We start from the raw sequence: 243,932 nt of genomic DNA on the forward strand, positions 1-243,932 counted from the left end.
AAACAATACAAGTACTTTTCTATAATATTTGGATTAAAAAAAATATCCTACAATTTACTACTGGCACTGGAATCTTTTAGTTATTTAAATCCAAATAGTTTGTCTAATTTTTCATAGAAATTGACCTCGAAATAGACCCAAAAAATAAATTGTTAGACAAAATGAAATATTCTCATTAGCGCTGACTTAACAAGGAAGCGAAGTAACAGAAGACTGTACAAATACAAATATATAGCAAAAAAAATGTTTCTGTGCCTGCATGTATGATGTGTGTAGCTGATTTCGATTGCAAGATAAGAACAATTACTAGTAAATAGAGTGTAAACCGTATATGAAATTTGGACACTCGATATAATCTGGTTTGCCGTTTTGCACTAGTTGTCTTACATCATAATTTTCAATATTCAATTCAAGTTGGGTATTTTGTTTTTGTATGGATTTTATAAATAAGTAGGATTTATTATTTTGGACATATCATAAATCTTTGTTATGGTTAGGTGATGATAAAAAGCAATTTTCTTAATATTTGAATTCTTTTCCAACAATATTCTTTTAAAAAATATTGAATTTAAAAGTTAATATGTTAGGTGAATGGCTTTCCATGACTGTTTTAATATATAATTTTTTTATCAATATTCCTTAATTTCAATAATATTTCAAATGTCTGATCCAAGTGAGAGAAAACAATACTTTCGTTTTAGGATCACATTGGACTTATGAACATGTTACTGAGAAACACGACAGAATTAGACAACAATACCAAAATACAAAGCATGTTAGAAGCAGTTGAAGATTTGTCTGTGCTAGAAGGTGTTCCGTCACCAAGAATTATGGACACGCATTGTCTATTTAAATATTTACCAAAGCAACACAAAGAAAAAAGGTCAAAATTGTGCACATGATTCGAAATCCTAAAGATGTATGTGTTTCATCTTATTATCACTCTTTAAAAGATGTGATGGTCAACTTTGATGGAACATGGGAGGAATTTTTTGAACTGTTTATGTCCGGAAAACGTGAGTATTTTATTCTACTAAATGTATTTGTGGTCAACATAACTTTTCATCAACACAATGTTCATGATGAGTTGCCTTGTAACGTCATTGTTCTCGAGTAGTCACCGATTGGACTACTGGATACCCATTACTTTACTCCGGGTCCGATAACAAAAAACAATCTTTAAGTTAGTTTGAAATATATGTTTGTTTGACTTGGTCTTGACAGGCTGAATATTCTTTTCTTATTCTTTTTCTTTTCTTTTTCTCTTTTTGTGTTCAATGAAGTGATCAACATTAATCTTTTAGTTCTGAAAGGCTACTTTAGTTAGAATCCAGTATATATTATAATTCTTAAAACTAAATAATTCACTGCAAACATATCAATAGTTTTTTATTTATTTCCCTATACTTTAAAGATATATCAAGGTCGATATATTTTGATGTATTTAAAAACAAAATGTATATTGTATACTCCATAGTGCCTTATGGATCATGGTATAACTATGCGTTAGAAATGGAACGAGCAGCAAGCGACTTTCCAGAGACGATGTTTACCTGTTATTATGAAGATATGAAAAAGGTAGTCAACTATCTTCATAAAAATATAGTGAACTATAAAAAGGCAGGACAGAGATAACAACTGAAAAAAACACAGTAATTTCTTTTTCATCTTAGCACCACCTCCACAAATCAAATGGTAGCTCCTAAAAGAGGTTAGGATAGTCAAAATAGAGCATTATCATTACCCTCTTAAATATTTTTTCACGAACTTTCATCAACTCCAAATGAAGAAAATATGAATGCTTGGATTTAGGCTTTAGTGTTGCAGCTTTCCTCAAAATACATCTATTCAACTTTAGACTAATGAGAGGATGTGACCGGAACATTTCAGTTTTCGTTATATTTTGAACATTATTGAATGAAAAAAATGAAACAACATTTCTTTTGATAATTAAAAGAAAAACAACGGATATGGGGTATTCATCCATGACACAAAATCAGTAAATGCACAACCAAAAAAATATGCCAAGAAGGAACAGCGCTTTTATTGCTTCATCTCAGTCAAAGTAAGACCTCAAAACTGAGCAAAAAAAACTCTCAACTCACCTCACTTATGTTACTCCAAAATATTACCATATAAATATTATTTTTTTTAAACAACAGTTAACTTTTACAACACATTTAGGAGTAACTGACATAGTTAATTCATGGTTTAATTTTTTTAAGGAAAATTCTAACCTATAGATCAATAGGGCCTAATTTTTGGCCAATTTTATTTTGGTCTTGACTAAGCACTACAAAATTCAGTATTTATTTCAATAAATTTTAAAGTCTGTCTTACTTCTAAAGAAATTGTGTAAATATGCATGGTCAATCAGATCATATTATTTTACTTGATGCTGCTTATTTTCTTATTTCAAGTTTTCCTATTAAGCTATTTATGTATTTGTAGCTATAGCTCTCTGTCGTGTTGTTAATATGTTTTCGTTGCTTTTAATAGTATAATTAATGCTTTTTTGATAAAGTATTCATTTATTCATTAATTAGTTTAACATACGCATAAAAATACCTTTAGTACATCCAACTTGATTATACATTATTTTCTATATCATTACTGGTCTACTCTAGGATCCTGTTAGAGAAATAAAGAAACTTGCAGATTTTCTTGGTACACCATGTTCAGACGACACATTAGAAAAGATTGCCAAAGAAACATCATTTGGAAATATGCAGAAAAATAAATTTGATATCACAGTGATTGTAGATGGCAAAGGGTTCATATATCGGAAAGGTAAGTATATAATTTGTTCGATTTACCAATTTACGTGTTTGTGCATGTAAGATCGCCTGGACAGTTATGTTGTTCACGGTTGGTCATCTTGAACATGTAATGGAATTATTCCATTCTGTTTTTATGCCCCACCTACGATAGTAGAGGGGCATTATGTTTTCTGGTCTGTGCGTCCGTTCGTCCGTTCGTTCGTCCGTCCGTCCGTCTGTCCCGCTTCAGGTTAAAGTTTTTGGTCAAGGTAGTTTTTGATGAAGCTGAAGTCCAATCAACTTGAAACGTAGTACATATGTTCCTTATGATATGATCTTTCTAATTTTAAAGACAAATTAAACTTTTGACCCCTATTTCACGGTCCACTGAACATAGAAAATGAAAGTGCGAGTTTCAGGTTAAAGTTTTTGGTCAAGGTAGTTTTTGATGAAGTTGAAGTCCAATCAACTTGAAACTTAGTACAAATGTTCCCTATGATATGATCTTTTTGATTTTAATGCCTAATTATATTTTTTACCCATTTTCACGGTCCATTGAACATGGAAAATGATAGTGCGAGTGGGGCATCCGTGTACTTTGGACACATTCTTGTTCTTTATTATTCAAGAGATTTCTGGTCTGCCATTTACATCTTTTATCTTTGATTTTGACGCTAGACCGGTTGCAAAATGGCAAATATTTCTACTTGAGTTAGTTTGTGACTAAACTGGTAAGCGTGACTTAGATATTGGCTTTCTAAATGAGGTTAGAAAGTGAAATACAGCAACTTCAAAGTGAACAAAGGGAGATGTGACATATACGTCAATGAGGCCGAACGCCAACAATATAAATACAGCAAAAAGATCTAGAAATCGGCATTCAATCTTCAATAGTAGACAGGACTGCTGGGTATCTTTACAATATGTAAAGCTTTAAGTCGGCATAAGTTTACTTGAAAACAATTATCACCAATAAACCAAAGAAAAACTATAAAAGATCCGCCATCAACAAAACATTCTTTCAACTAGCTTCTTTCTGTCTCTAAAAAAGTTTTTTTTTTTAACTGTTTATATACTAAATTGCAAGTACTTAAATCGAAAAAGGTGTAACTCCTGTATTTGTTTAAGCTAAATTCAGAAAGTTGATAACGCAAAATGGAGAAATTACTAAATGTTATATAATTATGTAAATTCCTTATATTCAAAATGCACACGCTTTTGTCAGTTTTCTACCCAAACACAGGTGGGGAGTATTCGTACCTCTTGCTTATAATAATGTTAAACTTATTTTCAGGTGAAATAGGAGATTGGAAAAACCATTTTACGGTCGCACAGAATGAGAAATTTGATGCTCAGTACAAAGAAGAAATGAAAGACAGTAAATACAAGATAACATTTGAATGAAATAATGTGTATAAACTTTGCAAATGAAATTGGAAGGCTAGCCAGTTCCAAACTGTATACAGAGCGGCCGAAATTGTACTATGGAGATGTTATGGCAAGATGAATAAATAAAGCGTATCATCTAGTTTTACAGTATTCTTTGTTAATATCAAAATGTACATGTTTGTGCAGAAACTTTAATAAAGAAAGGAAATTTATGTCCATGTGAATGTGTATTACACATTGTAGAACACGACCCAAACTGGGGGTGATCTCAGGTGCTCCGAAAGGGTAAGCAGATCCTACTTCACAATCACATGTAGCACATAAGTGAGACAAATTAAGGTATACTGTCAATTTGAATGATATTTCTTTCTTGTTGATGATTGCTTTGTACGGCGAAAGCGAGAAAAGCAATCAAGTTGAGATGACCAATGATAAACTGTTTATCGCTATTTTACCTATGACGACGTTGTCAATTTCATGTCAATTTCATTAGCAACGCCATGTGCGTCTTTAGTTTCTAGCGATAATTTTCCATCTCAAGCGAGTAGCTTGATATGAAAATTATCACAAAAAAACATCAAAGGAAAAATGTTCAAAATAGCGATAATTTGAATTTATTTTATAGATATTAGAACTAAGCTGATAGGGTGTTTAATTGAAGCACACATTGTAATTTCACCACTTATTTCATTCTACATACTTTTAATCTACTGTAAAGTTTCTTATTTCCGCGGATGCTTTTTTCGTTGTTCTTTCTGGCCGATTCGAAATGGGATTTAGATCTTGTTATATCGTGAAGGCGCCTGTCTATAGTCCAGACGACTTTTAATGAACCTTCGTTTACCCCCCCCCCCCTTTTTTTTCATCTTGAGGAGGGCCCCAGATAGTAACCCTTTGCTTGCGAAGATGATTTCGATTGTGTACATCTTTTTATTTCGAAACAGAATAGCCAATGGTTAATTTATAAAACCCCTTAGCAGATCAAAATATAGGTTTTATAACATGGCAATGCATAATTCATGAATACAGCAGATAATTCGGATGGATTGCATAACAATTTCCAAAAAACTTACCGAAAGAAAGAAATGAGGTAATATACAAATTTAACAAATGTTTAAGAGAAGAATTAGTTCTCTCCGGAATAAGAAAGCCATGTATATATACCTGTAAATGCACAAGTTCACACACTTGCTATACGAAAATATCTGTATCAACCTTTACTCAGTTCGAGAGACAAAATCTGTTGATATGATATAATCAAAAAGATATTGGGTATGCTTTCGTAATATAAAATACATATAGGAAGAAATCAAATGCAATGCTATTCTCTAACCCGTCAGCGTTGCCTAAGGCCCTTCAACAAGGAACTAAAACATATACACCGATATCATCGGTTTTAACGGAATTCCTTGTTAAATGTCAATCACGCTACATCTGTGTGCGCTGTGGTCAACATTATGAACATGGTCAATAGACAAAGATATATAATAAGATAAATTTAACAATAACTTTACCCCGAGTCTATACAAGAAAACGACATTTCAGAAGATGAACTACTTAGACCCATCGGCTATCAGACAATACAAGACGCAATATACCAATAGGGGAGACAATAAAACCCATAATTTTGTTTCAGACACACAACACTATACAACCGAACGAAAAGAAAAACAAACAAACAGTTTAGAAAAAATACACATAAAACTAGTCATTGAGCAACATGGCTAAAACTACGTAGAGAACTAAGGTGCTACGTAGTAACAATCAGTTCCTTCTCCTCTAATGCGCCACTCGACCTATTGCTTATGTGTAGTATTTATGTCATTAACGAGGAAAGTATGACGAGATTTTTGGCTTTCCTTTACTTTAAAGGTCCCTATACTTTAGAGTTAGGGTTCAGTCATGGTTATAGTTAGGTTAGGGGATGTTCTATGTAAGGATGAGGTTTTAGGGTTAGAACTCATGTTGGGTTTAGGTATGGATTAGGGTGAGGTTTGGGGAAAGGCTTATTCGGTATAGCTTAATATAGGTTGGGACCCCTAAAGTAAAAGAATGCCATATTAATATGGCTACCGCAAGCGGAATATCTCCATGATGGAAGTAGGTTAATACATAAGAATGAATAAACGAGAGTTCAAAGATACGAGAGGGATATTCAAACTCCTAAAACGACAACAGACTGACGACGCCATGGCTAAATAAAGGGCTGCGCTTTAGCGCATGATACGCCCGTTGTTTGCGTATAAAAATGGCAAAAAAGACTACAATGACAATGAGGAGCAGCAAGAAGATAACAGGGAAAGTGATGATGGTGAAAGTGACTCTACTGAAAGTTATGATCTAAATGAGGAAAGTAGGTGATGAAAGTAAGGATTTCATTGACGACGGGCGTATAAAAATGGCAAAAAAGACTACAATGACAATGAGGAGCAGCAAGAAGATAACAGGGAAAGTGACTCTACTGAAAGTTATGATCTAAATGAGAAAGTAGGTGATGAAAGTAAGGATTTCATTGATGATGAAGATAAAGATTTCATTGATAATGAGGAGGCCTCTTCTGAGAATGAAAATGAGGATTTTTCTGATGATGAGGACAGTGATTACAGTGAAGAAGACACTGATGATTAAACCTAGTTCAGCTTTTCAATATTTAGCATAAAAAAACAAATATCATTAACATTGGCATATAACATAGAAGTCTTCAATGCAATATAAGAAAAGTGATATATGATTATGGGTTTTAGTAATTCTATAGCTGATTTCCAAATTTTATAGTAGTTTGAAAGAAGGTAATTTTCTTGGGGTATATTGCTCATAGTTAGATTCTGTTCACAGTACAGAATCCATACTAAATTATACAAAGATGTATGCAAAAGTTGTTCAAATGGTGCTTGATATGGTGGATAATGATTATTACCTTTTTATTGTTTAAAATATTCACAAGATGATCATATTGATAACTGTTTAGGAGACTTGATTTCCTTATTTTTTTCATAAAATGACACCCTTTAACATTTAAGGAATATTTAGTCACATGTTAGGATTTTCATGTTGTCACTTGTTCAACAAATTTTATGTTTTCATCAGATTTTATTAAGTATTATTTGTTACATCAATAGATATAAACAATTCACCAAAGTTTCATGGACATTGGTGAAAGCCTTTTTGAGTTATTGTCCGAAGTGTTAAAAACCCCCCTTTTTTTTTACGAATAAAGCCCTTTAAATCCAAAACTTAAAATCTGAAATCTATAAAAATTGAAAGGGAGCTTACATCAATAGATATAAACAATTCACCAAAGTTTCATGGATATTGGTGAAAGCCTTTTTGAGTTATTGTCCGAAGTGTTAAAAATCCCCTTTTTTTTATGAATAAAGCCCCATTAATCCAAAACTTAAAATCTTAAATTTATAAAAATTGAAAGGGAGCTTACATCAATAGATATAAACAATTCACCAAAGTTTCATGGACATTGGTGAAAGCCTTTTTGAGTTATTGTCCGAAGTGTTGAAAATCCCCCCTTTTTTATGAATAAAGCCCCATAAATCCAAAACTTAAAATCTAAAATTAAAAAAAAAACGAAAGGGAGCTTACGTCAATAGATATAAACAATTCACTTAAGTTTCATGGTAATTGGTGAAAGTGTTTTTGAGTTATTGTCCGAAGTGTGGACGACGGACGGACAGACAGACGGACGGACGGATGGACAACGGTATACCATAATACGTCCCGTCTAAAAGACGGGCGTATAAAAAGAAAAGACCAACAGACAAATATTGGTACACATAATACAACATAGAAAACTAAAAGCCTGAGGAAAAAGAATCCCACAAAAACTTGCGGTGATATCAGATGCTCCGGAAGGGTAATTAGAACATCTTTTCGGTGCTTAATCTGGTCACGGTTTCGAAAATTTGAAGTTCATACAATTTGGTTGTTACGTACTTAAATCAGGTCTGTTCTTAATCAATCTATGAGATTGGAACATCGGTAAACTACTGTTGCTTTAGTTTGTGATACTCACACATTATCTCTCAGTAAAGCTTGACTTTATAGTACTGAAGTTGTCTTTCTGTTTAGTACTTATTAAGTTGTTGGTTGTTGTTTTTTTGTGTTATTTTGACTTTTTAATTGCTTCGGTTTTATAAGTGTTCCAGATTGTTGAGTCAGAAACGCGCTCAGAACGTTAATGTTGTGTCTGCAACTCCAGACATTCATTCAGTTTAATAGATTTGATTTGTAAAGTAAAATTAATGTAAGATTAAATTATGCAATTTCACATTATATACCATTTTGCTTTTTCTAAATAGAACAATTATAGTGATTATAAAAGTGTAATTGCTCTCAAAAGAAAGCTATAGTAAACTGTTGCTCTTCACAATTAAGAAAAACTTTTCAATTTCCATGTATTTTTATTTTAAAAACAAAACAGATAAATTATACATAAATTACAAACTCCATGCACTTGTTAAATATTGCACAAAAGCAAAACAAAATGAGCGGTGAACCTATGAAATTCTTAAATAACTAAATGAATGCTACAAACAATCAAATATGCTAGGAAATTTCAACTTCATTTTTAACCAATTTCCTTGAATTAACGTGTTTCCATGCAAAGTCCATTTTACTAACAACTTCAACTGTCTTCTTTGAGTATTTCATTTGCCTTAAGAACACACGGCACCCTTGATTCGCAGATACATTCCTTATGCGTCGCATAATTCTACTTTTCTGATATTTCGACTGAAATAAAACATCTTCCCAATTAGTCGTCTGCATTAACTTCGATCTCCGTTGGTCGAACACACAACTGTATACAACATGCAGTTTTCTACCCGGTTTGGTTTGAACTGCAAGTTCATAAACACCTTTGTCATTTGAAAGCTTTTTAAAAGCTATCTTTTTCTTCCAGTACCTGTTTGCATTGTATAATCGACGAGTCTTGAATTCATTTGTATGAAGGTCTTCAGGGGAGTAAACAAGACGCCATCTGGTGGACGATTTACATGAACACCTCTTATCGAATTGTGTTGTACTCAAGCTTTCCCTAAATTCCTACAAAATAGAAACAGTTCTTTTTATTAACTTTTTTTCTATATCAAGCTTTTATTTACATTTTACATACGATATTTCTTACTTTAAAAAAATCCAATTATTTTATAAATTTTATATTTATATAGGCAAAAACTAAACATATCACCCTTCTATGATGTATAAAATTTAATTGTATATTCTCTTGTATAAAATTATTATTTTAATACTTGTTATTGCGTCAAAAGAAAGTTCAACATATCCTGTAAAATAATACATTCAAATATATATTTAAGAAATTTATTTAAAAAGATGCTGCAAATATATACACACCTTTAATGGCCGTTTTAACTTTGCTTTCTTCCTTTGAGTATTATTGTTATAATCAACTGCTTTTGTGTCCGTTGGAATAACAGATGCCTTGCGTTTTCTACAAATTGGTATCACTGTTGCAATTTTAGCGGAAGTTGGTGGACCATGAACTATAACTGTCGTTCCGCTTGTTGTACTTTTATTGGAGTCACCTCTCCGTAAAGTTCCGAATAAACCTTCTACATCTTTCGGAACGTTCTCAGATGCACCAAAGCGTGACCGAACTTCGTTTTCATAGTTCTGAAATTTAAAAAAAAAATAAGTATAGGCATAATGGAACTGTGTATTTTTTTCTTTTATTAACGGTTTTATGTGAGTTTTTTTGTGATATATTTTTTTGTATTGTAACTCTTCTTTTAATATATATATGTATATATATATTTTATTTTTTGTGAGTTTAATCATTTCTTAGTATATATTGTCGTACGTTTCAATAAACATATCGCTATTACTAACTCCTTTTTTTTTAATTTTCCTGTGTTTTAGTATAATCATCTTCGCTAGCCAATGGTTACAATTCGCTCCCCTCTTCTTGAAGAGGAGGGGAGCGGATCGTATCCCTTGGCTAGCGAAGATGGAGTATTATATGCATGCCGTCGGATTTCTAACTAACAAACCTACCATTAAGAAGTCTTCGCCTCGCTCAGCGTAACAAATAGCCATCATTAGATCACAAATGTTTGAAAATTCTGTTAATTTAAGATAATGTCCGTTAGTTTCTGTTGCTAAACTTCTGTAGAACTCGTCAACTCCTTCAAAGTTAAACACCTGAACCCCATACACTTTTATACCCTGAAAATTAAATACAGAATTAAGGGAAAAAAGTAGAATATTATACATAATAATAACTCAACTATAGACTTTTGTTTCACTATTTTCTTTTCAACATAATTAAATTATGTCATGATGTTTTTTATATTTGAAATTTCCACATATAAACATAAATTTAGAATTTTAAAGTGTTTTCTTCTTTAAAATTTGCTGTCTTAACTATTGCTAATGTATATTAATTACCGATAATTTCATAAGTTTTAATTCTTCTCTCCAATCAATATTGTCGACATTCTGTTCATAGCTTGGTTCATGTGGATTAGCATCACCTATCATCACAAGAATTCTTTGTGAACCTGGAGTCCATGAACTTTTTTGTCGAACCATGCGCAGAACGAGCTCGTAACATTCATCCTCATCGCCTCCACCGGTACCTTCAATATTCTGTACAAACTGACAGAGTTCACCAACATTTTGACACAGGTCAATTTCTTTTGTTAAATAAAAGACATCCTTGTCGCAATAGTCGCCATGTGCAATAACCCCTATTCTGATTCCGGGAATGTCAGATTGCAAGCGTTGTATCATATCTTGCAGTCGGCTTTGAACTTCATCTAATATCGATGACATTGAACCCGTGGTATCAAAGGAAAATATTATTTCTAACAGTCCCCCTGGTGGAACATGTAAACTAGCTGTGCTTGCCATTTTTGTTATGTTACAAACTTCAGTCTAACTCAAATGGTTGATAGAAAAATAAAAGCTTTATTTATATACCTAGTATCATGTGATGGGAGTTGTGAAATAATCAATAGTATATTAGTTCAAACTTGTCTTGTAAGTAAAGACAAGGGAAAATCCCGAGATGTTTCGCGTGCAGTTAAATATTTACATGAACAGTTTTCAAATTCTCCCAAACTATAAATACTGCGTAAACGTGGCATTTAGAACTTTCGTTGTAAAAATATGTTTTGAAAGTACTTTTGAAATTAAAATATATGAATTTAATGAGGTAAAATTGATCTATATAGCATGCAAAACAAAGAATAATTTTTTTATGTGGAATAGGGAGAAATTAGAATATTTGACGATGAAAAAATAAGAAAGGGAACATGATACTTGAAAATAAACAAATCAAAATGAGTTGAGAATTCTAATAGAATAAAATATAGTTTTTGTTTTAAACCTTTATTTCATACATTTGATATGATCTCCGTTAAAACAGAACACACAGCATTATTAATACTCATAAGTTCTCCCTACTATAACTTAAAATGACATGGACGTATTATATGTATGTAAACAAATAAACTCTGAAGAGTTTTCAGTTGAATTTTTCATTAAACAAAATTAAATGCAAATTTAAAACATGGTACTAGATAGCGAAAAAAACGGACAGTATGTAAAAATGCTATCTCTCTTCTATATTCCAACCTTAATTCTCCTAACTTATCGTCATGATGTCTATTAAATTCCCCCAACATCTCCCAGCTCAATTCTTAGTTCTTACCAAACCGATCATCATGCACACTGCAGAAATAACCAATGTATATCAAATTCGAGACCCTAGACCGGGTGATCTTTTGCAATTATTTGTCATCTTTCGTCTGTCGTCCGTCGTCCGTTTACTTTCCGCATTTTTATCTTTTTCTAAAACTACCTCATCATTTTTAACAAACTTTACAAAATTAATGTATGGAAATAATAATAAAACGAGATATGAGGTATACTTTAAGCAGCACTATTCGAAAATCAAAAGACATCAAAGATGAACATAGGCCTTCAACCATATACAGTGCTGTGAATAATTTCAACCGTGGCTATCTACCATCAACTACACATTATTCAGACCAAATTACAAAAAATAAAATATTTGGATACATAACGAAAGACAACCATTGAATATGTTCCTGACTTTGGACAATCATATGATTTGAAGGTTAGACTATAGGTTTTTTTTATGAATCGACCCTTAAACTTTTGATATCGATAAGTGCTATAACAAAATGTACATAAAAGAAATACACTAAAAAGCAATCAATTTTGTTAATAAAAATTAATAGAGAACAAAAACATAAGTAAAAGAAAAGCATCAATAAGTAATACCGTATCAAAGAATGTTTGCAGTTGCTGAAATTTTAAGTTTTAATAAAATCAAAGATATATAAACTATTTGAAACACTTTAACCACATTAAAACAGTTAAAGTTCGCCTGTTGCTGATGCATATTACATAAATTAGAAAATGGGTTTTGTCATAGATAAAAAAAAAAAAAAAAAAAAGAAGCATAATATATGTTAAGTAAGTCATGTATAGTGTCTGTCAAAACTTGAAAAAATTTACACTGCCAAATAATATCGACGAGTTCGACCTTTATGTAAAGGGTTGTCTGGTCAACTCAACGAAAAAGCAACTCTTGAAAAAAATCTATTTTAGTAAGTTAAAGTATACATGTTATATGGAAATCTATCGGCTTTTCATGCTTGAAACAGTCAACATAGCACAAAAGATATTGAATGAAATACACGAAAAGTATTCATAAATACTCAAATCAACTCTATATATATGATCAAGATTATGAAGAATGTTATGATTTACTGATAGCAGGCACATAGATGACAGTATGACCAAGAATAGAATAGAATAGAATAGAATAGAAAATGTTATTTTATGTCGGGTTACATGAAAATATTTAGAACATAGAACTTTTTGATCCAAATACGTGTAAAGAGGGATAACTGGTGATATCCAAACATTCAAAAAGTAACACGTTTCAATTCTTGTCAATGAAATGTTAAATTTGGTAACCATACCATACATACTGGTTTAAAGGTATCTCTTCACCAAAATTATGAATACTCTTTTTATTCAAATAAATTTCGACGTATATGTATTTTCCCAAACATTGCGATAAGAGAGCAAAGTACATGGTTTACGTCACTCACTATAATTAATCTTTTTCAATAAGATTTATACCATTTAAATATTGGGTGTAGCAAAAATGTACATGTCTGACTAAACATTAGATATGCTTAATGGGTTTGAATATAAACATATTGATCCCGTAGTTAATATAAACATCCAGGTAAAAGTAAAAAATGGCGGAGAGACAGTACCATCTGAAATTTGACAACAAAAATGCTCAGGCTGTGGACGAATATTTGGAATACAAAAGGCAAGTCAACTATATTGTTTATTATACTATCGATATAGGAACTGCAGAGTACAATAATGTACAATCATGTATGAACAGAGAAAATTGTATGCATTCAACCGGTATTTAAACTTTCAATTCGAATGTCGGCGCAATACATTAAATTGACTTACACCGGTAATTATAATGTCTTGTTACAACGATACAGATCTTTACTAGATTCCTAAATGATATGGCTTTTGCTCATAATTAAAGGCCGTACGTTGACCTGTAGTTGCTTAAATCCATGTTCTTTTGTCTCCGGTGGATGATTATCTCATGGCCAATCATATCACGTCTTTTCATATTTAAACTCATTAACATTTAAAGTATGAAAAAAGTAAAAAAGTAAAATCACAAAAATACTGAACTCCGAGGAAAATTCAAAACGGAAAGTCACTAATCAAATGGCAAAATAAAATGATAAAACACATCAAATGAATGGACAACAACTGTCATATTCCTGACTTGGTATGGTGGATTGATCCTGGTTTTATAACGCTAAACCTCTCACTTGTATGACAGTCGCATCAAATTCCGTTATATTTTCAACGATGTGTGTAACAGAATGCATTTATAGAATGCAGTACGGAAGCGTATTAGCGCAACACAGTTTTTTATATTTCTTCCTGTGTTTGCGTTAACGCAAACCTTTGCGAAATGCAGTCGTTTATAATTAGTCAATAAATCACTGTATGGTTCAGTTCCATTTTAATTTTAGGTATAAACGATAATTTGAAACAATTATTCTCTAAAATATTAAGAATATTTTTGCAGAAGTCAATATTTCTTAATACCACAATTAAGTTACATTCTTTTAACGTAATCCGCACTCGGATTAAAAAGACACAGTGTGAACGGGGTATAGTATATGTCATTCAATGTCAGGTGAAAATCTTTTAATTTTCTAATTCAAATTGAATAAATTATAAATGACGTGTGATAAGTTCAACACAATTATTTGTAAAGTATTGTCGTGACGCCCACACTTATTGTCCGTACATATCATAACATGTATAGAGGGGATTGCCTTTTTGTGATATCACATCCAGTTCCTTTTGTAAAAATTAGATTGGATGGTATGTTTAGGTATCTCTATCATCTTAAAGGTCTGGGCCAATATATGAGTTTATGATCATCAAAATTAAAATTGCCTTCCGTTGAACGAAATTTGCAATGTAGATAATAAATGATCAAATACAAAAAAAATCATAAAAAAGCAATTAGCAACTTCATAACAGAGTTGTTGCTATAGAAGTACAGACGTGTATATGGTACATAGTCGGGTATTCTTATGCTCATTTTACTGTTAATTGTACACCTGTGCCGACTCTAAATAAAGTTTGCGTACATTACTTACGTACTTACAATATTCGTATGTTGGCAATATCAATGTCAAGATGCAATGAATTCTCTGTTACAGAATCGTTGGTGATGATGACGGAGGAGAACTCATGACACCAGATCAGTTTGAGGAATACAAAAAGAAAGTACTGCCAATGGTATGATAACTATACTAATACAAGATTTTGTTTCGAATTTATTATTATATACAGAGACAAAGGTTGACTATCAATAGTTTAAATGCCAATTCAACATTACCTGCATATCGATACCAGTATTTTATGGATTCCTGTGTAAAACAAATGTCTTGTTTGTTAATAAAATGTTCCATAGACAATGCCAGTTGAGAACTGGTGTAATACAGAAGGTATATTGAAACCAGGTTGATGTCAATCCGCTAATTTGAACTCTTATAAGGTGTTTGGGGTGTAGAAACACCAGGATTCCAGAAACTATTTTGAAAAGTTAGATTCTATGAGACTGGTGTGATCCATCTTCGGTAGCCAAGGATTACGATCCAGTCTTCTTCTCTCCACCACCCTTAGAGAGGAGAGGACTGGATCGTTACCTTTGGCTAACGAACATGGATGGACCACAGGCACTTGTCTCAGCAAAAAAATCCTATATACCTAAATATAACACATTAAGGTATATAGGGGGAAACAATCTGAGACAAGTGTCTGTGTTATATTAAGGTATATAGGATTTTTTTCCCTGTGGGATGGACTAAGGAATTAATACAAACTAATTATTTCTTAATTTACTTGGCTAGGCTGCACCTTATATAGCAAAGCTTCGTAAATAAAGTATGCATTTCTGGTATATTTTCTTCTAGAGAATGAAAAACAGACTGTTCGTTAGTTACTCTGCACCCACTGGTATGGACTGTAAAATGATCGGACCTGAAACGCCATGTTTCTGTACACATAGGTAATGTAACAGCACATTTTGTATAACACGGTCAAATTGATTTTAAAAAATAGAAAATAAAGAGATTAGGTATGAATGCCAATGAAACAACTAAATAAAAATGACTATACTGAGACATTATGTCGTAGATTAAAGATGATTTAAATTCAAGTGTGTCACGACAACTCTAAATTGAAGTATCTCAAAAGTACAAAACTCAACTATATTTCGGTAAATAAATATTTGCAAAGACAAATGAATTTAGTACGCATATTGAAAAGCGTATATGACTTTGTTAACGCTTTCTCTGTTTCGGTCGCACCTGAGTATTAAAGTTCATACATACAGGGTGTTTGTATGTGTGTTTGTATGATTGCTGTATGTTATTTTATTTAATTAGTAGATTTACCTAGTCGATATGTTGTTTTTTTGTCAAAATATATGTTGTCAGGTCATTAAAGATTGCATATTTTGGCTTTAATATTGATTCACTTATAGGGTCTTTGCATCGGAACTAAACACATTTATTTAAAAAAAAAACAGTTGTTGGCATGACATGGGTTATGTTCTTCTCATATATTGTCGAGCCTGCAACTTTTGGTGCAGAAAGCTCGACATAGGGATAGTGATCCGGCGGCGGCGGCGGCTACGGCGGCGGCGTTAGCTAACTTCTTAAAAGCTTTATATTTTAGAAGGTGGAAGACCTGGATGCTTCATACTTTGTATATAGATGCCTCATGTTACGAAGTTTCCGTCAGTCACATGTCCAATGTCCTTGACCTCATTTTCATGGTTCAGTGACCACTTGAAAAAAAAGTTCAAATTTTTTGTAATGTTGAATTCTCTCTTATTATAAGTAATAGGATAACTATATTTGATATGTGCGTACCTTGCAAGGTCCTCATGTCTGTCAGACAGTTTTCACTTGACCTCAACCTCATTTCGTGGATCAGTGAACAAGGTTAAGTTTTGGTGGTCAAGTCCATATCTCAGATACTATAAGCAATAGGGCTAGTATATTCGGTGTATGGAAGGACTGTAAGGTGTACATGTCCAACTGGCAGGTGTCATCTGACCTTGACCTCATTTTCATGGTTCAGTGGTTATAGTTAAGTTTTTGTGTTTTGGTCTGTTTTTCTTATACTGTATGCAATAGGTCTACTATATTTGTTGTATGGAATGATTGTAAGGTGTACATGTCTAGCGGGCAGATGTCATGTGACCTTGACCTCATTTTCATGGTTCAGTGGTCAAAGTAAAGTTTTTGAGTTTTGGTCTTTTTATCTAATACTATATGCCATAGGTCAACTATATTTGGTGTATGGAAATATTTTATGATCTTTATGTCAGTCGCGCAGGTTTTATTTGACCGTGACCTCATTTTCACTGTTCATTGCACAGTGTTAAGTTTTTGTGTTTTGGTCTATTTTTCTTAAACTATAAGTAATAGGTCAACTATATATGTTGTATAGAAGCATTGTTAGCTGTACATGTCTGCCTGGCATGGTTCATCTGACCATGACCTCATTTTCAAGGTTCATTGGTCTTTGTTTAGTTATCTTGGTTAATGTTAAGTTTATGGTACAGTTGTTATAAAGCTTAGCTTTTTACTTAGGACTATCAACATAATATCAATGATTAGTATAGAAGGCGAGACATTTCAGCGTGTGCACTCTTGTTTTATGATAGTATGATACTAAAACCCTAACGGGAGGGATTGTGCCTGATATTCATATGATGAAGACATAATCTTTCAATCAGTTTAATTGAGGTCTGGAGCTGGCATGTCAGTTAACTGATAGTAGTCTGTTGTTATTTATGTATTATTGTCATTTTATTTATTTTCTTTTGTTACATACTCGGACTTCTCTTGAACTGAATTTCAATGTGCGTACTGTTATGCGTTTAACCGTTTACTTTTCTACATTGGCTAGAGGTATAGGGGGAGGGTTGAGATCTCATAAACATGTCTAACCCCGCTTCAATTTTGCGCCTGTCCCAAGTCAGGAGCCTATGGCCTTTGTTATTCTTGTATGATTTTTAATTTTAGTTTCTTGTGTATAATTCGGAGTTTAGTATGACGTCCATTATCGCTGTACTAGTATACACATTGATGGCCTTCGGCTGTTGTCTGCTCTATGGTCGGGTTGTTGTCGCTTTGACACATTCCCCATTTCCTTTCTCAATTTTAATTCTTATAGTGCATATCTATCCATTTTTTAATAATTTTATTTTGTTCATATTTGTTCTTGAAATTCAATATTTCAAATCTAATCTGCAAATTTAAATTCCTTTTCAGATACAAACAGCATAAAACTGATTTTGAAGTAATACCTACAGATAGACCTATAAAACTTCCATGCAGGCAAAGAGGATGCAAATGTGCAACTTACCATTTCGCTCCACTAAATGGTAGTCAGCCTATCAGATGTACGTGTAAACACACGTCCGAAGAGCATTCAGAAGAACAGCCTTACCGGTGCAAAAAACGTAAGATCAAACACAGAGCATTCGATCGATGTACATTGGCTAGAGGTATAGGGGGGGAGGGTCCTCACAAAACATGTTTAACACCGCTGCATTTCTGCGCCTTTCCAACGTAGGGAACCTCTGGCCTTTGTTAGTCCTGTATTTACAAAAAATCATTTATATGTTTTGGAGTTTAATGCGAATTCCATTTTCTCTGAACTGCAGTACCAATTTTTTTAAGGGGTCAGCTAAAACCCGCCTCTTGGTCAGGGGTTTCTCGCTGTGTTGAAGACCCATTGGTAAGTTTGTGCTGTTTTCTCTCATTTAGTCGGGTTGTTGTCTCTTTAACAAATTTTTCGTTTTCATTTTCAATTCTATAAACAGCAATGAAAACGTTTACTCCAAATGTGTTTGAAAACATTTTTGAAATCGTCATTAATCTGTTTCATCATTTTTCTTATTTATTTATGCTCATTTACATTGTATATTAATGCAGGAGGATGTATAAAATGTACTGGGTTTACAAGTTCCTTCACTTGTGGATGTGGAGGTTCATACAAACAACATAAAATGATTGTAGAAACTGCGGAAGAACGCGAGGCCAGGGGTCATCCAATAGGACAAGCCACGCCGTATGCTGCCATGGGTGGAATAACTGGATTTTCGTCCCTTGCAGACGGATATATGAGGCTAGATCCTAGTGGTAGAGGTATATGTTCACCGTATATATATGTTAGTCAAGATTCACTTTTATAAAAAAAAAAAAAAAAAAAAAAGCAATAGAATTCTTTGGAACAAAATGCATATTTTCAAGTTCGTAGATTAAAGACCAAGCTGATGTAATTGGTCAAAGTAAATATCTAATACGAATTAACAGCATCTTTCACTCTTCAAATAGCTTATTATACACAATTGTTTTGAGGAAAAGGCCAAGCTTACTGAAAGTACTTCTAAAGATTTTCATAGGATCGAGGTGATACGAGATCAAGAATCTTAAGTCAAAACAGTGTCAAAGAACATTTTTAAAAAATGTTTACATATGTTACATACATTTTAATGAAAGTTATTTTTTGAGAATATGTTCATTCTTTGGCTACTTAAGCAACATTACTATTTCTTTCTAATATCATATAATATGTTTTCTCTGTAGGTGCTCCAAACAAAGGTTTCCTTGAGCAGTCGATTACATCAGCTGACAACCCATTCTTGCGATCAAATGTTCAAGCTATTAAATCTCATCAAATGCAGAAGAACATGCTAAAAGGAGGTATGTAACTATATACATTCTATGTATTTAAGGAGGTATGTAGATGCATTTTGTGTATTTGAATTTTTATATATTTCATAAAATACATTGGAAAACACAGCATACATAGTTTCTTCAAGCTGTTGTGTGTCTACCGTATGCATCTTTCATTCTGACATATAAATAAGAGGAAACAGTAGTTTATCGATTTTCAAAATATATAAAAACAAAAAAAGAGAGAGAAAAAAAAACGGGAGGAAATGCACTGACAGAGAAAGCGTCTTCTGATATGTATATTTCATCAGCCATACAAATCCAGATTCAGTCAGTGAAAATGTCAGAATAGGCAATAAACACAATAGATAATTTATAGACACGAGGCTAAAAAAGACTAACTGACAAAAATTAGCCGATAAGGGTAAAGGTTGAGCAACATGAACTTTCATAAACCTGGAGTGAAGTTACCACGCTTCATACAAAATGTAGTTCGGTCAACGCTTTTACACCCCAATGAATTTACAAAAAGAGTAAATGAAGTATAAATAGAAATAAAGTATTTCTGACCGGACGTTTGCTGTAGAACCAAGTATTGAAAAGTTCTGTATTGTTTTTTTCAGTAATGGTAAAGACTATAACTGTTTAATCGATTTTCCAAAACCCTATAAATATACTAGTCTGGTATTGGACTGGTCTCAAAATAAAAATTTCAGATTTCAAAATTTGACTAATTCTAGAAAGCAATTTACAAAGTAAAACTAGAGTGTAAATATTATTTCTGTTTTAAACTGTTTTTTTATTTACAAGAACGGGAACAAAATAAACAGCTGCATGTTAATGGTAAACTATACTCTTGTGTGTGCTTTTGAAAGTGACGTTAATTGTTAGAAATGGTTGTCTGTAGTTCATAGTTTTAACCTTAGAATAAAAATTGACAAGTTGGTGTGTCTGTACACTTTTTTTAGGTGGAGAAGGGATACTAGTATAAGGACATTCCTTGGATTAAACCAAAGCTTGCACCAGTATCCTAAACATCATAATCAAACATAAAAATTGACAAGTTGGTGTGTATGTACACTTTTTTTAGGTGGAGAAGGGATACTAGTATAAGGATATTCCTTGGCATAAACCAAAGCTTGCACCAGTATCCTAAACATCATAATCAAACCCAAACCGGCAAAGCTTGCACTAAAGTGTTACAAATGCACATGGCCATGTCCTATGTGAGCTTACCCTTGGTGACTTTTGCATCTGGATACTAGTTGGTATAGTTGCACATTTGCGAAAGACAGTGCTAAAGAGACAATACAGACCAGATGAATATAAATAATTCATTCACTTACACATGCACAAAATCTTAGCACTCTTGTTTACAGATGAATTGATACATAGTTTCCATCTAGCTGTTTTAACAATTTGTTAATTTGCACTAACTACGTATACGAGTCGGAATATGAATATTTTTATTGTGGGAAAAGGAGCTGTGTTTGGTAAATGGTAAACTAACACAACAATCATGATGTCTGTGAAATTTAACAGATTTGAGCTATATTAATAATTTTTGAAAATTTGTATGTTTTTGTTGTACTTATTTTGTCTACATGCTTCTCAATTAAATTATTGTATCTTATTTTGTTAACTTCATACTATGTATATGCTGTTTGAATGTCGCTATGTATATCATCGGTTGGAACGAATACAAATCGTTTCGGTCAACCATTTTTTTCTTCAAAACTAGTCTTGAAAGTGAACGCAAAACTTGTGTTTTGTCCATTTTTAGAGCCTCAATAAAGTTTCTATAATTATGCTGTCCAAACGACATAAACAGATTTATTCCAAAAATAAAATATTCTTGCAACCCAATTTTTTTTTTTCATTTGCACACTCCAAAACGTTGTTTAATTTTGGCTTTCCAAACTGAATTAAGGTATTGTCCGTACATGCTAATGGTGATTTAGCTTTTTACGTATTCCAGAACCACGTTTGGTACAAACGGTATCATCGGTATCTTACTTTTTTATTTTTGTAAGCAAGTTGTTTTGTCGACCATTTGTCACATTCGTATTTGTAATTAAGAAAACCACTTAAACATTAAATTAACGAAACAATTAACTTTATTACTAACGAAATGATATATAGATAAACAGGCATTACTACATGATTAACTTTTACACATTGCATGTTACTTGGATGGTGAGTTGTCTCATTGGCACTCATACCACATCTTCTTACTAGTGTATCTATTACATTATTTACATATAGATTTATCAATGGCCACTAGCTTCGAAATTGTTGAGTTTTGTATATAAACTAAATCTTGCAACATACAATGAATTTATAATACGTTCACCTTTTATCTCAAAATAAGTGCAACCCTAATTCAACCGTCCTAATTCATGATTAATTGTATGCTTATTAAATTATCAGGAATTGACGACCCGGACGATGAGATATTTAGTGACCTCACTGAGAGGGTTTCTCAAATGAAGAGACCAGGAGAAGCTGACATGGATTATTATGAGAGGAGGTATCAAGAAAAGGTAAGTGATGTTAGATTGAACTATTTTATTTCAGGGGTCACCACACCAGGTGAAGTTAGCGACAAAGTCGCTCTGGCTGGTCGCTCTGGAACTCCCCACTTCGCTCTAGAGAAGCTCCGGGGAGAAGTTTATTTCACCCTCGATTTTCAGTAAAATTCCCCAATGTCGCATTTCATTTTATTATTTTTACTCTAGTGATAGTTTTAGTTTTACAAACATGAAATATAATGATGAAAGGCATGACATCACCAAAGCAGGATAGAATAATATACTCAGTGGTGTCACGTGTTCCTGAAATAATCATGAGACTTATTCCATAACTTGACGAATCAAAACCGAAAAAGAATATTAATTTTATGCAATGACAAAACGAAAAAAAGAATAAAAAACGTATTCTCGGGAAGAATAGGACAGAAATTAGAACCACCTTTGAGCTATTATCAGTGAAAACGTCTAAGACAAACCGATTTATATAAAAAAAAATGGCTGTTGGCGACATAGACAAAAAAGTAGTACATTGTATACTTTTTAGTTTAATTAGATCTCTGATATCGTTATGCTCATTTGATTAACGAGTACGGGATTCATGATAGATCTGAATTTTACTCAGATTTTTTTATTTTATGTAATTTCAGAAAGCTGGCGGGAGAGCAAATGTTACAGATAGTTATGGACAGCTTGGTGCAGGGACCAGAAAAGCTATTGATGATAAACCACGCTCAGCCAGAACTCCTCAACCAAGAACTCCTCAACCAAGAAAATAGAATGCTTTAATTTTTATTTTGTTGCTCAGTTATATCTTAAATCATGACTTTTGCTTTTAGAATTTTCTCGACCTAATACATTTATGGCGTTGTATGGCTCTAACAAGTCCTCAAGTTTTAAATTTTAAGTCGTATTCCCCTTCAGTATTTTATATTTGCAGCATAATGTAGTATTATTTGATATGAAGCCTCGATTGTACTTGCCAAAGGACCTACTGATTTTGAGCTGTTCCTATCATCTTTGTCAAAAGCCCCGCCTGCTAACTGAATATGGAACCCTACTAACCTAAAATGGAAAATATACGGTCTCCACGCGGTTGCTTTTAACCAATCATATTCCTAGAAATGTATAGGAGGTAAGATAAACTATCATATGCTGATAAACATTGGAGAGACTATTTCCAACGTTACCAGCAATTTAGTTTTGTTAAATTATTATTCACTAGCATTAGTGTATTCTACAGGAAAATAATGTAATGCTTAGTTTTCATAAGTATTGTGTCTGTTTTTTTGTACACTTATGATTGTTATGATGACGTATATTTCCGTCCATTTTCATTGCTCACTTGTTAACTATACCAAACTATATAGATATTTATAAGACTGTGATACATATATACTACATAGCAAATGAACCTCATTGTCTTAAGACGTCTCGAGACAGTCTTGAGACATACACCTTATGTCTTGAGACATAGAGCATACGTCTTAAGACATGAAATCATTGAAGATGTGTCTTGAGACATAGAATATATGTCTTAAGACATGTATCTTGAAGACATTTTTGAAACTTCAAAAATTGTATCCTCTCATCCAAGACGTCTTGAAAAAAAATGTTGGTGTCTTGAAGACATTGAAACAAAAAAATACCAGTGGCCCATAAAATATATTCTAAACACATAAAAAACTTGGAATTATTTTTAATTATGGAATTTGCTTGTTTTGTTGTTGAAATTTTTTATAAATTCCATGTTTATTCTGTATTGAAATGTTCTGTGCTGCGCACAACACTTTCTATTACAAAGAAAATAGTTTATTTTCAATAGAATGTACTGTGCCGCGCACAACACTATCTAACCAAAAAACATTTTATGGAAAGTGTTATTCACCGCTCAAAAGATTGTAATACCAAATAAACCTGGAATTTGTTAAAAATTTTAAACACAAGAAATTATGCAAATTCCATAATTAAAAATAATTCCAAGTTCAAATAATAGCCTGTTAAACGTTTTTATATGCAAAATGGTTTTTGTAAGAAGACATCTAACTGACGGAAGATAATTTAAGGTAATTTCCGTGAATAATGGCAAAAACTTTTTTTTATGACATTGTAATTTTTTTAAAATAAAATTAATGATTTTTCACTTCTTCTGAGATCAACAATGCTTCCAGATTAATGTTTTTTTTAAGGTAAAACTAGAATTCAAAGTTCCTCTGATGTTCTGGGTCAAAACATGTCATGGAGGATTGAATTTTGTATACTTTGCTGAAGAGATAATTGGATGTTGCTCCACAAATAATCCATTCAAAGTTAACATCTCTAGAAAACATTGGTCCTAGATCATGATCATATCCTATTGAACCTCCAATAGTGACTTTGAGAATAGAAGTATGGTTACTCTTGGTCTTCTTCGTACCAGCAGTAAAACCATCGCCAAAGTGAGCCATCTGTTTGACTGTGCAGGATGTACAAGCAGGCAGACAGAATGGGATTTTTAATTCGATTACTTGTGTAGAGACAGTGACACCCTCTGCATGTTAAGAACCATTGCAACATAAGGAATTTCGTAGGTGGCCTTTTGCAAGGCAAAATGTCTCTCCCTTTTCACTAAACCCTCATTTTTAAATGGCACAATTGGTAAAGGTAAACCATTAAAAGTCAAAGTACAGCCTTCAACAGAGCCTAACCTCACACCAAACAGTCAGCAGGCAATAAAGGGCCTCAAAAATTTCCAGTCTAACCTCTTTCAGACAGGAAAACCAATGGTCTAAGATACATGTATATAAAAATTGAGAAACAATTATTAAACACATAATAAGCCCACTGAACATCAGGTTCTTGACATAGGGAAGGTGCAAACAAATGCACTGGGTTTAAACGTTTTATCTGGCACCAACCTTCACCCCAACCTGATACAGTGGTTCATGCATTTAAACTAGTATTGATCTTTATCGATATGAACACTTCCATGACTTTAGTTGTAATATCTGTTTTCAAAGCCATATACCTTCCAAAATAAATGTTTCTCTCCCCTCACAAATATTCACAGATGACAAAATTTCAGTTATGTTTTAGTCAACTTTAATTTTCAAATAAATAGAATTGTATAAGCAACAAAAATGAATTGAATTAATGTCAAATATTTGATTCCAAACTATGTATCTTCTTTCTTGCATGCTGAAGTTGTTTTCTTATCTGTAAATATAGATTGAAATAAAATATTAATTTACATGGCATTTATGAGTTTGTTTATTGATAATTTCAGCTTTAAAAACTAGAGGCTCTAAAGAGCCTGTGTCGCTCACCTTGGTCTATGTGAATATTAAACAAAGGAAGCAGATGGATTCATGACAAAGTTGTGTTTTGGTGATAGTGATGTGTTTGTAAATCTTACTTTACTAAACAGTCTTGCTGCTTACAATTATTTCTATCTATAATGAACTTGGCCCAGTAGTTTCAGTGGAAATGTTAATAAAAATTTACAAATTTTATAAAAATTTTATAAAAATTGACTATAAAGGACAATAACTCCTTAGGGGGTCAATTGACCATTTCGGTCATGTTGACTTATTTGTAAATCTTACTTTGCTGAACATGATTGCTGTGTACAGTTTATCTTTATCTATAATAATATTCAAGATAACAACCAAAAACAGCAAAATTTCCTTAAAATTACCGATTCAGGGGCAGCAACCCAACAAAGGGTTGTCAGATTCATCTGAAAATTACAGGGCAGATAGATCTTGATCTGATAAACAATTATACCCCATGTCAGATTTGCTCTTAATGCTTTGGTTTTTGAGTTATAAGTCAAAAACTGCATTTTACCCCTATGTTCTATTTTTAGCTGTGGGGGCCATCTTGATTTGATGGCCAGGTCACCGGACACATTTTTAAAACTAGATACCCCAAAGATGATTGTTGCCAAGTTTGGATTAATTTGGACCAGTAGTTTCAGAGGAGAAGACTTTTGTAAAAGATAACTAAGATTTACGAAAAATGGTTATAAATTGACTATAAAGGGCAATAACTCGTAAAGGGGTCAACTGACCATTTCGGTCATGTTGACTTATTTGTAAATCTTACTTCGCTGAACATTATTGCTGGTTACAGTTTATCTCTATCTATAAAAATATTCAAGATAATAACCAAAAACAGCAAAATTTCCTTAAAATTACAAATTCAGGGGCAGCAACCCAACAAAGGGTTGTCTGATTCGTCTGAAAATTTCAGGGCAGATAGATCTTGACCTGATAAACAATTATACCCTCAGTCAGATTTGCTCTAAATGCTTTGGTTTTTGAGTTATAAGCCAAAAACTACATTTTCCCCCTATGTTCTATTTTTAGCCGTGGCGGCCATCTTGGTTGGTTGACCGGGTCATGCCACACATTTTTAAACTAGATACCCCAATAATGATTGTGGCCAAGTTTGGTTTAATTTGGCCCAGTAGTTTCAGAGAAGATTTTTGTAAAAGCTAACGACGATGGACGACGACGACGATGGACAACGACGAAGGACAACGACGACGGACGCCAAGTGATGGGAAAAGCTCACTTGGCCCTTCGGGCCAGGTGAGCTAAAAATTCACAACAGTATCTACTCATAGGTGTATTATCTGTTCTTGATATGAATTCCAACATATAGTATTACACTGTAGTATCTTTGCATAACTGAACTAAAGCAAAATTGAAAATCAATAAAAGAACAGAATTGCACATATCTTATCTATTAAATACAAGGGCAATAACTCAATAAAATGAGTTCAAATGTCCCCCATGTTGCACATATCTTATCTATTAAATACAAGGGCAATAACTCAATAAAATGAGTTCAAATGTCCCCCATGTTGCACATATCTTATCTATTAAATACAAGGGCAATAACTCAATAAAATGAGTTCAAATGTCCCCCATGTTGCACATATCTTATCTATTAAACACAAAGGCAATAATTCAATGAATGGTGAATGTGTTCATGTGACACAAATATCATATAAAGTTATAAAGGGACATAACTGAAGAACATGTAAATGTGATGCTCCCCAAATTTGTACTTGATCAGAGTTTTGTGGTAAAAAGTATGGTGTATAAGTTTCATACCATTTTGCGAAGGCAAACTCAAGGTAGTGAACTAAAAGGAAAAACTCAGCAATTTTTTCCATTTTTTTTAAAGGGAAAGATAAAAGATATATTACAAGAAGATGTGGTATGAGTGCAAATGAGACAACTCTCACTCCAAGTCACAATTTGAAAAAGAAAAAAACATTATTGGTCAAAGTATGGGTTTCAACATAGAGCCTTAGCTCCCACAGAACAGTAGGCTATAAAGGGCCCCCAAAATGACTAGTGTAAAACCATTCAAAAGGGTAAAACAACAGTCTAATTTATGTAAAAAAAAAATCAGAAAACATTTTTATTAAAAGTGACACCACCCAAATTCAACCTTGCTCTTTTTTTTGCGGTAATAAGAATTGTGTATAAGTTTCATTACTTTTGGTTGAGGCTAACTTAAGTTAGAAAACAGAAAACTGAAAATTCAGCAGTTTTCCATTTGTAAAGGGGCATAACTCTAAAACGATTAAAATGACGCCACCAAAATTCAATCTTGACACACGTTTTGTGCTATTAAGCATTTTGTATATGTTTTTATAACATTTGGTCAAGTTATTCAAAACTAAAGTTAGAGATTGGAAACCAATTTTGATCATTGAATATTGTTTTTCCTGGTATTAATATTGATTTTGTTATCAGAAAATTAAAAGCAAACTAAATATTACTGTTATATACATATACAGATTCAAAGATCTATAATTTGTCTAAACCTGTATCTTGGCATTATACAGTCATGTTTTCCTCTGACTGTTTAAATGACTTCTTTACACTAAATCCATTGGATGTTGGATGTGTACTGATTGATAATTTAGTCCAAGATCGAGATTTTTTTATTAGATGATAGTGGCTTTAAACTAGCTGCCAGTAGCTTTGAGTACTCTCAGATCTGCACTTAGCTGTCTTTTTGTTGTTGGGATAAATAAACAAGTACCCAGCCATGTCTACTCTGTGTTGTATTTCTATTTGTATCATTTGATGAGTTAAGCCTTTTTCAACTGATTTTTATAGTTTATTCTTATGTTGTACTTTCACACCACTGTCCCAAGTTAGAGGGAGGGTTTGGATCTCGCTTACATGTTGAACCCCACCCCCACACATTCTGTACAAATGTGCCTGTCAGGAGCCTGTTATTCAGTTGTTAATGTTTGTTGATGTGTTACATATTATTTTTTTTCGTTAATTTTTTGTACTTAGATTAGGTGGTTTGTTTTCTTGTTTGAAATGTTTTACATTTGTCATTTCACGGCCTTTTATAGCTGACTGTATGGTATGGGCTTTGCTCATTGTTGAAGGTTGTACGATTAACTATAGTCATGATCATGTCAGATGATAGTTGTTAATTTCTTTGTCATTTGGTCTCTTGTGGAGAGTTGTCTCATTGGCAATCATACCACATCTTCTTTTTTTATATTTGGGACATTCAAGGAAACAATTCATTTAAAAATATTTGTTCTGCAATGATTTTCAAACTTGTCTAAAATATTGATGACATAAAACTTAACATAAATTTCATAACAAGAGTGCACACACTGAAATGTCTCTACTTCTTTACTAATCATTGATATTATGTTGATGGTCCTAAATATAACTGTCACAATGACATAAACTTAACATTTACCAATTGAGGTCAAGGTCAAATAAAACCTGTGTGACTAACATATAGTTCATACAATATTTCCATACACCAAATAATTATTAGATATAGGAGTATGTGGCGTGAGTGCCAATGAGACAACTCTCCATCCAAATAACAATTTATAAAGGAAACCATTATAGGTCAATGTACAGCCATCAACACGGAGCCTTGGCTCACACCGAACAAAAAGCTATAAAAAAGTTGACCATATAGTTTTTAAAAAGACCAAAACTTAAAAATTTACCTTTGACCACTGAACCATAAAAATGAGGTCAAGGTCAGATGACACCTACCAGCTAGACATGTACACCTTATCATCATTCCATACACCAATTATAGTAGACCTATTGCATACAGTATAAGAAAAACAGACCAAAACACAAAAACTTAACTATTACAGCTGAACCATAAAAATTAGGTCAAGGTCACATGACACCTGCCAGTTGGACATGTACACCTTACAGTCCTTCCATACACTGTCACTGAATATACAAGAAAATGAGGTCAAAGACATTGGACATGTGACTGATGGAAACTTCATAACATGAGGCATCTATATACAAAGTATGATGCATCCAAGTCTTCAACCCTCTAAAATATGAAGCTTTTGAGAGTTAGCTGCCGCTGCCAACACCAGGGCACTGTATCACTATCACTATGTCCAGCTTTCTGCGACAAAAGTTGCAGGCTCGACAAAAATCTGGTAAGAATTGTACACATTAGTGCACTTGTAACATGTGTAAGGCAGTTTTCCATATAATGATTGTTTCCAAGGGGCATGTATATCCATTTAGATATATATGTTAATTGTTAAGTCTTTATACCTTAAACACACAGGCTTGTTCCTCAGGCATGCCAGGAAACACTTTCTAGTAAATAAGATACAGTACTACCTGTGACTTTATCTTATTAATGGTGGCCATAAAAAATATGTTCACCATGGTGGCCCTATATGTTCATCATCATACCCCTGTTGCTTTTTTAATACACAAGGTATTACTCAAAAACTAGTCAAGGATAAAGGGATATCTTGAATGCATTGAAGTGTTAAAATTATATAACTTACAGGTCAGGTGTCTCAGGTAAAATATACATGTATGTGTTTGTCAAATTTAATAACTGTGATTATGACAAGAAATTCAAAAATTAATTGAAATAATAAAACTAGTTGAACAAACAGCTTAATTAAAACATAATTGTCCCCTGACTATTAGTTTTGATATTATACCTTTTAAATAGTTTTTGATCCATTCAAGTTATTTTTTGGTAGTGAAAAATAAATGAATATCATTTTCAAATATACTGCAAACATTTACAATGCCTGCCTTTTTCTATCGACAAGGTGTTTCTCAAAAATTAATTTTCTAAAATCAAAATGGTTTATTATTGTAGATAGACTGATCTGCATTCAATATTATTTAACAAATGATAAAGATTGTCTTTAGGACTCATACACTAAATAAAATTTAGGCAATTCATTATTTCTTTATTGAATAAAATATTAATAAGTATTAGAAATATTCATTACAACAAATTTGATAATATTTTTATTGTCATTTGATATTTTAAACATGATCCATGTTTTAGAGGTTAAGCATTTCTTTTACTTTTTGTTCTTGGGTTAGAGACATTATAATGAGAAGGTAAATAATTTTCAAATGGATTATTTCAAAGTTGTTTTGTTAATTTTACAATCAAGGAATAGGTGTTCTTCGTTGACCTTGTAACAAGAGGCACAGTTTACACATTCTATCCTTTCTAGGAATTTTATATTGTCCACTATTTTTTATTTCTAAATTATGACCAAAAATTCTATACCTATTGACACAATCAAGTTTACAGTTTTTATCAAAAGTTTTTCTTTTTTTTTTTCTTTTTCTTTAAATTCATTTTTTTATTAAGGACTTTAAAAGTCTTAATTCATTCAAGTCCCTGCAATTATTAACTTTATCTAAAAGGCCTAGGTTTATTGAAATATACTTTGTAAATGTATACCAAGATTATGTATCATGCCAGTCCAGCACTATTGACAATATAATACACTGAAAAAAATGATTTAATTAATAGACCATTAAAGTGTCACCATATTTAGAAGTGCAATATTTTTCTGGAGACAAATTTTGAAAAAAATTTCATTATGATTAGCATTTTTAATGAACATTTATCAAAATTTGATGATAACTAGGTGGACATTTGGAAAATACGTCTTTTCAGTGATTGTTTGTGCACAACTCTTGTTCTGAGATTTGAAGAAAATTAAGATAAACAAAATTAGTTTTTTCCTAAACCATATAATGGTACCTGTAGTTTTCCGGAATAATATTAGATGTTATCAAAATTTATTGTAAAAGGATTGATATTGATCATCTTATTTTGTTAAGAAACAAAATTGTTTAATTACTTTCATTTTTTTTAATTTAAAATATCACTTGCATGATTATTAGTTATTATTAATAGTAATAACTCATTTAATAATGTTAACAAATAATTTAATACAATGTAAATCATGTACATCTATATAAACCTTTTTACTTAAAAAAACAATTATTAAAAGTCTGTTTATTTCAAATGCTAGTCAATAACTCTATCTTTAACTTTTTGCCATTTCTACTCAAGATTCTTACTGAGAAGAAATTAAAAGAATAAGAAACAAAACATACAAAAATAAAAAAATTAAACCTTAAAAAATTACAAAATTAAATGAAAATAAAGACAAAAAATAATAATAAATTAACAGACTAAAACAATATTTTATTCTACATTTTCCAAAAAAGGTGAAATGTCAATTTTAAAAGAAACCAAGTTACCTGTACAGGTAAATTTTAATGAAACATACCAGCTGAAAACTTCAACCCTGATTGATTTTAACAGGTAACATAATTAGATAAAAAATCTACCTATGATTTATGACCCACAATAAATGGCCAACATCTCAAGATTGAATACCCCAATAAATGTTCACCATTGGATGTTGACCATGCAAGAGGGTGGACATTACTAAGAGGAAGTCACAGGCTGTACTGTATGTCCAATTGCCATTGATTCATTCTCTGGATTTTATATGCAAAATGTTCCCCTGAAAAAAAAATATATGATTTCTCATTCATGTGATCATGCATACTAATATGTTGCATTACTTATTTATTAATGCTTATTATAAATACATATACATGTACTTTGACAAAGAGGATACTATTCTGCAGAAAAGTTTCATTTCTTTCACAATAAATATATATTTTGTGTACATGTACAAAAACTATTTTATTAATCTCAGGGATACCAACTTCCAGTGCATACATGACATGTACTACATGTTTTTGCCAGCTGGAACTCATTCACTTTACTGAATTAGTTAGTTCAGAAGAAATTTTGCAATTGCTATACATATATATATATTGTAGTTTGTTGTACATGTCATATAGTAGTAATGCATAAATAAGTACATTTTAATTGGTACTGAATTGTATTTCCAATATAGTAAATCCAGCTAAAATGCACAAATATTATAAAGCATTCTATATAGAAAAACATACAATGTACGTCAGAAAAAATGTCCCAACATTGTTTGGTAATCATGGTATTTTCACCCAAACTAATAATGTTATGGATATCAAATTTTTTTGGACCATAACTCTGGACATAATCATCAGACCAAAATACCATTCAAACTTGATCTATAACTTGTGTCATGATACAACTTTATAACTAACATTAAATCAATATCTTCAAGAAGGAAGAAAAAAGTGTGGAAAACTGATTTGCCTGACTGAGAATTGACAGACAGACAGACAGACGGAGTGCAAACTTAATTCCACATCAACTTCATTGGTAGGGGACTAATTAGAAGCAAATTACAAAATCAAGATTCTTTATTAACAGCAAATTTATTATACAGTTATTAACATAAAGAGTAAGCAATTTTTCTTCTTAACATTTATTTAAGGTACAAAAATGTAGCAGGATAAGCAGTAAACCTTCACCCCCAATCCCAACTTTGGGCATGTTGGGAACACTGATAATTTTTATTTATAAATACTTACATATCTGTTTCTAGCTGCAGCACATGTCTAAATTCTTATTTCTTGTGTACTTCATTTTACTCCTTTAGCCTTTCCAGTCCTGGTGCAATTTGCCAAATGTTTCATTTCTTGTGAATCCTAGTAGAAATGAAATATTAAAATAATAGTTGTGTGTTCCCTTCTATAATTCCTTTAATTATTCCTATTAATAAGTAAAATCAATTATCATTTATAATGAATTTATCTGTCGCAAATATTTTCCAATCATGTTCATTGATTACAAATGTAGGTTGATTTTTGTTCAGCAAGGAAACTGGTATCAGGTCTGTTCGCATCCTTCACGTTCACACCTCACATGTTCGCCCCCGAAGTCTGTTCGCACCCTACACGTTCACGCCCAATTTTTATTCTCATTTCAGCTATATGTTTATACCAAATAATCATATTTTCTTAAATAAAATGTGAGGAATTATAATAAAGATTTTTTTAAATTAATTTGATGTCATAATTATTAAATGTTAGTTATAAATGTAAATCTCACTTTTATTTAAAAACAATAAAAAAAACAAATGTTTATCATGTTTAAAGCAATAAATTTAAAATACCATGACACAATTTTTTTTATCAGAATCTCACTTTATTTGGAAACTATGAAAAAAGGTATGTTTATAGCAATACATTTACCACGTTTACCAAAACTCAATAACAAATAAAAACACAAAACCAAAAAAAAAAGGGGCGACAACATGTAGGGTGCGAATGCGAAAGAGGGCGAACATGAGTGGGCACAAAGGTGATTGGGCATGAACAGACCCGGATTCTAGGAAACTTAATTGTATTTTTGAATTTTAAACAACTATTTTTAAGAAAAATTCTTTATTAAAGTATATATTACATACTTCCAATAACATATCAGCATCAAATGATATCATGTTTAACCACAAGATGTCAACTTGCATGTATTTAAAACTTACATGTATTTAAAGTATATATATTCAAGATGCAGATCCAGGATTTTCCAAAAAGAGGGTCCTGAGGCCCACGAAACTAGGCAATGTTTGGACATGTTAGAGTAGAACATGTAAAATATTCTATGCATTAACAGTAACCTAATATGTTGCAGCACTGTAAAAAAAGGGGGGGCTAAAATTGCTGGGTTTAAGTTTTTAATTTTCTAAAAATAAAAATACACATTTAATTTTATTTATATATATGTTGTGTACAAGTTGTAATGTTGTACAAATTACAATTTGTACAGAATTTTTGTACAAATTATCAGTGTTTTATGACCTGCTGAACAAAAATGGATGATGCAAGCACAGTCTTTTGCTCCGCATATTTCTGTCAATTTTTCACAACTTCATGATACACTCTAATACTGAGCATTGATACATGTACAAAAACATTATAAGACCTCACAAAGATTTTGTATAGATATGAATATGGTATAAGGAAAAAAATAAAATTAGAATTTAAACCATTCAGGTATCCTCATTTCCAGTTTGAAGGCAAGGAGAATAGCACTAAATGTTAGGTTGACGTATATTTTTTTGAATTTAAAACATTACACTGGTACATTGTATAAGTTAAACCTGTATCACCTGTTGCAAGAAGGTAGGTGTCAAAAATCTTATAACTTGTACAAAAACCCTGTACAAATTATAATTTGTACAAACTTACATCTTGTACACAACATACATGTATATATATCTATTCCATGCATGTATGGCATGTAATACATGTAATATACCTTAAGAGTTTTCCAGATTAATAGGTGACCTTTAGAAGTTAATGTCTGTGTCATTTTGGACTCTTGCGGACAGTTGTCTCATTGCAATCAATCAATCTTCTTTTTTATAGCTTGTACAATGTATTACTGATAGTAAATTTTGAGATGAAAACATCAATTTTTTTTAAAGGGTCTTACAGGATCGAGGAACCTATAAATCATGGTTAATAGCACAAATAAATCAATTTGAAGCCTGCAGAAGCAACCAAACTTGAACACAGGTCCTCAAACACCTTAACGCTATTTGTCCGCCATTACTGGATATCACACAGATTCCCATAATATTTTGACGTCATAAAACATAATATCTGACGCCACAATGGAAAAGTGATTGTTGTATGCGTCAAAAGTTCAAGCCGCCAGGTCAGCCGGGATAAGCGATAAGGTGTATTGTTGAAGGCCTGACAGTCAGAGGCGGATTTAGGGGGGGCCCGGGGCCCCCTTTTTTTGGAGAAAATTTGGTTGCTTATATAGGGAATCACTTAAGCGTGACTAGAGCAGGCCCCCTCTTAGGTCAGTCAGTGGGCCCCCACTTATGAAATTTCCTGGATCCGCCACTGACAGTGACCTATACTTTCTTATTTAGCGCCATTTGGTCTCATACCATGCCCTGAGACTACTATATAGTCTCAGTCATGCCATATCACTTTTTATATCTTTCTGAAACACAAAATGCATTTAACTTTTTAATATCTAAATAAGGGATGCAAGGCCATAAAACCTTTCAAACTGCACAGATAAGTCTGTACACAGAAGAGTTTTTGAGGTGTAAAACAGTGTGAATACAGCCACTTTTGTCCGTTGGTGATGAACCTTACGTAACCCATTTAACATTGTTTAATGAGTTGTCAGAACTATTTGCAATCGCATTTTCCACTCTTTATGGGGCGAGTTGGTGTGCAAGAGAGGGGCGATGTGTTAGAAGGTTGGACGAGTAGTAATCTCGGACTAGACGAGTTGGTGAAAAAGTGGGGCGACTTCCAATGGGGCGAACTGTTATACATGGATTCTATCTGCATGACATTATTGAAAGGTGGTAATAAAATATCTCTGTCTGTAAAGAAATTACCTTTTCTTCGTTCTTCTCCACGATGCTATCATATATATCCTTATCTAACTCTGGAAAATGGTCAAGATGCGTTTTCACTGCCACTGGTAACATTTTCCTTCACAAGTGTTGCTGTAACTTTCACTTCCGGTATGACGTAGTTTGACAAAAAATCGTGCAGACGAAAATAAGGTGAGGCCAAACAAACAAAAAATATTAATCTGATAAGTATGCAAAGGTGTGATTTCCTTTGGGAACATAGTTATTTTTATTAAGTGGCATTTTTTATTTAGCAGTTTTTTTTCTAGTTTGCACAAATATCAGAAATTAAAGACAGATTGAGAATGTAGAAACTCAAACATGGTCATTGAGTGTCAGAATATTTATTTCCAACTGAAGGTGGCCAGACCAGGACCAGCGTATTTATTTTCTGCTACTCTAAAAAGTGACATAAAATCTGCAACCCTCTCCCCCCAAATGGTCGTACCCTTGTAAAATCCCAGCTTGTATAGTACAGATCCACGGACGGATTGAGGTTGGGGCAGGGGCCCCCTTTTCAGAAAACAAATTGGTTAGAGAATCACTGAAGCAAGACTGGAGCAGGCCCCTTTTGGGCAGTCAGTGCCCCCCCCCTTTATGAACATTTCTGGATCTGCCACTGATATCAAACTTTGGTAGGATAAAGTTTTAAAAATAGGGGATTACCTGAGTGGAAAAAAGGGGCGTGATGTTAATTTTGTTGAGGTAATAATGTTTTATTCTGGTTGCTATTGCTGCCAATGCTGGTCTTAATTGAATAGTTTGATAAATGATTTGATTTAGTTTTTATTTCTGCAATTGTTTAAACAATCATTGTAATCATTGCATTTAAATTTAGGAAGGGGGTTCGCAGTGATGGATCCAGAAATTTTCACAAGTGGGGGCCCACTGGCTGCCTTAGAGGGGGCCCGATTTAGTCGGGCTTCAGTGACAGTGATTCCCTATATAAGCAACCAAATTTTTTTCTCAAAAGGGGGGGCCTGGGGCCCCCTAAATCCGCCTCTGGTTCGCGGGTCTTAAGAAAAAGAAAATAAAAAAATGGGGTCACCGTTCATTTGCGCTCACAATCTGCCTTCGAAAGAAGCATGGTGTTTTTTTTTCTGTTGAAATAATACATTGTAATAGGAGAAATAAAGGTAATATCAAAATAAAAAAAGAAATTTATTACAGATATCGCTCACATTTTACAATAATTTAGTTTAAGTAGCTCAGCATATATATATATGGAAATTATATTAAAAAATATAGGTCGCCGATGAGTTAAAAAAGATATTTCAATTTTAGAGCCAAACAATGACATTTTTCCATCAAAGGGAGATAATTTGGATTTTTTTCAATGATGGTTACATTTTAAAAGTCATTTGGGGCCAACACGAATGAATTGTTTTAAATGATTTTTGTACCATATGATAAAGTAACAACTACAAAAGGTAATAAATAAAATTTGTAATGAAAAACAAATGTTTAATTTTTTTCTGAAATTTTTATACCCTTGAGCCTCCTTAATTTAATTATTCAGTTCTGAAAGCTTTGGACTGTTGGATGCTGTGATTAGCAATTCATTTTTATGCCCCACCTACGATAGTTGAGGGGCATTATGTTTTCTGGTCTTAGGGTCCGTTCGTCGTTCTGCCTGTTTGTTCGTTCGTCTTTCCCACTTCAGGTTAAAGTTTTTGGTCAAGGTAGTTTTTGATGAAATTGAAGTCCAATTAACTTGAAACTTAATATACATGTTCCCTATGATCATGATGATATGATCTTTCTAATTTAAATGCCAAATTAGAGTTTTGACCCCAATATTACTGTCCACTTAACATAGAAAATGATAGTGCGATTGCGGCATCCGTGTAATATGAACACATTCTCTTTGTATTCTATTCTACTATTCTATTAATCATGATAGTAATAAGTGTGAATATTATATGCATATATGGCAAGTAGACAGAGACAACTATTTTATAATCTTTTCTATTTTGTGGCCAGAATACTTATTATTTTCATTTGTGATAAGACAAGATTATTTCTTTCAAACTTAACATTTGCTAATTGCTTATAATGGGGGACAGAATATTTATTTCCAGAATCTGCCATCAGACATTGTCAGAATCAAATGGTCATACAAGCTCCAGTGGCAGATCCAGGGGGGTTGGGGTTACGGGGTTGGAACCCCGCTTTTTTTTTGGACGATCAATGTATTTGAATGGGGACATGTGGTTGGAACCCCCCTTTTTTAAATGGCTGAATCCGCCACTGAGCCTCAGCTCATATTTCTACAATTCTTTGTAACACCAATATAAAATAAGGAGATATGATTCCTATTAAATGAGACAGCTTATAATTCACCAAAGTTTAAATGAGTGGATGTACATGTAAGAATTGAATAACAATCAAAACCAAGAAGTAAGGCCACACTTAAAAATATTTTGGTTTGCCCAAACCCTACCCTAAGGTTGAGACAGTGGCTAGGTAGGTAGGCATTTTCTTTTTTTCTTTTCAAAAAAAGAAATTTACCTATCAGATGTTTATTAGTCTTCATGCCTATTTGATTAAAAAAAACTTCTTCAAATCAGGACAATAAAAGAATTTGAGTAGGCAGCTTTTTTCTGGGTAGGTAGCGTTTAGGCAAACAAACCTATTATTTATTATGGCCTAAACAACATGAACAAAGACTCACAAAACCAAAAGACATTTACATCAGCAGTTATAAATATTAATTAAACAACACGAAGTCCTCTAAAAACTGGGAGTGAAATCAGGTGGTCTGGAAGGGTAAGAATTTCCTTCACTGTATACGGCACCCATCGTGTTATTTCTTTGTTCAGTTCGGTAATGATGGAAGGTTATTATGACTGAGGAAGTATATCAGATATATACATGTATCATATGATTTCTGACACACTTTTGTCATAATGGCCAATCAGCTTATGATGGTGATATGTAAGCAATTATTTATTGGCAATCAAATTTTGTAGCCTTCTACAATGAGAAAAAAACCCATAGTAACTGTATAGTTAGCTTCAAAGGAACCCAACATGAAAAATATGACGCCATTCTATTTAGAAAAACTACTGGCCAAATTTATGCTTCATTGGTTAGTGTTTAAGTCTACAAGCTTAAAAGTTAGTTTTTCAGACACTACATGTACTGGTACCAGTAATAAACCTTAAGGTCAGCTAAATTTGATGTATGGAATGGTTGTAAAATACATGTACATGTAAGTTTGACAGTGTTAATCTGACTATGACCACATTTTCATGGTTCCATCCTTGGCCAATGTTTAGTTTTCCTGATTAAGTCAGTTCCTCAGATACAATTCAGTAATAAGGTCATATTTACACCAGTCCAAATCAATTAATACTAGTCTGGGGTATTGGACTAGTGGCTAACGGTTCAGAATATCAATGTTAACTTTTTCTGCTTTATTAAAGTCAGTTTTTCAGAATCTATTCAGTGAGAAGGTCATGTATAATTGATGTCTGAATGAATGTAAGGTGCACATGTCTGTCTGGTATGGTTCATTTGACCTTGGCTGAATTTTCATGGTTCATTAAAAGTTTTCCTTGTTTGGTCTTTTCTTGTACATGTTTACTATTAACAGTATGCCAACTATATTTTTTGCATGTAATAATTGTAAGGTGAACATGTGTGTCTGATTTCGTTTATCTGACCTTGACTGCATTTTAATGAATCATTGTTAATTATGTAATGTTAAGTTTATATTAAATTTGAAGTAAACTTTACCTCTGGGACTATCAATACAAATTATTGTGTGCACTCTAGTTAGTTTTAATAGATTTCAATTATTATTCAATTAAAATTTAGATATTTTATAAATAAATAATTTGTATAAGGTTTTTATCTGAAGTTTCAGTTTTTTACTTTTGAAACTGCAGTTGAACATGAGACTTATTTGAATGAATCAAATTTGCTTAATTTAGAATATAAATCCAAAATTATAAGGGCCCATTAGAAAGGCAGGTTGCCCTATAGTGATCAGTCGTCTATCTCTGTCTGTCTGTATAACTGTGTCTGTCTGTCTGTCTGTCTGTCTCTGTCTGTCTGTCTGTCTCTGTCTGTCTGTCTGTGTGTCTGTCTGTCTTTGTGTCTCTGTCTGTCTGTCTGTCTATCTCTCTGTCTGTGTGTGTCTGTCTGTCTGTCTCGGTCTGTCGGTGCCTGTGTCTGTCTCTGTCTGTTTGTCTGTCTGTCTGTCTGTCTATCTCTCTGTCTGTGTGTGTCTGTCTGTCTCGGTCTGTCGGTGTCTGTCTGTCTGTGTCTGTCTGTCTGTCTGTGTCTGTCGGTCGAATAATAATTGTTTGAAAATCCATTTTAAAAGGATCACATAATTGGTTTTTTTCAAAGATTGAGAGTTATAAATGAAGGTATAGTACAATGCAATACTACTACTAGTCAAGGATTAGCTTCTTAAGAAGTCTGTGTCTGTCTGTGTCTGTCTGTTTCTGTCTGTTTCTGTCTGTTTCTGTCTGTGTCTGTCTGTGTCTGTCTGTCTGTCTATTTGTCTCTGTCTGTGTGTGTCTGTCTGTCTGTGTCTGTCTGTCTGTGTCTGTCTGTGTCTGTCTGTCTGTCTGTCTGTCTGTCTGTCTGTCTGTCTGTCTGTCTGTCTGTCTGTCTGTCTGTCTGTCTGTCTGTCTGTCTGTCTGTTCTACATCTAGAGAACTGATATGATTTTAAAGTATACATATGTCATGTATGTTAGAATTAGAATAACTATAAACTTTCACTGAAAATTATGACCCATAGATTTGAAGTTTTGTACCCAGAGCTCACACACAAATACACTGATCCATCCATGGTTTAAAGTAATAAAAGGGTTAAATTAAAATATTACTTTCCCAATTTATTCCATTTGATATTTCTATAAATGAATAACGATATGTTAACTCGAGGACTTCTGACCTCATGGTAAAGGCAAATTTTATTTATTCATACTAGTCATTTGTGTCAGATATTCATGATAATTTTTATAAAAAATTACTAAATAAAACTAATTACTTGTTACTTTACAACCAATTGTTACTCATTCATCATATTTATTATCAAATTTTCCAGGCATTTGAAACTGCAATGATCTATGGACCAAATATTCAAGAAGAACTGAATACATGTGTGAATAGATGTATTGGTTAGAGAAAAGAGAACTGATTAGGTCAGTATGACATTAAAAATGAATTAATTATTATTAAATCAGTTTACAAAAACATATTTTTTATGAAAGCAGGCAGCAAAAGAGTTTGAAAATCCATTTTAAAAGGATCACATAATTGGTTTTTTTTTAAAGATTGAGAGTTATAAATGAAGGTATATAGTACAATGCAATACTACTACTAGTCAAGGATTAGCTTCTTAAAAAGTTGATCAGAGTAAGTAAAGAATGGATGATGATTTTACATGTATCACAAAATTAATCATTATACTTCACGTTAAAATGCCATATTTTGATTGGCTTATACTTTTACTCTATCACATAGCTGAGTGGGTGACAATTTTTTTCAATGTTACCCTCTTGTCCAGACCAATCAAAATCGACAATTTAAAAGACAATGAATTGAATTTACATCAAGTTATTGAATACAATGCTTAAGTTTTACATTTTGGCTTAGATTTTATTATTTAACTGTCAAAATGCCGCGGTTGACAATGTTTTCTCGGGGTACCAATCTGCTCTATCACCCTCTGAAAATTTTTTGGTCGTATATTGGTATGACTTTGGCGTCGTTGTCATTGTCGTCGTTGTCAGAAGACATTGGGTTCTCGCACTATACCTTTAGTATAAGTAAATAGAAATCTATTAAATTTTAACATAATATAAAAAAGAAGATATGGTATGATTGCCAATGAGACATCTATCCACAAAAGACCAAAATAACATAGACATTAACAACTATAGGTCACCGTACAGCCTTCAAAACCATAAAAGGAAGGTTGGGATTGATTTTGGGAATTTTGGTCCCAACAGTTTAGGAATTAGGGGCCAAAAAGAGCCCAAATAAGCATTTTTATACGTCCGTCAAAATTTTTACGGGACGTATTATGGTATACAAATGTCCGGTATCCGTCCATCTGTCTATCCATCTGTCTGTCTGTCCAGCGTAAACATGTGGCACCGTAACTTGAAAGCAACTTATCCAAATTTCATGAAACTTAATACATGTATAGTTGTTTCTTATGATGGTCAAATGATCTGTATACTTTTGGTGAAAATAAGATTTAAACTTTTTGACTTACGGCACTTCGTAACTAAAATAGGGGTGTGTTTTTTTCACATGTCGCACTGTATCTCAAAAACGATTCTTGATTATGGCTTAAAACTTTACACATGTCTTTGTTATATTCATCTAAAGATCTGTATACTTTTTGGTGATGATTCAAAATTTTATTTTTGAGTTATTGAGTATTTTGTAAAACAGGGGAGTGTTTTTTTACATGTCGCGCTGTATCTCAAAAATAATTTATGATTATTGCTTAAAACTTTACACACTTCTTTGTTATATTAATCTAAAGATCTGTAGTGTATACTTTTTGGTTTTGATTCAAAATTTTATTTTAGTTTTTTGTTTAAAAAAACAGGGTGGGGAGTTTCACATGTCCCGCCGTGTCTCAAAAATGATATAAGGTTATTGCTTAAAACTTCCTCAGAAACTATTTATGCAGGTTATATTGCATAAAACTTCCACACAAGACGTCGGGCGTATCAGACGAGTTGTATATATATATATTTTATATACATTATGTACACAGCCATGTATCACCATCATTGATGGCAATCCGATGGATACATCTGTTGTAGGGTTGTCACTGACTCAGACGTACTTATATATATATATATATATATATATATATATATATATATATATATATATATATATATACAACTCGTCTAAACATCAACCCAACAATGTTAGATCTGTAAATTTGCTTCTCTCAAATTTTTGGTTCTTCCCTCGAACCCATGCTACTGTGATATCGTGACACCAAATCACGTGCACTGCAGCCGTCCCGCTAGACCACACGACCACCTGGGCTCTACAAAAATAGAGCTTTCGCTGGCCATGTGTTACCTTTCCTCGTCAGTTTTAATCTAGCGGCGTACTACAGTACATGATATATATAAGGCATGAAGATGTTATTGTTACAGATCAGCTAAATTATCTATAGTAAAGGATCCTACAAATTAATGTAAGATACAGTCACAGATATATATATATACACAAGACATCAATTAAGAAAAAATTATGAGGCTTGAATTTATTCTGATTTTACTATATGTTGGCTCTTTATGCTAAATATTTTTTCCATGAGCGATAGTGAAGTCTAATTTGTAAAATAATGAAAAACAGCTGAACCATACTGCTTCAAAACATATGAAGTTCGAAGCTTGAAGAAGTGCTTGTGATTAAGAGAAACCTCATAGAAAAGCAACTAGAAACAACTGATACAAAGGTAAACAAACATTTTCAACAATTTTCGTACGTCATTTAACAATGAGCAAAGCCCATACCACAAAGTCAGCTATAAAAGGCCTTGAACATGTTGAAAGAAAGCGTATAACTATAAATTCAAACTTGAAAACTAACTGCTATTATCAAGATTATCCAGGCTACAGAAACAGAGTGAAACAACAGTACTAGATTTTATAAATCCTTTCAGTTTCAATCAATAATACGTAAATTTTACTCTCATTTGTATTACAAAAAAGATCCCACCTTATAAAGATTTTGAATATTGGAGTAATTATACTGCTCTCAATTAATGACTCATCAGCAATTGTCATTATTTGTGAGAAAATATACCACAAACAAAAATACATGTTGATCAGAGAAAATTGAAACTAGCAGAGCAAAGAAGACGTTTGTGACAGATTTAGAAACCACTAAAAAAATGGGAATGGAAAATTTGGATTGTGTCAAAGACACAACAACGGGTCTTTAGGGTCTGCTTTGAATTGTCCAACTTAGGTTACTATAGTCTGTCGACTGACAACCAAACCCCCTAGTTTGACCTTTTGAACCTTCTTGAGTTAACGCATCCTTAACCCTGGGTCTGAGCAGATTTAGTGGAGTTTCAAGATGGCGTCAAATAATAACAACAAACAAAATTGATACAAAATAACTGGTTTTTGACTCAACAGTAAATGCTGGCTACTGATGGGATATTACATTCACAAACAAGTCAAAGCCCTTTAAAGGAAACCAAGCCACGCCTGCTTAATGTGCCTAGAAGCCAATTCACTATTAATTTACCATTTTTTGTACTTTTATAAATTTATAAAATAAGTGGGGACATCATATGTGTCCCATGGATACAATTTTTACATTCCTCATTCATTCATGGAGCCAATGTTTCCTATTTTATTATATTATACATATATACCTACACACATCCCAATATAAATGAACAAGAATGTGTCCATAGTACACAGGTGAACCACATGCACTATCTTCTTCTATGCTCAGTGGACCATGAAGTTGTGGTCAAAACTCTGTTTTAGCAATTTGAAAGATCATGACATAAGGAACATGGGTATCAAGTTTCAAGTCAATTGGACTTTAACTTCATCAAAAACTATCTTGACCAAAAATGGAAACCTGAACATCTGAAATATCATTTTCTATGCATTAAAATTAGAAGGATCATCATCATACATGTCAAAGGGAACATGTGTACTTAGTTTCAAGTTGATTGGACTTCAACTTTATCAAAAACTACCTTGACCAAAAACTTTCACCTGAAGTGAGACAGACAGACAGACAAACAAACAGATGCACAGAACAAAAAATATAATGTCTTAAGCTTGGTTTGCTGCTGGGATTTTTGTAATGGGTCAATAATAACTTGTAATGACAAATTGTAACATGTGTCCACTTTGATTACTTGTAGATTTTTTAAAGCAAAGAAATTTCCATAATTTAGTATGTATGTTCAACTGAGTTTTTGGAAAGAAGAGAGCTATTCTGACAAGTAAGTATTTATATTTACATACAATATGAATAAAACCCTGAAAAAAACCTGTGATTTTTTCAGATATATTATGTTTATTTTTTTGACAGATCCTAATGTATGATCTGACCCCAAAGATATTTTGGATATTTTTTCACCATAAATATATATACATGATATATGTAACTTCCTACTATACAATTTTATTTTAACATGATTTCATCTGGGAATCCTGCATCTGGGAAGGATCTACTTTTTATAAGTGACTTTGATTACTGTTGGATTTTACTAAAAACTTTTCTTATATTAGTAGACCTTATAAGTATTCAATTCTAGCTGAAAAACTATGCTAGTACTTACAAAATAGGCTTCAAATCATAATTATTCAGTTAACTAATAGAAAGAAATAATGGTCGGAGGAAAACATTTCATCCAACAGAATCAATTAAAACATTTATATAAGCATGTACATGGGTAAAATACAAGCTTCAATAGATAGCTGCTTATACAATGTGTCAAGTTCTTAATCCGAATAATCGACTAACGGAAATATTCAGATATTGCAAACAACTACAGAAGGGGTTCTGAACTTGGGTCATGGAAATAGTTTACCAAAAATAATTACAACAATTCGTAGTTATTGCCTTGCCAATGATCTGATGAAAAATTAGTATTTCAATTAAGAATTAAGGAGGCTCAAGGGTACAAACAATTCAGCAAAAATATAAATATTATCTCCCTTTGGTGAAAAAATTCCTTTTTTTTTCATTAAAATTTAAATATCTTTTTTAACTCATCGGTGACCTATTTTAAAATTTTTTTTCATACAAGCTGTACTTAAAATAAACTATTGTAATAGTTAAGTGATTTCTGTAATTAGGTTCTTTTTTTATTTTGATTAAATACCTTTTTTTCTCCTACTGTTTTAAATAGTTCAACAGAAAAAAAGAACCTTAACAAAAATGCATGCTTTTTTCGAATGCAGATTGTGAGCTTAATGAACGGTAACTCCATATTTTTATTTTATTTTTCTACAAAGTATTGGATGAAGTTAATTTATACCAAAAGATAGCAATATCCTATATTTCAGAAAAAAAGTGATTTATACCCGCCAGCTCCCTTTAGTTAATATCATTTTCTGTTTATCTTGAGGATAAAAGAATGATAACCAAAGTTTATAAATCAAATAATTTTTCATTATTTTTTTTTTCAGAGTACTAGTGCCAAGATCTAGACATTGATTTGGGAACATAAGACGACTTCTATTAAAAGTGCATAAAATCTGCCATAGATTTGGAATCCTGCCCTATAAAGAAGTCATTTTGGACATCAATTTATGGAACAGACATGGATCTTTATATGGCATTTATGAGAGCTCAATTTGAATTGTTTAAAAGGTCAGTTAAGTCTCTAAATTGGTATTTTTCATATATTCTTTTATATATGTTTCTTGTGGCTTGCTTGCTCATTTGGTTTCTTTTCTAGACTTATAATAATCCACTCCTCTCCGGGAAGTGATCAGGTTTTGATTTAAATTGAATGTTAAAACTGATCATTGACTGGGCAGGTTTGGTGGAAAATCAACAATGTGTTATTAATATTGGACTTGTATCATTTTGTAAGAATGGTACATTTGAATTGCTCTGTGTTTTTTTCATTTCTAGATGGGTTTAAACTTTTATTGTTAAAATATTCATTGGCTGTGTCTGTGTTATTTTGAAGATAGAATTGAAATTTCAGAAATATTCATGATGATATTTTCCGGCAGATATCAGTAGTCTGAACACAACAAATTGTTTATTGCAGTTAATTGTTGCTCTTGTTCATCATTCATTATTAAAATTCAGCATTTAACAAAATTTTTATAAATATTCCTTCCACAATCAATTGCATATAAAACATGTTTATTCACCAGTATTCATAATTCATCATTCTACCAAGTTTATACAGAATAAACTTGTACTGATTCAAATATTTTTGTATGATGCATACTCCCCTAAAGTGACACAATCTTCTTTACTGTGTAGTGCATTTTGGACTGTGTTTTCATTGATTTTTGAGTCACAGTGTTGTTGTTCCTTATTCAAGTTATGAGTTTTGTCATTTCCACCTTTCCCATCTTTTTTTTAAACTCTTTCTTCATATTACTTGAAAATTAAATTTACATCTAAGCTGAAGATGTCAAATTCTAACTTATTGAAAACCCACAACTAACCTTAACTAACCATACAGATTTTGCTTTATTGATTTAAAAAAAATGGAGAAAGGGAGGGGGGGGGGGGGTTGTGTTATTTATTTGGTTTATATGGGGGTTTATTTTGAATTTCATTGCCTTTAAGATTTCATTACGGCAAACATCTTCCTTAATTCATACACAGAATAAAGGATGTGGTGTGTTTTCAAATACACCAAACACTATTCTAAACCAGTGTCTCAAGACATGGATGTGACAAAAATGTGTCTTGAGGCATATCTCAAGACACAGTTTCATATGTCTCAAGATGTCTTAAAGACATGTCTTCAAGACACGGTGTCTATAAGACGCGTCTTTATCTCCGTCTTGAGACGCGTCTTGGAAATTTGTCTCAAGACATCTTCAGATGTCTCAAGACCATGAGGTTCATTTGCTATGTAGCTGCTTTAAGGATTTTATTATAAAATATTTTCAATAGATTTACATTAAAATAGATAATATGAATGTTATTGACTTGTTTTTAATCAAGTATACACATTTTAGTTTCAGCTATTTGTAACGAATTTAGGTATAAAACATTCTGCAAAGTACAAAAATATTTGATCATTAATCAAGTTTTATTGAAATAATTTTATTAAAGATGTTTTTGGTTCATAGATGTGGTATGGGTGCCAATGAGACAACTCTCCACCTAAGACATAACTAAACCATTAAAGGTGAAAGTACGGTCTTCAACACGGAGACTTGACTCACACCAAACAGCTATAAAGGGCTTCAAAAATGACTAGTGTTAAACCATTCAAACGGGTAAACAAACGGTTCAATCTATATAAAAACGAGAAACGAGAAACATTTATGAATCACATCAACAAACGACAACCACTGAACACCAGGATCCTGACTAATGACAGATGAGAACAAATGCAGCGGGTTTAAACGTTTTAATAGGTACCAACCTTCACCCTTACCTGGAACAATAGTTTGTAACATCACAACATAGAAAGACTCACAATAAAATATAAATTGAAATGGCTTAACTCAATCAAAGACATATGAAAACACACTGAACGAATAAATTTGATCTATGACACCATGCATGTAAATTATTAAAATACAAAATCAATCAAATAATGGGTGAGTCTTCTCTTCAATGGCGTTTAATGCATGCTGAAGATTTTGATACAATCTTAAATTAAATTAGCACTATAAAGGCAAAGTCCATACATTTTTTCTATATTTAACCCAAAATTTAAACTTGATAAAATTAATTAATTGCCAAATTGAGGTGCAAGATGACGTTATATACATTTCGAGAACATTTCATTTAATTCAAATTCGTATCAAGTTTTTTTTTAGGATAGACTAGCAGATACAAAGTTTATGTCATTCCAAAACAATCATTCGGATAATTATGAAGAAAAATACGAGGTGCAAAGTAAAACAATGTGATTAAAAAGCGAAATAATAAAAATACCGAACTCCAAGGAAAAAATTCAAATCGGTAAGTCCCTTGTCAAATGATAAAATCAAAAGCACGAAGAAACACATCAAATCGAAATGGAAAACAACTATCATATTCCGTAAGCCGAATTAGTCTGTGAAAGTCACGAAATTCTGCCATTCAATCAGGAACATTTGCGGATACAAAAAGTATAGGACAAAAGGCGAAGGTTTAATATAAAAAAATCTTTACAGCATTGTGTTCAATTAATTCAAATCCTAATATTCCTTTGGCTGGAAGAAAAATCAATTCCGTCATATGCTTTCGTTTCATAAGAACACACATGCTGTATGAAAGCACGCCATCACGCGATGGTTGAATGTTTAGAAGTATTTGTCACGGTCACAGATGACTACGAATATGTTCTTGTGTCCGCGTATTAACAATCCCGCCCTCTTTTCCTCGAGTGTGACATCACAGAATTTGAACTTAGATATAGGAAGATGTGGTATGAGTGCCATAGAGACAACTCCCAATCTCAGTCACATTGCATGCGCGTAGCTACGTTAACGTCAAAACGCCCAGACGTACACTTGAATTTTGATAAAAAATATATTATAATCTAAATAGAATAAAAAGAACTGGAAAAGTACATCAGCCATGCAATTCTTTCTGCAATGGCTTGTAGTTTCGACTGAAAGTAACGACTATCCCTATTTCAGCCAAATGTTATCAAATTATATTTTTGTTCATTTTCTGTTAAAGTCTGAAATATGTAAATTCTAATCACTTTACTTTTCTTTAAAGCAATATATTATCTCCTGAAATTCGATATGTGGTGTGCCTTATTTTTTTGAGCCTGTGACAAACGTGTCGCAAAAGCGAGACATATAGCGATTCTAAACGTCGGCCACGTCAATCATAATTTAAGGTTCAGTAAAGGGTAAACATATATATCAATAACTTTGTCAGCCCTTCGTGAAATTTTATGGAAGTTGGACCGAAACTGTTTATGATCAAATGAGTATCCAGAGGATTATGATGAAAAGATGTCTATTTACTATCCCGTATTGACCGATAATATGAATTTCTTAGCAAAATTTTGAAAGTTTTTTCTTTCTTTCATTTTTCAGTATTATATTCACTATATTCACAGACAGACTTGTATTCCGCAATTAACAGACCGTCCGGAATTTAAGTACACATGATAAATTTATAAACCTTCATATGTTGTCATGAAACTTGACCAGTTCAAGAAAATATAGGCCTTATTAAGCTTTGGCGGAAAGCAATCCCAGGCGTGAACCAGGGTTTCGCAGAACACTTTACGAATTCTAATAGTGCGCCGTAACATTTCTGAAAATTAAGTATACATTTCCATGTTCATTAAATAACAAGTTTGTACATAAAAAGATGTTTTTTTCGATTAATTGTTTTACGCCATGGTAACTTTAATTTCGAACTTCTATCAGCAGGTGCTATGAAATGAACCCGCTTGGAACCCTCAGAATCTCTCGCCGAGGTTCGGGTGTACACGTAAAAATGACCTAGCTACGTCACTGCAATGTATAAAAGTAAACCATTATATATCCAGATACAGTCTTTAACAACACAACGGAAGCCACACGTGAAGCAGGGAATACTTTATCTTCTAAGCATCTGAGTATGATTGGTTTCGTTTTGCACAGACTCTCAGAGGCGGATTTAGGGTGGCAGGGGGCCGCCCCCCCCCTTTTTGGGAAAAAAATTTGGTTGCTGATATAGGGAATCACTGAAGCGTGACTGGAACGGGCCCCCTCTTAGGCAGTCAGTGGGCCCCCACTTATGAAAATTTCTAGATCCGCCACTGACTCTTGTATTCTATGAAGTGTTTTGCGAACTTGTTCGTCCTATCGTCGAATATTCATTTTGTGCCATGGTGTTGTCAGTCATTTTTTTCAACGTATGTATTTAAATGCCCGCTTGATATCTTTTTTGTATCGACATAATTATGCCCAAATTCCATAAAACGTTTTTTAATTTAGACTGTAATACAAATGACATTTGTTACATTTCTGTTGTTCGTTATTTTTTATTCATACTTTGGTGAATTTAAAATCTTTTCCGTTCTAAAATATGTTTTAATTTTTACGTACTACTAGTATTAATTATTATTTTTAATACGTAAAAATGGTAACAGAAATTACCAAAATAAACATATTTGACAGTACAACACTCATGAGGAACAACCAACATCCACTTTCGCCGTTGAATAAATATACAACACAACCAATCCTCTTTGCCTATCTAACTTGTACACAGGCCAATCCCTGAGACTCTTAAATATATATATATCGTTAAAGTAAAAACACAATACAAAAACCTGCAGTCTGCCGCGACCAGATTAATATTCTTTTAGTCACGAATACTTTATGCAGAAAAGTGAAATCGTGTAATTCTTTAACGAACAAACAACTTCTTGTGGAGGGGATAAACTGCCCGTTGAAAATGTGTTGTAATTGATAATTTTCAGTACAAAAAGAAACCAACACAACAGTATAACACCCGAACATCGCTTATCCGCATGTTCAGGGACTACTTGCATCTGCATTCCTATCAATTTATATGTATTTTCTCTTACTATGTTTTTATTACAGAGGCACTATTTTTCTTCTTATTTAGATTACTATTCAAAACATTTTCATTGGGAAAGTTTTCTAGGTGTGAACTCTATTGTGAAGTGATTGTTACAATAACTTTTTCACTCCATACGCAAACCGTGCATGTGGTCAAAGGAGTAGGTCCAGTAAGACCCCTTTTTGGCCCCAAAATATTGCAGTTTTACAAAATTGTTAAAATGTAAACTTTTAGTTATTTATTGGACAGTAGAATGCTTCTGCTACATAAATTTGGGCTGATTTTGACAATACAATGCACATATATCGGGTACTAGCACCATGAAGTCATGCTAAATTGCTGAAATCGTCACAATTCTAGCATTTTAGTTAAATTTTAGACGGTTTTCATGTAAAACGAAAGTGGCCACATTCGTGTTCATCCTTAATATTGAAATGTAAGTTGTATTTTTATTATAATACATAACATATATAAAGGTTGAGGGTGAACACGGATGCGGCCACTTTCATTTTTGACAAAAACCATCTGAAAAATGACATTTTTCGGCATATTTGGTAGATTTTTCATATTTCAGCTTGCATTGGTGCGTTTTTTATGACTAAATCAGTTAAAATCTTTCACATAAACTAATTGATTCAAATAAAATAGACACTTAAGTGTTTAAAAAGTAGTCAAAATCTTTCGTCAGATGAACATGAAATTTGAGGCCAAAATCAGTCCTTACCGGACTTACTCCTTTAAAGTTCGATCGACGTTTTGTCAGCCGAGATACTTTTAGGAATAGTGTAACAGAAAATACTGATCAACTCGTAGTCAGGATGTTCTGGCAGAATGCCATATATGTTCTGTATATTTTACCTTATAAACGTGCATGTTAGAATTTTGACTGAGTTCAAAACAGGGCTGTCTTCGAATTCACCCTATGAGATAGTGATATTGTTCTGAATCTGAATGTAATATTTCCCGCTGCACGGAAAATTAAGAACTGTCATTGTTAACAAGCTTTATTTCAGTTGAAATTATTTCCTTTTATTAAGATATATTTTCCATTCCCAAAGTATTCAATGGCATAAGTACGATGATTCGGAGACTATAAATCCCCAAAATATACACATTTATTGAATTCTATTAAACATATAAAGTATAAAGGCATAATTGTTTTGTGAAAAATTTATACAGTCGATTTTTCGAAATGTATTTTGATAAATCATAATCAGAACCAAATCACCAATTACTTCAACATTAAAAACATTGTCCTACTTTCCTCGAAAGTGACCTCTCGAAATAGAAGTTAATTTATCATCGGGTTTCTACTTATATGAACAACACGACGGGTGCAACATGTGGAGCAGGATCTGAATAAAATCAGACGGAACTACGGCAGCCCCTGCAAGCTACGTGTCTGAATATCACTGTGAACTTGGCTTTTGGTCGTTTTCCCTTTAATGGCATTGTCAGTTCGTTTTCGACTTACAAGTTTGACTCATGGTCCCTTTTGCTATCTTCTCCTCTCTGAGTATCATTCTCTTTTAATATATGTTATCTTTAAAAATATTGATAACATTTAAATTAATCATATTAAGTCATGAGGATTTTCGTTATAAAAAAAAAAACACTGATTCACAACCCTGTTTAAATTATCACGGCGTACTTTCATTTTGAACCGAATCTGAAACACGGGCACTTGTCCCTAAAAAAACTTGAAAAAAATACTTATATACTTAATATAATATATACCGTGGTATATTTAGGAATTGTAAGCTTCTTTTTGTAAATTAATTGGGGGTGTAAAAGCGTTAATCGAAGTACCGTTTGTCACTCGAAAACGCGGAAACGCTTCATTCTAAAAATGTGCGCACGGTCAACGCTTATCATATATGATTTGGTTTTTTTTTTAGAGACGTGCTGGTTATTCCGTCGATTCTTACAGATACATATTGCAATATATATGTGAATCTGTTTTGTTCTTTAAAAATGTTACCTCGAGCATGTCATATATATCTTGTCTACATCAGGAGGATTTGTTTTTGATCGGTTATTTATTTTTGTAAACTAAGAGGACCGATTATTTATTTTCTGCACGTTGAAGCAAGATTTTTCATTTTCATTAAAACAAAGTGAAGCGTATTATACAAGCGGATTCCAGTTTAATACTTAAAAAGTTTAGGAGTTGTCTCCCATGACGGAGTTTTCTGGCGGCTAAGTCTCGTTTTGGCCTTGCCATCAATGTAAACAAATGTTGCAGAAAAGTGAATGGGCCGGTGTTACACATTCTTTTGTTGTTGTCATTTGCGATGTAAAGGGAATGCGCATTCCAATCATGTCTGACAGTCATTTAATTGAGAAATTTAAGGCGATATCTTACGATTTGAAAGGAAATTATAATTTCAAACAGGCCCACACATGTGAAAAAGTCAAAACATAAATTGACTTCGGAAATAATTACGATCCGTTCATCAGAAATGACATAAACATTTGATGTGCTTTTTTTTCATTATAATTTTCAATATTTCCGTTTGGATGTTTCCTGAATTTTAGCAACATGTTTTATTATTTAACCTTTATTTACATCTGTGTTTATATGGTGCAGCGGAATTTAATTGTTAACTGTCAATCAACAACAGGTGAGTTAAATATCCACGTGGATAATCAATTAATTACAGGTAATCTGTTTTTAATATAAAAAAGTTAATTATATTTAAATTCTTTATCTAATTACAACATCAAGAACATTGTATACATACAGCCAGAACTGAATTTTTTTTTGTTTTAAATATTCAGATTTGATTTTTTTTAGTTCTTTTTACAGTATTGAGGTTCTGTCTGTGTATTAAGAATGAAGATTTCGATCTCATATAGTTTGTAACAGTTTTGAAATTACTGGGTTTTTTTTCCTTCTTTTTGTAATGGAGAGTTGTCTATATCTTTCCTCTGTATATAAATACGAGGACGTATAGTTTAACTTTATGTTTTAAAAATTACAATGTTACAGAATTTTTAAAAATAAAAAAGGTGTGTTTTTTTTAATTCAACTTTTAAGGTATTGGTATCATCCAATTTCCAATACATATCATAAAGAATGTACATGTATGTATGTTAGCATATCTGAATATTTGATCAAGCATGGCAACATATGTTGTCTTAAAAACATTCACAGGTTATATGCAAACCTCATTGATTTATCACACATTTGTCATGAATTTCTGAAGTTCAGGTATCAATTCTGTCGGAAGCTCAAAGCCATCAATTAATTATTGATAATAGGAACTTAATTAGACATGCCAATAAAGAAATGATAGCTAGACTGTGTATTGTTTTCTGGTTATGACGCCTTAGTTATTCTTTTAATTATTAATCAAGTCTGTAATTTTGACATTTTTAACAGTATACTGGATTCTTTAGTACATGTTTTTGTAGGGTACCAATTTTTGTGGATTTTGTGGTTAAAGGTAAACTACAAATTTTAATTTTCAGCGAAATACTAATTTTGTTTAGGCTTAATTCAGTTGTTTATATCAATTGCTCTTTGGAACATTTGCCATTTCCATTCTCAATTTTATATTGTATGCTGATGTTGGCAAAAGAGGAAACTACCGGTACTAAATTAATATCCATGCAAAGCAATAAGTTCTTTTGGCACAAGTTTTTGACCCCCCTTAATATAATGACCATGCTTATTACTTCATCTCATGTTTAGTTTAAATGTGTTTTTAGGTTGCTGAATCATTGACACATATAAACAGGTAACCCACATGTACATCTTTTACTCATGTCTAAAAAGAACTACATGAACTAGTACACAATGTATCATGCCTTTGGCCTTTTAAATTAGACCTGGTTTCAAACATTACCCAGTTTCTATTTGAAATTCTTGTAAGGGGGGAAGTTTGGTACATTTTAACCATTAATACATTGTATCTATGATAAAGATCCTTTAATGTGGTAATTAGCTAGAAACAAGGGATGGATTAAAGTTTCAACTTGAGCTGGCTCATTTTATAGTTTGTAAATACTATTATGCATAGAGACAATATTTATATAGTGATTCAATATCACCAAAATACTAAAATGCATTTTAATGCAATGTTTGTCTTGTTTGTTGTAAACAACCAAAAAATCTTCATTTTTGCCTCACCTGGAGTGAATCATTTTGTCTTTGGAATTTCCTGTATGTAATCTTCTCTGATTAAAACAAAAGAATGTTGTACTCTCACTGATATATATATATATACGGCCCCATATATACATGATATGACAGTGGATAAAGAAGGTAGTTGTTTATGCCCTGCTTAGGAACATTATGTTTTTCGGTCTGTTTGTCTGTTCGTTTGTTTGTATGTACATCCGTTCGTCAATCTGTCCTGTTTCAGGTTAAAGTCTTTGGTTAAAGTTTTTGGTCAAGGTAGTTTTTGATGAAGTAGAAGTTCAATCAACTTGAAACTTATTACACATGTTCTCCATGATATGATCTTTCTGATTTCAATGTCAAATTAAAGTTTTGACCCCAATTTCACAGTTTAGTGAACATAGAAAATGATAGTGCATGTGGGGCATCAGTGTACATGTACTATGGACACATTCTTGTTTTATTTTATTTTTAATTTATTTATTTCCATCTCTTTTATTTAGTTGAAATGAATCAATGTTTCCTCTTTTGGAATATCTTTTTATCTTCAGAATATAAAAAAGTATAAAAGATTTTTGATTCTACTCATAGTCAATGTAGTGTACATTGTAGCTTGTTCAATCATTCAGGTTTTCTCAAGAATGATACTTTTTTTTTGTGTTAATACAAAATACAAAATGTACTTATTTTAATGGTTGGAGATTTTTTTTAAATTTTGAGGATACATTGTATCCCCCATTGTATACATCTTGATTTTGAACACTTTCATTTACTCTATATAAAGTCAAGAAAGTTGAGAATTTAAGCAACTTATTTGTTGTCAAGAACTGCTTATCAGAAAATCATTCAAAATTATAAATATTTTAATTTAACAATGTCATGATTTAATAACAGCCATAATTTATGATAACAAAATACAAAAAGTCAATAAGTTTGTGTACCATATGTTACCATATAATCCCGACATTTTTAAGGACAGTTGTGTAGGTAGAAAATTCATTGATTATGATTGACTCATTATAAACATCTGGTTTCTTTATAAAGTAGTTATATAACAGAAAAGACCCAACCCTTTATTGAAAAGACTTGAAGAAAAATCCCCAAGAAATTTAATAACTTAAGAGGATAGCTAATATATAAAAAAGAAGATGTGGTATGATTGCCAAGGAGACAACTCTCCACAAGAGACCAAAATGACACAGAAATTAACAATTATAGGTCACCATACTGCCTTCAACAATGAGCAAAGCCATACCACATAGTCAGCTATTAAAAGACCCAAAAGGACAATGTAAAACAATTTAAACAAGAATTTAATGGTGTACTGGTTACGTATACATGTATAATGGTTTTGAAATCTTCTCATTACATTTGTACATTATATCTATAGGTAACAAGTTTTCTCATTTTTGCAACCAGTATCATATGTGCTATTACCTAGATTACTTTACCAGTATCATTTGTGCTATTACCTAGATTACTATTGCTTATGATAGATGTCAGATTGCTGCTACATGTTTATTTTATTAAAGCAGAAAACGCCAATTTAAATTATCAACTAAATAAAATCATGTTGAAGATGGAACAGAATGGTAATGACCTCAGACTTACTTATTTAGGATGAAAATTATGTCTAAAGGGACAAAGTCAATGCTTTTCCAATTGTTTTTTTCAATAACATGAATAAGAAGCTGACATTTAAAGAAGACATAAAAATATCCCTTTTTCTAGAGAACAAAAACAACATACTGTGTTACAAATCAGGCATGAAATGGTAAAACACAATATTATATCATTTTTTATACATCATGTTTGTACATATATATCATGTATATATCCTTTAATCTTGGTTTTTAAATAGGCATATTTATTTTTTTAATAGACCTACAATCATGACAATAACATGAATAAATGAAAAAGGGCTATTCAGACAAACTCTTTCCCATAGCTATACTGAGACAGTTTTTCATTGTTAGATATTTGACCTATTAAATACAGACATTTATGTGGAGTAGAAATAAGAAAATGGCATCAATTATGAAATATCATAGCTGTGTTATGTTAAAATTGAGAATGGAAATGGGGAATGTGTCAAAGAGACAACAACCCGACCAAATAAAAAACAACAGCAGAGGGTCACCAACAGGTCTTCAATGTAGCGAGAAATTCCCGCACCCGGAGGCGTCCTTCAGCTGGCCCCTAAACAAATATATACTAGTCCAGTGATAATGAACGCCATACTAATTTCCAAATTGTACACAAGAAACTAAAATTAAAATAATACAAGACTAACAAAGGCCAGAGGCTCCTGACTTGGGACAGGCGCAAAAATGCGGCGGGGTTAAACATGTTTGTGAGATCTCAACCCTCCCCCTATACCTCTAACCAATGTAGTAAAGTAAACGCATAACAATACGCACATTAAAATTCAGTTCAAGAGAAATCCGAGTCTGATGTCAGAAGATGTAACCAAAGAAAATAAACAAAATGACAATAATACATAAATAACAACAGACTACTAGCAGTTAACTGACATGCCAGCTCCAGACTTCAATTAAACTGACTGAAAGATTATGATTTCATCATATGAACATCAGGCACAATCCGTCCCGTTAGGGGTTTAGTATCATACCATCATAACATATATAGAAGAACATAACCCGTGTCATGCCAACAACTGTTTTTAGAATAAATGTGTTTAGTTCCGATGCAAAGACCTTATCAGTGACTCAATATTAACGCCAAAATATGCAATCTTTAATGACTTGACAACAGTATCGTAATTATATCCCTTCTTAATAAGTCTATTCAAAGGTTTTGTAAGCTTCTGAGGTGAATACTGACACCTTTGTGCTTTATAAAGAATATTACCATAAAAAATTGGATGTGAAATACCTGAACGTATTAGAAGTCTGCATGTTGAGCTATATTTACGAATGATGTCTTTATACCGATGATAAAATTTAGTAAATGTTTTGACTAGTTTGTGATATCGAAAACCCTGGTGTAATAATTTTTCAGTAATACATAAATTTCTCTCGTTAAAATCTAAAACATTGTTACATACACGAGCGAATCGTACTAGTTGAGATATATAAACACCATAAGATGGTGACAAGGGAACGTCACCATCTAAAAACGGATAATTAACGATAGGAAATGAAAAATCATCCCTTTTATCATAAATTTTAGTATTCAGCTTTCCATTAGTGATATAGATATCAAGATCGAGAAAAGGGCAGTGGTCATTGTTAGTATTAGCTTTATATAAAGTAAGTTCAACAGGATAAATTTCATTAATATACATACTGAAGTCGTCATTATTGAGAGCCAAAATGTCATCCAAATATCTAAAAGTATTATTAAATTTGTTTATCAGATGTTGTTTCGATGGGTCTTTGCTTATTTTTGTCATAAATTGTAACTCATAACAATACAAAAACAGGTCCGCAATAAGTGGTGCACAGTTAGTCCCCATTGGAATTCCGATAATCTGACGATATACGGAATTTCCAAAGCGAACAAAAATGTTATCTAGTAAAAATTCAAGGGCATATATAGTATCAAAGCATGTCCAATTAACATAGTTTTTTTGTTTATTGCTACTAAAAAATGACCTAAAAGAGTTTGAACATATATATTCACATTCTGATTTTTTGAATGCCCATTTAATTAGGTGTGTGAATTTTTTCTTAATGAGAATGTGAGGCAATGTGGTATACAGGGTAGAAAAATCAAAACTTTGAACAGATTCAAAATCACCAATATAAGCATGCAATTTATCAAGTACTTCCAACGAGTTCTTGACACTCCAAAAGTAATTTATTCCACTATTTTCGAAGGCCTTATTTGAACAATTTATTATCAGGTTTTTAATTGTACCAAGTGTGCTGGTAAGAAGAATAGACAATTTAGTAGTTGAACAATGGCTTGAAGACGAAATAAATCTATATTTGTAAGGGGTTTTGTGTAGCTTCGGAAGCCAATACATAGTTGGGACTTTCATTGTATTTGGCTCTGCTTGTAAAGCGGTGGCTAAAAGTTTATGTTTGTTACAGATTTCGTTTTCTGAAAATGGAGTCAGTTGGAATGTTGGTGAATTGGTGATTTCCTTTTTCAGAACCTCAATGTAAAATTTACATCAAACAATAATAATATTATTAGCAGCTTTATCTGCTGGGACAAAAACAAATTCCTTGGCTAGTTCTTTTAGTTTATGTTTGATACGAGAAATAGGTTTATTGTGGTTATTGTTTATAGTAAAATGTTCTTTAAAATGTTGAATACGTATATCAACTATCTTCATTACTGAATTAAAAAAAGAATCCAAAGATTTTTTGTCAGCTTTTTCCCGTTTTATCCATTTCATACAGTAAGTATGGAGTGAGTCGTGGATGATATTACGACACTCATTCCAATTAATAATTGACGGGGGACGATATTTAGGTCCTTTATTGAGGAATGATTTTAACTCTCGGTCTTGAACGATGTTAAGATCTCCTGTTATAACATGGGAAATGGGTGCATAAATATATTCGGAATTACTGCAATTACATGAAGTAGGTGTATTTTCACTGATATTAACATCTTTACACAATTGACTATAATTAAACACAAATTTCCAGGTAGATTTCTTGTAAATATAACAAATGAGAGGTAGCTCAGTATTGTCAAAATATCCAGGAATTTGTTCTTTAACAGAATGGTCGTTAAATATACCGGCAATATTTACAAAATCAAAGCCTTTATTGACATACTTAATTTTAATAGAATGTTTTTTATGATCTTCAGGGCGATCAATTTTGGGAAATAATTTAGAATAACAATATGCCATAATAATTTGAACAATTTATGTTGTCCATTTGAAATACCTTGATAATTTAGATCTTTTAAAAAATATACAAACTTAAAAAAATAAACTTATACATGTATTAATAAATATTATCCTTCCCAAAAAATCTAATAGAATTGATTGTAAATATACTTAATGATCAACTTTAGTTGTATGATTGTTGTCAGAAGAAGACTTGTGCATTCTGTCAGTAGATTTCCTCAGATTGCTTATGATATCTTTACACTAAATCTGCTAGAGGTGTACTGATTGATATTTTTGGAAATAAATGACTGGGTTAAACATGTAAACATGTTTGTGAGTTTTCAACCTAAAATAGATTGACACTAAATACCTATATTTTTTTTTAACAAAATGACAAGACAGAATTATTTTCAGTATATATTCTATGCCATCTCATTTTTAATGAAAGCTAGTTAGTATAGTTTAAGGCCCAATTTAAACTTAAAAACAATTTAGAAAAAAACATAATATGTTGGGTTGCAGGGAACATGGAAATACTGGGCGTCTGTCTGTGTGTTCATTTGTGTGTCAGTCCATCTGGTCTTGTTAGCACTCTCACAGGTACAATTCTTGCCAGATTTTTATAAAACTTATACTATAGGTTTATACTAGTAAGTTCTATAATGGTGGACTTTTTAAAAAGTGTTATTGCCCCTTGTAAAATATAGAATATATGTGCAATGCAGGTGACTAAGTTCTTTTATTGATATTGATGGAGTTTGAACATATAGAATTTTACAATTTGAAATGCCATTCATCTCTTGAAATCACTTTCTGAAAACATAAACAAATTAAAATTCTTTTGCTGATTTGTTTGAAAATCTCTTTGACCACAAAGCAATTTAATATTAAAATAAAATATTAATTTATCCATATTTGTGTGTTTTTGTCCACCTTATCAGAAATGATCTGTATATATAAGGATTATATAGATATAACTTCAACATAAAATTGATAAACTGCATTTTTAAGTCTAGTCATTTTTATAAATATAAATGTTCAGTATTAACATTTGTCTGTGTTATATAGTTTTATTATTTGTTTAGCGATGTAAACTTTGATAAGCAGAGAGTCATAAGCCCAATATTAGTATTAACCTGTTTTTATGGCCCCGCAATGAAGTTGTCGTTGCCATATAGTTTTACCCTTGTCCGTCATTCCGAAATTCTGAAATTCCGTAATTCCGTCATTCTTTTACCCTTGTCTGTAATTCCGAAATTCCCTAATCCTGAAATTCAGTAATTCCGTCATTCCGCAGCAAACCATTATTATTTCTAAACGCCTTCAAATATTGGGCTGATCTTTGGTATGTGAGTTAACCATGATGAGTTACAGATCAAGTTTAAGTTTTGTTCCACTCCACTAATTTTTGGTTTCTGTCTCATTATAGCATACCTCACATATCCATCTATTTCAGCCTATTTGCATGTATTCATATGAAACGTTTGAAGTTTATCAAAGTATTCTGAGTGTCTCCTCACAGCCCTTTAGATTATTACTTTAAGAAAAAATTGAAGTGCTATATGTACTGACACTTCCATAATCCTTTGTGTAAATCATTACATATCATAAATAAACAGGCTTCAAGTATATTGTACTTTAGGACTATCAATACTTCGGCTTCCTCGACTGAAATCAATTTTCCTTTTAACAGTTTGATTTTTTTCCAAAATATTTTCAATCTGACCCAAAAGTTAGATTTATGGGCAATATGTATTATGGCACCATATGGTAAAAAGAGGCATACATTTATCAATTGGTTATAAATTCAGAATTAAATCCGATGAATAATGAATCTTTTTCTTAGTCAAATATGAAGGTATAGAAAATAAGCTATATTCAAATGGCATTGTCCATTATTTAATTTGGAATTTCATGGACTTATGTTTTGTTGTGAGATACTGTGTATTTCATTGATATGAGAAAGGTTTAAAACATAATTTATCATACCTTGACCTACACTCTATATCAACATATGACCGATTTTGTTTTAAAATCTCAACAAAGGCTATCATGATCATCATATAATGCACTAATTGATGACTTTGAACTTTGTGTTCCATAAGTCCTGATCTAAGCAACCATATGTTAAAGAAGAATGATAATTTATCAGTGCTTTTTTCCTGACCGATAATGATGTAGTTTCATACAAACATTGGGTGAACTTGACCTGCATTTCAAAAGTAAAAGAAGATACTAACGTGACAGAATTATCATTGGAGACATCTTTGATAATATTTAACTTTTTACATGTTTTATTTAAAAATTATTCCAGTTTTATTATACATTGTATATGCACTTCATGATTTATAAGATACACAATTGTAGATAAAATTGAGAATCAATGGAAATGGGGATGGTGTCAAAGAGACAACAACCTGACGAAAGAGCAAAAAACAGCCGAAGGTCACCAATGGGTCTTCAACATATCAATAAAATCCTGCACCAGGACAATGCTGGAGGTGTGCTTCAGCTGGCCCCTAAATAAAAATGTGTACTATTTCAGTGATAATGGACGTCAGTGACTAACATGACTAAACTCCAAAATAAATAAATGAACTAAAATTAAAAATCATACAAGACTAACAAAGGCTCCTGACCTGGGACAGGCACAAAAATGTGGCTGGGATAAGTATGTTTTGTGATATCTCAACCCTCCCCTATAACTTTAACCAATGTAGAAAAACAAACTCATATATAGCAATAGGCACAGTAAAACTCTGTTTAAAAGAACTCCAATGTCAAAATGATGCATATAAAATAGACAAGTGGGTTAGGTATCTTTTGCATATACTTCACTTCTTTATTACATATTTATAAAAACTTTAGTGCTGCATACACTTCAATAGTTATAATAATGGGTATAATTTTACTGTGCTTATCCAGTGACCTTTGGGGTATCACAATAGCAATGGCTCAAACAGTTTACCAAATTGCAGTTAGATTTCTTCTCCAACTAACTGATCAACTGGTAAAATATTTTAGCAGATTGCTCAAATGAAATGTTGATAGTATGAAGTGAGTGCTGTGAAATCAAAAGTAATACTTACCATCCAGATCCAGTTAGTTGTTATCTTTGTCATTTGTTTCAAACACATTGAAAACGGAGCTATAAATTATAGACTTACAAAACAATGTTTTCAACTATTTATTTATAAAATCTATTTATGATAGAAGTTTCCATGTCAAAATTATACCTTCTTATTCAGTGACTCATACTATAGTAAGTCATTTTTGTGTTTGAAACAAATGACAAAGATCTGCTAAAACATTTTACCAGTTGATCAGTTAGTTGGAGAAGAAATCTAACTGCAATTTGGTAAACTGTTTTGGACATTGCTATTGTGATACCCCAAAGGTCACTGGATAAGCACTGTAAGTGAATGATAATAAAATATATTGTACCTTTCAGATACAGTCGTACATATTGGTAACATTATAGTTCAGATATTTACACTATAGTTAATATAGATTTAGATGTTTTTTTTACATATAGTTCTAACTTGTCGATTTAGATGTTTTTATTATAGATTTAAATTATAGGTGCTTTTTTATTGCAGTTGTTAGATATTAATATATTGTATATTTAATATTATAGTTATTTTTGATAATTGATATATTTTTATTAACATTTGAATTGCTTTGTTTTGACAGTTGATCCAAGTGTGTCCCTGCAACCGAGTAGTGTGTTTGGTTTGACGTTCACTAACACTCAGTCACCTGCACAGTTTAATAGCTTGCTTACTAAATCAGTAGATAGTAAAATAACAGAGTCTATGCATGAGACCAATCAGTTGACAATCTCAAGCAGTACTTCAACACAACAGAAAATCTCAACTAGTTTAAGTAGTCTGTCCCAATCAGTTGATGTGATCAAGAATTCAGATTTTGTGGAACAGTTGAGCAGTTATATCAATGAAAATGATATTGTGCCATCTAAAACAATTTTAAGTGATGTATCTGAAAAATCAAAATTAGTGGATCAGTCATTAGCCTTAGCTTCTAGTATTCAAATTATGTATGCAAGTTCATCAAATGATGTTTATAGTAGTTCTTCAAGGTCTTTTGGAACTACTGACTTAACATCTTCATCAAAAGATGTGCCACAAATAACAGCCAGCCATTTGTCAATGGGAAATGATCGGTCACTTTCATCTACATCATCTTCATCTATCGTCATGGTTACAGCCGCTAATAGTTTGAATACCGCTAATATCATCCAAACATCTTCAACATTCATGACATCAGAATCAAAAACCATTGCAGTGTCTACTAACAGTTTGACTGCTGTTAAGGAAACTACACAAAATGTAGCTATATCAAATTTTGCTCAAACAGGTGAACTGACCTTGATGTCTTCCACTTTTTCAGGGGAGATAAATATGGCGCAAATTAAAGCTAGTGACTTTACAGCAACAATTGATAATAGTATTTTACCAACAACAGTATTGGAATCAAAATCAGCTGTCTCAATTGAAATCTCATCAACTAGACAAAAATTTAAATCTGAACACATACTTGAAAGCAGTATTGAAATACTTTCTAGTGATGCGACACATTCTCTTCAGACTTCAAATAATTTGCCTTTAGAACAAATGTCTGGCTTGTCAACAATGCAAATGACTGATACTTCTGCTCAATCATCACAGTTGGACATGACTAACATACCAACAAAAGATTTTAACAGTGGTGTGATTCCAAGCACTATAGATAACATACCAAAGACATCCAATCTCAATACTGTTGTTCCTACTAGCAGTTCTCAACCTTCTATGCAAACCATTTCCCTGAGTGATTTATCCGTGACTGCACCTTTAACTGTTAGCAATTTAATGGAAAGTTTATTAAGCACTAGTTCAGTTCAACGCATAGAATTAACACAAAGTGTGGTGAATGAAACTAACATTTTATCATCAATATTAGAAAGGGAAATAACTCCTTCAGAAACTTTTACTGTGTTAATGACCCCTTCTGGTGGAAGTTTTAGTAGAAAAATAGAACATACTGCTTCTCTGGATATGATGTCCTTTACATCTTCACTTGTGATAACAACACCACAATTAAATGTTAGTGATTTTGAAACAAAGTCATTACTAAGTTCTGACCTCAGAATTTTCACATCAACAATGGCAAACAGCCAATCTAGCTCACTTGAGCCAACAAGCAAAAATGTAGAACAGTCATCTATTTCGACGTCTCTTATTTCAACAACACCACAAACAAACATTAGTGCTTTCAATACACAATCTTTACTACCATCAGAATTAGGATCATCTACATTCATGATATTAGGACTTGTCAACCAATCAAGTACACCTGAAATGATGCAAAGCAGTCCTACAAAAAATATGTCAAGTTTAAGTATTTTTGACCTTGGAAGCACTTTTAGTTCAGATTCAATCTTTCTAACACTGAATGTATCGAATATCCAATCAAGTATGCCTGTTTTTCAAACATCAGACTTGATAAATGCTTCAGACAGCTCAACATTCCAAATTTTGCCAACACCAGTAATGACTATAAGTTCAGATAGTTCTTTCATGTTAAATATATCTAATGTTCAAACTTCTAATACTGTTGATCTGAGCAGTGAATTTTTAATGTTTAATGCAACTCCTACTGTGATTTCAAGTACTCAAACTCAAAATTTTTCTGATAATTTAGTTCCTGATTCAGTGTCAACAATATTTGGATCATCTCAAAGTTTGAATCAATCAGAAAATAATATAAATGCAACTTCTGTGTCACAAAGCATGTATTTCCCAATGACATTGACAAGTGAAGCTAATTTCTCATCAGGATCTTTTTTAATCTCTTCAAGTTCATTTCCAGCCACTTTGCCAATGATGAATTTTTCAAGTAGTTTAGAATTAACAAATTTCACATCTGATTTTTTTCAAAATTCTTCTGATATGATACTTACAGCTGCAACCAATCTTCCAACCATCTCATTAGAAAAGTCAAACTCTTCACATACGACTATGCCAATACAATCAACCTTAAGTTCAAATCTAACTACACAACCAATAAAAACAACAGAGTTTTTAAGTGACCTTATAATGAATGTCACAGCGACCTATATTACTTCAGATACATCAGACATTTTAAAATCACTAAACCTATCATATAGTGAAATGAGGTCAGAACTTACAACAGTATATATGTCCAGAAATGATTCTGGAGAACTAACTAGTGTAACAGTTTTACCAAATACAACCTCAGATTCAGTAATGATGACTTCTATTTCTGATTTAAATTCCACGATAGCTTCAACATTGCCAGTCATTATTCAGACTACAGTAGCCATCAGTTCACAATTATCAACATCAATGGTACCCAGCAATGAGTCAATTTCTGGAGATTTAAACAGGACTATCATGTATATGAATTCAACATCTGATTTAGCGTCATCTGTAGAGTCAACATTACCAGTCATCATTCAGCCAACAATGACAATTAGTTCTTCAATTGTCATGGAAACTTTTAATTCCAGTATTATAACAATGCCGTCAACTTCATTGGAAACATTGAATATGTCCATAGCCATGACTTCAACTAATGTTTTATCCCAGGAATCTTCATCAATTGATATGAAAACAGACAATATGTCTGCCTTGATAACACCAACAGTACCTATGTCATCAAATGATTTGATATCAGCTGCTTCAGAAACATCATCTAATTTTACTATTGTTACAGTGCAACCAACAATGCCTGTAAGTTCTACGGATGTAATTTCATCTTCATTTCTGGACACAAATAATTTGACTTCATCTTTCATAGAATCATCAACTGAAACAGCAACAGGCATTTTTACATTAAATTTCACTAGTGATTTTCATTTACCTTCTGTTACTATGAATGTTTCCCAAACTATGACGCTCTCTTCAGAATTCATTCAGAAAAGTTCGGAAAATCAGACTGGCATTATGTCATCAACAACAGTAGAATCAAGTTTAACAACAAGATTTATGACAGCCTCTGAGATAGTTAATCAAACAGGCATTATTTTATCAACAACGGTAGAACCTAGTTTAACAACAACTTCTTTGGCTGTCTCTGAGATGGTAAATCAGACTGGTATAATGTCATCTTCAACAGTACAACCAGGTTTAACAACATATTTCATGTCATCTGAGGTAAACCAGACAGGCTTTATGTCAACAACAACAGTACAACCAAGTTTAGCAACAACTTTTATGACAGCCTCTGAGATAGTAAATCAGACAGGCATTATGTCATCAACAACAGTAGGACCAAGTTTAGCAACAACTTTTATGCCATCCTCAGAGGTAGTAAACCTAACAGGTGTTATATCATTAACGACAGTAGAACCAAGTTTAACACCTGTTTTGTCTTCATCATCAGAAATGGTTCTTAATTCAAGCCAATATTTAACACAATCGTCTGGTTTTACAACAATAGGAGTATCTACAACAGACATAAGTAAATCAGTATATTTATCAACTGTAGCAATATCATCAACTATTACAATGGGACCAGTAAGTAGCAGTGAACCAGTAGTTACTCTTTCAACATCTCTCTCAAGTAGTATTATTCCAACAAAGGTGCCATCTTCTACTGAATCATTAACAGTAAGCACCTCTCCTTCGACGATGATCACATCTGGTGTGTTAACTAGCACTGGTGTGTTGTCACAAACACATGTATTAACTTCAACAATTCTTTCTTCGTCACATGTTCAAATGTCTAGTTCTGTTTCTATGACAACAGTTGCATCGACTACTGAGACATCAACAACCACACCGACTACAACTACTCAACCGACTACAACCACAACACCGACTACTACAACTCCACCACCTACGACAACTCCGGATGTCAAGGCCACATACTGGGTTAAGACAGGTTAGTGCTTACAATATTACTCAAATTGAAAACTACAAAATGCAGATATAAGGGAAATTTCTTTATGTAAGAGACTGCAGCTATAATCACGATGTTTTCTAAAACTAAGTTATAATTATAAAAAAGATAAATTTCTTTGTTCCCAGAAATAGGACATTAATGGGCAGTTATAAAAAAAAGTTGCATATTTTTATATAAAAGATCCAGTTGAAAGGGATTATTTGGTCTTGGTTTATTTAGAAGAACACTCACTGTGCATATTTTGTACACGTTTTAGTATTTTTTGATAGAATTGTCTAAACAGCAGGAATATTTTTCCAAAAAACTTAATTGTGTCTGAGCTTTGAGATTATGTAAAAAAAAATTATTATTTAAGTTTAAACTTTGTGAGTGTTCTCAGGTGGTGAAAATACAAAGAAACAGTTGAAAAACAATCTTTTTAAAGAGCAGAAACTTACTACCATTTACTTCTCATAACAAACAATTTTTACTACAAGACCCAGATGACAGTACAAGTTTAATAATATTTAATAATTTAAAAGTTTATTTGCTCAGTTTATTTGTTTAGCTAAGTTAAATTCTTTATAACAGTACAGTTTTAAATTAAACTGAAGGAAAAGGTAACACAATATAAAATCATTTCTTTCAATAATCAAATGAACTACATATTTTGCCCATTCAAGGGATTTTAGATTTGAAATATTGAAGATGGAGTACTCTTATTTGCAAAAATTATGGACAAAACTTTACTTTAAACAAGTGAATTCAAAATCTCTTTTGCCTATATTTTTTCAAAAGTGAATGTCCTGATGTCCACTTATTTCTTGGTTTATCTATCTAAAATACACAGTTTTACATAGTTTAATCCATTTCAGAACAGATATATTCCTGTCGGTATTGTAAATAGACAAATGACCATATGACAACTGGTAACACATTTTTTTACCAAAACTGAGCATGCCTGATTTAGAAAAAAATCCTATTACATGTAATTTAATAAATTGTCAAACTAACTAATTTTATTTAGTCATAGTTATTGCTATTTTGCATGAATTATTCCTATACTATAGTTTAATAGTTACTGCCGTTTATTGCATTTGCTTATTTTATGATTTAGAACAAAAGATAGGATTATTTACAGTATGATAGATATACATGTATTACATGCCTAAATGATTATTCTGCATCAGCATGCTACATGTATATTCAGTATTGTGTGTGCATGAAAATCCATGCTGTAAAGACTATGTAGTTCTTTTGACTTTTAATTTTAAATACAATGTTATTCTCTTTATTTCATACATTTTGTGTTAAAAATGTAAGAAAATTGTTAAACTGTGAATACAATGAGATGTTGAATATACATCAATCAGACAGCAACCCAATGACACAACAGCAAAAGTCATTTTAGCATTTCAAGATGGCATTGACATTTTACTCATGTGAATTACTCACAAATCACCCTTAACACAATCAAAAGAGATATTTTCAATTGGTATACCTCAATATTGAAATAAGGATATGTGAGATGATTGCAAATGACACAAGTATTTACCAGAGTTAAAATGGAGTGGTTGTAAGCAACTACAGGCCACAATATGGCCTTCAACAATGAGAAAAACCCATTCGTAGAGTCTGCTATAAAAGGCCCAAACATAAAAAATGTGAAACAATTAATCAAATGAGAAGACTGACAAAACAAGATATGAAACAAATATGTCACATATGAACTATTTGGTACAACTCAATGTTTAATACTTTCTATAAATTTGTTCATTGATAATCCTATACTGAAATATGCTGTATAATTATTTAGAAGATATAAGGACTAATCCACAACTGTAAGATATTGTATTATGTGCCAAATGTAGAAGTGTTGAAAAAAATATTTTTGTTCATAAAATTTTGTGACATAAATGATTTCAGGGATCTTAGTTCCAGTGACAGAGGATGTAAACACAGTGACATTTCAGACCAAAGTAGAGTCAGGACTTGCTAATGCCTACGATCTGGCTTTCCGGAAACAAGGCCAGGCCAGAAGGAGGAAAAGATTTGTACAAATTGGAAAAGCTGGAATCAATGTAAGACTTTTTTTCATGCCTCATATAGGGGCATTATGTTTTTCGGTCTGTGCGTCCGTTTGTTCTTTAACTCCTTTGTTTGTTGGTTCGTCCGTCTGTTCTTTTTTTCATCTGTCTGTCCCCACTTCAGGTTAAAGCTTTTGGCAAAGATAGCTTTTTGATTAAGTTGAAGTCCAATCAACTTAAAACTTTGTACACATGTTCCCTATGATATGATCTTTAATTGTAATACCAAATTGAAAGTTTTGACCTCAATGTCTTGGTCCACTGAAAAAATGATAGTGCGGGTGAACCATCCATGTACTTTGGACACATTCTAATGTTTGTGATACTGCCCCAGCTTTAGACAATTCTTTAGAAGCTATGTTCTGGTATGTAATGTATCGGTTTTGAGATTGATTTTTCTGCCCTGATTTATACCTTTCAATTTTTATGCTAAAAATTTTCTTGTACATAAAAATATGGAAAGTTACCTTGATAAGTATTTTGTGACATATTTATAAATTTTGTATTTCTCTCTACCGGTATATGCAACATATACTCTGAAATCTGATTTTTTGTTTTCAAACATTGATCACAACTTATAGGTTAAACATGAAAACACATAAATAGTCAATAAATACTGGGCTAATTCCCTTCTATGTAATATCATATATGAATAAAAATAACAAAGTAATTCCGTCATATTAGAAATTCAAGTTTGACGTGTTTATTTACATCATGGTTAAGAAATCAATGTCTTACTAATGCTAACAGATGTTACACAATATCATATTATTCACTTGTTAGCACTTTTTTCACTTCTGAAATTGATTTATTGTTTTTATTCAGAAATTTACCTTTGTTTTAACTTTTAACCTTATAAGAATATTTATCACTATTTTCATAAATTTTACAATGATATATCTGCTGGATAACTTTCAACTCATCAGATCAGTTTTTCTCGGTCGCTTGAGTCAAAATTCAATGCAGTCATAAGCTTACGTCCCTGACATTGCCTAGGAAAATAGGGATAAACAGATGTTCTATAGTTTTTCAAACTCAAAGAGGTTTCTCAGCAACATTTCATATCAGAGCTATTACCTTTCAATGAGATTATAGTCTAGAACAAAAATTTCTTTCCTCTCAGACCAAAAGATAATCCTTAAATCAAATATAGCATCTGCTGTGAAAATAAAGATCTGTAACAGACTGAATTTTTTTATTAAGACACATTTATTCCATCTGACATTGATTTGCATATAACTTTTTCTCCATTCTTTATTAAAAAAAAGATGGGGAAATGCAGACTTTACATACAATGTAGCATTAGAGAAAGTCTAAATTGGTAGATTAAAAGCATTATACAGATGTAATATGTAATAACCACCAAAATTTAAGCATAACCCCACTCTCTCCCACCTACCTGGTAGAAGCTCCCCAAATTTCATGATTTGTCAAGAAACATGTATTCATTACAAACCTCTTAAGTTTTGTAGACTGCTGTTTGTCTTTTGTTGTCATTTTGCAATGGCATTGTCACTTTATTTTTAATTTTTGAGTTTGACTATCCCTTTGATATCTTCTGCTCTGCTTTAAAAAATCAGATGGAAGTAAAACAATAAAAAATCACTCCGTGGTTAAGGAGGTATTGAAGAAACTTAATTTGGATGCTCAAAGTAACAACTTGATACATTGATATGCATCCCATCTTCACTTAAGAACCTGTACTGCATTACAAAACAACCCAAGCCTCACAAAGCAAGAGATGTATTAACCCATTTTATAATCATGATAATGATAAAAATCTTGGCAATAGTTATAGATCTATATTCTTTTTTAGCTCACTGGGGCCCAAAGGCCCCCATGTAAGCTTATGACATCACTTGGCATCTGTTGGTGTCCGTCGTCTGTAAATAAAAGTTTGCTTTTTTTTCACATCCTTTTTTTTTGCTAATTGAACATAGAATTTTAGTAGATGCTATCAAAAGTATTATTGCTATTTGTGTGATGCATGTGTCCCTTTTTACTGGATTTTATGTATGATGACTCCACAGTCTGAAGTGTATTGTGTAAAAGGAAAAAATATGTTACAGCTAATACTGATCAAGCAACTATCGTATTTCAGTGTAGATTATTATCAAGAATCCTCTTTTAAATTGTTTTAAAATATCATACAAATATAATAATATATAGTTTAAAAGCATACATATTTCTTGTCATTTTAAATTATAGTTTAAATTCTTTGGACAGATATGTACAAGCTCCATGCATCATTACATTTAAATCCGGTATCTCTGATCACACAAATAATAAATAAAGTTTACGGAATATGTTTATGCTCAATCATAAACTACAAATCTATATCATTCATTCATAAATATTTGATTTAATAAACAAGAACTATAAAGCCTGGTTACCTAAATTACCTGGTTATCATCATGAACAAGTAACTATGCATCTGAAAAAGTAATCAGACCCTAATCATGCTAATTGCACTCACAGATCTATACAAAAGATTATCTTATCTAGTACAAATCACATTTCATTCATTGTGATTTTGGTACCATTGTTATCATCTTTATTTATATAGTGAAAGTTTAAAAAGACCGACTATTTATTTACAAATTTGAATTTTTTAAAATTTGTTGGGAATTTAAATATTCAATTCAAAATAAAAGATGAAATTTGAGCACAATTTATAGTTATAAGAGCAGAAGTTTAGTCCTATTAAGTTATAATCACACCCATATGAAAAAAATAAAGAGATAGGAAGTTTTGACGCATTCAAAATACATTAATAAAGAATAATTATACTGGCTTAAAAAAAATCTTTTCCCCTTTGTCAATGTTTTTAATAACTTATGTGAAGAAAAAGGTTTGAAAAAAGATTTAAAGCTCTATGAACGATGGCTATTAAAAAAGAAATGTTTTGATTGATACCATTATATTGTGCTGCATTTTTTATTAGCCCCCGCGGGTGCTTGATTTTTTTCATTTGTCATTTAATGATTCGTTATAAGTATATCTTGGTACCTTTGCTTTGATTTTTTTCCTTTGGAAATACACATAACCTTAACTACTGAGTTGGTTCTTTAGGCATTGTATAAACAAACAAATATAGAGATGTGATAGGACTGCCAGTAAGACACCTATCCACCAGAGACTAATGAGATAGATGTAAGCACCTATAAATCAACACACAGTCTTCAACAATGAGCAAAACCCATACAGAATAATAAGCTTTAGAAAGCCAACAAACCATTTTACAAGAAAACAAATGGCCTGATCTCTGTAAGGACCAAATAATGGCAAACATAATACCCTCCAACAACCACTGAATATCAGGATCCTGACTTGGAACAGACACATACAGAATGTGTTGCTATAAGAATCTGTTCATATTGCATACAACAAAATTTTTTTCATTAGTTTTATGAGAGTTACGAGAGTTATTTTGAGAGCATCAAGAACACAGGGTGTTAGGTAAAGAGCATACATTCTGACATGAAGACAAAGTTATGGAGGTGCATGGTTGCTTGAGTACATTTATGGCCAAAACTTTCATCACTTGTTTACCCTTCTTTACCAGGTGATATAGATACTGGTATATACAGCAAATAGAACTGAAAATGTTACATTAGGGAACTATGCAGTTGATGAAAAAAGAATTAGAAGAATTAGCTGGAATATAATTTTAAATGTTTTAATTGGTTATCTCCCCTTTATTTTACCAGGTTACAGACATAACTAGAGCAGCTGGTAAAGAAGATGTTACAGTAGGGTATACAGTAGATAAAGATGGTACAACATTGCCAGCGACAGAAGCTGTGGCAGCCACTTCTAGTATCAGTGATCAGATGATGGCCATTAAACTAGGATATGAAGTTTCATCAAAGGCAGAAAGTAATAACCTGTGATATGTGTTGCCATAATGATGTATTTTGATAATCCTTACCGATTTCATTATATGCATTTGGGTTTTAATACCCCACCTAGTCCTTCCGTCTGTTCCGCTTCAGGTTAAAGTTTTTGGTCGAGGTAGTTTTTGATGAAGCTGAAGTCCAATCAATGTGAAACTAAATACACATGTTCCCTATGATATGATCTTTCTTATTTTAATGCCAAATTAGAGTTGTGACCCCAATTTCAAGGTCAACTGTTCAGAGAAAATGATAGTGTGAGTGGGGCATCCATGTACTATGGACACATTCTTGTTATATTAATGAAATGATTTTGGCAAAAAGCTATAAACCAAAAATACAAAATGTACTTTACTTATAACTGTTAATTCGGAAATTATTGCAAGGTTTTTATTAATGCGATTAATAAGACTACTTTTAAAAACTCATATTTTGATATCAAATACAAATATCTGTATGTGTCTTTTCCTAAAATCACAAAAATTAAATTCACTTTTTTGATAAATCTTTAAAATCACAGTATTACATGCAGGCAATAATTTGTGAATTCTGAAACAGTTACTTACCTGCATCTGTTAACTTCTAGTCCGCAGCGAATATACAGTATACTTGTAATCTGATATTTATACAAAACTCAACCATTTCTCAAATGTCACTTGTTCAATAATTGTTTGGTATACTTAAATAATGAGAATATTTATATACATGTACTTGCAATGAGATCACACTAACAGATAACACAAAATCAAGGAATTAATTAAAACAATATTGATGTGGTTTTTCTGCTATAGGACACAGGTGTCAGAATTTGAATATTTTATAATTTTAACACTATTTTTACTTTTAAGCTTACATCTCCCAGGAACCAGCTACTGATGATACACCATCAAATCTATGGATAGTGGGAGCTGTTGTGGGTGCCATAGCTTTTGTTGTTATAGTTATTTGGATTGTTGTGTGTATCATATACTGGAAGTATAAACGAGCTCCAACCAAAGGCAGACCTCTAGATTCAGAAAATGATCCACCTCTACTTAGGATGAGATCACCTACTGGAGCAGAGGAGGTGAGTCAAAGTTACTGTATTATTAGTAACCAGACTATTTCCTATTTTACCCCTTTCTTTGTCATTCCATTGCAGTCTGTACAAAATTTTTTCCAACTACTAGTCCAAAGACCAAGATTCCAAAATTTTTCTTATGTGTCTAAACAGAGTTTTGCAAAAACTTACTAGTCTGAATAAAACTATAAAATATGCTGCATCAGACTAGTGGCTAATGTTGCAGACTGCAATTGGACTCCAATGAAGTATACAACAAAGTTTTCTCCAGGTTAATCTGATTCTTGTAAGGAATCTGTAACTCTTTTAACAAAAAAATTACGATTTAAATTAATTGTTAGTTATTCTGAAATTGTGTGACTATCAATTTCTTTTACTCTTAAGATTAATAATTTTTTATAAAAGAGCCCTAGTTTTTTCACGTTCAGATTTCCTGCTGAAGGTCAGTAGTTCTCTCTATTGGTACTCTGACTTCCCTCCATGAATAAAAGCTGTAACCATGATTAGCCAAAGAGAGCTGAAACAACTGGCATTTAACACCAACAAATACTGTAAACCAACTTATTTCCGCGAGCGATTTATTTTCGCGACTTTCGCGAGTAGAAAAATATCGCGAAGTTAAATCGTCACGAATATGTAAAACTTAGATCTTTCCGTATTTAACAACATCAAGTTAATAAGAAAACCGCGAAATTAAATTGCCGTGAAATGGACTGGAAAGGGCTAAACATGAAATAAAGTATCTGCGAAAATAAGTTGGTTTACAGTAATCAATTAATTGATCTTCTTTCAGGATGATTTTTTCAGTTTCATATTTTTCATTTCTGCTTTGGTCACGACAAGGACGTATGTTAGTTATACGTCCTTGGTCACGATGACTAAAATTGCTAAAATTGCTAAAACATTTGTTGTCTCATTGGTAATCATACCACATCTTTTTTTGTTGATAAGAATATAAACTTTTGGACATATTGTTTGTTACTGTCATCTAATATTTTACAGATTTTTGTGCAAAAAAAATATATTCTTAAAAAGGTAGGCATTTATTCAACTTATGTCTTTTAAGGATGAAGCACAGTATGATCATGTGACTGGAACAGCAGCCAATGGGAGAGCAGCTTATAAAGTGACCTCACCAAAGAAAGAGAAGTATGAGGTCAACCAGGAGGAAGATTTGTATGCTGTGGTCAAGAAACCTAGTAAAAAAAAGTATGATTTTATAATGTTTGTCAATTCTGTTTGCTTATTTTTTTCTCAAAAGTGAGACATAGCAATTCTACTTCTGTCAGCGATGTCTTCAAATATTTACTCTATGGTTTTAATATCTTTCTAAAACTATCCTAGATTTCTACCAAACGTGAACAGAATCTTGTTTATGATCATAAGATAATATCCAGAAGTAAATTTTGTATTAAAAAAAAAATCTGTTTACTTATAAATGGAATTCTGCCAGTTTACATAACATTCACTCTGTGGTTAAAGTTTAAAACATTTTAATAACTTTCTTAAACTTTCCTGGATTTATACCAAACTTGGACAGAAGCTTGTTTATAATCAAAAGCTAATATCTATAAGAAAATTTTGTAAAATTTATTTCCTGTTTATCCGTATACATGTGTTTCTTATAAATTATCTTAGTTTTTCTTCCATACAGTCTTTAGTTTATTTTTTAAAACATTTATTAGATTCATAAACCATCCTGGATTTTTACCAAACTTGCACATTTTGTACTATCAAAAGATATTTTAAATATCTAGAGGAAAATTTTTAACAATTTTTTCCCCATTTTGTTGAGTCTGCTACTAATAGCAAAAAAAGGCGAGACGCTGGGTTCTGTGGAACTCTTATAAATTTTTCTTTTGATACAATACATTGTAATCTACACTCAGTCTTGTGTAATCCAAAACTAAAATGTTTCATTTTTATGTACACCAGGTATAAAGAAATTTTATATGAGTGACCAATATGAATGGAAGGTATACTTAGTTTGACATCTACAAACATAGCTTACTTTGTCTTTCATAATAGTTTTTCACAAAAAAACTTTTAAGAAGTAAAATTAATTTTCTTATGAGTCATTTTTACCAAATCAGAGTAGCCATAACCAGTCAATGTACTTTTTTTTTCTTTTTCAGACCTGATGCAGAATCAATGAATATAGTCACAGAATATAATGATGCTACAAAAGAAAAAAACAAGAAAAAGAAGAAAAGAGGTAGTCAGGCTGGTAAGTTATCTTTTATATTAAAGGGAAATTCCGCGATTTTTTACTTATCATCTAATTATGTTCATCTTAACATAAAAAACACATTTGCAAAGTTTTAAATTTATATTCCTTCTAATAACGGAGAAAATCAAGTATTTGTAACCTTTTTGGTTGAATTCTCGAGTGGGTCGTGACGTATTAGCCCGATTTATTGAATTCTGGGAAAAAATAAAATCTGTTTAACTCTTATAGCTTATCGACAATATACGTAATTAAAAGCGCACAGCTGACGAATGGTCGAAGTTATAAACCACAATATAAGAATGAACGAAAGTGAATATGCATATATATACCGTTTTGTATTGATTGAATTAAACTCCTATAAAATTATCTCTAGTAAATGTTTTTGAATAAATTTAATTAATTATTGTTGAGATTTTTTTCATAAAATATTTATTGAACATTTTTACTGATATTGAACTGAAAATATTTCAGTTCTATTTACCGTTATTGTTTTGATAATCATTTCAATGCAACTAATGTGTGAGCAGAGTGTGTATATTATTTTGTAAAGGTCACTGTATATTTCTCGGCTTGAGGTCAATTCGTTTACCTTGTAGCTATTTAGCCGCAGGTGTGAGTTCAAGCGTACACAGGTATAAATGTTGTTATTTGGAAAGGATAAATAGAAAGGATTAGAGTATATGCTGTCATGATGTTAATACACTAAGATTAAATACACGATGAGAATAAAGATACAATAATTAAATTGTGTAAATTAATTGAAAATAAAATTCAGATTCGTAATTCCGAAAGTGTATAAAAATAAAAGGAAACAATTTTTGATTACTTTCTTAGCGGCAATTGGCGTAAAGATTCAAATATGAAGCAAAAAATAGTAGTTTTAATCTTTAATAAAAACTAAATGCAATATTACCCAATTTGATATAACATTGTACATCTGTTTGATATCATTGACTTTACCGGAATTTCTTAACTTGTATTCAAATCTGGCTGTGTTTAAATGCTAATAAAACTATTGCAATTTTAAAGTTTTTAATTGACAAAAAAATACAACATACAACATGCATAATTTTTTTTTAGTTTCTTTTTAACATTTTATTCTTACATAATTAAATTCACTGATTTGACAATCATTTACACGAACTTTTTGTGAAAAGAATACTAATTATCTAAGCTAAGGCATTATATCTTTTGAGGATTTTTTTTAAAATTCTATGATAATAGTTGTGCAATGTTGAACATGATAGCCGTCATTAATCCAAATAAGTAATACAGTAGTTGTAATAAAAGTTATACTTTAATAGTCATGCATTACAGATATTGACGAATTTATAATAGTTCGTTCATACATCGTTGTTCATGAAACAATCATTAGTATACATGTAAGTTTCCTGACGTATAAGAGCCATTGAGGATGAGCTCCAGAGAAATCAGACTAGTTGCGTTTCGTTCGTTTGTTTGTTGGGAAAGGAGAGGAAATGCAACCGCTTGTACAGATAAGCGACAGAATTACCATACAATCATTTATAGTCAACACAATCAGAAAGAGTTCCCATCGTTAGACGGGGAATATGAAGGCTTCCAAGAATGAACAAGTGACATGTCTAACTCTGAACAGTTAGAGAACAGACTATCGACATCGAACGCTTGTTCTTGATATTTGAAACTGTATGCATATATATACGTATACGTTTATGATATAGTGATGAGTTCTGACAAAAACTAAATTCCTTCATGGTTATATCTTGCCATACGTTTATATTTGTTTGTAAGGTGATTACTCAAAATCGTTATTTGAAAATCCTGTTTGTGAGATGTAGATTCATTTCAATACAGAAATTTCGTCTATATATTTCACTAGTGTATAACACGGAGAAGCTCTGAAGGTTCATTACTCCCATTTTGTTTGGGTGTGAACCATCGATGTTTACAGCAATATCAAGGAATAAGGTGATGATGGTAGAAAGAACTATGGACGTCATGTGGCAAATATTACATGCATATCGGACAATGAGTTGTCAATCTGTATGAAAAGTTTTCCAATACAACCATATTATTGAGAAGGAATGTTTACATGCTATACTCTCGTACTAGTATTACAGGGTTCTTGTGGCGTTCACCTTAGACACACATCGTTTTAACGATGTTTAAAAAAAGACAGAACCAATTTAATGTCATATTTCCCTATTTTTTAAATATAACTAAAATTCTTTTATCTGACAAGAATATCCCTATTTAGCGAACAAGTAATTTATTCTTTTTCGGTTATTGAATACCAAGAAAGAAAATAAATCCAGAAATTAATTTGAAACTTTGATACTCAAAGTTTCCCAGCAAAATATTCACATCCCCTGGGGATAATTAGTGTTCGTCCAGTGGCATATATAACAATTGTGATGACGAATTCCTTCCTTTGTTTGAGAACAATCTTATTGAAATATAAATCTGTGATTTTCCTAGGTCCACAGCTTCAATGAACCAAAGCAAAAGTTATACATCGACCTGTATTTAAATCAAATTGGTTCTCTTCTTCTTTTGGTATACAACTGTAGTCTATCGACATTCGATGATTACACTGTTGGCATACGTTGGCTAGTCTATTTACAACACTTTTACCCCTATTTATTCAAAATATATGTTTTTTTCTTATGTTCAATGTATACACGTATATATTTTAAATTGCGCTATAGTTCCGTAACTTTATATCCAGTCGTATAAACGAATCGTCGGCAAGTGCGTACATTTTTTTAAATCAATATTTCTGGTCTGTTCCAATCTGTCCTTCACTATTGACAATGCCTATATATTACATTTTCCCAAATTCACCCTTGGAAAAAATATTTAAATAGATTTTAATTTCATCAAATCTTATTTTTTGGGTTTTATTTATATATTATGAATTATATTCTTTACACCAGAAATGTTATTTATAAACAAGCGTATGAGTTTAGTAATGACAAGTAAGACAGAGTTGTATATTATACATCTGATAGTTCAAAATGGAAAGTTATAAGTTATCAGCCGTGTACACTGATCAATACCCATTGATACCTGCAGAAGTGAAACGATGCATGAACTTGCAAGCCCGACAGGAAATCGCTTGAATACCTGGACGTGTCACCTCACACCCCTCACAATACCTTTGGAAGTAATACCTTTAGCCATGCTGGTGATCAGATAAGGGAAGATCAAAATATATTTGAAAAAAGTTTATTAAAGAATTATGAACAAATTAGATTTTCGAAAACAATTTTCACGGAACACTTATTTATGATTTCAACTTTGACTTTTCACCTAATTCCAATATCAACAGTTTAAAAACAACAGACCATGGTAATTTAAAAAAAGTAAGAATATTTTCCGTATCAAGTTAGTTAGTCGTATTAAACAACCGTACGATTGACAAGATATCGACACGCAATTACGACTACATCGGTTACTGTAGTTTTGTTTCTTTGTGGTTTATAGACATATCGTTTTTATTCATCGGGAAAGAAGACAAGATGGCGGATCTCGGAGAATTGATACTCTAAATTTAAAATCGATGGTGATCGCTTATCTAGCGGAATAAAACTTTAATATCTATGAATTTGAACATTTTTATACAGAATGAACATAATATCAATTTTTGATTTTTTTGCGAAGTTTCCCTTTAACTTTCTTGTTGGTAAAAGTGTACTGAGGATTCATTATTATATGTAGGATACCAATTTTCATGGATTTCATGGGTATTGATGAACCACAAAATTAAGTGTTCATTGAATAATACATGTTCTGTTAGCTTGTATGCCGACTTGGGCAAAACCACGAAATTAAAAATCCATGAACATGTAAATTTTCCTTAATCCACGAAAATTGGTACCCACAAAAAAGTATCCAGAGAAACAAGAAAGTTTTTTTTTATTATTTTTCTTCCTTGTTTAATGCCACACTCATTTCACTGATTTTCACCAATAACCACCAATGAAACAGGTTGCATATGCTCCAGTCACCAATCTTCTAAGTTTGATTACAGGTTAAGTTTTAGGTATAAAAGTGAGGCAACTCTCCATCAGAGACCAAATAATCTAGAAATTAACAACTATTGATCACTGTACAGCGTTTAACAAAGAGCAAAACTAAAATATGATTGTATTCATTCAAGTTAATGGTAAAGTTCTATAATGGTGCAAACTTCTACAAGAAAAAATACATCTTTCTAGTTCAAAAGTTGAAGAATGATCCTAAGAAATTGACCAAAGACTACTCTAAGGTATTCATGGAGAAAAATGTAGGCACTACTGTGTACTTTCTGTATGGATATGTTGAATGAACTAAAACAAAAATTGTCACAGAACAGAATGACTTTATATTACGTCAGCAGCTTGACAGTAATGAGTTCTAATGTTTAAAAACACATTTCAGAGTTTGTCAGACACCTTCTTGCTGTTTCCCAATAGATACTTTGAAATATGGATGTGCATGCTTGGGATAATAACGTGTGCATTACTGTTTTAAAGTCAACTATACTCCTAGGAAATGTATTCAATTTTGATAGGATGTTATCCATTTAAAGAATTTGTTCTGATTTATTGTATGTGTTATACCTCATTTTAGTTGCTGGATTAGAAGAACCAGATGAAAATTCACCTAAGCTAATAAGGACAAAACACCTACAGAAATATGAACCTCAGGTAACAAAACATTTACTTAGTATGATTCACAAGGGTATGGAAAAGGTAACAAGACATTTGCCTTTAAAAAAGAAACAAGCCGAAAGTAATTGTTTATAAATGATTGTTTTTGTCATAGGTGATATAAAATTCAGCAAACCTGACTGATGACAATTATATGAAATATCACTGTAAATCAACTCAGCATATATTGAACAGGATCTGCTTACCATTCCAGAGCACCTGGGATCAATCTAGATTTTGTTGGGGTTTGTGTCTTTGTATTTGGTTTTCTTTGTTGGATTTTCTATACTGTTTGTTGTCTTTGATTGTTTTTATTATTTTGCCATGGCATTTTCAGTATGTGTTTGACTAATAAGTTTGTATTTTTATGCCCCACCTACGATAGTAGAGGGGCATTATGTTTTCTGGTCTGTGCGTCCGTTCGTCCGTCCGTTCGTCCGTCTGTCCGTTCGTTCGTCCGTCCGTCTGTCCCGCTTCAGGTTAAAGTTTTTGGTCGAGGTAGTTTTTGATGAAGTTGAAGTCCAATCGACTTCAAACTTGGTACACATGTTCCCTATGATATGATCTTTCTAATTTTAATGCCAAATTAGAGATTTTACCCCAATTTCACGGTCCACTGAACATAGAAAATGATAGTGCGAGTGGGGCATTCGTGTACTGAGGACACATTCTTGTTCTTGTCATCTTTTGCCTCTCCTTCACAAGTATGGCAGTGTAACTTAACTAAAAAAATGATTTTTTTAAAGGAGTAGGTTCAGTAAGACCCCTTTTTGGCCCCAAAATATAGCAGTTTTACAAAATTGTTAAAATGTAAACTTTAAGTTATTTATTGGACAGTAGAATGCTTCTGCTACATAGATATATGCTGTTTTTGACAATACAATGCACATATATCGGGTACTAGCACCATTAAGTCATGCTAAATTACTGAAATCTTCACAATTCTAGCATTTTAGTTAAATTTTAGACGGTTTCCGTGTAAAACGAAAGTGGCCGCATTCGTGTTCATCCTTAATATTGAACTGTAAGTTGTATTTGCTAATAATATATAACATATATAAAGGTTGAGGATGAACACAGATGCGGCCACTTTCATTTTTGACAAAAACCATCTGAAAAGTTACATTTTTCGGCATATTCGGTAGATTTTTCATATTTGAGCTTTAATCGGGTCGCTTTTAATGACTAAATCAGTCAAAATCTTTCGCATAAACTAATTGATTCAAATAAAATAGACACTTAAGTGTTTAAAAAGTGGTCGAAATCTTTCGTCAGATGAACCTGAAATTTGAGGCCAAAATCGGTCCTTACCGGACCTACTCCTTTAAATCTACAGAGATTTCTGATTTTAATATCTTTTTCAAAACTTATTGGTGATTAGTTATAATAAGTCAATCTGAAGCAAAGTCATATTAAGCTGTTTTAAATGTTTTTGTAAAAGAGTCTGACAAAATTGAGTGCCATTAGATGTGAAGTTTTATGACAGACAATAAAGACAGGAACTCTTCAACAAAAATAAGGAACTTAAATGACTTTATTGTATAAATATTGAATTTTTCAGATTGATGATGATTTAAAGGAAAGTAAGGAGGCTGAAAGAAAGAAAAATAAGCAAAGACTGAGAGAAAAAAGGAAAAAGAGAGAAAAAGGTATGTTATTTGATTTGTAAATGAAGTAAAATTCAAGGACAGTAACATTCCAAATCAATGTTAAAATCATTTGCAGAATTTTGCAATATTAATTAGACAAGGCATTTCAAAAAATGGTATCCAACTTCTAGAGTTTTCAAATCCTTGCCACTTATTAAATATAAGGGCTATTCCAGGAATTTGTTTTAGGGAGGATTGGACACCTCAAATGTTTTTGTTGGTAAATAGATTGTAAGGAAATACAGTTCTATTACAAAAGATGGGTGGTGGAGGATGTAAAAAGTGTTGTGCAACTCCACACTTTTTTTCCTGGAATAGCCTTAAGTTATGCATGTGGTTTAAAATAATTCTCTATGAAGTTAGAAATTTTGTTGGGTAAATTAATTAGAAGACATCACATTAACTTAAATATGTAATTTTTTCTTATTGCTTACATTCTTTACATAAAATCAGATATTTATTATACCCCCACTTTAAAACTGTGGGGGTATACTGTTTACCTCTGTCCCTCCGTCTGTCCTATTTTATAGCTCAACCTTTCACTTGTTTTTATTTTGTGGTAAAATCTTTTACCTGAAAAATTTTGATATATTTTTAAGATATATTTTTCTCTTTTATGGTTGTCATTATTTTAATATAGATCAAGAGGCAATGAAGGAATATTTGTCAGGACAAGAAGAAATAGATGCTGTGTTAGGTCATAGTACAGATGAAGTACCTGATGTATTTATACATAAACCCAAAAAGTAAGAATTTAATTATGGATACATTTTGTAAATATCTTTACATAAATGCATTCACTTTGAGCTTATATAAAATAAAAGTCTACATCCAAATAGATATAAGAAGATGTGGTATGAGTGCCTATGGGACAACTGTATTTAACCATTATAGGTATAAGTACAGTTTTCATGTATTGTGCACTAAAATAATCAAAACAAAGATATAACCCTGATCTGATTAGGCCCGAGAACACATTAATTTTGTAGTGCATTTCCTTTAGACAATAAATTCAAATTAAAAAATCACTCCTGCTCTATCTCAAAAAGATTTTTACAGTGTAGTGTTAAGTAATGATTTGGTCCAGTTCAAAAAGGTCAAATCTTATTATGTCTGAAGCTGTCAAACTGAGTTTTAGACCCCCTTAAAAAACTAGTGGGACAAATAATATCAAAATTATAGAAACTCCCACCAGCTCTAACCGAAAATATTGACAATTCTGTGTTAAGGGGGTCTAAAACTCAGTTTGACAGCTTCAGACATAATAAGATTTGACCTTTTTGAACTGGACCAAATCATTACTTAACATAAAGATTCAGCACCCAAATTTTTTCAACATGTAATTTCATCCCCATACTTTATTCATGCATTAAAAATATCAAGAAATAAATTATGGATACATTTTGTAAATATCTTTACATAAATGCATTCACTTTGAGCTTATATAAAATACAAGTCTACATCCAAATAGATATAAGACAGCTTCAGACATAATAAAATTTGACCTTTTTGAACTGGACCAAATCATTACTTAACATAAAGATTCAGCACCCAAATTTTTTCAACATGTAATTTCATCCCCATACTTTATTCATGCATTAAATATCAAGAAATAAATTGGGAAAGTGTATCAAATTAAAAATCCAAGTTATACACTGTTCACACTAGGGACTATATTCGTAGACAACAAAAACCAAAGGACAATAACTGTGTACTTGGACCTGAAGGAGTGGTATACTTTTTTTCCCTTTCTCTCATTTTGTGTGTCTGTCACAAGAATGTTTCACATTTTTATCAGGAACTGCAAGTCAGAGCTTCCAGAAATTTTGCATCAAGCTTTATCAAGTTTACTGAATACTCTTATCAAAGGTATTATAAGTGAGCAGTATTTCCCTTGTTTAATACACAAAAAGATGTGTTCATTCAATGTTCTTACACCTTAGAAAAGAAACATTCACTTCTATTATTGCATTTAAATGAAAAACCAAGATACTCTCTAGCTGGATTAATCTTTCAGTTTTTGTTTTAAATTTTGTATTATTGTCATGGAAAGAGCAAGTGGAGTCATGGATGATGCATTTATTGTGGCTTCATTATTATTTGTTGGATACTAGTTTTTGTGGGTACAAATGAACTACAAATTTAAATGTACAACGAAGTACAAATTTTCCAAAGGCTTAGAATAGAAACTTAATGATTATATTTTTTATCAGTTCACCATTCGAAAACAGACCAAGATATATGCATTGAGCATACAGTAATGTTAATATATAGTCATATCACTGATGAATACGCGTTGATAATATATAGTTTACAGTATTTTATGATCTGTTTTTATATTTTTACTGGCATTATATTTTATTCATTATTTTAGAATGGTATTTTGGAAGTTTTTGCCAAAAAAAAATAACATCATTGATATAATCCTAATGGTTTACCTGTAACAGTCATACTTTTTTTTAAGGGTGATTGATTTCACACAATTTAAGCTTTGCTCGTGTAATTGATGTTTTACCTGCTGTACCTGTACTTTTAAAACGAAATTTGAAATTTATTTTTCACTGACGTTTAGAGACACACCATTGATAAGTAAAACACATAAACGTTAGAAAAAATTGCATGGGGCGTCAACAAGTCCTCCCCGAAAAATGACCGTTAGAAAGCTCTTGAAATGGTTGATGCTGGAATGAGTGTTGACAACGTCGTGGCTCGATTTAATGTGCATAAGTCAACAGTTTAGAGACTAACAAACAGATATCGACAAATTGCAACTGCACAGGATAGGCCAAGATCTGGTATACCAAAATCGACAAATTGCAACTGCGCAAGATAGGCCAAGATCTGGTATACCAAAAAAACTAATGTCAAGGGTGGAGTGCTATCTTCCCTTAACGTCAACACGTAACAAGTTTATTCCCGCTACACAAGGAGTGCATAGACTAAGGGCAGGTACTGTAGTGTTTGCCAATCCGTTATTGATGCACGATGAGAATTGACGAGAAATCGATTTTGAATAACACTATACTCATTCCGCATTTTGACCCTACTGCGCTCCATACAAAGAACATCAAAGAAATTCATAGTGAATGTGAGTGATAAACATGCATGTTGCTTCTTACATGTCATAATTCCATTTTGTTATTATTAAATTATATGTTGTTATGATTTCGTAATAAATAAAATTTTATATTTTTGTTGCAAAACTTTTTTGGCTCAGTATATATTTACAAGTACATTATTTCCTTTTAGGAAAAAAGGTACAAAAGACAAAGAAGGAAAACAAGTAAGTTCTATTTCATTTCAAGTTTTGACAGATTAGAAGTTTGGTCAAGCTTTATATTTCTACAATCTTGAAATCATATTTATTAATATATAGATGAAAAGAACTTATGCTGAACTGAGAAGTTCTTTATTCTCTGAAAAATAAAAGTCAAATCTGGAAAACATGTGAATTACCAACAAAATGAAACTTCATTTTAAATGAAAAGTTTCAGAAAATAATTCAATAATGGATCAAATTGAAATACATTTTATGAGAAAATACTCCCATTCATGTAGAAATTTGAACTGATCTGCTAAAAAAGAATTGTTTTAAGTGTACTGAAGTGATAAATAATGGACAGTAAAAGTATTTGAAATGAGAAATTTTTGGAAATATACTGTTTTACCCATAATCTTTCTTTCTTCTGTAGAATGATGGATTTGTAGAAGATGAGTCATTACGAGAGGCACGACATAGGATGCACCGGTTGTTAGACGATGCATTTGCACTCATCTCACCTGCAGAATCCATGAATGATGGTGAAGGGTAGGTTGAAGCCAAAAGCTTTCTTTATAGAATCTAATTTGTTACAATAGGTTTAACATTAATAACCTAACCATTAACTTGTGTTGACAAGAAAATACTTTTATGAATAACAATGTAAAAAACATTGCCTAACCACCAGGGATCAAACTTACCAAAGATGCCAATTTTGCTAGTCATGGATGAAAAGGCAGTCTGGCTTAATTACTTTAACCTGTAAAAAATCATATCTCCAAACTCTTCTTTGATTCTTGTAAAGAAATAACATACTAACTTCAAATAAAACCTCCTCTTTTCTCATGGTAGCTGGCTCACCTCAGTGATTATTCTAACTTAAATTTCAAAATCATATGCTCTTCTATAGAATTTATCTACAGCATTGGAATGGATATGTTTTTTGTACTTCTCATCTGAAAGAAACTTTTATAAACATTAAAATAATACATAAAGGCTGATCCAGATTTTAACCAATGAGGGGAGGGGGATAGGGTTGGGATGGGACTTACTTAAATTCATAAGTTGTTGGTTATAGCATATATTCTTAAGAACTTTGTAAGAATTTTAAGTAAAATTAGAATTTTATATTATTGGTGGTGAGGTTCTTAAAAAAGTGCCTTCTATTCTCCATGTGTAAAAATCTGGAACATCCATTACCAATTTTCCAATTTCAGAATTAAAATTTACATGAATGACTGAATATTGTTTTTTAACCACTTTAACTAGAAAGTAACTTGTAGTTGAAGTGTATTGTAATTACCTGATTATATTTTCACAGAACAAAAAAAGTAGCAAAATCAGCTACCCCAATTAGAAAATTTACACACAGGTATTTTAATGTGTCACTAAAATTGTAAAAAATATGTGTGTCTTTGCAACAATCACAGTATGTTTTTATGGCAGATTTTTACCATTAATATTGTTCACAATTCACTTTTCATTCACAAATCCAATCAGATTTAAATTTTGTCTTTCACTTTGACCTTTTAATTTGCATATTGCTAGACTGTTTGTAAATGAACAGAGTGAAGGGTTCAGTTTGTATCAGATTTCTTACAAACTTTATGTCCATCTTCAGATGTCATAAAACTATGTTTATAATATTAAAATTTGAACAGATCTCGGAGAAGAAAAAGACATAGGTGATGATCTTATATTGTCTTAACTTATGTAGACTTTCTAGATGATGATCATGAAGAAAACTTAAACTTCTATTTTTAATTTTGGACACTTAATTATATGTTGATATTGTGCTACTTATAGCTCCTTCTAGAAGTTATTTATCAATTTATCATTCTAATAAGTAGATCTGAAAGTTTTTACTCGATTTGCATGGGTAGTTTGATTTTCTCCATGATCATCAATGTATTATCTCCCCTTACTAACATGTACAGTATGTCTTAAATATGATTGCTTTGTTGTATAAGTTTTACAAGTTATATTCTTTTTATACATATTTTTCTTGATATGATGTTATTGATTATTGTACAAATGTTGCAAGTTGATAGTATAATCATGCCTGTGGCAAAAGTCCTACAAGCTGAGACATAAGTGTTGCTTATCTTATGTTAGAAATCTAGTTGTTAAAAGGCTTATGATTATGTAATGTAAGCATCATGTTAGCATTTCTTAGGGAAATATTTATAAAGTGTCATGGTTTTTTTTATAAAGAATTTTATAAGGTGTGCAATAAGTTGATTCAGTAAAACTTCTTGATATTGATCAATCATCTGTTTATACTATAAAACAGTATTCATATGAGAACATCTCAGATTCTAACTGCAAACTTAAGATCACACTATTCCTTCATGCATCAATAAGATGAGACCTATCTCCTTTTGTGTCCCAAGTTATATGCCGTACCCCTATATTTTGTAATTACTTTTATGTGCCTTAAGTATGCTTTTAAAACAACTAACTTGGTTGGATATATTTCTACCAAATAGATTTATGAAATAAATTTAAAGTGTATTATGCATGACTTTGCATGTAGATTTACACCCATACCCTTTTATCATTCTTTCATCATGTCTTAAATTGTTTTAAACAACTAGTCTGTGCTTTTCATAAGGAATTAGCTGAAATACTAGGAATTACAAGAAAATTTGAAATTTGATCCTCAATACATTTTCACCTAAATATTACTATATCACAGTATGACACATTACATTGCTCAAATTAGCTAAGATAATATTAATAATAGATCTTATATTACATCCTACTTGATTATTAGAATCATAATCACAAGATTTTTTCCCAGCTGTTAGTTTGCTGCATGGAGAATAAATAGAGCATGTTAGAACTTTCAGCTCTTTGTTTCAGCCCTTTTAAGCTTTTCTCTTCATTGGTCGTCACATGTCTATCATCGTCTTTTAACTTTTACAAAAAGCTTTTACTTTAAATTACCAGGCTAATATCAGCCAAATGTATCCACACTTAATATCAGCCTATAAATATTAGATTTAAAAAAATTGTTTCACACAAACCTGCCAAAAAACCAAGATGGCCACCATTGCTGAAAATAAAACATATGGATAAAATCAAAATATTAGCTTCTATCTTGAAATCAGATAGAGACACATGAAGAAAAAGAAAATCTACTAGCAAGGAGTAGAAATTTTCAGAGTGTCAAATCTACCTAATTTGTCCTGCAAAAATTGTTGTATGTTGCAGAAATTGCCACATGACTCTTAATGGAGTAATTGCCATTAAATGATATTTATTTTTTTCCCCTATTTTTTGTGTTTTTTCCTTTTGATTTGAAAGCCATATAAGATAGAGAGAAATTGGAAATAGTAAGAAAGTGTTTATGTATAGAATGGAATGATGCATGAAGTATTGTCGAAAGTATTATTAAAGATTAGAGTTATCTTCCTTTGTGTATAGAATGGAATGATAAATGAAGTATTGTCGAAAGTATTATCAAAGATTAGAGTTATCTTCCTTTGTTAATTTTTGTAGGTTTTGAATTCAGATGCTGATATATTTAATGCAATGTTCAATTTTTAATTCCAACTGCAAAATGAATGCAATCTTTAACGTTTAGTGCTCACAAGCACTTCATTTGACCTAATATCTTGAAAACTATAGAAAATAGACAGAAAATCACTCAATATAAATAATCTTGTTGCATTTCATCTTTTTTTTACACAAAAATACCAGACAAGCAAATAAAGGCTCTTTTGAGCCTCTGGCTATACAAATTGTGTTTTTATTAGCACATATCATACTAAAATATAATGTTACTGTACAGTTTAAAACTTAAATTCCATTGTTAAAGTTTGCAACATAACAAACTAAGATGTAGTATTTTCAGATATACAATGTATATAAAAAAATACCCCGTTAGTTTTTTGGTACTTGAACATTTTCCATCTCTTATATTTGCTTGATGGGATAATCACTGGCTAAGATTTTAATTTATCCACTTTCAGGATTGTATAAATAATTTTGTACTAAAATATTTTAACTTGTTTTTTTAAATTTTACAGAAATAAAGTCTCCCCTGAAAATAAGACACAGACTAAACAAGGGTAAGTTTGGGTTTAAAGTACCAGTAAATGCATGATCAGTTCTAGATAATAAAAACAGGGGGGTCCTGGGAGGTTAGAAAACTGAAGAAAACCTACAGAAAACTCATAATTAGTTCTAGATAAACTGGAGTACTGGGAAGGTTATGAAAATGAAGAAAACAAGGTCCAATCAGATGTATATTCATGCTTTAGTTTTGAGCCAGTTCAGTTTATTTTCATTTTCTAATTATTCAGCAATAGTCATGGGTTGTCTTTCATTCTTATCCCACAGCCTTTCCAAAAGGCTAGATTATATGCCACTGCTGTTGACTGAAAGTCTTGAATGTAATTTGCTCTTTATAGTCATTAGGAAACTGTGCAGTGAATGATTCAGTGAGCTGTAAACCAAATGAGCTTAAGAGAAGAAAATAGACCAAAATAGACATTGTCCTAAAAAGAACAAACATATACAGTTGGAAAGTTAGAAAAATTAAAACAGATTTTTTTTTTATTCCTAATTATAAAATATACAATTTAGTTATCTATAATTCAATTGTTTTGCAATAACTAAAAATTATATTGCCTATATGATAGTCAAATACAATGTATATAGAATTGATAGATATTCAAATTGGATATGCATGAGTAAAATGGTTATAATATTAACGATGTTTTTAAACTTTTCCAGAGAGGATTTTTTATCAGATAACTCCTCAGTCTTTGAGTACATGTAAGAAAAACATTACATCCCAATTACTTTTGTTACTGAAACATGGAAATATATTAACCAATAAAAAAAACCTTACTATTTTTGCATACTTGAAGCAGAATCTGACAAATATGTTCACAGTCTTGAACCTTGCACACCATCCTTTATGATTTAAAACTGAATTTGCCATTTAACGAAAAACACGTTAAAACTTGAATTGGATGTAAAATTATCACTGTTGCCATATAATTCAGTGGTTTATTTCCACATTTTGATTCTGCTACAATTCTGCAAAAAAGTAATCGGTTGATAAAAATTTCCATTTTTTTTTTTACAGTTTTCACATTATGACTAAGTTTTTTAACGAAAAATATCACGACTGTTAAATAGTAAATTAATGTCACTGATTAAGTTTTTCGATTTTAGAAGAAAGCTGATTCTGAGGGACACATGCTGCCTTGAGAATTCTTAATCTTATGTTGTAATTTTAGTTCAATTTCAAATGTAGTTTTATTAAGTTTTGTCATATTTTCTATGCACAAAATATGTTTAAATGTCAGATGTATGTTTTACATCTTGTAGGATAATTTATTGTGAAAGAAAACTGACATTAGAATTGAAAAGAGAATGGTTTTCGTCCACCTGCTGTCATTCCTGTTTCGATAGAAAATCTTAAAATATTTCAATTGATGCTTTAAATGTGAAAATGGCATTTTAAAAAGTAATTGATTAATTATTGTTTTAATATGTCAAGGAGTGAAGCATTTAAAAAATGTTTCTGACTATGGAGCCTCATGTTCTTTAATTTTTATGCACCATTGATGGGCATTATGTTTTCTGGTCTGTGCGTCCATCTGTTTGTCCTGCTTCAGGTTTAAGTTTTTAGTCAAGGTAGTTTTTGATGAAGCTGAAGTCCAATCAACTAGAAACCTAGTACACATGTTCCCTATGATATGATCTATCTAATTTTAATGTCAAATTAAAGATTTTCTCCCATTTTCACGGTCAACTGAACATAGAAAATGATAGTGCAGATGGGGCATCTGTGTACTGGGGACACATGCTTGTTTATATCATATCTAATGAAACGAATTACTAGTAGACAATTTATTTACAATAAAATGAATTGTGTGAGATTTTTAGTTTAGCTACAGAACCAGTAGAATATTTGCATTACAATATTTCATTATAATTGTTATTTTTCAGATTTAGAGCAGATGATTTAAAAGCTCAATCAGGTAATTTGTAGTTTCAGTTTGACAGCTTGAAAACCACATGTTACTTTTAATGTTTTGAAGGCCAATATAGCTACAAACTTATGGTATAAACTTTTACTGAAATTAGCAAATTAAATGTAGAAATGGCTTTCATTTGTGAGACTTATCTGTCAAAATAAAAAAAAAGTCTATGTTTTTGTTGTACGTTTTAAAATGTCTTGTTTTACATAACAAGCAAATGCTTTAATTGATTAAAATTTCAATTCTTCATAGGAGCTTTCTTTCATATTTCATTCTAAAACTTTATATTTTAGTTTCCTATTGATTCACATATGAGTACTTTTCCATTATTAACCAATGAGCAGTTACTCTATATGTATCTTAATTCATATTTATTCATCAATGACTTTTGATATATTGGTAGATACTCAAATTTACTTACAAACACATTAGAGAACCCTTGTTGCAATTTGAGGGGTACACAATTAACCCTGTTATAAGGCTCAACTTCTCAATGTTTTCCAGTGGCATCCTAAATATTCCTCTTGGCTTTCTCAACCCTATCACAGGACCTAACTGTTGTAATAATTGTTATTTTTTTCTCATCCTAAACATGAATGAAATGTATATCACTGGACATAAATCAAACAATATTCAATCATAAATTTTCCAAACAAAATATTTAAATGCAATTGGACATGAAATTAAAATACAACTTTTTTGTTTTCTAATAACACTGTTATTTTTTGTAGAGAAAAAGCATGAGCCAATGTTTGTACATACAAATCATACACCACAGCCAGAAACACTGCAGACGTGGAGTCCTTACAGAGCTGCTGACCAAGTAGCACTTATATCTATGCCTAATTCTATGGTAAGCTATACAAAAATGTTATCAAGAAGAACTTTTATCCAATTAGGAAATAACTGTATTCTATTTTAAGCTCTGACAGCATCAATTGATGATTTGATGGTCACAAATTAAGTTTACTGTCGACACATTAGTGGAGCCAGTAAACAGGTATTCGTACCATCAAATCACCAATTGATGCCATCAGAGCTTAAAATACAATACTGTTATCTCCATTCTAATGAAACTGACAGAAAACATCGTCAAATCATATATTTAAAATCTTTCATATATTGTCTATGCTTGTCTTAATTGATGACTTGAAAATTGGTGATGTTATCCAATCAAAATGAACGTTACAAACAATGTTGCATTAGAAATTCTTTTGTTAATCCATCACAGAAGTGTTAATTAAGGAGCATTTTGACCAATGCTAAGTTCTGTGGTAAGATCATACAGAGTTGCAGATTGAGTTGTACTTAAATCATCGTCCATAATTTGTTACGGTCTTACCAAATTTCTTATCAGGAAGACATTTTACCCATGCCAAGTTTTATAGTTAGTCCAGAAAATGCTGCTTTTTTAATAGCAATTATAAATATCTTTGATTTCTCAGTTGGCAAATGCTCTTGACTTCAATCTTAGAGGGGGATTATGTGGGGGCCCAGGGGGCCTCCCCCCTTTTTCTGGGAAAAATTGTGTTGCTTATATCGGGAATCACTGAAGCATGACTGAATTGGGCCCCCTCTTAGGCAGTCAGTGGGCCCCCACTTCTGGATCCGCCACTGAATCTTAGTTGACAAGGAATGTGAGTTTTACTTGATGCAGGTCATGGTCCTGGTACTCCAGCTTCCTTCACCAATAAAACCTAACTGACACAAAAATGTCTGATCAGACACCAACAGTCAATCAATTAGTAATGTTTAATTATATAATAATTTATGATAACTTTCTGTGGTTACTCCATGCCTAGATTCTGTTGTTAATCCAAGTAAAGTTTCTGTTATCTATAAAAGGCACTGACATTAGAAAACGTTCAACACTTCAAATGAGAAAACAAACGTCATGATTTATGTAACTAACAAACAACAAACCATTCCAGTACATCAACAAACGACTACCACTGAATAACAGGCTCCTGACTTGGGACAGGAACAAACAGAATGTAGTAGGTGAATCATGTTTGCTAGCACCCATCCCTCCTCTATCCTGGGACAGTTGTGTATTAGCACAACATAATAACAAACTATGAAAATCAAATGAAAGAGATTGATTCAATAATTTAATGGAAGCTAGTTTCAAGCCAATAACAATTAATAAAAAAAATCATGTATCCAAGAAAAGATATTGATTAGTACACATCTAATTGTTTTAGTGTAAAGACCCCATAAACAGTCTTGTAAAACTTGACCTTGTGGAATGGTGAAAAATTAGTATTAATATAGAACTATAAGCATTAATAATTGTAAAGTAAAACATCCTTGGTTAGGTTTTGATTTAATAGTTTAATATAAATATGATTATGTATTATTACAGCAAACATCATTAGGGAGAGATTTCAACAAGAAGAGTCCAGGTAAAAGACCAGTGGCAAATGTTAATTACAATGGTCCAACATTGACCACAGAACCTCCAAAACCTATTCTTTTGAGGACTATGGATTTAGATAAGAGTGGAGGACCGCACGAACATAGAAAATCTGGAAATTATGAACCAAATAGATCCACAATGCTGAATGACATTGGAGCAACTAAAAGCTCAAATTTATCTGGTCTTAAATCTAGTCATATTGGTTCAAAAGGACCTTCTCAGCAAAGTGTAGAAATGAAAAATCTAAATGGCAACGTGTCTCATTCTAAACCTCATAGACCTCACTCCAAAACATCAAAAGATATGGATGAGACAGATATAGTGACAACAAACCTTTCTCAAAGGGAAGCGACTCCTGATCAAACAATTCAATCTATCCGTGATGAGCTACGCAGTATTGTTAATTCAAATAAAACACCTTCAAAGACAAGGCATTCCATGGCAGATATATCATAGTCAATTTCGAAGTAATTTAATTTGTCATTTATAGAGTGTTTGCTGAATACTGGGTTTAATTTCTGCAGTTTGGAATTATTTTACTATTCAATTGAGTGTCTAAAATGTATTCGCTCAATGGACAGCACAGGGAATTGATGATTTTCAAAGTTGAATTTTATGTTAATGCCATAGAAAAGACAATTTTAACATTATCAGTTGCAAATTATATTCATACATTTGAAAAACAGAATTGAAGTGATATGGTTGTCTCATTGACAGTCTTGCCACATTTTCTTATTTTTATAATTTAACTGCATAGCAGTTGCAAAATTATTCGATGTGGTGATTTTCCTTGATCTAGATGAATATGGAATTTCTTTTAAACCCTTGAAGGGTCAGTAGAAACTAATTCAACTTTTTAATAACAGTTTCAGTTTCAGCAAACTCATATCAATATGTTAATGTCTAATCAATTGATTTCATATATGCAGTAATTATGTTAACATTGCATTGAAGTTATTTGGTAGCATTATTCAAATTACAAAAAAAAATATATACAAAAATTATGAAATTCCATTATCATTTAGCCAATTATAGTATAAGTCAAATATGAAATTTGCATGTACCCCACATATTTAAATTAATGTTAAATCTCATGGTCACTTTATTATGTAGATTAAAGGTTTCAGATAAAAACAGAAAACAAAAAAAAAGAGTCATTTAATTTAACTAAAAACAGATTAGAAAAATGCAATATTTGATTGATATTTTAAAAAAGTTCTACATTTTTTAATTAGCCTTACAAATTTATATTGCAATATAATATTTTTACTCATAATTTCATTAACCATAAATTCTAATTGATTTTTTTTACACACATATCGATATAAGCTTATCATGTTAATTGTATATTTTGTATCATAAATACATATCAAAATTCTATTAAGTAGACACATTGTACAATTGTAAATAATTGAATGAAATAATTTATTTGTAAATATTGTTAATTATGCAAAAACAGATGTTACCTTCTACAGACAATTTGTGGTTTATTTAAAAAGAAACTTTTTTATGAATAATATACACAATTTGATATGCAATTTTGCTGCAATTTCACAACTTTTATTTATTTTGTCCATGACTCCATACCATACAAATTAGAATCTTTACTACATCTACTTTATAAAATCTAAAAATATGAATCAAATTGGCTGTTACTGTCAAAAGTCCCTAACATATTGAGATCTTAAAAACAGTGTGCTTCTTTAAAAGATGGGTAGTAACTAATAATATACAAGCTTTGAAATTTAGTAAAATCTCAGTTGGTGAGTTATTTAGCACAATTATTAATTTTTCTGATTTGAAGTCCTGATCATAAGATTTCTTCTTATGTGTTAATGATTATCTCCCTTAAAAGTGTATTGACTCCCTTTTACTTATATCAAGATGTTCTCTGCATAAATAATTTAATTTGTAATTCAGTATTGTTTTGTATGAAATTAGAACACCATATGATACAAAATTATAAAGTATGCCTTAATCATTCTATTTGGTAATTCTGTAGTTGGTTTCATCAAATTTGTTAAAACTGTGATACATTAGTTGGTGAAAAGGGATTTGATATTAGTGCTATTTTATACACCAGTATTTTTATATTGTCACATTTGTCCCCCATGACATTGATATTATATATCGAAACATTCCATATTTATTATTAAACTTGACTGTATGTATCCTTATTTAGTTTTACTATGTAATTACCATCATGTTATTTAATTATATTGAGTTACCTCCCATTAGCATTTTTTCAATACTGTCTATGTTTTTATCATCAGCCAAGATGAAAATTCATTATTTTTCTTTCATGGTTATTTTTTTTTTCATGTTTGTCTGGATAAATGAGGAGTTCACTTATTTCTTTGAAAATTGGGTTTGACAAAAAAAAAAACTTTAGTTTTCTCTATTATTTGCCAGCCTATCTAGTTGAGTTATATTTTATTTGACAATGTTATAAGCAATAAAACATTACCTCTATTATTGTTATAGATCTGAGCTTTAATGAATTAGTATAGTTGTTGTTCTTTTTATAAATTCGGTAGATATTTGCACGATTGATTTCAATTGTTACCATGTTTCAAAATTATTGAACTTGCAAAATATAATTATGTTAGACCTTTTTTATGAGGAAATCATAAAGTTACAAGTGTTAACCGTTATATAAATTACCATTACATAAAATGAATAAAAGGATTTAGTAATGAAGGCATTATTAATATTGTTTTAAAACTGTTTTCAAAATCCATTATTATTGGGTTTAACATATTATTTTAAATATTATTATATATTATTAAATACAGTTTTGGGGTGTTTTATCATTAATTTCTTAGGTCTGAAATACCGGTAGTAATATTCAAAGGTTTATTGCAGTATGCTGGTCAAACCTGCATTTACTTTTTGTGTACAATGTCAGAAATTTTTAATAGTCATCTCTTGTGATTCCATTATGTCTCCTAGAGGAGAAATTTGTTGGTTGTTAAAATTGTTATACTGGATAGTAGATCTGTTATATTTCTATGTATTCGTTTATATCTCTTTATATAGTCAAATTTGTCTGTAGGTTTATCTGATATTATTTTGTTCTTATATTGTCAATAAACTATTTTTGTGACCATTTTATCACAATAAAATATTTGTAAATCATTCTTTGTTTTTTTAAAGCATTGACATACTTTTTGTCTTGGTCTGCCTGATCCTATCTTTTTGGTTTTTTTATAATAATTTGCAAATTGATATTACTGCTCTTCAAAGTTTCTCTTGATGTAATCTAATTGTATCGGGAGGACATTTGAGCGAAAAAAAAAGGACGTTTGAGCACCAAAGTAAAACCCATTTTAGCGAAAATTTAAATTGTTCCCATTTAGCAAAATATTTTTAACCTTTTAGTAAATAAATAATATATAATAAATTAAGAAATGTTTAATAGACACAAGGCAGCACAATATAAAACAATATAAAACATGTCCATTAAAATACAGCACTAATAGACTCAAGACAGCACAACAGAAAAACAATATAAAACTTTTCAATTAAAATACAGCACTAAAAGTCTAAAAGGTTAAATCAAATGTTAAAAGTCTGTTCTAGCTTGGAATTTATAACCTAGAAAACATACGTAATGGGCTCTAGATATACCCCCTGTACAATACTGTATATAGAATTTCATTAGGAACTGTCTATCCTATATCGGAATCCATCATAAATTAAACTTTTTTTTCCTTTGTTCGTTTCAACAACTTGTATTTCCATGATGAAGATATAAACAACTTGAACATTAAACCAATATAAATTACTGTTCATGGTAAATATAGTAAGGTGAGCATTATTTAACCAGGTAAATTTTTGCTAAAATGGGCTATCAAAAATACAGGTGAGCGGATTAATCCGGCACTTAAATGGGCTCTAATGTTGGCCCTCAATTGTCCCCTAGTAGTTTTAATGTTTTCACTCAAATGTCCTGCACCCAATTGTATATACCTATACCATTCAAGTGATTATGTTAGAAAGTAAGTTGTAGAATTGGTCAACAACATTTCATCTCCAAAAATCAACATGTGGGTATTGTCACCTGACTATTTTTTGTTTGTTTTCTATACTGCTATTGGTTGTTTTGTTTTGCCATTGCTTTGTCAAGTTTGTTTTCAGCTTATGTTTAAATATCCCTTTAGTGTCTTTCAGCCGCTCTTTTAGAACAAGGTGAAGGGGTCAAAATAAAATTAAAGAGGGGAAATTTTTAGTGGATATTTGTTGAAATCATTCCAATTGCTTAATTCACTGATGAGGTAGATCATATTGTGATTTACATCTTAAAATAAGAAAAAAGGGTATGTTGAAAAAAACAACTTTACAACATGATTTTGGTCTTCCAAATTGTGAACTTTCCAATTCTATGCAGCACCTGCATATTGATTTTTTTTTATCACAGATTTCCAAAGCTTGCATTTCCTGGATAGAGGGTTAACGATTACAAGGAAGCTACTGAACCCAGTATATACCTTTGATTTTCTGTTTGAAGGTCAGATAATAAAAATAGACAGAAAATACTTGCAGAACAGAGAAGATATTTCCCAGTTAAAACTCATGAATCTGACTTGGAACTTAACTTATATGGTCACATACAATAAGTGGAAGACCTCTATGTCAAAGTCAGGGTTGTACATACTACAATTATAATTAAATAAGTGTAGTAAAGTGGTCTCTACTCTCCAGATGATAATTCAAATTCTTACATTGGAATGCAATGCAACATGCATGTTCGGTTATTTACAATATATAAAGAATCCCTTTTGATTTTGATATATAGGTCATGGTAACTATATATAGAATAACATTAGTGTAGAAAATATTTAGTAGTGGATTGCTAGTTCATCTTCAGTGCTTACTACTTTGTCAATCCTAAGGTTACAAGTAAAATCCGGCTTATGAAAGTTGCATTCATCTCGAATCTCAATTAACTTAGACAATTTACCTGTCATAAGGTGTGGCAGTGGCGGATCCAGAACTTTTCATAAGGGGGGCCTGCTCCAGTCATTCCCTATATAATCAACCAAGAAAGGGAGGGCCCCCTCCCCCTGGATCCGCCTATGTATGGTTTTTGTTGAGCCGACAACTTCTGTTCTAAATCTCGACATAGGGACAGTGATCTCGCAGTTGTAGCGGCATAAGCTAACCTCTTACAAGCTTAATATTTCGGATGGTAGAAGACCTGGATCCTTCATACTTTGTATATAGACCCTTATGTTATAAAGTTACCATCTGTCATATATGTCCATTGTCCTTGACCTCATTTTCATGGTTCAGTGACTACTTGACAAAAAAGTTAAGATTTTGTAGTATTCTTAATTCCTGTCTTATTATGAGTAATAGGATAAATACATTTGGTATGTGCTTACCTTGCAAGGTCATCATGCCCTTCAGACAGTTTTCACTTGACCTCAACCTTATTTCATGGATCAGTGAACAAGGTTAATATAGTGTTTAGAGTCCATATCTCAGATACGATAAGCAATATGTCTACTATATTTGGTGTGTGAACAATTGTAAGGTGTAGTTTTCCAACTGGCAGGTGTCATCTGACCTTGACCTCATTTTCATGGTTCAGCAGTTAGTTTTGTGTTTTGATACTGTATGTAATGCCTATCAACGCATCAAAGATTAATTAAATAGTTGACACATAATAGGTTTCTGACACAGAATGAATGTGGTCTAAAGAAACTAAAAAAAAATTTTGCCTTTCAGCAATTCACTATGCTGTTGAATATTAATCCTCTCAAAAAAATGTTTGAAGAAATTTTCTTTTTATTTATGAAATCTGAAATGAGAAAAATAGAATTTTTTGCTATTGTGCTATACTGTGCAAGTGAAAATTTCTTGCTATTGCACAATACTGTGCAATTGAAGATTTCTTGCTATTGTGCTATACTGTGCAAGTGAAAATTTCTTGCTATTGCACAATACTGTGCAATTGAAGATTTCTTGCTATTGCTGAATACTGTGCAATTGAAATTCAATACTTAATATAATAATTTTGGATCCTGAATTGGACCAACTTAAAAACTGGGCCCATAATCAAAAAATCTAAGTACATGTTTAGATTCAGCATATCAAAAAAGCCCAAGAATTCAATTTTTGTTAAAATCAAACTTATTTTAATTTTGGACCCTTTGGACTTAATGTAGACCATTTTGAAAAAGGGACAAAAAATTAAGAATCTACATACACAGTTAGATTTGGCATATAAAAGAACCCAAAATCAAACCCAACCTTCCTTTTATGGTCATAAACCTTGTGTTTAAATTTCATAGATTTCTATTTACTTATACTAAAGTTATGGTTTGAAAACCAAGAATAATGCTTATTTGACCCCTAATTCCTAAACTGTTGGGACCTCAACTCCCAAAATCAATCCCAACCTTCCTTTTGTATTGATAAACCTTGTGTTTAAATTTCAATGATTTCTATTTCCTTATACTAAAGTTATTGTGCAAAAACCAAGAATAATGCTTATTTGGGCCCCCAATTCCTGAACAGTTGGAACCAAAACACCCAAAATCAATCCCAACCTTCCTTTTGTGGTCATAAACTTTGTGTCAAAATATCATTGATTTCTATTTACTTAAACTTAAGTTATAGTGCGAAAACCATGAAAATGCTTATTTGGGCCCTTTTTGGCCCCTAATTCCTAAAATGTTGGGACCAAAACTCCCAAAATCAATCCCAACCTTCCTTTTGTGGTCATAAGCCTCGTGTTAAAATTTCATAGATTTCTATTCACTTTTACTAAAGTTAGAGTGCGAAAACTAAAAGTATTTGGACGACGACGACACCAACGTGATACCAATATACGACCAAATTTTTTTTTCGGTCATATAAAAAAGGTGACATTTCAGCATGTGCACTCTTGTCTTCAGTTACTGTGGCTTCTTCTAGTAATAAACGTTTGCTGCAATAATATAGCCAAGTTCTGAAAGTGGCATTAATTATCAACAATCAATCAATCATCTATCCAATTATTTCACAGTAAATTTCAGCAGCCAAATTCACTTCAGTATATTCCACATGTAAATAAGTACAATTTCATTCCTTATATTCTTTCAAAACAAAATAGAAGTCTGAAAACTCTTTCAGTGACGACAACTTTGTCAAACCACTCCACCTTTGACATTGTTGGCTTTGGCAAGTTATTTTCTTTTGTTAAAGACCCTCATTGTACTAGTCCTGTATATATAATAGACCAGGTGAACCCTGCCAGACTTGAACACCATGTAATAATTCCTAACATCAAATATAGCACTTACTTCTTATATATACTGTATACAAGAAACCATGAACATGAGGTGATAGTCAGAAGAGATATGTACACTTACAGTCACTCATTATCTAGCATATATCGTGGCTCTATTGCTTCAAGTACAAAACTGGACCTGAGAAATGGACAACACAAAAACCTTGATAGAAAATGGCCTCCTGGTCAGATGAAATCTGCCAGTTAAATATGTACACTTTACCCTTATTCCAGTATTAGTAGGTCTATTGCTTTTAGTATCTGAGATACATATTGAACAGACTTCATCTTGATAAAGTAACCAGGAAATAAAGTTGATGTGAGGTTTTCTGATGCACACGTAGACAGGCCTCGACAATAACGCTTGTCCGATTGTCCGGTACCAGAGGGAAAAAAGGTCGGACAAGTAAAAGCTGTATCAAGCTTGTCCGTCGGGACAAGTACAATTATTCTGCAGAAAATAAATTTAATCCAACTTTGATGAACAAAGTAATTTATTATAAACAAAAAACCAGGTGCTCCGCAGGGCGCAGCTTTATACGACCGCAGAGGTCGAACCCTGAACAGTTGGGGCAAGTATGGACAAAACATTCAAGCGTGATACAGCTCTGAATTTGGATTGTGATCAAATTTTTGACATTACATGGTTTTTTTTTACACAAAACAAATGTCAAGATTTTACAAATCAATTAAAGATTTCTTCTTCAAACTTTTTAAATCTAAAATTAAATAGTTGACACAGCATAGGTTTCTGACACAGAATGAATGTGGTCTAATGAACTTAAAAGTTTTTTTTTGCCTTTGAGCAATTCACTATGCTGTTGAATATTAATCCTCTCAAAAAAATGTTTGAAGAAATTTTCTTTTTATTTATGAAATCTGAAATGAGAAAAATTTAAACCCCCCCCCTCCCCTTTTTTCACATCCCTGTTTCCCTTTTTCCAAAACTGATATCAATTCAAATTTCTAATGGAGTTTGCAAAAATAACTACTCTTTTAAATACATCATAAAATATTAAAAATGTAAAATAAAGTGCTTGTTATCACTGAATGGTAAAGATTAGTTGGTAGTAAAAGTGAATATACATTGTTTATTGTATAAAACAATAAAAAAAAACTTCATCAGCAACATTTTTTATTGGCAAATTTCCAATGAAGTTATTTACATAAAGTTATTGGCAAATAAAAATAGAAAATGACATGATAGTCATGTCTGGCAAATGTCCAACATACATTATCTAAAAACATTTTAGATAAGATAAGGAAAAAAAGCTTCATCAGCAACATTTTATACTGGCAAATTTCCAATGAAGTTATTTACATAAAGTTATTGGCAAATAAAAATAGAAAATGACATCATAGTCATGTCTGGCAAATTTCCAACATATATTATCAACTACTATTCTATACAAAGAAAGATAACTCCAATTGAAAATTAATTAGATATTTCTTGCTATTGTGCAATACTGTGCAATTGAAAATTTCTTGCTATTGCACAATACTTGATATGGAATCCTGATTTGGATCAACTTGAAAACTGGGCCCATAATCAAAAATCAAAGTACATATTTAGATAAAGCATATCAAATAAGCCCAAGAATTTAATTTTTGTTAAAATCAAACTTAGTTTAATTTTGGACCCTTTGGACCTTAATGTAGACCAATTTGAAAACTGGACCAAAAATTAAGAATCTACATACACAGTTAGATTTGGAATATCAAAGAACCCATTTATTCAATTTTTGATGAAATCAAACAAAGTTTAATTTTGGACCCCCATTTGGACCAACTTGAAAACTAGGCCAATAATTAAAAATCTAAGTACATTTTTAAATTCAGCATATCAAAGAACCCCAAGGATTCAATTTTTGTTAAAATCAAACTAAGTTCAATTTTGGACCCTTTGGACCTTAATGTAGACCAATTTGAAAACGGGACCAAAAATTAAGAATCTACATACATAGTTAGAATCGGCATATCAAAGAACCCCAATTATTTAATTTTAGATGAAATCACACAAAGTTCAATTTTGGACCCTTTGGGCCCCTTATTCCTAAACTGTTAGGACCAAAACTCCCAAAATCAAACCCAACCTTGCTATTGTGGTCATAAACCTTGTGTTAAAATTTCATTGATTTCTATTCACTTATACTAAAGTTATTGTGCGAAAACCAAAAATAATGCTTATTTGGGCCACTTTTTGGCCCCTAATTCATAAACTATTGTGACCTCAACTCCAAAAATCAATCCCAACCTTCCTTTTGTGGTCATAAACCTTGTGTTAAAATTTCATTGATTTCTATTTACTTGTACTAAAGTTATTGTGCGAAAACCAAGAATAATGCTTATTTGGGCCCTTTTTTGGCCCTTTATTCCTAAACTGTTGGAACCAAAACTCCAAAAATCAATCCCAACCTTTCTTTTGTGGTCATAAACCTTGTGTCAAAATTTCATAGATTTCTATACACTTAAACTTAAGTTATAGTGCGAAAACCAAGAAAATACTTTTTTGGGCCCTTTTTGGCCCCTAATTCCTAAAATGTTGGGACCAAAACTCCCAAAATCAATACCAACCTTCCTTTTGTGGTCATAAACCTTGTGTTAAAATTTCATAGATTTCCATTCACTTTTACTAAAGTTAGAGTGCGAAAACTAAAAGTATTCGGACGCCGGACGACGACGCCGACGCCAACGTGATAGCAATATACGACGAAAAATTTTTCAAATTTTGCGGTCGTATAACAAGAAAACAAATATTAATTTGACATGTTTCTGTATACTGTTTATTCAAATGCAAAACCTTTTCTTTCAACATGTTACTTGCAATCGATAATTTTGCCTTTTTGTGCTTCTTCGTTACATTTGTTGTTTTTATAGTGATATTAAGATGATAACACAATATTGACTGATGTATCCCCATTTTTGACATTTTTACTCTTTGAGTATGTTTGTTTTGTTCATGCATCGTTGACAATGTAATGGAATTTGATGCGCCAGTCATACAAGTGAGCGGTTCAGCTAGCTATAAAACCAGGTTCAATCCACCTTTTTCTACATTAGAAAATGCCTGTACCAAGTCAGGAATATGACAGTTGTTATCCATTCGTTTGATGTGTTTGGACTTTTGATTTTGGACTTTCCTTTTTGAATTTTATCGGAGTTCAGTATTTTTGTGTTTTTACTTTTTTTTTAACTGGTTTTCTGTCAGGTACTTTTTAACAGGTAAAAGGTATACTATTCTCGGAAACCAGTCTTACTGATCCAATCAATGATGTGCTTTGTAGATAAGGTAACTTTACAGGACAGTTGGTCACCTGAAAGATTCAGCTCCAAGTTTAATAGACAGTTTGGCACCGTAGGAGACATATTAAGTAGACATGATTGATAGACAGCTTGACAAGGCAGGAGACATTTCGGGAACAAGACAAATCAGTACCTCATTTTGCTACCTTATTCTGTTCCTTATAATAAAAATATTGTTTTTTATTTACCATTAAATTCACAAAATCATATTTGATCATAAGTAGAAAAAAAAATACTTGCAATATGGTGACCTATAGTTGTTAATTTCTGTGTCATTTTGTCTCTTGCAGAGAGTTGTCTCATTGGCAATCAGACCTTTTAATGGCTTATCTTCTTTTTATTGATTGCATTTGAATAATCTTTTTTCAACTTAAAAAAACAAAACAGAATACAAATCCAATGACTGCACAGGCCTATCAGATGGTGCCTCATGTTTAGAGTCTGGTGACACTAGCATTGATGAAAACTAGAACCTAATTCCTGTGACATGACTAGTTTCGCAGTTGTACTTGACTCATATTTTTGAAAAGTTTTTCAAAAGAAATACTGTACATCTAATTCTGTTATATTGTTTAAATTCGTTTTGCTCCTTTAAACAACTAAAAATGTAAAAAGGTTATTTTTAATAAAAAAAAATTTGGACAAGTAACAATTTCATTCGGACAAGTAAATTTTGGTATGTACTTGTCCTACAGGACAAGTTGAAAAAAAAGTTATTGTAGAGGCCTGGTAGACCTTGCAAGGATCCCATATACCAAATATAGCTATTAGTATACTACTTTTTATTAAGCAACTGTTTCACACGACGAAAAAATATAACAAAATTTTCAAGATGTCACTGAACCTTCAACCATGATAATGAGGTCAATGACAATAGACATAACAAACAGGAACTTTGTAATACAAGGCATCTGCATACATGTCATGTTGATATGAAGCATCCAGATCTACTACCTTCTGAAATATAATTCTTATTACAAAGAGATAAAATCATAGCTATTCCAAATTTTTACAACCATGTAATGTGTTACCCGAACCAGAAAAGCATTATTCATGTTTTTCATTGTTGTTAACTTTTGATAGGCTTATGATTACACCAACAAAATTGTTGTACTGGATAGATTTATTTTTGGACTAAAATCATGATTTCTTTCCTAATCATAAAAGTTTTATAGTTCAGTAACTTTAAATCCAAACAATATCCATCCATTTTACATCTTCAGCTTGGTTCTCCTCCAATGTCTACGTTTAGCATTGTATCTGAAATACAAATAACATTATGAGATGACATACTATCAATTTAAATTTTCTTTCTACTACATGCAAGAAAAGAAAATATTTTCCTAACCCTAAAGACTGATGTAAGTATGCATGTTTAAAATTTATTTATTTTTTATAAAGAAAAACAAGAATTTTTTTTTTACGTCTTTCATGTTTTTGTGCAATTTATAAGTGTCTTTTGACATTATTTGAATCCACACCAGATAAAAAATAAATGGGGAATGTGTCCCTGGGACATCATACAACATCAAAAAGGGTAATAACTGAAGAACAGTAAAAATGACACGACCCAAATTTCTACTATACAAGTATTGTGTTAATAAATATTGTGTAAAAGTTTCAATTGTTGGCCCAAACTTAATGTAAGAGAACAGAAACAAAGAATTCAGCATTCGTTTTAGCATGTAAAGGGGCAAAACTCTAGAACAGTTAAAAGTGACACCATCATAATTCAAATTCAACAATTTCTTTTCATTTTTAAAGGTACATAACTATAGAACGGTTATAGTGACACCACCAAAATTCAAACTGAATCTGTGTTTTGTGGTAATAAGCATAGTGTATAAGTTTCATAATATTTGGTTGAGGCAGACTAGTTGGAGAATGGAAATCAATATTGGTACAAACAGAGGGACAAGGGTAGAACTTAAATGCCATCTCTGCTTCGCATGTACATAATGGAATTACAATAGTCATCAGAAATAATAGCAAATAGTGCTATATTTGTAATTTTTTACCAAATTTTTGCATTTACCTTGTCCGTCTGTCTGTTCTGTTCAAACAAAACAATTTTTATTACGACAACAACCAAACAGGATCACTATATTTGAATACTAGCTTAACAGTGATGTGTGTGATGTGCAAGCTCTTATTAAATATATCAGACTACTACTGGTATTCCAATACTTAGAATTACAAGTAGTACTATGCTTAATAGCACAACAATGAATGCTTTCATAATTCCCATTCTTTCAATTATGTATTGATAGAAATTGAGTTGATAGGATATGCAGTGTGAAAATAGTTACCTAATTGTGTTGCCAGTTTTCATTCTAACCCATTGTGGCACTGGCCTGTTTTGTTTCTGTTTTTTGGCCAATTTCATTTTGGTCCTGAAGGATTTGTGTGCACCCTGTAAATATAAAGGCACATTACATTTGTACATATATATTCCCACAATTCTGGTTCTTCACAAGGAATTTACTAGTGAAGCCATTGCAACACGAATGTACAACTTCAACCATTCACTAAACATTGGAAGTGACATGATGCCTCAAAAGGCATGAATGATGTCCACTAAAATCAAAGATACTGAAAGTTTTAGACAGAAATGCACCCAACTTGAAAGTGGCCATGGTCTTTTGAATGATTGTAGTGAATACAAGTACCTAAATTGAATGATATGGACAATAGAATCTATCACAACAACAATGTGTGGTTAAAATGTGACTGGGTCAACTGTTTTGTGAAATTTATTATTCAGGTGTACATGTAGAAGATGTGGTATGGTTGTCAGTATGTTTACTTTAACCACCTCTTGCAGATTTGCAAAAAAATATTTAATCTAACAATCAAGATGTTTTTATTTTGATAGTTGCAACACATACTTCTAAACGCATTAGCACAAGTATTGTGATGGGACTGCTTCCCTTGGAACATGTGGTAGATACTACATGTAAGTCAGACGTTAGCAGTTGAGCTAAAGAAGTGCTTCTTTAACTCAGTTGGTTAACTACTCCGAGATTACTCTGACGTCCAACGGCTGTTTGCCAGACAAGCTGGGGCCGTGGGTTGTCAGAGCTAGTCCCATATCAAAAAGTGGATATTTGTCAGTGGAAAATAGATGCGCTGCTTCGTTGCTTCTGGTGCCAATTAAAGGCCTTGGAATTATATAAATCGGGCATAAAATATGAAAATTGGTTAAAATATGAGACCCGAATTTCCGGATAATGTAAATCGAACGTTCCAAAAATTCTGGTCCGTTGAAATTTTACTGATTTTCATATTTTATATTCACCGGAAGTCACATTTCTTTGGTAATTGTGGCAAATCAATTTGCCAAATGCAGAAAGTATCAATCAACTATTAGCGGAGTACATAGAGGAAACAAACCGTTTTAGTGGATAATTTAATACAAATTTCTTTTAATTTTTAATATTTTTTAATTTTTCATGCCAATTAACCATTTTTTTCTTTTTTTTTTCACTTGATACATTTAAATAATATTTTTAAAGCGCCACCTACAATATCTTAGTATAATGGAGAAACTACATTAGTGATATTAATTTTACAAGAGAGGATAATTCACAAGAGAGATTACTCTGTCATCACGACAAAGATTGAAGATTGAAGATCTCTTTAACACAATATATATTTGCCTGCTTGAAATGGAATCATACGGCGTTATCACGTCGTAGGAAGGCGTCCCAGAAAAAATTAAAATAGCCTTGCCAGACGTCATAATTATTTGGACTATACGCCAATACACCTTATCGCTAATCCCGGGTGACCCGGTCACTTGAACTTTTGACGCATACAATGACTTTTCCATTGTGGCGTCAGATATTTTGCTTTATGGCATCAAAGTTTAACGGGAACGTGTGTGATTTCCAGTGAATTTGTTGGACAAATAGCGATAAGGTGTATAGTCACTTAATTTCTAAATTAAGAATACTGTCAAATTATTCAGAATTAAAATTAGAACTTTAGGTAATTGAGGTAACATAACACAAGAACAGCTCAACTTAACTAATGAATAAATAACAAAATAAGAACAGAGACCCATCATTCCCGAAAATGGGAAAAATGGTGTATAAAATAAACTTGTTTACATTCCGAGCATAGAACTTGGGAAAGATACAACGCTATACAAAGTTTTGCCCAAAGAGAATTTCCGACAGTTAAAGGTTATCAAGGTATTTCAGAAAATATCGTCTTTAGTTTACATCACAATACTTGCACCTGGAGCGACAAGGGAAGACATGATTTTATATGCACTAAAAAAACGTTTTTACTGGTTCTAAACAGAATCATCGACAGAACATCGATTTCAATCTTAATTATTCAATGCCAATTTTAATGCATTTAAGACATTTTGGTTTGATTAAATGTTCAATTTGTGGCTAAAATCGTAAATAAAATTCAGTACCATGATGATTGTGGGGACACAAGAATTGAAAGGAAGTTACAGAGTTGCGTCCCTTAGAGTCGGGTGCGAACTTAGATATTTTCGACCCTAATTCACGTTCGTCCCAATCTCATTTTTTAACTTATTCTAGTAATTTATATATATATGAATATAAGAAGATGTGATATGAGGGGCATTAATACAACTCCCAACGAAGTCACAATTTGTAAACGTACAAACCATTAAAGGTCAAAGTACGGTCTTCAACGGAGCCTAACATTGGCTCACACCGAAAATCATATATTTAGGCTTCAATGTAAAAAAAAAATTTATTGTGTAGCTTTTTTGTTTGACATATCACCATGTGCAGCGGTAACATCACTAATTAAAACCGGCACAATATCAAAACTCTATATAAATCGCTATTTTACCCCGCTGAGCTAGCAAAAAAGCGACAAGGGGGCTATTTTGCCACTGCCTATTAAATATATTGTTTCGAGAAATTCAACTTTGTATAACTATATATAAAGTCCCAGGTTTATATTCCTTAATTAGTTTGTAATATGTACGTAATTTGTTTTGGCAGGGCCGTAAATTACATTGAGGCATGCAGGCAGTTGCCTCCTATTTCGGGCTGACACAAAAAAAAAAAAAACACCAAAAAGAAAAAAAAAATGTTAAAATCATGCATTTATTTATTTTAATAACATTGGTTGTTACATATACCGTCTATTAAGGAGATTGGGCCAAAATGGACAATGGAGCAAGCAGGCATTGAAAACACGCAGTTCTATCCAAATATAAAACAAATCCTATAATAAAAATAAGAATATTTATTATTCCAATCAAGGGTCCTTGATGGGCAGCATAACATGTACACATAAAACAATACATCATGATTTGTAACAGAAAAACATTTTTATATATTAAAATGAAACATTAAAAAGTTCAGACAGATGTTATTATCTTCATTCTTTAAAAATCACATACATTTAATTCCAGGCAGGATCAGAACTATAATTCATTATAATTATAATTGTTATTACATACATTAATTAACATTTCGTCTAACATCTAGACATGTAATTATATATATATATAGCTCCCTACATATCTAAGTACAGACACATTTTCATTATTAAATAACCAAACAAATTTTGACTCATTTGAAATATATATAAAATTAGGACAGATACAGTTTATCTCCTTGAAAAATATCTCCCTATCATTTTTGTATGCTGGACAACTAGTAATAAAATGTTGTTCATCTTCAACCAGATTTAGAGAACATTTCTTACAAAGCCTTTGGTCTCTTTCTATATATAAAGTTTTGTACCTGTCTCTATTTTGAGATCATGTGCACTGATTCAGATTTTACATATGGCACTTCTCAATTGAAAATTGTTTAAAGAAAGATACATTTCTTTCGAAAAACAAGTTTTAAGTTTGAAATAAGTATCTATAATTATCTGCTCTTTGTATCTGTTCCTTTTGTGTTCCAAAATTTTACAAAACTATTACAAAGTTTCTGCTTAAAGCTAGGTTCACACTGCCGATCAGATCAACTGGATGATCCCGATTTTCCAAATTTCCACGACCAAGCGTGACCAAATTCTTGATCGGGCCCGTTTACGACTTCTACCCGATTGCTATCCGACTGTAAACGACCTTAACCCGACCATTCACGACTCCAATGCGACTCAAATTCGACCACTAATTGAATACATATTCGATAATTCCGACCAATTCACGATCTCTAAACGATCTTTACTCAACTATACTCGATCTCAGCCTGATCTCGGCCAGACCAGATCGACTTGATCGTCATGATAGGGGTCGTAGGGATAGTCGGGCAAAGGTCGGGTATGTAGAATTTCAGTATAAAAAACATCTGATTTTTTTTATATCACCCGCTGCAGCGGAGGAGGTATTTTTTTAGGTCTTTCTTTGCTGTACAGTATTGCTGTTTACAGTTAATCTCTATCTATAATAATACTAAAAGATAAAAACCAAAAGCTGCAAAATTTTCTTAAAACTACAAATGCAGTGGCAGCAACCCAACAATGGGTTGTCTCAATGGTCTTAAAATTTCAGGTCAGATAGATCTTGACCTAATGAACAATGTTAATTTACTTATCATTGTCAGATTTGTTCTTAATGCTTTGGTTTCAGAGATATGAGCTAAAAACTGCATTGTACCCAATGTACTACCTTTAGCCATGTCGGCCATCTTGGTTCGCGGGCAGGGTCATCAGATACAACACCTTAATGATGATTGTGGACAATTTTGGTTAATTTGGTCTCAGTAGTTTCAGAGGAGAAGATTTGTGTAGAAGATTACAAAAATTGTAAAAAAAAAAATGACTATAAAGGGCAATAACTCCGTAAGGGGTCAACTGACCATTTTCATCATGCTAACATATTTGTAGATCTTCTTTTGCTAAAGATTATTGCTGTTAACAGTTTATCTCTATCTATAATAATATTCAAGATAGTAACCAAAAACGCCAAAATTTCCTTAAAATTACCAATTCAGGGGTAGCAACCTAAGAACGGGTTGTCCGATTCATCTGAAAATTTGAGGGCATATAGATGTTGACCTGATTAACAATTTTACCCATGTCAGATTTGCTCTAAATGCTTTGGTTTCAGAGATATTAGCCAAAATCTTCATTTTACCCCCTATGCTCTATTTTTAGCCATGGCGTCCATCTTTGTTAGTTGGACGGTAGGTAGACGACAACGGACGACGGACGACATACGCCAAGTGATGAGAAAGGCTCACTTGGAGTTGACAGCAAAGGGTGCCGAAAATCTAGATGATGCAGTGGCTGACAAGGCGTATAAATAGTAATCACAAAAATACTGAACTCCGAGGAAAATTCAAAACGGAAAGCCCCTAATCAAATGGCAAAATCAAAAGTATAAGAGACTTGCAGGAGCTGAACAAAGAGGACCCCAATGGTTATAAAAACTTCCTGAAAGTAAAGTAGGGTGCTGATTTGTTATGGGAGTGTTACTGATCTTTTCTTCAATATGAGATTTGTCACTGGATTAGTAGTGATGTTAGACAGCAAGAAACATAAATATGTCCATCCTTGTTTTCTTACAAATTAAGCCTACTGTTTGTGTCATATATGTGCATATGTGTATACTCAGTATTTTCCATAGACCTGATACCCAGTAGTTGAATGGTTCAGGATATTTCTTCTTGATGTATCAATGGCAACAACCTGCTTTTTTTTTTTTTTTTAACTTTTTTTACTATTGCAAAAAGGGGGTAAATTAGATGTCACATATTTTCAAAAATTTGACCAGCAAGAAAATTTCAATACCCTTGATAATACCTTTTTCTGAAACTATCTCATTTTTTTAAAAATAAAATTGTATCAAAAAGCGTATGAAAAAAGTGTTTGTTAATTTCTGTGTCATTTGGTGTCCTGTGGAGAGTTGTCTCATTGGCAATTATAGTACTCAGTTTATTCTTCTTCTTTTTTATACTACAAACAATTCTGGATATACGAAAAATAGGGACAGTCAAACAAAAATAGCTCATTAAATAGCTAAAATATAATATTGATGTTCTTAAAAACTAACCTTGAAGGCTAAATTAGTCATCAGCTGTCTAATAATGAATTTTAATGCACAGTTACAATCACATTTGAAAATTCTCTGGGGCCAAAATGCAGAATCTACTTCCCTTCCGAAACACCTGAGATCATCCCAAGTTTCATTTGGTTTCGTGTTCCCAAGTTTTTATTTTTTTTTATGCTGTGTTATCATCGTTCACTTCTGTTTGTCTTCTCGTCGGCTTTCGTTTTTCGCTATGGCTGTGATAGTTTGACCTTTGAGTTTGATTGTTCCTTTGGTATCTGTGTTCTCTCTTTTAAAATTTTACCCCTCCTTGCAAAAGTACAAACGCGTACTGTAGATGGATAAATTTGAGTACAGTTAAAAATAAATAGTGACAATATATTTCTGCAGAAGTTATAAGAGTTAATCAGAGCTGCTCACATTTTTAAAGAATCGTGTAGCAGTCATGTATACTCGTGCATGGCCGAGTAGAGATCGAACAGTGGTCGCAAAGAGATCGGGTATTGGTCGAGTTGGTCTAGGATGAAAAAAATGTAGACGTCGCAGTGATCATGAAGCGATCGGGCATTGGTCGAGGTAATCTTGACCACATATCATACAGGTTGTTGTTGATCGGGAAATGATCAGATATAAGTCGAGCAAAGTACTGATCGATAAAACTATTTGTATTCCGACCAAACTAGATTTCTACACGATCCTTTCTCGATCAATTCAACCGCTACTCGACGAATTCTCGATCTCTTTTCGAGTGACTGGCTTCTCGATCCTTACTCGAATGTTTTTGACATGTCAAAAACTCTCGGGTAGAAAGTCAGATCGATGACGACCAAGGTAGGCCACCCCGAACATTCTTTTCGATTGAGACAAACCAGTCACCCGATCGCTTAATTTGTCTTGATCAAGATTGATCGAGTTGGTCTGATCGGCAGTCTGAACCTAGCTTAACTGACTTGATAAAAAAATTTGAGCTTTACCTCCAAATTATGAATATTCAGCTTTTTAAACATGTAATGTACGGATGAATACAAGCATTCGATGTTATTATTAAACATGTTTTTGTTACACATATACATGATATAGGTATCATACAGTAAACCATCGTCTTTCATATGTGGCTCAAGACATATATGGTTCTGTTAGCATACATATATAAGTGACAATAAAATTGAGAATGGAAATGGGGAATGTGTCAAAGAGACAACAACCCGACCAAATAAAAAACAACAGCAGAGGGTCACCAACAGGTCTTCAATTTAGCGAGAAATTCCCGCACCTGGAGGCGTCCCTCAGCTGGCCCCTAAACAAATATATACTAGTCCAGTGATAATGAACGCCATACTAATTTCCAAATTGTACACAAGAAACTAAAATTAAAATAATACAAGACTAACAAAGGCCAGAGGCTCCTGACTTGAGACAGGCGCAAAAATGCGGCGGGGTTAAACATGTTTGTGAGATCTCAACCCTCCCCCTATACCTCTAACCAATGTAGAAAAGTAAACGCATAACAATACGCACATTAAAATTCAGTTCAAGAGAAGTCCGAGTCTGATGTCAGAAGATGTAACCAAAGAAAATAAACAAAATGACAATAATACATAAACAACAACAGACTATACTAGCAGTTAACTGACATGCCAGCTCCAGACTTCAATTAAACTGACTGAAAGATTATGATTTTCATCATATGAACATCAGGCACAATCCTTCCCGTTAGGGGTTTAGTATCATACCATCATAACATATATATATATATATATATATATATATATATGAGAAGAACATAACCCGTGTCATGCCAATAACTGTTTTTAGAATAAATGTGTTTAGTTCCGATGCAAAGACCTTATCAGTGACTCAATATTAACGCCAAAATATGCAATCTTTAATGACTTGACAACAGTATCGTAATTATATCCTTTCTTAATAAGTCTATTCAAAGGTTTTGTAAGTTTCTGAGGTGAATACTGACACCTTTGTGCTTTATAAAGAATATTTCCATAAAAAATTGGATGTGAAATACCTGAACGTATTAGAATGTTGGCAATATTGAATGCATATATAAAAGTGCTAGAGATGGGATTCGTCCGGGCACAGAAAAATAGCCTTAGCATTTGACAAAGCCTAGTACCGAATAAAACACATTCAGTGTAAAAAAAAAAACAGTGTTACCTTATACAGTAATTTGAATTTGACAATTAAAGTTATGAGCTATTAAGTATGCATATTTTTCATTTTAAGGTATGATAATTGTGTCTCTGGAACGAAGTCAAATTAACTCGATTTGGACAGCTAACAATGCCTGATAAATCACAAAAAAAGTCTGAACTTTCATTTTAAGTTCGCAATTTGTTTTTCTTAAACTTAGTAAAATAGCTTGTGATGAGTCATAAAGCAGGATAAAGCGAAACAAATTTTTACATTACCGACATATCTAACAGTGGTTTATAAATATTTTCAATATATTCCAGCTGCTTATTTATTGAAATATAAGAAAATTGAGCAAGTGGTGAATTCTGGGGTGGTACATTATATACAGAGAAAAAGCCCGAAAAAATATAACTTTCTGCATAAAACCAGTCCATTATTTTTAGCCTCGCTCCACTCGGCATCACTCAACTGTCTCCCCTTACAAGACAGACACTTTACGACCCTGTTTGGTCTTCACCTGATAGACATGATGAGAAAAAAAAATTCATATCTTCCTTGTTATCTTTTTTCCAGTGCAGATATGTGTTTCCCTTCTGACAGTGTTCCTTTATTATTCCAGACATTGTAAAAACAAATGACTTTTTAGAAACTGAAAAAATGTGTTTGTTAAAGCTAAGTACCGTGGAAAGATAGTCAACATCTTCGATTGATTGATATGCTAGTTTTGATTTTTTTTTAAAAGAGGGTCTTTATACAAAAATAACCGCACTATTTAACATGTTTTAGAGACTGCAAAATAACCGGTTCTTTGATATGCTGATTCTAGCAATGTACTTCTGTATTGGATATTGGACCATAAAAGGTAATTGTCCAATTTCATTTTTTTCAGTTCTTTAGCCACATTTTTTTTGTGTCACAAACATTTGCTGTGTCAAATATTCAGTCACAAACCAAATTTAGAGCTGTTTTAAGCTCGAATGTTGTGGCAATACTTGCTCAACTGTTCAAGGTTCGACTTCTGCAGGAAAATCCGGTTTGCTGTCTCTTATTATAGTTCGTTCTTTTGTTGTACTGTTATACCACTGTCCCAGGTTAGGGGGAGGGTTGGGATCCCGCTAGCATGTTTAATCCGCCATATCCTGTCCCATGTCAGAAACCTACACATCAGTTGTTGTCGTTTGTTGATGAGTTATACATGTTTGTTATTTGTTCATTTTTTGTACATACATTAGGCTGTTAGTTTCTCGTTTGAATATTGCTTTATGTTAGTCATAAAGAAATTTATCTGGTCCTTTTATTGTTGAAGGCATTACGGTGACCTATAGTTGTTACTTTCTGTGTCATTTGGTCTCTTGTGGATATCTGTCTCATTGGCCGTTCATACCACATCTTCTTTCTTATAAATAACAAAAAATAAATATGACAGACATGAACCAACGTTGTCGTCTGTGTGGTCGAATCACTGAGCTGCAGGCTCCTGACTCAGCTCTGACTTGGGATAGGCACATAAAGAATATGAATGGATAACGTTACTTCGTGTTTGCCACGGCGAACTCAACACCCCCAAAAAAACAAAAAAACCCACACACATAAAATCTTGATCAGTGCTTGCCTTCTGTAACATGTCATTCAATAGATCAAAGGTAACCATTTATCAAGATTTTCTTTAGCCTGGACATTCTCTCCTTTATCAGTTTTCCCAAGAAAACCATTCAAACAATACATACTTGGTTAAGTTATACAAGCTTAACATAAATTGTTCAAATAAGGCCTTTGAAAATACTGGAATTAATTAGATTTGGAGTGTCTTGCATAATGAATACTTTTTTGAAATACCAGACATGATATCCTCTAATTTGACTTCACCGAATAAGGCTTTGAAAAAGAATTTGAACTTAAATGATTAACAAGACTTATTATTAACACACTCAGATTGGAAAAGAAACACGAAGAAGAGAATAAACATAGACCATTATTAGTTACATTTGACAGTGACACAATTAAACGTAATGTTTTTAAAAACTTTAGTAAACTTAGAGATGAATCAGATTTTGGAAGTGATGATAACAATAATATTGGCATCAGCCATGACATGACACCAAAGGAAAAGGAAGAGCTAACTCAACTTAAAGAGAAGGCAAAAGAAAAGGAAGAAAAATCACAGGGGAAATTCAGGTTCAGAGTACGAGGACCACCGTGGGCAATGTACATAAAGAAACTGAGTCCATAGTAAATAACAAACAAAATGTAAATAGTTTTAACCGTTCAAAGCACCATGTTAGTTCAAGAGCACCAGTTCGTTCGTTACATTTTCTTGACACTGTTGATTGTTTTTACACAAATGCGGATTGTATAACCAACAAAATGGAGGAGCTAAGACTTCATGCTAGAAACAACATCCCTAAAATAATAGGTATAACAGAAGTAAAACCCAAAAACTTCAGATACAACATTCAGAACTGCGAATTAGCAATTGAACACTATGAAATGTACAGTGCAAATGTTAATAATGACATTGGAAGAGGAGTAAACCTTTATATACATGAATCTATTGAGGCGACTCAAGTAGACTTTGAAACAGATTATGAGGAATCAGTATGGGTTCATGATCAGATTAGTAAGTGGAGACAAATTACTCATAGGTTGTATTTATAGAAGCCCTAATGGACAAGATAACAACGATGAGTCACTGAGAAAGTTATTTAAAGATGTGGTATCCAGAGACTATAGCCATATTTTATTGATGGGAGACTTTAATTATGATAAGATAAATTGGGAGACATGGAGCACACCAACAAATGAACAATCAAGAGAATATAAATTCATAGAATGCCTCAGAGATTGCTTTTTATACCAACATGTATTGAAACCAACACGAGGAAGAATAAATCAAGATCCTCATATATTATATCTACTTCTGACCAATGAAGAGGGTATGATTTCTGATGTGGAATACTTAAGCCCATTGGGGAAGAGCGACCACTCAGTATTGACATTTAAATTCAACTGTTACATTGAAGAAACAAACTCAGAAAGGATAAAGTTTTACTATGACAAAGCAGACTTAGATGGACTAAGGACAGATCTGAGCAATATAGACTGGTACAACATAATGAAAGAGAAGTCAACAAATGAACAATGGATATTTTTTAAAGACAAACTCTTGGAACTCCAAAGTAAATACATACCACATAAAAAGATAGGACAATCGAGCAAAAAAAATAAAGCTGTAGGTCTCAACCAAGAAACATTGAAAGCAATAAGGAAAAAACACAGATGCTGGACAAGGTATATGGAAACAAAAAGTAGCGAAAAATATAGAGATTTCTGTAAAACCAGAAACAAGGTAAAGAAACTTACCAGAAAAGCAGTCAAGATGAAAGAGAAAGAAATTGCAAGTAAGCAAGTAAAAAATAACCCGAAAAAATTCTGGCATTACGTAAAATCAAAAACTAAAACTAGAACTGGAATATCCGATCTCGTCATGAATACACAAGATGGTAATGATGTACTAACAACCAACGACAAAGAAAAGGCAGAAACACTTTCGAGTTTCTTTGCCAGCGTCTTTACAAAGGAGGACGATGGAGACATACCAAAACTTCAAGGACAAACCGTAAAGGAAGCCATGAATTATCTCGTAGTTAAACAGGAGAATGTTCAAAAACGCCTGAAAAACCTGAACATAAATAAATCACAAGGACCCGATAATATTCATCCTAGACTATTACATGACGTGTGTGATGCACTATCAACTCCAATAACCATAATTTTCAATACGTCGCTGAAAGAAAAAACTATACCTCAAGACTGGAAAGAAGGATGTATTACAGCCATATTCAAGAAGGGCAACCGAAAACAGGCATCAAACTACAGGCCAGTAAGCTTAACGTGCATACTTTGCAAACTCCTAGAAACATTTGTTAGAGACCATATGGTGTCACACATGAGGCTAAATAAACTATTTAGTGATTACCAGTTCGGATTTTTATCAGGAAGGTCGACTACATTACAGCTACTCCATGTTCTTGAAAAATGGACTAAAATTCTGGATAATGGAGGTTCCATAGATACTATATACCTTGATTTCATGAAGGCATTTGATACTGTCCCCCACAAACGACTGATTGGAAAATTAAAGAGTTACGGAATATCAGAAGAGATAATATCATGGGTAACATCATTCCTTAGTGGTAGAAAACAACAAGTACGTGTCAACGGCAGCTATTCAGAATTCAAACAAGTAACAAGCGGCATCCCTCAAGGCAGTGTACTGGGTCCAATATTGTTTGTCATCTACATTAATGATCTACCAGAAATGCTTGACTCAGATTGCTACATGTTTGCTGACGATACCAAAGTCTTTGGACAAATACAAACAACAGATGATAGTGATGCACTTCTAACAGACTTTGTTAGTCTTGTATTATTTGAATTTTAGTTTCTTGTGTACAATTTGGAAATTAGTATGGCGTTCATTATCACTGGACTAGTATATATTTGTTTAGGGGCCAGCTGAAGGACGCCTCCGGGTGCGGGAATTTCTCGCTACATTGAAGACCTGTTGGTGACCCTCTGCTGTTGTTTTTTTATTTGGGCGGGTTGTTGTCTCTTTGACACATTCCCCATTTCCATTCTCAATTTTATTATCTCATCTAGAATCTTGGTCAAATACTTGGTTGCTAAGATTTCACCCAGATAAATGTAAAGTCCTAACAACAGGGAAACAACATGATAACAACCATAAATACAACCTGTGTAACACCACACTAGAACATGTTGACAAAGAAAAAGACATAGGAGTAACCATTGATAACAAACTAAATTTCGAACAACATATGAATGAAAAAATAAATAAGGCCAATAGTATTATGGGACTAATTAGAAGGACATTTACCTGCCTCAATGAGGAAATGTTCTTATTACTTTATAAAGCACTAGCAAGACCAAACCTCGAATATGCCAATGCTATATGGAGCCCATTCAAAGTTAAAGATATAACAGCACTTGAAAATGTTCAAAGGCGAGCACACAAAATTGATACCAACATTGAAAGATCTAGAGTACGAACAACGGTTGAAGAAGCTTAAGTTACCAACACTTAAATACAGACGAATGAGAGGTGATATGATAGAAGCTTACAAATTAACATCGGGAATATATGACCACGAAGCGTTACCTAACCTACTCACATATAACACCACTTCTGCTACTAGAGGACACAACAAAAAACTGACTATCCAAAGATGCAACAAAAACATAAGATCCAACTTCTTCACACAACGAATTGCACCAATATGGAACAGCTTACCCAGCAGCGTTGTAAATGCACCAACTATTCAGACATTTGAAAGCCGCCTAGATAAATATTGGACAAATAGTGAAATGAAATATAACTATAGAGCAAAAGCTGACACAGGAACCGGAACCGAAACAAGTCAGCAAATAACTGAAGATCTGAGCATAGTGGAGTGATCCAGCGCTCAGTTACAGACTATGTAAGACTATGTAAGACTATGTAAGACATGTGCCACATGAGGAGAAGGATTTCAAGCGGTCTTTCCTGTGGCCCCTGGCGAAGGACGTCGGCGACCCTCGATCCTGTTTTTTTTTTGTGGGGTTCTACCGTCGGCTTCGTCTCCGTGCTTTGTATCGATTTTTCTATGTTGTCATACAATTTATTTGGTTTTCTGTTGGTAAATTTTCGGCCGGTCCTTTTTGCCATGGCATGTCAGTTTGTCTTTTTCAAAATTTCATCAAGTTCACATGATTTCAATTATCATAACAAACATATTTTCTCGTTTGAATTGTTTTACATTTGTCATTTCGGGGGCTTTTATAGTTGACTATTTGGGTATGGACTTTGCTCATTGTAGAAGGCCATACGGATGGCTAATAGTTGTTCATTTCTCAGTGTGCCATTTAGTCTCTTTTGGACAGGTGTCTCATCATTGGCAATCATACCGCATCGTCCTTTTTTTCTATTATTAATCTCGGATACAGACCCTTCATGACGTTTCAATTTGTACATATTAAATAAGATAACTTATTTTAGATTAAGAGTTAGACAATTATATTTGTAAAGTACCGAAATTCGCGTGTGGTAAAAGATAAGTACCGAGGAGGAACGACCGGTGGCAAAAAGTTACTTTGGGACGAAATGATAATGTTGACATAAATATGCTTTACGGAATATAGAAATGAATATTTTCACTAAATCTTACTGCCGTCAATTCGGATAGTGACAAAATGTTTCGTATTTTGTGACATTCTACGTGTTAATGTCTATCTAATCACTATTTTAAAAATATTTCAAAACAGTTTCTCTCGTTTCACTTTTATTTGCTGCAGAACAGGTAGCAACACAAGCGGAGTCATCGTCTGCATTCTTAAAAGACTTTAGGCCCAACAATTGCAACTTTTTGTACTTATTAACTAAGTATATTTCTTTTTTATACAACCAAATCGATTATATACTTTTAATTAATAAAATAATCACATTGGTAATGCCCTGCTTAAACAAATACAATATTTGCACACTTTTCCCGGAGCGGATGAAAGCGTCTTTTGACGTTAATCGGTCAACCAAACTGAGTTGAAAGTGAAACCCAAGTAAAAGTGAAACCTATCTTGAAATAACTTTTATGTGGAGAAGCATGTCATAGAAATTCATTATTATGGTTGTGCATTACTTAAAGCTAGAATGTTTAAATTATTTTTCGTAGGTTCTTTAAATTAAACTAATAAGATTCAAAATGATAAACATGTGCTTTCTTCAAACTGTCAACAACTTGAACAAGATATCAAATGGAGCTATTTAAACTCTTTTAATCAGTTGAAGAGTGTGGAATTAATTGTATAGTGTTAAAAATTGTTCGTGAACATTAACAGTTTAACATGAGGTGTTGAAATAAGTGTAGGTTACAGACCTGTGGCCTGTAGGAAAGAAATCTGAAAAACAAATGGAAAAGACAGTAAAAATTTGGGACGAAGGACCTTCTGCTGACTACCAGATGGAATTGGTAAGAAAACAGTTGCAATAAATTGAGCTTAATATGGAAATATTCCAGAGAATCAAAGCAAATTACAATTATATTATTTTTTTTTTATTTGGGGGGGAGGGGGGGGGGGTCTATTTTTGTAAATACTTTGTACAGTACTAGTGTTACATGTACATGTATATAGTGGTCAGGGTCTATATGTTAAGACTTAAGAATTGTGAAAGTTGTATAAATATTTCACTTTCTTGCTTATCTTGTCCTTTTTTTTCAATAGTTTGCTAATGTCTGATATAAATTTAAACTTTAAAGCATGTTTAATAAGTCTAATAATTGTACATACCGGTATGTACAATCTGTAATTGGTATGTGAATATTTTTGTAGTGGCAATTATTATTTTGGTATATATGTATCTGTTGTTAAAATATTTTACATTCTTCAAATTATTTAAAAAATGGCACATAGTCAGGATACATTGAATGAACAAATGATGAATAGAGCTAAAAAGAAACATATGAGTGTTGTTTACATGATGTCCATGTTTGGAACTTTTTCTTGTTTCAGCTCCTATCTTCCTCCAAGAATTATACCAAAACTTATTATTAAACCTGTTAAAACATTTAGCTTTGTAAATAGGGTAAACTAAATATACATGTACACATAGATTAATTTCCCCCCCCCCCCAAATTTTTTTTTTTTATTAAAAATGAGAGTGTTTTACACAATGAAATGCTGAACTACACAAAATTGATTGATTGATTTTTGGTGATTAATGCCACTTTTAAGCACCGCATTTAGGCGATTTCGTAGCTGCAAGTTTTTACTGGTGGAGTAAGCCGGAGTGCATGGAGAAAACCACCGACCTTTAATAGGAAAACTGACAAAGTCAATCCTAGTCAATTAAGATTGGAGTTGAGTGCACTCGCACGAGGGGGATTCGAACCCACAACCTCAGTGTTGACTGGCTAGTAATTATGGTCATGACAGTAGTAACTACTTAGACCACTCGGCCACCATGACCCTTCAAGAGGTGCATATGGACCATAATTTGGTATTCGGCCTTTGGTTTCTTTTTGTATCCTTTTTTATAAGTTCTAAAATTTTAACTTTTATTTTGTGGGTTGTGTTGGTGTTAGAATAGTATGAATGGAACAATTGAGTTTTTCAAGAAAAAATTAATACATTTTGATTCACCGTTTACGTGACAGGAAACCAAACAGGAAACCAATCTTTATTTTCTTTATTTTGCACAATATAATTCAAAAGGCATAAATAAACACCATTACTAGTGTTACTTGCTTCATGTTAATATTTAAAATCTATTTTCAATGTTATATTAAATTTTTTTTTAAACGTGACAGGAAACCATAGGAAACCGAAAGCATTTTTTTAGTTTTATTTTATTGCAAAATCTGCTTAAAATAATCTGAACAGTATACTTTTTCTTAAAATCCATCTTAAATGTAACAGTATTATAAAACTCCTAAATATGTGCTTATTTTGAAAACAATTAGTACAATGTATTCAGAATTTTCCATATTTTCTTCATTGATACAGGATACCATAATCGTTGTATCTTGATGTTTTGGCCAAAAAAATATATTTATATTTGGTTTTGAAATTCCAGTAATAAAAAATTTATTCCAAATCATTGGCAATGTAAAATTCTTTAAATCCAGTAAAGAAAAAACTTTTAACTTGGAATTAAAATCTTTAAAATAGGCACCATGTGATATTTGTGACCTGTACACCATCTACATGGTTTCCACATTTTAACCTACTTTAGTGGGCTAAAATCAATAAAGTACTTCCTTTCAAGTCATGCCTGGTAAAAGTTTACTCTTCCTTTGACAAGTTTATTGCGTTTCTGAAAAGTGTTTGCAGAACATGAATAAAAAAAAATAATTAAAAATTGTGACAAAGTTACCAACTTTGTACATTCCTAGTGTAACGGTATATTAACATGCATTTTTCATTTAATTATCTTTATTCACCTAAAATATCCAGTAATATTTACTGCTGAAGCAAAATCAATCCAACGAACATCGGCACCATGATAAGAGACGTAATTTCGATTGAATTTTCCAAGGACCCTTTACATCGTTATTGGGAAACGTAGTGTGTTTAAACGTCGGTCAAATTTGAAATCGATTTTGTCAAGTCATTGGGCATTTATTTTCACACGAGATCGTATGTAACATTATGCACATAGGAATAATAATAGACCCCCGGCGCAATCTCTTTGAAAATTGTATTTTCCTTTTTTAAACAAGTCGAAACAAGTCTACAGATTATGTTTGCTAACATCCCGTCGGAAACAAAAACAATGTTTAGAACTAGTATATCGTATGTCCGGCTGTAAGGGCGTGATCACATGTTAGTCACATGTTTCACGTATGACCGGAAATGATTAGAACTTAAGGACAAAAACAATTTTAATAAATAACTGGACTTCTGTTTTGTGTGAAATGTAACGCATAACGATAACGTCATTTTCTTACTTAATTATTACGAAGATCAAAACAAGAATGTAAATCATCTCTGATTTACCTGTTTGAACATCTCGCGAGAGTTCATATTTGCATATTGTTTTTAAGAATTCTATTACAACAAAGCAGATTACATCATCTAAAATTTGCGTTACGAAATCGGACACAAAAATCACGCCACTGTTCTTACATCTGCTACATAAATACTTATAGTTCGCGGCATTTTCTTCTCACTATTCTTATTGGTCGATGTTCTTTGTTATTTGAAAGCAAAAGTTACGAATTTGCCGGTGACGATTATCTATAAATCAGTCAGCGTTATGCTCTTCGGAAGCAAAAAGTAACGCGAGAAACGACACAAAAATACGGTTGTAGAATCTTTGAAATTCGTATATTTCAATTTTTTTTCTAGGGAAGAGTAGCATACACTTGTATGTTAATAAAAATAATGGCATCTTTAGATGTAGTTACTTATTCTTACAGTAATTCAAATTTTATCACTTTTCTATAGTTATAGGAAACGGAGCCCAATAGCAAATTATGGTCCATATACACTTATACAAATATAATTATGAAAGTGAAACTTTAAGGCAAATTGCCCAAAGTAGGACTGGAGAAAGTCATTTAACATGTACATACATTATTATATTGTAAGATTTACTTTAAGCCAAGTTAATAACTTTTTTTTTACCTCAAGCAGTTTTAGCAGATACCGTAAATTTAAATCTTGATTGAAATTCTCATTCAATAATCTTGAAACTGATATCAAAAAATATATTTAAAAGTTTAGATCAGAAAATTTTCATATTTTCCAATGAAAGGATATTGTGAAAGAAATCAATTAAATAAGTTTTAAAATTGTGTATTCCTCAGAAGACAGAATATGCAGTAAAATAATATTAAAAACAAGTATTCATTGACACATGTAAATCACAATTTAGTCGGACATTTAAAATAGTTTAATCCTCAGGTCTAAATATTTCTCATTTTTAGAGGATTTAATTACACTACATATTTGTTTTGTTATAGTTATGATTTAAGAAAATCCAATAGAAATATTAAGTATGGTCATTGACTTCCATAATTAAGAAATACATAAGCCAAGTATTCGATGTGATGTTAAATTAAATGACAAATTTAACTTACATTTACATACATGAATTATAGAACTAAATTTTAAAATGCACATGTACCCAAAATCAAAATATAATAGACTTTTGAATTTAAGTAATTTCTTTTTTTCCTACTATAAACTTCTGTCATCATGTTCATGACTTTACATGTTATATACAACAATATATTGGCTCACAGTAAAACAAATTTGTGCACAAAAGTCTCAATATTACTTAAAAAAGCTATTAAACAGTAACCTGAGACAGACAACGTAATGTCAATATCAGGAGGTCAGTGTATGAATACAATATTGAACAGACAAAAGTCACATCTACATTGTATGGGAGCTGTAAAATATTCAGACTTTGTATTTAATTTTCTCATATATATATGAGTGTATATAATTTGTATTTCTTACAAGTACAATGAAATTTACATGTATACCATCATAAGCTTTGTTTTTCTTGGAATTATATTTTCAGTGGGCTGCTTTTTAGCTTCATTTTTTTTTTTCTAATTTTTTTCATTTCCATTTTTGAATAATAATTCAAAATTTACCCGCTTTTGATTAAAACAGAGTACCAGCTCTTTGGTTATGTTGGTATAATGACTTTTTGCTACATGTTTATATATATTTAAAAAGAAAGAAACGATTATTAACTTATTTTTAACAATGTAAGAGGTTTCAGAGAAGATTACTCTTAATATATATTTTTTATTTCAGAATCCATATGACAGTTTTATGAGAAAGCACTTGGAGCACTATGGCTACTATACAGGTAATTCGAACACTTAATAACCTACCAGGCTATGTTCATTTGAAATATTTATCTATGCTATATTTTATTGATAAGTTATACTTTAATTTATAACAAGTTGTAAAATGTTTAATGTTAAATATGAAGGCTTGAAGATAGTTCTTACATGTTGGAACCTTCAAACCTTCAAACTGTATGATAAAATTCAAATACTGTTATTTTGTTTGAAGTTTTTAAAGCCAGAATGATTTATAGAGATACAGTGACAAAGGACAAAAGAATTAGAATGCCTACTAAACAGTAATTGAATACAATATATAGCAAAGATTGATTTCTTCTCATTGAATTCCCATATATTTGTACAAAATAATTTTGACCTGTTGAAACACTTCAAATGATATGAATACCACGATTCACCGTGTTTTGTGCATATAAACAGACAAAAACCCATCAAACATGTAATAAGACTCTAATAAAAAAAGAGGGATACCATCATTCAGTCTGACAGTCTTAATCTTTTCGTCCTATTTTTTTCCTACTAAACATGTTAATGAAATTTATATATGTTCCGGACCATATGAGTATTTGGACCATACGCGTATGGTCATGACCATATGCGTATACTCATATGGTCCGACCATACACGTATGGTCCGACCGTACGCGTATGGTCGGACCATATGAGTATAATACTCGTTTGGTTATTAACGGGCCGGACCATATGAGTATTTGGACCATATAGGATTTTTTTTTTAAATTACATTATATATATAAGTTTCAATAATACAAAAACTTTATCTTAATAAAAAATGATGGTTACATGACAATGTATTATTTTTACTTTCCAGTGACTTCTTGTGTAACAGTTCATTACGAAATTTTAGGAATTTATTTTTAAGTCCACATATTGCCATTCACTCGTAATAACAAATATGTAATGACCATCGGTATAAAATGTGTTTATTATAGTTTTGACAAGTAAGTAAAATTAAATATGTGAAACTTCTAATTTTTATTTAGCTAATCTTTTCATTATAATATAAAAATAAAATTACCTATATGATAGCGTCTTTTTAATGAACGGTCATACCATATGAAGAGTTTAAAAGTATTAAAAGTAAACTGTTACAGAGTGTCAATTACCCCGACCATACGCGTTCGGTCGGACCATACGCGTATGGTCGGACCATACGCGTATGGTCGGACCATAAGAGTATATACCCATATGGTCATGACCATACGCGTATGGTCCAAATACTCATATGGTCCGGAACATATATTTTAAGAATTGATAGCTGCTCAATTCATTCATGAGGCATATTTTGACACTTTTCTTGTGGCACTTTTTGCTTAGAATAATAAATATGAATATCATTTATCATTTACATGTAACAGTCAGTGTTATTTGTAGCCCATTGGTTTAAGAATTGGGATGATAATTAATGTTACTTTTTTACTTTATTTTACATATATATTTACAGTCATGACAGTTGACATTGGCTATCAGGAAAACAGACAATTTTTCTATGTTGCAGATTTACATTTATATATTCTGTGAATTGAAACAAAATTGTTACTTAATTGTATAAAAGTAAGATCTTTTGATGAACATACATTTAGCACATGTTTTAGATACTACATGTATTTCACTTTTTTTTAAAAGGAGGCTCGAGGGTATAAAAATTTCTGAAAAAAATTAAACATTTGTTTTTCATTACAAATTTTATTTATTACCTTTTGTAGTTTTTACTTTATCATATGGTACAAAAAAAATTCAAAACAATTAATTCGTGTTGGCTTCAGATGACTTTTAAAATGTAAACATCATTGAAAAAGTTCCAAATTATCTCCCTTTGGTGGAAAAATGCCATTTTTTTGGCTTTGAAATTGAAATATCTCTTTTAACTCATCGGTGACCTATATTTTTTATTGTCATTTCGATATATGCTGTACTTAACTATATTATTGTAAAATTTGAGCGATTTCTGTAATAAATTTCTTTTTTTATTTCGATATTACATTTATTTCTCCTATTTGTTCAACAGAGAAAACAAACACTTTTACAAAGATGTATGCTTCTTTCGAAGGCAGATTGTGAGCGCAAATGAACGGTGACCCCATTTTTTTATTTTATTTTTCTATTAACTATAAGATAAAGTTAATTTATAGAAAAATATAGAGAAATCCTTTATAAATGATTTAGACCCGCGAACCCCCTTAATAACCAAAAATTAAACTACGAAACTTGCAATTACATCATAGGAAATTCATGAACCTTTCTTTAGAAGAGCATTTATGCTCAATTTGAATCTGACCAAAGCCTTTTATATTGCCTCCTCTTTAAGATTTTCCTGGCCCATTGTAGTGAAATCATAAATACTTGTGGACCCTAATAGGCTAATAGAAAAAGGTACAAACTGTTGTTATTTTAGAAGAAAAATAAATATTTGTATATAACTTTTGTTGTCATAAAATCAGACAAAACTAATAAAGATTATACAAAGTTAAGTAGAAAAGACAAGACGGCTAATTACAGGGAATAATGGATCAGACTACATGTAGCAGCAGTGGTAGGAGAGTTACCAGTGTGCAGGATCATGTATGATCTGAAGAAACAAGATACAGATTCCAGACAGTTCTGAAAATTACCATACTAAAATTATTCTTTAACATTGTAAAAATTAGGCCTTTCAGTAAAAACTTTACTCAGTACAAAATTTTCGCTCGAAAAACAAATCCTGTATTTTTGTGAGTCCATATTTCAGCCTTGCAGGAACAATGAAAAATAGATTTTTTATAAGAAACATCAGTTTGTATTGATCAAGCTTAAATATAGCAGTCAGAACTAAAAGTATAAATTCAGTGCTGATCAAGAAGCATATGTGGCGATTATTGTAACCTTTGCTAGTTGATGACCATGGGACCTTTTTTTTTATTATTGAAAATGAAAGTTCAGAAAATTTTGTTCTGAATTTGATAATGTTAATAATGTGATAAGTTATAATACAACTTATATTTTATTTACTATTGACCTTAAGATGTTTTTTGTTTATTTGTTTGTTTGTGTGTTGATGGGTTGCTGTCTCATGACATATTTTCCATGTCTTCCTTTATATTTTGACTTAGCTATGATTAAATTACCCTTGACTCTAATGAAAATAACACTTTTCAGTTCAGTTTTGAGATATAATTTTTTGTCTTTAATTTTGATTTCTGTTTGTATGATTAGTACATGTAGTAGTGAAAGCTATATATATCTGACTAAGTACAATTTTATAACCTTGAAGTTTCTCCACATATTAGTGCTTGAATTTCAATTTTGCTTTTAAAAAAAAAGGTGCAGTTTGTATGGAAATTGTATCTTCTAATTAACTGTCTGAATTATTAATGAGAGGTTATTGATTATTTGATACTAGTACTGGTTACAGTTGTATGATATTTTATTTTATATATTGTTGTTTTTTTTTAATATGTGCCAACACTATGACCCCAAATTATGGCAAGTTAAGCTTGGAGCACCTGTTCAAATTTTTATGGAATTGTATTTTATTTCAAAAGAAGATTATGAACTTACTTTTAGACCCAAATGAGTTTTTCTGTAAATGATTAGATTAAGACTTATGGCTTTGACTTACTAAATGTTTTCATATGAAATTTACAATTAAAAATGTAATTTCTTTATACATGTATGAAAAATACTGGTTTCTTGAGATGGCATAAAATTTGTCAATATTTTACAAAATTTTTCCCTGTATATAAAACCTACCCATGTTTAAATTAAAACAAAGAGAATGACTTGAAAGATCGATTTCTTAATTAATTTTAAGGGGGTCAGTACGTAACCAGCCTTGGCATAACTTTACCGCTTACAGGTACAAGTACCATATTCAATTATGAAAGTTTTTGTTGAACATCTTTCTTGCAATTCATGAATGTTTTATAGATATATAGACAGAGTGTATGACATGTCATTAGTATCACTTGCTTTATTCAATGGTCATTGATATATGGATATTTTAATTTTTTAAACATTGCTTTACAGTATTTGAATACCTACTGAACAAAAATAAAAGTAATTTTCAGAGCAGTGGAGCATAGAAGTTTTGTTTTTCATTTAAAAGGAAACCAATGATTTATATATATGACAACACAATTGAATTATAGATGCACTTTTAAAGTATGGCTTCATTGAATTTGATTTATTTTGAAATCAGAGTTTCACCTTATTGCATGTTCATTGCATGTTTCTTTTTTACTCTTAGAAATATAGTTATTTTATCTACATGTAACGTTAGATTTCAATTAAGTACTATGAATTTTATAATTTGCTGAACTATGTTTTAATCAATGTGATATATTTGTAATACATGTAATACAAACTAATACAAATAGCCAGCATAGTAGAAGTAAATTTTAACTTATTGTTTCAAATATTGATAACATTGAATTTTAAACATATATGTAAATATTTATCTGTTTGATAATGGACATGTTTATTGTTAACCTTTTAGTAATCTTATTTAAGTTATAACATGTAGGTATTTAAATCACACTTATCTCCCTTTGCTGGGCATGTAGTTCTAAGGAAACCGATATGAAATTAGGAATTATTGATAAAACTCATTGACTGATTCCAAATAAGTAGTACTGAAAAGACTTTGAAGTTTTTAATATGTCTGAACTTTTCTTAGGAATATTCCATTGTACTGTTTAAAGTTTGACTTGAAATATTTTGTTGATTTCTTGTTAATGTTACCATAGCAACTAAAGCAACAAATTCACCAAACCTTTTTTTATTTGGCTTTACACTTCAAACAACGAATTTCCCTTTTAACAAAGATATTTTAAGCTTTATAATAAGAAGGTAAATAGTCTTAAATTTTACTGCAATGCATCAGTTAGTTGCATCCTATAAGGCCAACTAAATTTAATTAGTAGATTTTCATCCAAATTTTTGAAAAAATTCAGGCGGGTGGGAGGATTTTATTTTTTATTTTTTATTTCATATCAAACCATCTTGTGACGTTTCTTTCATATATGCAAGAGTAATAATAAGCTTATAGCATGTATTTACATGTACAAGGAATCGTACATAATTTTTCAACTTCTGAAAATTAATCTCTCTGATTGGCAAACACTGTTCTACATGTACATGTTGCCACTTTAAAAACCTATTGTTTTTAGTAAAAGGCAAACACATGGAAAAATGCTCTCTTCAGTTGGAATAACTACACTAAGTTACTTTTGCTTTCTTAGAATGAAGCAAATATGCATTGGTATGCAACACAAGAATTATGTGTACAGAATAAAATGAAAATTCAAACAGTGTTGAAAATAAAAGGGTTGGTGCTTTTAAGATTCTTATGCATGATGCAAATATAATAACAATCATAACAATGTAAAACATGAATTTAACAATAATAAGAAGGTGTTTAATGACTCTATTGAGGGTATAGTTATGCATATTATACCGATAAACTGTATTGTTTAAGGTAAATAAAGAATAGAATTCATTAAACATGAGGGTATTGGGGCAAAGGTTGTTTGATGTTTCTCAACAAAAAAACAATAGCCATGGGTAAATCTAAGTGTCTGTTTGCCGACTTTTTGAACTCAATATATCTCAAAAATCTAACAAGTTCGAGCTTGTGTCAATTGTTTTAATCCAGTCATTTTTGTACCAACGTGTTCCACAATTCTTGAGCTTGGGATATCATTCACAGTCCAAAATTCCTGACACAAAGTCATTGACATTGTACAGTATCAATAATAATTTCCACGGTTTTCTAATCATAGAAATTTGTGTCATGTCGCAGCGATTTACATTCTTGGAACAGTGTATTAATCGTAACCCGATTATTTTATGCCCTTCCCATAATTAATCTCTATTCTCGGTAGATGATGTTGTCATCATAGATCTGTAGAGTCGTTCTAGGGAAAACGGTACTATTTATTCTGCCATAGGCGACAATATTAACATTTTCTAAATTTACCACTTTTTAAGATAAAAACCTGGATAAAACAGTTATATGTTGTGTTAGTACTTAATTATTCTGTTTTAAAAATTAAAGCCAAATAGTATCATGACCAACTTCCAACGGAGCTTGTTTATGTTATCCATGCCCACCGTCATTTTGCACCAAATTTATGAAATTTTGCAAGTCTTTTCGAATAATTCTCTAGAAAATATTTCAATAGGTTTCAAAATTTATGTTGTAAATATACACACTGCAGTTATTCATAGATAAATAAAAAATGTATTGTACCCTTACATCCAATCACAGCGTTCATAATTTGACTTCCTTCACCTGCCTTGGGTACACAAAAGGCCAACCTAATGCTGGGAAAATTTAATACTACCGTTTTCCCTCTAAATTACTCGATGAAATACGAAAAACGAAAATTGAAACAAGTAGTTTTGAAAGAAACGAAATCATTGACGTTTAACGGTAACGGAAATGAACAAAATCCGGAAATCGTAAATTTTTCAAAATAAAAAAATTCGGGGCGGGACGATTTCAGAGGGGCGGGCGGGGATGAAAATCTATCAATTAATTTTAATTGGCCTAATATAGAGAAATTGAGTATTTGGCACTCAGTGGGTTACATGTGTGTGCCTATAGAATGAGCATTTCCCTAGAACATCTATATAAAGTACAACTTTTAAGGTGGCTGTGGTGTCTTAATCAAAATCCATAGAAATTTTTAATTTTTTGTCAAATGAAGTTTTTATCATGCTTTTTTCAAAAATATAAAAAAAAGTATGGGACACCAAGTTTTTTCAAGCTAAAGGTGGCGCAAAGCATAAAATAATATTAACTAATCAGATTTTGTATACATTATGCATGGAAAATCCAATGTGTGTGATAAAAAGAAAACTACACCATACAATTTTAAGATAAAATGTGAGAAGATAACTCTTATAACATGATTTCTGATAAGAAAAAGAAAAAGGGGGTCACTGAACTTGTTTTCTTGCTACATATTAAAAAAATAGGTTATTTCACTACACTTTCTATTATAAAATTACTTTTTCTGATTTATCTCCCCTCCTAACAGAGTTGTTTCCCCTTATTTGGCAAAGTTATCAAACACAAATATGGTGTTTTTTTTTTTTTTAGAAATAACAGCTTTAAATATGGCAAAATACATGATGTTCTGCATTTTTAATACAAGTCTTACACATAAATTACATACTACTCTAAAAATTTGCACATTTCATTAAAGGTCGAGACCAAATGTTATCTGCTACTTCAAAATCCAAGATGTAGGAAGACACCTGAGCCCCCTTAAAGGGGACATTAAAACCCATTCTTTGCCTGGTTTGATTAATAGTTCAATTTTTACATCATACAGTTTAAAACGACATTAGGACTGTTGCTGGTCCCTTAAGAAATTGTCATTTCAAAAATGACAAATGGTTATAGTCCCAAATAGATATATTTATTTGGATTAACTAAGATATGTTTGCCAAAAAAAATCTTGTATTTATTTTGCTGAGCTCATCATTTATGTTGTTGAAAGTCTAATGGTTTGATGTAGTATGCATTTTCTATTTTTGATATTGAAATTGTTCAGATCAGTACCTGATTTGCATAACCTGAAAATGTGTAAAATTAATTGACAAATCATTGATTAACATCTTGGGATGTTTTTTGAATGCTTCCTGTAATTCACTAAAAAGATCATGTAATCTCCTGCATAAATATTGATTATGTTGACACTTTGTATGTTAAATACATCAAAACATTACTTGGTGCCATGACAAAGCTTGGAATTGTTATAATTCTGTAAAATTCTGTTATTCAGTAGATGATTGTCATAGGGTCTAGGATATTTTGTGATTTTGATGGAAAATCAGGTAACATATAATTTGTATGCATTTGTAGTATCAAAGTATGAGTTTGTACAATTTAGGGGTAAGAAAATTGACAGCAGCAGCTAGCTAGCGTGCTGCAGCACTATGATTTCTGAAATAATCAAGGTACCATAAAAATTGTGTATTCTTGTAATTTTGAGCATATTTCAACAATGATGTTAAGATGAAATGAATTAGATATATCAGAATCAGCATAAGTTTATCAAACCAAAAACATTGTCAACATTGCCTATACATTTTTTTTTTAAGTGTGCTTTCCTTTAAGACACATGGTCATGTAAGGCTAAGTTGGAGGTTTTGTGTTCTGTGGAGTTAAACCGAAACCTGTTTCTTGCCTGTAACAATACAGACTATCTGGACCATATATACATGCTGTTTGCTTTTATTCCTGTTTGTGTGTAGATCTATTGTCGTGAAGGAGTTGGTTGTTGGTGAATTGTATGATCTGTAGTACTTTCCTATATTTTTGGTAATTCCTGTTTTATCAAATGCAGAAGAACAGCACTTACTATGTGGTTTTTTTCTGAGATTAGGAAGTTTTTCACTACAGTGAGTTTTAGCTAGTTTATTATTATTGATATACAGTGGATTCATTGTTACTTGTTAGATGCCAATTTTTGTGAGTGTCATGGGTACAGGTGTTCAATGAAATATAACTTTCTATAGACTTTGAATGCATAGCTAGATTGGCTAAAACATGTAATCAAATATTCCGAAAAATGCAAGTTTTCCTCAGTTCACAAAAAATTAATGTCCACTAAAATAAATGAATCCACAGTATATAGATTGTACCATAACACTCAGCTGATTAAAATATTATTCAACAAGATAAAATTAAATTTTGAATTTCATTGAAATTTATTATACCCCATGCAAAGAAGTTGCAGAGGGTATAATGTTTTTGACCCGTCTGTCTGTCCGTCAGTCTGCCAGTCCGTCAGTCCTGTTTCTTGTCATCACAACTCCTCTAAAACCACACAACAGAAATTCATGAAAACTTTATAGAAAATAAGGACATACTACTATGTAAATGTGCATATCGACAGGAAATTATGATTCAATTTTTGTTCTAGGAGTTACGCCCCTTTGAACTTATTTGCTTCAATAGACTACTGCAACAGTTTGTCATCGCAACTCCTCTGAAACCACACAACAGAATTTCTTTTTCTTCTACAATTTTTTTTTCTTACAGTTATTTTATTCCTCCAGTTACAATGTGGGGATAGGGGGTATGTGAGCGCATTCACGAAGATTCTTTAATTATCAAGATGTCTTTCTGTTACTATTAAGGTGGTATGGGAGTCTAAAATAAAAATGATAGAATTTGTTCATACTTTGCCAAAACATGGTATCTATTGATACATGTTGAAAAATATAATAAAAATGATAGGTCACCGCACATTTTCTCAAGCTACAGGACGGGACAAAATGACACATTTTGTATGGATTATACAGGAAAAAACACCATTTTGTGATTAGAAACTAAACAAAATGATAGAATTGTTAAATTCTTCAGGAAAAGATAGCTTTCAGACACTGCTTTGAGAATATCAAAAGAAAAGATAGGGTCACCGTACGTTTTTTCCGGCTAAAATACAAAATAGGAAAATTCCATACAGAATCCTTCAGAAAATGCACTTTTTTTAGAGTTACCTCCCCTTAAAATGCCAATTTAAAAAAAAACCAAAAAAACAACCAAAAATAATTAACATTTGCAAAAATATCAATATTTAGAAGTTATATTCTTATAAATTGGTACTTTTAAATGAAAATGTACATTAAACATCTGCATTCCTGCATCAAATTTTGCTAACTTGATGGAAAATCTGGACCTTTGATTCTCTGTTTTTTACAATCCAAGATGGAGGAAGACACCCATACCACCTTAATGACAGGTTAGGGGGAGGGTTGGGATCCCGCTGACATGTTTGACCCCGCCACGTTATTTATGTATGTGCCTGTCCCGAGTCGAGGGCCTGTGGTTCGGTGGTTGTCGTTTGTTTATGTATTACATATTTGTTTTTGTTCATTTTTTTACATAAATAAGGCTGTTAGTTTTCTCGTTTGAATTGTTTTACATTGTCTTATTGGGCCTTTTATAGCTGACTATGCAGTATGGGCTTTGCTCATTGTTGAAGGCCGTACGGTGACCTATAGTTGTTAATGTCTGTGTCATTTTGGTCTTTTGTGGATAGTTGTCTCATTGGCAATCATACCATTTACACACCTCTAGCTGGAGTGCTTTAACTTTAATTGTGTTAGTGTACACACCTGTGTTTAATTTGAAAATTGTTAAGGATTTGGGACTTAATGATGATTTATTTATCAAATTGTTTACTTATTTTATCAGTAAAATATGTCAACATCGTCTAGAGTTGACTTTTGAATTTAAATATTGATTTTGATGAATATCTCACACCCGTTCTGACATTATTGTACGATTAAATTTTACCCATCTTATTTAAGTTTTTCATATCTTCAAAATTATATTGAAATAAATAGACAGAATTGTTTTGTTATTTCTTATGATGTATACAATTGATCTTTGTGATTTTGCTCCATGTTGAAAATATTGTGCAAAGGGAATAACCCAAACTGTCCTATCCATATTATTAGTATAGAGGTTTTAGCAACACATAAATATTTAAATAGAAAAACTTTTCTGAAATCATTGTACAGATTGAATTTTACCCATCTTATTTAGCTTTTTTTCATTTCTTTAAAATTATATTGTAACAAATGGAAAGAATTGTTTTGTTTTGTTTCTTATGATGTATAAAATTGATCTTTGTTATTTTGTTTCCATGTTGAATATATTGTACAAAGGGAAATAACCCAAACTGTCCTAAGCATATTATTAGTATAGAGGTAACACATAAATGTTTAGATAGAAAAAAAATTCTGAAATCATTGTATGGATTGAATATTCCCAATCTTATTTAGCTTTTTTTCATTTCTTCAAATTTTAATTGAAAGAAATGAAAAGAATTAATGTTTTGTTATTTCTTATGATGTATATTTTAGTTTAATCTTTGTTATTTTGTTCCATGTTGAATATATTGAGCAAAGGTAAATAACCCAAGCTGTCCTGTGCATATTTAGCATAGAGGTTTAAGCAACATTAAAATTGATAAATGAATTAGCAAAACACTGAAACTTTCTTTATTTGACACTGTTCTCATCATATATGCTCTGTCTTTCACAACATGTAAAAACAGGAAATAGAATTTACTATTACTTAGTTTTTAGAAGTTTGTAAGCATACAACTGATACAGTTTATTATAACAATGGAATATAATGTTTTATTATTATTCATAATGCTGGGATGCATTCTGAAGTATTTTGACAGTCAGTAAAAACTTTTGTATTACCGGTGCCTTTTGTCAAAAGACAGGAAAAGCTAAAGAGTTTGGGGAAAAAATCCAGACAAAACTGTTTACAAACCACTATCATTCTTAGGGATTAAGTTTCTATTTTGGTTGCCCAATTAAAAATTTTTATGTATATTTTTTTTTCTCAAAGTTGAAGGGAACTACTCAAGTACCCCAAAAAGGTAGCAATTGCGAACATAAATTTTGTTATGCAAGAAATTATTCCGTGCATCTATTATACAATTTTTGAAAAATGAACAAAGATGCTAGATAAATTATTGCGATTGCAGGCAAGTCTTCATACATATCTATGTATACTATAAGATATATTAGAATGATTCAATGCATTTAAAGATTGTTGTTTGATAAGTTGACATTCCTTCTAAAAACAACGACATAAGTTTGCATATATTGTTACTAGGCTCATATCTCTTTCTCATTTTAAAAAAAGAGTGGCTTTTGAAGATTTCAAAATACATGTGACTTCCATATTTCATTAATTCAATGATTGTCTTTGATCTATGGCATTTTCAAGTGTTTAAAGCTATAGTCCTTGGTAATGCATTTAAACCCATACTAGCCTTGTGTAACTTTTTAAATACGTATATTCTCAAATGATTGAGATAAGTCTAATTGGTATAAACCTCACTGACCCCATACAATATATGATGATCTTATTTAATGATATTGGATGAATTATAATGATAACTCCATGTAACTAAGGAAACTTGTCAATTATTCAAAATAAAGTCTTTCTGCAAGGATAGGACCTTCCATTTTTTTTTTATCAGATACCTCCATAAATTTTAGGGTGAAATTTCCATAAAAACTCCGATGAATTTGATTATAAGAATCTTGAATGGGGGCGATTTCATTTGGAGAGGGGCTTGACTATATTGGATAAGGGAGTTTATAACAGTTTTAAAAGATTAGGACTAAAAAGTTAAAAAAAAAAAAAAGGCTTAAATTTAACTGTTTTATGATTCAAAATATGTTAATGCAAATTTGCAATTTTTGAAACTGAAAAATGATTTGTTTTGGAAAAACATTTCCTTTTTATCTCACTACGAAACTACTAATGTGAAAAAATATAATTGACATGAAATGATGCATGATTTTTTTTTTGTAGAGAAGAACAATAAAAGGAAACAAATTACAGGAAAGTGTTATGGATGGATGGTTGGTTTCTTTTCTTTAATTTAAAAAAAATATCTTTTTTATTTAAATTTTGATTAAGATTGCTTTAATCAATAGATGTTAAGATTAGAATGTTACAACCATGTGCAAATAAAGGAAACGTCTACCTCCATTACAAATTATGCACCCACTTAAAACAATCTATTTTCCTATAAAAACTGTTATCGATACATTTTATTTTTGTACCTATAATCTTTTCAATTAAATGTTTCCAGGAGATTGGACAAATTGTATAATATTGGTTTTCATTTAAACAGCTCATTTCTGAAGTGTTAAACAGGTTTATAAATACAGCTTATGATCAATTAAGCCTTGAGGGAGATCCAGCAATGATAACCTGTTTTGGGTTGTCTACATTTTTACAATACTAATATACTATTTTCAAATATATATTGCATTTATCTTGCAGTTTTTGTATTGGCATGTACCCATTCAAATATGAATTAATTCAATAACGTGATAAATTGCTCAGCGTGAAGTAATGTCCTTACAAATAAATGTTTTTTAAGGTCCAATGTCTCAATTTGTATGTGTCTAAATTGGTTCTATTGATAATTAACAAAACTATTATGATTTAATCAATGTAAGAGCCTTAGTTTGAATTGATGTGAGGTTTGCTATTTAAAAAGACTTTGTCATATTCCTCTCAATGACAATATTTTGTTGAACAGGATTAAATTTTGGACTGAATAAGTCTTTCATATGACAGTAGATTTTGGAGTTGTTACACTAGAAATGTTTTATACCGGTTAAATATATTTAATAACTCTTAATTTGACAAGATGTGATTTATTTGTGTAAAAAAAGTGGTAACCGTGTGAAATTGTTTATCTATTTTCATAGTGTAGAAGTATTGAATTATCAATATGTATAAATGAAACATACAACAGAAAAAGGGTGAAAATTAATTGAACTTTTCTTGACATTCATCACCATCCATTGATTATTGTGAGATTGATTTTTATAATGAATGTGATTGCGTGCCATCGTTATGCCGTGATGTCAATACCAACACTTCAATAAGTGGCCGATCAGACTAATATTGAAGTTGTATACTTGACTGTACTTTTATTGTATGGATAGAATAAAATACTGACATGTTTAGAAAATCTGATGGAACGAGAGATTGATTTTTTAAATCATCATAACAAGGATTAATTCATTTGTCAGTAACTGTGGAATTTATTAAATGTTATATTTGTAAACCGAATACCTTTTTTGAAGTAGATCTCGATATTGCATGTTAGGATTTAGAAAGTTTATAAAACTTCAATAGATGTTGCATGTTTAATATGCTTCACAAAGGTTTAACATTTTTCTTTATGTACAGTTTATTTAGGAAGAGATATACATATAGATAGCACATAATTCAATTCTGACACGAAAATTGTTCATCACTGATTGAGTGATTACTTTTTCCAATTCTTTTTAAAAAGGATAATATCTGTGTTTTGGATGTAGCAGTATATTGAAATTCTTGATGCATCCAATGGGCCGATCTCGAGTGCCAGAGACACCGTTAATCAGTGTTGAACATGAAAATCCTTGGGAAGTTAATCTGTCCTTTCGAGCTGTCAGTATCGCTCCCTGTAATGGTAAGGTTATGTTTAATCAGATGTAAATTATTTTCTCTCCTATTTATCTGTAAAATTTTAAATAGAGAGTAGAAATGACTTTGTAAGGATTACATTTACGTATATATATGTTCTTTTCAAGGTTACAGGAATTTTAAGCGGTTTTGAAATCAAATAAGTGGACTAGAAAATTTTCTGACAAAATATCACTGTTGTAGTTAAAGGTTAACAACAGAATTGGTTATGTCTTTTTAGTAGAAATGAAAACATAACACACAAATTAATGTCCTCTAACATATTGGATCACCATATCACACTTAATTTATAATAGACAATGTCCTCATTCAAAACACCATGTAAGTTTGAGATAAAATTAAAAATAGAAGATATCTTATTATGCTTTCTTGAAAATTACTTCTTTATCCTCTCATGGAATTTCACTTTTGAAAAATAAACCAAATGATCTGATAAATAATAACCAAAAACTACAAAACAACTCTACAAATCAGTTTTAATATTTGTAACTACTAGTCATTAAGATTTTTCATAACCATTTTTAATAAGACTCTTAATCAGGATAATCCATTTTTTGACAAAGAAAGGAACGTAAACAAAACAAAAATCAATTAAGTCAAACTTTCTCACACATATTAAGCACTATATGTCCGTCTATAGTACTCTTTTTTATCTCATTAAAACTCAGCATGTTAACCTAATAAATGCTCACAATTATTTCTTACTTTACAGTATGCATTTACTCTGGTTGACATTTAAGTATCTTCTGATCAAACATTTAACTATTTTTATGAATTTTATGATCACTAGCCTGTCAAAAATGAGGTGTGGCAGTAGGGTTCAAGACCTTTTTTAATTGACAAAAATTGCCAGTTAACCTGTCCGAGACAGGTGGTCTCCTTGTGATAACGGCTCTTTCTGCCAATATAAATTAGTTGCCATGATATTGCCAAGAGTAAAATTGAAGGTGTTAAAACACAAAAAATCAATCAATCAATCACAATGACATGTTTTTTATAAGTTTTAAGCCACATAACTTTCACCGCAATATCAATTTGATATAGTTAAATTAGTTGAAGAGATATCTGTTTATTGATAGTCATTTTGATAAAATTACCTGTCTTTTTTTTTTTGTATCTCTTTAAGAGTTAACCTTGAATTAGTTCCGGAAATTAGTTGAAAAGAAACTTAGCAATGAAAGTTTTGTTGTTATAAACAGTCTTTGAAGAAATATAATAGAATTATCGATTCACCTGTTAGGGGTCTTAAAGTTTTATGATTTTTGCACATGCATACGTTATCTGACAGATTGTACATTTTACTGTCAATAAGATTGGATATGTATGAATGGTCTTAAGATTTTATGATTTCTTGACATGTATTTCAGAATTAATAAAGTTTGTAAGATAATCAGACAAGATTATAGGAAAAGTTATATGGTTGTGGGACATGCTTTTCATAAAGTGTAATTTGTGGAATGTAGATTCACATCAAAAAGACCAACAGGGTTTACAGTTTTGTGTGTGTTATAAAGAGAATGTTTTTATTCACTTGAAAAAAAAAAAGTTATTTGGTCCAGATCACATTATTTAAACTTTTTTTTATTGTTATATCACAAGTTGGTTTTCCATTTATTGAATATCTATGACTACAGTCTTATAAGCTGCACTTGTCTTTAACAAAATCCCGTTCATTTTCCCTCAACATCACCAAATCTGTTCTACAGTGAGCAGTATGAAGGGTGCTACAAGTGAAGCAGGATATGTTTGCACTTCCAGAGTGCCAGCAAACACCCTCAATTTTGTACCATTTTTATGTGTATACTGATAAATGGACTGATTTTTGGAGGTCAGCATGACACCTATATACTAACAACAGTAATTGCAGGCCTATGTTTTTGGGGGTTTAAAGACGCCTTGCACAATCTGCACATGGTAATTCTTTATTTACATATTCTACATTTCACATGACAATCTTAGACAGTTTGATGTTGATTTAGCTAGTTACAACCGCATCTATTATGGAAACCATTACCTAATCATTGCTAATGGATTACAAAATCTGGGCCTTCTTTTACTTTAGGGTTCATATAAAGCTACACTAAACTATCCTTTAACTCAAACCTAATAGCATATTTACCTGACGATATCAGGATATTGGTATTTAGTAAAATCTGAACTGGAATTTGTGACACAATTAGAATTCTAAAATTTATATAATAAAATGTAAACAACATGTCGAAATATTAAGGCTTGAAATAAATATATTTTTGAATAAGTTAATGCAAGCACACAAGGTGTATAGTGTCTTATACGATTACAGGTTTGTAATGTTTAACAACCATATTATATCAGTGTGTAAATAGTTAATTATGAGCTTTGAAAGTCAAGTAGTTCGAGCATTTTTCGGAGTAAGTGTTAAAAAATTTTAAACAAATATTCTTTACTGTGGTTAGCATTTATTAGTCGTCAGTATCTATAGATTAACAACTTGTGGTTATATTGATAATTTAGAATCTTCCCTGAAGGTGGTGCACAAATTTGCAGCTAAATAATTCGATTGATGTGTCATTTGTATACAAGAGTTATATTCCTTTGAACTATGAGTCTATGTTCAATTCCATAAAGTCAATATGTTGATTGTCTTCCTTGAACAGTGTTATAATTTTATCTTATACATGTAGTTTTTTTTATTGAATTTAAAATCGTTACAAAATCTGTAATGTACTAGATACTCGTATTTTTCATCAGTTTATCAAAGACATTTATGTACATCTATAATTTTTTTTATTTGTTTTGAAATGTTAAAAATTAATATATACCAATATAAAGAATTATTTTGTTATCTTATAAATATGTTTTTGTTATCTGTATTAGTATTCATACCGAGTTTACATACGTCAATGTATGAGAAATGTTTTTGAGAAACACTTTTTAAAAAATAATATTCTGGTACAAGAAACCGAAGGTGTCATAACATTTAATTTCTAATTATTGTGCTGATTATATATATGTGATTATACTTAAAACATTGCTTTGTGATAATTTTGTGTAATATGTAATATATCTGTTGTATATATATGTTGAAGAATTGAATAAAGATAAAAAAAAAAAAAAAATAAGCAAGGCCAAATTTGCCTTCATCATCACTAACTTTCTTAGAGCGATAAAAACAAACTGCAGAATCACAGATCACAGGTACTCGTTTCAGAATAAAAATTTCATTTATTATACCTTGATATACCATTAAGGTATATAGGGGGAAATATTCTGAAACAAGTGAATATGTCACAGAAAAAGCATCTTCCAAGTATTCATGAAATTGCTCTCTATTAAAGCCATAATTATCCTGGAAATTATTAAAAAAAACACTTTTTTCCTACTTTTAATTTGATGTACAATATGCCGGTGAAAAACATTAATTGTGCTGTCAAGAATACACTGTTTCAAGTTGTGGTATGCATAAAAAATGTCCAACAGCATTCGTCCTTCTACTCGTAAAGGTATTTGTTTCTAAGATCGAAATTGTGTATACAATTATGCCAGAACTCAAATGAAGCAGAAAGCTGATGTAATTATTTGCTTTACTCGATCCCTTAAGACAAATATACAAAAATACAAGTGTAATAATGCCTAACACAAACACACAGTCAGATTGGGGATGTTAAATCCGATGCCTCGTGTAAAGAGAGTGCCACGCTCTTTGCACGTTAAGAACCCTTGCAACAACTCTTTGAGGGGTCCGTAGGTAGCCTGTTGCAAGGCAAAATTTCTGTCCCTATCCAATATACCCTCATTTTCCAGTGGCAGTCCAAATTTCCCCGACCATCATCCTAGATGGCCTCTATTACAACAACCTACCTATTGTATTTATTATTGTGAACTTGTTCTCGTCCTGAATATGCATGAAATATTTGCCACTGGACGTTAAGCAACCAACAATCAATCAATCAATCACAAACACACATATGCACAAACACAAAATAGTACACCATAGCCACCACTTTATTCCAGAAGCTTCTAACTGATGCTGAATGCTAGGGAGTAAAATTGTAATTGGGACCTACTCAAAACAATAAGAACTTTTCTGAAAAAGACTATAAATGAAAACAGAACTATATCATCTTTCCATAATGATTGAATGTAAGGAAAATTGACCAGAGTTATCTTACTTTAATCACAGAGAGGGGAAAGCAAACAATTTTTAATTTAAGCCTAATTAACATTAAAACAAGTTTCCACTAACAAATAAAGTTATCTTATTGAAATATAAGGAGTTTGTTAGCTAAATCTATTAATTTTATTAGATATTATGAATTTTTATGACAGTAGAGAAACATGCTAAACCTTATCCTAACCCATACCTAAACCTTAAACTAGCGCAAACCCTAATACCTAAACCTAACCTAAAACATCCTTTAACAATAACCATAAATGAACCCTTAATCTTAAGTATCGGGACCCTTAAAGTAAAAGAAGGCCAAAATCTGACTAAATGTGCGAAGGGTAAAGTGGAGCAGGTCAGATCTTATTCCTTGGCTAGCAAAGATGGTTGTTCAGATACTTCAGGCAATAGGTCAACTACAATTGGTGTATGGGATGATTGTAAGGTGTGCTTTGTCATCGCAGGGTTTATCTCATCAAGTCTATGAAAAAGGCTCTGAAAAGCACTGGACATTTAATACATAGTTTATTGTGTGTGTGCAAATATATATACCAATGGGTTTGATAAAATCAAAGATTTAACCAGTTTATACCCGAACTCGAAAAGTAGTCGTTGTGAACATATTTCCAATGGAACCAGTCACACAAAATTAAAATATGTTATTTTTGTTATGTATTTAAATCAGTATAGGGTGACTTTGTTTACTTGTGTATATATATAGACTCATGAAGTAAGCTGTTTCCTCTGTATTCAGCACTGTCAATATTGTTTGAGTTTGTGATATGGTCTCACACAATACATATCTTTATGTTTATACTAGTAATATTTTATGGTTTGAACAAAACGTGATACTTAAATAGCTCTTCTTAAAATTTATACAGAAGAACCCGTACATGTAATTGAAAATTGCATAACACCAGTTGAAGTTGGCTTGTAATAATTTTTTCTATTCCTTTCAAAAAGTCTGCATTGATGTATATTATATATATTATTATTAAGATAAATATGTTATTCTAAATAAGTATGCAAATGTACTGTTGTTTGTAAAAGGGATGAAATAATTTATGTTTAGAAACACTTGAAAAGGATTATGTAGAAAAATGTAAGCCTAATTAATATTCCAAGTTTGTATAAGGTTTGTTCATCAAACTAGCTGATGAAATAAATAATATTTCTTTTTGTAAAGGAAATATGAATTTTCTATGATCGAACACAAAAAATTAATTTGAAAAAATGAAAAATGATTGTACGGTCTAAATATCCTTTTATATAAGACGAAGAAGTGTAAAAACAACCTATTCAGGTAGAATTCTATGTTGTTTGAATGTTTGTAAGACATAATTGAATTTATGCTTATTTAAGTTTTCTGTGGCTCTTTAAAAAAAAGAGTTTTTTATGTAGACTGGAAAAAAGGAACCTTAAAGAAAAAAGATAAAGAAATATTCATTTGCACAAAATGCTGGCATGGGCAGATTGTAATTTTGCTTAGCAATGAACCATAGGGGAGCATGATAATATTGATAAGATTATAAGGAGTGATTGGGTACTATTTAAATACTAATATTCTACCATTTGTCCTTTAAATGATATTTATCAAATTAAATTCAATAAAGTACTGACAACCTATTTATTTTGTATATTTGTAGTACAACTTAATTTGATTAAAACTTGAAAATGTCTGTCCTTTAAATTTTTATGTCATTCTTATGGAAGTACACCGGTGTTTAACTGCGTTTTAGAAGTTTGCACTTCACTCATGTGTCTGTATAGTTAAAGGTGCAGATAAATATACAATGGGATTAACCTATATATTGTCATTCATATGTAAAGACATATGTCATTTTTTCTTTTACAACTTGAACAGAATATTGCAGAAATCTGTTAGTTCAGGAGGCAAACTACTTGTCTTTGACAGTTTATTTAGGTCTAAAGCTTAATAACAGTTTACAGTGTAAAAGTAGAATTTTTATATATAAAGGCTGTATTGTCAAATTTTTTTCTTCTAAAAATTTCAAAATTTGAATTGAAAGCTATGAGTTGTGTCAAATTTCAGGGAGGAATCAAAGATTAGCTCCCTTGATAGACCCCCCAACAGTTCAGCAAGATGATGAGGCTGAACTTGACTCAGGTATCAAAAGAGTTTGACTGAAGTGTGGTTAGTCTGGCCAGTTCTTGTAGAATTTTGTTTGAAATGTATATTCTGTTGAATTGATAACATTTTTCAATGCTGATTTATTACGTGTAAGCATGCTCATTTTGTTATCTAGAGTATGATTACTCAATTGTTTTGATAGAATATGCTAGATACTGTTTGTAGATGCTAGAATGTATTGCATGCACAGTTATGTGAAAACTGACAAATGTTGAAAAATATGTGAGTAAATGTGCTGATTAACACATTTTTGTCAGACATGAAAAAGAAATAAGGAATAATCGTAAAATCGGCATGATTGAAGAATTTTTTTTTTTAAATATTTTTTTTTTCAATTTGGCGAAATTTAAGTTGAATTCTAGTTTCCAGTGAAAACAAGAAGTTAATAGTTATTGAGAATATTGAAAAGAATTAACAATTAAGTTATATCAATACTTCAAGTTCTTGTATAAATTTGATGTCACAGTGTTGATTTGTATAAAGTTTTATGCTGATATTTAGTTAAAAACAGCATGACAAAATCATGGAAAGAATTTGATATTTTGTGAAAACATAACTCTACATCATTTTATTAAAAAAATGTATTTAAAAGATTTTGCTGGCCTTTACAGAGGTCTGAATGCTCTGTTTTATTGGACACTTTAAACAAAAATACTAACTGCATGATCTTCATATTTACATACCAGTTTTCACATAAAGGAAGTGATACATTTTTTTTACAGTTGAAATTTATAAAGATGACTTAAATAAAGTGGAGGAAAAAGAAATATTACCATTTGGTAAATTTGAACCCTTCCTTTTCCATATCATTTTGTAATCTCTCACTATATGGTTCAGTTGTGGCCAAAGGGACATAACTCTAGAAGTTTGTGTATTCTGCAGTCTAATAAAACTGTATTCTCTTTCTTTTTCTACTCTAGCAAAATGTTTGCTTTCTCTGTTTAGAAATTATCAGTATCTTGTCAAAAGTTTAATTTCAAAACCCTTCTGAATACATTTCAATTATTATTTAGTTTTTCTGTACTCCTATCTTTTAGAATTACAAATAAACAATTGTAACGGACAAAACATACTCAGTTATCATGGTTATGCTTGTCTCTCCATTTAGCACTTTTTGAAAAAATAAATAAGACATTTAGAAACTTTGTAACTGCACTTATTTTATGAAAAAATAATGTATAATAAATAATTTTATTTTTCAGGTGTTTATGGGAACATTTACAATTATTGGCATTTACAACATGATTTTCAACTCCTACTTTATTGTAACAACCATTAATGTTTTTTCAGGTCGTAACCAAGGTTTCCGTCACAATTTTTCCTCCTATGCAGAATGGGAAAAGACATACGGGTATAACATAAGTAGTGACAGCGGTAGTGAAAGTGATAATGATGATTCTGACTCAGAAGGCAAGAAAAATGGAGGTAAAAATTCAAATCTGAAAGAAAAATCTATCGTGTCACACAAGTTATAAAAAAGTTATCTTTCTGTCAGGCAATTCTTTATAGACTGTCTGAATTTATGTTGACAACTCCTGTTTGGAGATGATTGTTATTGAAAACTCTGGTATCCTTTTATCCTAGATCTGGCTAAGAGTTTATGAAGAAGGATTAAGTTATTTAGACTGGGGCCTCTGAGGCAGTGTGGTCTCATTAGTTGAAAAGTTCTGTTTACCATCCAATCAACTCCAAGGTTATGAGTTCTAATTCCTCACTTGGAAGATGCACTACACTTCAATCTTTAAAAAATAATTGTTGGTCTGTGGTTCTCCCCATGCACTAAAGTTTCTTTCACCAATAAATACTAACTGCAAAGAAATAGTAAAATAGTTCTGATAGTTGTGTTACTATCATGAATTAATCAATTTAGTTATAGAGACAGATATATTAGTCAAAGATTTAGGGACGACATCAAAAATTCAATGTAGGATAAAAAACTTAATTTACATAGTTTTTTCACTGCCCCCCCCCCCCCTACCCCCCTCCTTTCTTAACTTAATTTTGGGAATGATTGATTGACCAATAGGGATACATGTAAAATCGATGTCAATTTAACAAAATTTGCAGCAAGTTTATCCCCACCCCCAACTATTTGATTTAAGTTTTTTATCCTACATTGATCTTTTGATGGCATCCCTTATTGTTGAAGAACTTTCCTTAATTAAATTTCATTCATTCTGTTAGATCTGCAGACACTTTAGTCTCTTGCAATCTTTAATTTCCTATCTACTAAGTTAGTTACTAAGTACCTGAAGTAGGTTTTCATAACATCTTCACCAAATTTTATCTTTAGTCCCTATCCTTACAAAACATTCAAGTTTGTCAATTTCAATGACTTTTTTTAATATATGGATAAAACTTTTTAATTTTAAATTTTGTTTTACTACCATTGTCTGGTTTCTTTACATAATAAGCTGTAACAAGAAATTAAATTATTCTTCACCTTTAATATTAAAATCACTCATGAAAATCAAATGACAGTTTTCCTGGGTTGGAACAATGAAATTTTTACATTTATGCCAGGAAGGTCTGTATATTTTGATACTTTATATATTAGATAAAGTAAGTAAGGAGTAATAACAGAATGTTTATATCTGCTAATTTTTTCAAACATTTTTTTTCTTCGCATTTATGAATTTTGCATTTCTGTTAAAAACTGGTGATCTTTCCTTTCAAGTTCAGGAGGATTTATTTAAAATTATAATTGTGACATAAAATGACCAAAGGGGTGCTTAACTATCTTTGACTACCCTTGAGGGTCTGCCCAGGTTGGTAGAACATAGAACGATATTTAAAATGGTTCTTTCAGGAATTTATATAATCCATTAGGATTTCTACTCTTACTTTTAATGTTCAACTGTGCTGAACATTTGAAGAATTTTATAGAAAAGCAGCTTAATCAAACAACCCAAATAAAGATAACTATCATATATAATTTACACATGTTAGAATGCTAATTTTAAAATCCTAAAAAATTATAATGAATGTATGAGGAATGCACAAACAACTAATGTAAAACTCAGTCAGCTTATATTTTTGAATTATTTCCCTTTGGTTGGACCTAAATGATTATATTATACTGTACATGTACATGTAATTGATTTTTTAGACTCAAGGAGAAGGGTCAGTTTCTACAGCATATTTATGAACAGTTGTTGTTGTTCAGTGCAGCAGACTAAAATGTCACAAGCCTTTCTCTTAGATTATATAAATTTTAAGGCAATTTTTGGAATTATTTAAATAAATTTAATTTTTCTGATCATTCGTTCTTGGTCTTTTAATATGGAAGAAAAAGGAAAAATTTAAAAGACTTCTTTAGGCTAAAGAGATTGAGAAATTCACTTATATTAGCATGACAGTTTTTCTCAGAACTAGGACATCTCATGTCTGCTTTAGTTTCAATATATCCTAAAATAGGAATTGCAACTGATTTTTTAACCCCCAGCAATAAAAATGGTGTATAGTGTAGTTGGTATCATCTTCTGCTTGTCTTTCTTTCCATTCACATGTCATTGGTAAATAATTTGTCTGGATTACATTGGTACTTAATAGTTTTCAATAACCTCAGTCTTCTTTTGTTTTACCATATTTATCATATGCGAAAGGTTGTTAGAATTCTTTTACAAATTACAGATGGTTGAACTTGCTCAGTATTTTTGTGAATTTTTCATATTGGTTTCTCTAAGATTGGTTTCATAATTTTGTAGCTAATTCCTCTTATGATTATCAGAGCAAAGCTGTTAAAGACAGTGTAATTCCTTACTTGTCACATATGAGGCAGAAAGTTAAATTCTTGGAATCATAAATATCTAAAAGACAGAAATTATTTAAGAAACTATGGATTGACTTCCAATTTGTCATGTTGTCCATGTTATGTTTATTGGCTTTTATGCTTCTGTTTCGGTAAAAGTAGATCTTCAGTTTACTATTTGAAATTTATAACGCATGTTTTGAATTAAAATTTTATATATGCTCTACTAAATATCTGCAGTTGTTAGTTATGATTTATAGGGATTGAAAAGATTTACATATGGTAGATATGGATATGCACTTTGGACTGAATATTAATTTAACGAGACTTCAAGAGGTCTAGAATTTCAGTCTGTATTTTATCATACCTATGATCTACATTGTTTTACAGATTTGTAACAGGTTTATTATTCAATCCTTTTAAAAAGTAACAACTACAAACAATAGAAAAGAATTAGAACATACCATTAGCTTGTAAAATTAAAACAAGATTTGTAAAGCCAATATATATTACTATACTGACCATGTAATTTGTTTTTGACTACAGCCCTGTTAAATGAGCATTATGGTATGCCCTAAAAAAGTTCATAAAAAAAAATAATATTAGAATGTGATTTTGGTTTCACCTATATGCCCTTGTTACCAGGCCTTAGCAGTATCTATGATACCAAAATACTTTAAATTTGGCCAAATCTAAAGGTTTGTCATATGCAAACATGATTTTAAAATTTTGTTTTATTACGTTCTAAAGATTTATACTCCTCCTAAGTTATTCACTTGGGATTGTTCAATTCTGTGGCCATATTCCTACATTAAATGAGGAATATCAATACCTTCTATCTCTTAATCTTGACACATTGCATTTAAAGATCCTAGTATTTAGATGCTGATTTACATACCACTTTTCAATGACATATGTTCATATTACATTAACATATACAAAAAGAAGATGTGGTATGATTGCCAATGAGACAACTATCCACAAAAGACCAAGATGACACAGACATTAACAGCTATAGGTCACCATACATCCTTCAACAATGAGCAAAGCCCATACCGCATAGTCAGCTATAAAAGGCCCCGATAAGACAATGTAAAACGATTCAAACGAGAAAAAACTAACGGCCTTATTCATGTAAAAAAAATGAACGAAAAACAAATATGTAACACATAAACAAACGACAACCACTGAATTACAGGCTCCTGACTTGGGACAGGCACATACATAAATAATGTGGTAGTCTATCCTGAATATGCATGTTAATTTGCTGCAGGACATTAAGCAGCCATCCATACTTTCACTTTACCAAAGTTATAAATTTATACAAAACTATTCTTACTCTTTCATCTGTCAATCTCTGTAGTTATTTTATGGCTTTGTCTAATATATATGATGATTGCTAAAACCTTTATGAAGTGCTAAATTTGATTTTTTATACTTTGTTTCCAATGAATTTACATCAAATCTGCTCAAATTTTTGTTGCTTTTCAATGAACAGAACTATCCTTGACGATGATAATCATTGATGTTTGTATGAATACTGATATTTACAGAAGATGATATATTTGGAAGTTTTAGAAATATAAATGATTCTCAATCAGACAAAGAACTGGATGATGGTAGAGTACTGTTTTAGTATAGTACATGTAGAAAGTAGTTGGGTCATGAATGTTAGTTTCTTTAATTTGATAGGGGTATTATGGTTTTAGAAAGTGTAGATAAAATAATATGGTAGACAAAGCATGTCTTTATTGAAATAGTTAGATATACAAATTAAAAAAGGGGGAGAATAGCAAGGCACAAAAAATATATTGAGATTATCAATGCAATGGCAAATTATTGTATGATAATTGGTATTCTTTGAGATTTTTTTATTCTGATGGGTTTTATTTTCATATTTACACTTCTTTAAATGAAACGTATAAAATTAGTAGATTTGAGGGATTCTGTCGTCAGTAATGCTCAGGACCTCTTGTGAGAATTAAACTGTACCAATCTGTTGATAAGATGTTCGGTACAATTTGTGCCTTAGTACACATTAAATCTTTTATAAAAAGTCAAAAACAGTGAAATGGTGATAACTATACAACTACTAAATATCAAAGGAATGAAATACTTAAATGTAAAAAAACAAAACAATATAAAGCTTTAAGCTAAAAAATTACTTGTTTATCACTTTCTAGACTGAATTAGATGAATAATGCACCAGTTATTAAAAAGGAGCACAATTTACATTTCATGCACTTTACTACTGAATTAAATTACAAGCTTCAAAGAAAACGACGACCAATAGGTCATTACAGTGCTTGTCCGTGGAGAGTATTTGTCCTCGATTTGTTGACATAGAAGATATAAGTAATAAAAAACAAACATCCAGGTATAAGTAATGTAGGCACTTCAAACATTCCAGTTGACAAGTGTAATAGCAACACTGTTTTACGATGTATTACATTGACTAATCTATATAGTTTAAATAGATATGTTGATCCAGTGGGGTATTCCTGTGTTTATATAGTACGTTTACCTTAGTAAAGGATTGTTAGCTCTCATCAAATTAGGATTTTAAGAATGAGATTGTCTCTTGTTTTGTTTTCTGATTATAATTGGATTAATATTGAAGTTTGTTGAAAGTAAACTTTGTTTTATTTCTATACAAATGTATTTTAAGGTGGAATGTATTGTCAAATTATTTTTTTCATGAATTCCAAACTTAAGTACTCTCAGCCTTACATCAGGTCACTTGTAACAGTCACCTGTCTTATTTTTAAAGGTAACTAAGCAAAGAAGGTTCATCTAGCTTCGAGTGTAAGTTGCATTCTTGGACAATTTTAAAGGTTCTTAAACATCCTTGACTTTAAAATATTCGGCTTTGAGCGTTCCTGATGAAGGTAATCATAAAAAGAATTTGGACGCATGAAATTTTATAGCGTGTTGTTTCATTTTTTAGAACTATCAGTCTAATTTAGTATCTGCAAAAAATTTGGCATGGAACTGAAAGTAATCAATGACCTTAAACACTCGTACTCTTATACCCATAGTACCATTTACCGTACCTCATTGTGGTGCCAGAAAAGTACACAGTAATTTAAAACAGTTTTGTGTTTCATTATGAAGATAATATCTATACTAATGAAATATTTAGATAAAATGATAGTTTGTTCGTTGCAATTTTTTATGGTGGAAAAAATAATTATATTCTTTCATTGGAATAATTTTAAAAGTCAAATATAGCTTCTAGCTTTGTAATGTTTCATATTCATGAATAATTATAATTCAAAAGATCAATTGTCTAATAGTAAACCATTGTTTGATTCTAAAATTGATGATTTGTTGTTAAATTACCTTTTAAAAAAATATGATCAAAATATCAAATACATTTTTGTAGTCCTTTTGTCCTGGTTAATAAACATATAACAGTAAAAGTATTGACCAACTCGTCATTTCATACAGAATATTTAAATACAATGTATCTGTTACTTAATAAGAAATTTAAAAGGCTTTAGGTTTGGGCATGTTGATCCGTTTTTAGTAGGTTCAGTCATTTGAAACTAGATCTACCCTTTTAAATACCAACCGTCGTCCACATGATCAATGCTTTCACTTAGATGAAGTTGATTTGTATTCAAATAGGATAATATATCCATAATATGTATCATTCAGAAAGTTTAAAATGGAACTATTTATTTTGGTGATGTGAATTATATTATTGGAATCTAGGGATCTGTTTTCATTGGAAAGTGTTCAGTTTAAATCAGTGTTCAAGAAAGAGAATCTAGTCAGAGGGAGAAAAAGTTAAATGCATTTCATTGGAGTTAGAATATCTTTTTCAATATATGTAAGAAAAGGAAATTAAAAAAAGTATTTTGATATCCTGTGATGTAATTTATTGGAAGTTATTATTGTGGTTTAATGGATTAGGTAAACTGAGTGTTTTATAACTAAAAGGCAATTGAAGTTATCAATAATTTCATTAATATTTTATAAGTCGTTGATTACAAAATAATAGACGATTAAGTCTGTTTTCTCAAGTTGTTTACTGACTGCATTTATAATGCAAGCAAAATGCTTAAAGATTAAACTCTGAAGTAATATCATGCATTGATTAGTTACTGTACATGAATTGTACATTAAAAGACATAAAGATTAAACACCAGACATTTTGGATATATAAATTGGATTAAAATTCTGTGGGACAAATACGTTTCGATAGTGCAAAACATGCAAATATTTTGTTAAAATGACTTGACTGTAATGTACAAAGAATTGAGAGATATACATTTTCTATTGATATTTATGAGAATTAAATCATGATGCAAAATAGAATAAGATTAAAGCTGCCATTGAAAGTGAAACGAAGAAAAATAGGAAAGTAAATTTTATGTTAGGAGTATACTGACATTTGATCGAATTAATGTTATAAGATATAAAAAGACGATGAATAACAGCATTGAAGAAATATTTAACATGACTGGGAGAGGCGATCAGCTAACCAGGTTGCCTGGGATAGACATGCAGCTGAGTGATGGGGAGAATTCGTCAGATGACGAAGACGATCGCCTCCTAATGTTTCCTTGGTCGTCTTTTGTAAATTCAGACATATTGTCTTTGGACTTTTTCAAAAATGCAGGTAATTAATAATAGTATTATATATTCCTTGTCACAAGTATGGCATGCCAAATTAAAATACTTTATTCTGATCATGTGTCCTTCCATATCTTGTGTTGGTTTATATCTAAGTATTAGATAAACAGGGATACTGTGGATTCATTTATTTTCGTGGGTACAAATTTTCATGGACTAAGGAAAACTTGCATATTTCTTGATATTTGAATTTGTTGTTTTGGCAAATTCTGCATACATCCCTTTATAAAACCTGTATTGTATTGAACATTTAAATTCATGGTGCCACTGTACCCACGAAATCTACAAAAATGTGTATCCTTCAAATATTAATGAATCCATAGCAAGATAAATTGCCTCAAATACCACACAGTAAAACAACAACTACAACCACAAACACGAAGACTCCTAAAAACAGATATAAAAACACAACACCAGACAACACATGGACCAGATAGCCTGACTTGATACATGCACAAGTTGATAAACAAAAATATATATCACTAAGTACTTTATTCCTCTTAAACAATACAGCATTGATCAAAGTAATCTAATCACCTTGACCTACATTTCATAGTACAGCGAGTTTATAATTACCGGTATGACTGTGATGATTTTCATGTTTAGATTGAAATCCCAGGGTCTGAGATGTTTGTCAATTATATTCAAAATTGAGAGTGTATGTTATTCTTTAATCTTGGAGTCTAGTGCTGGTGGTTGATGTTGTCTGTTGTACATGAGTCCACTATCTTGGAGTCTAGTGCTGGTGGTTGATGTTATCTGTTGTACATGAGTCCACTATCTTGGAGTCTAGTGCTGGTGGTTGATGTTGTCTGTTGTACATGAGTCCACTATCTTGGAGTCTAGTGCTGGTGGTTGATGTTGTCTGTTGTACATGAGTCCACTATCTTGGAGTCTAGTGCTGGTGGTTGATGTTGTCTGTTGTACACTATTTTGGTGGTTCCTTTTCTCCTTCAATGTATTTTTAAGCAGTGTTTTTAAAAATCTTTATTTGGTGTTTCATTTAATTATTTCGTGCACAATGTTTCCATAACAAGTATGCTTCTTTTACATATAATTTACATGTGAGTGACTAGTTATATTTTGCTTCAATTCCATTTGACATGAAACTGTTGTTTATTTTGAATGTAAAGATTTCTTTAAATGCTATAAAAACCCTGTAGACATCCAAGGTTGGTAGCTATATTTCCAGTTTCATCTTTACCTTTGGGAGAACAACATCATAGTTCAGTGGGATGTTCTTTCTAGTCTATGTCCATTTCAATTAATTTCTATGAGACAGGCCACGAAAAATGAATTGGCTGGTACTTTAAGAAAGCATTTCCATAGTAACACTTCAAATTTATTTTAGACAAAATTCGTAAAGCCTGCTTTTCTCATTGCTTGCTTTATAAGCTACAATTAAGTTAATTCAAGTCATAAAGCATTGCAATTTTATTGAACTTAAAGTTTTGGGCATGTTAAGTATGAGGAAATCTGTATTTTCACCAATTTTAATGCAAAATTTGTGTAGACAAAGTTATGATATGATCTGAAAGTTTCTTTACTTCTCATAGTATACAATACATGTATCATGTGTTATAATTATTCTGGTTTCTAAATGTATATCCAATGCTTTTCAAAAGAGGACTTAGTCACCTAGATACCCATCAGATTGCTTGATAATATAGTTATTGTACAAATGTAAATACGATAAAAACATATATCAGTTTTCTGTTTGAGTTCTATGTGTGATAAATGTCTTTTTAATCCTATGGTAGTTGTTTTGGGATTAGTATTTATGGAGATGCAGGATTTGATAGAAGCTATGGTGTGGTTTGTCAGGTCATATGATTAGTTTGTTCCTTAAATGAATTTTATACCTAGATGGTCATTTTTATAGTGCTCAAAACTTGATACGACAATAACTTATAAGTATAACAGTTATTTTATCAAAGAACTTTTTATTGTTGAATGTTAAGCGTCAAACTTGTGCTTAAGATTAAAAACATTTTCACATATCAAAGATAACCCAATACCTTGTACAGAAACTAAGCAATTTGTTAGTGTTTCTTTAGAAAGTTTACTTCCTTTATAGGAGAGTGTAGGATATTTGTAAGAAATGTGTCTGCTTGGGTGCATGTCCCGAAATAAACTCTGTATATGAATATATACATGATATACTTTTATAAGTAAATACTGTCTATAAAACTGTAGATTTGCTTTTTTTTCTTTCTTAATTGTTAATAATTTTATCCACTGATTTGGAAGTCCAGGTGAGGCTTTTCAATAATCATTTTACCTGTTTGACATAGCAACTTAAATTCCATGGTGGAAGCTGTTGCAGAAATTGCTCTACAAAGAAAAAAACTTGGTTAAACTGCTTATTAGCATGAAATCAAAAAGCACCTGTTATATTCTTGTAAGATTTTTACCTGTTTAGATCAAAGAGTATTTAAGTGGGGTTATATAATGACCACAGCTTATTAGTACTTAAGTAGGAATTAACAGGTCAGACATTGTGTTCTTTTGTTCTTTGTTTAATAAGCTTTATAGGTTTGAAAGTCTTGACACATTGTTGTATCTATGTATTAAATAGTATTTAGTAGACCCGTTAATGTTTTGATCATTGAATTTGTGAAGTTGTTTGTTTATTTTATAATTAAAATTCAATGGCAATTTCAATGTTTTGAACATTGAGCCAAGAGAGTTAATGTTTGAATGATAATTGTCTTTGCATTGTTCATAACTGAACATCTTGCTTTAACTGCTTTCATTATAATTCTCAAATATTATCGTAACTTTTTAATCTTATGATCTTTTTTAGTTTCTTACTTCGGCCATTTTTCTTTCCTCATTTATAATCTTGTGGTCAAAATAATATTGAATCTGAGAGATTATTTCATTATTTACACCAAGATGTCATGAATTTTTTTTTATATCCTTCATTTATTATGCTTTACCTTGATATAAGATTAAATTGCTGAAAAACTCATCTTCTACATTATTGAAATCACTTTCTGTATGCAATAACCACAATATCTTGTTGTAAATTGAGATACACCCAATCTGTGAGTCTAATGCCCTACTAGATGTATCTAATAGATATTTGTATGCATTATAAATCCAAATAACAATGTTGAAGTACTTATAGCCTATATAAGAAGATAAACTGTAAATGGACAGTTGAATTTATGCGAATTATTATAGCATTAACTGTTTGAAAACAGGTGGCTCAGGTAGTCCACAATCTGTCATTACTAGCAACTTGATAACAAAGTAGTTTTGAAAAAAATGTGTATGGAAAAGGGGGGGGGGTTATATTGAAAAAATCTATGATGATATGAGTGAAAGAAAAGTATTCTAATGTATAAAAATGCTGTAACTACTTAGATTATTTATACAGAGACAACTCCAGAAGAAAATTATTCCCACAGTGCTCGACTGTTTAGAGGTATAACAATGGTTGAGGCTAGAAAATGATATGTGATAATCAACATCACTTTTTATTAGCTATATATTTATAATATACTAGTGGGCTAAATGGTGCAGAATTTATTTTGTTCAGTAGAATCTTGAATATTCTTAAATGTATTTTTGATAAAATTTTCAATGGGGATATACTGTCTGAATCATTATTTAGAAATGTCAATTGAAAATAAACAGTTCCTAATGGAATGGACAAGTCTTCAGTGATCAAAATATTGCTATGTATTTTAAAAGTGAATGCTGAATTACGTTATAGAAATTCTTAACAATTTTGTGAAAAAATAAAACTGTCTTTCAGCTTAACTGACTGCTGTTGTACTTCTTTTTTATTGGAATACCATTTATATGTTTGATAAAGAATTCAATAATTTTAATAATTTATTTGAAAACCCTGGTCAAACCTTAATCTTCAACTTACTTGAAGCAAGGTAATATGTCATTGTGTTTAAATGTATAACAGGAATAAATGTTCTGAATTTTACTTGCAGATAACAAATTACAAGAAGAGTTGTTACGGACCACACAACTGGTTTATAGCTATCAAGATGGCAAAGGAATGGTATGTGCTTTATAAAAATCAGTCCTATTTTATCTTTAATATTTTGAGGCAACATTTCTCATCGAATCTTTGAAATTTTGATGACATGCGTCTCATTGAAGGTTTGCCTGTATTAATACTTGAGACTTTAAGTTATAAGTATAAGAGAGTAAACATGTGAAAACATTTAGGTAAGATCTCCTGTTACTCTCAGTCATCTCCATTGGCATAGCACAACAGTTCCATATGAGAAACGAACCACACAGGCACCAAATTCAATATGTTGATTAATCAACTAAGAATATAGTTTATCATGCATCCTTCTGGAAAATCATGTTAACTTTCAATTTGTTGTACAAGAAAATACTTCATCAAGAAAACGTATACAGGATGTAGCTGAATGTGCAGAAGAAATTGAAATACAACAATGAATTTTGATGAGCAAGAATAGTTTTTTTGGAAGCTCAGATGTTGGTGTTATCTTATTCATGTGTTTCAAGATAAAACAATAAACAGAACATTTGTAAAACACAGAACCAGCAACCTATGTGTGGAGAGGCAGCATCATTGGAATATTGACTTTCTAAGACAACGATTACCAATAAAAAAACCCACAAAAATATGTTTTTCTGAAGAGCCTTTTAAAAAGAGGAAGAATTCTCAATTATGAGTTAATACTTCAAAAAATGGTCAACTTTAAAAGTAAAAATCAGATGTTTATCTAATCTTAATCTGCCAGCCCAAGTACTGGAACAATATATCAATTTCATTACATATTAATTATTTCAGGTACCAAAACTTAGAGAACCCAGGAGTTTGTTTGCATTGTCTAAAGAACTTGGTCCACAGCAAGCAGCTAGATGGTAATAATTATGTATACAGTGGAGTCCCCCGTGCCCGCTCGGGCGGTGATACCGCGCATTAGCTGATTTTGTCATATCAACAAAGTAACACAAAGAAAATCATTCTTGTTATTGTTTTAGCCTTCTGAAAGGATAAAAAAGAATAAACTTGATAAGTTCAAGAGTTAAATAATAACTGCAATGCTGTGATTTACAATATTTGGCCAATATCAATTAAAAAAAATTCATTATCAGATTGAAATAATTTTTGCTCTGCATCCTCTTCAGTGTGCTTGGTTCAAATTCAGCTATATTTCGGAGTAGAAAATCTTTCCTTTATTCAAAATAAGCTACTTTTAAAAGGCATGCGCGAAATCACCGGACATTGGAGGAACTCCCAGAACAGGGGTTTCACTAATTTTAGACATGCATTACATAAAATATTGAGGGTGAAACCATACAAACAGAATATTTTATAAAATAAAAGTATGTCATGAAAGTGTTCACACAATATTATTCATTTATTGGTTTTATCAGTTGAATGAAGTGAAGTCATAAGTCTTCGGTGCGCAGATACACCGGACTGCACCATACTGTTATATCAAGCACTTTGGTTCAAAGTATAAACAATCCTTAGTTGTTTGTTGCTAATAGATAAAATAGATAAAAATGTCAGCAACTACCAAATGCTTATTAAATTGTGTATTGATCCCCCCCCCCCCCCCCCTTGTGTATAGTTTAAGCTAATTTGTTTATGCTGCCTGCTATGTGATTGAACTGACAACCTATGGCGCTTGAGGTATGCATGCTACCACAAGACCACTGAGCAGTAATAGTGGATATCAATGGCAATTTAAAGAGTACTTTTAGTTACTAATGTCAAATCTATGGATTATTCAGCATTGAATAGCTGTATTGGAATTTTTGTTTGTCCAAATGATTATGTACCAGTAGGCTTTTTGACAGCAATTAATGAACTTTTGCATTTATATACTAGGTGTATCTGCACTTTCTAATATTCAATGAGTGGATTTCAATGAAAATTGTACTGAATGGCATTATGAATTTTAATTTCTTTTTGAAAATGTCCTGGTATGAAAAGTGTTTTTGTCTTTTCCTGTTTTTGTGCGTTGAGAACTCTGTCAGATACAAACACAAATACTTTATTAAACCAATTATCAGCCCATAAAGGGCAGGTTACATATAATGATTACAAATGAGTAAAAAACCAATAATGATAATGCTTGTGATACTATGATATACATGTAATTGCATTGGTGGTCTTGTCGTAGCATGTTTTTTGTTGTCTTTTGTTAAATTGATGCACAAGTTGTTCTTTCAAGACATATTCCAGTAAATTTTTAGGAAGTTTGGAGCATTTTTCAAAGTTCAGTTTACAACTTTCTATACTTAGTAGTTAATGATTTAGTCTTTTATTGAAGACGAGTAGGACCCTTTATAGGTGTGCTTTTGGTTCTTTGTGCTGTTGTATTGCTGTTTCATTGTTGTCTCCTTTATTTTCTTGTTTTATTCAAAAGCCATGGCTATGATCTGGTAGATACATACTTGTATAGATAATCTCTGGAAACTAATCCGAATGAATCCTTTTGCTTTGCTCAACAAGAAACCATTACTTTTGTTAATTAAGGATATTCTAACATTGATCTCTAGGCTTCAGATCTTTAAACTATTGCTACAAACTAATTTCACATTCACCTATCCTTTATTCATTAAATATTATATACAACATGTCAGATACAAATATTTGATCTAACAGATACTTGAAAATTGTAATTTTTGTCACACCTCCATTATTATATAGTCTCAACAAATATTGATATTTTCCCTTTTTGTATTTACAGAGTAAATAGAATGATATTTTTAATTTCTTCTTTTGTTACAGGCCTTCAGAAATTCAAGTGTTGAATGAAAAAATAAAACATATGTATTATATTCCTCCTGAACCTGAACCATTCTATAAACCAAGTAAGTAAACAAGTTATATTATAGTAATTCAGTTTCTAATGTCATACAGACATTGGGAAGTTATATTGTCAACATTCAGGGTCTTCCCTAATAATGAATGCTAAGTACTCGAAAAATAGACCATTACTAAAGAAAGTGACTGGAAAACTTTTCTGTCACTTTCAGCAGTTTCTGTTTTTGTCTGTCTTCAAAGCTTTTCAGTTATTCTTTGGCAAGCAAATGGCTTATAATTTATCTTTGTCACAGTGACAAAATATACATTCAGTATTAATTTTTTCATTGTTGAAGGCTATGGTTGCACCTTGGAATTGCTCACATCCACTTAATATGAATTTTGGTGGATAGCTGTCTCATTGGCAATCATTGGCAATCATACCACATCTCATAATTTTTATATTCAATGCAACGTAAAACAAAACCAATGGTTTGTTGATATTTGAGTAATGGCAAATAAAGCTGCAAACCAAATCATATGCATCAAAATGGTTGTTACTTTTTTTTTAGTAAAAAATGATTGTATGGTGCATGGTGCAATGTTTATTCCTGATGAAAACTTTTAAAAAAGCGTTGTTTACTGAAGAGATTTTCATCAAATACTTGCAAAAAACGAAGTGTACTCTGATGTACATGTATGTAATTTTATAAATTGTAAAATGACTCTTGTGGCAAACATCTTTTATCATAATATTTTTGATGAGTCTTATGCCAAATACACCACATCTTAAAATTTCATATTGATATTTCGTCTACTTCACATATATGTAATTATCAACCGTAAGAAAAAGTGGGGAAAAAATTCAATCAACAATAATTCTTCTATAGTTATATCAAGGACTTAAAATTTAATTATTGACGTATTTAATGTGGTGTGTGATTTGAAACTTCTGATGTCAATTGGGGTTTAATAGCCTCTTTAAATGTTTTTACACTAAAGCTGTTCTCTTTGTGTTCCCTTGAAGAATTTACAATACTATATATAGCCTGGTTTGTTTATATGTATTGGTTTTATACAAGGATATAATAATTTATTCCAATATTTAATTAAACACTTGTACATAGATATTTAAACTTACAAGTCGTTACACTTAACAGTTGACAGTCCATAATGGCCCATGATACCAGGCCTCAAGTTTTGAAGTTGCTCTTGTAAAAGGGTGAATAACTTTCTTGTTTATTTATTGAAATATTGAACTTATTGGTGCATAATTTTAATTAAATTTTCAACAAAAAGGATATCAATTTTCAACATAAATATACTAAAATATACTATTTGAACTAATAAAATTTGATTTATAGCCAATTTTTCATAATTGGCATGAAATATGATTTTTATACTTGAATTATTCTCTAAAAGCCTACCTCAGAAATGTTAGGTAATAAATGGTTATTGATATTTTAAAAGAAAAAGGCAATAAATGTCAAAATATAAATTATTTGCTCATACAAGCATCATTATATAACTCAATTTGTAAACAAGAAATAAATTTAAATGATAAATAAGAATTTTGAAATGACCCACTTTATATTTTTTTTAAAAGAAGTAATACTATGTGGTTTTCATTATTTTGTACATAGTAAATTAAATGGTATTTATCTGTCCTGACCAGTCTAAAGTATATATTTATGATAGGAAAACAAACTACCAATGTTGACAGTTTGCTAATAACCTTTATATATATTATCCAGGGTTACACTTAAGATAACATATTTGCATGAATATAAAAAAAGGAGATGTAATATGGTTACCAATGAGACAACTATTCACTGGAGTCCAAACTACTGTGATTTCATAAACTTTAGGGACCTTCAACAATGAATAAAACCCATAGCTTTAAAGTCCCAACATGAAAAAATGTGATACAATTCAAATAAAAAATCCAACAGCATATTTTTTATAACAAAACAATGAATGAAAATCAATATGACAGACACAAACCATGTATGAAAGTTTTTCAAGGTGAAACAATGTGAATGAATTATCTTCACCTGTCTTAGCTGTGGAACCGTAGCTCTTAGGTCTTTATGATATTTTGTTTTACTCTTTGTGGGCCATATATATGTTTGGCAGCTACACCTGTCTTTGAATTTATTTTCATGTTTTAGTGGCCAGTTTGAGTTTTTAGGATTAGGTCATCAGTCACTATACATGTAGGACAATGATATTTGGTATGTTGGTTATGAGGAATGTAGGTCTTCTAACAATTTTCATGTCCCCATTGGATCTTTTTCAAGCTCCAGAGGACAAGTTAAGTTTTCAGAATCATGTATTTTTCTCATTGAACTATACATGGAAGGTCCACAATATTTTGGTTGGTTTTCAAGGATTGAGGGGTATTTATCACTCTTATTATAAATTATAATGTAACTATGATTATCATTTCAGCTGGAGCAGAGAAGATGCCAATGGTAAGAGGAGAAGAAAATGGTGGAAGACTGGTATTTATGTATGAACCAAAGGCTTGCTTTGTAAGTAATATGATTTAGGGAAAACTTGTATTTATGTATGAATAAAGGCAACAGTAGTATACCGCTGTTCAAAACTCATAAATCTATGGACAAAAAACAAAATCAGGGTAACAAACTAAAACTGAGGGAAACACATTACATAAATACATAAAGACTGGTATTTATGTATGAACCAAAGGCTTGTTTTGTAAGTAATAGGATTTAAGGAAGACTTGTATTTATGTATGAACCAAAAGCTTGTTTTGTAAGTGATAGGATTTAGGGAAGACTGGTATTTATGTATGAACCAAAGGCTTGTTTTGTAAGTGATAGGATTTAGTAAAATGGTGGAAGACTTGTATTTATGTATGAACCAAAGGCTTGTTTTGTAACGAATATGATTAAGGGAAGACCTTTATTTATGTATGAATCAAAGGCTTGTTTTGTAAGTGATAGGATTTAGTAAAATGGTGGAAGACTGGTATTTATGTATGAACCAAAGGCTTGTTTTGTAACTAATATGATTAAGGGAAGACTGGTATTTATGTATGAACCAAAGGCTTGTTTTGTAAGTGATAAGTGATAGGATTAAGGGAAGAATCGTATTTATGTATGAACCAAAGGCTTGTTTTGTAAGTAATAGGATTTAGTAAAATGTTATTAATAAATAATGAAACAAAAAATATTGGAAATATCAAGCATGAAATGGATTCAACAATTAAAAGCAACTTTTAGAAGTCTGCATTATTAATTATAGATCTTTATGAGATACGAATTATCATTGATTACATTTTACAAACCATGAAATGTTTAATATTCATGTTGCCAAGGTTTAGTTTTCAGTAAGACTGATTTGTATTGGAATATTTACCAAATAAAAATCCCTTGGTTTGATGTATGATTAAACAGAATAGATTAACAAACTTCATATCTATTGAAGTAAAGACATATGTATCAATTTCATGCACACAACATATGATTGTAAAAGAACCCTCATTTAACAACAGATACCTTTTGAGATCAATTGGTTGAGAAAAACTTGATTGAAACCATGAAAACTCAAAACACAGTTCAATTAGGCTCTTATTTTTAGGTGCTCAAAACATTATTTTAGGCATTATCCCATTTATATGATTACAACTGAAAGTCTATTAATCAATAAGTTATAATGCATTCAATTATTTTGATTTACAGTTTATGAGATCAAGAGTGAATGGATGTCGGACAGGACCAGAAAAAGTGACATGTAACCTGAAATCTCCTGAGGATAAAACACTTCTTTTTGATTCGAGATTTGAAAGTGGAAATCTTGCCAGGGCAGTTCAAACGTAAGGAGAATAAATCAAAGCAAATAATTGTCCACGAATTACTGTCAGAAAAAAATGCAGCATTCCCATTTACCTATTGGAATTAAATGATGGTTTTATATCGTGAAAAGTAAAAATTACACTATGAAATGTATGCGTCTGAATCACTTTTCTGGATTTACCTTCATCAGGTATGCTAAAAACAAAGATGTATAAGTACAGAATCACATCTACAGCTATATAACCAAAAGTCCATATAAGTGTTTAGGGTATGTAAATGTATACAGACATATACATACAAGTATAATGTTTAGAAACAGAAAAAAAGTAATATATCCTGTAAGATTTTATGATGTATTAGGGAAGACTCATGATCTATTTCTTATTAAAGGTCTTCATGGCCCACATTACCCATAAAAAAGTAATGAGTTTGTGAAGCAGTGGTAATGAGGTACAGTTACATGCATTTTTGGTCAGCACTTGACTTAAAGTAAAGGCTACAATTTCTTTCCACAATGCCAACCATATGAAACAGTATAATCCAATTCAAAATTTTATTGAAAAGAATTGTACAAAAAAAAGTAATTGAACAGTTTGTGAACAAAAATATATATATATTAAACATATGAGAACTTTATGATAATTTCATTTTTTTCAGGTCTGAAACAGATTATGAATGTTGGCTGAGATATGATTTATACACAACAAAAAATACACAGTGGTTTTATTTTAGAGTAGCAAACACAAGGCCTAATGTAACATATAGATTTACTATAGTCAATTTTATGAAGGTAGGTTTGATATAGTTTTGCCAGTTTCTCCATATTAAAGTCTTGATAGGAAACAGGCAAATCATAGGTTTCAATAAAGATATGAGTCCTATAGAAAAATAATCATGATCTCCAAAATAGTATTATAATCTTTTCTGGTCTGTGTGTCCGTTTGTTTGTCTGTCATTTCGTCCATCGTCCTGCTTCGGGTTAAAGTTTTTGGTCAAGGTAGTTTTTGATGAAGTTGAATTCCAATCAACTTGAAACTTAGTTAACATGTTCCCTATGATATGATCTTTCTAATTTTAATGCCAAATTAGAGATTTAATCCCATTTTCACAGTCCACTGAACAAAGAAAATAAAAGTGCAGATGGGGCATCTGTGTGCTATGGACACATTCTTGTTATTTACAACTTTACCCTTTCTTTAAAGTAAGAAGAAGGGAAGGTATATTGGAGGTGCAGAATCAGCAAATCTATTTAAATTGCATCCCCACCCCCAAAACACACATTTTAATGATAGCAAATATACTTTACTACTACTTGTATTCCACTTTTGGGATGGGGGGTTGAACCAAATTTAAGTCCAACCAAACCTCCCTATTGTTTGATGGTCATTTTAAGTTTAAGTTCATGAATGCACCTTAGAGGAAACCTACCCAATTAAACCAGAGGTTACTGTGTATTATAACATTCTGCAGAACATGAATTGCACCTGCTAAAGAATCTATTTTTTGAGAGCTTGATTAGCATTCCTTCCCCCACCAACTCCCATCACAAAAATTTCCTCATTTATACCGAACAAGGTGGATTTATCATTAAAAATCCATACAGCCAAGTAGGCACCACTAAGCAAATATACGAGTTGTTGTAAAGGTATTTGTACTTGCAGACATCCTTCATACTTCAAAACATGATTGCCACAAAAGGTACAATGGTTCAGTTTTTCCCATTCAATGTTTGTTTATCCATATGAATGTTCTAGAGCCAGATTTAAAGTACAATATTTACAAAGAATTTTCTGATTTCAGCCTGACAGTTTATATAACTATGGTATGAGACCATTAATGTACAGTGAGAAGAATGCTCAAGGCAAGAAGATAGGATGGATACGATGTGGGGCAGAAATTAAATACTACAAAAATAATTTAAAGTGAGTTATAACATGGTTAAAGTTCCTTCTATTAAATCGAAATTTATCTATTAATGATAGAGATATGGTTAAACAAAAGTTAGACAGCACCCACCAAAAATACTTAAATAGTAGCTACAATAGACTTCAGGTGTTGCCATACAATCTTCAAGAATTCAAAAGCTGTGTAGGGCCTTAATAAATATATTGTTTGTTTCTCCAATCTAGACCCTGCCAAGCCAGGTGTGGGTAGGTAGGTAGGGATATTATTTTATTTTTTGCAAAAAGCTCGAACAATATTGGCCAATTCAGCAAGCCTGAAATCGAAAATGAATAAAATAGTATTTGACTTAGTTTTGGCAATGAAATTTTGTGAGTCTGACTGTTTTTTCAGGGTTGGTCAGGATTGGTGAAACAAACAATATTTTATTTTAGGCCTAGTTGTCTCATTATCATCAGTATTCTTTCTTTTTTTAATGATTTGAACAGAGACGATAAAAAATCTGTCATCCACACAAAATTGTTAAGAGAAGCAGAATAATAACACGATTCTTGTTTCTGGACAGGCAAACTTTAACATACCTTATGAAAATAAAAATAAATGATACAATTACCTAAGAGACAGCAGATACCAAATGGCATGAATGTAAACAACTTTCAATTTACATTAAAACTTAATTCAGTGTTACTTAAAGCCGAAATCATGTATTTGTTATAAACCTTTTTTTCAAACTACTTAGTTTAGTTTCAATTCAATAAAGAGCTAAAAAAGAGTTGATATTAATAATACTTAGGGGTATATAGTCAGTTGATTCGGTTGACAATTAATACATGTATGACCACTTGAACTTATAAATAATTTTGGGTGTAATGATCTATTTTAGGTATCAATCAGGTAGAGGAGAAAAGCCATTCTATTCATTAACATGGACTGTACAGTTTCCAAATAGTCATGACACAGTTTATTTTGCACATTGTTTTCCATATACATACACAGATTTACAGGTATTTATATAGCTTTTGCTGTTTTTGTTATAGAAACAAACAAAAAAATAGTTGAATTTATGTATTGCAAACAAAGCAGGAGAGGAAAATGTTTTATGGTCCAGAAATTAGGACTCATTTTAAAGTGTGCATACGTGATCTTAAACTTGCCAAACATGATTTTAGACAAAGATGTTCAGAAACCTAAATAAATGTATATTTTATCAAATTTCTGTATTTTCTTTGTTATGTTTCAACTAAAAGTATGTGTAAACAAAAGAAACAGCTAAAAAAAATTGTGATGTAAAACATGATAATGTATTAAAGTTTATTCTTGGCTGTACACTCTTTTCACAAACCTTAACATACTTTCTTTGTGAAATTTTGCTCACATGAAGTGAATGCTGTTAAAGACCAATGCACATACCAAAAAATAAAGTTTGAAGAGCCATGCATATATTTTAAACCAGAAAAAATCATTTTGCCATATAAAAATCCTTTTTGCTTGAAACTTGCTTTGTCATGGTGTCAATGATTCATAATTTTTTTTTTTCTTGTTTCAGGATTATTTGTTAGACTGCTCAAATGATCCTATAAAGTCAAAGATATGCAAACAGAGAGTTTTATGTAGAACATTAGCAGGAAATCTAGTCTATGTACTCACAATTACCTCCCCTTCACAAGCACCAGAAGATATCAAGGTAAATATAATGACAGGACTGTTAGACTTAAGTCAATGTGCTGTCTTCCCCCTTAATAAACACCCAATAGCTAAAATTATACCTCAACTATATATTGTATGGAAACTGCATACATACAGACAGGTCCTTAAGAAAACAGATATATCGAATTGCATATAAAAGAGAACAGTTTACCAATAGTAAAGTTGTTTGAATTACGTTCAGTAGGAATTTAGCTTGTTCACATTTTGACAGCTCATGAAAGGAGCAGGTCCAGTAAGACACCTTTTTGGCCCCAAAATATAGCAGTCTTACAAAATTGTTAAAATGTATACTTTTAGTTATTTATTGGACAGTAGAATGCTTCTGCTACATAAATATGGGCTGTTTTTGACAATACTATGTACATATATCGAGTACTAACACCATTAAGTAATGCTAAATAACTGAAATCTTCACAAATCTAGCATTTTGGTTAAATTTTAGACGGTTTCCGTGTAAAATGGAAGTGGCCGCATTCGTGTTCATCCAAAATATTTAAATGTAAGTTGTATTTGATGATAATACATAACATATATAAAGGTTGAGGATGAACATGGATGCGGCCACTTTCATTTTTGACAAAAACCATCTTACTAGTGACATTTTTCAGCATATTTGGTAGATTTTTCATATTTGAGCTTGAATGGGAACGATTTTAATGACTAAATTAGTTAAAATCTTTCACATAAATTAATTGAATCAAACTGATAGACACTTAAGTGATTAAAAAGAGGTCAACATCTTTCGTCAGATAAACCTGAAATTTGAGGCCAAAATCGGTCCTTACCGGACCTACTCCATTGTCATATAGGTAAAATATTCATGGTTTATTTATTTATATTAAAAAATTCATAAAACTAGAAAGCTATAGTTATAGGGACAAAATTGACATTTGAAAAAAAAGTTAAAGTTTATGTGAAAACCTCTTCAATCAATTATTTTATTCAACATTTAATATTTTTCAGCACAAAAAGGCGGTTGTGATAACTTCTCGTGTTCACCCTGGTGAATGCAATGCCAGTTGGATGATGAAAGGCTTCCTAGATTATCTTACAGGCAACTCTGCTGATGCCAAGGTTTGTTGAAATAGAATGTTAGCTTTGAAAAAAAGATACATACTTGTATTTGTCACAATACAAAACAATTATGAGAGAATTAGTAAAAACTACTTGAACAGTTGCTTAAATAACAGAATGAAATTTGATTTAATGTCACAAATAAACATTAAAAAAGCAGTAGCCAACACTTATTCGTTTTAGAGTTTCATGAATTTTGAACTGCTAGGGTTTGATTTAATGGAAAAAGATGAGAGATTGAGCTTAAATGATAAAGTAATCCGAAATAGTCATATGAAATATTAGGTGCAGAGCTTATATACAATTTATGTGTGTCAACTCACCTGCAATTAGATCATTATTCCACTCCATGAATGATTTTTAGATGGAAGTAAGAAATTACCAAACAATTGTGTTGAATATTATAATGTTTAAGTACTTATGCCAATGTTTATTCCAGCTTTTGAGAGATACATTCATATTCAAAATAGTGCCAATGTTGAACCCAGATGGTGTGATAGTAGGAAATTATAGGTGTTCCTTAGCAGGGAGAGACTTAAATAGAAACTATAAAACAGTGTTGAAAGATGCTTATCCTTCTGTGTGGCATACAAAAAATATGATTAGAAGGTTTGTACTGGTATTCATAAAAAGATAAATTCATGTTTTATTTATAGTTAAAATATGTGCTGTTAAATCACATAAATTATAAAGGGGAGACAATTCAAAGTGAAATTCAGTTTTCTCTAAATTTCCCAGAAATAAACAAAAAGAGTTATTTTTTTGTATGCTTTATCCAAAACTATGTTCAGATGCATTATTTTGTTATGTTAAAGCAATTGCTGGTAATGATGTTCAATTTGTATGACTTTTAGCATTTCAAGTTCATATAATGACTTTGTTAAAAGAAAAGGGTATTTGCTATCCATTTATTTATTGGTTATTGCATGAATATTTATTTTCCTTTTTTCTGCTACTTTGGGGATGTGTACTTATTTTATATATATATTTGTTTATATTTAGTTTATATTTAATGTATTTTTCTTTCCAGATTACTTCAAGAAAGGGAGATAATAGTTTACTGTGATTTACATGGTCATAGTAGAAAACAAAATGTGTTCATATATGGTTGTGAGAATCGATATTCTCCAGACAAGAGGTTGAAAGAAAGGGTGTTTCCTAGTATGCTAAATAAAAATGCACCTGATAAGGTAAATAGAATGGTAAAGTATTCCATATATGAGAAATGATGATCAAACTTATTTAGATATTTGGACAAATATTTATTGAAAGTTGCATTTTAAAATAACTGCAGAAATTAATACTGTGTTTTCTTTTCATGAATAAATGAAAAACGTATTTAAATGGTCAAACATTTGTGTATTTTTTAACAGGATGTTTCAAACTCTCAATATTCAAATTTGTTGTTTTAAAAACCTATATTGCTAAGTCAATAATATCCTAAAGTCACCATCATGTAAAATATGGCACCAGGTTTGAAAAATTTTAAACTATCAATTTTTTCATTGGAAATGACATTTTTAACTTAGTGCAACCTAAAACATTGAAAAAGACACTACTTTCCTACCTTTTATTGTGACTGCATTGTACAATCCTAACCTCATCGCATAAGGGCTGGAGTTTACAGAATAGAAAAATCGGGCAAAATAAAATTGAAAAAAAACCCAAAACAATGAAAAATGGCACAAAAAAGAATACATAAAACAAAGCTCTCAACCAGACCCTATGTAAATATACATGTTATGGTAACACTAAATCTTAATAGTTTATTTGATATTACCAAGATAATTGATTAACGATTTCATTTCAGTTCCATTTTGAGTCGTGTAAGTTTAAGGTACAGAAGAGTAAGGATGGGACAGGAAGGATAGTCATGTGGAATATGGGTATTCTAAATAGCTATACAATGGAGGTAAATTGTTTATACTTTTCACATACTTATTAAAGTAAGGAGATGGGGTATGATTGCCTTTAGCCAACTTTCCATCAGAGATCATCACCTTACGGCCTTCATCAATGAGCATAATCCATACTGTATTACATTTTACTATGGAAAATCAACTATCGTTATACTCGAGATAGAAACTGAGTTCATACAACTTGACAGTACTGACCATGTTTAAATTGTATTTTGTTGATTATCCATTTTGTTAATTTGGTGAATAAGAATGCAGAAACAATTTTGAGACTTTGTTAAACTCAAAAAAATATCGTAAGTAAAATTTCTTGCAATTATTATTGTGCTAGTGTTTAGGAATATTGTTGTTTGATACCATTCTATTTTGTAGGATTAACAAATATTCCTCATTTAGATTTTCTAAAATATTTTATGTCAGCAGCTATTTTAGGGTTATTTCCGCCTTCTTTTTCTGTTGTTTGTTTATAAGTGTGAAACATCTTGTTCTACTAGAATTTAAGGCATGCACAGATTGTTCCGAAAACATTCAAAATTAGATAGATATTCTGATGGTAGCAGTATAACTTTGTGATTTTGTTTTACAGGCCACTTTCTGTGGGTCCACCATGGGCAAGATGAAGGGATACCATTTCAGTATGTCAGATTATGAATCGTTAGGTTTCCATTTCTGTGATACATTGTTAGACTACTGTGACCCTGACAAAACAAAGGTATAATTCTACTGTAAACCAAAAGTCATATGTGTGATCATGTGATGTGTGCATTTTCATCTACTGTATAACTATATTCTGTTTGTCTCATAAGCATATGATTTTTAAATTGAAGAGTTTAAGAATTAATTGACACAGTTATACTTCAATAATATTATTATATTTATAATCTTTTTTTATGGCCCAGCAAAGAAGCTATCGGTGCCATATAGTTTTACCCCTGTCCATAATTCCGTCATTTCGTAATTCTGTCATTCCGTCATTCCGCAACAAACCAATATACAGAGTGTTTTTCTAAACGCCTTCAGATATTGGACTGATTTTTTGTATGTGAGTTAACCAGAATGAGTTACAGATCAAGTTTAAGTTTCGTTCTGCTCCGCTAATATTTGCCGAAATTACAGACTTTGGACTTTGATAAATTGTGGAAAATCACAGTTATACAGACTTTTCTTTCAAAATGTTTTCAGATATTGGGCTGATATTTGGTATGTGAGTTAACTATGACGAGTTACAGCTCAAGTTTAAGTTTAGTTCTGCTCCTCTAATATTTGCAGAAATTACGGCCTTTGGACTTTGAAAAATTGTTGAAAATCACAGTTATACAGACTCTTTTTCGAAATGCTTTTAGATATTGGGCTGATATTTGGTATGTGAGTTAACTATGACGAGTTACAGCTCAAGTTTAAGTTTAGTTCTGCTTTGCTATTTTTTGCCAAAATTGAGGGTTTACAACTTGGGAAAATTGTTGAAAATCACAGTTATACAGACTTTTTCTATACGCCTTCAGATTTTGAGCTGATTTTTGGTATGTGAGACTACCATCATGTTGGTGTCTAAAATTATTGTGTTATTGAAATTGCAGATTTTTCAACTTTTGGTGACGGGGCCATTCATGTCGTTTTGACACATCTTGTTTATATTTGAATTTACATTTAATGATATAGATAGCAGTTTTTTTTTATTATCTATATATCTAATTAACTATTAACCTCTTTTTCTTTTTTCACAGTTTGTCATAACGTTTTAATAGTTTTTTTTATTTAAATTTTACATATATTGGTATAAATAGCAGGTTTTTTCTACATATAATCCCATTAACTATTAACCTATTTTTCTTTTTTTCACAGTCAATTATTACAGTTAGTTGTATTTATTAACTTATAAAATGATGAATGATGATTTAATAATGTATTCTATTTTTGCCTTGGTGCTGGCTTTTTAACATTGTATGGTAATTATAAATCCACCATAGCATGCCTATGAATTTCTCACTACACTCCAAGCTGTAAACAGAAAAACTCCAGTACAAATTCTACTTTATTTAAAGCCACACTATTCAGATTTATTTAGGTTTATTCTAAAATAGTTTTTTATCCCAGTTTTGATTTGATTTGATTTGATTAATTGGTGTTTAACGCCACTTTCAACACTATTGTTCTATTTTGTGTTGGTCAGTTCTTTTTACAATCAGTATAGGGAGCCAAAGTGCCCAGAAAGAACAGCAAAAAACCTTTTGGAAGGAAAATTGATAATCATTCTCAATTAAGATTGGAGTTGAGTGCACCTGTTCAGTGCATGATTTTAACTCCCAGTTTTGATTAGAAAAATTACATGTTAATAAGTTTTATAAAAAATGATTTTCAAAGAACAAGTCTGAATTTTGTGGTTTTAATATTTTCATTTAGTTTTATTTAAGATCCATATTTTTTAAGAATACAAAATTTGTAATTATGGTAAAACTTTACTAGGTCTTGTTTTTATAAATGGATATTTTACATTAGTTTTAAATGTTTTTATGTAAATTGAATGCACAGTTGCTTAAATCCTCACAATATTATGTTTTTTTTTAAATATTTTTTTTATATAATTTATGCTTCAGTATAAAGTTATTGTGATTCAAAATAAGTATGTTGGCTTCCTGTAAAACAAATACAAGCTTTATTTTTGTTGAAAAACAAACAAATTTTCCCAAATGTGCTTTTTATTTGAATTCTCTCTCCAAGATTTAAAATTCTGTTTTACAGAAAGATTTAAAAACAAATTACTATTTCAGGGTGGATGTAGTAGTATAACTTACATTGAAGTTTCAGGAAACTCTTTTCTTTGATATGATATCTTCATATGTGTTGAAAATATTACAATGCATCAATTTTAAATTTTATACCAAATTTAATTTGTGTAGAAAATGAATTCATGTACTCATAGTATTAGTTAACCTCAACAAAGATGAAGCAAGGATACCTTGGCATCACATCTGTGTAGGTCTAGGCATACAAGGCATGCACAAATAACTGACCTTGTTCTATTAGATGAAGGTCATGTAAAAGTTGGATATTCTGTGATTCATTTTTGTCTTGACTGCTGCACCAAAGAAGAGTAAAGCAGGATTCCACAGAAAGGAGTCCATGTTGACCTATATAATTACCCCACTCTAGGAGTTACACTAAATTGCATTCACCTTGTATATCTTATTCTCCATTCATTTGGTCAACTAATGTGTGTTCACACACTTTTCTCCATTATATTAATGAACAGAATGTCTCTACTTTGGCAATAAGAAGCTTTACAATGAAGAGTTTTGTAACCAACTTTATAGATCTGTCTGACTCCTTCCTGTTGGCTGACTGTTAAAATTTTCAATATGTTGAATGACCTTAAACATTATATAGAGAATGAGTTCAATGAAAATGGGGAATGTGTCAAAAAGGCAACAACCCAATCATGGAGAAGAAAAGAGCACAAGGCCACCAATGGGTCTTCAACACCGTTGGAAAATCCTGCACCCAGAGACACACTTCAACTTTTGTCATACAATTGCTGTCCTTATGAAAAGAACAACAGCAGCTTGACAAATGAGTAATAAGATATAACCATGTATTTGTCAGACACATTTTTATGGAAATCATTTGATACTTTAGTGACCTTTTTGCTTCTTTATAAAGTCCAAAACTGATAAGTTAAAAAAATTATCATTTTACCAGCATGCAAAAGGTTGATTAAAATTGAACCAAATACCTGCTTTGCTTCCTTTCCTACCCTTATTTGGTTGAAATTTAAGTCCAAGATTGCTGAATCCTTTTTTGTATTTTCACATATATACTGTGTAATGAATGTAAAATATAATATACTAACCATAGATAATTTATTAATTATCTTCCTTAGTAGTATGTAACATTTAGAGTCTTACAGGAGGAACTTTACTACTGTAAATTCAGAAATTATTGCAAGCACTAATTATTGCGATCTTGTCATTTTAGACTAAAATGCGATTTGAATTTTTGTGATATTGAGAAGAATCCTATTTAATTCATATAAAAAAAATCAAATTGCAAGTTTAAATTTTTGCGATCATGACCCTATCGCATTTTTCGCAATAATTAAAATATCGCATTAATTTCTGAATTTACAGTATCTTATACTATAAAAGATAATTTTAGTAGATATATTGTGGCAAACAAACTATTAAATTTAAATGCTTGTAGTATTAATGCACTTCAATTTTTTTGGTCAAGCCATTTTAAGTCGTCTGCTTGCATAGTTAAAGGAAAGTAGCATTTGAATGAATAACAAAAAACAGTAGACTATTGATTGTTTGCAGTAGCCTTTTAGGGGTATAGATTGTTTAGTTAGGCAGGGTTTGAATACAACAAAGTTTTAAGAGGGAAAGAAAGAATTATACTAGGGGAAAGTACTGGTATTGGTAAAAAACACCAAAAAAAAAATGTTTAAATACACCTATAAACATAATGGGCAAAACAAATTTAAAATGAAATCATCAGCTGAAAAAGTAGAAAAAATCAGTTAAATCCTTACTAAACAAATAACTATTTTGATACTGTTATTATGAATTTTGTGAACAATCATTTAAGATTTTTGTCTGTATATTTAGGTAGGCAATGTAATGTTAGAATTGGAGGAGAGAATGAAGAGGGATATCATGACCCGGTTACAGAGACATGGTATCACAGATATTAACAGTGCTGATATAGATCTTAGTGATGAATATGATTCCTCTCTTGAGTCAAGGTAAAAATATAAATGTTAACAAAACACCTTTTCTAAAGCTAGAGCATTTTTGTAAACACAGACATGTTGAGACTGCTTACAAACGTTAAACACATCTTAAGCTATGGAAATTTAACCATGAAGTGACATTAATTTTATTTTTGAGTTTAAACAGTATAATTACCGAGAGGCAGATTAGGGGTGGGGAGGGGTAGTATCATGGGCCCCTCATGGAGCTACATATGGTTAATGCAAAGACTTTTCATAGTTTTACAAATGTGTCAAGTTTGGAAGACCCTCTTTTTTCGAGCCTTCGACTTTAGTCGAAAAAGCAAGACTAAGCGATCCTACATTCTGTTGTCGTCGGCGGCGGCGTCCACAAATATTCACTCTGTGGTTAAAGTTTTTGAAATTTTAATAACTTTCTTAACCTATACTGAATTTCTACCAAACTTGAACAGAAGCTTGTTTATGATCATAAGAAAGTATCCAGAAGTAAATTTTGTAAAAATAAAATTCTATTTTTTCCATATTTTACTTATAAATGGACTTAGTTTTTCTGCAAGGAAACATTACATTCACTCTGTGGTTAAAGTTTTTAAAATTTTAATAACTTTCATAAACTATCCTTCATTTGTACCATACATGGACAGAAGCTTGTTTATGATCATAAGATAGTATCAAGAAGAAAATTTTGTAAAAATAAATTTCCACTTTTCCGTATTTTACTTATAAATGGACTTAATTTTTTTGCCAGAAACAAAACATTCACTCTGTGGTTTAAGTTTTTAAATTTTTATAATGTTCTTAAACTATCCTGGATTTCTACCAAACTTAGACAAAAGCTTGTTTCTGATCATAAGATATTATTCAGAAGTAAATTTTTTTTTTTTTTAAATCACTTTTTCCGTATTTTACTTATAAATGGACTTAGTTTTTGTCGAGCCTTCGACTTTAGTCGAAAAAGCGAGACATAGCGATCCTACATTCCGTCGGCGTCGGCGTCGTCGTCGTCGGCGGCGTCCACAAATATTCACTCTGTGGTTAAAGTTTTTGAAATTTTAATAACTTTCTTAAACTATCCTTGAATTGTACGAAACTTGGACAGAAGCTTGTTTATGTTCATAAGATAGTATCCAGAAGTAAATTTTGTAAAAATAAAATTCCATTTTTTCCGTATTTTACTTATAAATGGACTTAGTTTTTTTCTGCCAGGAAACATTACATTCACTCTGTGGTTAAAGTTTTTAAAATTTTAATAACTTTCTTAAACTATCCTGGAAATGTACAAAACTTGGCCAGAAGCTTGTTTATGATCAGGAGATAGTATCCAGAAGTAAATTTTGTAAAAATAAAATTCCATTTTTTCCGTATTTTACTTATAAATGGACTTAGTTTTTTCTGCCAGGAAACATTACATTCACTCTGTGGTTAAAGTTTTTAAAATTTTAATAACTTTCTTAAACTATCCTGGAATTGTAAGAAACTTGGCCAGAAGCTTGTTTATGATCAGGAGATAGTATCCAGAAGTAAATTTTGTAAAATTCCATTTTTCCCGTATTTTACTTATAAATGGACTTAGTTTTTCTTCCAGTTAACATTACATACAGTCTGCAGTTAAAGTATTTAAAACATTTTTAAGATTCTTAAACTAGCCTGGATTTTTACCAAACTTGGACAGAAGCTTCTCACAATCAAAAGATAGTATCGAGAGGAATAATTTTATTGATTTTTTTCATCATTTTTGATGAGTGTTTGATTAACAGCAAAAGTAGGCGAGACACTGGGTTCCGCGGAACCCTTACAAATTTTTCTTCCAGTTAACATTACATAGAGTCTGCAGTTAAAGTTTATAAAACATTTATTAGATTCATAAACTATCCTGGATTTTTTACCAAACTTGGAAGCTTCTTTTAATCAAAAGACAGTATCGAGAGGGAAATTTTTATTGATGTTTTTCCTCATTTTTGTTGAGTCTGCATTAACAGCAAAAGTAGGCGAGACACTGGGTTCCGTGGAACCCTTACAAATTTTTTCAAAATCCTGGATCCACATCTGCATTACCCATAGATCTTTTGATGGTGAATCTACAAATTAAATTGCTGATATGAAAGTGGAAGTAGGCAAACAAAATGTGTTGCCTGTTTTGTATTTATGTCAATAAAAATTAAATGTAAGTCTCATAAGGTCAATTTTAGTATTGATAATTAGTATATAGCTTTATCACGATAAGTAACAGTTCAAGTTTTAAATTTTGATACTTTTTTTGTCATGTTTAAAAACATTGACTTAATATTTGTTATAATGTTTACAATGACAAGTTATTGCCATGGGGGGATTAAGTGTTACCCTTGTCTGTCTGTACGTCTATGTCCCTAATTGGTTTCCATTCTCTAACTTTAGTTCGCCTCAACAAAATGTTATGAAACTTATACACTAAACTTAGTACCACAAAAGTTTGATTTTTTTTATATTTAGTTTGCTAGTTTAAACATATTTATTTATAATTGATTGGGAAACAAGTTATTGCATCTTATATTAATCCGTTTCCACTTTACGGGTGAGAGTGAAACAATTCAATGGAGAAAACAGCCTTATTTAAAACAAAAACAATTTATGATAAACAAAAAGAACCAACAGGAGTTAACAACAATCACTTAACTATAGGCTTCTGACTTCATCAGTGTTGGTTTGTATTTTATATTGCTTTTAAATGTAAACCATTACTTCTTTCAATATATGATAAAATATAAATATTTGTTTCAGTGACGGTGGTTCAGACAGTTCTGTTTCCGACGGTCCACCTGTACACTTACAGTTTCAAAGGGTAGGTAACTCAAGAGGACTATTTATATCAGCTTATATCCTGGTGTTTGTTTGTTGGTGTCTCATTAGATGAGTTATTAAATTAAACAATATTTGTATAGATATAGGATAGATGGTTTGGGCTAAGGAAGTCAATTTTACTTTACAAATAAGTGTTCTGCAATGCCTATAAATCTTTGAAGAGGTGTTTTTACTAACTTTATTCATGGTATGATGACTTGTAGATAGTTATATCTTACAAGTGTTTATAGTAGGAATATTAAGTTGTTGTAGTCAGAAGTTGCATATGCATTATTTTTTTCAAAAAAACCAACAACAACAAAAATTATTCCCTCTTCCAAGGTCACGTCTTTGTCTGAAGAAATACTGATTTTCACATAAGTTAACTTCTTCTGATGAGTTAAATAACTAGTTACTTTAAACTTTCTTCATGTTTTATCATTCATGAAATCAGCAGTTAAAAAAAAGAAGATGTGGTATGAATGCCAATGAGACAACTCTCTACAAGAGACAAAATGACACAGAAATTAACAACTATAGGTCACTGTACAGCTTAGGTCACTGTACAGCATAGTCTACTGAGGACTTATTTAACATGTTGCTAGTCTACCGGTTTTAAAGTAAACAGCAATGTATTTGAATTGTCCCAATTTTGCAGGATGCTGCACAAGTATGTAGTTCATTTTCATTTATTTATATAACATTTTTTTAAGATATACATTTGTTTATTCTCACTCTATTTCTGCACATAAATTATGTATAACCTTAATTTCTTTGACTTACAACATTTTATGAAGTTAACAAAGTTTGTCTGCACATAAAAAACCTAAAAGAACAGTAAAAAAGGCGAGGTTGTTAAATCTATAAATGAAATACCGGTATTTCAGAAAAACTTTTGTTTTTAATTTGATACTGTTTTCAAGTACATATTTTCTGGTTAATGCCAAATGACAGCATCTATCTGCAAAAACATATTTCCAGGAGAATTATGATCACCTTTGAATGGTAATCTCTTTCAAAGATGTTAAATGTTTTAACTTTGTATTCTTGTAAAAATCATTCCTGTCAACCCAAGATGACAAGATTTTCCTATTGGAAATTGAAAAACAATAGAAACAAAAATTAAAATATAACTAAATCACTATCCTACTTGAGTCCTCCAACAAATCTCAAAAATCACAGAAATTGTAATATCTTAGACTAATTGCAAATCTGCTGGTTATTGTTTTGATGTCATTCAAATCCCAGAAATTGAATTGACATATAACTAAACTCCTAAATAAAAAATAATCCCCTAATGATACTCTTTTTCATCTAATTTACATTTGTTATATATCTGAGTTCACATTTTATACTTATATGTTTATATATAACTTTCACACTACATGTATTTACTAACTGTGTTTTTGTTTTGTTTGTGCATTTTGTAAATTGTTCATTGTGAAATTTGTTTGTGTGAAAGTTTTGCATTACAAAGCATTGAAATATTAAGCAAGTTTGTTAAGATTACCTTTAGAGTATCCAAAACTCTTTATAAGAATGATCTAAATAAATTTGACATAGTTTTCAGCAGACAACTATTTTAGATAACAGTAACCTAGAAACAAACAAATGTATTTGTATATATTGCTAGTTTTGTTCTAGTAGTAAAATCATCCATCTCATTAGTTTAGTTTGTTAATCAGTCGACATCTTATTGATGTAATGACAATACATTCTTTTTTCGCCGGTGTGATGTTAAGCAAGCAATCAATCTTATTTTTATAATATAATTGTTTATAAATGGACAAAAAGCACTAAAATTGTATTCTTCTATTTTTTTTTTTGCTGCCTCTTATGATTATTGGTAAGTTTTAATATTCGAACAAGGAAATTTTATGACAGTATAGGAACACATTAGTACAATATTTCATGTTTGTATACATGTATGTTAATATTGGGAATTTAAAAAAGATAAAAGTATAACATTTTTGTAACTTTTGAATGTTTCTACAAATTTATTTAATTACTAAGAGTAGATAACTCTCCTACTATTTACTGTTCTGAAGATTATTTTATTATGATCAACAGAATTATCGAGGACATAGGCCATACTCCCAGTTATCATTATATCAGGTAGGAGAGCTGACCTGCTAGGGTCTGCAGTGGATAGCTCTTAATACAGAACATTTTAATTTGGTCAGATTTTATAGCTTTGTAATGAGCTGAATCTTGATATTTATTTGATGCTTTGTTTGTGAATTGCTTTGTTAAATGTTTATTGAAATTGCAGTTTCAGCAAGATATGTTAGGATTTACAAAAAAAAATAAACTAAAAATCAATTTTTTTTAGGAACATATCTCTTCTTGAAAGTGTGATATTGGATTGTTTGATGCATAAATCTTATCAGCTTAATAAATTGAATTGAAACTTTCTGTTTTATTGCATATAGGGGATCAATTCTTACTTTGTTAAAAAAAATAATAAAGATGTCAATTAGAATGTTTTACTTTATGAATGAACATTTTAAAAGTTGAAATAAGATGCAGTGATGTGCAATTTTTAATACCACAAAATTTAAATTCCACAGAAGTCGAAAGACTGAATTGAAAAAGGATATAACACACAATAATCAACAGTTAAGAAAGAAAGCCTGATTTTTCTGTTGAACTTATCTAGATTCTTTATTATTTTGTGCTACAATTTTTATTTGGATTTTGGAATCTATCCTCTAAGTAAATTTGCAATATAATGTTGATACAATATTTTGGTGATATTTGTTGACAGGGTTTTCCAGGACATAGACCCTATACCAGGTTGTCTATGTTTGAGGTAGGATGCTGGTCTGTGGTGTCGTAATGCTTTTAACTCGTTGCAATGTTCAGGCCTATATTGACAAACTGGCATGTGGTGCAATGTCTGATATTTAATATCATCATGCATCTCTAAAATTAAGATTTTGATATTAATTTTCAGCTTCATTTTTTAGTGACATTATAATAACTTCATCATGATATAAAAGCCATAATGAATAACACAAGCATATAATGAAATGTTCATAATGCATTACATTATTTATAATCCAACTTTTTTGCTGCTAAAATGAAAAAAAATTAAAAATTTATCAATATGAATCTTTTGCAAATCATTTAACAGTTTGACAGTGTTTTATCAACAAATAAAATTTAGGTCATAATAATTTCTAAAGTCATGTAATAGCCTAAAAGAAAAGATCAATTTCAATTTGTTATTTAGTCCTTCGATTTTAACTGCATTACCACGTCCAAAGCTTACATATTTTAGTTAAGAAAAGAAACAAACCAGTTATATGTATTTCCAAATGTCGATAGTACTACAATGCAGCAGTATGTACTGATTTATACTTTATGTATGAAACATTTAGTAGTGATAGACTAATATATTAATGTTTTATGTTCTTCAGCCGTTCAATAAAAAGAAGAAGAAATTAAAGTCAAAGAAAGAGAGAGACAGAGTGAGAAGTTCTAAGGATGATACAAAGACAAAAGAAAGACCAGCATCGGTAAGACATTGTATCTCAAATCACCTCAAAACATATACATTGTATCTCTAATCACCTCAAAACATATACATTGTATCTCTAATCACCTCAAAACATATACATTGTATCTCAAATCACCTCAAAACATATACATTTATCTCAAATCACCTCAAAACATATACATTGTATCTCAAATCACCTCAAAACATATACATTTACTATTAATTCACAAATATTTGTATGCCTTTATCGCTATGAAAGTGCTGCATACAAGTAATAGGCGAGTGTAATATTTGAAAAAGACGTCTAGTTAAGGACTTTAATGCACCCACCTAACACACGGCTAATTTTTTTTTAAATGAAAGAATAATGATTAAACTTTGATTTTTGCTCGGTCGTCACAAAATCGTACGGTGCAGTTTTTGTAAAATTGACGTTTATTTCAGAAATTAGTTGAAAATTGAATAATTACGACATGTTTTTCAAGCAAAGGAAATTAGTCTTATCTCTTCTTTTAGACAGAATAATTAAGTGAATTAGATTCTTAAAATAATGAAAAACAATATTTACAACTGTAAGTCCGCATGCTTTTGCATTCCTTCTAAATATTTGACATTTTGTACGAAAATTTTCATAATCCCGACCTTTTCGGATCTACAATTAAATTTTTATTAAATGTTTTTGCAATCTATCCGTTTTAGATCACACCAAATTACTCATCAGTTATCGTTTTTTCATTCAAGATCAAGACTTTATCTCAACATTTCTTAAAATCACGAATTTCTGTAATTTTATGATGTTGGGTAAAATCACTATAATTTCCGGAATCCCTTATCTATTTCGTTATCGTTTTTTACTCAATATATTAGTTGATTTCCGTGTACTTACTAGTGCTATTAGAGTACGATAAATCATATTTAAACGGCTCTATTTCTATCTTTAACTTCGGTGTAGCTTAAATAGATATAAAATCGTCCAAAATAAAGATCAAATCAAAGTAAAACATAGTTTTTGAGTTCTGTAGAATTCACCCCTTTCTAAATAAGGAATCGTATCGGAAAATTGTAGAAAATCTTCCGAGTCGTGTCAAATTTTCACAGTCCAGTTCACAATGAAACCCTTCCTTTGTTAAAAAGCAACAAAACTATCCATTTATTGACACAGATGCATAGTCTGTCATATATTTACTACATAGAAACTATGTAGTTAACACTTAAATGAAGATACAGTTGTATTGCCGCAGTGGGAAAACGAAAAGATGAAGTTTACAGAAGACTGGTCGATGAATATGAAAAAAATGAAAACATCCCATTTGAAAATTCAAAATATCATAAGGGTTACTATAAATATTTCAAAAGTAAGCACAACCTACCAACTTCTGTTTTGTCTGTACAAAGACTTTGTACTGCATGTACCAATTCTACCGACCAGTAGATCTTCTCATATATCAACGAGGACAGTAGATCTACAACTCATTCTGATTTGTCTGTTTGTATATTTTGAAAATGTATAAAGCCTATAAGCAAGTTACACAACTTCATAAGGTATCCTCTGAGGAGCAAACTCAAGCTGTATTGAGTGTTACTACATATATCTCCTACAATGATCTGATTTACAAAATAACTCATGATAATTTTACTATTAAATCTTTATACCATCGAGCTTGCATCGCTAAATATTTGCTACAAAATTTGAAATCAGAAATTAAAGAGCTATTTAGTTCTTAACATAAAACAGCTTTTACTAACATTTCGACGATTTAATATATATTTGCTATACAAATGTAATATGTATTTTACAACTTTTCACTACCCTGAGTGATTAGTGGATTGTAACAGGGAACATCAGGAGGAGCTTGGACTCTTGAAGGATATTGTAACAAGCCAATATTTGAAATAAATATTTAATTATGTTAAAAAAAAACAACATTTCGACGATTAAAGATGACGTGCCTGTACACAAGGAAGTATTCTGGTTAACAACTTTAATTACTTGATCAGTTAACAGGGCTTAATTTCTGCCCGAGGATCGCCGCCGAGAAAACTACACAACATATTATCAGCTTCATAGTTACATGTATACAACTTCAACAAGGCCAATGAACATCCAATATTGTATACAGTAGCTCTATAATTTTGTCTTATGCCGTAATGACGGAAAATTACCCGTTTAAAATGACTGTGATATTCGGTCTGTAAAATTTAAAGATCTGAGCAGTGACTGCGAAACTGGTTGCAAGCACTTATTGCAGCTACTTTACGGAAGCAGATATAGGGTAAAGTTGTAATCCAATCAGATGAATATCCATTATCTAAAAACATTTCACTGGATTATTCAATTGAAATTATGCCACCTGCTTTAAAAACATTTCTGTGTTGTCTTTTGGATGATGGCACATCTGCGGCAGTTAATAAAGCGTACGATATTCCTATTGACAAAGTTCTTAGATGTATGGCTTTAGTAGAATTATTATCTTTCTTATTATATAATGTATATTATCTATAAATATTTTTTTTACTCTTTTTCATTTAGGTTTATCACTACCAATGCACCGTGTTTATGGACACACCTTTGATAACTATTAACAAGTTTGACTGATCAGGAGATTAGAAACATTGAAAATGGGGCATACATTCTACATGGCATTATTTTTCTTCTGGGGGTTAAAATTTTATCCCAGACAATTTCGACCCAACTACAGAAACAATAAAAGATCTCCGTATGACTTTGGTTGGCTAAAAGGCAACATCGGTCCGGTATGATGTCATCCAACTTTCTACAAGATTTGATCTGTTCACGCATTGGTATAGGTATAGGGGGAGGGTTGAGATTTCCAAAAACATGTTTAACACCGCCGCAATTTTGCGCCTGTCCCAAGTCAGGAGCATCGTGCCTTTCTTAGTTTTGTATGATTTTTTATTTTAACTTCTTGAGTATATTTCGAAGCTTAGTATGACGTCCATTATCATTTCAAAGTAGTACATTTTTGTTTAGGGGCCAGCTGAAGAACGCTTCCGGGTTTGGGAGTTTCTTGCTGCATTGACGACCATTTTTGCCTGCTTTTTAGTGGGTTGGTGTCTCTTTGACAAATCCCTCATGTCTATTCCAAATTTTTAATTCAATCTGTATATAGTAGATCTTGTGTCCGCTTTGAGCAAAACCTCTGCTGTACTGATATATGCCCATGCCAAGGAAGTTGTCTTTGTATGGATATATTGACCGATAAGAATGATGAGATTACAAGTTAAAATGAAGGTATAATTAGTTATCAAAAGTACCAGGATTATAATTTTATACGCCAGACGCGCGTTTCGTCTACATAAGACTCATCAGTGACGCTCAGATCAAAATAGTTAAAAAGCCAAATAAATACAAAGTTGAAGAGCATTGAGGATCCAAAATTCCAAAAAGTTGTGCCAAATACGGCTAAGGTAATCTACTCCTGGGGTAAGAAAATCCTTAATATTTCGAAAAATTCAAAGTTTTGTAAACAGAAAATTTATAAAAATGACCATATAATTGATATTCATGTCAACACAGAAGTGTTAACTACTAAATAAAGAATTTATTATTATTATTATTATTATTATAGTGGTGTAAATAGTTATCAAAAGTACCAGGATTATAATTTTATACGCAAGACGCGCGTTTCGTCTACATAAGACTCATCAGTGACGCTCAGATCAAAATAGTTAAAAAGCCAAATAAATACAAAGTTGAAGAGCATTGAGGATCCAAAATTCCAAAAAGTTGTGTCAAATACGGCTAAGGTATCTAATATTCCGATATCGCAATATTCCGACACCTAAATGGTCCAACATCCCATTGGTCCGACGTTTCGATCACGGGATTTTAACATTAGAAAGCCAAATAAAAGGTTCAATATTAGGATAGCCTTGTCCTCCGTTTGAAGCGGTGAAACAAGATAAAAAAAAAAAACGTAATACTTAGTGCCAAAGTAGCCGAACGTCATCACTAGTGTAATATTTAAAAAGAGTACAAACTACTTTGTCAAGTGTTGTTTGATTAATTATATATCTCAAGATACACGGCGGCCGACTGAAGTAAAATCAAACACATTTTGACGTACAATGAGTGATCATATTTTCCTTTTGATGTTTTATATTAAAATTGTCAATTTGTTGATATAAATATACCAGTAGCACTTTACTCATTTTAGTTATGTTTGTTAGTACTCTTATCATATCTGATTGAGTGATGTATGAGTTGTTAATGTCTGTGTCATTTTGGTCTTTTGTGGATAGTTGTCTCATTGGCAATCATACCACATCTTCTTTTTTATATATCAACATATTGCAACATATATAAAAGAAAATCTGCTCTATGGTTGTCAGGCTTTCAAACTAACAGGAGACCATACGCTTCCTCCATTTTAATAAACAGCTCATCATGGGACTTTTCTAAACAATTAAAAATACGTCATATGTTATATTTTCCCCTTGCTTCAAATATTTTGTTTCGGATTATTTATATCAAATTTGCAGATATATATGTTTGTAAATACGTGCAATCAAATGATATGGAGGTATTATATGATTTAGATAATGCAAGGGCGACTACAGATACATTTGTGTGACTTAAATGTTGATTTTCAAAGACTCCGAGAGAAAACGTTATGTAACATGCGTTACCGTTAAAATCAACCAAAATCAATTAATATTATGATAGAAATATATTTTCCCAACAGTAATACAGCATTCCTATAAAATTGTTTCGTTTTTGCATTTGTTTTGACTCGATTTTACAACTGGAAGTATCCGTGAATTGAAATTGCACCCATGACCTTTGACCTCGATTTAAAAAAAAATGCACCATAATTTCTTTTGACGACCGGGATATTTAGAAAGTACACATTCTTAGCTTTCTAGTGATATATAATTTAGCCGTGTGTTAGGTAGGTGCATTAAAAATGTAAATTTGGCTCCCATATCACTCGCCTATAATGCTATCAAAATAAAAAGTCTTTAAAATCTGTCCTGTCCTAATTTTCACAAAAATATAAACATTCCAAAAATTTCTAAATTTACAGTTTACTTGATAAGCAGCTCAAACCTTGGCCTCCATTCATTAGTATTGACTGTTTTGTCATTAGTTGCAAACCAAGGTATACTACATTCTGTTGAACTTGTACACACTTTTTGAACATCCGTTAATTTCCCCATGGATAGTCACATAGGGTGACAGCCATTGCATTCATAAAGAAAAGACCTATTTTGTGCAAAGTTTTGAATTTAAAACAACAAAGTTTTGTTTTCTGACCATAAAGTACTTTGCATGCTTCAGTGAGAGACAGTACTTTGACAACATTTGAATATTTTATTTAGTTTAAAAGTAATATAGAGGACAAAACAGAGAATGAGGTAATAGTGATATTGTTGTTTGTCCTCCTAAGCTTCACAATGTATGTTGACACTGCACCTAACAAAAAAACTTACAAATTTTATTTAAATAATAAATATTCCACTGAAAAATATCCATTTTAATGTTCAGTGTGTGTTATTGCTTTATTGAATTATGTTTGTAATTGCTTTTGAATATTTTGTTTTATAATTGTCACTCTCCCTTGAATTTTGATATCACCCTTACCTTAACCTAACTATTGATTAAAAACTTCTAATTATGCACATGCTCCCTTGTTAAGATCTAATAATACTTTACAATAAACTGTTAGTAAAATATGCAGGTTATGAATAGATTGCTTCCATCATGTAGGACTCTTTTTTATGCCCCACCTATGATAGTAGAGGGGCATTATGGTTTCTGGTCCATGTGTCCGTCCGTTCGTTTGTTCATTTGTCCGTTCTTTTGTCTTTCCGTCTGTCCTGCTTCAGGTTAAAGTTTTTGGTCAAGGTAGTTTTTGATGAAGCTGAAGTCCAATCAACTTGAAACTTGGTACACTTGTTATTTATGATATAATCTTTCTTATTTTAAATCCAAATTAGACTTTTTACTTCTATTTCACAGTTCACTGAACATAGAAATGAAAGTGCAAGTTTCAGGTTAAAGTTTTTGGTCAAAGTAGTTTTTGATGAAGTTGAAGCCCATTTAACTTGAAACTTAGTACACATGTTGCCTATGGTATGATCTTTCTAATTTTAATGCAAAATTAGATTTTTTACCCAATTTCACGGTCCATTGAACATGGAAAATGATAGTGCGAGTGGGGCAACCGTGTACGTTTGACACATTCTTGTTTGTATATATATTTACGATATTTTGGAAATTCTTTTGAAAATGTTTGCCAGAATGCTTTAGATTCTGAAATCTGAAATAGCAAATTAAATAAATCTTTCACCATGATATTTTTCATGCAGTATAAAGTATAAACAGACTTGTAAATGTTCTTAGTTTTTAGGGTATCTGATTTTTATATATAAAAATTTCAAAATAGATTGGCTTTTGAAATTGATAAACAAAGACATATCTTTTTTGACTGTTGTGAATATTTAAGTCCTTCATATAAGTTTCTAACTGTTCTAGGGTTTTAAATTAGCATACATGGGCTTCAACAAATTTTATTATTACTTTCAATGCCAGTTACTGATGTTCGTATAATTAGAAATTGAAGTGTAGCATCAACATCTCTCACATTGCATGTCTTGTATATCTTGTATATAGTGAGAGTTCAAATATAATTATAGATTATCATTGGTCATCTCAGCCAGATTATTTTTCTTGCTTGAGATGGTACAGTGAAAGTGAGAAAAGCAATCAGGTTGACTTGAGATGACCAATGATAAACTGTTTATCACTATTATACATATGAGGATGTTGTTAATTCCAATGAAAATTGGCACATGTGCCCGTAGTTTATAGCAATAATTTTCATAACACTCGACTGTACTAAGAAAGAAAATTACCGGTTAGTAGATCAAAAGAAAATTTCCTAAAATAGCGATAGTATCATTTACATCTATTAGACTGTGTACCTATTTTGTAGGATCAGTGTGAGAAGAAGAATCTCAGTGGCCATCAAAGTTCACATGCAAAGCAAGACAAGGTATATATCTCATAGTGGTTTTTAATGAACATCTTTATTTAGCATACAAATACTGTATTGACTGACAAAACAAATAGTTTCAGACTGATAGTAAGTCATCAAAACCAATGCACTTCCTTTCTGTAGTTTAAGAGAGATAAAGTGCATTGTATTTCAGGGTTTGTGTGTGTGCAATGTATTGTTAAGTCTAGTTGTTTTGCTAGATAGTAGCTGCAGTACATAAACAAAATAACACCACTTCCATACAGAATTATGAAGATCAGTTAAATACAGATAGAATGATTTGTTAAAAACTACAACACAATTTTTTATGGTTATATTCAAATGGATACTTACTGAACATATAGGATATGAAGGCAATGTATGATGATTTGTTAAATGAATGTTTAAAGTTATAAGAAAAAATGTGTAAAGGTTTGAAATAATCACAAATATGTAACTTTAAAATAACTATTTGCCTTATGAGCCAGCTAAGCTTTATCTGTATGTTACTGTAGATTCATTATCATTTGTCAGATACCAATTTTCATTGATTTTGTTTAACTGGGTACAAAGATACAAAGATTCTATCTTTAGAATAGTCTAAATTGTATTCATATATGCAGAACCATGTAATCATATATGCATATAACTTTTTCCCCAATCCATGAAAATTAATATCCACGAAAGTCAATGAATCTACAGAACATTAATAAGTGTATGTCTTTCTTATCCTGTCCTAAAATACTAACTAACCTTTTTTTATGTAGAATAATATCACAACTATTAAACATTTGATTGATTTTTCAAGGTTCCAATGCAAGTTCCTGTAAGTCGTAGTACATATACATTTTTAGAATCAGATTTACATATATATCAATGTTAAGCTTAAAATGGCTTAGTAATAGCAATTTATTTTTATTGTCAATTTATTTGTCTGGTGGGGAAATGCTTTAAGTTATAGCAAGTAATGCTTAAGCTTAAATTTTTGATATTGACTATGGTAAATTTATTTGTTGTCTTTAGAACCATGTAAGTAGGAAAAAAAAGCGAAAGGATAATAAATTAATAAAATAAACAGTTTTGATTGCATTTCATCCAAATAAAGTAGATTTCTTTTTGAATTATGAAACTATTGTTCAAATTTCCTATCTTAAAGCCTGATGCCAAGAACGAAACATCAGCAGCGACTTCTGGGAATACTACTAATTCTCAATCCCTCTATCACTTCTACAAACAAAAGGTGAAGGTAATTATAGCAGCATGCTTTTGTCTAACATTGTCATTTATCAATGTTGCTTACAAGTTTAATATCAGGAAAACTCTTGTAGCCATTTAAACAAGATTGTAGTATTTCTAACACGAACTTTGGAAAATATTTTTTTATATTTTTTCTTTCTATCAAGCAAGAAGTATTTATTTATATGCAATTATGAGGATAGTATTTCTGAGGACACATTTGGGTACAAATGGGGGGAAGTGTTGCGGATTAAAACAAATTTGAAATATGTGCATCTCTACTAGCTTAGTGTAATCAAACAATAGACAACTTTTGAGTTCAATATATTTTGCACAAAAAGTTTGGCTTTAGTGAACATCATTTGTGCATGGCCACTTCTGTTCCCATGTTGAGCGATTGGGTGGAAAGCTATGATGCTATATTACATGAATATTCGGCAAATTGCATTCTCAGAATTGACAATCAGCACTGCTGTCATTAGGGAATTGTGATTTATTACCTACAGAACGAACAAATTCTAGTTTATCCTGCACAATGACGATCACCAAAACGCTTGATGAACGTTAATAGTGCTGGGATACAGGCGATCCCCTCTATCTGGTAAATGATGTCATAAAGGCGTATATAACTGACAAGTTTTTTCCGGTGAAGGACAAACTCGAAAGTTGTCTTTTTATATATATTATTGTCTTAAGAAAATTTCATTAAAAAAAAATTAACTTTGAATTATCTGTTTTTAAAACTATGATTTCTTTCTTTCACTAACACACTAATACATGTAATTCTAATGAAATTTAATGGTTTTGAGGGAAGATGTTGGTTTTCTTTTTTTACTTTTGCTCTTTAAAGTAGTAATTTCTAACAGGCTTTCTTGTATGGTACATATAAAATTATGTGTTATGTTCAATGTGCCTAACATCTCATAAAATATTGTTGACTACTTATAAACAGACTTTCAAGTTACTTGGTCTGACTTTTCCCATTATTCTTGAACAAAAAAGAACTTTAAACCCTATTTAAACAATTATAAGACTAGTTGTTTTTTCCTTTTTTTGATTTTTGGGGTGATTTGAAGGAGAGGGGGTCAAATGCCTACATGGTAGATACAATGATGTTGCATTAATATCGTGTTGAAAAAGCTAATGAATCAGAACTAGTTTCAGTTGTTGTGAGACAGTGAATGTTGTGTCAGTGACTTCATTTACAAGATTTATTATTAAATGTCTCTATTTGATTTTATTATGCCCCACCTACAATTATATAGGGCCTAAAGGGCATTAGATTGCCTGTCTGTTCCCACCTATTCATCAGTCCAATCTCCCGGTAAAGTTTTGGTTTAAGATTTGAACAATTTTTTCACAACCAGCAAATACTTTGTAGGCTCACTGGGATCCCTTTGAAAATCAATGTTTAATGTTTAACTCATATGTATTGTTGCTTTCAGATTTTCCTTAAATGACCTTTGATGTATACCTAGTTAACTTTTTTGCAGGTTATGTATATGGAGTTTTAATCAAACTTCCAAATGCATTTCTCTAATTTACATGATTGTAATAGATTTGTTTCCAGGAACATACTTCAAAAGGATATCAATAGAAAATTGAACAATTAACTTTGTATATTTAATTAGATGCTCAAATCATACATTAAAAATGATTTTCTTGTGTTTGCACTTGAAAGTTATGAGTTTTATGAGGAATATTTGAGAAGCATAGATATTTGTAGCCAAAAATGTAATGGTTGCGTAAATCTTCAATATTAATATAACCTTCAAACTGTTAATAGACATCACAGGTATTATTATTTTTGAATAGTACAATAGAACAGAACCCTTATCACAGAGACATTTTGTAAATTCTTCTGAAATAAATGACATGTCTGTTGTGTTTAAATATGTTGATTGTTTATTATAAATTAGACACAAGAATGTGTTTCCAAGGGAGTCTTTTCCCTTCTGCATTGTTTGCAGAATTTTGTCAGCCCTAAGGATTTTGCTTTTTGCGCCAATTAAAAATAATTTTCATGAAAACAAAATAATTATTGAATCAAAAGCAAAAGTTATTGGTAAGAAAAAACAAAAATTCTTGAAATTTGTTTTAATTGGCCAGGTTTTTTTTTACAGCACATAGACTTGAGTCTACAAAAGTTTGCTCGCTTGTTCGATTGACCATGAAATCGCTATTGTCTTAATTTACTACCTATTGAAAAAGTAGCAATAATTATTGATAGCCATTCATATCAAGGGAAAGGTACAGACAAAAGGCTGACTGAAAAACCTGTTTCACAAATTTGTTTCTATACTAAAAAAATGATAACATCAGTTTTAAAAAGTTTCATACGTTAGAAGCTACAGCTAATTAAGAATTCATGGTTCAAAGAACATACAAGCAAAGTTACTTTTGTACATAAAGAACACATTAAAAAAATCAGCTGTAAGTAGGCAAAAGTTTAAAGATTGAAGTAATTTTTCAGAGTAACCCATGTTCAGAGGCAATGGAGGTGAGGAAAGGTCCCCCTTGGAAATAACATAGGTAAAAAGTACAATCATCTGCTTGTATTGAACATTTTGTGCTAGATTTTATTTAAATTTTGCTATTGTAGTTCATACAGAGACACAACTATGAAATATCTTTGTTTTTTTACATCTTTTTATCAATATTTTGTATCAAACAACGACCAACATATAGATATTAAATGTAATTATTTTAATTTATTGTCCATTTCATGATTATTGAAGAATATTAATTTCTGTGCATTAGACAAAAAAAAAAATCAGAAATTCACAAGCTATTTTTTCTTAATTTACTACTAAAAGATGATAAGAAAACAAAGATCATTTCAGAATGAGTCTTAGATTTTTACACATTTTTGCTATTTAGTCGATGTTGTTATAGCAACAGATTTAAATGCTAGTGTGTGTATCTTATTAACAGACTCAGTCCATGCGGTATATGTCCAACTCAGCCAATAAACGACCTAAATCTTACGAAGTCAATGGTGAAAAGACGGAAGACCAAAAGGGAAAAAGGGTAATTTATTTTTATCATTAAAAAGATTATGTCTGCACAATTTATATATAAATGTATCGACAAATCCGAGTCGACACATGGACAGCACACCTTGAATCATATGTTCAAATATTTGGACCGGTCACCTAATTTTTTTAAATTATTTGCTCATTATTTTATCTTGACTTTTATCTGGACTTTTCTCTACTGCTTCAAGTTTTCTGCTTCTTGAGTGTGGTAGTGTACAGCAGCTATTGAAAACAATAGGTGTAGGGGCTTTGTTTTTTGTTGTTTGTTTTTTTGTCAGTAAGTGTGGAGTTTTTTCACGCAATGTTTAAAGATAAACCTTTGAATTACTTGGAACAAAATGTAAAGGATTACAGTTTCTCCTCCGTTGTTAGTTTCTGTTCTGACTTTTGGGTTTGATTTCCAGATACCTGAAATAACTTGTATATTATATTTATTTTGTTAAATCTAGATTTGCTTGCACTGTTCATTTAGATAACTTCAAAATGACACATTTTTTATGCTACCCATAGATTCAGATATAGATAAAAGTAGAGGTGTATCAGTATCACTTGTTTTTATTCCTTCATTGCCAAAACCAAAAACTAGATAATATATTTGGAAATTGCTTTATATCTTATTTTCTTGCTATATGTATCTATAATCTAAATCAAGATTAGATATCTTATTTTCTTGCTATATGTATCTATAATCTAAATCAAGATTTTGTATTTTTCCTCCATTGGAATTTCAAATATAGAACAAATTTCAATTCATGTATAGGAAAAATTATAGAAATTAACCAAAATGATATTATGATTATTACTTGTAATTGCAGGTGTTAAGATCTCATGCTACCTTGTCCTATACGGTAACTTTTCAGTTCTGGGTTGGGGAGTAGATTTTTTTTAGCTCACCTGGCCTAAAGGGCCAAGTGAGCTTTTCTCATCATTTGGCGTCTGGCGTCGTCCTTTGTGGTAGTCATCTGTCGTCATTAACTTTTACAAAAATCTTCTCCTTTGGAACTACTGGCTCAAATTTAACCATACTTGGCCACAATCATCATTAGGATATCTAGTTTAAAAAAACAACCAAGATGGCCACCATGGCTAAAAATAGAACATAGGGGTAAAATGTAGATTTTGGCTTATATCTATGAAACTAAAGCATATAGAGCAAATCTGACATGGGGTCAAATTGTTTGTTAGGTCAAGGTCCATCTGCCCTGAAATTTTCAGACCAATCAGGCAACCTGTTGTTGGGCTGCTGCCCCTGAATTGGTAATTTTAAGAAATATTTGCAGCTTTTGGTTATCTTTGATATTATTATAGATAGAGATAAACTGTAAACAGCAATAATGTTCAGCAAAGTAAAACCTACAAATAAGTCACCATAATCATAAAATTGAGAATGAAAATGGGGAATGTGCCAAAGAGACAACAACCCGACCATAGAAAAAAAACCAACAGCAGAAGGTCACCAACAGGTCTTCAATGTAGCGCGAAATTCCCGCACCCGAGGCGTCCTTCAACAAATATATACTAGTTCAGTGATAATGAACGCCATACTAATTTCCAAATTGTACACAAGAAACTAAAATTAAAATAATACAAGACTAACAAAGGCCAGAGGCTCCTGACTTGGGACAGGCACAAAAATGCGGCGGGGTTAAACATGTTTGTGAGATCTCAACCCTCCCCCTATACCTCTAGCCAATGTAGAAAAGTAAACGCATAACAATACGCACATTAAAATTCAGTTCAAGAGAAGTCCGAGTCTGATGTCAGAAGATGTAACCAAAGAAAATAAACAAAATGACAATAACAAAATGTTCAATTGACCTCTTGAGGAGTTATTGCCCTTTATAGTAAATTTTTAACAATTAATTAATTTTGTAAATTTTTACAAAAGATTTTAACTACTGGGATAGATTCATAGGTTCATTAGATACAGATAATTGTAAGCAGCAAGAATGTTCAGTAAGGTAAGATCTACAAACGCATCACCATCACCAAAACACAATTTTGTCATGAATCCATCTGTGCCCTTCGTTTATGATATGCGCATAGACCAAGGTGAGGGACACAGGCTCTTTAGAGCCTCTAGTTTAAATAAGAGTAAAATATTAGATTACTTGTTAAAATAATTTTCTTTTGATTAATAAAAAGAAAGACAACTTTATAATTTTCGATCCCTATCAAATGAATAATATTTATTTTTTTCTTTTCAAATGAGTTATATTGCATCAGAATTATATCTGATATTTTTTGTACATTGTTGAAGTTATATCTTTGAACAACAAACAGATTGTGACTGTGTTTTTAGGCTTTACATATGGGTCCTAGGTCTGACAATCCAAAGGTATTTAATATAATCTAAATTCTAACCATATATAGTATGGTTCTTCTTAATTTAGAATATTTTATTATTATTTTTTATTCTTTACTTTTTTAAATGAGGCAATGTGGTTTATAGAGTAAATTAATCGTTTTATAACTCCAACAGTTATATCTTTTCAAATGAAGGTTTTACAGATTTATGCAAAACCTGCAATGAAGAAATCTAAGAAGGTATTGCTGGGTCTGAGATGGGATCATGGGAACAATAATAGTATTATATAATTGATTGTACAAATAATCTACAAATAAAATAATCTACAAAATATATATCAATATTAATTCATAAACATAGGTAATGCCAGTTTTCTTGCCAGTTTTCTTCATATTATTTATTATATCATGACTAACAATTGACAAATATTGTATATGCATTCAATGAAAAGGAAAACTGGAACCAATAATTTTTTTTTCTATTGGTGATGGTTTAATTTGCAGCTTTCTTAAAGGAATTATTTGAAGATTTTTTTCCCATTAATAAGTGATATTCTTCACCTGATCATAAAATTGAAAATGGAAATGGGGAATGTGCCAAAGAGACAACAACCCGACCATAGAGCAGACATACATGTTTAATATGTTGATCACTTTAGAAATACAATTAATCTGTTCAGTGTAAAGTAAAGCTTTAAACAGTTTTGTGTTATGATATGAATTATTGTCTCATCAGCATACAACATCTCCTTATTTTTATTTTGATGACTTATGTTGATGATATTGAAAATTGTGGTATAATTTGTTATATTCAAATTTGGAAGTTAAAGAAATTTCTTCAAAATAACAAAATTTGATTTTGACAATTTTTTTTCACATTTTTAAACCTTTTCTATGTTTCCAAATTTTCAGGGCCCACCATTTACTCTCAAATGTGAGAAATCCTTGGTTGCTCCACAGTTTTCGGTAAAGTTTTCATTATTAGGGAAAATCTGTTTAAAAAGTAGTGTTCTGGATTTGGTCTACGTTGATAAAATATATATTTTCACATGAAATTTCATTCAGCTTTTCATATTGAAGGGGTGAATCCTTTCTGCAAGAGTTGTTTTTCCTAAGAACACAGTTGCCTCCCCCTGAGATCAGCTGTGTTTTTTAGGGTTATAAAAACTTGTAGATCATTTATGCTTTTTCAAAAATTTAGCAATCATATTTATTCCTCGACAAAATTTTACCAGAAAAGAATGTTTTATCTATCAGATAGTTAATGTCTCTAAAGACAAGGTATTTGAACTACAGTAGTCAGTTGGAATAGGGGGAGGGATTCATATATTTTCATAGTTCATTTCATTCACCTTACGCTTCCTAGGGTACATTATTTTCTCTGTCACTGTAGTAGAATTAGGAATACTAGTGTATGCAATAAGTTAACTTATTTTGGTCTGTATTTCTCTAACAATGTGCTTAAAATTTAACTGAAAGAACCCATTTAAAATCTTGTGTAATTTGAACTCAACATCTTAGATTTCAGCATGTTATTTTCAGTTCTTTTCATTAAAAATGGTTTACATTTTGATTTAGCAACTTTCAGTCATACTATCAATGAAAGTAAGAGATACAGATTTTAGTAATTGTTAAAGTTTTTGATAAGTTACATGAGTAAGAAATGGGGATGATCCTTTGAAGGATGAGCCTTTTCAGTATGAAGGAGTTGAATTATGGTAATAGTTATCAAGCCTATGTATAAATTTTTAAAATATATTTTGTATATCTATTATATTGGTGTGGTTCAACCTGCGTTTGATGGTATTAGGTATATGATTTGTAAAAGCGTTCAGTATTTATTGGACAATTTACTCCATATATATCAATATTTTTATCTCACCTGACCTGAAATTTCACTGTAATAACTTTCTAAAACTATCCTTGATTTGTACCAAACTTGTACAGAAGCTTGTTTATGATCATAAGATAGTATCCAGAAGTAAATTTTGTAAAAAAAAATCCACTTTTTCTGTATTTTACTTATCTATGGACTTAGTTTTTCTGTCGGGAAACATTACATTCACTCTGTGGTTTAAGTGTTTTAAATTTTAATAACTTTCTAAAACTATCCTGGATTTGTACCAAACTTTGACAGAAGCTTGGTTATGATCATAAGGTAGCATCCAGAAGTAAATTTTGTAAAAAAAAATAAAAATTTCAGTTAACATTACATACAGTCTGCAGTTTAAACTATCCTATATTTTTACCAAACTTGGACAGAAGCTTCTTACTATCAAAAGATAGTATCTTGAGGAATATTTTTATTGATTTTTTATCCCTCATTTTTTTGTTGAGCCTGCAATTAATAGAAAACGTAGGCAAGACACTGGGTTCCAAGTAACAAATGTTTTGTATTGCACTTGGACCTTATTGCAAATCTAGAAATTAAGTCATTTAAACTCATTTTGAAATTGTAATTTGAGATTTTTTTTTTTTTTCTATGCAGGTTCCATTCAAACAATCCTCATCTTCTTTTTTCATGTTTTGATTCATTTTTGCAAATTTGTTAAAATTAAGAAAAAAATGTTGAAAAGCTAGTTATAGCAGTAGATAAAATATTAAACATTTTTTATTTATTTTCTATTTTTCTCTTAGATGTTACATTTCAAATGATTATTATCGGATTGCCTTTTAAGATTTGATTCCTCTATAATTTTTACCATTAGAATGACAACTTTGCCGTTCATATTTTTCAATGTCTTGGGCTAGTACGATTATTTTTGTCAAAGGAAACAGTATGAATGTCATTCATTAATTGATTAATTTTCTTTTACAGAATGAGTATTTAGAAGCATTAACAAATGCTTACCTGAGGAATGGCTTCATGAACCAAGGAGAAAGTATGTATATTTTTAGTTTTCTCCATTGAAATATAAGCATGTCTCTGAGGAAAATGCATGATAATAAGCATGATAAACAACGATAACTGGCATGTGTTTGTAGTCATATATAATATCTTGTAAGAAGTCACTTATGGATTCATATTATTCATTAGATAAAAAATAAATTCATATTTTATAATAAAATGTTTGTTCAGCATGTCAAATATCAATTATCGACACACCAAAACAATGAAAGTTATTAGCAAATTTTAAAGGTGAGAATTGTTGTACATGAAATTTCCTTTGCAATATAAAGCAATTTGACCTGTAAAGTCAAATAAGCTGTCGAAATTAACCCAATGTTCCTTGATTCATCAAAAATGTAAGTGTATTTAATATAAAGCATCTTCAAAGACTTATAGCAGTAATAAGGAATTGTTGATTTAGGCATATTAATTTTGGTGAGTTTGATAAGGGCCACATTTTTTTCGTCATATATTTGCATTACATATTCACTTTACTTTAGTTTAAGTTTAAAATATATTATAGGCAGTATTTATAAGATTTATCCAAGACGTAGAGGTAAAAATTAAGTACATTGATAAATGAAATTTCTTGGAATAGGTATCAGGAATTATTAGAGCTGTTTCATAAAAATCTCTTTGGTATTTGAAAATCACATTTCCTTGGATCCCCACTAACAACAATTTTTCAGCAGTCTATTCACTCTATGCCATCGAAATTTTCAGAATTTCCCAACAACCCAAAAATAGAAAGAGGTATGATAAAGCCATTTATTTACCTCTTGAAATCATAAAGGTACAAAGTATTATAAATTTATCAAATAAAAATCCTTGCGATCTTTTAAAGAATTGTTCAACTTTTCTTTTTTTTGTAATTTCAAGAGCCAAATAATTGCATTGATCATACCTCCAAGCTGGATATAATGATTATGCCTTGAGTGATTTTAAAAGAATGTTTTTATGGGACAGCACTTATAGACTTTCTTCTGAGGAATGGTTTTCTCTCTGCATTTAGATAGATTTTTGATCCCTTAGTTTAATTTTCATTCTTAGGGAATATTTTTGATGAAGTTAATTTATATTTGTATTTTCATGTTTTTATTTTTTTTAATGCCAATAACAAATTGCTTTGTAGAAAATTTAAAACGGTGTGTTCTGAGTGAACTAATAACACTTAAAAATTAAGATTGAAAGAAAATAACTGTTCAAAAATCACCAAAAAAAATTACTAATTTGCCTTTCACCTTAAAAAAATACAAAATATAGTTATTAGAAGAAATGATTCTATTAATCATTTATGGACCTCTGTGAAAATCTTAACACAGTGTGCTTCAGAACTCTTTCCAAAAAATAAGCAAATACCAGCTATCATTTTAGTACATATGTGTAGTAGGTGTACTGGTAAATGTGTAAAAGTCTCGAAATGGCAATAATCAGTTAAACAAGCATATTCAGGAAGACTTGGTTTAATTTAGTGTTTATCATTCAATTGTAAATTGTAAAATATGTATTGAAGGATGTCCACATAGAAAAGAACCCATAAAACAACAACCACAAAATGGTCAAAATACGGGTAAGATATACTCCAAAGCAAATCTCAATATAAAGCATAACTCTGCTTTTTATTACAGTGGGAAGGATCTTTCTGAAGAAAAGAGTTCATTTCCATACTGGAATTTTTTTAATTCTGAGGTTGACGTCATAAAAATTTGCTCAGTGCTTGGAGCACAAAAATCATGATCGAAACATGAAATTTAGCGTTTTGATTGGTTGGTTTTGGACTAGGAGTACAAAAATCTTATTCAAAAGTTTTATGACTTCCAGGCCTCATGTGTTTTATATATATATATATATCAAAATTGTATTTATTTGGGTCCAGTGTACACACTATGCAAATTTATCCATATATGTCAAAGGGAAACGACTCTCATTCTTCAGAAAGTACAAATATTATAAAACTTAAACACAGTTTACACAATGGTTTTCTGGAATGGTGCATAGCAAATATATTCAAAGGAAAATATATTCAGTGTGTTGGTGTTTCCTATATACATATTAAATTCTTTAACATGTGGTCAAAATTTTAATTTAAAAATTAGAACAAAACTTGTTTAAATTGTTAATAAAGATTTTACTAGTTAGTCCAACAAAAGAAAACTTTAGTATTAACTGAGTCCATTTCTTGATAAAATTCCAAACTTTTAGAGTAAAATTTGTATCCATTTGGTAACTTTTTTTTGGTCAAATAATGAGATTTTAGCTTCTTATATTTGCTGTAATATTGCCAAACAAAAGTTCAACTATAACATAGGCAAAATGATGTCCAGTACCCAGTGATTCAAGTCTGTTTTTTGCAGTGTATATTTGGATAGTTAAGTCTTAGTATGATAATGACTATTAAATTTGATTGAAAAATATTTTAAATATCATCTTTTACTTCAAAGTCTTCCTGAATGTGCAGATCCTGATTTAAATTTACCTTTATGCGTTAGAAATTCTGTCCTTTCTTTCACTTAAACTGAAATCCTTTTGAATATGAATCTAGGGGAAAATTGTATCCAGTCTGAAGACAACATACTTGAATGATAAAATCAAAGATTGAAAATTGAAAAAAATCTAAACAAAATCAGTAAATATTTTGTTTAATAACTTAAAATAATTGGTAGTGGACACATACTCAGAGTTAAATAATTAGTTCCCAGAATGCTTTGTTGTGTCCTCTCACAGCTTTCTTGTAGCACACTCGTGATGCATGTACACTCTATATACTTCCCACAGCGCCAACTCAGCCACACTTCCGCTACTCGGGATCGGGAAAACTTTCAAATGCAATGCCATTTCAATGGGAAGGATTGTGTCCGCATCATGAGCAAAAGGTTGCAGCCAGCATGATGGCTGCCCAGATATCGGACTCAGTCCAAAATGGAGGTAACACTTTGTTTGGCATGTATTTCACTGTTCACTATATCTTGGTAGCTGTTTATACACTGTATTACCGCAAACACACTGTGCTAGTATGCTTTCGTTTAATCCTAATGCCAGTTGCAAAATTAGTCAGTAATTTATTTCATCCCTGATATTTATGTAGTCTGACTTTTATATTTATTTGTAAAAATTTATTATCATTGAATAAAACAAAAGTTAGTAAAAATTCTATATTTTAGAAATATTGAAATGTCTGTGCAAATGAAAATAAGTTTGAAGTTATCTTGTTTAGAAATTGTGTCTTTCGAAATGTTTTCTGGAAAAGAGTTAGTATATCACAAAAATAGATTACTGGCAAATTCATTGATTTTATTATGCATGTAATTTACAGCTGATGGTAAGTACATAATAATGAACAGAGGTTAAATAAGTATAGTAATGAAAAGAATACTACAACATTTGTAGCAATATTGTATAGACTGATTATACAGGAATGTTAGATAATATTTCAAATTCTTACATATTTTATCTGTATTGAGTTTTTTTGGGTGGCCAAGTGGTATAAGTACAGCTCCCTTCTTTATTGACTAGGATTGCTTTTTTTGCAGAAGGTCAGTGGTTCTCCCCAGGTACTCCCTCCACTGATAACCACTAGCCTCTAGGATACAGCCAAGAGTGCCGAAAGTTATATTAAACACCAATTAAACAATCATATTTCTTTTCAATTAGAAGATAAATTGGGATGAAAAATAATCATATGTACAATTTAAAAAATTTCAGCAAACATATTTGTAACACCAGGATTAATTGAAAAATATATTTGGGATATTATATTTTAATTATTTAAACTGGTATCTTTTTTTTAACTTTGTTATTATAATTTAACCCAATCCCTTCACATGGATGTCCTGTCCCCTTTTCCATGTTTTTTTTCTTCTTCACAACTGCATATCATACATTATTACTAATTTACAAATCATTAATTGTATCCCCAAGATTTTATTTCCATTTTTAATGGTGAAAGTTTTAAATATGCTATTTCTAGCTATTCAGCAACGTCTGAGCCAGCTTTGCAGTTCTGCAGGCATGCCGGGTAATTGTCTTGCTAACCAACATGCTGGTTTAAAACATGCTTTTACATGTGCTTAAACATTTTATGTTTTATTTTTTGTCTTGGATAGTAAGCTTGACTTTATAGATAAGAAAATGATAATGCATGATCTAGCTGGTACTAGTTCATAGTAATATAAATACTTCAGTTAGTTGAAGTTCAATTTTTATGATGTTTTCTGACTTGATTTGTCAAGCTTACCTTTTACAAGATGAATTAATTTATGCCTTTATTTGTTTTCTTACATAGAATGATTTAATGGCAGCATAAATATTAATGATCAGTTTTATATTTTTGTCAAAGGGTCAAAATAAATATAAATAAAAATTTAATGAAAATTAAACATGCAAAATTAATTTTAATCAAGTTGTTTGATACCAAATATATTGAAAGCTGTGTGAAATATCTTAAAAATAAAAGATTATAACATTTCTGTTAACAAAAGAAAACATTGTTGTCATTTTATCATTACATTATACATTTTAATTAAATGCTTTAATTGTTATACAGCTCTATGTCAAATTATTTCATTTTCAAAACTGACCAGAGAGTCTTGTAAGTAAAAAAGGAAAGTTGAAACATTATTGATTTTAATGGCGGCTCAAATCTGAAGAATAAAATATTTGACACTTAGCTGTATATAGGTGATGTTTTATGTCTTTGTAATTGTTACTTGTCAGATGCCGATTGGCTACACAACGGTATACGGGGTCAACCCAAGACCATCAAACCCTTCCAACAAAAAAGTCAGGATGAGATAATTGCTAAACTATTAACGATGCCTACAGGTAGCTAAGAAAATTGCATGGTGGGAGTTTGTCTCTGCTTCAGTGGTATAGGACTGCACTGAAACTCACAGATTTTGTTTGAAACACAAAGATCAGCACAAAATCATATTATTTTCAGAAATAAAGTGCATACAAAGATGAAATTGAAATAATGATTACTTTGAGATAGGTTTTCTTTTTAACTTTTATGATAACATTTTATGTTCAAATTTAGTATGATTTCATTTAAAATAAAACCAATATTTTAGTGATTTTATGTTTGTATATTTTTCTAATTTGCATTCAAATACTTTTTAATTTCTTTAAGATTTAAAAGGAGAAAGATTAGCTTTTATGAATTTAAACTTTATATTACTATCACAAAATTATTCACAAAACAACAAAAAAGTACTGTAAGTTTCAGGCAGATACTTGTAGAAAGTTATAGGTCCCTTTTGCATGTGATCATCCCATGTATTAACTGAAAAAAACAAAATTACAAAGGGAGAGCACTATGTAATTGTCACTTCATCTGTGTGTAGTAATGTCCCCTTAATGTGGTGTAATAAAAATGTGTGAACCAATAACAAAAGTAAGACTAATATTCAAGTTCTAAGTATTAACTTCTTTTAATGACTTACATTACACCTACAGTATTATGAAATCAAACACCTTTGCATTAGGCAATTTTCATTGAAATCAGCAAGGTGTGAAAGTTAAGAAATAGTTTGAATATATTGATAAAATGTAAAAGAAAAACTCAATTTTATAGAAATTTGCATGAAGACAACTCCCTCTCTAGTCCATGGCTAGTTTTCTGAGCTCTTTTTCATATGAAAATTTTCAAAATGGGTTCCAAATAGCATGAATAGATAGAATTTTAGATGTTTTTTTACAATATTATTTCAAGTCATGATTTCTGATAGGAACGAATAAATTCAAAAGCAATAATAATATACTATGCTTTGAAAATAAAGCTTATTAACTTCTTAGACTCAGTGGACCATATAAGCTATTGCAATTACTTGGCACCTGTTTTTATACGACCGCAAAATTTGAAAAAAATTTCGTCGTATATTGCTATCACGTTGGGCGTCGTCGTCGTCGTCGTCGTCCGAATACTTTTAGTTTTCGCACTCTAACTTTAGTAAAAGAGAATGGAAATCTATGAAATTTTAACACAAGGTTTATGACCACAAAAGGAAGGTTGGTATTGATTTTGGGAGTTTTGGTCCCAACATTTTAGGAATTAGGGGCCAAAAAGGGCCCAAATAAGCATTTTCTTGGTTTTCGCACTATAACTTTAGTTTAAGTTAATAGAAATCTATGAAATTTTGACACAAGGTTTATGACCACAAAAGAACGGTTGGGATTGATTTTGGGAGTTTTGGTTTCAATAGTTTAGGAATTAGGGGCCACAAAAAGGGCCCAAATAAGCATTATTCTTGGTTTTCGCACAATAACTTTAGTTTAAGTAAATAGAAATCAATGAAATTTAAACACAATGTTAATGACTACAAAAGGAAGGTTGGTATTGATTTTGGGAGTTTAGGTCCCAACAGTTTAGGAATAAGGGGCCAAAAAGGGACCCAAATAAGCATTTTTCTTGGTTTTCGCACCATAACGTAAGTATAAGTAAATAGAAATCTATGAAATTTAAACACAAGGTTTATGACCATAAAAGGAAGGTTGGTATTGATTTTGGGAGTTTTGGTCCCAACAGAATAAGGGGCCCAAAGGGTCCAAAATTAAACTTTGTTTGATTTCATCCAAATTGAATAATTGGGGTTCTTTGATATGCCGAATCTAATTGTCATGACTGTGTATGTAGATTCTTAACTTTTGGTCCCGTTTTCAAATTGGTCTACATTAAGGTCCAAAGGGTCCAAAATTAAACTTAGTTTGATTTTGACAAAAAATGAATCAGTTAGGTTCTTTGATATGCTGAATCTAAAAATGTACTTAGATTCTTGATTATTGGCCCAGTTTTCAAGTTGGTCCAAATCGGGGTCCAAAATTAAACTTTGTTTGATTTCATCAAAAATTGAATAAATGGGGTTCTTTGATATACCAAATCTAACTGTGTATGTAGATTCTTCATTTTTGGTCCTGTTTTCAAATTGGTCTACTCTAAAGTCCAAAGGGTCCAAAATTAAACTTAGTCTGATTTTAACAAAAATTGAAATCTTGGGGTTCTTTGATATGCTGAATCCAAAAATGTACTTAGATTTTTTATTATGGGCCCAGTTTTCAAGTTGGTCCAAATCAGGATCTAAAATTATTATATTAAGTATTGTGCAATAGCAAGTCTTTTCAATTGCACAGTATTGCGCAATGGCAAGAAATATCTAATTGCACAATATTGTGAAATAGCAAAAAAAATTTTTAATTAGAGTTATCTTTCTTTGTCCAGAATAGTAAGCAAGAAATATCTAATTGCAAAATATTGTGCAATAGCAAGATTTTTTTTTAATTGGAGTTATCTTTCTTTGTCCAGAATCAACTTAAATCTTTGTTATATACAATATACAATGTATATTCACTTTTTACTACCAACTGATAAATTAAAATAATCTTTACCATTCAGTGATAACAAGCAGTTTTTTTACATCTTAATATTTTATGATGTATTTAAATGAGTAGTTATTGTTGCAAACTCCATTAGAAATTTTAATTGAGATTAGTTTTGGAATAAGGGAAAGGGGGATGTGATTAAAAAAATTGGGTTCAATTTTTCTCATTTGAAATTTCATAAATAAAAAAGAAAATTTCTTCAAACATTTTTTTGAGAGGATTAATATTCAACAGCATAGTGAATTGCTCTACGAGAAAACAAAAATTTTAAGTTAATTAGAACACATTCATTCTGTGTCAGAAACCTATGCTGTGTCAACTATTTAATCACAATCCAAATTTAGAGCTGAATCCAGCTTGAATGTTGTGTCCGTACTTGCCCCAACCGTTCAGGGTTCAACCTCTGCGGTCGTATAAAGCTACGCCCTGCGGAGCATCTGGTTTTCATATGCATGGAAGTTAAAATGAACCTTGGCAGTAATTTAAATTGTTGAATGATATTGGTAGAAAAAGTAAAACTATTCAAGTCTCATTGACATATTCCCCATATCATAATTTAATAATGGGAATGAAAAGTTTCTTATTGCTTAACAATTTTGATAATAGAAGTAAATCTGGTCAGCAGTTATGTGAGGAGAAACTTGCCCGTTTTACAGTGTAAAGTTTATGTGAGGAGAAACTTGCCTGTTTTACAGTGTAAAGTTTATGTGAGGAGAAACTTGCCCGTTTTACAGTGTAAAGTTTACGTGAGGAGAAACTTGTTCATTTTACAGTGTAAAGTTTACGTGAGGAGAAACTTGCCCGTTTTACAGTGTAAAGTTTACGTGAGGAGAAACTTGCCCGTTTTACAATGTAAAGTTTACGTGAGGAGAAACTTGCCCGTTTTACAGTGTAAAGTTTACGTGAGGAGAAACTTGCCCGTTTTACAGTGTAAAGTTTACGTGAGAAGAACCTTGACCGTTTTACAGTGTAAAGTTTACGTGAGGAGAAACTTGCCGGTTTTACAGTGTAAAGTTTTTGTGAGGAGAAACTTGCCCGTTTTACAGTGTAAAGTTTACGTGAGGAGAAACTTGCCTGTTTTACAGTGTAAAGTTTACGTGAGGAGAAACTTGCCCGTTTTACAGTGTAAAGTTTACGTGAGGAGAAACTTGCCTGTTTTACAGTGTAAAGTTTACGTGAGGAGAAACTTGCCCGTTTTACAGTGTAAAGTTTGCTTGAGGAGAAAATTGCCCGTTTTACAGTGTAAAGTTTATGTGAGGAGAAACTTGCCCGTTTTACAGTGTAAAGTTTATGTGAGGAGAAACTTGCCTGTTTTACAGTGTAAAGTTTTCGTGAGGAGAAACTTGCCCATTTTACAGTGTAAAGTTTACGTGAGGAGAAACTTGTTCATTTTACAGTGTAAAGTTTACGTGAGGAGAAACTTGCCTGTTTTACAGTGTAAAGTTTATGTGAGGAGAAACTTGCCCGTTTTACAGTGTAGAGTTTATGTGAGGAGAAACTTGCCTGTTTTACAGTGTAAAGTTTATGTGAGGAGAAACTTGCCCGTTAAACAGTTTAAAGTTTATGTGAGGAGAAATTTGCCCTTTCATTTAAGGGGGTTGATGTTGCCTTAATTAAAAACAATAATTTAAACAGATGCCAAGTGAGCAATACATTCTTAAGGGAGGTATGTGTTGGATAACTGAAAGAATTGACATAACCATTTACAAGTCAAAACACTTTTTTAGCAGTGGTATATTATTGTTGCTTTTACATGGTTGTGATAGTATGTATATTATAAGTATTATTAATATTTGCACGTTGTATAATTTGCACTGGTTTTCATATTAGGATTGAATTTGTAATATTTTAGTGATTTAACAACAGTGTGTTTGTTTCTTAGTTCAATATTATTTGATCATTTTTGTAGTGTATTTTTATTTGTATAAATGGCTGTTCTTGAAGTGTATAATTACAGTAATGTAAAGTCATGATATTTTGTTTTAAATGAATCACATAAAAAAATCAATTCAAACTCCAGGAAAAAATGAATGGGGAAGGTGTGAAAAGGTCCAATCCATATAAAACTTTATAGTCCTGAATTTGTATGAAGTAAGCTGGCATTTGATACATTTGAATTTGATGTGAAGAAAAAATTCCTTAATCCTAAATTTTGTCATATTCACCAAGCCTTATTTTTTTAAGGTAAAAAGTCCCTATCAGTATGATATATTTAACTGTAATCAAGCAAAATGTTCAAAACATGATCATGTGAAAACCCAAAGAAATTTGTGTTGAACTGGATTTACTTTATACACTTCATGAACAGAATATTAATATTTTAATTTGTTTGTTTTATTTAATTTTAAATAATGGATTTATACCTAATTTTGGTTTGCAGAGAATGATACTAGATATATATATTTATATAAGTTTAATTATTTATTTTTTGCTAGAATTACATTAATTTATATTAAAGATGCATGTATTGAAGAAACAACGTCATATATTCAGTTGTAGGCAATACGTTTGTACGTGTTTGGAAAGAGAGAATACAGAGATCTAAAAATTTCGTTCCACCTCCACGTAAGACGGCCCACATCTATGTATATATATGCACAGTTTGTAATTAGTGCACAAGCTATTATATGTACTATATATTTATGTTAGCTAGACAGATGCACAGAATTTTTTTTTTTTAAATTTCTATCAATTTGTAAATCTGATAAAAATAAATATTTATCTGTTAATTTCTTATATGAAAAAAAATACAAATAGCACAGATTGCTACAAAATGTGAGGACATAATTTTGTCAAAGTCATCTTAGTATTGTAATGTGAATTTAAAAATAAATAGTTCCAAAGGAGAATGTAAATATAATGGTTTAGGTTTATAGTTGAAATGTAGTAAAAATAATAATTGGAAATGAATGACGACAATTTTGTAGTTTTAAACAGATGTCACTATTTTCCAATGAAAATTGTACAATTAAATAAGAAAATAATTTATGATTATTGAACCGTAGTTGTACATAGACAACTGGTGAATTTTGATTTTTTTTTCTTTTGTTTTTGGGAAGGGAAACATAGATATTTAAAGATGTTTTTATATGGCAAACATTAAAATTGAGCACTAGCATTCATTTCAATTTAGTGCTTTTGAGAGACAATTTTGCTTAAGATGTGCATCAGTAGGAAAATTAACAACTTTAGTTTTCTATTGTTAATAACTTTGTTAGACCTAATTAATTTCTTGTAATTCAACTGAAATCTTTATCAGAGTTAAGGTAAATGGTTACAAGCATCTTCAGCCTTTATGAAAAGAGACTAAATTACCAACATATGTCTTTAATTTCTCTGTAACTTCAAAAGAGCCAAACTAATAAGTCAAGCACATTTATGATGATTTTATCTGGTGGTGGCTTTTTCTGGGACTTGATATCTGTTGACGTATTCTGGTATTTATGATGAGTTTATTTGAACCATTATTTGTTGTAGTTCAATTGTTATTGTATAGTTTTTCCAAATAGTATTTTTGAAGACTGAGGAGAAAATAACTCAATTCGAAAATATGTTTCTTCTTCTTATACTCTCATACTTTTGAAATTAAATATATATGTTGATGAAGCATTTATATGTTCATTGTTGTAACAAAGATTTTAGGGTTTTTAATATTGAAAATGATTTTTTGATTGTTATTTTGGTAGTTCAATGAATATTATTGTTTTCATCCAAAGAATGTAAATTTTATTCAAGATATACAATTCTTAAAATTTTGATTTCAAGAATATAAAAGGATTCTGGTAAATCCATAAGTATTTAATTTGTAATGTTGCAGTATTTATTTGCAATTTCAAACAACTTTTAGTTTTCAAGGGTAGCCTTCATCAATCTATCATAGTAGGAATTTATATTTAAGACTAATAAATATTCAACAGAAACTTAGGACTATTGAATAGTGACTGATAAATAAAGAAAAATTACATTAGGATTCAGGACCAAATGTTTGGATAGAGTTTATTGTCTAACCAATTTTCCATGTATATTTATTCCCTTATAGAAATAAAAATAATAATGAAGTAGTTAGTATGAGCTAGCTTAATATGAGTCTCTAGTTTAGTTTTACATTTAAATGTAATTTTTATATTGTTTGGTATCATTCACAACATTGTTGCTCAATATACTTTATTTACTTAAAATAATTACATGTGTTTCATTATGATACTTTGTAGTATAGTTTCAAATCTGGTGATTGAAATGTCTTACCATTATTGTTACTGATTTTAAATAATACATATGTGTTTGTATTTTAAGATGGGAATGTAGAAGAGTATGTACGATCACAGATAAATCCACAGGCCAGTATTTCCCCCATCAGTCGGACACCAACACAACGTCACATCTTGGAGGTATCTGCTTCACAACAAAGACAACAGGAACTACTACAGCACAGACATTGTGTATGTACAGTTTGTTGGAACAATTAATTCAATATTTATATCCCAGTTATAAAGCTGTTCTGAGTTCTATTACTAATTAAGTTTTATTTTTTAGATAGTTTTAGGTGTTAATGTCCTACACCAGAACTCATTGCTTCAAGTCTGTTAGTTACTAACCATAATAAAGCGTAATTTGTCAATACCCTTATATCGAGCATTAGTGAGGTGTAAAATGTTGGCAAATTTGATGCCTCTCCATCTTAAATTGAGAATAGAGCATATTTTAATTCTTATCAGACTTTAAAGCAGACCTATAAACATGTTCAAAAGGCAGCCATTTTGATTTGATATACCAACATTCTAGAAAAACAACTGTTTCACTATTTAAAATTGCACATGTTAACCTTTTCTAAAATGATTTCATAAATAGGGTTCGTGTTGCTTATTCTATGTTGTGTCATATGTACTATAGTATTGTTTGTCTGTTTGTCTTTTCATTTTTAGCCATGGCGTTGTCAGTTTATTCTCGATTTATGAGTTTGATTGTCCCTCTGGTAACTTTCATCCCTCTTTCATGAAGTTTCTTACCAAGGAATACTCACAATAATGTACATTTTGATCTCTGGCTTTGTTTTAAGTGTGATTGATGTTGCAATTTTGATTGTGACATCAAGCAGGTTCTATTGGGGAAAAAATATGATACAAATACTTCATGGTTAAATGTGGAAGTCAATCAAAAATACCCAAATCAAACATTGCCAGTGGGTTAAGTCTGGTTTTATAGTTAACTAAACCTCCCACTTGTATGGCAGTTGTTTATAATTCCCTTTTATAAGAACATGGCTTTGATTTCAAAACAAAGGAAGAACTTAGAATTGGATTTTCATAATGATACATTGCTTTGATTTATCTAATTGATTCAAAATTTTATAATTGATATGATGTTCAAGGAATATAATCAGGTGATTTTAATGAAAAAGTTGTGAAAAATGAGTTAGATAATTAGGGCTAATATGTTTGCTAGTTTGTCATAGTAGACTAGTTATCTTCCCTGCAAAGGACAGGTTATGAATATTTTGGAAGGTTGTTTAAAGTCCAGTGCCAATTTAAATGCATATTAAGAACCAGAAATTTTAATATGATATAAATATGAACCCTGCTTTGTACAACACCAACATGCTGAGTTGGATCTTTAACCTACTTGTTCACAAAGACGTCATGTGACTCTACCTACACACATTATTCTAATGCCCAAGCTGACAAAACTCTGCTCATACTCCATGATGCAGCCTACACTAATAACAACCTTACAGTTTTCTGTTTGATCTTGCTAGGGGTAGAGTGACATAAAAGGGTGTCAGTTATTGTTAAATGCATTAAGCATTAAAAAACAATTTAAACTGTGAATTCATTATTTTTTGTGGGATACCAACTTTTATGTATTTCCTGGGTTAACATGCTTAAGTTGGACAATTTAAATTAGATTTTAATTTAAATGTTCAACAAATTGCAAATTTTCTATAAACTTGTATGCAGACATTGGTTAAAACACCAAATCAAATATCCATGAAAATTTGTACCCCCCAAAAATTAGTGTATTATAAGGGTTGGTCAACCTACATCATAACAAATAAAGGCAACAGTAGTTTACCGCTGTTCAAAAGTCTTAAATCAATCAAGAGAAAACAATCCACATTAGAAACTAAAGCCGAGCGAAACACATCAACCATAAGAGGAAATCAACAGACCAGCAGAAACACTGACCGGCAACAAATAGTTATCAAAAGTACCAGGATTATAATTTTATACACCAGACGCGCGTTTCGTCTACATAAGACTCATCAGTGACGCTCAGATCAAAATAGTTAAAAAGCCAAACAAATACAAAGTTAGAGAGCATTGAGGACCCAAAATTCAAAAAAAGTTGTGCCAAATACGGCTAAGGTAATCTACTCCTGGGGTAAGAAAATCCTAAGTTTTTTGGAAAATTCAAAGTTTTGTAAACAAACGTCAGCATACATAGATAGACTATTTGTTATCAAGACACATTTCTTCTTACGCCACAGATCTTTGTTCTGGTTGACAGTTTTTATAGTCTTTGTGACAATGTTTCACATTTTACTTTAGTGCAATGACAAAAAGAGTTGCAATAATTAAGTTATTTATTATACAAGCGTTATAATACATTCAATTAAATTTTGCTTTAGCATGGTCTCTGTTCTCGGCATGCTAGGAAAATAGCATATGCTGAGAGGTTTGAGGTAAGGGGTGACAACTCAAAGCATCTTGCTTATGCATGCATTTTAAACTGAAATAAGAAAGGTTTCTCAAATTTAATCTGCATGGATTTCAATTAATAGGAATTTGAGTTAAAAAGCTTTTAAAATCAAATATTTTTGAAAATAAGAAACATGGCATTAAAGTTTCCTGTCTCCACCTGAGATTTTTTATAATATAATATATCCTTTAACATGCTTTTCATTGTCTTGAAGATTTTTTTCACTTTTAAGACAAATGGATTAATTAGGTAAAACTATGTAACAATTAAATAATTGAATAATTACCTGTTTTAATTATATGTAAAGCATCCCTTAAGCTTTTGTTACATGTTTAATAAGCTTGCTTAACATGATTGATTTAACCTCATTTCAGTTAGCTATTCCGATTTCTCTAATTTTTGTGCTATTTTCAGATTTCCTGACCGATGTGAGAATTTTTTTTTCCCTCACTAGTGAAAAATCTGTTCTCGGCAAATGATTGGTTGAAATTAAATTGTGACGTTCCATCTATTGTTTTCTTCTGAATTTTCTTATTGTGACGTCATGAAAAAGGCGACCATGCCTGATGACATCACATCAAAAGTACACAAGATTCCTCAAATCTTTGAAAAGGAAGGATAAAAATCATAAGAGAAACAGATTCCACCACTGTAACTGGTGTATTACAATATTTCTCCACTCTCAAAAGTTAAATTTTAATAATTTAAAAAGCTCTGCAAGCCTCCTGCTTTAAATATTAAAATTTGTCTCGAGTGGAGAAATATCCTAATACACTTGTTGCAGTTGTGGAATCTATATCTTCATTATTGTTTTGATATTTTTTGCTGTTGTTCTTCACCAAAAATTCTGAAAAAAACACCATACTTTGAAAATTAGTACTTATATAAAGTAATTGTTTCGTTTAAAACTGTTTATGTAACCAACTATAAATGCATTCCTGAATATAAATGCATTCCTGAATAACTACCCATCAGATTGAGAGGGTACCAATACTTTGATACTATTCATCAAATACAACAACCAATTGTTGATTTGTTAGTAGAGGCATTTAAGGTATATAAGAAGTCTTACAAAATTCGTTGACCATCCATTTTAATGTATTTATGTTTCCGGTTTCCTACTTATTAACTCTTTTTTTGCATGCTTTATAAAAAGGATTTCTTGAGTGCCTTCTTTGAACATTTTTGTGTGAGTTGATATGAATTTGAATGGAACTTTCCTTTACTGCTATTTTTATTATAATATGAGAAGTTGATGAATATTTAACAATACTATTTTATCTACTTACAGGAAAACAAATCAGGTAATGCCATACGTCAACACCCCTGTCCCTTTGATGAATGCACTAACAGATTAACACCTGATGATGGTAAGGGCACGCTCGCCAGAAAACATCAGGGTCAAAACGCTAGTGCATTGATATCGTTTTATTGTAGAAAATCTCCTCTCTCTTTTTTAAGTAGAAAATAATGTTTTGTAAAAAGTATTTACTAATGCACGAAGTTGTACATATTTAGAGCTTTTTATATTCATATATTTGCAGTTTTCTCATTATATCAAAAATGTCATTTAAACAACATATTAAGAAATTTGACATTGATTTGGCCAAGCATCAGGGCAGACAAATGAGAGAAAAAAATATATCACAGCAAAATGTTAGTCTTAACCATCAATAATGATATATTGGTTGAAAAATCTTTATATTTTAATTTTGTTTTAAGGGTTAAAATGCTCATATTGGTTCCTCAAGGAAAATCATAGTAATTGCATTCATAATCCTACTAGTTTAAGAACTATGCTGTTTCTATCTAAATGGACAGTATATATGAAGAAAGAGCTATAATACTTGAATCTTTTTTCTTAAAAAAAAGAAATGAAATGAGAGGAGATTTCAGTTAGGTGATAGAATTAATGCATGATCAGAAAAATATAACATTACTGTCATGACTGTATGCTCTGAAGATGTGTGTGATATATATCTATAGTGTGTAGTATATATTGAGTTTGGTATATAGGTATACATGAGTTTGTCATTGTTTAGACTTATTTTCATTGTTTGATTTTTTTTTTTTAAAGATTTGAAAGAATAATGAAAATAAGTACTGAACCTTGAGTTTTTGGATGTGTAAATATATGGTTTTACTGAAAATATATCAAAGTTACTTCCAAAAATATCTATATAAATCCTTTCAACTAGGGTCCTGTTTTTTAAACTTTGTGCAGTCATTAGAATAGTTTCTTGTATATTTTAAACTTTATGACATGACCAACTTGCAGACCAATTGTTGATGAAAAAAAATCTTTAAATCTTTTATAACTTTGATATATTTTTGTGGTATGTAGATATTACCAGTGATTATATAGAAATTAAAGCATGAACTATTAGGTGTTGTAGCATTAGAAAAGCATGGATTGTTTTGCTGTGGTTTAATCAGCATGAAAAATATATATTCTCTCTTCTGAGTCAATAAAACACATGTATGACAAAGATGTGAACCAATGAATAAATTATTGGTCAAAAAGATATCTTAATTTGGTTTATTTTAGTCTCATTTTATGTGATCTACTTAAGAAATTATAAAAGAAACACCTGAAAGTATCGCGAATGCTCTCTACAAAACATTGTACATTTGACATTCTGTTAGATTTGTTTTTAAAAAAGCTTTTTCAATAATTAAACTTTTTGTTTGCTTTAAATACAGTATTATCTGCCTTTATTATTACTTCTACTTATTTTTGTATCGAACATATCTTCACTAATATAGACATTTATATTATCACAGCTTATACTAACAAAAAGCCATGTTTGGTCATAATATTGTTTTGATTATAATCTTGGGTTGAAGCAAATTGAAATATACCATTTTGAATGAAAATTTAACTGAAAGTTTTATTTACTTTGTATAATACTCAAAGCATGGTCAAAGGTACTCAAAGCATGACCAAAGATGGCTAATCTTTTTGATTGCAACGTTTTAATTTTCATAAGTAAGCATGGTCCATTATGAATACTTTTCAGCCAAGACAGGCAGACATCGAACTAGTGTTCCCTCAGCTACATTTGTCAATTATGACACACCACCTTCAAATACCAATATGATAGAGAAGGCAAGAACTGACTCAAAAATAGAACTATTGTCACATTGTGAGAACACAGAACCACAGACAAATGACATCCAGCCAGAAGAAAATGGTGTTAACGGTAAACATATTGGCTTTTTACAAACTCGGATGTAAAAAATTTAAAACAATTGAACCGGAACTATTTAAAAAAATGTATAGCAGAGTCAGGCATTTTGTCTGGTTATAATCAAGATGTTAAATTATCTGTAAGAGACTAGGAAATGGGTTTTTTGCTATGCGTATTTTCCCAAAATAATGGTGCTAATGAAATATTTTTTATTATGGCCCCGAAACGAAGTTGTTGGTGCCATATATATAGTTTTACCATTTTCCGTAATTCTGATATTCTGTAATTCTGTAATTCCGATAATCCGAAATTCCGTAATTCCGTCATTCTGTCATTCCGCAACAAACCATTATACAGAGTTTTTTTTCTAAACGCCTTCAGATATTGGGCTGATGTTTGGTATGTGAGTTAACCATGATGAGTTACAGATCAAGTTTAAGTTTGTTCCGCTCCACTAATTTTTGCCGAAATTACAGACTTTGGCCTTTGATAAATTACTGAAAATTATAGTTCTACGTATTTTTTTTCTATACTCCTCCAGAGCTGATATTTGATATGTGAAACTACCATCATGTTTGTGTCCACATGTCTTGTTGTAATTGCAGATTTTTCAACTTTTTGGGACGGGGCCATTCATGTCGCTTTGACACATCTAGTTAAATATAATGTAATTGAAAATTTAGGTTTAAAAAGGGTTGCTTTCAATTGTTTTGCAATGAAATCTGCTTTATTTGAGTAACTTCTTTAGTAGTTATAAGCTACTGTTCAATCTGAAGTCAATGTTATAAGATTGACTGGGTTTTTTTCTTTTGACATTTTTGAATTTTTTGTGTAGTTGTAGAGGATGGTAGTGCATAAGTAGTGAATTCAAACTTATTACTTGATTTATTTCTTACTTTTTTCTGTTTAATGTACACATGTATCATCTTTTATTTAAACTTGCCACCATCATATAGCCACAAAAAGAGCTGAAAGTAGTGTGAACCATTTAATAAAAAAGATATACACTATATTTGTTTTCAATTCATGCAAGATATTGCTGCAATGTACAAAATGTATTTCTTATAAGATTCAGAAATGGGGGGGCTACCCCATAGAAAAAAGTAAAATAACAAAATTATTGAACTCCAAGGATAATTCTAAACTGAAATTCATTTATCAAATGGCAAAATAAAAGGCTCAAACACATAAAAAAGAATGGAAAACAACTGTCATATTCCTGAATTGAATCTATTAATCCAATTAGAAATTACATTTTATCATTTTCCTGAACAAAGAATCAGGAAAAATGTTCCCAAAAAAGAGAAACAGGAGCTACAACTTTGCCCTCTAAATATTTCTTTTACTACACTTCTTTTTAAAGGACTTTTTAAGTAAAATAAGATATGATGATGTTGCTCCTTTTGAAATATGAATTAAAAGGACTAAATACTGTAAAACAACTAATTTCTGCAAGCGATTTATTGTCTCAAATTTCCTGATGAAAAGAATAATGCCAACATAAATTGTCTCGAAAAAATTGAAAACCTGGATTTTTACTTGTCTAACTACATCAAATAGTTTTGAAAATCGCCACAAATTGTGACCGAATAAATCTAACTGTGAAATAAAGTATCTAGAACATGATTTGGGTTACAGTAGAAGGCTATTTTAGGTAGTTCTAGCAGCTTTCAGAAGTTTTTAAAAAGCCCAAAGCTACTATACAAGACAATATTTATAGATATTACTGATATCTGACATACTGATGTGTAGTGAACATTTTGAGGAATTAATTTAATAGTTTGATCCAACTTCTCCTGTCTTTTATTTTTGAATTCTTCAAATTCTAAACTTATCTAAACTTATCTAAACTTAACAGAAAGGATTATTAGGATAAAAACACTTTACAAAACAAAAATTTATTGTTTCTAGAAAATTAGAAAACAATTATATTGTTTATTCATTTCTATTGAAAATAATGAAATATCCATACAATTAGAAAGAGGGTTATCCAAGGTCCAAATAACTGAAAGTGGGAGAATTTATGCTCCTATGCTGGAGCTGATCAACAAGTGGTAGATTATCTAAATTTCATTGTTTGTGCTGGAGATTTCCTGTGAAAACTGAAAGGTTGGCAGTTATGATAAATTACATGTCAGGGATAAGGCAACACAGGTGCCCTTTGAACCTTTTAGTGAATCTTTTTTGATAATTCACCAACTGAACTTAGCAGTACTATTATACTTTATGCAGTTTTTTGGTTCCTAGTATAAGGTCTCATTCATTCATATCAAACAGTTTTATTTGTTCTGATTAGCAATTTTTTTTTTTATAGATGAAGCCAAAGATGAAAGTAAGGAGAAACCAACTGGTAGGAAAAGTAGAATGGGTGTGTAAATTTGTAATAGATATATTCATATCTCTATCTAGCTTTATTTTTTATTATTACCTATTGCCAAACATCACGTAGTAACCTAATCCGGTTTCAATTATTATCACGCCCCTGCAACTGAGAGTTGGGAGTGCATATTGTTTTACCCCTGTCCGTCCCTCCTATTATGGGTATATATTTATTCCAGAGTGGAGTGTGAGGGCCTCATTTTGTCTAATTTTCATATTTTTGATGTTACAACAAGAGAAAGAATGTTAAAATAGGAGAAAAAGATGAGGAGACATAATTAGTGTATAAATTAATCAGATATGATTTTTTCCTATTATTTTGGTACGACCTGGAAATATCACATTATTTAAGATTGTACAAAACATTTTGTTAAACTAATGTACTCTTTTTAGGTCTAGTAAGATGGTGTTAACTGAGTGAGATAAATAGGAAACTTGTTTAGAAAAAATGTCATGATATAACTATATCATTCCAGATATCAGTCTGAGTTACATATGCTTTGGACAACCCTTAAAAGGGAAATGTATTTGATTGAGCCTTAGAATAGAAAATATAGAAATGCAGAAAATAATACACTAGTAAAGATAAGAATAATGGAAGGCATTCAAGGGTGTGATGTTTAAGAAGAATTTTTACACAGCAAATAACCATCGTTCTTATTACATTTCATGGGCGGTTTGTGTTTCAAAAAACCAAGTCCCTGATCAATTTCCCTCCTTTACAGTTTTCTTACTGAAGTATACATTATTTTCTAGTATGCAGCAACCTTCCTCTTTAGTATAAAGTCTTATGAAATCTGCTGTGTCTAAGATTCTGTTTTGTTAATTTCTGTCACCTTTATAGTAAGTCATCTTCATTTCAAAATTAAAGCATGCCCTATACTCAAAGGTGAACAAGGTAAATTAAAATCCCAAATAATCATGGAAACCTTAAAAAGATATTTATGACATTCAACTACAGAACAAAACAGTTTCATCATTATATTTTGAATTTTGTAGAATTAACCCTTCCACAAATGGATGTTATCAGAAAGAAATCTTTCCAGCTGTTTCCAAATATTTTTGGTAATCCATTCAAAATTATTACTGAACACACAAGCTGTTTGAAGAACACTTATTCATTCCTAACAAAGTTCATCTGCCATTCATCATGATTTTTATCATTTAAGTCCATTGAATTTATTCATTTGCTGAATATTGTGGTTTTATACTACTTTGGTTGTTATGTTTTTTAATTAATGCAACATATTGTAACTTTGGGGAACAGACATATATATATCAAGTTTTGTTTTAGCACTGTGTATAATTAATGCAAATTCATGTTTGTCAAGGCAAATCCAGGCTTCTCTATGAATTACAAATGTGTAGTCCACAAATAACCATTCTTGTTGTAGAGCTGATGTTGTTGGGGAAAACTATTTACAAATCTATGATATATGATTTGATGAATGTTTTTAGTAATTTATAGAATAAAACTTCAAATTTTTAATTTGATTTTTATTTCTAATTCCTGGATTTGCAAGATTTTTGTGTGATTATCAGCACAAATAAAATTTTAGTCTTGTATTCTGTTGGCTTCTCTTTTGGTTTCAAATATGGAACACAAAAATCAACAAAAAAAATGTTTTCTCTCTTATTCTTAAAGCTTAACTGAATAGCTGTGTGACCAAATACATTTTTTTCACGGGTATTGAAAATCAAATATACAATAAACAATAATTTATACCTAATTTTGTGCAGTTCCAAAACTTTTTCGTCACGATGTTTTGCGGTGGTTTTATACTTATCCTCTTTTACATATGTGTCAAATGACTCTTGCCTTTTTTATTTGGATAGAAGATTTAACAAAAAAAATTAAAAGTCATGGGTAGGTACCCTAAATCTTGTTCAATTTGACTGCTGCTACTAACTTAATTGTGAAAAGTATTTCCTCATATGTAAGTCCCACAAGGGTCATGGGAATGCTAAAATTTATTTATCTAGAATTTTTAATAATTATACAAAATCAATGTAGAGTATTAAATAGGTAGAAAGGCAACTGTAAAGCATACTTTTGTTGGTCAAGGTAACATATTGTTCATGTGCACCTTTGAGTTTATAGCTATGGGAAAGTATTTACTACATTAATTCATATCTAGTGTAGTAAATCAACTTCCAGGGGAAATATATATTTAGGCTTTTTACTGACTGTTGGATGGTACACATATTGTATGGCTCAAACTAAAGTTTTCAAAATTAGTCTTTCTAGCAATGAAGTACTCTGATATGATGTTATCCCAAAATGATTTTATTTACCTTGAGCAGAGATACTTTGGAAAATTTACTGCTTATTGAGATACTAATTGGAGTTTTAAGGGAGATTTGCAACCACTGCCTTGTAATTGAGGTTTCTGTCTTACTTACCATTATTGGGCAGTCAGAAATATAATGAATTACAATTTGTTAATTTTCTATTATACTTGTTTACTTGATCATTATATTTAATGCATATGTAATGATATAAATCAAGTCTTTTTGTAATTGTTCTACCTTAATTCAAACAAATTGAATGACACATTTCTAGACATTTTTAATTTTTTAATAAATAATGTATTTGTACAAATTGTAGGCATGAGAGAAAGAGAAGAAACCCATCCACTAAGTGTCAGTCATCCTGACTATCTGATAAATCCTCACAATAGGGCAGGGAAGACTAGGGTACAGTCAGCTAAAGGAGAGAAAGATGTAGATAATGCTGTGGAAAGTATCAGAGAACTACGACAGTCATTAGTATCCAATGCTACACAACAGAACCTCAGTCCTACTACTGGGTATGATAAGTTTACCTTAAGAATAATCAACTGTTAATAAATTTAAAGGATGCGCTCTATGGATGAAGTTCTTACTTCATTGATATTATAAATATGGTAAACCAGTTAGAATTTGTGGAATTAGTTGTTTGGATTTGAAATAGTAAAGGAAGATGGATATTTTTCAATTTACAGCAGCCAACTTGGATCTAATATTTTATTTTTCAGCATCCTATGATTTTATACAATTTATAAATTATTTTGGTTCATACTAAATACACCTTTATTGATTCACATACTAAGCTAATGGCTTGGTAAACTATATAAGTTATGGATTATTCATATGTTATTTTTTTACAGGGCAATCTTCTTACAATTAGCTTTAGTGTAGTTTACCTTTTATACATTTAAGAACAATTTCCACCTTGTTTTATAATAATTTAGAAGCCTGCTTCGACTTTTGAAAACAAATTCATATTAAATTTATGATGATAAAAATGTTGATCAATTTCAATATGTCTAAGTTGCAAGATACCCTGGTAAATGATATCATGTAGTTAAATTTCCTTACTTTATAAGCTATTTTCATTAAAATCTTACGAGAAATGTTACCCACGAATACCATGAATAATTCTGCATAACTTTGAACAGTTTACTGTTATGGTATTTTAGCTGAGAAGTAGAATAATACTAATACTAGACTTACGGTTATTTTTTTTTGTTGGATCATGAGCAAATTGCAATTCTTTTGAAGATCATGTTTAGATGGAAAAACAATGCAGATCATTTTGGAAAAAATGTCCAAATAATGTAAAAAAAATCTCGATTGTGTTTCAGAGGGTATATAAAGAGATTGATGCAAGAAACAGATAGAGACATCAGGGAACTTACAGATGAAATTAAACATGACATAGAGGTATGAAATGTTCAATTTAACTATGATTTCCATTTTATTTTTGCATGAAAAGTTATTGGAATAATCTGAATGACAATTTCATTCAGGACAAGCAGTTTTGGAAACTCTTACTCATCAAAGATTCAAGATGTATGTTTTGTTATGCTAGAAGAATGTTTGTCTGCATAAGACTCAACAGTTAGAAAGCAAAACAAACTTGTTTCAAAGTTATAAAGCCTCAAAAACCACAATTCCTAAAAGTTGAGCCAAATATTGTTGATGCTATTTATGACTTGTGTAGAAAATCTCAGTGTTTGCAGTTATTCAAATTTTTATCAACAGAAAATTTATAGAAAAGGATTATAAACCACTATGGATAATCAAATAAATGCCATGTAGTTTTAGTGTTACCAATTTTTGTCCTTCCTTTATTCTAAAATCCATCAGAAGTCAGGTCTCTTATGTATCATTATTTCAATAGTTTTTGCATGGATTTTGGGCCTTTGAATGTATTTATGGCTGGTAACATATATAGTTTGCCTTAGATTTTGAATGAACTACTAGTCATGCAATAATAGCCCTTAGACTTAGAGAATTACATGAAAATTGTACTTCTTTGGAATTATTTGTTTCCTTACCCATATTTCTCCTGTGTTTCGGTTTATTAGTATATGATTGACTCTGTATTCACTTTGGATGACCTTTTATTCACAGATTAATGTGTACTCTTATTATTCTGCAGACAGGGGCATTGGTGTTGTCCTGACATTTTTTACCAAAATTTGCAAATTTGGTGCTTTATTTGAATGATAGTATGGCTTCTTTTTTTTATAAATAATTAAAAGTTTACATGAATATATGACAACTTCAGATATAAGAACATGTATAGCAGGGCAAGATAAAGATAGATCCATTTTATAGGGGAAAAAAAATATTAAAATGAAACACAATGAAAAAATTGTAAAAAAGTAAAGAGATAAGCAGTTACTGTTTTTCGTCTTGCAAGTTTGCAAAGAACCTTAATATCTCCAATGAATGGTATTACACTCTAGCTTATACTTAAGAGGATTTCAATATTTTATGAGTATTATGAAAGAATACTTTCTTTTTTACCAAGGTTAAGAAGAAGATGGCAGAAGACCAGGATGATGAAGATGGGGAAATAGAAATACCTGTTGAACAACAATATGTGACAGATAATTCAGTTCCTGATCAGTTTAATCCTAACCAGAATGCTCAACCCAATTCTGTATTTGATAGAAATAATTATGTACAGATAGACGAACTTCCTCTGACAGAAACTTTAATGGGTAGAGGTTATCCAGAACAGTGGAAAAATTTTGCCACTCAGGATAGTTCTACAATGACAGATTTTAAAAAGCCACATGGACGTAAAAAAGGAATAGTTTCAAATTATCCAATGAGTGATCGAACTTACGAAAGAGGACCAAAAGTATCAGGGGATACAACTCCGGGCAATGTAAATAATAATAATTTTAACCGTAGAATTCCTGATGGTACAATAGTGGAATCATACCAGATTAGTGCTTTAGATAGGACAAATACCTACAAAGATATACATAATTCTAATAATAGTGCAAGTAGTAGACACTCTAAATCTGGTGCTAATTATGATCTACGACCAATATCAGATAGAAACTTTCAAGAGCAGTTTCATAGGAAGTTGAAGAAAGGAGAGTTAAGAGAGACTAATACAATTCCTCCGTCTCCAAAGGATAGTAATAGAAGCAGTTGTAGTCAGTCAGTTCCACCAACTGTTTCTGATAAATATTTTGAGGTGAGGTTCCACATTTGTTTTATTGTGATCACAGTACACCATCATCATGTCAAACCTGCCTGAAGCAGCTATTGTAGGGAACTTGCTTATGAATCCATTATTAAGTCATAGCTACACACATACTTTTATCATTTCTCCACATATAAAAGCTATGCATTGTTTGAAAACATGACAATTATTTTTGATTGATTATGATAAGGTCCATCTGCATTAATAGGTTACTCAAACAGCACAGAAGGTATGGTCATTTATGACAAATGTCCAACTAATTCAAATTACACTGTATAACAATTACCATTTGTTTTGAAAGGCTATATGTTGAGTTACCTTTTAATAGAGGTTTGACTGTATGATTTACATTATTTAAAGACAGCAGTGAAACATATATTCATTTACAGCCCTCACATTTTTTTATATATATTATACACCTTTATAATCCTTGCAGTCTTTAAACTATTAAAATTTAACCAAAACAATCAAAACTATGCCTTGACTATTCTAAAATCGATTATGTTACTTGTATCTACCTGATGTATACATGGAAATATTTACTGCAAAGCAACCCCCACCTTCCATTGTGTTTCCAACAAGGAAACATTCATGAGCTAATTTTCATGCTTTTGTGTTGGCGGGCAAGCATTTATTTGATGGATCATGTGGATTTTTGAAGGAAAAGGTCAAAAGGTTAACAAATTGTGTTGCTGGTGGTGGTTGCATTGCAACTCCCGGAGGTTCAAAACTGATTTCAAGCTATAATGTTTATACTTTTTAAAATTAGATTAATCACTTTTAAGTTTATTCTTTTATTGACTTATACTGTTAAACTTTTGTTTTGAAGAACAATTCTTTACGGAAATTTTTCTGCCTCCTGTTGTTTTTATTTGAATTTATTTTTAGGAAATAGTTATTGCTATTGACAGATTAAAATAATTTTTACATCATAATGAAAATTCAGATGAAAAATGAGAAATTTTGATACAAATGGTCAGTTTTGAACTTTTCTGTATGTAACTTGTAATGTTTGATGCCACATTATTGTAGCCCTCAAACAGAGTGCGATCAGCGAAAGGTCCTCAGTCAAAACAGTTGGCTACAGTGTCAGCTGCAGGTAACTATATGTTTACATCCTCCAGCTTTCTATAGCTTACTATGTATTGTACTAATTTATTCAACATGTTTATGCACTTGGTGATCAAAATGTCAAACTTCATCATATACTGCACTGATAAATGAACCACTGCTTCGAAATTAAAGAGTATTTTCATGTTGTCTGTGTCAAACTTCTACTTTTGCATAATGAAATTGACATCATTTATTTGTCCCTTAGTATGTGATGAAGATAGCATTTTGAATTTTGCATGTTTATATAATATTAACCAAGAAGTTTATTGCATGTGTGGTTACTGATTATAGTCACTTCTTTGCGAAAATTATTAAAGTATACCATAGTTTTATATTCATGTTTGCATAAAAGCCTTATGTTGAAAAAACAGTGTTTTTTTATTTTATTAAAATAGAAAATAGAAATTTACTGAAAACAAGTGAGTTAATATTTTATATATTGTGGCATGTTTTGTCTCTGAAAATATTGATGTTTATTTGTGGTTCTTTATTTTTTATTCTGTTTAAGATTACATATTTTTCAGTTGCAAACATTTTGATGCATTTATCAAGATTTTACATATCAAATTCATTCTAAGGATTAAAAAAAAATACAAATCAGTAAAGCATGATTTTCTACATTTGAAAATGCCTGTACCAAGTCAGGAATATGACAGTTCTTGTCCATTCGTTTTTGATGCGTTTTGTTATTTGATTTTGCCATGTGATTATGGACTTTCCGAATTGATTTTCCTCTGAGTTCAGTATTTTTGTGATTTTACTTTTTACAAACATATATTGTATAGAACGCACTGTTAACCTCCTTTAAAGGACAAATTCTTTTTATACTAATGTTGTACATCATAAAGTTCAGAAGTACAACTCTACAGAACAAAGAATTTTTATAAAACATGAACTATATATCCCAATTCTAAACATATAAATATTGTATGTACATGTAAAGAATTTGTACAGTGAATTACTGAGATGTCTTATATAACTATAAATGTGTGCATATGTATATATAGGAATCAATAACTATAAATGTGTGTATATGTATATATAGGAATCAAATACAAAGAGTATTACAGAGTAAGTAACTTCAACTGATCAGGCAAAAGTAATAAAGAAGGATTTAAGCTTGTAGAAATTATGTAGGGGAATTTTTTATAGTCCTTAAAATGGTTTCCTTCATTATGTGGCTTTGGGATTTCAGATTTTATTATCTGAGGAGATTTAGATATTGATCATATCCTTTTCTTCTAAAAAAATATATGCTTATGATCAGTTAATTGCTATATTTTTTTTCTCACTGCTTTATGATGTATTCGTGCCTTTTAATGTGAACATGAAGATATATTAGGTAATTCAAAGGCTGCTAAATAAAAAGTATGCTTTAAGAGGAGTTTTCATAGTTAAATTTGCATAGCTAGAATATTCCACTGATGTAGCAACAGGAAGGTGAACAGCTTTTGATTATAGTTGGACCTTTACACAACTAGCAATGTAATTCACTATTGGCAGAGCTAGGTCATACTTTGTAGAATATTTTACTTAACCTCAGCTACAAAATTTCTTATATCTTTTTTAAAAGATATTACTGCCCTTCATTCAATGTTTACAGTGAGTTGAAGTTTGCAACTTGTTAGCTATTTGAAAGTATTTAAACTTGTTATCTATTTTAGATGTTAAAATTTACCATTTGTATTCCAAAACTTATAGTTTACATCATGTTGTATCATTTACTTTAATTTTTCATGACTACATGAGTTTAAAATAGCAATTGTTTTAAATTGCATTATGTTATTTTACTGTTGATGAAAATCAAGTATGATATAGATAATATAGCTTTTTTCATTTTTTTTTTAAATATGGAACACTGTCTTAAATATAAATGCCAATTTTAGGGCAGAAAAAGAAGTAAAAATTTTAAGGTAACAGTACTGACAAGATGAGTAGTGTAGTGACAAAATTTGTTAAAAAAATGAATTTGGAGATCATAATAACATTTTTATGTGAATTTAAATAATGATTGAGACTTGTATACTTGTAGAGCAGGAGACATTTGAACAGACAACTGTTTGTGTTTTTGCACACTGTTTTACAATTTTTTGTAAAGTTGACTGAATATTTTCAATAAAATATGTGATTTTGGGGAATTGGATAACTTTTTTTATAATTCACTTTTTAAACTAATACCTGATTAAATTATAGAAGACATGTTTTATGTGTGTCAAAGCTAATCTAGCATCATTTTTTTTTTACTTCATAAGACAGATATTTTGGACCACGAGTTATTAAACTCATTCTATAACAAAAGTTGTCACTACCATTCTCTAAGGTGCAATTCCACTAATTTCCTTTTTCATAACTAATTTAGTTCCACATCTCTTTTTAGCAATGCTTGTGTATTCAATTAAAACATTTATAGTTTCTCATTGGCATTTCTTAAATGGAAATGCATTTTATATTAAAATATATATCTTCCAATTCAAACTGCTATATGCACTGTTATAGAGATTAATTTGTTCTATACAAATCTACCAACCCTCTTAGCGTAATTCATAAGTTTAATATCCATGTAGTGTTTCAACAGTTCTGGAAAATCGAATACCAAAAATGTCAGCCAAAATATCCCATTACCTGATATATTTAATTAGACAATCATTACATGTATGCAGTACAAAACATTTGACCAGACTTCTTTTTAGTAACTATAACCGGTACCTATATTTTACATGTGTGTGACTTTGTTTACAATTGTCTTTAGCATTGTGGTATATGTTAGTTATATTTTACCTGTTCAATTTTGCTATGGAACTACTTTGTGATTTAGTGACTCAAACATATATACTAAATATACTTCAGTGAAAATATTTGCTCCAAAGACACATAGTTGGACACAATATTCAGAATATATTTAAATTTTATATTTAGGGTATCTTGAGTCTTGACCTTCATTCTCAATTCAAAAGATGTATGATATGAAGTTTGGACATTCTTGTCCTACAGGCTCATATTGCAGGTTTGGTAATTTTTGTTGGTTCAATAAGGAATTCTTGAGTTTAGGATTTTGGTCTTTCCCTTTTGAAAAAGGAAAGACCTTAATTGAAATGTCAATTGTTCTTGAACAATTGAGAGGTCTTTCCTCTTTATAGTAATCATTAAATAGGTTAAATATCAAAATAGTTGTAAAACAAGCGAAGTGCAACAATCACCATATTGAAGTAAAACTTTCGATTTGAGATACAATAAGACTAAATATTTTGAGTCATTTTTATACCAGAGTAGTAAGTAAAGGCAATAGTAGTATACCGGTATTCAAAAGTCATAAAACCTTTGAGAAATAACAAATCCAGGTAAACCAAGGGAACCACATCAACTATATGAGAAAAACAAAGGAACAACAGGAACACCAATGTGCAAGAAAAACAAAGGCCAACCCACTTAGAAACGAAATATTTGATGTTAACTGCCATATTCTTGACTTGGTACAGGACATTTAAAAAAAACCGGTGGGTTGAACCTGTTTTAATGTCTAGCCAAACCGCCTGCTTAATTACAATGGTGAAAAATATTTCTAAAAACATACATGACAGAAATACAGCACAAATACACACAAGAACATTCATAACAGAGAAACACACAAACAAATAATATAAGACGACACAACATGCAAACCACAAAACAACCACGAACATATTTCGGTAATGATAAACACCACAGGATATCAAAAACAGTGATGCCCTTAAGTAACTAACATGCAATCTCGAACTTTATATAATTATTTGACAATATTCGTCCAAACAATTTTTATGACAATAATGATATGGAAATTTAAGGCAATTTTATAATTATTTTGGCTACAAACTATAAGACATGACAGATTATCCATTTAGACAATAAAGTAGTGGATACAAGTATATTAAAAGTGATAAACATATAAATGGGATAAAGATTTCTATCAAGTAAATATCATATTTTGACTTTTCATATATATGTTATTAACTGTTGCAGCCAGTACTAAATGAATTCTTTCTTCTGTCTTAGTCTCTCTATTTTTTTTGCAATATATTTGGGTGCTGGTGTGCACGTAACCTTTGTATACTTAACTATTGAATATACCAAGACTCAGTTATCCATTGATAGTCTTTATTCATCATACATGACCTTGAATTCCTTTATATCTCTCTAAGGTTCTCCTGTGAAATAATTAATTGTTGCATAATTTTACCAACAATTCTTATATGTATTGCATATCTTCATATACTTGAAGGTGATTGGTCTATTTGAATTTTTGTTATTTGTTTTACACTTTGATAGACCATGTTGCCAGAACTACTTCTGTTGTTTCTGCAAAAATGAAGATTTCATGGAGATAAAACATATTACATAAAAATTATTGATGAATGGAATCCTTGGGTTCCAAAAAAGATAAAAGAAAAAAATAACAATTAAATGTTTGAAAAATATAAAAATAAACACATTTACTGTGAGTAAATTAATCCAATTTACACATTATATAACCTTAGTATAGAAAAAATTAGTTTAATTATATAAAATATTACACAACTGAAAATTACTATTACTTGTACAGTGTCTAAAATGATTTGATGAGACCAATGTACATAGCAAAATTAAACATACCCATGGCATCTCAGTGATACTGTTCAAGTATTAAGCATTCTCATTTAAAATTAATCTACCAAAAGTATTTTCTTTACAGACAGATATAGTAGTAAAATAAATTAGGAAAAGGATGTTTCATACATACAGATTTTACCAAAACACAATCATTCAATAAGATTTATTTTAATTTTCCAGAGGCTCTGCCGACAAAGATACAACTGATGATAAGCCAGGATCATCAGGAAGAAAAATGTTTTGGAGGACAATTTCTGCCACTGTCAAGAACTATTAGAGGACCATTTTACAGAGGTGGAACAAAGAAAAAATGATCTTTTATAGTGCTGAATTTTTATTTATATGCCATTTTTCTCGTTGCCATAAATTGATTTATGATAGTTTTGGCATGGACAAAAGTAATGAATTCCTGAAGTTCAGAAACAAAGTGAAGAAATCATAAGATTACAAAAGTCACTGTCTGACGTATGAGTTGTGTTATGGTAACAGACTAATCAAAATAGGAGAATTCATTGGTTTTTTGTTTCGATCATCATTGAAGTCAAGATAGATTTTTATGATTTCATTCGTGTGATATTAGTCCAGGATCCATATATAGTATTTATGCACATTCTTCCGTCCATTGTGTGTCTTAGTCCATCCATACTATTGATTATGCAGTATTACTCATTATATTCAAAATGTGATATAAGTAAAAAATGATGTAAGCTAGATATCTTTTGAAATTGTTTGTTAGAGGAGATTTTTAGTTGCATTAATGATTTTTTTACATTTTTTATTTAATTAGCACCTCTTAATAATATGTGATTGTAAACAGTGTTTAAAAAAACAAATACCATCTCATAAGAGGTATGTTTGAATGGCATCATGTTTTTCCCTAAGTAGTCTCTTAAAGCTTTCTGAAGGCAAATTCAATAATTTCCAAAGATGATTTAAGATATCAATGCCAATTGAATTAAGACAAATTATATGTTGTAAGGAATACACTTCCATTTAAGGATGTGGTAAATATTTAAGCCAGGGTTAGTAAATTGTATCATTTATGTCCAAAAATGTTAATGGACTATTTATTCCAGTTACTGATTTATTTTGTACAACATTTATGACAGATATTATTTATTTTTATTGTCTTTTACATGTGCCAAATTAGCATATTTATTTTCTTTTATGAATTTAACCATTAGTTTTAAAACTTTTGTTGTGAATTATATTCTCCTTAAATGTAAAAAAATCAAATAATCAATAAATATGCATTATTGACCTTAATATGAAAAAGTTATCTCCCAATGTGCTTTTTGCAAATGTTTCAAGACTTTGCATATTTTAGCAAAATTTAAGTTGATATCTCCGTCTGCTACAAATATGTGAACATATGAGAAATACATAAATTATAATGGAGATATTTGGTGTTTTACATGGGTAGGTACAAGCTGTTTATTTATCATGTTTCCACTTGTATATGACATTTTATTTAATTACTGAACTTGTGTATGAAAATTATATTTTTTTATTTATTTATTTCAGAATTAAATAGCTGCCACAAAAACTTTAATCTGTGTTTCATGTTTAATTTTATGTTATGAAATAGTGTCATAAGAAAAAGCTATTTTTCCAAATTTCACTGATAATGGACAGTTTTTCATCAGTCAATATTACACTTTTATACTGACAGAAGCCATAAAAGGCAAGACACGGTTAAATTGAATGTTTAAGACATTTTTTTTTTTATTAAAGATTGATTTGAGGAAAATTTAACCTACCTAAAGCACTGGAACACAAAGGTGTTAAATTTGTTATATAAATTCATTTGTTTTGGGGTTGATTTTAACTGATGAATATTTATGAAAGCATCACAATGGACAAAATATACATCACAGGTGGCCCAAACACCATTTGATTGCAGCTTAAACTTGACTAGAGGAAACAGGGTAAATATGTTCTCTTTTGCTTTGATATTTCTTTCAAATGCTCATTTGATTTAGTGTCCAGGGATGTAAAATGTTGTATTTTTTAATGATGAAATCAATTGCGTAGTCATTGCCAACTTTGACAGAAGTAACTTTCATGATGTTTAAGCTAGTGAATTTAGGTATAGGTTTGTTGAATTAAGATTTTGTGAAGGTGATTTTGAAATCTGTTAATAATAACATTTTGGATTTTGATGTACAACACCATGTAAAACACTGCATAATTGCCAGTTATTTATTTTTGTTTATATTTATTGAAGAATATCTGCTGATCTTAATAATTATATGACATAATAAAATTGTTGAAAGAAATTCAGTTTCATTCAATGTATGTGTTAATTCCATGAATTGTATAGACTAAATTTAAGGCAGTTCTACAACCCAGTATTCAGAAAAAGTACACATAATCTCAATATCTAAAGGAAAGATACTTCGAACAATTTTGATTGTGCAAAACTCATAACCATAACTTATTCCACTCACAGTTTTACATTATTTTATTATACCTCAAAAGAAGCAAGTATATTGGTTTACCTTCCAATAATTTCATTTCATTTATCTCCCAAAATACAAGTCAGAGCTTCTTGAAATTTAGTATAAAGCTTCATGTGAGCATGCTTTATCTTATGATGTGTACTCATCAACTTCCTGTTAACCAAATACTTGTTTATTCTTACACATAATTACCTTGTATGAAACTTTGGTACCCTCTTCCACAAGAACTACAAACTAAAGCTTCCTGAAAGTTAGTATACAATTCAAGGAAGCATGTTATACTAGTACTGTGCGATTTGTTTTCACATCAATCAATCCTAAGCTAACTTTTTATAAAACACTTACATATTCTTACACATAATGGCCATGTATGAAATTCTATAGCTAGCTTCAATTGAGATATCATTAGTGGGCACTGGTACAGAACATTAAATTGATTTTGGTTCTTAATGAATATGACTTTTTACCAGTTTCTGCCAGTAGACAACATAAAGTGTGTCGTATGTAAGGCAGAGCATGCTTATTCTTCAGAGATGCCTAATGTTACTCCTATGTTCGAACTGGTTTATTGTTAATTTGTATGCATATCCGATTGTCATTTGTTTGTGTATTTTCATCTTGTGTTAATTTGTCACTCCCCCTCTAAATTTAAATTGTTGTGCATGTACACAATTAGCACTGCTTACTATTAAATCATGAAAAAACATTTTAAGATGTAGAGATAAGTTAAGTATCATCTTGATAAAAGCATTGAAGACAATTCAGAGTTGAAAACTTAAAGATGTATTATATAAAGGCAACAGTAGTATACCGCTGTTCGAAATTCATAAATCTATAGAGAAAAAACAAATCCGAGTTACAAACTAAAACTGAAGGAAACGCATCAAATATAAGAGAACTACGACACAACAGAAATACAACATTAAAATGTAACACACACAGAAACGAACTATAATATAACAATGGCCATTTCCCTGACTTGGTACAGGGCATTTTAAGATAAAAATAATGGTATTATCAATGAAAAATGCACCATAGTTAAATCATAATTATTAACCAGATGTCACAGGTGAAAAAATGAAAAAAAGATTATTGTATTCCTTGATTTGAAAATAATACAAGCAATCAAAACTCCTTTGAAGTTCATCAGTAGAAGAAACAAAAATAATATATAGAAAGTCATTAAGGACAAAGGTTGAAAAGAAAAAAGATACAAAAACTAGTTTGAGAGATAGTTGTCTCATTGACAATCATATATAGCTATATATTTACATAATTATCTTCATGATAACAAACATGCAATGAAGAAAATGGAGTTAACTTTTTGTATTATCCTGGCAATATCAGCTGTATCATTTATATACATTACATTGATCTGCCATTTAAGACCTAGCTGTCTATCAATTACATCATGGCAAAAGATACAGTTTACAACTGTGATTCATTATATTTTGTTATACCAATATGGACAAGGCATTTATGATGAGATAATTCAGCAAATTAAATGGATCAATCATGATCAACCAGATAATTGGAATGTTAAGATATTTATTATTCAACAAAATGAAAACCAAAAGTTCCAACGATCCCTTTTACTTGACATTGGTATTTTACAATCGCTTAATAATGGAAAAGCGGATTGTTTAGTTGTTCTCGATTCGCATACAGAAATTGAACATAGTTTAGAGTATATTTGGTGCGATAGTTCAACAAGAATCAACGTTTGTATACAGTTGTATGGATCAACATACAATCAACACTCCATGATAGCTACTCACATAGATCCAAAAAGTTGGATGCAAATCAACTTAAAAAGTCTTTTAGAAAATAAAAGGGAGGGCGTTTTTGGAATAGATTCATATATTGGAGAATTCAATTCTAAATGGACTAATGTTGAAATTCCGTACCTGTCCAAGAAAGTTTTTGATATACTAAAGAGGCCTTATTCATCTCCAATCGTATTGCCGTTATACAAATTAATATTTATCTGGAATGCAAAAGCTGCCTGCTCTTATTGGAAACTTATATTTCAATATATACAAGGCATTCGTTTAAACTATACTTCTGCAAAACAAATACATCACCCTAAAGAAAATGGATTACTCACTTTGAGAAAATTTAGCGACATGAACATATATCGTATGCTTTATGACCCAACCTGGATGAAAGTCATCTTTGTAAGGGAACCAAGAGAAAGACTACTCTCTGCATATCTTGATAAGGTTATACATACCAACTATTTCAAGATAACATGTGGACAAAGTGTTAACTCTTTTGAAGAATTTATCAACATCATGTCTAAATGTCCGGATATGCACTGGGATCCACAAGTTAATCTTCCGGAAACATTTTACAAACACATGACTATAGGAAGGATGGATAACATATCACAATTTACAGAAGATTTGCTTAAAAAAATTGGGGCATGGAATTCAACTGTTCAGCAATGGATAACTAGTAATGGCGATATTGTTAGATCAAAGGGACATGCTACAAATTCGTCAAATGTTTTATCTAGATATTACAATACTGAACTTGAAAACAAAATATTTGAAAGATACGAATTGGACTACAAGGTTTTTACATTTAATAAAACATATTTCTCTTTACAACCATAATAATGAAAAAGACTTTTTAACAATTACCAGTAGGTACAATAGGAATTCGAGTTTAATCCATAGCGGCGTTCGGTCACAAGTTGTCTTATTTTTGATATTCAAATACGACGATTAGTTATACATTGGCAAATGGCTTTTTTTAATGAAATTAATGTAGAAAATGTAAGGAACTATATCTTTTTCCTACGCATTGACAATTTGTTTTGATCCGACGTTATCGACGTCTTGACAACGCCTATTGTTGTATGACGTCAGAGAGTGAAATAACCACGTTTATTTCACATGTGAAATTATCGGTTTTTATCTAACTGGGAAATCAATGTAATTCATTGCAACCAATGTAATAAAAGCGTATATCCATAACAACATAAACATATATGTTATAATTAAACCATTTAATATCGGTAAAGTTAACCTATTTTTAAAGGTCATCAACGCGCGGCTTCAAAATGCGACGCAGTTTGAGAACTGAGATTTGGGTATACAATTCTAATTGAAAAGATCTGTAATACAATTAAACACAACTGTATGGGCTTTTGAAAATAAACACACCTATTTTAAAGTATTATAACATGTGCAAGAAATGGTACTTTACAAACAGACAAGTGAACGTGCTTTAAAGATGATATTCAGCAATAAATGACATGCGTCAAAATAATAGATTGTTTTAAAATGCTTTAAAATTATGACATACATTTGTAGTTGAAACAAGTACTTTTGATGTTTACTAGTAATTGAAGTAATAGTAGTATGATTGCGAAGTCATGCAACGCGAGTTTAATTTGCCCACTTTTTCATTACAACAAACATATAATAGATAAAAGAAGATGTGATATAAGTGCCAATGAGACTCTCCATCCAAGTCATAATTTGTATCATTATAGGTCAATGATACGGTCTTCAACACGGAGTTTTGGCTCACACCGAACAGCAAGCTATAAATGTCTTTACTTTAAAGCATGATACCAAGGTCACAGTACTCTGGCGATTTTGATTGTATATTTAGTTCACTTTTCATGGATTTACTATAAAGATAAACTACTTGAACGATTACATTATATTAGGTTTTATTATGGTGGTGCTGACGAATATGAGCTGATGCTTTAGCATATAAATTTGATCAATTATCATTCACCAGCATATTGGGATACTTCAAAAGTGTTTCAAAGCTCTCTGTTAAAAGGAAAATGTCATGTAAGTTATGGTTAAGCTATAGATATCCAACCATTTTCGTCATAGGAAAATTCTGTAACAAGTCAGGAATATGACAGTTGTTTTCCATTCGGTTTGATGTGATCGAACTTTTTTATTTTGCCATTTGATTTTCCTTGGAATCAGTATTCATTGTTATTTACTTTTTAGTTTTTATTTGATATTGGCATTTTACAATAACTCAAGACAAGAAATACACAAGATAGTGTTTTTGCATATGATTCACATTCAATTGTTAGAAAATATTTCGAGTATGTTTTGTGCGATCGAAGTTTATAGGTATAAGAAGAGGTGGTATGAGTGCCAATGTATGCACATTTGGTTGGTCTGTCGTATAATCAACAGACTATTAAATGTATTCACACTAATCAGAAACTTGACCTCCAACTCAAGAAAACTTGAATAAAATCAAATTTAGAAATCAAACGATGAACCTCATTAGTAATGTTCCATATCATATTCATCTATCATTTAACGGAGGATTAAATTCTGAATGGCCGACTGTTGAGATTCCATATTTAACCAAAAAAAGTTATTAAAACACTTAAAGGATAGAACATATCTCCTATCGTCGTATCTTTGTATAAGTTAATATTTGTCTGGAATCCAAAGCTGCATGTTTTTCATTGGAAAATTATATTCCAATATATACAGGGTCTCCATAGGAATTATTCAACTGTCGGAAAGGTACTTAAACCTATAATAATATAATAGCTTATTCTACTTGAGAAATTTGAATGAAATACACATATCTGTTTGATATTCTGTTGGATCAACTTGGATTAGAACTGTTTATGAAAAGGAACCAAGACAACGAATACTGTCTTTCTTACTTGATAAAGCTGTTATCAATACCTATTTCAGAAGAGCATGTACGAATTTATGAACGCCATGAATACCGGGCATGTCCAGATGGTCACTGGAATTCGAATGTTTGTAAACCTCAATACTGCTACAAAAGACATTCTTATTGGGACGATATATAATGTTTCGCTAATGCACAGAACATTTATTAAACGTAATTAAGGTGTTTTCTGTTAGTGTTCAGTGGCGTAGCTGGGTCATTAATACGTGTACGCCCGAACCTTGGCGAGGAATATGAGGGGTGCCAACCGCTCAATGTTAAAGCACCTGCTGCATGGTAGTGGGTTAGAAAGGGACAAAGCCCCCGATAGCTATCGAGAATGAGATACCATAATGATTCCTGTCAGTAAAAAATCATTGATAGCAACATACTTTTGAATCTTAATGGTTTATTTGTTTTGGTTAAATTTTGTAATATGTTAACTTATTCATCGTGTTAAACTGGAAGCTAGCCTAATGGTCATTGGTTTTAGAGAAAAACGTCCAAACCAATATTACTTTTAAAGAAGTTTGGGTTTTTTAAGGGTGCCGTGATCGAGCATACAATCGACAAAAGCACCTTTTAATGAACACAGAAAAAAAAATTCTAAGAGGTGCAATATAAAAAAAATTCTGGAACACCTAGGATTTCTTAACACAAAAAGTGAATCAATTTATCACTATTTCCTTTAAAGGGATTTAAAAAAAAATCTAAAATTTTCTTTTGATATTTTTTTCTTGATCTGGAATATTTCACGACTATCTATGAAGGTTTATAAATTGAGCATGTAAAACAATTAATTGTGTAAAGAAGAGTCCGGCTATCTGTCTATCAGAAAAGAACAGAAAAATGAACGAAAACAAATGCTATATAAATCAAAATTTTAGCTTTAGACATTAGTCATAAAAAAAAGTTTCTTCGGCATTTTCATAAAATTCGATGAAGGTTCGACAAGTAGTTAATGTAATTGAGAAATAACAAAATGTAAGCCCAACTGCGACCACTTATTAATTGCAGAAAGAAATACATTTTGTCCTTAAAATGCGGGAAAATTAAAGATATAATTGCATTATTGTATTGCTCTGAATACTCTTTTGATCATAAACAGTTTCTGTCCAACTTTCGTAAAATTTCACGGAGAGTCATTCAAAAGACTTTATCCACATTTGGAACCTAAATATTAACGCCGCTTTGTCTCGCTTTTGGTACATAAATCACAGGCTCGACAAAAAATACAAACAGCATATCGAATCTGAGCTGATAGTGAATTGCTTTAAATATAAGAAAAGTACGTAGAATTCATAGTAGAGTCAGACTTTTACAAAGATTCGAATAAATATATTAAATGATCTATTTGAGTAAATGTAGTCCCTTTTTATTCAAAATTACAATCCATTGAAAAAAGAAGCACAAGGCTGATGTGCTTTTGACCAGTTTTTCTTATTCTATGTCGATTATTTGTTTTATTTTCAAAATTCAAGTGTACGCCCGGGCGTTTTGACGTAAACGTAGCTACGCGCATGGTGTTGCTATTCACCAATTGCAACTCATTCAAAATTTGACCCAATTGCAATTTGTTTTATTAAATCAAATTGTTCAACTGGTCAAAAATTTGAACAAACTGTTCAGCCAAAATGTGAAAGTGCAAAGTGATAAAAATCATACTTACAATCCTATAAGTCTGTAACTCCACTGTATTGATGTAATTCCTAAATCAGTCTATCAATCTGTATAGTTATATTACAGCCATTACCATACTAAAGGTGAACTGTTTTATTTTGAATTGCTATAAAAATGTCAAAACTAAGCTTTTATAGAGTTTTTTCTTTCGAAAAGTATTCTATATTTATAAGTATCACACATTATGTGAATAAAAACATTTCATATTCAGTAAAATATGTATGAAATAACAATATGCTTCCTTGGGGAGATAACCTAAAATACTATTCTTTTGAATAAAGACTTTTTGAAACCAAAAAGCAATTATCTCCCCTTCCTACAAACATATTGCAATTTCAAATATTTTATAAATTGAATTATTTTGACATTGAGGGTTCTCATTTTATTTTTCCTGTTGAAAGCAAAGGAGCTGTGATTTTAAATTGTTTCTTCTATCATAGCTAAGCTATATATGTTTTAGTGAGATTATTTTCGGTTAAAAATATAGATTTATGGATTAAATCGAAAATTATATATTTGCTTTTTGAAATGTTTTTCCTGTTTTTTTGTATTATTCTTGATAAAAAAATCAGGGTATGTGTCGGATAGAATTTATTTAGTTTTATTTTATGTTTTGCTCTTTGTCTCACCTGTAACGAAAAATCATGAAGGCGACATAACGACGATAGATTATCAAAAGATCTACTGTGATGTTAAAGTTTTATACTTTCAAAAAGTGTTTTCGTTAAACATTGTTGGATATTCACAAAACTTTTCCTATATTAAGAATGGTGTCCAAATTCAAATTTAAAAAAAATAAAATCACAATTTTCTGAAATTTAGCAGATAACTGGACAAAGTGCTTTTTTGCTACAAAATTCTTTGTTAACCCTTAAATTAAAGTTTTATAAACTGCCATAAAATTGTCAAAGTAATGCTGGCATCTTTTTAAAATTGGCACACAATATTATTACCAGAAAGATTATCTCTGGATATTTCTTTTAATATGTTTATTTGGTACTTTTCAGATATCTGGACTTTTTTTTTTGCGATTATTTTAATGTTAACTATGCTTAAGTTTTGTAAACTTTGATAAATTTGTTTAACCAAATTCAGATCCTCACAGATATATATGGGCTGGGTTAATTTTTGATTTGCAGGTGAGATGAGGTTGTGCAGAAATTGTTGATAAAATCAGGATATTTAAGTTTTGTTATAATTTTTACTTTTGTTTTAGATATGTTTATGTACTGTTAAAATGTGTTTTTTTCCATTTTGTTGATTAAACATTTCCATGATTACTGTGTTATTCTTGAAAATTATAAGATATATATATATATAAATATATAATCCATGTAAGTTGCATAAATGATCAGTATGAAATGTCTAAGAGACAAGAACACAGAAATGTATTGACTTGTAGGTCAGAGGTCATTTGGTTTATTAAAAAGAAGATATGGTGGTAATACAGGTACTACAAATACCCTCTCCAAATTTCTATCCACAGAGGTCACCATTTCCAAAATGAGATAAAAATTGAAGATGTTTTTACAGAATAAACTTTTAAAAAAAAAGAAGTTTGCCTGGATGGATTTTCATTATAAATGCACAGAAAAAAGCTTCAGTCACAAAAGGGATATCTACTATAATTATTATGTTTGTCAAACATCAAGGTCACATTTTATAGAGACAGTTCTTGAGCGCTTGTCTTCTTTTTGAAAATTAATTTTCAAAAATGATCGTACAGAATCAAAAACACTTTCTAATGCCATTCTGAATGAACTCTACATTTTAACCCATATTGTCTCACAGAAAACTTATGCTAGTGTTCTCATAAGATTTTCCTTACTCTAACTCCAGCATTATCATTTCTGAAAATATTTTGAAATCCATTGGGGTGACCATCTTGATTGTCATCAATAAATTGTCCTCGTGGTTAATTATTGTCAAATTATGAAGTATACATCCACATACAATAATACCAACAATTGCTGAAGGTTCATGTGACGTAACTTCTCGGAGACGCCTGAAGCGACCCTTTAAAAGGCCAAATGCCCTTTCAACTACTTGTCTTGCAGATGAAATAACCTTGTTGAACTTCTTTTGCAAGTTTGAAAGGTGTCCATTATCTTTAAATGGAGGTATTAAATAGGGTTTAACTGGATATGCACTGTCAGCAATCAGGAATTTGTTGCAACCAAATATTCTCCCATTTTCTGCCCTGTCTGATAATGAGGAGTTTCTAAAAACTCGGGCATCATGTGTACAGCCTGGCCATCCTGCGTATACATCACGGAACATAAGATTATGATCCACAACAGCCTGAAAATAGGAATGAGAATTGAATAAGACTAGGTAATACGTTCAGTTGATGTGTGCCACATTCGTTTATCACAATACATTAAAACCTAAAAACGCCGTGTGAATTGCAAATTGTTATACTAGAAAAAATACTTTTCTCCAAACAAAGTTGAGTCCCAGTTCGGACAAATTCATGACAGCTTCTGAATTTTTCATCACATTGTAAACACTAATACATGCAGTAAGATTTGAAAAAAATATGGGGTTAAGTTAAATTATGTTTCAGTCACCTTAAATAATTTTCATTGGTATTCAAATTGCACATCACCTAATCGAAATTCTAGGTAAATGGTAAAATCTAACATGATGCACATATATGATATTACCTGCAACTGCATGGACGGAAAGCCTTTTCGATTGTAGTCTGAATCCCCCTTTGGACATGATGCTAGGCGAATATGACTGCAGTCCATTGCACCAATGATTCCCACCATTCCACTTTTCAGCTGAAATTCTCTACTTATGCTATCCTGTTCTTGGAGATTTGGCCACTTGATCAACTGAAGAGAGAGATAAATAGAATTTTATTTTATAATACATATGTAATACTAGTAGCATACATAACTATTTAATTTTTGAACTTATACAATTTTTAACCCTAATACCACATTTATCTGTTTGTGAAAGGGAGTGGTATGTTGCCACCGGTCCCAGAAAAGTCATTGATTGTAAACGGTAGATGTCCTAAGTGCTTGGAATTGGCTTCCTATTTCGATATATTTGGTTATGAGTCCTTCTTTTATAAAAGCTTTTTTTTTGGTTCTCTATTTTCCTAACTATTTGGTCCAGATGCTTCCGATTGATAGGTAACTCCTTGAAATACGTATGTGGTATTTTATATTTTCAAAAAAAAAAATATCCCTTTTAATCTATAGTCTGTTTCGGATGGCGGGGATTAGCAGCTGAACAACCGTGTGTTGCATCCTCTAAAACTCGGGGAGATAGAATAGAATAAGCAAATGATAATGCTCAAAGTAAAATGGTGTTTTTTTAACATTTTTCTTGAAGTTTGAAGCTTTCTACTGAGCCATCGATATAAATTGTATTTTTGATAAAGAAATTTATATAAGCACTGTACATTTAATTTGGTTAGACAATAATATAGATCTACTTATTATGACTAGCTATACTTAGTCTGTAGTTAGACTGATAACTTACGTAACAGAGATTATTTAATTTATCGCTATTTTTTGCATTTTTCTTTTGAACTTTTTTTGTGATAATTTTCATATCATGCTTCTCGCTGGAGATGGAAAAATTATCGCTAGAAACTAAGGAGGCCACGTGGCGTTGCTAACGAAATTGACATGAAATTGACAACGTCGTCATAGTTAAAATAGCGATAAACAGATTATCATTGGTCATCTCAACTCGATTGCTT

At 31.1% G+C, this 243,932-nt stretch overlaps 7 protein-coding genes and 1 long non-coding RNA gene across 26 annotated transcripts in view; 5 read left to right on the top strand and 3 right to left on the bottom strand.

Annotated features, from left to right (window-relative positions):
* LOC139481147 (sulfotransferase 1B1-like) overlaps positions 1–4,290 on the top strand; it is an 11,640-nt gene extending 7,350 nt beyond the window's left edge. For all 3 annotated transcript variants that reach the window (XM_071264265.1, XM_071264263.1, XM_071264264.1), the window contains exons 3-6: positions 702–1,016; positions 1,478–1,578; positions 2,628–2,790; positions 4,054–4,290. In XM_071264265.1, coding sequence (XP_071120366.1) covers positions 899–1,016; positions 1,478–1,578; positions 2,628–2,790; positions 4,054–4,163 — 492 coding nt within the window. In that variant the 5' untranslated portion in view covers positions 702–898 and the 3' untranslated portion in view covers positions 4,164–4,290. The remainder of the gene's footprint in view (positions 1–701; positions 1,017–1,477; positions 1,579–2,627; positions 2,791–4,053) is intronic.
* Positions 4,291–8,540: 4,250 nt separating this feature from the next.
* LOC139481123 (uncharacterized) lies at positions 8,541–11,101 on the bottom strand. Its single transcript, XM_071264232.1, has 4 exons — positions 10,566–11,101; positions 10,173–10,343; positions 9,513–9,791; positions 8,541–9,203 (listed from the first exon to the last, which is right to left on the bottom strand). The coding sequence occupies exons 1-4, from the start codon at positions 11,028–11,030 to the stop codon at positions 8,706–8,708; spliced, it is 1,413 nt and encodes a 470-aa protein (XP_071120333.1). The 5' UTR covers positions 11,031–11,101; the 3' UTR covers positions 8,541–8,705.
* A 2,226-nt stretch (positions 11,102–13,327) lies between these two features.
* On the top strand, positions 13,328–22,800 carry LOC139481124 (protein FAM221A-like). Of its 2 annotated transcripts, XM_071264233.1 has the most exons (9): positions 13,328–13,497; positions 14,939–15,017; positions 15,695–15,789; positions 18,068–18,258; positions 18,734–18,946; positions 19,388–19,504; positions 20,288–20,320; positions 21,908–22,020; positions 22,656–22,800. In XM_071264233.1, the coding sequence occupies exons 1-9, from the start codon at positions 13,421–13,423 to the stop codon at positions 22,782–22,784; spliced, it is 1,047 nt and encodes a 348-aa protein (XP_071120334.1). In that variant the 5' UTR covers positions 13,328–13,420; the 3' UTR covers positions 22,785–22,800. The 2 variants fall into 2 exon arrangements, with proteins under 2 accessions (XP_071120334.1, XP_071120335.1); XM_071264234.1 differs by lacking the exon at positions 20,288–20,320 and having other exon boundaries at positions 13,332–13,497.
* A 2,269-nt stretch (positions 22,801–25,069) lies between these two features.
* LOC139481125 (uncharacterized) lies at positions 25,070–35,781 on the bottom strand. Of its 2 annotated transcripts, none has more exons than XR_011654564.1 (3): positions 35,633–35,781; positions 32,796–32,912; positions 25,070–25,200 (listed from the first exon to the last, which is right to left on the bottom strand). It is a non-coding gene; the product is annotated as an uncharacterized lncRNA (long non-coding RNA). The 2 variants fall into 2 exon arrangements; XR_011654563.1 differs by lacking the exon at positions 25,070–25,200 and adding an exon at positions 31,774–31,831.
* A 17,249-nt stretch (positions 35,782–53,030) lies between these two features.
* On the top strand, positions 53,031–98,122 carry LOC139481148 (uncharacterized). 3 transcript variants are annotated; one of them, XM_071264267.1, is made up of 17 exons: positions 53,031–53,480; positions 63,492–67,706; positions 69,633–69,787; positions 73,504–73,672; positions 74,538–74,755; positions 75,816–75,958; positions 76,885–76,976; positions 81,576–81,652; positions 83,217–83,304; positions 83,945–84,050; positions 86,554–86,587; positions 86,997–87,112; positions 87,885–87,935; positions 90,598–90,639; positions 92,534–92,565; positions 93,297–93,418; positions 94,931–98,122. In XM_071264267.1, exons 1-17 carry the CDS (start codon positions 53,399–53,401, stop codon positions 95,438–95,440), a joined length of 6,252 nt encoding a protein of 2,083 aa, XP_071120368.1. In that variant the 5' UTR covers positions 53,031–53,398; the 3' UTR covers positions 95,441–98,122. The 3 variants fall into 3 exon arrangements, with proteins under 3 accessions (XP_071120368.1, XP_071120367.1, XP_071120370.1); XM_071264266.1 differs by lacking the exon at positions 87,885–87,935 and adding an exon at positions 88,225–88,248 and having other exon boundaries at positions 53,087–53,480; XM_071264269.1 differs by lacking the exon at positions 87,885–87,935 and having other exon boundaries at positions 53,087–53,480.
* Positions 98,123–120,732: 22,610 nt separating this feature from the next.
* On the top strand, positions 120,733–121,194 carry LOC139483043 (uncharacterized). Its single transcript, XM_071267070.1, has one exon. It carries the CDS (start codon positions 120,733–120,735, stop codon positions 121,192–121,194), a length of 462 nt encoding a protein of 153 aa, XP_071123171.1.
* Positions 121,195–122,081: 887 nt separating this feature from the next.
* Positions 122,082–233,674, top strand: LOC139481149 (cytosolic carboxypeptidase 2-like). 13 transcript variants are annotated; one of them, XM_071264270.1, is made up of 46 exons: positions 122,083–122,741; positions 127,045–127,099; positions 147,332–147,406; positions 148,721–148,855; positions 159,779–159,849; positions 160,618–160,691; positions 162,574–162,656; positions 165,040–165,122; positions 166,296–166,429; positions 167,067–167,199; positions 168,210–168,331; positions 169,195–169,315; positions 169,858–169,995; positions 170,982–171,092; positions 171,532–171,701; positions 172,123–172,282; positions 172,903–173,004; positions 173,595–173,720; positions 177,613–177,749; positions 180,495–180,555; positions 182,625–182,669; positions 183,322–183,366; positions 183,977–184,075; positions 189,400–189,435; positions 191,016–191,075; positions 191,866–191,883; positions 192,214–192,303; positions 195,228–195,323; positions 196,147–196,179; positions 197,634–197,669; positions 198,551–198,604; positions 200,457–200,520; positions 203,304–203,453; positions 205,242–205,349; positions 210,396–210,467; positions 212,196–212,341; positions 215,890–215,968; positions 217,619–217,801; positions 220,104–220,157; positions 221,168–221,233; positions 222,777–222,978; positions 223,795–223,873; positions 224,970–225,650; positions 226,692–226,758; positions 227,168–227,191; positions 231,576–233,674. In XM_071264270.1, the coding sequence occupies exons 1-46, from the start codon at positions 122,682–122,684 to the stop codon at positions 231,707–231,709; spliced, it is 4,872 nt and encodes a 1,623-aa protein (XP_071120371.1). In that variant the 5' UTR covers positions 122,083–122,681; the 3' UTR covers positions 231,710–233,674. The 13 variants fall into 13 exon arrangements, with proteins under 13 accessions (XP_071120375.1, XP_071120371.1, XP_071120374.1 ...); XM_071264273.1 differs by lacking the exon at positions 227,168–227,191 and adding an exon at positions 227,818–227,843; XM_071264271.1 differs by lacking the exon at positions 227,168–227,191 and having other exon boundaries at positions 122,084–122,741.
* An 8,347-nt stretch (positions 233,675–242,021) lies between these two features.
* Positions 242,022–243,057, bottom strand: LOC139483044 (uncharacterized; the record flags this gene model as incomplete). Its single annotated transcript, XM_071267071.1, is given in 3 exon segments — positions 242,022–242,107; positions 242,110–242,512; positions 242,878–243,057. Coding segments are annotated over 3 exon segments (669 nt in total), but the record flags the coding sequence as incomplete, so codon positions are not given.
* Between the last annotated feature and the right edge of the window lie 875 nt (positions 243,058–243,932).

This window comes from Mytilus edulis, chromosome 7 (genome assembly GCF_963676685.1).
Source record: "Mytilus edulis chromosome 7, xbMytEdul2.2, whole genome shotgun sequence".
In the NCBI taxonomy this organism is placed as follows: Eukaryota; Metazoa; Mollusca; class Bivalvia; order Mytilida; family Mytilidae; genus Mytilus; species Mytilus edulis.

Coding starts and splice junctions, on each gene's coding strand:
- LOC139481123 (XM_071264232.1), bottom strand. CDS start 11,030: ATGGCAAGCACAGCTAGTTTACATGTTCCACCAGGGGGACTGTTAGAA. Junction 9,792..10,172: donor GAGGCGAAGACTTCTTAATG/GTAGGTTTGTTA, acceptor TTTAAATTTCAG/AACTATGAAAACGAAGTTCG. Junction 9,204..9,512: donor AGTTAAAACGGCCATTAAAG/GTGTGTATATAT, acceptor TCTATTTTGTAG/GAATTTAGGGAAAGCTTGAG.
- LOC139481124 (XM_071264233.1), top strand. CDS start 13,421: ATGGCGGAGAGACAGTACCATCTGAAATTTGACAACAAAAATGCTCAG. Junction 18,947..19,387: donor GCTAGATCCTAGTGGTAGAG/GTATATGTTCAC, acceptor TTTTCTCTGTAG/GTGCTCCAAACAAAGGTTTC. Junction 19,505..20,287: donor GAAGAACATGCTAAAAGGAG/GTATGTAACTAT, acceptor TTTATTTACAAG/AACGGGAACAAAATAAACAG.
- LOC139481148 (XM_071264267.1), top strand. CDS start 53,399: ATGTTTTATTATTTAACCTTTATTTACATCTGTGTTTATATGGTGCAG. Junction 75,959..76,884: donor AAGAAACCTAGTAAAAAAAA/GTATGATTTTAT, acceptor TTTCTTTTTCAG/ACCTGATGCAGAATCAATGA. Junction 86,588..86,996: donor AAGACAAAGAAGGAAAACAA/GTAAGTTCTATT, acceptor TTTCTTCTGTAG/AATGATGGATTTGTAGAAGA.
- LOC139483043 (XM_071267070.1), top strand. CDS start 120,733: ATGTTCAAAGGCGAGCACACAAAATTGATACCAACATTGAAAGATCTA.
- LOC139481149 (XM_071264270.1), top strand. CDS start 122,682: ATGGAAAAGACAGTAAAAATTTGGGACGAAGGACCTTCTGCTGACTAC. Junction 182,670..183,321: donor CCCAGTTATCATTATATCAG/GTAGGAGAGCTG, acceptor ATTTGTTGACAG/GGTTTTCCAGGACATAGACC. Junction 203,454..205,241: donor GGACTCAGTCCAAAATGGAG/GTAACACTTTGT, acceptor GTTACTTGTCAG/ATGCCGATTGGCTACACAAC.